This window comes from Sander vitreus, chromosome 20 (assembly GCF_031162955.1).
Source record: "Sander vitreus isolate 19-12246 chromosome 20, sanVit1, whole genome shotgun sequence".
In the NCBI taxonomy this organism is placed as follows: domain Eukaryota; kingdom Metazoa; phylum Chordata; class Actinopteri; order Perciformes; family Percidae; genus Sander; species Sander vitreus.
The window spans coordinates 16,771,293-17,057,466 of NC_135874.1; the positions used below are offsets into that span (position 1 = coordinate 16,771,293).

Below are 286,174 nucleotides of genomic sequence, written 5' to 3' on the forward strand. Positions count from 1 at the left end.
TTTAAAACAAATTGATGTGTGTTGTATCTGCATTATTTGTTTTTTGTTACTGCAAAAAACATAAAAACATTAAATGAATAGGTAATATGTTCCCTATATCACCCTGTATGTCCAGACAATATTTTAAAGCAGAATGTACTGAGTAATTCAGTAAGTGTTGGAGCTACATCCGTCGCCCAGTTTGCATACTCATTCTGGCTCTGCTCTCACCTTTCTCTGCCTCAGTAGGATGATCCATTTCTCTCCTCTGTCTTTGCGTTCCTTTCCTCCTTCTCTCAATCTCATTTCATACCCCAGTCATTATGTCTCTCCCCCTTCTCCCATCCTGCTCCTGAACAGGACCCATTGGCCCTGATTAATATGCTGCATTTGACTTAATGAGAGGTCATTCACATACCTGATCACAATGGCTACAGGAATCAATGATAGATGGCCACTTGGCAGAAATACCGAGGTGCTGAAAAAAACCAACTGAATCTGTTAGGACCTTATTAGATAGTCCTCCTCTGCACTGTGTACCTGGGTGTGTTGTATTACTGTGTGTAAAATATTTCTTTCCAACCTTTAAAAAGCACTGCGATTGCTTCTTTTCATTTATGTGGTATTATAGTCACAGCCTGCAACTCAACTGTGCTATTTGGATTCTCAGTTCAACACACTGGAGTTGGATAAGGTGAGTGTTGTGACTAAAATGTATGTTTGTGTGTGTTAAGACGGGATACACAATAGGTCATTCAATAATATAGCACTGTGATACACACATCTAGAAAGAGAGAGGTATAGCAGATGTGCATGCACACAGAAAAACCTTCAGTTAGGAGATTATGAATTGATTTCTTACGCCCTATAAAGCCCATGTCTTCCTCACTGAATGCAGTAATGTGTCCACTTGACCTTTCTTGGGCTCCTTTCTGGTGAATTGACTTCTAAGTGTTTGGCCCTGGCCTTTTCAGCACCATGGGTGTCCTCCGTCTGCAGTGTGGCCCGGCTGGCAGACACCAGCAGCCTGTCAGCACATCACACTCACTGTACAAATGCGAATGCACTCTCTATCTCGCACGCAAACACAAGTGCGCTGAACTGCTGAGACTTGACAGAGAAGTCCTCAATGCAGAACAGTGTGTATCGCTATGACAATGCATACAGCGGCATTTTGTTCAGACTTGCAGTGTAGGCAGATGGAATACAGGATGTTGCATGAGAGCACCTCATGACATTTTACTTTGTTGACCTACAGCATGTATGTTACTCTATTAAACTGTACTGTAGATTTAGTTCTACACAGCAGACTAGGCTGTCAGTGATCCATTCCACTACATTATGCAGAGTGAGACACGTGTATAGAGTATTTGCTGCCATTGAATTTCCTGGTCTTTGTCCAAGTGCCATCTCAGGTCCATGGAGTGTGGTGGCAATGAGACTGGTCAGTGACATAGAGGTCCCGGGCATCTGAACTAGCATCTGTTGCAGACGGGAGCAGCACAGCGGCCGCCCTGTCCTCGCTGTTGGCCCGACACCATCCTGCACTATCCACTGACTGTCACACCCGACGCCCTGCAAAGTTAATTGTGAACTGGCGCGTTGGGGCCCTCTCGCTAAGCAGCCCCTAATGACAGGCAGAGAGACAGCTACACATGTTCGCTGGCTCTCCCTCTGGAGGAGGCTACAGATAGCGCTCCGGCACAGACACTGACCTGTCACAAAGCTGTCAGCAGCCAGCCTGTCAGCCATGCAGCCCAGCACGCAGCCTAGCTATCCCAGGTGCTCGGCTGACAATCTCCACACCCTGTTCTGTCGGCTGCTCTGCCAAGCCTGCTGCCGCTAAGATTCATTAAAGCTTTATTCAAAGCAGCATTGGCCACTTCATTAAGAAAACACCTAAGAGTGTGTGGGACACAAATAAACAGCACTTTTCATGCTTTGAATTGCTGTCCAGAGTCTTCCAGAGTCGATGTTGTTGAGTCATCTTGTACTTTGGCGTAACATTTCCAGAAAACTCTCACTACCCTGTATCAGTGGGTCTCCCTTGTTAAGGTGACTCCTGAGGTGTGTGTTTTGTGTTTATGAAGGATTCTCCTGGTAGTGTAATGGAGCTCAGCACAGACGTATGGAACACATGTGCTAATATCTCCTCATAGGAGCCCAAATGAGCCATTACAGGAGCTAATCTGACAGGCATACTGCATATAGTTCCCCATCTGCCAGCCGCAGTGCTGAGAGCCAGAGTGTGTTCCTCCTGAGTGCAGAGCTGGGATAGATGGGACAGATGGAAAATACCCTACTTTAGAAGCAAGCCACTGACCATGGATGCAGAGAGAACCAGGGAGGAAGAGGACGACAGAGAGCATGGCCACACCACGGATGAATCTCCTGGTGAGAGCGTGAAGTTTGGGAGAATCAAAATCCAATTCAGCATTTTAGTTGTTATGTCAAATCCTTTTTCAGAAAGCTGTGGTACCGTATCTCCTTGGGTATCTTGGCCCTCCGCCTCTTCCCCTTCCATACAGTTTCTCGGTTTCTTCCACACTCTTAACCCATGGAGAGCAAGAGGGGAAAATGTGGAGGGAACAAAGGGGAAATATAGGCTGCCGCCTACCTCTTGGGGAAGAAGACATATAACATTAATGGTATCCGTTAACATCTCCTTAACCCCAATCCCCCTTGCTTGCCGAGCACCTCCCATCCCCTTCTTTTCCCCCTGCAGCCAACCGCAACTCACTCACAACCCCACCACGATCCCCTTTACCTCCACCCCCTCAGGCTATGCTCCCTGGGGGCCTGTTTGTTTCCCTGCCAGGGGCACAGGCGGCGGAGCACTGATGAGGTGCTCAGGCCACCGTGAAATGCGCCATAACCTGCCAGCACAGGGGCCTGGTGAGATTGCCGTATTTACTTTTTAATCTGGCCGCCTTAATACATGCGATAAAAACTTTGTCACATTAGATGGTGACAGATGGGCCCGGAGATGTTATTACTGGTCGGGGAGGCAGAGGGGAGAGGGTGTTGGGAGGAGTGGGTGTGGGCTGGGGAGCACAGGGCGGCGAGGTGGATGAGAGGGAGAGAGGCAATGCCCCCAATCACGATAATTTTTCATCACCCCAATTACATTGTTGAGTGCGTCTCGGCGGTGGCATGTGCACACCCAGTCCTGCTGCTGGGTAAAGAGCGAGGCAGAGAGACATAAATAAAGATAAAATGAGGTGCCCCTAGGTCTTCTATCCCGCTGACTACTCCTCTGCCATCTCTCCAAACTGATGGAGGCCCCGTTTAAATGAAGGGTAAATCTTATTTAGATAAGAGAACTGAACTGCTGCCCGGGAACAAGAGCATCATTGTTTGTTACTGATGGCTGGAGAGGTGGAGAAGAGGAGGAGGAGGGGGAAGGAGGGGGAAGTGGCTGGTCTTTGCATGTTCTTATGCTATAAGAGAGATTGAATGTTGTTTTTGTGTTTGTAGGAGCGCTGGCGTATAGACCACATGCAGAGAATATCTGTCAATATACAGATAGACAGGTATGGTTTGTGTTTTCTGTTTGTGCATTTGTGAACTGAGTCCCCTGGTAATAAAATTTCATTGTAGTATATCCATCCTAATGTTGTTTCCTATCTCTGCGCTTTTTGGATGTGTATCGCATGGAATACAATATCAAAATATAGCTTTTCTTTATGGCTTTGCTTTATAGCTGTATTTATGTGTGTGTGTGTGTGTGTGTGTGTGTGTGTGTGTGTGTGTGTGTGTGTGTGTGTGTGTGCGTGCGTGCGTGCGTGCGTGCGTGTGTATGTTTTGTTGCACAAACATTTTGTTTGAGCCATTGAACACAGCACTCAGCTGCCTCAAGCAGCACAAGTTTAGCAATTGTTTTCCTTTTTTAATTGTTGTGAAATTAAATAAGAGTGTTTGTGACATGAGTGTTGCAGGTAATGAGAGCCTGAGAGCAGCTGGGAGGCTATGGGCCTGCGTGCGCATCATTAGGAGCTCAGAAGCTCCCAGGCTCCACGCTAGCGTAAGCCACTAATGAAAAGAATGTAGTCACAGATCTCATTTTTCAGGCAATTCTTGTGTAAACTGGAGATTTTCCAGTGTATGCACAGTGGGACAGGGGCCCCACATAAATCACACAGGCTGACTGCCTCCAGTGAAAGAAAGGGGGGGTTTCGAGCACATGCTAACCACATAGACATATGCTGCAGGAAACTGGAAATCTGCAGTGGCACAGCTAGAGAGAAAGCCACTCACAGCACCTACACCTGTCTACACCCCCACCCACTTCTCCCCATTTCTTCTAGCTCTCTATTCATCTCCACTGTGCTGTCCAACAGCCCAACCCCCATCCTCCCCCCTCTCTAACATCCCCTCCTACCCGCAGGCAAACCAACCAGCAACGCCTGCATGCAAGCCATTGAAATGGGTCATTTTTTAATTAAATACAATATTAATTACTGCGAGCATCATTACCGATATGTGAGATTTGACTAATTAGTGTAATAGTTTTGGAGTCACGCTCATTAAATATGAAAATTACAGCAGTAGAAAAGATTGGTTCCGTGATCAATCTTGTATGGACAGAGAGGAAATGATTTAGAGAATAGCTTTTATTGTACAATTAACTCCATTACGACCTGCCAGACAAGAATAAAGAGAGCAGGGAATTTGGTCGGTGTTAAGACTTGCACACAAGTGCTGCCTTTGGCTGCTGGCTCTCCCTCACTTCAAATGCAATCTTTTGCTTGTAACTAGATGAGACACTTGCCAAAGCATACAATACCCTCCAGAGGAGCTGTAGCCTCATCACCCACTCAATTAGGACAGCTGCTAAATGGAAGACTTGTTGATCTCTTCTATTTGACACCCTCAGAGTTCATTGTACTTGAGTTTGGCAGCTTTGTACTCAGATAAAAAAGTAGGTCATTGTGAGTTGATGGAGCAAAATTGTTCTAGCAAGCTGCGACTAGAGCTTCATCTGAGCATCTTGACCCTCTAAGCACTGATCTTTTACCATATCAAACATCATAAGAGAAGAGCACTGACATAGGAAAGAGGATTTAGTTCTCACATTGAGTTTGGAAAAGGCAAAAGGGAGAATTTAATTATTCAAACAGACATTATTGTACAAAATGAAAATGTCCTCATGCTAGAAATAGAGTATGGCTGGTCTCCAAGGTGGCCAGTGGGCATTGAGCTTCACTGTTGTTTGTGTGTACTAGGGTCTCTCTCCACTGCTCTGGTAAACACATTGCATAGGACCACAGCCAGTGCATAAGAGCTGAACAGAGCTCCTCTATGTCCTCACCATGTGTATGACTAAACACTGAGCAGAAACAGAAATTGGCCCCTTTGCTGGAGTGGATTGTGTGTGTTTAGCATATCAAAGCTGTGAAAATAACCATGTTTGCATTGCCTCTTCTCTTTCCAGGTGGTCTATGATATCTGGGCCCTCAGACCGGATGGCACGCATTGTGTGTGTTGATCACTATGGCATCTGGGTAAGGGGAACACCCCTGGCTGGCACTGCAAGTGTGTTCGTTTCAATACAAGTGATGGCAGCAATGGCAAAGCAAACAAGATGCAAACCTCATTCAAATTAGGCTCCTTTTTACACAAATGTGAAAATGGTGATAGACAAATGCCATCAGGTACAGCGCTGAGCATGCCCTTGTAATTATTATTTCATAAATGATTAATACACCAGATTAATTACTATTTATATTAATTATTCAAATGATTTATGTAATGTATTGATCTCTCTTCATTGATACCACTTAAATTGTAAATGGATCATCATTTATAATCACTCTTTACAGAAATTTAAATATTCATATTGTTAAGTGTTTAAACACTGTTTATTTGTAACAGTTTTGCTCTTTATTTGCATCACTTCATAGCCACCCTGCAGTGAATCTCTCCATTGCTTATGACCTTGTGCCTTGAATGTCTTTGTGAACCTCTGCTTGTATACGTATGTACCATAAACATTTTCCCCTCTTTGAATATATGCAATAATCCTATCTCCAGCCACATGAATACTGGCCCTCCATATTATTGTAATGTTAACCTCCAGACTGCATGCCTGATAGCCAATACTTTATCACAGCTTTGCCTTTTTTATGGGTCTGGTGTCTCTTTAAAATGATTGCCCCTGTTTTGATCTGATTAATTTTGTGTGAGCACAAACAATTACTTTTCATCTTTATCTGCTCAAGGAATCACCCCTTTTTATGGGTATCATTTATTACAGGTGGACAGCTACTTGTTTATTAGAATTTCAAGCAGCCTATCGCAGCTGAGATCTCCTGTGGTCTATATTTACATTTCAACTTCAGCTAAACAGACATGACAAACACACATAGCAAAGGCCCAGCCGTGGCCACACTTCATTTTCATATTGCCTCCTCGCTGGCCAGACGAACTGGACTTAATGCAAAAGTTCCTGACATGGTGGCAGAAGGTGCTGAGCAGGAGGGAGAAGAGAAAAAGAGAGATGCAGGGAAACTGAAAGAGAGAGACAGACAGAGAGAGAAGTGGAAGGTGGTGGGATGGTGAGAGAGCAGGTTGACTAAGTATGTATTTGAGCTTTCAGGTGAGTGTCTATCATTCAGGGAAAGAGGATGGGTTCATGGCCTCTGAAATCCATCCATGGCAAAGGGGTCTTCACAGTGAATATAAATATATGTGTGTGTGTGTGTGTGTGTGTGTGTGTGTGTGTGTGTGTGTGTGTGTGTGTGTGTGTGTGTGTGTGTGTGTGTGTGTGCCACGGCCAGGGCCACTCTTGACAAGCCAACAGCTGTTAATTATGAATTGGCCTGCAGAGAGGGAGACAGGCTGGTGAATATGCAGAGCTGAAGAAGCGCGCAGAGCCCGTGCAACACAAGTGTCAGACCCCCACTGCACCCGGAGTGGCAGGGGTTGACCTGGGTGTCAATCACTAGCACCGGCCAAGCAACAGGACAGGGATTGCTTGGAATTGACCCAAAAAACTGCAGTTTGACCCACATGAAAATTAACTTTTTTATTTGATGGTAGCACAAGAAAGTTAAGTATCATATCCTCCTGACAAATATTGGGATATTGCAAATAAAGGCTTTGTGACAAGGCAAGATAGGAACACTCTCCAATGTCCTACATTTTCAAGGTAATTTAGAGGGTTTGGTTTTTTATTACCCTTGGTTACTTGATGCGGTAACCTGACAATCACAATGTGTGACTACCTGAAGGCAGGTTAATCATGGCACACATGGTACACACGTGTACTTGGGCACACCGGTACTTTGAGCTAAATGCTGATGTCAGCATGCTAACATTCTACTGTTAAGCAGGTCTAATGTTTACCATGTTCACAGTCTTAATTTAGTGTGTTAGTATGCTAACTTTTCCTTATCAGAACTTAACACTTAGTACAGCTGAGGCTGATGCGAATGTCATTAGTTTTGCAGGTATTTAGTCATAAACCAAATTACTGGACATACTGTATTTACATCTTGACTTAATGATAGCGCTAGTTGAAAATGTTAAGGGATCACTTAAGTTATTACAATTCTTCCTGAGAGGGACATCAACATTTCATGACAATCCATCCCATAGTTGTGGAGACATGTCATTCAATATACAGTATGCTATACCAATATAGGCTGATATATGATATACCTATTACATTAAAGAAGACAGTTAAGCAACAAAATAACATTTCAAAGTATACACATCACACCATGGAGCCCTTCGTCCAAACCATTGGTTTGGACATAACTGCTGTCTTTGCAGTTGCCTTTCCTAGTGTAGCCTTACTAGAAAGGAGACAAAACTCACACTTTAAACAAATTAAACAAAACTGACCGAAAACAAATAAATAGCCTATGTCACCTATGGCACACACTGTGGCAGGTGCAACAAGCAATTAAGCCATATAAATAAAATAACCGGACACCTCTTATAGAATCGACAGTAGACTAAAACATTACAGAGGCAGATAACATGAGCTGTATAAACTATATAAACTCCACATCATCTGCAACCAGAAACACCCAATTATGCAAAGGAGAGAATGCACAGACTTTACACACTGCTTAGTGCGCACACACACACACACACACACACACACACACACACACCAACGCTTTGTTGGCTAGCAACATTGACATTGTCCTCTGCAGAGAATTACTACCATAGAAATAGATTGTCTATAACTATCACAGTGTGCTTTTTTCACTCACCTGTCATCTGTGAGTCTTGTCCGCCTTGTGTCCTCCTCAATCTGCTCCAGTTGACTCAGCCTCTCCGTCCCACTATAACCAGTCTCAGCCTCTCTGTCCCACTTTTTTCAAACATTTTCAAAGAGCCTCTTCAGTCACAACTGTGGCAGAGCAGGCACAAACCACAGAAAAGCCTCACTAGCAATTAGCATGTTAGCCAGACCAAGCATGCACCTGTTGGGTGTGTTTGATTTGGATCACTTAGCCTGCTGGTGATTAATTAAGGTATACGCAACCTTTTTCTTCTCCACCTATGCCGAGGTACAATAGGCCTAATACTAACCTTAAGCCATAATGACGTATATATTTATTATATTCCATCTTTTTACTGTACTTTTCACAAACTGCTAGCCCCGGCCAAGGTGCGACCAAACCCCCCACACCCCCTGACACTTCCCAGCAAGGGTATACATTAAACATGCATCTTTTTCAGAGTGTCACCAGAGCTCTGCCCTCCTGCGGCTGTCGACACACCAGCAGTTTAATCTCTGCTGCAGCTGCTGATTTTTTTTTCTGCATGATTTTCACACGTTTATCATTATTTTATATAGCTTGTGTTTTTACTCTGAAATTATTAATAGCCTATTTAAAATGCCTATTGATATGATAAATATGATATGATTTGAGACGATATGATATGTTTCTGGGCTGAAGTAGTTCCCTACTGCAGGCATGTGCCTGACCATGCAGAGCTCTCAAAATGACTACAAGAATCTTGAATTGTATTCTAAATTTGATTGGGATCTTTTGTGTAAAGAAATAATGTAAGAGAAAACCTGAACAAATACAAAGAGTTCCAGCACTGAACCCCTAATAACTTCAGTTAAGGGAAGCTTATCTGTCATCCCTAAAAACCCATATATCTCCCTCCAGTGACTGTGGAGAGCCCCTGTGTGTACACACTAGCCATTCACAGTAGGATCAGGGTTAACAGGGCCTGTGCCTTTAATGACAGGAATATCTCCAGGAATTTTAATTAATTTTCCACTCTTAGCAGCTGAATCTGCGTTAATTTCCCCCTCAAGGACTTTTATAAATTTCATCATTAATAAAATCAGACATTCAATTAGTACCAAAATCCAGATTGCCAACTGTTTCATAACAGTCCTGGTCTGATTTTCCCTTTTTTATTAGGTTGGGTAAAAAAAAGTTAAAACTAATTTCATTAATCTAATTGTCATAACTTCAAACCATCTCTTAATTAGTTCAAATTAATATGATTAATCAAAATAATGACAAAAACTCATTCAATTACAGGTTTTCAATGGCAAGTGGATGTGTTGGGGGTGATAGGGGCATAAAGGATGAGGGCGGGAAGCAGAGCTGGCTGCGAGAGACGGGATTGGTCGTGATTATTTCGATGACTGACAGGTTATCAATCATGCCACACTTTTAATAAAGGCTGCTGGAACTTCAGTGGAAGGCCTGGCTCAGTTGTCTTCTTTCTTGTTTTATTTCTTCAAAATCCTTTGGAACTCTCCTTATTCCTCTATGAAATATGATCCTCCTTTGAATGACTTGAGCTGCACATTTTAATGAAGAGAGTGGTGTGCATAAAAACAAAAATGGACTCATCCATATGTAAATAAAATGATGGTAGTGCACATGCTCATCTCCAGTACCCCATTATTGCAGAAAATTGCATACGTTTATGCGCTGGAATGATATCACTTTATTTTCATTTGTCTGAGCATTCACTAAAGCTGCAGATGAGTCTGCCCCCTCTGTCGTTCCTTTCCCTCTGTCTTTTTGCAGACATATGGATCTGAGAGATGCCTGCTGCGTTGCTTTCAATCAGGGCCACTGATCTAACAAAGCAGGGGAGCAGAAGCATGTCACCATTTGTCACATGCCACTGGGGCACAAGCTGAGCAGCAGGCACACCCTCGGGTGTGTTAGGCCAGGAGGGAGTACTGCAGCTGCCAGTCTCCGGCAGGTTCCCTCTTGTCCCATGCTGTCCCCCTGGGACCAGCCACCCAAATGTCCCCAGTCAGTTGTCTGGGACGATTCGACCTGTGATCCACCCATCTGGATGGAAGACTGCATGCATTGAGAAGGCTGCTTAGCTTCCATCACCCTGAGGAAGGAGTCTGATTATGAGGAGGCCCATCTGGGGATAGAGATCCCCCTGGTGAGTCCGAACCTTGGAGTCCTAAATACACCCCTTCACTGTACCTCTCTTGGATTTTCATACCAACTCATTCTCTACACTACTTCAAACACTGCTGCTTTGATCCTCTCACTCCTGATCTATGGCACTGGGCAAGTGAATTCACCTGCCACCCCAGGTAAAGTCAACCAAAGCCTGCTGGAGCGTTAAGCAAAGCATAGCATAGATACATATGTTATGTCTCTGTGACAGTGCTTATCATGCAGCTCAAGGGCTGCCATCCTTTACCCAATGGTTATATCTCACACATCATTGGATCCATGTCCGATGCATATCTTGGCTGACAGCATAGTTGAAAGCCTGGAGCATGACAGACATGTAAAAGTATACATTGTATACCCAAGTGTGCTGAGCATTGTACGCTGCAGCCTTTAAAGTTCCTGTACTCTGCTGTGGCATGTGTTCACCAGTGCATTGTTTGTAGAGCCCGGTGATTAGAGGCTATTGGAAGTGATGCAGAACCAGACAGTGAGCGATGCCATACTTTCAGGATGCTGTGACCACATGGGGCAGCATATGGAGCTATTTCCTCTTCTCTCTCCAGGACTTTTTAGACATGTCAGTTGGGCCTTAATCATGCATTTTTCTGCATGAGGGGAGAACTGGAGTATCTGTGCCAAGCTGGCTTCTGTGCCCTGCGGTTCTCCACCAACACAGTCAATAAATAGTGCCCAGCACCACTGTACACAACACACATGCATACAAACATGCACACAATGGCAGATACACACAAAGAGTTTACCTCAGTCCCATTTAGGAGCCTGTGCTTATTCTGTCCATTATTCAGGCCAACATGCTTTAGACCATTTCCTTATTGTCATCATGCTTTTTAATTAGAGGAGAGTGGGAACTGGTGGATGGGGGACCATACCTCAATAGTTCAGCCTTCCAGAGACTCAGGGACAAAAGGGGCATTTTTCAAGGTCTAAACCCACCCCCGCTCATATACACAGCCATCTAAGTCCCCAGCCACCCTTGAGAGGGAAGCACAGCCTTCCATGTGCATAAAGTTGAAATAAACTGCAGTCTGTATTTTCATTGGGGAAAGTGAACCCAATTTACACGCTGCTCCATTGGAGATGAGCACTCTAGCGTACCCTAGCTGGTAATCTTGCCCAGATTCCCCCTTTGTGTCCTGCATTATTGTTGAAATAAATAACCTTTCACTGCAATCAGTGTGGGGATCTTCACTTAAATTATCACCCCACAGATAGCTCACTCATGATCTGCTTCTATATCCATTAACTATCCAGGAAAGTGATTTATTGGTGAAGGGTAAGAAAAAAGGAATGAGGAGAAAGGCGAAGGAATCAGTTTGGTTAGACAATAGTGCCCTCTACTGTTTTCAAAGTGGATCGCTTCGACAGAGTGGAAAATGGAACTGATAACATCTTCAACGCTAATGTGCTGATGAAGTTTTGTGGTAGTTTATGTGAGCCTTATATGGTCATCTTTAATTGCAATGACTAAAATAAATATGGGACTTTTCAGACACCTGCAGTTTAAAAGAATTAAAGGGCCAATTCAAGAAATAAAAACAACTAATCCAGATCAGAATAAAGCATCAGAAAAGCCAATACAACCAGAAAAGTCACCAAAAACACAGAGCTTCAACACAGTTCAGACTGAAGTATATGGGCATGGACATTATGCCCCCTCTTAGTAGCAATTCAAGCCAGGGATCCAGTACCTAACCCCCTCTCTTCATCCCTCCATCCCTCCAACCCCTTCTCTGCAGTCCCTCTTTCCCCACACTCCTGTGATGTGTCGTTACACGCTCGGCTGGCTCCTCTTCCATGACAGACTGTTACTTCCTGGAGCGGAAACGCATTTGATTGTTAACATCTGGGCCATTACAATTGCAAACTAGGGCTCTGTACATCAATCAGGAAGTGATTTCAAAACAAAGAGACCGTCCTCCAATCAATCTATTGGGAAGCGGGGGCATTACATGCTCCTGTAATCCCGGCTAATTAGCGGGATAATGGGAATGAGATTTATGAATCTGCTGAGGAGAGTGGAGGTGCGAGGGCACACTCAAATTAGCAGGGATGCACACCAGCCAGAACTGAAATAAGGAGGATGTGCTGTTGGTTTTTTATCAACTTCTTGCTGCTGAGCCACCTTTAGCTCAGTGTCACTGTGTAGGGAGCATCACGGGCTAATGTGCAGGCACTATGCGAGGCACTGTTACTGTGCAGCAAATCCTTTTAAAAAAGGAGTTCAATTTTGTGTTAACATCCACCAGAGGAGCATTTTCAGTTAATCAATGCTTCTGTTAAACATCTGGTATTTCACAAAAAAAGGGAGTAGCCTATACTGTAAGTTCTTACAAAATAAAAGTAGAGCATTAGACCCATTAAATATATTTAGTATTTGTGGATGTTCAACTTTGGTTGGTTTGCTTAATAACAGTGGCTCCCAATCTTTTTCAAACCATGGAACCCCTTCATAGGAATTTCTTTTTTATGGCACCTCCTTTTTCCCACCACACCCACCCAACACATGCACCCTTTACACCTAAAATGACACGGCATCTGTTGTAGGGATTATTTTAACAAACTAATACAACTAATTAATTCCTTGTCTTGTATTTTAGCTCATACAGATATGAGGACGGATTGTGAAAGTTGTATATGGATATGTGTCCCACAAGTGGCCAAAATCTGTGATATTAACAAATGTGAAACAAATGAAAATTAAAAAAATCTTTTGGCACTCTTGGCACTACTGCTATAGCTGTCAGTTAGTGTTGATCTGCAGATATGATATCTGGCATGCAGCATCCTGGTTGCTTGGTTGTCTGCAGAGCAATTTGAGTGAGTGAATCATTCTGAGAGTCTGAGTTACTTAATTGCATTCTACCCAATCCCAGAATTATTTGTAGCCTGAGTGAATGAGGGAGAGTGTATGTACAACACTGACTGTGTGGCAGTGTGTGTGAGGCAGTGTGTTCCCTGGAGGTGGCTGCCTCAGTGCCACCCTGAAGCCTCTTCCTCCCCAGCGGCCCCAGGCCTGACCTTGCCCGCTGGCGGGGGACATCTCCCATTAAAGCAGCGCATTGTGATAAGCCCATTTCTTTTCCTTCAGCATCCCTTTAATGTCATCCCTGAAATATGAAGTCATTAAGCGATATTAAAACAGTGCTGACAAACTAATTAACAGAAGACATTATACGGGATGGGCTCGATTAATCCGCTTTAATTGCTCTTTTAAATGGGGGCTCCAATTAAAATTAATAAAGATTTACTGGTGATCACACCAAACTACACCAAGAAGTGGTTGTCTGAAGGGCAGCCTAAAGTCAGCGGCCTCCATTCTCAAGTTGCACTCGCTATTGCTCCCTGCACCCTGAGCCTGCCAAAAAGCCTGTATCTATGAGCAGGAGATTAAACACAGGGACTGTCCCAATGCCCCTGGTCCCACAGCTGCTTTTGTCTCCAGCTCAGGAGTGTTTGATCCTGCCTTTGTCTTACCAGGACCCTGCTAAGGAGACACTGGCTCATTTTCCCATTAATATCACACCACACACATACATTGACTGTACACAATCAGCCATGCTTTTTTAACCCACAAATGTACAATTGTCAATACAATGTTGACAATTATAAAAGATTTCACAGTGTCCGCTTCCCTGAAGTGCTTGCTGGTTGAAACGATTGATCAGTGTTGAAAAATCCCAGCAGTTCATTTTCTACACAGTGACAAGTGCACCCCTGTGTGGAGACTTTTGTACACAACAGAATCCGATGCTGCATATTCAACGGATTAAAACAGATTTATAGAGTAGATTTAATTTTAAAAGAATACTAGTGATCGGCTAAAATGTAACTATTCACATACACTAAAGATTTTCCTACTTGCACTGCGAGAGATGAGTCAATTGAGTTTGAGGCGAGCTCAGCTGCGTGTATTACAGCAGAGATTCACTAGGTGATGCTGTTACTCTTTTCTGTTCATCTCTAAGAACTGAGCGATGAATTCAAATTTTGTCTTCATTTTTTCTCTTGCAGTGTGCGATTGAGAAAACTACAGCTTCGTTAAAATCCTTACTTGATGTTTTTTTTTTTTTTCATAAATCTGCTTTTCTATGAGGTTAAAAGCATAACACAAATCTGTTCCACGACAGAACAGATTTGTTTTTGTTTACATTTTATGACGCCCTGTTGCCTTTTACTTTTCATTTCATCTTCATTACAAAGCATGCTGTTTTATCTGAGACTCTCTAATACAGAACATAATTTCCTATCGCGCTGCCGCTGTTCAAGTTGAAGCCTTGTCAGCCAGAGGCAGTCAAACAAACTGAAGGCATTTTCTTTGTTTTCTTTCATTATATCAGAGGTTACCAAGTCTTGTTCAGAAAATGTTACACAACAAATTAATTTGAGCAAAGCACTTTGGTTCGACCAGAGGCATTTAATTGAGCTGAGAATGTAAATCAATTTACTGAAGAAGACAGATCTAATTGAAAAGAAATATCTATTAAAAGATTAGTGAGGTTTATTGTCTCCAGTCTTTGTCATCAACCAATTCAACTAATGTTTTAATTTCCTTAATGTTATCATTTCTGATGTAATTGGTGCTTTGGTGCCTAATTGGTTTTCCTATTAAATGTTTGGTTTTGCACACAGACAATGTAATCTCACACAGTGATAAGAAACAGTTTATAAAAGTGGTCCATGATGTTGTGCATTCCTGTCTTTATTCTCTTATTTTAAAGGCACCTTGTTGCCTTTTTGTTTAAAGTTTAAGGGATACAATTACCGGTGGACATACAAGTATTGATGTGCTAAATACAACAGAGTGAAATAAACAATTGGCAGTGAATTGAATTCATCACATTTAATTCACTGCTGTGATTTTCTGGTTTATATTAAGCCCAAGGCATCCAACATAGCTCATCTGTGATTTTTGTGACATCGCTATACTTGTGTGTGCATGTGTGTTTGCGATCAGCGTGCTTTGAGTGGGTGCCTGGAAGAAAGAGTCAACGGGTTTGCGGAATTTTGCTTTGGTGGCACAACTGTGATATGAGGTCACCTCGGGCGTTAGTCATTAGGAGGGAATGCATTGTGGCTGTTTTTAAGACATGGCAGTTGTCCGCATCCGCACCAGCCACACAATGAATGCAGGCCTTAGAAAGTTGACTTGAATTGGCTTCGGTGAACAATGTGAACGGCATAGTTTGGGGGACATTTAACAGCTGGCTGGTGCACGTGGATTAGAGGCACCTTAGGGGCTCGGCAGTGGCTCACAGTATTTTCATAGGGAGAGTAAAACATTTACAACCAAATACAAAGCATATACCTGGTGTGTCATCTTCAAACTTTAAAATATGTTCATGTATTGCCAAAGAACAGCATAACACACAAGTTGTATATTATAATTTAGTGCATCTTTAATTTTAATAATCATCCAGTACAAGTTATGTGAATGAAATATCGGAAAATGATTGTACTTTACATGATCTTTATACATGATAATAAAACCATAACAGTCACTTGCATTATTTTCACATGCACATTCTGTCAAGCTAAAAGTTTACAACATAATTAAAGAACATTATGCAACATACAACAACAGTATATGTACGTTTACACAACACACAGCTATCAAATTGAATTAAAAGCAAACTAATACTGACGGTAACTGCCAAAAAAAACTCTTCCAGTTCAGCTAAATCAGGCTACACTATAGTTTCACATATCAAAAAGAATGATTACACTTTGTAAACATTTTTACACACCTACAAACTCAGTAACTCTCTAAATGCGTTGAGGCAGATTATACAAGTAAACACTAAACAATAGAATAAACCACAAGAGCATTAAAACTTATGAATGATTGCATGTTTGTAAAAGTAGAACATACAGCATTTTAGACTATAGATAGCTTATCAATATTTAAAATGATGTGTCTGTGTGTGTTTTCACAGATCTACAACATGATTAATTATCCAACATCTACATTTCATCTCACTAAAATGCACTACAAGAAAGGATGAAATAATACTGTCAAGTGACTAGTTCACTAGTTCTAGACAAGTTCCTTCACGGTTATAATTCTCCACTTCAGTCTATAAATAGGAAGATGTCTTGAACTCATCTGGAACGTCGCTGTCCAGTTTACAGATCACCTTGTATATGGCCTTTTTCCAAGAGGGGTCTGAATCTTTGGCTGCAGAAATGGCACTGTAAAACTCGTGCAAGGTGATCTCAGAAACCTCCAGGAATCTGTCTGGCACCTGTAAAAGAGAACAAGTGGAAACATATAAGATGAATCAATAAATCATATTCTAATAATGAAAAAGTACTTCATGTTATGCTGTGTTACAAGCATACTGAACAATTCATCTTCAGTTTTCTCAAAGTCAAAAACATATGAAATGAAGACCTGTAGCACAGACCTGTAACACTCAAACTGATGAAAGGGAGCTCATCTCTTTGTTCTCTGCACACATACAATAAATGCAATGCTGTGATCATTAGCTTTCATTTAGAGGTCTCTTTGATTAGCTAGTCTTGTTTTCTTGAACGTTAACTAACTACTGGTGAGCTTTCTTCCCACGGATTCTACCCAGCACTGACAGGGCCAGTCAACAAAGCACGGTTCTGAATCCCACAAGGAATATGGCAAGAAGATTAAAATGATTTGATATAGGTTAGGTTTAGGTATGAACTTAGAAATAATTGTGGTAAATAAGGATTTGATGGGGCGACCTCTGGCTCACCCAGTAGGAGTGTTCGCCCCATGTTGGCCGGGTCCTGCAGTGGTGCGGGTTTGAGTCCGACCTGCTGCCCTTTCCTGCGTGTCACCCCCCATCTCTCTCCCACTTTCATGTCTATCCACTGTCGCGTCGCTATAATAAAGGGAAAAAGCCCCCAAAAAAATAATCTTAAAAAAAAAAAAATGTAAAAAATGTAAAATAAAAATAAAAGTAAGGATTTGATGTGGTTAAAGTTGGGCTAAGTAGCCCATAACTACAGCAGGATTAAAACGCATCAACAAATGAAGTCTTGATGCAAGGGATGCTGGGAGAAACCCAGGCTGCAGGGGATGTTTCCCATCCACTGACCAGTTAATACAACAGTTGTTGGCATATGTTATTTTTCTTTCCCCTCATCTCCTGACACAAAAGCATCCCTGGGAAAGGAATGTCTTGGTCCCAAGGTAAAGAAAACGGTCCCGTCCCTTTCCCACCAAACGGCCTTCTCCCTCGGAATCCACAGCGTCTTTCTCAGCATTCCGCATCAGTAGCAATCTCAGTCTCGCTCAGGCGTACTGGTCCTCTAATCCTGAGTTGTTTTAGTAGGATTTTGCGGCTTCCTCTTCCCACAGTTTGATAAAGCATCACTCTGGAGTTTAGATAATGGCTGTAAAGGCTGGCCAGCCACAGGTGCAGTGTGACACACAGGTCATAGCACGACATACGTGACCATGGCTACATGCTGACAGGAGGGCATACTTCAGCAGGTTAGTAACTGCTGTGATGAATGTGTCAACTCCAATGCTTTAAAGGAATAGTTGGGCATTTTGGGAAATATGCTTATTCACTATCTGGCAGAGTTAGATCCAAAGATTGATACCACTCTCATGTCTGTCTGTTAAATATCAAGCAACAGCCAGCAGCCAGTTATCTTAGCTTAGCATAAAGAATAAAAACAAAGAGAAACAGCTAGCCTGGCCCTGTCCTAAGGTAACAAAATCAACCTACCAGCACCTCCAGAGCCCACTAATTAAAAACAAAGTGAAAAAAAGAATTCAACAATTCATGGTTGCTGGGCAACTGCTCATAATAAAAATAAAAAAAAGATATTACATGTTAAATAGTGAGCTTTAGAGGTGCTGGTCGGTGGATTCTGTTACCTTCAGAGAGAGCCAGGCTACCTGTTTCCCCGTTTCCAGTCTTTATGCGAAGCTAAGCTAAACGGCTGTCATAAAACGAATAACCTTGTTCATCTATCACACAGTGTACAGATTACCTTTTTAGACAAAACCTCATGAGCAAAAATTCTGATAGAATCATCTCTACACAAACAATACAAACAGCAACATAAAAGAGGAATGACTAATGAGTGATACTTACGTGGAAGTCATTGGCTTTATTGTAGTGCATGTTCAGTGCCCGGAACAGCTCTGAGTCCCTGCTAACTGTCATGTCTTTGACATCACTGATGCCGTCAACAATAGACTGGCGGGCAAACTTCTCCATCTGGATGTAGTAGAACTCCCTGAAGTTACTGAACCACTTGATCAGCTGAGAGGTGATGCAGCGGTTGAACTGGAAATGGAGAAAAAAAACTTCACTTTATACCATTCATAAGCTTACAGCCAAGGATTCAAGGGTCCTGCATTGACAATAATCTGTCCAGCTAAGTGTCCTTGAGCAAAACAATGAATCCCTAGCAGCTGTCGAAGTGCTTTACGGACCTTTGATCTCTGAGTGAAGAAGGCAAAGGAAAGCAGAGACCATCCTTTTCAGGATTAATGAAATATGTCATTTCAGAATTTATTTTAGACTTCAATGAGAGCATACAAAAATTAAAAACAATATTAATCTCCCTGCTTTTCAATTAAAAATCAAATGGCCGACTGATGCGTTGGCATTAGCCACCCTTTCCATAATTGACTGAAAACCTGCATTTGGTACCTGTAGGGCAAAATGCCACCAAATGGTCTGTCACTCTACGCGACATTAATTGCTCTGAGCTTTTCCCACCAATGTCTGGGGTGAAAAAACATCTGTCAGGGCTCTGTATTTCTAAACTCAGTCTTGACATTAGTCTTGTTATTCTATCTCCTCATCCAGAAAGACAGAAAAAAATGCCTAAGGGCTGGGCAGGCATCAAAGACGTTTCTTCTCTCTGGTGTGGTGGGTGAGAAAGCGGCAGCATAAGGACAGAAGGAAGCTTCCCTCTCATTGACTCGGGCTGATAGGATGGAATCAGACACTGGGATTAGGTGCTCTTTTGTTCAGTGCCACTTCCCACCACAGGATTGTAAGCAAGGAGGAGACGTTTGCAGGGCTGCAGCAACAGCATCCTCCCCCCTGACCTCGGGGGTCAGAGCAGATTGAGAGGCAGGGGCCCGCACTGGCTCAAAGATCCAGGGCCACGGTGGAAGGAGAAAAGATAGGAGAGGAGATGGAAGAGAAACTCGAGAGAAAATTAGAAGGTAGGCAAGAGAGGAAGTAAGAGTGGGAGCTCATAAGCAGGAAGCATGTACTGTTCCTACTGGAAAAGATTAAAGAGTAGAAAGCAGAGATAAATAGGATAAATGAGAAGAACAAACAACAGGAGGACAGATAAGGAGACAAGAGAGAAGACAAAAGAAGGAGATAGAAGAGGAGGCATGACACGAGCCCAAGGCCAAAATACACAGGATGTTGTGTTTAGGGCCAGCTCATCGCCGCCTGGTTGCTGCCGCACAAGTCTCTAATACCAACTCTCTGTTGACACTCAATAGCAATGCCTTGCCTACAGAGTCCTTTGTCACTCCATTTGCTGACTGGAGTGGCTTTTTTAAAGAGAGAATGCCCCTGTATCTCCCTCTGCCCCCAGGACATACTAGCAGCTCAGTGGCTTTGTTATTTAAACCCTCTGCGTTTTTGTTTCTCTCCTCCGACACACTGCTGATTTTTTTGTCCCAAACACACACTGACAAGTAGATACCCGGGAGCTAAACACAGGGCAAACAATCCTGTTGGTTGTTTGCGACTTTAAATTAAAAAAGAGATTTATTTTATACATAAAAAAAAAGAAATTACCTTGACATCAGGGAAGAAGGTTTTCAGCACATTGGAGCTGGGGTAGCGGGTGTAGAAGAACATTAGCTTTGCCTTCTTCAGATGGCTCGGAGTGAGACCCTCCTGGATGTTCACATTTATGTTAAGGCAGAAGAAACTGGCAATTAAATACAACACACAGCATACAGTCCTTTGCAAAGTGATAGCAGACCAGAGTATTGTGTTGCCTCAATCTTCAGCTAAATTGAATTTCCCTAAAGAACAGCTCGGCTTTAACCAGGGAGTCAATAATGACCCTAACATGTGCTTATTGGCAAAACAGAATTACGAATTAGATTAGAGATTTTTAATTAGAAAGCAAAGCACTTCATGCCTGGATGTTATGACAGCTTGTTTTAAAATGTTTAGAAAAAAGGAGATGATTTTCTGATATAATTAAGTTGATTTAAAGATGACATATGTTGCTATGTATTTTTCCCTTGGAAAAAAACCTTGCAAAAATTTTGTAAAATGTTACAAAAAAGTAAAAAGTTACACATAATTTATTTTCTAAATTGTTTCTTAGGTTATGTGGTAAAAAAACATATTAAATGGTGTAACATTCAATATATATTTTCTTTATTGCCAGTATTAATAAATGCAATACCTCCTCAAGCGTTCCCCCTATGGCAATGGAGATACTCAGAAGCATTTCCTATGTAGTCCACCACCACCACCATGCCTTAGGTCATAATATTTCCTTATCAGGTCACCACGCCATACATTTATTAGGGAACCCTACCTTTGAAATACGGAAGTTTGGATGAAAGATTTATGTGGTATTGTTCAAAGAGAAGCAGAGCTCTTTGCTCCATAAAGATAAAGGGAATCCTGAGAGGCACCACATAATATTCCTATCTAATGCCTTACGACAAGAGAATCAACAAAACTGAACACTTTTGTGACTATTTTAGGATAATTTACTTTATAAAGAGCGACAGTAAACAAATTATTTATTTTAATTAACTCGGGCAAAGAAAGCTGAAATGTAGATATTATTCGAATCATATTGATTGTGGATGTTAGCAAACAAACAAAAAATAAAAACAAAAAATATTTTTTTTTCCCTGAATAGAACAATTCATCCCAGAGGGACTTTCTTTGAGTTCCTATGAGGCAAAACAACTGTTATCTTGCACTCTATTTCAATCATGTACATTCTGACAAAGGTATCCAACAACAAATGCTCAAGACAAGAGCTCAAGTGTTATGGTTGGGAGGCACTTTTGGTTTCCACCAGCACTCAGATGTGACCTTTTAGATGCACCCCTATCACTCTGATGAAGGAGAAATAGATCCTGCACCTTTTCAAGTCTGAAAAAACGATGCTTCCTGAAACAGAAACTGATGCTTTTTCTGCCTTTGAAAAATTGGCTTTTGTTCCTGGCAATTCTTATCAAAGCCTTGTATTCCTTTTTATTTGTCTTTTTCTAAACTTAAAGTCATTACTCTGCTCAGATTAAAGAAGACGCTATAATTTTCTATGGGGTTAGCAAGATCAAAGAAAAAATTCTCCTTGAAGTTTTTTACTGGAACTGCCCATGCTGCAATGAGCTTCAACCAGCCATTGTTCAAATGGAAGAGCTATATGATGAAGCAATATAGGGGGGGGGGGGGTGTATAAAATAAAAAGATAAATACAGCATATATGAGATATTATCAAACATATTTTGCTGTAGTGGGAAATATGATGTGACATCAAGATTTTCACTGCAAATTTGTACAAGTAGATTGTTTTTGAAGTCTTAAAAAATAAATGTATTATAAAATGTAGTCATTCTGTAATATGGGTTTTATATTTACACAGTAAAGTCACTGTTTTTTCATTTTTTAATCATCATTATTAAACAATATACTTCTAAATCCTGCATCAAGAAAAGGCAAAAAGCAAAGCCACCCTGGCTCGAAATATTTCTTTAAAGTGAAAGGATATGTTGAGTGACATATAGGGGTTTCGCTCAGCCATGCTCTGCAGTTCACCGCACTCGATCTTGACATGAGGAAGACACAGATTGTCGACCGTCACTGCCCCCAGGGCAGAGGGACGAGTGTGGTGGCCGAGGTGGCTGGATGTCACCTTGGACCTCATGGCGATGGTGTCCCAGGGCAGGTCCACTGAGTCGGGGGAGGTCCTGTCCATTGAAGGGGGCATGCAAGGGAGACCCCCGAAGTTGGAATGGGGCCCGTACTTAAGAAGATGCTCTAGGATCTGACTGTCATGCAGAGGGGTGCTGTAATTGAACTGAAATGGTGTCTGGTGCACAGGATAGGGCCTCTTCACTGTCGGGGTAACTGAGCTCAGAGGGGTCACTGCCGGTTTGCGGACCACCAGTGACAGCGCCTCCGTCTGGTCCTGTGGGCTTTGAGCCTCAGAGCGTTCATAATACTCCAAAGAGTGGGGTTTCACTGCAGCCTCCTCAGCATGGAGCTGTTCCTGGGTGGAGCCCACCTGCTGGCTCTTCCTGTCTGCACCCATGCTGAGCTGCATCTCTGGAGATGAGCACATGCGCTGCTGAGGGGACAGATCCAGCCCAGTGGAGGACACCTTCTTGAACACTTTGTCCACACAGTCATTCACAGCCCTGGAGAGCTCCTGCTTCAGGGTTTCCTGCAGGTTCTGACTTTCTCTCTGGTGTACCAGGTAACCAACTACTTTCATTCGGTTCTTACACTCTGCAGTCACTCTGCTATTCTTCCTTTCAAAATCATCTTCAGTGCTTATGTAGCGTGGCTCTGTGCTTTCTCCCATGGTGTCGTGCTCAACAGTGACTTCTGTCTCATCTCTGTCATTGTGTTCAGGGTCCTCCTGGTTGTAAACTTGAAGGAACTTTTCCTGGAGCTGACGTAACAGCCTCTGCATGCTGTGGAGCTGCTCTTTCAGCTTGTGACACTCCTCATCCTTGGTGTTGCAGTTATCACTACTGCTGCTTCCAGGTCTTCTGTTTGCCGGTCCTCCTACACTGTGTTCCTGATGTTGAGGCAACCGCTGCTTACGTTTGTTCTCTCTGTATGCTTCTCTGGCCTCTCTGGTGTCTCTGGCATCTGTGTCAGACCTCTCACTGTCTCCATGTTGCCTGCTGTTGGGAGAGCCCGCCATGACTCTGATAATGTTCTCCACTCTGGCTCTCTTTGCCTGCAGGTGGTCAGTCATGGGATGCTCCCCCTCCAGGCTGACTCCTGTAGAAACATGACCGCTGGGGGAGGCAGCTTCCACCGTGCTGTCCTTTGAGGAGACACTGCACTGGTCCTCCTGGCCGGAGTCAGCGGCAGTGGAGCTGGAAAGGTAGAAATTACTTTCATCTAGTGCCCTCTTGTTGTGGATTGTCTTGCGGAGGAGTTGAGAGATGATGGATCCGCTGGAGTATGAGGCCAGAGGCTCGTCATACATGTTTCTGCGGAAGCAAGGCAACATGACATCAGGTTTATCGTCCTCTAGGCAGCATTCACTGGAGTTGTGCATGTTCTGGTCGGGAAGACTGAGGTTCATGCTCAGTGAGAAAACTGGCTGCTTCGGCTACACGCGCAATCAGAGTTATGTGAAATGCAAGAATCTGAAAGGACAGAAAAGTGAAACACAGTTACGATAATAAATAATGAAAAAACACATTTTAAAATAAGACAAAAATGTGCTATAGCCCTTTATTTTTCTAAAATCCTGACATTCAAATCAAACTGTTATGACAAAATAATGCAATGTCTCTTTATGCTTTGGGTAGATAGCAAAGATAAAGTATATTAATTTGTAAAATGATTACCAGTACATTAATTAATTAAATACATACAACATTCACAGGTAATTCTGTCATTTTGTTTAGAAAACCTGAAATTACACTTGTGATTTTAAAATGCCTACATTAACAAGCAAATGTAGAATTACTGTGTTATAGAAAATCAAAGAACCCGACATTATTTGCAAGATCATCAGTTCTGTTAAAAAAAATAAAAAAGAAGAAATCCTTGATCAATAAGGGAGTGTGTTCTTTTGTATTATTTCATCTTGAGGTTGTAATAATGGATAGCACAAAGGATAAAAAGAACAACTGTAATATTCATGAAAGGTAAATTCCAGCTTTTGAAAGCCATAGACCACGCACAAGAAACGGCTCTGTATATACATTATATACAAGAGAAAGTATTATGAAAACATCTGTTTTCTTTGGTTGCCATCTCAAGGTATGATCAAGAGATGATCTTCATTGGTAAAAAAAAAAAAAAAAGCTCAATTTCCTAATTCTATGGTCACTGGCTTCATTACTTTAAAAGTGTATTTTATATGTTTTGTGCTTTAACACATTAACTCACAACATGTACTGCAAGTGCATTGTTAAACTAATTAAAAAATACTTCTGAATGAAACGATGCACTTGAAAAGTACAGATTCTACTATTTATTTCTAGACATTGGATTCTATATCAGTCCCACTTACGTTTCTATTTCTTACTTTTAATATAATTAAACATTCTATCAGAAAGACCAAACTCCTTTAGGAAAACATTTGTAAAAACAATTCAGTTATTTCACAGAACAAAGTCTGAGACAATTTAATTGTGTTTCCTTTACTCTTTACATTTTGAAAATGTCATGCAGTATACTGTAACAGGCTGTAGACCTACTGTTTGTTAATAAATGGTGAATTAGCTGATGCCCACCTGAAGAAGAACATAAACTGTAGCTACAGTTCATTTTTAAAAATGTGAAACTAATGTGTATATGAAACTATAATCTCAATAAGCAAACCAAATATTTTTGTAGTTATAAGAACTGAAATATTCACTTAATAGTCAATAAACACTTGATAACCTAATTAAAAACTCACCAAACGTGATTATAGGTGTCAGCTGTACTGTTAAAGCATGCGTCAGAGTGTCAAAAGCACCTCTCATGAAAAACCACTAAACTCTAGTGATGAGTTTTTAAGCGGGGTGAGCTGCAGGTATGCACTTTGTCACACTACAGGGCTGCAGTTTAACCACGATCACAGAGAGAGACAGAGTGAGCGGCTGTGATGGGACCTTACCTGTTGCGCTGGGAAGTGCTGCCGAGCTGATGGCCTGCGCACACTGTGAGATGGACAGTAACAGCGCAGGAGAGTCGAGGCATCAGACGGAGCTGGGGCGTGGCCATGTGAAAGCAATGAGGTGGTCACACATCACCCACATAATGTCAAGAGGAGGAAAGTATGTGTAAGGTGTTGGACTAATAGCTAGTGGTTGAAAGGTGGGTTTCAAAACTGATGGATTAAAGCCTATACGGAATTTCCAAAAATAGCTGGTAATTTGGAAATAGTATGCATATATGCCAGCCCATATGCATAGGCCAATAATTCAGATGAATCTAGCCTATAACTGAAATAATTTACATGCATAGGCCTATATGATGTACGGTTACATAACTCTATAGACTATAATATACTGCTATTATTTAATCAGTCAATTATTTTTGTAGTGTCTTCAAAGGGCAATTGTACCAATTGGTAGCCCAGCAGTGAAACAGAGACACAATAAAACCCAAAGCACACATAAACACAAAGAAGACAGGAGTGAAAAGTAGGCTACACGTAATTATTAATAAAAAATAGCAAATAGCCTATATATAGTATAAAACTATATATATATATATATATATATACTCTATCCTCTGCAGCATATTTGAAGGTAATGGCCTACTCAAAGATTAGCTTTGTCAGTTGAAAAAAATCATCTTAATTTTATTATATTCTATGTTTATATTACCTGTAACGTTATGCATTGCTTCATCTTATCTTAGGCTATATCTTATTTCTATTCTAAACTCTGTTTTTACGTTGTTACCTGTGGCTGTCTGCGAAGGTGGTTGAAGGTGCACCGTATTTTCACTATTTGTAGATTATTTCTCAGTGACCAGTAGTGAGGGGTAGAGGGGACCACAGTGAGGATTCCCCCCTCCTCCCCCTTCCACTCGGAGCACTTGGTTTATCCCACACTACTTCCTCGCATCTTGCGCGTCAGGGTTGTCGGTGTGACCGGAGTTCCCTTCCGCTGACAGGCTGCTGTCACACAGCCACCATGTTATCCCATTCCCGGTGTCTCACCAGGAATTTTGGCCGTGCCTTCTCTGCCATCCGCCAGGTAGGCAACAAGCAAATAAAATGTTGTCGTGGCCACTCGCTAGATGACTCCTCTCTGGCTGCGGGCGAAGGCGCAGCTTCTGTGTGTTCAGCTCTATCAGAGCTACCATTAGCATTAGCATTAGCTGTAGGCCATGATCAGGCCGTAACATTGTAAGCCAAGGACAGTATGACACTTTCCTTCACTAGTCTTGTCTTAAGACAGTACGCTTAAATCAGTGTTCTCTGTGTTGAGTTGGTCTCTCGTTTTGACATGAATGTTAAAGTTGTTTGACCTACGCACAAAATATCTTGTCGCAAACTTATCAAATACTAACGTTAGCCACACTAAGCTAAATGAACTGGAAGGTTAGCTAGCTAAGTGCTTTTAGCTGTCATGCTGAGGTCATATTGTGGTTTATGAGAGAAAACAACGCCCAGTTTAACTAACTTAATGGAATTATAATAGTGTCAATGTTTTTTTTTCCTTTTAGTGTGGGTGTACATTTCTGTCGTTGCATTAGAAGCTAAAGTTAAGTAAGCATAGTCAAATGTCAGCAAAGCCCTAACGTTAGTTTGTAATTGTCAGCGAGATTAGTAGTTGATAATTAAGCTTTAATGCAGCTGTTTAAGTAACGTTAGCTGCTTCAATAAAATATATATATTATGCATTTTCTGGTGCAATTCTAATCCAAAACCACACAAGCCACCTGTTTGCCGGATAATGCATTGATTAGCCAATGTCGTCGTCTAGCGCGTAGAAGTGACCTTTGACCGACAGCACTTACTTATCTCCCTGTTGATGACACCACTGCCATTTATGCACAATCCCAACTGTTATTTATGTTCACTGTTAGACATAGTTATATTGACCTTGATGTAAATTTTTCAATGTTGTCAAATTTTCAAGACATTGAGTTGTTCTTCTGCACAATACTAAACATTTAAAAAAAAGTTACAGACGTTTAATATTGACTAACTTTATCTTGTCACAGGGGAATAATGCATTAGCTCGTCGGGCCACGGCAGGTATGTCTTGTTACTGTTGAAGTCTGAAATCCCAATCTTTGCTTTTGGATAGTCCTGCTGCAAAAAGTTATTAACACATTGCCCTTTTCCATTTTCTTACAGCTCTATCAGCTAGCCATTCTATTACTTTGAACAGCAATGTGTAAGTACATTTACTCATAAAAACTTAACTATTTGAAGAGACACGCAACTTTACTGTGTGACTGTAAGTACACCATTATACCATATATTGTATATCATTAGATATGATGAATGACTTGGACTTGACATGGACAGTCTTCAGTTCCTCAGTCGTCAATGCTTCATGACAGTGCATGGGTGGCATGCACTGTCATGAACCTATTTTCCAATTATGAGTATAGCATGTGCTGTTCCATACACACAAGCCAAATCTGAATCATATTTTTTTGCACTCTTGGATGAAACATTAAAGTAGTGTTGGAGATTTGTATTACTTGTCTGAATTTATTACATTTTTTGTGTTTTTTGTTTTATTTTTAGAAAATCTGATCCCCGGTCCAGCGTCTTCCAAATCCAGTACTTCAGGACATCTGTAGCCTACAGTATGTTTGGGCCCGCATGCCTTTCATTTCTGCACTTATCTGAAGCTCGACCACTGATGTGTGGTGTGAAGAAATGCATCTCCTTTGATTTGTCTTTGTTCTCCAGGAGATGAAGTTGTCACAGTCAAAACCCCTGCGTTTGCAGAATCTGTCACAGAGGGGGATGTGAGGTGGGAGAAAGGTAACTCCTTTTATTAATTAACATACATTAGTTCCTTCTGAGCCTGTAAAGGATAAGCGGTTACAGATGAAGGATGGATGGATGCTTCTGATACAGATAACAACCAAGTTACAACCAAATTAAACAAAAGGTAGTCAGTTTGCTCTCAGATGCCAAAATAAAGCTTTCTCCCTACAGCTGTTGGAGACACCGTCGCTGAGGATGAGGTGGTGTGCGAAATTGAGACTGATAAGGTAAAACTAAGTAAATGCCACAATGTTTTTGATTGCTGGTAGTTGTTGGGCCTTGCCTGCAAAAGTAAAAGCCTTCAGAGTGTGCGGCATACCATGAATCAAAGTATTGGGGCATGTTCTTTTCCCAAAATAGTACTCAATTTTAACCTTTTTAAAAATTCATATTTGTGGGGCCTGGTGCAAGAGACAAGAAAAAGGGCAAATCATTACTGAAGTGTGTCACTTTCTCCTGACTGTGAATATTTTTTCAATCATTTCTTCTATGAACTTTTGGTGAAAGTTAAGTTTTATCTTAAATAAATGCATGCATTTATTACTTTGGCACCAGCCAAATCACAACATGTATGCTATTTAGAAAATATCCTATTATCCTATATGTAACTATTTACTTTTTTTTTTTTTATTATTAAACATACAATTATTTTGACTTGTGTTTTTTCCCTGCCATCAGACATCAGTGCAGGTTCCCTCTCCTGCTGCTGGGGTGATTGAGGAGCTTTTGGTCCCTGATGGGGGGAAGGTCGAGGGAGGAACTGCGCTCTTTAAGCTTCGAAAAGGAGGTCGTTATTGTATTTTCATTGAAAATTGTGCGACTTTGAAAATAGTAATACTTTAAAGTCTGCCTTTATCCTGATTGTTCAGCTCTGTGTCTTTAGCTGGTGCTCCCAAAGCTGCAGAAGCTCCAAAAGCAGAGGCCCCGGTGGCTGCAGCCCCTCCACCACCTTCTGCTACTCCCCCTCCATCTTCTCCCCCCTCAGCTGTGGGCCCCATTCCCACCACTATGCCCCCTGTGCCACCTGTGCCAGCACATGCTATGGACAGCAAACCAGGTTAGTTGTCATGAGACAGACGGTCTGTGTCATGTGAGAACTGTTTTGCTTGACATCTGTGCTCTTGACCTCTAGCTTACATGATTAATCATTGTAGGCACTGGCTTTCACCAGTTCCACTAAACTGATGTTTACAGATACTAACTGCTTCGTTATGTCTTTCTCATAGTTTCCACCATCAAGCCGACTCCTGCTCCAGTTGCACCAATGGCTCAAGCTGAGGGAGGGGCTAAAGCAGCCAGGACAGAGAGCAGGGTAAAGTGCAAAAATCACCACTACACCTAAATAACATTTAGGAGTATCTGATGACTGATGATGTGTTTAATGGTCTAGTACAGTAATAATTGGAAACAGAGTTTTAGTAAATCTGATAATTCTTGTTTTTTGTTTTAGGTGAAGATGAACCGCATGAGACTGAGAATTGCCCAGAGACTGAAGGAAGCCCAAAACACCTGCGCTATGCTGACTACGTTTAATGAGGTCGACATGAGGTAGGAAATTCTAAATGACCTACATTTTTTAGCCCTCAATGCTATTTTAGATATCAAACGTGAAATATGCTCCGCTGCATTAACGCATATAAATTGAACCGATTGAAAGAAGAAAAAAAACAGACCTTATAGAGTGTAGGAGTCCAAATCTGTTTAAATATCTATAAACATGTTTGTAAGTGTGCAGTACGCACACTGTATACAGTACATATTGTATGTACCTCCGTGTTAAAAGCCAAAACAACACTTGCACAAATGGTTATGGATTGGAATCTGCCCAATAGGAAAAGCTTTTTGAAACCCAATATCCTCTTAAACACTGGAATGTAAATATTTGGTCGTAATGCCATCTAAAACGAAGATAAGAATTGTTAAAACAGATTTTATTAATTTACAAGGAAATGTTATTGTCTGCACTTGCCCCCTGTGCTGAAGAGGACACTTTGAGGATTTCTCTTCCCCGCAAATGTGTGGTGTCAGCTTTCAGCTATTCAGGGTTTTCTATGTATCCTAATTAGATTGACATTGATGGTCTGGAGGAAGACTTCCCATGCTAGGGCTCATCTGGAGCCGAAGGAGCTAGTCAGAGCAGGAGGCTCGAGCATCTGTAGGGGCCCACAGAGACCTGCGCTCTGAGTGGAAGAGCTGCCTCAACCGATATGGGCTTTTATGACAGCCCAATAAGATTTACAGGCTCTAGAAAGTGAAGATTTTTATCGCTTCTTCTCTCCTTTCTCGGAGAGTCTGTGTCTTGGGAGGGGCTAATTATGTTAGCGGAGAAACCCTAGAGCTTCAACAGGGTTAGAGACAGGAAAACAAACAATTAAAAAGAGAGATACACGAGAAAAATGAGCAATGATGAAACGATTAGCGGGCCAATTTCAATAGCTTTAATCCACCGCGATCTGTAATAGCATTCTTTTATAGTCATAAAAGGCACTGTTTTTTTTTTTTTCTCCCTTTTTTAAGAGATTTTAGATTGTGACATATCTTAACATAGTTACAATATTTGAAAAGCTATTTTCATGGAGTTTCTAGTATCTCTGTTTCTAGTGTATCTTAGAGGTTAGTATAACATTAGGCTTCTATTTAAATGTGTGATAACCTATTATAAGCAATAGCCATGGATTGTCTTATTTTAGCTAATATCGTTTTTAAATATGGTTTATAAATTAAACAAAGCGGTAACACTTAAAAACCCTTCAAGTACATTGAAAAGGATTTTAATAAGGTATGAAAAAACATTTCTATAGTGAAGCTATAGTCGGACAAACACAATTAGCCTTTTGAATTTCAGTAATTTAGAGTCACGGGTATGACAGACATGTTGTGAACATAACATGTTTGGGGGTGGGGAGGTTGTGATAAAATGCATGTTTAAGTCATTCTTAAAGCACCTCTGTATTTTCCATGTTTAAATGAATGTGTATTTAAATCCCCAAATCTTTTAGCCCCACTGATTTTTCTTTTTTCTCTTTCCTTTTATGTTCATAACAATCATCATATTCAGTATCCTGTAGGCTTCAACCCTGCTTCTTGCCTTAATGCCAATTGTTAGATGATCTATGTTATGTTTGTATTTCCCTGCAGCAACATCACAGAGCTGAGGAAGACTTACAAAGATGCCTTCCTGAAAAAGCATAACATCAAGTTGGGCTTCATGTCTGCGTTTGTGAAAGCTGCTGCCTACGCTCTGGCTGACCAACCTGCTGTCAATGCTGGTATAGAATCAACCTTAAAAGACTGAGAAACCTCACTTTGTGGTGTTCATTCTGGTGGTCTTTTGCACGTATGTGTACAAGTCAGTGCATATGTGTCTGGTGAAGAAAACGATTTAAGTTTCAGTATAGTTCACTTCAAACCTTATTTACTGCCTTTAGACCCCCCTGACCTATTTAGATAGACCACAATGAAGCAGGGGGAGGGGTCTGATTGCTGGCTTTTACAAATCAAAAATAGTCTGTGGGTTTCATCTTCTATGGCTTTTTTTCTTGCATGTAACTGAAATTGGCATGCGTGAAAAGGAAATCAATCTTGGTGAAAACGTAGTGAGTATTTAGTTTTGTCCTGTATACATTTTTCTTCTGTGTACAATGATTAAACTTTCTTTGTGTTTTCAGTAATTGACGACATGACCAAAGAGATTGTGTACAGGGACTACGTTGACATCAGTGTGGCTGTGGCCACGCCAAAGGTGAGACAAGCACATTATATTGTTATGTTAATTGAAAGTGCTTGATAGTCCACTCGTCTTTAACGTGAAGGAAATTCAGTCCTGTAACTTTTCTCTCAGGGTCTGGTGGTTCCTGTAATCCGAAGCGTAGAGGGAATGAATTTTACTGATATTGAGAAGGCCATCAATTTGTTGGGAGAAAAGGTAATGTTTAAAATTGTATATTATGTCATATTTTGAGTCATGCGTTTGTTGTAGTTTATTCTTCTTTTTTTTATACCCTTGTTGTGAAAGTTTCTTATCTTGAGATTTCCTCAATGTGTGATTGATCTTAATTGTGGATGTGTGTTCTTAGGCCCGTAAGAATGAGCTGGCTGTTGAAGACATGGACGGAGGAACCTTCACCATCAGCAACGGTGGCGTGTTTGGGTCCATGTTCGGCACACCTATAATCAATCCACCACAGTCTGCTATTTTAGGCATGCATGGCATTTTTGACAGGCCTGTAGCAGTCGGTGGCAAGGTTCGTTTCCTCAATGTAATACATAAAATACACTGTATTTAGCAATAGAATGGTCACATCGAAAATGATCAAAGGATAATTGAATTGATAAACTTGCTGTTTTTAACTTAAAAAAATGGGTTTGGTTTGTCAAATCTGTCATACATACATACCTGTTTGCTAATTATCAAACAGTCACTGGTGTGAGTATTTCAAATTGTATATGCATTGACTCCTTTTCTCTTGTATTCCACTTTGTTTAGGTGGAGATCCGTCCCATGATGTATGTTGCCCTGACGTACGACCATCGTCTGATTGATGGAAGAGAGGCCGTTACTTTCCTGCGCAAGATCAAGTCAGTGGTGGAAGACCCCAGGGTGCTGCTCCTTGACATGTAAATCCTTGTGCACTCTTGGCCCAACCAAATAAACCACCCTAAACAAACAGTGGCTGTATTCACCTGATGAACATTACCGTAACTGCAGATGTTGTATCGGTTAACTAGAAAAATAATTTTTGGAGAACAGTTGAGTTGTACAATGGACATTTGTAAGGCAGCCAGTGATAAACAGTTCGCTGCTGTTGTGAAGAAATGTCGGGGTCTGGGGTTTCTGTGGTGCTGGTCTCTAGATCAAAAAAGGATATTCTATTACTTCCGCGCCAAATGTAATTTTATTACTTATTGAGAGATGAATGACAAACCTAGATAAACTCCATAGTATCATTTCATTATTTTGGTTGAGAGAAGAAGAATAAACACTCATGGGGCTATGTTCTTAAATGTCCAAAGTGAAGAAATTCTCTGAGAATTTATGCTATCTGTTTCTCAAATGAGGGAAATCTTTATGCTGTGTAAGAAAGACTATTTAAAAAAGTTTTAAACAATAAAAGCTGCATTACTCAACTGTAGTTTTTGTTTTGGATTTTTTTTTTTTTTAAATGTAACATGGTAGCTAAATTTACAAGAATAAACCCAGACCCATTAAAACAAAACCAATATTAAAGTTAGTAGTTAACTCTTACTAAGGCATTGTTAGATGATGTTCACTGCTTATCATGCAGTATATCTTGAATGGAAGCCTTTCCTTTAACTCGTCACCTGTCTGTAAATGGGCTGTGGACTATTGGTCAACTAATAAGATGAAAAAGACTTAATACCTAATAAAAGTCCCAAATAGTGATATTCTTAAAATGGTCTTGTCTTAGTCCTCTTTGGGACCATGCATAGCCTATTGAGCAATTTATAACGCTTAAGACCAACAGTCAATAAAATGCCATGGATAGAGAAGAGTAACATTTATTGCCTAATATCCTTTTTTCTACAATATTTAATGGCAGTCCAAACATTTGTAATTGTCAGAATTTAGTCTGTGTCAGTTTTCATGCGTGGTGATAATATGCAAGGATACTTTAAAATTTAAATATATACCAAAATTGCATCAAAGGTACCTTAAATTACAATATAAGACTCTCGCAAGTTACAATAAGTCAATTTGTTTCATCTTTTGGAAGAGATATGGTTTACTAGTTTTGTTCATGTTTCAGTTTTTATTGTGTCATTTTTCTTTGGGAAGCACAAAGTGCAAAGAAAACCAGGGGTCTGGTGCATCCATTTTGGCCACTCAGAGGTGAAGCAGCTGCACCTGCTAGCAGCTCAGAGCTTTCCAGGAGACACTGCTGAAGAAGGGATGACACTTGATGTCACTCACACCTCCACCTCCAGAACCCAAGCGATAGCCAGCATCAAACTGAAGCAACTGCAAAGCAGCATAATGGAGAATTGAGATACTGTAAAATGAAATCACACCATCTATGTTGCAATTTAGTGACACTGAGCATAATATTTAGAACAGAAGCCTAACCTCAGTGAGCAGAGACGCAGCTGCAGCACCCAGGTGGTTGGGGATGAGCAGCTGGGTGTGGGAGTGGATTCCTGCTGGATGGAGCTGCCACAGTGGCTGGAAGCACAGTGAGCGGAGTGTGTGAGAAACCATGACCCAATGCCACAGTTTGCAGGAATGGTGCAAAATGACAAAGTTGCAGACTTTACTCTTGGAAACTGAAAATGCTTGTAGAGCCTTTCGCTTACCATTCCTGTTAGGAGTTCAAACAACAAAGCCCCAAGACTCCACCAATCACACGCCTCTGTAACTCTGGACACACCACCAATTTCTGTAAACGTACAACAAAATGAGTTTAGTTGTATTCTTGCACAAGATTTTTTAAAATGAGTTTTGGTGTCTTCATATTTCCATACAATGTGCAGTACTTGACCTTATTCCGAGTAAAGTGGACCAGCTTAATCCTGCCACTAGGTGGCAGGTTACACCAGGGAACAATCACTGGTTTCAGCTTACAGTAATGCATATTCTTACCTGGAGCACAGTACATCTGTGCTGTAGCTTTGGAGCTGATCTCTGACTGAACCTCACTCCACTGTCCAAAAAACGTCAAACACACCTTTCCTGTGAAAACATTGTGTTTGATCAAAATCAAAAGTATGGTGGTTTTCCACATGTGGTCTTTTACATGTATTTGATGAACTCACCGTTGCTGGTGAGTAGAACATTTCTAGGGTTGAGATCCCGACACACAATGCCTTGCTGATGTAGACTCTCAAGGGCCAGCAGAATCTGAGCCCCCCAGACACACACCTCTGCCTCTGGAAGCCCCCAGCAGGTCTGCATGGCCTTATCTGTAGTACTGGAGTACTTCACAGGGAACCGAGGCAGATGGCACCAGCCATCCACCTCTATGATCTGGTCTTCCCCCTGCTCCTCCGATCCTTCTGAATTAAGGTAAGCATCCACATCCTCTCCCCTCTTGTGGGGCGGGGCTCCAGTAGGACCAGAGGAGAACCAGCCCACATATGATCGCCCTTTTCCAGATGTCACCTTCTCTCCAGGACTCAGCAATTCACAAGCCTCCGCTTCACCCTCTCTTGCCTCACTGGAACATGTTTCCCCTTTGTACGTCATCCCTGAAAGGGCAATGGGGGCCCCTGAAAATGTCCCCTGTTTTCCTGCAATGCTGTGGCAGAGGGACGCAGAGGAAGGCCAGTAGCTTTCTGAGGTGAGCCTCATGTCTGTGTTGTCAGAAAATACTGCTCTGTCCGTGCTCCTGATGACTACCATGCCATTTCTATCCTCAGTGGTTGGACTGCTGCTGTCCTGCTTTGAGTCTGTAACCATATCTACAGAGTTACCACTCAAAACAGATCCTTGCTGAAATCCATTGCTATCCCATGATGCCCTGCCACGGATCTGGGTTTGGCAATGGAGAGGAAGATGCAAGATGGCAGGGGAAGAACTCAAGCCATTATTTTCACTGTTTGGGGATCCTGCTTTTATAAATGAGGTCTGATTTGTATGAGGTGGTGTTTGTCCTAGCATGCTATTTAAATGACTGTCAGTCACTGCATAGCGGTTTATTTGCTCACAGTTATGTGCTGGATCTGCAGCTTTCCAAGCCACTTCAAACTCAGAGCTGCACTCTGTCAGTCCCATTCCACCTTTCTTCTTATGAAGTACTGACATGACATCGAGAGCGTGACTGACACGAGTGCAAGACAGAGGAAGAGCAGGCTGTTCCTGAGTTTCACTGGAGTGCAAACACAAACTAGGAGCTGGTGGATGGATGCGGGTGTCAACCTGTGTCCTCGTCGGGCCTGAATTCAGAGTTAGCCGATCAAGCTTGGTATAAAATGATGCTGCAGAGCGTGTGTTCTGCAGACAACCCGTCTCCTCGATGTAGGAGTGAGTCCCGCAGCTCTCCAGCCTCTGCTGAGTCTCATCCCATGAGGTGGGGAAGTCTGCGTCTGGGCTCTCGTCGCTCAATTTTTCTGGAATCACTCCTGTGCTCCCTCTGCTGTTGTGCTGGTAGTCTGTGCTGATTGTGGGTGAGGTGTAGCTGGCCTTCAGCTTGATGCTTTGCTGGCCAGAAGTGAAGCATTCTGGGTGTTCCTTGGCCTTCTCGTTCCTCAGCTTGTGCAGCTTGGAGAAGAGCCTCCCACCTAGGACAATATGGAAAGAAAAACTAGATCAGACATTGGAGCGAAGTGCAAGCTTCAAAATCCACCCAACATGCTCCTATCAGCACTGAGAACAGAGAGGTTGTTAAAAGCTCACCTTTGACATGCTCAAGATGCAGGTACACAGCATCCTCACTGACGTAATATCTTAGCAGCTTAACCATGTATGGCACCCCCTGAGGAATGATGGTTGGCTGGTCCCTGCTCTCCCAGCTTGACTTGACCAGACTCTGCAAGAACACATACACACATTTGGGCTGATCTTTTTAGGAAATGCACATGTTTATATGGAGAAAAAAAGGGTATTAAATCAGACATGGTTTAAAAAGAAAGAAAAGACTGCTTGGATTGCCCCCTTAGAGATTAGTGTCTGTCTGTTACCATGTCTCTCTGGTCATTGAAATTTGAGGTGCACTTGCCCTGGCTAAAAGGGTGAGAGCTTTCTGGCAGATCAATGCTGGATGATACTCAGGGAGACAGGAGGGAAATAGCTCCCATCAACTGGCCAGCCACAGTATATAATAACAACCCCCAAAACATCTCCACTACCAGTGGATAGATGTAGGCATATGGAGGCATTTTTAATTTAAATGTATTATAATATAGAGCATACTCTTCAGTGTAATACTATACCTGGAAGAAAGAAAGGAGGAAATCTGTATACTCACCTTTACAACAAATGTCTCCTTATTGACCATACTTTTGACAATCATGACCTTTGGAAAGAAAAATAACTTCAAGGACTGTCAATACACAAAGCCAACACTGATATGGAAACACAAAGGTAGTAAGTGTTACAGTCTTACCTTATCAGTCACTCCCACCACCTTACACATCTCCAGATCCTCCACAGGCGAACTCAAGTGTCTGATTGGACGGAATCTCAGACTGCTATAACCCTGGTGATGAAAGTCATGCATGTCACCTACAGAAGCAATCATTTTTTTTCCACAGTATTTGAGATGAATAAGGCTTTAGTGTGAGACAGACAGTCACTAAATGTTTAGTCTCATGTAAGAAGCAATACAGGATGTGCTCTTTTATGTTATTCAACTCTCAAGGACTACAAGCTGGGAATGCTGACACTTTAATGTGACTTATTCAATATTTGACTTATGAACACTTTTGTGAACACTAACAATGCCTCAAGCCTACATTTCGCTGTACATTTAGAGCACATGAGAGACAATAAGATGTATGTTTTGTAAATGATAGTAAAGGAAGAATATCTTACCCCTAAATGAGAGCTTCCTTTCCCCAAGTTGTCCTGCAGATGTGTTATGAAGATTTCTTCAGCTCTCTTCAGATATTGGGTTGTCTTTCTTTTCACAGCCTCCCGACGATCCTTGTTTGGGTCCACTGTAAAACAGTAAAGTTCTATCAAATAAAGAAAATACTGTAGCTGTGTGAATAGAATCAATCTAACAGACAAGATCCTGTCCTGACTACACCTTAGGCTGTATCTAGAATAAAGATTGGTTCCACACAGCTGACTATTTACACTGTGGAGGGGGAAATGTCTTGCCAGTGAGGGAATCTGTGTTTAACCTTTGGTTTGTGACTTCCTGTTTTTTTTCTGCTCCACATGTTCCCATCACATGTCTTGTGCAAACACACCTCTTGAAATTCCTCATCATTACATAGCCTTAAAGACTTGTGTGAAAGACCAAATGTCCACTTACACTGAACCCCATTCAACAGCAAGTCCACCCCATTCTTATAGTAACTGAAAGCTGCCTCATAGTCCTCATTGACCTCACTGTCCAGTGCCATGCGGATCTGCTTGGCTGCCTCCACCAGGTAATCTCTTTTTGCCATCGCTGCCTTGTTTTGGACGTCCGTCAAGGACCAGATGGGCCTGAGCATAGCATAAATAGCATAAAAAAACAATACTGTTTATTCAGCTGGACTTAATTCAGACATGGCAGAAATTCAACAAAAGAATAAAAAATAACAAGCTGTCTCAAATTAGAAACTGAAACTGAATCTTAAGCTGTTGTAAGTAAATCACACTGTGGCTCTTAAAGAGTCTTCTTCGGAGTTACCTTTGCTCCCTTGTCTTATCAACAGCACGACACATCTCTGTCTGTTGTCACTGGGCTCGGTGTGAGTCTGCCCCCGTTGATTCCAAGGCTCAGGTCTTTGCAGCACAGCATTGTCATCTGAGCCAATGGAAACAAAGAGTTAACCTCCAGACCAGCACAGGAAGTGAGTACAAGCTTGTGACTACTATTTTTTGATGAATGGAAAGAAGCAGAGTTGCCAACGTCCAAGATGACAGGGAGATGACTCAGAGCACTGAGGCACACTGTCATTTGTCTCAGGTAAATCACGTAGTCATGGGGATGGTAGAAACCTAAAGGTGATGACTGGAGAGAGTGTCGACACCCATATTTTACTATATTTTTACAATAATATATTCCACACTGATCTAGGACATCAACCCACACACTTACACAAATCACGTAAAGTGGATTATTTCCAGTGGGAAAATACAATCTCTGCTGACACAAATGTTATAAACAAAAGTCATCAAATATTATGCAATTGATCTTTGTCACATTATACAAATGTATTACCAGTCAGACAGGGAAGGCTAATGCTCACTAGAAAACCTACCATTGATGTAAGATATCATTTATTTCCCCTGAATTTCGGCTACAGACTAAAACACAAACATCACACACACGCACACACATACACAATCACCCCATCCTGGTTACGATCATGGAGACGACATCATCTAAGGAGTGTTATGAAACACACAAAGCCATCTTCAGTCTCCTCCATCATCATCTTCTCAACATGCACTTCCATACCCAATGAGTTAGCGATCCACCATGGTAAATAAATGACCAAATAGCACAGAAAACAAGCACACAAATATACACACACTGTACCTGATGTGAGGCGAGCGTGCCCTGGACCTTCCACCCCAGCAGCAGCATCAGCAGCGGCAGCAGCAGCCCGTGTCTTCGGCAGCCTCAACACACTCCTCTCAGGAGCAGCGGGAGGACGAGAGAGCTCGGGAGAGGCTGCCGATTGGCTGAGCATGATGTCACTTTAAGGTACCATTTCACACAAGGCGCTAACTTCTCCCCCTCTCATCCTGACAGATGCTGGCCGATTTAAAGAGACAGTACTGTTTTTGTGTAAACTGACTGAAGGCCATTTTCAACCCTGACTTTTACTTCCAAAATGGATTGTGTTTAGCTTTTTTGTCCCATATGAAAATTGTAATCGCAATTTATTAAATGATTATGAATGAATACGAATTCCTTCTACCGCTGCTCCATCGAGAGTGTGCTAGTGTACTCTTTCACCACATGGTATGCCATCTGCTCAGCAGCAGACAGGAAATCCCTTCAGAGGGTCATAAATGCTGCCCAGAGGATCACTGGCTGCTCACTGTCTTCTTTGGAGGACCTTTTCAGTGTTCACTGCCTCAGTAGAGCAGCCAGCACACTGAAAGATCCAACCTACCCCGGACACTGTCTGTTTGACCCGCTACCCTGTGGTAGACGCTTTAGTTCAATCGAGTCACAGACAAACAGACTCAAAAACAGGTTTTACCCCAGAGCCATAGGTTAGTTACATTTCAACTTCACCTTTGTATTTATTTTTGGTATTTATTTATGTGTATAACGCTGCACAGATGTTCACATTCAATCGGATCTTAGCATATTCCTTGTACATATTTATTCCTAACAGTGTATATATATGAATATGAGTGATATATGAGTATATGAGTGTGTGTATATATATATATATAACCACTACAGTATATTGTTTTAGTCACAGAAAATGCACATATTGTTATCTGTAACATATCTTTGTATATTTTTTATTCTCTATTTCTGATTCTATGTACTATATCAGGATTGCTACTTAATTTCATTGTACTTGGTTGTGCAATGACAATAAATACATTCTTTTTTATTCTATTACAGTATTGCTTTGATGTGTCCCATCCACTATGAAAGGAAGGATCACCCTGCCCAGAATCCATAATCTGCTGGGTCTTGGTGCTCTGTGCCAGATGGAGCCAGGCTCCAGTCACAGCACAAAGGAGAGTCATTACCCCCTTAAGGGAGGGCCGACTTACAGAGGGGGGTGGAAGCTCCAGCATGGAGCAGGATAGTAAGAGAGGAGGGGGGCCTGAGATGCTACAACCTTATCCAAAAAGCAGAAAGGTAGGGGTCTGATTTAGTTTTATGATAACTTTACACCCTTTCTCAAATGTTCATCCAGTCATCTTTTATTTTTCACACTTTTACATAAATTAAAACAAGACAGGACACTAATTTCAATGTTTAATTTTGATTTGATTCCAGACACACAAGTGCAGTTTTTAGTACTAACTCAGAGACATTCTGTTAAAATCATGTGTATCAATCATAATACAGCAGATCAAGAATAAGAGGCGTCATTCTTTGTTAAACCTCACATTGTAGGATGCATAATAGCCATTGTTGTACATGTAAAGCTTCTGGTCAGTGGGATTGTAGTGCAGGTTGACAAATCGTTCCTGGAATTTTTGAATGAAAATACTCATGTATCTCTCCTTTCCAGTTTTGGTGTCATATGAATAATATATGTTCTCTGTCTTCAGATCTCCTGGCCTGGTGGTATACATAACTCACACCATAAAAACATTCCGTACTAGAGGCTAATGGTCCATTCATCCTCAATGCCCAAGGATTTCTCATCTAACTTAGCTACAATCTAACAATTTTACCCTTGATCTCCTCTGTAGCATACATTACATCAGCTGAAAAGTCCAGGTACTGGTTTGGTGAATAAGTATATGATTGACCCTCAAAACGTCAGGATGTAAATAGTGACTGCTCTCTGTACATTCTGACATTGATTTTATTTGATTAAGCAAGACCATACTAGTGAGAACATAGTGCACGAAATATAAAACATGTTTTTTCAGAATCAGTATATTTGACAAAACCACCTTTGGCACATGTAATATATTGTTTTTATGTGAAGTGAGAAGACTTTTCCTCCTGAAGTTCATTCACACTATGATTATATACTCATGCTACAGTATGTACCTCCTATGTGACAAAAAAACAAGAAGAATGTCTCACCCACTTTCACAAGTGCCAAAATGTGTCCTGAAATGACACAAATATTACAAACTCACTGACAGAGCTGTTTCCATTCTGAGTTTCCCAAATTAATATACTTGAACTCAGTAGCGAAATAGAAAAGTAACACTAACTTTCACTAGACATGAAATATTTGATTGTCAATTTCTCTTTTCAGTCAGTTTGTTTTGATTTTGATTAGCTGGGGCTGCTGGATAATTGGTTCAATATTAATCTTAAGCGTTCATTACACCCTGGAGACAAAACGGAAAATATGAGTCAAACAAAGCAACTTATTCTTGGTTCATCCTGTCCCTCGAGATTGGAAAAGCAGACATTAATATGAGCATTGTTTCTATTCTGTTTAAGCAGCAGAAAGCAATAACTGCATGTTGACCTTGCCACTCTGTTGTGGGATTATTAAGAGATACAGTGACTGATACCAGTCTGCTGCAGTACTTGCACCTTTTTGTACTTGATTTTATATCTTTAACATACTGTGTATCTGTTCTTTTGATTATTCAATTTGATTTAACATCCTGTTTAACTTACGATCCAATGACAAATGTACACCTATTTTAGATTGATTAGTGTGTATTTGCCTTATGTCTTTGTCCATTTTAAATCTGATGAAGATACAGTAGTGCCGAAATCTCATATATTTTGTAACAACTTAATTAAAGCCATATTGAATTGAACACATTGGATCTTACTTTCAATAATTTATACTTTTATTTAATTGTTTCAGTTGATTATCTGAAACTAATCTTTACTTGTGCAGTTTTTCCCTTATTGTATGTATCAGTAATTTTGTAATAGTTGTATTTATATGCATACAAACTTAAGGCATTTAACACAATTTGAATGCTTCAGTTTGATTTTATTCAGGAAAAGACAGTTAAAAAATGTATGTGTTACAGCTTTATAGAGCTCCAGTGACAAAGTGAGTAAATACAGATCATTCATATCAATCACAATACGTAGATCACAAAGAGGAGGCATCATTCTTTGTTAAACCTCACATTGTAGGACACATAGTAGCCGTTGTTGTACATGTAGAGCTTTTGATCAAAGGGATTGTAGTGCAGGTTGCTGTATTTCTCCTGGAACTTCTGGAAGGGGATATTGAGGTGTTTCTCCTCATTGGTCTTCGTGTCGAAGGCATAGTAGATCTCCTCTGTGTTCAGATCCACTGACCTGGTGGCGTACATGACTCCACAGGCCATGAAAGCGTTGCCAGCCAACTGCTTGAACGCACCAGTGTTCCACTCACCCTCAATGCCAAACGATTTCTCATCTATTTTAGCAATGACAATTTTCCCTCTGCTTGCCTCTGAGGCATACATTACCCACAAGCCATTTTCATCAGCTGCAAAGTCCATGTTCTGATGGTCTGAGTAACTGTACGAGAATCTTTGACTAGCAGCTGGGATCACTCTGTAGTCATATTTTGAACTGGTCAGATTCAGCTTGCTCATACTGAAAGGTGTGTTGATCTGATAATAAATGGTGTTACCATGAACAATGTAATTGTTACCGGCACCTGCCCACCCACTTGGTATGTCATGTTGTTTGAATGAGGATCTCAGAATCAGCTTTTCATAGTCCGAGTACAAATAGAAGTTATGCACAGAGGGAGTGGTGTGTGCACCATAGAAGTACATTGATTCATAGCCTCGAACTGGTTTGGAGTCTTTTCCCCAGCCCCCATATTGATAACCTGCATTTAAATGAGCATTCATTTGGACCACTATTGGCTTGCTGATGCTCATGATTCCTGTGTGATTACAGTCGCCTGGAAAGAAAAGAAAAATGTTAATTGGCCAGCAATATCAGTTTTTTTTCATCCACAATCTTTTTGATTAGTTGTCTTACCGATATCTGGCTTGATGAGCTCCTGCTCCTTCTGGCACTCCTCCAGCTTCTTCTGCAGCTTAGCGAACTCAATACGGATCACCACCAGGTTGCTCTTGTCAAACGTCTCCAGTTGGTTCACAATGAGGGTCATGTTGCGAATCTGGGAAAATACATAAATCAAATGGAAATTTTATAGTTTAATAATGAAGAAAGCCACATTATTTACAAATGGCTCTGTTACCTCAGTATAAAGACTGTCAAACATGGGCGAAGTGGTGTTGAGGGAGTCTCTGAGCTGAGAAACTAGAGCCTCAAACTCTCTGAGCTCAATCCTGAGCAGCTCAAAGTCCAGTTTGATGTAGTTGTCAGGACTGCTCTCCAGCATGGACACTCTCACAGTCAGGTCCAACACTTCCTTCAAGTAGACCTCCAACATACCCTCATAGCTCACCATCTGAAAGAGTGAAGAAACATAAATCAGAATCATGATGTCTCGACAAAATGTTAAAATGTATAAATGCTGTGGAACCACTCAGAACTCAGTCTATATAGGTCTTACTGTATACCTTGTTCATTTGAATGTCCACCTCCAGGATTAGATCCTTGCTGACTTGCTGCATGTACTGAACCCGGTCGGCAGGGAAGGTGGTTTCTGGCAGATACACGTGACAAAAACACTGACCTGACTCACCCACTGATGCAGTCACATTGCCAGACTCCCAATCATGCACTGGCTGAAAATTGAAAAACAAAACATAAAAAACATTAAAGTTGATTATTATAAATGACCAATCCACCTGCATGTTTTAATAGAACAGAAAGATCACTTACAATCCAGGCCAAAGCAGGACTGAGCAGCAGCAGCAGAATTGGCAGCATCATGTCTCAGTTTTCCCTCTCAAGTATCTTGTTGGTCACCCACTCAGAGGGTTTTTAAAGACGGCTTTTATCACATCATCACAAACACCCTTATCTCTTCCCATAGTTATTATTTGAGCTGTCTGGAACTTCAACGCAAGAACAGATGTTCACTCACAAGCAGCTTATGAATTATGGCATTATTCTTGTTTGCTCACAATAACTTACCATGTAAGGTTTGATCTGAACATGGGGTGTGGATGAGAAAAATGCCATATGTAATGTGATTTACAATATGTGCATTCATTTTATGGTGGTTCAGAGGTCATCTTAACCACAGGGAGACACTGTTGTGTCAGGCTGTATAATTACATTTAATCTAATCCAAATAGACAAGTTTCATTTATGAATTTTCCTGCTTAACACATCATATTCGTTTGTATAGTCATCATCCTAAAAGTCAGTTCTTACTGTATTGTGAATGACAGAATCAAATTTCTTCAGGCACAATGCAGTACGCATGGAGTGCTGCTCAGGTGTGTAGAAAGTGTGTCACTCCGGTGCTCTTCAGCTTGAGGATCCAAGTGTACAAGGGTTTAAGGACACTGAGCCACTCAGGAGGGTAACGTTTAAAAAGCCTTTGTTATATTTCTTGACTAAATCATTAAAACTCAAAAATCAAATTTCCCCTTTATATTGTTTTCTCATCCACATGGTTAATTGGGTAATCTTATGCATGTGACTTTGGTGGTGCCTTTGAACAGTGGTGTTCATGAGTAAGAGATACTGTGACATGGGGAACAACTTTTGATTAAAATGCTGACTCAAACAAAAAGTCTTCTCAAGCAATTTTTATTCACTTTAGTAACTTTGGCAACACCGAAAGAAAAGATACAGTTGTAAAGAGAAAGGTTTGAATGAATTATATACAGTGTGTGTGTATATATATATATTATTTATATATATTATTATTATATATATATAATGAATTAGAAACAGGAAGGTGTAAAATTAAACCTCTGATATAAAAAGCTAACATTAAAATAAAATATGGAATCAAAATGTGTTTACTGCTTCCATTCAAATTAGCAAAGAAGATCAATTATCATGTAAACAAAGTAATGTCTGTTCTAAGCAAAAACCATTGTGGGCGATCCCTCTCCAAATATTGCACATACCTGCATGTCCCTCTAAATCTGCTTCTACGGACAGACAGTTGACGTATTAACGGAGGAAAACTGTATAAATGAGTAGTAAATAAATGAGTGGAGACACATTATGAATGCAGATGAATCACTGAATGGTTTGATGAACTCAATAGCCCTTTTTTTCACGGAGCAGACATTTTGACATGTCTTAGCAGGAAAAGCACAGGTGGAATTAATTAATCAATGAATTATGGGTGCACTACATTTAGGTGTGCTTGCCCCTGTTATTGTGCATGCTGTCTCACTGTGTAGCTTACTGGGACACTTGCATAACATCATACAGTTGAAAGTCTTATTTTTAATGTGTCATCCTTAAGAAACTAAAGTAAATGAATGCACACCACATCACCTAAATTAACGATACCAGTTTATCTCACATGCCATGTCTCACTTCCCTTACTAAAAAGAATTAAAAAAAAAAACAATATCAGTTTATTTATATTATTGCTGCTAGTTCACTGCAGTTTTCTCCCTCTGCTATTGAGTTGCCATTTCACCTATTAAGAATGAGTAGTGAGATGCAAAAGATATGCATTAGGTGAGTATTATAAGTTTAGGTTATTTTTCTTCCAAATCTACTTGGTGACTTTGGTCATTTTAATCTATTAAAAACAGGCTTTTCTCACAGCAGACATGAGGATTTGTCATAGTAGGAAAAGCCCAGGTGTTACTAATAACATTAATGATGGCTCTGTTCTATTCACGTGTCCCAGACAGTGTGACAGTCAACATAATACCTGGACCCTGAAACTGCTACTAAAATTCAGCTAGCATTAATTTTATTATTAACACCAGTGTTTTCACTAATGTCATGTGTCGAGAAATCTACTGTGAAAAAGATTTATTGCAGTTTAAAATGTATGCTATATGCATTGCGTTTCAACACCAATCTAGCCACTTTTGGGAGTCAACATGACTCGTGCGGATATCAGGAATAACTAAGAAAGCAAAAATCAATATAGTATCTTGATTTATCAATCCTGCAATCCAGCATTTAGAATCAAGGCTCATATATGCCTAAAATGCTCGTCTAATAAACTAATTTTTAGGAAACTAATTCATCCTTTTGTATAGATGTTTATGGAAATTACTTGTAATGTTTAGATCAAGTAAATAAAAAAAGAAACAGACCTTTAAAGTTAAATTTTCCATTATAAATCAGAATCCAGTTCTGCATGTCTACTTTCTTTCAGTGTCAAAAATAAATTACAAATGCAAATAAACTAAGTATTGGGATGATTCTGCCACCATAGACAATACCACACTTGGCAAGTGTGTGAGGCACTAGAATGAGTGGGTGAAGCTAGTGAGGTAAATTAATAGTCATTAGAAAATAATGCACTCTATTCATTAGCACAAGGACACACTTGACACATTTGTAATGCTTGAAATCATTTATTAGCAATCAAGAAGAAGAAGAATTGCTGCACTACATGAATTACAAGAAAGAAAGACAGATACAATCATTGCTTCATTCACAAGATGTGATAATTCATCATATCCCAGATAGTGATTTAGGACAGGAGGAATGGTGGTTCAACAGTGGCTTTAGCAGTGTGGTTAAACCAGAGATGGTAGTTCACATAGTAGCCATCATTGTACATGTAGAGCTTCTGATCAGTGGGATTGTAGTCTAGGTTGGAAAACTTATCCTGGAATCTCTCAAAGGGAACACTGACGTAGCTCTCTTGTTTGGTTTTGGTGTCATACTTGTAAAATATCTCTTCAGTTTGGATATCAACTGTTCTGACGGCATACAGAACGCCACACACCATGAAGGCATTGCTCACTCCTGGTTTATAGACACTAGTCTGCCATTCCTCCTCAACCCCAAAGGAAGGCTCATTTATTTTAGCAATGACCATCCGACCACTGGACACCTCTGTGGCATAGATAACCCACAGGCCGCTTTCATCAGCAGCAAAGTCAAAGATCTGATTGGGAGAGTTGCTGTAGGAGAATATAGTGCTAGCCCTAGCAATCACCCTGTGCTCATATTTCATGGTGGTGAAATTCAGTTTGGCTAACCCAAATGGGTTGTTGATCTGATAATACAGAGTGTTGTCACGGATGATGAAATTGTTCCCTGTGCCAATCCAGCTGCTGTGTAAGTTGTGATGCTGGAATTGGTTTCTCAGAATGAGGTTCTTGTAGTTAGTGTAGAACCTAATGTCAACAATGGAGCTACTGGTGTACCCCGAGTACCAGTACATAGATTCTCTGTCAGGAACAGGCTTTGAATCTTTCCCCCAGCCTCCATATTTGTAGCCCGAATTAAGATGGGCATTCAGGTGGCTTACGATGGGCTTGCTGACCTTGATGATACCTGTGTGTGCACAAGAACCTGCAGAGAGAGAGAGAGAGAGAGAGCAGAAAAAAATCAAATTCAGTCCAAAGAGGACTTAGATTTATATGTGGATATTAGTGTGAATGAGCTTACCAATGTTGGGGTTGAAAAGCTCCTGGTGGCGTCTCTCACACTCCTCTAGTTGCAGCTGCACCTTGATGTACTCCCGACGCGTCACCAGAACCACATTCTTGTCGTAGGTCTTCTCCAGCCGGTTCAGGGTCCCCACCATGGCTGTGATCTAAGAGTAAACACATGGTTTGCCAGTGGATTGGCATTATATCTGTTGATGCAGTGATCATCGTGACTTACCTGTACGCGCAGAGACTTGAAGACAGTGGTGGAGCCTCTGATGGAGAGCTGCAGCTCTTTAATCAGAGCCTCCACCTGTTTGATCTGCACCTTCATCTCGTCCATGTCAGCATCTTTGTAGGCATCGGGGTTCTTCTCCATTTTTTCTATTTCTGAGGTCAGCTTTATTATCTTTTCGGCATATGCTGTCAGCTTGGTCTCATAATCGTCCAGCTGAAATAAAGTAAAAGCATTTTTCACATTTTTGTCCCTCTCAAATATGTTATCATCTGTTGCACATGCTTCTTATATGCCTGAGCACCTTGCCCATCTCGAGCTCCAGTTTGTGTGAAATCTCCCCAGCTGTCTGCTCTACCGCTACCAGGTCTTTAAAAGGAAAAGTAGAACTGGGCAAGAAGGCATCACAAGAACACCTGTCCCCACTTCCACCTCCTGTCTCATTCTTCGCACTCCCCTTGCTCCAAAGGCCTACACGCTGAAAAAGAAATGGTCACATGAACATACAGTAGATCTGCTTACCTTTAATGTGAGAGCCTCACAGAATAAAGATGAATCAGTTGATCTAAGTCATGCCATACATACCCCCCAGGCCATTGTGGAGCTCAGCAGTGCTACAAAGTAAAGAGTGCTGATCATTCTTGGTGCAGTCAGAGTTGTAATGAATAGGACAGCTGGATCTTTGGGGCTTATATAGCCTTGTTTCAACATCTTGCAGGTTGCAGCACCTGTCCTAGTTCACAGCACTGTTAGCCAAGGCACAAGCCAGGATGTAACACTTAATGTTATCTTCAGCTAACAGAAATGAAATACTCAGATGTTTGTTTGGTATGATCAAATGTTTGGTTGTGCATCAGAATTTGTGGGTCTACCATCTGACTGAGTTCCCAGGTGTTATGCATTGTTTTGTTTCCCCAGATGGTCTGAATGCTGAATATACTGTACTGTGCATATTATTTAGAGATTAGAATCTCAAGACAAATAATTAAAATCTATCTTTATTTAATAATTATGTGTAACAAAGTAGCAAACAGTCAGGCAAAAATAATCATAACATTTAAAGTTTCAACAATCACTTGACACTTTGATTCTTTGAGTCTTTATCCAGACGTTTCATGGTTTTCTTTTTCTTTACTTTCTTGGTTTTGGCTTTAACCACTGGCTGCTTGGCATCAAGAGCAGGCCTGGACCTGGTCAGGTGGTTAGCAGTAGGGCTTAGCTTGCTGTGGACCATCTCTGGATCGGAGCGTATACCCTGGGCAGAGATGGACTGGCCTGGAGCAGAGCGAGGAGAGTCATCCAGCAGGTTTGGCTGAGAGTAGGAGCGCATAGCTGGGGAACTGGAGGGACGGTAAGGGGCTATGCCTCCTAACATGGGCAGGTGGACATGCTCATTGCTCAGATTAGTGACAGAATAGCGACTGCTGTTGGACATGACAATGTGGTGCCAAGAACTTAGAGGGGTGGCAGAGAAGTGCTGAGGGCCACTTGAATCCTCTTTGGCACCTCCTGGAGACATGACCATGGAGCTGCGTGGTGTTACAGCCTCCACAGCGCTCTGGAAGGTCTTGAGGATGCGGTCGCTCTTCTGCTTCTCTTTCTTCTGACGGGACTCAACCTTCCTCAGCTGGCGGCGGTGATCCCTCATCATCTGTTTCCTTGTATCTGCCAGTCCCCTGCACAGAAACAACAGATAACGTATCACTCATTTAGGACGTCATTCATGGTGAAGATCTGGACCAATTCCAAGCTCATTGTTCAAACAATGTTAAAACTAATGATTGTACAAATTCCCAGCAATGTCATCACTCAATGTTTTTGCAACAATAAACCTTATCATATAACAGGCCTACACTGTATAGCAATTTAGAAGGCCAACATGTGAGTGTGATCATAGTAGATGTGCTCACCTGTAGTCTACCATTCCTGTCCTGTCACGATCAAGTCTCTGAACCAGCTCCTCAATCTGGTATCGATCCAAAGGAATACTTGATTGCTATCATGGTTTCACAGGACAGAAGGAAAAATCAAAAAGTCAGTTTCTTTCAGTGATTCAATCGTCCCTCACAGTATGCTTTTATTGATTTGCTGTGTGTTGGTCAATGTTCAGCGTCAGAAAAGATTTGTGAGAAGGACTAGAAGAGAGCTCATCACGCATGATTTCAGAGGACAATTTCATGCTATTTTGCCCTGCAAATGTCACTGCCTGCACAGTTAAAAATATCAATTTATCTGGAAACCTGCACCGCCTTCCTGAAGTCAGCAACAGGGACTCGCATGGTGCCATCTTTGTCAATATTCCGAAAGAAATCCCACAGGCGTAGCTTGCGTTGATCTAAATAATCCTTCAAAAGCATTGGGAAAAGACATTTAGACAATTGTGTGATACACGCAGAACCAAACAAAGAAAGAGTTGCCGTCATTTGACAGCTTTACAAAATTAATATGAGTAAAATACTTGAATACATAAATATAAGATTAAATTTTTATATAAAATGATGGAATGTAACCAGTTTTTTTTTTATTCTTATTGTCATAGGTGACCAAAACACACCTGGATGACTTTCATTGGATCAACACGTTTTGGTGGCTTCTTAGCAATGAAGCCTCCGACTCCTCCGAACTGTACATCCAAACCAGGATGCTCCTGACATGTCCCCTCCAACAGATGCACGAAAGTCTCATTAACCAGCACATTCTGCTTGGTAAAAAGGTTAAAAAAAGACACAGGATACAGGGTATTTGTTGTGCTTCATTTCATTGTGAAAGGTTTGATTTGTTTGAACAGCGAAAGAAATGATATGACAGAACAGTCAGATCAGGATGCTTGCCAGACAGACAGACAGACAGACAGACAGACAGACAGACAGTGGTGTCACAGTAACTCACACATATGTTGATCTCTTCCAAGGCAGTTCTAGGTGTGTTCTTCACCACATTAACCAGGGCCAGTGCCCCCTCTACTGTTAAAGAGTTGTAAGCCAGCTAAGGGAGTGTAAGAATTAAACATCACATTGTATGTATCTGCATCATACTGATGAGCTTAATACAACCTTGCTTACCCACCAGTAGAACTCGGAGTGTGTCATTAAACTCAAGACCCCGGCACAGCATGCCGACACCCTCATTGGTGAGGCGGTTGTTGTTGAGGTTGAGGTGCACCAGAGTGTTGTTGAATTTTAGGGCCTCTCCCATAGCCAGGGCACCCTCATTCCCAAAACCGTTCCACGATAAGTCAAGGTGTTTTAACATTATATTCACCTAAATATGGAGAATGTGATCAGACGTTGAATACCAAGTCAGTGATCAAATGAATGTCTTATACAGCCATACCTTTAGTCCAGCACAAATAGCCACAGCCCCTTTCATTCTAAGATGGTTCCAGCTAAGATCCAACACCTCAAGACCCTCATTGTTTGCTGTAGAAACGGAAGGTAAGATCAGAGAAAAATACTTCCCATGGTCATTTCTCTTGTTTGGCATTACATTCATAAAGTTCGTCACATCTACAAGGACATTAGGATTAGTGACTTTTACCGTACCCAACAGTTGTCCCAAATGTTCCCCTCCTTTTCCACAAAACTCATTATGGCTCAGGTCCAGTTCCTTTATTCTGGAATTGGTCTACATGTAAAAAAATAAATAAAAATAAAAATAAAAATAGCCTACCATTACTTAATTACAAACCACAACTAAAATGTAATTTATAATCATGAGGCTTAAAGGTCTGTGTTTGGGTAACTGATTATTAATCACTTACTGACAAGGCATCTGCAAAATATTTTGCATCATCATCAGTAAATCTATTTCCTGTTGGGACAAAATAATGTTTACATATATAAAATAAGTATACTAATAAATACAAATAATAATCTCATGACTAAATTTAAAGATCTTGTAGGATAGTTTTCTTTTCCATCTTTCCATCATTGTGTCTAGCATGGTCTCAGTACATCACACTACTGTCAGTGCAGTTATTGCTGTTTATTGTTACCTGAAATTACCTGAAAGTTTCATAGATTTCAATGAAATGTTGTCCAGCAACACTTTAGCCACATACTCAGCCCCTGCAGACTTCAGATAGTTGTTGGACAAATCCTGAAAGCAAAACAGATGCTGGTACAGTACGCTGCATTATCCACTGTAAAAGTCAAATTCCACCTGAAAAGCACTTGTACCCTCTAGTGGTAGGTTTGCAGTCCGACATACCAGGTGCTGCAAGGTTAAATTAGCCCTCAGCATCTCCACAAGGTATTTGGCTCCCTCAGCTTGAATGTGATTGTCTGCCAGCTCCAGAGTGTTGATATGCATATCAGTCTAAATACAAAGAGCTTATCAGAAACTTTCTATTAAAAAAAACTCACACTCAATAACATGCATTTTAAACGTACCACCAAAGCAATAGCAAGTGCCTTGCACCCCAAAGGTCCTAGCCCATGGTGGCTGAGGGATATGATTGTAGAGTCAAGGTTTCGTATAAAGTAGGAGACTGGTACCACACCCACCAGCTTGCAGGCCTGGAGGTACACTTCAGATATAGACATCTCCTTGTTGCTCTCCTCTTTTTCTGGAATTGAGAAGCCCAAACTACATGAGAACCAATGTACGGGCCCTTGTCTATACATACAGTAACGAATGTATGTTTCACAGCAACACTTTGTTAAAACAAGCTTTTTATTTGCATTGTTTTTGGAATGTTGCATTGTTTTGGAATGTTGTACAAATGTACAGCTTTACAGTAAGAGCAGAAAAATGGCTTACACTGTATTTACCCAAGTTTATATGTATCTATTATTTATCTATTTATTAGTATTTATCCAAGAATAACTTCAATGTAGGTCTACTTACCATCCGACTCTAAGTCTGTGTCAAACTCATCATCCATGCTCTGGGGTAGAGTTGGGGATGGACAATCATCATCTTTTAAGCAGAGGGACTCAAAAGACAGCATTGACATTGCTGTAAGCAATGTCTTGTTTGAAACCATTTCCCAGACACAAAGAGAATGCAGTCTTCGGGTTATTTGTTCATTTATTCCTGCGTGTTCTGTATGGGCTGGCACTGTGAAATGAAATAGGTCTGTGCTGTCCAGTAGGTAATTCTACCCCTCAGATAATGTTTCCTGTGTAGTGACATCAACAATTAATGCCTTAGTGTGGTTACAATGCTGTGTTTTTTTGTAACTCAAAGCAAAGCTGTAAGTAGGCCTACAGTATGACAGTGTGAAATGATACGGCTAATGGCATTTTGTAGGATGTTGTACATTTTCATATTATCTTATTTTAGACAATGCTGTAATTTTAATTACATTTTTTATTTTTACCTGATTAAGACAAACAAAAAAAACCACATTCTTGAGGAAACCACACCAGTGACATTTTTACTGGCCCCTAAACATTTGGACCACCAACAACGTCAGAACGCGCATGCGCTAATTTCAGAATTGAAAACATGATCGTCAGCGTGTTGTATTATGCGTTCTACCCACTGTCACGGTACCTGGCCAGTCGACACTCAGGTACATCTTACAGCACGTTTTTGTCCAAGTGTCCGTGTTTTAAAGTATCAGTGTCAGTATGTGCATTTCAGTTGGGTAGCTGTTAGGAGCTAACGCTTGCAAACGTTATGTTTAACTCGCTGCTGACTGAACGCCCGACATTTGTTGGCTTGAGCGTTAGGATCATGGGGATTTAAACTAAAACTCGGCGTGACTTTTCCTATGGTGTCCCAGTATGAGCTAATATTTCCACCTTTTGCACGTAAGCCACATACACACACGTAAGTTATGCTATTCAGCTAATTCTAACTTTAGCCCGCGGAAACGTGTGTTAGCTTGCACTTTCTAGACCTCCCTCATGACGTCACAACACCCCCACGTGTGACTGTTTTGCTGTGTATTTATGTTCAATAAGAAAGATACAGAATGTCGCATATGACACTGGTTGTCATTATTTTTGGTAAACTGAATGACGCAAGCAAAATAGTTCAGTATGTTTCAGCTTTGTATGAATGCATCAGTGTTTTTAAAACGAATCTTATCTTTTAGAGGCCTCAAAGAAGGCTCTCCCTCCTGCTGTGGTTAATGGCAACACAGTGTGGCATGGTGGTGCTGTCACAACCAGAAGCTTCACCGAGTCTCAGAAAACCATGCTGGACCAGTGGCTCAGCCCGTGCAGTGAGACGAAGGGAGAAACGAAAGAAAGGATGAAAGAACCAAGCCCAGAAAAGGAAGACGAAATGAGGCCTGACAAAAAACAGCTGATGGCTGTCCTGCATGAAGAAACAAAGAATGAGGGTGCTTCAAAAATGAGTGAGGTGAAATCTGCACTGAAGGAGAAAGAAGCAGAGACGAGAAATGAACAGCAACAAGACAAAGTGGAAGCTTCCAAGCAAGTGGACAGGGAAATATCCAAGAAAGAGGACAGAGAAATAACTATTCACCATGAGGTCTTCCATATGAAGCAAAACACAGAGGATGGAAGTGTTTTTCCAACTGAGGACATTAGCTCCGAGCAAGCTCTTGGGGCACAATTAGAGTGCCTGCAAACAGAGGACAGCACTCAAGAAACCACCAGATCAGTGCAGGAAAAATTAAAGATACCAAGCTTGGAAGAGTCAGTAACTCCAGCTGTGCTAAGCATACGAGATACTACCCATCCAGTACAAGAACAAATACAGATGCAACGCTTGTTAGAGTCAGTAATTCCAGCTGTGCCAAGCATACGAGATACTACCCATCCAGTACAAGAACAAATGCAGCTACAAAACCTGGAAGAGTCAATGGCTCCAGCTAAAACTACAGCTGAAGTAACTGAGTGCTGGGATGAATATGTGGCTCCAACTGCTGATGGTGGGGAAAGCGGTTCTATGCTGTTACTTTCGTCCCTTCTCTCTAACACTCAAACCCTCCTAGTCAGTGGGCAGCATGATACACAGACTAGCTGGCACTTTCCTGCAGGACCTGGCCTGGCAGAAGAAGTGCAGTGCCCACTGTGGCAATTTCCTGCCTTGAGCTATTACCCTCCAATAGAGCCGATAGTGCCATTTGAAGGTAAGTAATCTGATATCTCCCTTTACTGGGATAGTTTCATTTTTAGCTTTCTTAATTGTAATATTTTTTACACTGTAGTGAGATTTGTCTAAACTCTCCAGTAGTTTAATATCCAGCTGTTAATTTGCACAGACTCGTACGTGTGTGTTTGTTTTCCTCCCAGTAATGTGGAGAGTATGGGAGAATGTGGATGAAAGTGCCACTGCCGCAGAGCCCTTCCCATTCACAAAGGCCTCGATGGACTTCACTGTTATGTCCTACAACATCCTTGCTGAAGACCTACTAAAGGCCAACCAGGAGCTGTACACACACTGCCCCCTGGAGGTGCTGGACTGGAGCTACCGCTGCAGCCTACTCCTAGAGGAAATAAAGAAATGGGAACCAGATGTGAGTCAAGTGCCAGCTGATTCAAAATAGATTGTACATTTGTCTTTTGTTCATTTATAAATGCAAACTTAACACATTTTAATTGTAATCTTAAGGTGTCCACTAATGAGTTGTGTGTGTTCTCTTGTGTGTAGATTCTGTGTCTCCAAGAAGTTCAGGAGAACCACTACCATGAACAACTGTATCCAGTCCTGTCTCAGATGGGTAAGTCATCTGAGAAAATACAGTGGAACAATTATGTTGGATGATATTATGACAAAGACATTACATATATTGTCTCTTCATGCTGTCGTTCCAGGCTACACCTGTGTGTACAAGCGGCGTACAGGGACCAAGACAGACGGCTGTGCTACGTGCTATCGTAGCAGTTGCTTCTTTGAGGTGTCGGTCACCTCGCTGGAGTTCTTCAGGCCAGAGACGGAGCTGCTGGACCGACACAATGTGGGCATTGTTTTGTTGCTTCGGCCAGTGGTCATCCAGGGGTCAGAGGTCAAGGCGAAGGGCCCACCCCTCTGCGTGGCCAACACCCACCTGCTCTTCAACCCTAGCAGGGGTGATGTGAAGCTGGCTCAGCTCGCCATAATGCTGGCAGAAATTGACAGCGTGGTCAAGTCCTGTAAAGCCAAAGGCAAACACTGTAACCTTATATTATGTGGGGACTTTAACTCTGTCCCCCACACGCCTCTGTACAAGCTGATCACCACCGGCGAGCTCTACTTCCAGGGTCTACCAGCATGGATGGTGAGTCTTAAACACTGTAAAATACAACTGCGTGGAATTACCTGGAAAATATCTAGCTTCTCTTACATGACTGTCTGTGGATTTGTTTGGAAGAGTTATATTAGGCTCTTTGTTTCAGGTTTTCTGCCATGATGCTTGCAGGAATTACCTCTGTACCATGTATGTATTCACCATGTCCAACAGATATCGGGTCAAGAGGATCAGTCACACAAAGCCTATTGTCACAGACTGTTTGCCCCCCTGTGGCCCAGCTCTCTGGGAATCACTGACAGCTGCCAGTACACTACTGTCAAGGAGGCATTGAAGAGCCAGAATCAGAAATCAGGTCAGTGTTTGAAAGCGTAGTATGTTTTGTACTAGGGCTGCACAATATATAATTTTTTATCGTCATCGGGATATCAACTGGCACAATAAACACATCGCAAAAGGCTGCGACTTATCACAAAGATTTTGAAAGAAAATCGGTAGAAAACTGCACTTTAACCCTTTTTATATTCAATTCTTCACTTTGTTCAATAAAAGAATGTTGGAAATTATTTCTTTTCATTGTTTTAAATACATCGAGCAATTTGTTGTATTTTAGCAGATTACTAAAGGCAGCAGAAATGCAGAACTGAGTACACTTTAATATCGGTTTATTTATCGGTGACACTAATCTTGGGTGCCCACCTTGAAACTGTGGTGATTGTAAAGATCTTTTGGGCTGCCGGGTTGAAGATGTTTTTTTTAATATATATTCCTATAAAGTCTTCATTTTTTATATATATATATATATATATATATATATATATATATATATATATGTATGTGTATATGTATGATAGTATGTATGTATGATATATATATATATATATATATATATATATATATATATATATATATATATATGTGTGTGTGTGTGTGTGTCTCTGATGGAGACGAGTCGGCCTACAGGTGGGAGGCTGACCACCTGGTGCAATCAAAACAATCTAGAGACAGTGGAGATGGTTGTGGACTTCAGGAAGAACCCAGGTCCACCTGCCCCCATCACCCTCTGTGGCTCCACAATTGACACTATGGAGTCTTTCCCCTTCCTGGGAACTACCATCTCCCAAGATCTGAAGTGGGAGCTGATGTTCAGCTCCCTCATCAAGAAAGCACAACAGAGGATGTACTTCCTGCGGCAGCTGAAGAAATTCAACCTGCCAAAGACAATGATGATGCACTTCTACACAGCCATCATTGAGTCCATCCTCACATCCTCCATCAACATCTGGTACGCTGCTGCCACTGCCAAGGACAAGGGCAGACTGCAGCGTGTCATACGGTCTGCAGAGAAGGTGATTGGCTGCAATCTGCTGCCGCTCCAGGACCTATACGCCACCAGGACTCTGAAGCGTGCTGGAAAGATTGTGGCCGACCCCTCCCACCCCGGACACAAACTCTTTGAGACACTCCCCTCTGGCAGGAGGCTGAGGTCCATCAGGACCAAAACCTCACGTCACATGAACAGCTTTTTTCCCCTTCTCCACTAGCCTTATTAACAAGGCCCAGAAACCACCCTGACTCTCCACCCCTGGCTCTTCATGCCACTGTTCTCTCTCTGCTGTAATGCTCTTTGCTCTTTATTTATTTTCTTATTTCTATCTTTATTTTTAATTTAATTTAATACATACTGTGCAGTGGTTCGGGCATCTGGTAAGGATGCCCCCTGGGCGCCTCCCTAGGGAGGTGTTCCAGGCACGTCCAGCTGGGAGGAGGCCTCGGGGAAGACCCAGGACTAGGTGGAGGGATTATATCTCCAACCTGGCCTGGAAACGCCTCGGGATCCCCCAGTCGGAGCTGGTTAATGTGGCTCGGGAAAGGGAAGTTTGGGGTCCCCTGCTGGAGCTACCCGATACCGGATAAGTGGACGAAGACGGACGGACGGATGGATGGATGGATAATACATACTGTGTACATATACTTATATTGTTTATACCTATACTTATATTGTTTAATATTCCATCTAGAGAATGTGTGATGTGCACCAACAACACCAAAACAAATTCCTTGTATGTGTTAAAAAAAACCGTACTTGGCAATAAAACACTTTCTGATTCTAAACATAAACTTATTAAAAGCAAAATGTAAAAGAAAGGATAACATAATAAATAAGAGAGGAGGGCTGTATGGTTTAATGTGAGATGTGCAAAGATGTTGAGGAATGTGCAAAAGTTCAGGATATATAGTTTGTGCAATGTTCATTGTGTATGTGTGTGTGTATGTATGTGTATATATATATATATATATATATACACACACACACACACACACACTCACTGTATAATGTTATGAGTCAGGACAGACATGGATGTAAACTGCAACTTGACTGGTTGGCGGAGGCAAACGACTGTAAGGCGGTAATTCTAAATTAGTTGTAATTAGGATCCATGGAGTGTCAGTCGTTTGTGTTTAATTTCCTCTCTCACTTCACTTCTTATCCCATTACTGTTCGTCTTGTGTAGGGAAAGGTCAGTACAGCCACGAGTTCATGCTGCAGCTGCGCTTCTGTCCAGCTGCATGTGTCCGTCCTCTGGACTTAGAGCAGGTCCCAGGCGTGACGGACAACACACCAGGTACGGGCTTGCAATACAAAAACCACAACATCACTTTTTACCGTAATGGTTTAAATATCTGGGTCTTGTTTTTTTAATGCACAGATGCTTCAAGGGGAAGTCAGTCTTATAACAGGTCAGTTTACCTGCAGGTTTTTGTCATATGGCATATATATATATATATATATTAGTATCAGATGGCATGTCAGTGTCACAGCAGCAAACTGAGACAACAAAAATAAATGTAAAGCTACTTTAATCAATAAATAGGAATTCTTTGTGATGTGAAAAACAAGATATAAAAGTGTACAAGTTTTATGTCACAGGTTCAGACGCATGATCAGTCATCGGTTAGAACTGGAGTCGGTCTACAAGCACATTCTTCCAGGCTTTGGCAATCCGGAAGTGACAACCCTGCACTCTGAAGCTGCGGCTACTGTCGACTACATCTTCTACTCCCCTAGACGCGTCTTACTCCGTGATCTAAATGGTATGAGATCGTAAAAACAGAAAGGCAGTGTTGCAGCTCTGAATGAATTGCTACTATAGATAACTTATTTGTTCTTGTTTTTTCTCAGCTGGTGACCTTGTGAGTGAGGGTCTGAAGCTGATCGGTTCTCTCTCACTCCTATCAGAGGATGTCTTATGGTCAATGAGGGGCCTGCCCAATCACACATTTCCCTCCGACCATCTCAGTCTTCTGGCCAAATTCCAGCTGGACCTGAATTCTGCATGACGGAAAAAGACTGGTTGAACTAAATGATGTCCGAGGATGAGCATATTTCAGTTTAAATGATTCAGGTCTTGCTCTGTGTTTTTGTTGTTTGTCTGGCATCAAAGGATTATAGTTTTCTAACTGAATAGAAGTTAATATTTTTTGTTTAAAAGATTCAGGAAAAATAATGGATTTCAACATTCAATCTTGTTCCACATGGTTTATCAGATAAATGACGCAGCGCTACGACTGAGTTATGACAAATCATATTAATGATGCTGTAATAGTTCATTTAAAAATGCAGGCAGTTATTGCTTTATTTTTTATTGGTGTGATAATACACTGACCTGTTCAGCTGCTCGGTCTCGTTTTAATTTATTTTCAATTTAATTTTCAATTTCTTTTTTCATTTTTATTTCTTTGACTATGAGTCAGTTCTAATTTTTTAGATGGTAAAAATGTTGAATACATATATTAATTTGTGGCTCCTTCATGATTTTTGCTGTTACAGAAAACACAGCCTGCCTTCAGGTTTAAAACATGTGTAGCTCTTTCCTGGTTTTATAATGTAGCGGAGTTAAATGCATCCTCCAGCATTAAATCCTCCAGCTGGGTGTCTGGCTCCCTGTGTATCCTGCCTGGTGTAGTGCTGAGATTGTGACTTGAATGTTGGCTCTGACTCTCCCATCCCACTACACTGAGGCACTCAGTTTGTCTGGGTGCATGTGGGTGTGTATGTGTGTGACGGGTTAATGCATGAATGAATAATTAATTAGATAGTTGAGTGCATGATGGGGCTCAGTAAGAGCTTTGTGTTTGTGTGGGCTATAACATGTCTGAAGAGGTGATTACCAGCAGTAGGATGTCTTTCACCCGCTCCTCGCTCATTCTTGTCAATGTACTGTGTAGATATATTTGCAATATAATACAATAATCCATGAGTTTAAAATTTAAATTTATAGAGGAATCAGATTGGGTGTGTCTTTTTCCCCCTGCAGCATCAAATGCATGCAAGTTAACAAAGGTCAGTAGGTTTTTTTTCCCCCCCAAATAGGTCATTATGCCTTCTGTTTCTATATCTTACAAACACTGGTGGACAGGTGTTTGACATCTGGAATCCACTGGAAGGGAGGAGAGGGATGCGTTTATCTTTATCATGACTTCTATCTAATAATTTACCAAGGCAAGTGCCACAACATTGACAAATGCTTGTTTTAAGGAGCTCGCTTGCACACATCTCGCAACTCTCAGATATGACGTTTCACAGTAGTACATTGTAACGTGACAATATTTTTGCCTTACATGCAGCCCTTTCAGTGTTGCATCATTGGTCCATGCGTGAATGTGGTGCATTGCTGACTGGGTTTTGTTGAATGCAGGTGCCATTAGGACTTATTAGCTGATTAGTGTGCTGAGGTGGACTTACATTCATCCACTTAGAGATCCATTAAACTGCAGGGATCCCTGAACATGAGCACAGCACACATGCTGCCAGCATACCACAGCTATTATTTATATGACTGCAGCAAACACTGGCAGTACCTAACACAATATGACAAATGGAATGACTTAACTTTTGTCTACACAGTTTTTCCTCCAGATATTCTGAGATCTAAAAGGTGAACCTCCTACTTGGCCTGACTGTGTTTTAATTCCTTGTTTTGCAGCACACAGAGGCTCATGCTTCCCTTTATGGAGTTGTTGGTGTTAAGTTTCCTTTGTATAAACCTCACAGGAAGTGTTAAGAGATTTCCCGAGTTTGCTCTCGTCATCATTTGCCTTGGTGCCAAAAGCTGCCCTTCAACTGAGGACACCCTGTGCTCAGTTTGAACTATTGGCTGTCAGAAAACTGGTGCCATTCCCTGCCTTAAACCCAGCCTGCCTGACAACTAATTACAGCATACTTACTGATTAACCGCTGACCTTTTGGACCAATGCTGTTTAAATACGGACAAGGTAAATAAATAACCAAGAATTTATTCCCTAAATCCCTATTATCACAAAACTGAATCAGACAACCAGAATTGTGTAGCCACTTTGACCCTTTATTGTGATCCTGTAAATCAACAGTCTTGGTAAAAAAAAACAATTGTGTTATAGAGCACTGAAATGAAAATGGACAGCAGCTACTATACACATAAAAATGTTGGCTGTGGCAACACTTTCAAAACTGTTTGGTAAATATTGGTCTACTGGTGATCATCAACAATGAAGGGAGTATAAAATGACAGTATTTCCAATTAAAAAAATACAAAATGCAGATAAAAGTGCTGTAAACAAACTTCTATACACATTAGCTGAACTGGAAGTTGTACCACTTGAGGCAAGTGAAATATCGGATGAAGTTGCTACTAATAAAAGTTAGAAACAATATATATAAAGCAGCTATACAGTACATATAAACGGACTTCTCGTTACTTTACATCTACGTTAAATCCAGATGAGGTGAGTCCGATGCATGGCCATGAGTCACCTTCATAATTGTTCTGGTTCATGTGAAAGGTTTTTATATTCAGCAGCCAAAATAACTCCTGTTTATCATATTCCCACTCTACAGATGACTTCATACTCTTAAATATACTTTTGTATACTTAATATTCAATCCCATATTCAGTCTTGTTAAGGTAAATAGAATGCTAAACATGCTTGCCTCTGGATATTAGACATCTCACACAATTTACTTCATTCACTTTCAGTATTTTGAAAGAGCAGAGATTACACTGCTTTGTATTTAGTTAGACAATGAGAATAATGGGGTGGATATAAAAAGTATTTTTCTTCTCTTTGAGTTTTCATACAAGGCACAAGGGTAGTGGTTTGCAAACTAGTCACTACGCAAGCGATTACTGCCCAGCAGAGCCTAAGTGAATTTAAAATTACATTACATGTGCACACTTACAGTACGACAATACAGCTTGCAGACAAGTCTTAAGCTTTTGTTGAACATAATAACACCACAGAAACCTATGATATGTCCAGTAGCACATTTACACTGAGTGGTAGTCTCGCCCAGCATCGGCGAGGAGTCATATTTCTCGTTGTGTTGAGTTCGCAAAACTCCACAGTTATATAAAAATGTTAACAAAGTACTGCACTTTTTCCCCTTTTTTATAATTTGAGAACGTTGCCAGCACCGATTACTATGCACAGTAACTGCTCCAGAAATAGCCTCGAACAACACAGACGTAGGGAAGCTGAATGAGGCATTTGTTTTGAAAAGGAAAAGTTGCTGGTGACCTATTCGACGTTGCATCCCGTGAATAGGCCAATGTGTACAAAGAATTAAGCCTCAGAGTAAATCAGTGGCCCTGTGAAGCAAGTGTTTGGTACCTTGTAACGCAACACGCAAGCTACAATTCCTCATACTCGAATCTGGTATCCATTCATGTCTGCAGCTGATTTTTGCTCCGAAACCTTCTTCTCTCCGGAGGGACTGCAACAAAACAGACACAAATATATGAGACAATGAGTTTTATTCACACAAAAAGGAAACTGTGACTAATTCATAAACAACTTATCCTTTGCTGTAGATCACGAGACATCTGTAGTCCAAATATTTTCCACTGACGAAAGCATTTCACATGAATGGCTATAGTGCCTGTATTTTTAGTAAAGAACCAAGTTATCTAAAGCACACGATTAAGCATACCGTCTCTCAACGCGGCTGATCCTACGTATGGGGCTGCTTGGTCCTCTGAGGGGTGAACCCATGCTGTTTCTCCTGTCTTTGGTGGGAGAGGGTGGTGTGGGCTTTCCTATCTGCAAAAACAGATCACACATAAGAACATCTTAATCAGAATAACTTTAAAACACCACATGCGGGTAAGTCAACTGTGCCTATGTCCTTGCTGTACAGGGCGAGGCCCAGTATCGGTGGCTGAAGTCTGCCTGAATTGTTAATGTGATTGTGCAGAGCACTCGCTGTAAAAGATCATCTATTGATGGATTGAGCCGGCCATGCATGGAGCACAGCAGGGCAGAGTCAAGCCATCACATTAGTTTGATTATACACAGAGCTCAGCATCGAGGCTGCCTTCATCATGTGAGCATGAGAGATGATGAGAGAGCATCGTTTGAAAGAAAGCGCTCCTCAAACAGCCGGGTCAACTCGGTGTCACTGTGCATGAAGAGGCAGCACGTCAAAAGGAATCTAATAAGCAGTTAAAAAGGACTGCCTTTCTGCTGAGGACAAATTACATTTATCATCATTGTCTTTTGTCCTGCAAGAGCTCCATCAGCTTGTACTGGTGTCTGCAGCAAAATGAGACTTTCACAATGCTATTATTGTCCCAGACACCACTGTGCCATACCTTCAGCCTCATGTCTCGAGTGTGTCTCTCCAGCTCCTTCCGTAGCTCCTCCTTGGTCAGCTTGTCTACGTCTAGTATCGAATGTTTCCATTCTATCTGCTCCACGCTGTGAGGGTCGTGGGACACGTACTGGCCAATCCTGACCTTGCGCAGGGTGTGCCAGTAGCCCCTGTAGGCTCCTTCGAATTCTTGCACCAAGTCCATCAGTGTCCGGAACTCCAATGGCTTGAACATGAGGTCCTCCCTACGGCTGATGCCCAGCGCGCCAAAGCGGCCCCCGATGTGAACTCCCAGCACGATGTGGTGGAAGTTGTTCCCTGAGAACTGAGACTGAAAGCTGAGGGGGAAGCGCTCCACACCGGGCATGTTGTTGGTGAGGTAACTGTAAGAATGTAGGTCAAGGAAACTGACATTTGATCTCTGGCTTTAAGTATAGAGTCTTGAGCAACATTTAAAAAATATCATAGCATATAAAGCACTATGCAACATGATCTGTTGCTGTAAAGATACATCCCCAGTATCACCGCCTCCAGGCATTTGATTGGCAGAGCCTCCCGCGTCATTTCTTTAGCAATGTCCATCAACCTGTGCAGAACAATGGAACAAGAGAGTAACACTTGTAATCGTCATCTGTGACATACAAAAAAATGACTGTGCACTACAGATTACATGCACACAATGTTTGTTGAACAAAAACATTTTCCATGAGCCAGGTTAATAAAATTTGCGCCGCTAAATCTAATAAAGCATGGTCTCCTGTTTCTTGACGTTATGATCAGTCTTGAATAAAAGACAAAAACTTGCTTACGCAGTAAGAGGCCGGCTCTTCTTAATTTCAAAAAACTGTGTTCCCGTGTGATTGTACCTGTAGGACACAGTTAAGTCATACCATAACAGAGCAAACTGCTTTGGGAGACTACTCTGCTGCATGCAGTGGGGGGAAGAGACAACCACTTATAGTGCTTTGTGATATTCATAGGTTGTTGGTTAATTATGGATGGATTTAGTCTCTGACTGGAAAACAAGCTTAATATAGAAAAGAGTATCTACCCTGGCCTACTTTCTAATGTTTGGCCCATATTTCTTAAGAGTGCCAAAACAGTGGGTCAGTGGGATTAATAAAAGGTAGTTTGTGCACTATGTACATCATAAAAAATCATAATATATCTGTACAACTATAAATGACGTGTTGTCAAAAACATTAAAATACACTCAATAATTACTGTGGTACTAATCCGCCAGTTATACCAACTTAGTCAAAGGATACTGCAATTCCCTGATGTATTTCTGTATGGCTTCCAGGCGCTGTGGGATAGTGTTGGTAGGTTGGTATGTAGGCACACTCGGTATTGGAATCTGTGGGACAGAGCATCCAAACAACTGCCTTACCATTGTACAATCCCAATATTCATTGCAGCTGGAGAATGTAGTCTTGTGTGCTCTTCTCTATTCAGCTAACTAATGGCAAGAGCATCTTAATTGCTCTTTAACCACTCTCATGTGAAATGAATGACCATTCTCCTGTGTCTAAAACATCGTTAGCATGCAAATGTACTGTGGACTGGACACAAGCATTGTATTTTACTACTGTGATGAAAAAATAATCATTTACAGCGGAGTAATTCAAGTTGATTTAGTGGGGACTGCATAGTAACACTGTAATTCAACATTTTCCCACAACACACAGGTGTAAATTGTTTCTCCACAATGTGTAAGTTTACCCTGCATAGAGTGAAGTGCAACTGTTACTCCTGTCATGTATAACCAGCTGCAGCTTTACATATCAAACACTTTACCTTGGGCAGGTCAGAGGCAACCCGGATCTCCTTCCCCAACGCTTCACCGTTGGGGTGTATTCGAGCCACATGGCGCCACATCCTCTCCCAAGTCTCCTCATCCACCGGGAGGCCTCCTCTGTTCACATAGAAAGGCACCCCTCCATCCCTTAACTCTTCTTCACCTTCATCCTCCTGCTCCTCATCTCTCTGCTCCACTGAGCCCACGGTGACCCTCAGCATCCCACCTCAACCAGGAAGCCAACCCAGTCCAGGCACAGAAATGTCCAGACTGATGCCTTGGACCTCTCACTGGTTAATCTGCTTGCAGGTTTAAGTAGGTTTCCACAACAGATGGCCAACTCATGACACCAAGCAGCTTGTGCCACAAATATCTCAAAATGTCAATGCTGGATTTAATGGGGTTAAATCTAAAGGTGATCTGCTAACTCCTTGGAGCACCAATTTGCCCAGTGAAGTACAAAAAAAAAATCTTTATGGAATAAGGAATGACTTTGCTGTAACTATTCAGCTGTTTGGTCAAATCTAGTATACTGTAGGCCATTCAATAATCACATATTCATGTGAATAAATAAATTAAGACACTATAAGGTAAGACGTGTAGCCTATTTTAATGACAATACTGTGAAAGTTCATCAACAAGCAAACGCAAGTCCGCCAATGTAACGCTATATCACAGTCTGTAAGAGGATTGGCTCTGCAGACAACAAAGTATTAGAAATGACTAATTCCTTGTACCGTTAGAGGTCATTTACACCACAGCTATCCAGCTAAATCAGTGCCGTTGTACAATCCCATCATCTCGACACTCCTCAAACGTCCTCTTCATCTCCGTGTTCACCAAATCATTTAGTTCCAAGTCAGCCGGTTCATTGTTCATACAGATGCTCCTGGGTTCAGTGACTGCGGGTTGGATTCACGTCTACGAGCCGCTCAGACACTCCCAATCCTACGTCTACTGCGCATGCTCCGTATTTAGCGGATGATCTCAGCCGTGACAAATGCTGCATTCAGGTGCTGCCTGAAAGGTGTCAATCGCCGATCCGGTTGCCATAATATATTTACATACCAAGTGCTTTTGGCTATTATCAAATCGCACCATTTTTTGGTTATGTTTAAATTTACTAATCTAATGATATAGCGTTTGGTGCTGTGGTGAAAGGATGAAGAAAAAGGTAATTTCATTTTTCAGACATTTCTTAAAGATAAAATGAAACCTATAAAAAGGTCATGAAAATAGACATCCTACAATTGTGCCTATTTAGACAAGATGCCAAGGAGTGAAAAAGTGCTCTGGTCATCATTTCACAGTTGACTTAAGTGATTCATTTGTCATTTATTTGTTAAATTATACTGGTGTAACATTTACATTGACCTCATCCCTGTTCATTAGACAGTACATCACAATTAGCAGCATTAAAGAAAAAAAGCAATAAAACACATTTTCACTTCAATAACAAAACAAGATAATTAGATACAAGACAGACACAACTGTGTAAAATATGAACCTAATATTGCTCTAGGATATCTTTCCCATAGTAAATTAGCATATTTGCTCATATAGAAACATGCCTCCACAAAATTGTGGTGTTAGAAAAATTGGAGACTGAAGACATGGACAATGACTGCAACAATTAATTTATTCTTGTAACAAAATGTTTGAGAACAAAAAGTAATTTGCAGTTAGATCAAACCCATCCCATCCTCACCAAATCAAACTACAAAGGCTCACAATATTTTTGATATGCATAAAAGGAAATAATATTAAACAGAAAACTTAATCTATTTACAGGTCTAGCTCCGTTGTAGAAATATTAAAACCTTGGCGCTCCGTAGTCATCAGGCATCCGTTCAATATTGTACCTGTATGAAAAAACCAACAAAAACAGAAAATCAGTCAGGCTGTGTTTTTGATGAAGCTGGTAGATAAGCGGAGTCCAAAATAATTTTCCTGCATTTTATGCAAAAAACGCACAAACATAAAAAGCTGCCATGTGTTCAAAGCAAAGGATGGAATAGTGTTACCTGTGGTTTGAGATGTACATGATGGGAACCCCAGGAATCTTCCTGATTCTTCTCTTTAGATCTCTGTCCACGGTAGCCAGGATGTAACACTTGTGCTGTGGAAATATATTTAAGTTACTGATATCTACCCGTGCCAAAACTACACAGCATAACATGACATACATTTACCCACTATAATGATATGACGCTTTCCAATGAAAGTCGCTAGCACCAGCTCCAAAAGTCGCTAAAAGTCGCTAGATGACGTCATACGCTCATTTGCATATTTTTGACATCATTACGCAATCATTTGTATAAAACTTAGTGGTTGCGTCAGCAAAGTAGATAGAAAGAAATAGAACTCTTTAGCCAAATAATCACAAATTCAATACAGAAATTTATTTTACCTTATAATTATTACTTAGGTAGCCTATCTTTGAAGTAAAAAAAAAAAAAAGAAATTATACAAAGGGAGAGAAAAAGATAAATAATATAATAGATAGATAGATAAAGAATTCTCAAAGAAGGCTGGCTTGCCCAGGTCCAGGCCAGCTCAGCGGCGTCTTTCTCCCGTCGCGTCCTGCTGTCTCTCCTACCTACAACGGCACCCGCACACCCTGTCCCCCTTCTACCTGCCTGCGCACTGTGCGCAGTGCTGCTGCACATGAGGAGAGAGGGGAGAGGCTGCTCCGCTGCTCCTCAGTCACAGAACAGAAGACTGTTTTGGCGGCTACAGGAGAGAAATACCTTGCATGCTCGCTGGACAACACTGGACAACAGATTTTTTGAAAGTCGCTAAGGGGGTCTGAAAAGTCGCTAAATCTAGCGACAAAGTCGCTAAATTGGCAACACTGATATGACGTCTCGTTTTAAATGTTATTAATTACACCTGTGCTTTTCCTGCTATGACAAGCCAAAGATGTCTGCTGTGAAAAAGACCTGTTACTCATCATATTGTGGTGTTCCCCATGAAGTGAACACTGACATTCTATTACATGTATGCTACAACTATATATTAAAGCACATTACCTGTGTTACCCTTTGGACTAAACAGTCATCGGCATATGTTCCCTTGTGTGTGCATGGCAGGCGCTCAAACCTCGGATCCTTGGCTATCCTTCAAAAAACAAAACAAACCCAAAAATGTAATTACATAAAATAACTTGTGGATAAATAGAATGAGATCATGGCCGCCGTGCTGTTTTATGTTCAACAGCTTGTACCTGAGTGCGACTCTGTACTTCATTCCGAGCTTTTCAATCTCAGCCATGACACAGTCTGTGATACATGGGATACCTGGAAGAAGAAAAATAAATACATTATATATATATATATATATATATATATATATATATAGGGATAAGACCCCTTTCTATTAAGGACCTGGTTCCAAATTTCTCAAAACCCGAAAATCAATAAGGTCCGAGCTTATCGATACTGCTATCAAAACTAGTGAATCATATAACGTTATGTCTAAAAATAGATACGTGCGCGAACCGGAAACATTATTTACAAGCACAGTGTGTGCATGAAGACCATAGGTAAAGACTAGCCTCCCCACCGCAAATCATTCAAAACATAGTCACACTGGCTACAGAGAGCACCGCTCTCTGGGCTGCTTAATCAGCTCGTTAAAGACAAAAACAGCGACAGAAGAAATCAAACAGTCACTGCCTCACCGGTTTTGCAATAAATGCAATAATACTTCTGTTAAGATTAAGAATTTGTTGTCTCTAGATAGAAAAGTATCGATAAAGACTCGGACCGTTAAGCAGTCTAGAAAATGGTATTATCATCAATAAAAATGAACGATCCCCACTCCCAAATTATATATAATAATTTGGTTGAGAAAAAGGTTACTAATTAATATGTACCGCTTGGCAATAGTACTTACATTTTGCATACAGACAATCCATCATAGACTGAACAATGTCCAGTTTGGCCTTGATGGAGAAGTTGATGAAATTTGTGTCGACTAGAACGTGGTATGGTGGACCAAGCTGAGTATTGTACTGGAAGAACAGGCATGATGGGTACTTTGTCCTGCACAAAAAGTTAAAAAGAAATTAAGTTGAGAAGCCAATCACCGCACATTCTTTATCAGCTAATTCAAGTTTTGTTGTGGCCAACTTACACTTCTCTCTCCTTAAGCTCTGAGGGATCTTTCTTCTTTTTCTCTTTTGCTTTGGCCCGGTCTTTCTCTTTTCTACAAAACAAAGAAGGAGTCATAAGCTAGTGCTTGCACAGACCTTTAAGATCCCCACATAACTGTTGAATGTTTTGTTTTGCTACATTTGAATGTGAGAATAAAAATGGACAGAGCTAATGAATGATGGTCAAACCAAGGGTCACTTTGGCTAGAAAACAGAAAGCAATTATTAAAACTCACATTCTGTGATCTTTCAGATTGATCATTCTCTTCATTGCAGCAAACTTCCTTGTTTTCTGCTTCCCCTAGATTGAACAAGTTGAAACACACCTCGATTAAAACCAAGATACCAACCAAGAGTATCTATCTTGTTATAGCAGGAGTGTTGAAATTGTGAGTGAAGAGTTTGAGTCCACCTCACAACACAAGGTCTTCACTGATTTAACAACATATATAACAAAATATCAACTACCGTCTCTCACAGCTCAACGTTTAAGCATAGAGAAAAACTCAACCTGAATGTCATTACTGAAGCTGTTCTTTAGATAGGGACTTATATATAACTACAGAAGTTACAAAACAAACACTGAATGAATTAGTTAAACACTGAAAACATTCACCATGTTCACACCTTTTAAGGGAGACCAAGGTATTTGCATTGATAAATGGAAATTATACATTTAGAGGACTAGTGTTACGTGTAGATAAATAATGTTATAACCATAAACCGTAACGTCATATGACGTTAGCTTACTTTACGTTAGGCGCTAACGTTAGGCTGGCTAATTTAGCTCAGTGGCTTGTCTGCTGGAAAGCTTTAACGCCAAATGAATCATATACAAAATAGCATACTTTGGCGGATAATGATTATCAAGACGGCCGTGGTGTAACTGTAAAACACATTAAGAGATTACATACCATGGTTTCAATTTGAGACCACCGATTTGTGTGGAACTTTCTCCCCTTCCCCTCGTGTAGCGATGCAATTACTGGTGACGTAATCAAAAATCGACACGTTTTCAGCGCATTTTCCGGTTGTCGCTATGCTAATGCTTAACAGACTAAGGTACAAGGTAGATGCAGTGTTCAATAGCATAGATTCATGACATTTCTACATCTGCAGTTTTGCTTTGTGTAGCTTTGCTATTGCAAGCGGTGTCTTATTAACGTATTGTGACGTGCATCTTGATAACCGCCATGGGTCGGCGGTGAGCTTTCTGAAATTACGCTAGCTGTTAGCACTGTGCAGTCGTTCGCTAGGCAAATTATTGCTACTGTAGCAGTTTATCGACACTATGCTAACAGTTGTTAACATTAGCCTCCAGCTTTACCTTGGGCTCCAGGTGACAATAGACCAGAGAGAAGATTGATGGTCCAGGTGTTTTCTGGTGTTTTATACGTAATTCAAGCAACTGTTCGGTAAATTTAACTAAATCTGACCCGTTTGGATATGCTATTTAGTTAGCTATGTTGTTTATAACTGTGGCAGCGGATTACATTGTCTAACGTCAGTAACGTCACCAACATCTAGACTGCTGTTGTTGGATGGGATTTAGAGTAACTAGGCGAAACAGAGGCTTGTGAAAGTTGTACGACCATTTCTTAGACAAGTCGTTCATGCATATTTCAGTGCTGTGGATTACGTGTAGTTCTTCCATCAGCCAAGGTGATACTTAAATATTCATTGTTTTCTTGGCAGAGCAGTTTATTGTGAAGCTGCTAGGCTTAATCATTTCCAGTCTGTTTGACCCATGTTATCATTAGAATCCATTTATTGAAAACTTAAGCGTTTTGTTCTATATTTTGGTACAGCTGTTTTGAGCCTTTAGCAGTTTCTCTCCAATTGTAGGAAACTTGACTAGTACCCTGGTGAGTAGCAGTTTTCCTTTGAGCACGGAGGGGTCTGAGTGAAGGCTGAAAGATGGTCTGATGGACCGCCGCTTCTTCCTGACCTTCCTCGTCTGCTCAGTGTCGTGGATCTTCTTCTGGGAAGTACGCTGGAAGAAAGGAAAAGAGAGTCAGATTGAGGAATGGCTCCAAGGACATAGCCTCTCTCAATACAGACACTTGTTTGAAGGTCAGTGGTTTACAGTCAGATTCTTTTGAGATTCACATGACCATTACAGTTTAGACATTTAGTTGATGGTCTAATCAGGGTGAAGTTAGCAGGTGCACAAGGTCACTTCTTCAAGACAGGTTATTATCACTTGAAACTTTCTGGTTAGGATGATTTCTCTAACCATGAGCTTATCCAGCCCCTTTCTGAGCTTTTGCAGAAATACCAAGGCTAACTGTCATTTTTAAGACTGAGAAAAAGAGTCCGCACACTAGATAATGCTCACATGAAACATATATTTATTAAATAACCACATCATGGGACCATTATCTAGTGTGCAGACTCTATTTCTCTGTCTTATACATGTTCTTCTGTCCTGCACCTAGTATTTATCATCTGGATATGCATGCTTTTGTGTCATGTTTTTTAACTGGACTTAAACTTGGTTTATTGCAAGGTGATTGTGTTGCTTATTGCTTTGACCCCGGTAATTTATTGGTTTTGAACACTAAATATTCAGGTTTATGAGATGCATGTGGCATGCATGAGCAATCAGCACAGGCTTAAATACTCATTATGATAGACATCAATGATTGTTCAAGCTTGTGCCGGGGCATTACTGATGCTGATTTGTTGGCCGGTATGTGAGTGGGGATTTTGATGTGCTGTTCATGTGTCATCCAGATGTACAGACACTGGAGGAACTGAGTCTGAGTGTACTGAGTCGTCTGGAAGAGGTGGTAAAAGAACCGCAGCGCTGGAGGGAAATTGCAGAGGCCCATATCCTGCTGTTTAGAGACTTTGCCTTCCAGGAGTGGCTTTGCTCCCAGAACCTGGAGCACTATTACCATACGTAAGCAATGAAAGGTCTTAACTTTAACGTTTACACCAGTTTGGCAAACAATCGTGAGCTGCTGGCCTTTTTTTGGAAACAATTACTTTTTGGCAGAAATGTCTTTTTATTTTTATTTTTTTCTTCCCCAGTAGCAAAGTTTTTTTGTTTTTTTAATGTATTGTATTGGTTATGTGCTTATGGTCATGTCTTAGGCTGGGTAAGGTTATATTTATTAATGTCCACTTGAGGGCAGCCTCTCCATTCTGGCTGCCTTATAGTTTGCTGACAGAGCTGTGCAGGCTGCAGTGTTTCAGAGGGTCACTGCAGTAAAAAGTATTCTTTAGAGACGGTTTGTGTGAGACCCTGCAGCAATGCAGGTGTTAGTGTATGTGTTGCATACTCTCTATTGATGCAGTCAGAACCGGCTGTGATAGCTAGTGCGTTAAGAAAATGTTGCCTCAGTCGGTTTATGGAAAGTCAATTGCAATGTTTCTAAAGGTCAGCTGTGTTTCTAACACATAGTCATGTCATAGGCATCATGTTTTTAAGGAAAACTATGATATTTCTGAAGGAACACAGTGTCACATTTCTGAAGGTCATGACTGCCACGCTATCGCTGCCTCCACTGCCAATTCGATTGACTGGACTTTAAACCTTTATTCATGACATCATTCTGGCAGAGCTACAATTCAGTGACTTACGGTGTAGTAACAGAAGGTGATCTTTGCACTATTTTGTTGGCTAAAATATAATACAGTTTAATATAATTAAACTGTAAATGAGGAAGTTGCAGAGTCACATAAGCCTCTCATTACTTCTCAGATAAATAGTCTATTTAGGAGTCTTATAAGAAAGATACAATTAAATACTTGAACAAAAAATTGAGGATCACGTGTTTTATCATTATCACAGTAATTAATCACGAACACAAGGTAGATCATCAACCACGCCACACACTGTAGGCAAAGACGCAAATTTCTCTGCTGTGCTTATCTAGACAATTCCGTGTAATAAAAGCTTTACGGCTTTAATCTGAAGTTATTTGGCAAGGACAGATGCAACATGCTGTATACCGTCTCACTACTCCCTGTTGACATAACTAACAAGTTAAGCTGATAAGATTGCGGTTACTCTAGTGCAGAGTTTTGCAAAAACTAGTGTTTGTTTAGTGTGCGGGACAACCTTTTTGTGTGCAGTCAAGCCACTGCCTTGGTCAATAGACATGGATTTAGCAGTCATGGTAGGGTTGTTTTTTAAAAAGGCTGTGCTAAAGTAATTTAGCTTTGCTACCATTCCTGTCAAAAATCTACTTTTGCTTTCCACTGCAGACTGAAGACCTTGCGTTGTATGAATCTGGATGATCTATCCCAGTTTGACAGTCAGCTGCAGCTGTCTCTAGCTGCTTGGGGATACTACTACGAAGACTACATAAAGTTGTCTAAAGGCATCAGGATCCTCCAGAACTCCAGGGGGAGTCGTGACCACGACTACGAGATCCGGCTGGTGCACAGCCTTGCTGTGAGGCGTCTGAATGAGAAGTGGACGATTGGTGAGTTCCTGATCTTTTTCTGCTTTAGACTGCTTTTAGTTTGGGTTGCTTTCCACAGCTGCAGAGTATTAAAAGGCATTTAGATATACGATACAATGGATTTTACTGGTGATGAGTGTTGCTAAGTGTTTTCACAAGCGTTGTTACGGCAACTGTCGCATTTGAATGTTGTGTACAGCCCACAATCTGTGAAAAAAAGTAATTCCCCCCCCTTTCATAAAAACAGTTTTCACTCCTATTGAGGATAAATGTAGGATAATATAAAACAAATAAGTGTTGTCCCTTTATGGCATTCCGAATGCACAACCATAACACTTTTTACATTGGCATTCTTGCCCAGGGTGTGGATTTAAACATCCACACCAAAGTTAAAAAGTGGCCACTTGAATTATACCATTTGTCGTTGCTTCATTTGACACCATATAGAATATAGTGGTGCTGATATCCAGCTGGGGTTTTATAATCATAAAACAATATCTTTAGAACAAAACAAAGTAAAATCGTTTAACATTTACCTGCAGGCTCAGACCAGGAAGTGTGTGTTTTAATTTGAATTATTCACTGGTACAATTGTCTTTTCAGCGGGAGCTCTCATATTTGGCTGTACTGTGGCGCTGTGCTTCTTGATAAGGGACCTCATGTTTTACGTGATTGGTGAGTCCTGTTTGGATTGGGGTTTGGGCTGATACGGCTGGTCCTGGAATTGCTGCTACATGACTCATAGCCTTTATCTTCCTGCAAGCACCGTGAAGTGGTACTGCCTGGTTTATAGGATCTGTATAACCAAATGTTCCAACAACTTGTCTCCTGTGCTTCTTCCCTTCTTGCGACAGGTGGAATTACTGTTTCCATCATAGCGTTTGTCTTCACCATCAAGTTCCTCTGTGAGCTTGCAGCGCGGGTGGTCAGCTTTCTGCAGAATGAGGATCCGGGGCGACGCGGTGACCGCAGCATCTACGACTATGTCCGGGGCAACTACCTTGACCCACGTTCATGCAAGGTGTCATGGGATTGGAAGGAACCGCAGGAAGTGGGGCAGACTATGAGCTTCAGAGTCCAGGTGATGCTTGATTCCTAATGTGCCAAGCTAAAGATGTACTGTACCTCTTGTTTCTAGTCTGTCGAATTGACTTTCTTGCAAGTGCAGCAGTGTCAAGAATATTTGTTCAGCATAGCCATGTTAAGAAATGTAAAATTGACTTGTGTGGTCTCTGTATTAAATTATCCACCGTTTGTACTTTTGTTTTTCTTCTCAGCTGTTCTATAAGAATGGACAGCCTTTTCCGGCCCACCGGCCTGTGGGGCTGAGGGTCAACATCACCCACATCGAATTGGCTCTGGACATCCCTGTTACACAGGAGGTTCTGCAAGAACCAGAGTCTAATGTTGTCAAAGTGGCCTTCACAGTGCGCAAGGCCGGGCGCTATGAGGTTGCTGTCAAGCTGGGTGGCCTCAATGTGGCCTACAGCCCTTATTACAAGATATTTCAGCCAGGTATTACTTCTCTGTGTGTTTTTAGAACCAGTGCAATTGTTGATTTGACAAGTTTTAATTGAGTATTGTTCTGTTCTTTCCTTCTTTTCAGGTACAGTTGTCCCATCCAAAACCAAGATAGCCTACCATTTCTCCACCCTGGTGCTAACAAATGGCCAGCAGCACACTTTGCAGATTGAACCCAGGGACGAGTATGGAAACCCCACCAGTAACTCCACATCTCTCACAGATGAAGCCAACTACAGCGTCCATGTGCACTCTGTAAGGGAGCAAACCCCTTTTTTCTATTATCCTAATTTGAAGATTTACTTCTTGATTATGACTATAAAAATGAACACTAGCATTTCTTTTCACCCTTTCGTTCCAAATTGCACAGTCACTAGCTTTACAGCATAGAAGTGCTGCACGATTTGGAGAAAAAGTCGTATTGCTTTCAGATTTACAATACTGCGATTGTGATATAATGGTATCATGAGTCCACTTGCTTGATTGTCAAGGAAAATGCACAAAAAAATTTGAAATGTGTATTTCTCAACTTGAACATACTAAGTTAAAGGAGCATCAAATGAAATGCATAAAGAAAAAAGGTGCAATACTTTTTTTTAAATAACTTAATATTTTACCAAATTAAATAACAAAAAAACTATCTTTTCAAAATAGACATTTTTTTCAACAGTACAAATGAAATAAATAGAACAATAAATAAGAAATATACAATTTCTAATTAAAATAATACATTTTGTATGACATTTAAGAGGGGTGTAATATAGTATGAAATCAACTAGTGATTAAGTTACAAAATATAATTTGTACAACCTCTTCTTAAAGTCTGCATGCTCTGAAACCCTCTACAGTTCTGATACTCACATGACCATACACGACACACGCGCTGCTGCCTAAACAGACTGACTGGTCATATCGTTTGTGGACATTGTTACGAGGGTTTGGCGCTTAATACATTCATGGGGTAGTGTAATTTATAGGGCAGAGTTAATGTAGATTCAGCACAAAGCCATAAATCCAGCATTAGTGAGAGGGAGAACGGCAGGTGCGTCAGTGACTTGAGTGGTGAAGCAAAAGAAGAGAGCGATCACCGGGGAGCGGTGTCAGATTTAGCGTAGCGGCTGTGTGAGGGGAAAGCAAGAGGAAAAAGAGATATCAAAGACAGTGTAAAGTGAATTAACGGTGAACAATAAAAACACCAAGCTTCTTAAGACACGGGGGCTTCATCTGTTGTTAATACTGTCGGTAAAGTGAAGGTGTGTAACAACGTGGAGACTGCAGTGCACACAGAGACGAGTGTCACGCACACCTTTTTGGTTACGGCAGCGCCCCCGCAACTGTCCTATCCATTAAAAGGCCAAAATGCCCCCAAAAAAGAATCACACTATTTTGCGGTTATGTCATCACACATAGTGAAATTGCGATGAGATTATTCGTGCAGGCCTACAGCATAGTAGAACCGGTTCTGAGTTGGGATTCATTTGCGTTTTCCTGTTCTTGCAGCTGGGCACGGTGGATGATGACGGTCTGGAGGAGTACTACAGTAAGTCAGTGTCGCTCAACAAGCAGCAGTGCCAGGTTCTGCTGCGACTGGTTCTGAAGAAGACAGGCTGTTTCAGGGCCCGCATCTCCTACAAGGACCAGCCGCTCAGCAACGGGGAATTTGACATTATTGTTCTCAGTGGTGAGCAGCCTTAAGATGCAGAAGAAAAATAGACACTGAAATAGTGTGCTTTTCCACCCTGTTAGCCTGTGTTTTCAGAGCCTACTACTCATACTGTCATCTCATATTACAGAGAATGAGAAGACCTGTGTGGAGAAGAATGTGTCCACTCCAGGCATAAGTATCTACTTTGAGGCATACCTTTACAGCAATGGGAACTACAGTTCCTCGTGGCAGTTACCAGCCTCCTCTTTCCTGGCTCCTCAGAGGAGGCCCTCCATGGGAGAAGAGGAGGATGAGCATGACTCTCCTGTGGAGGGACAACCTGAGAAAGTCAAGAAACCAAAAAAGGTCTACTGTTACATATCGCCAAAGGTAAGTGGCCAGCATATAATGGTTAATCAGTAAGATTTTTCTTCAACTTTTGTGTTTGTGAATATATATACGAAGATATGTGGTATTAGAGAGGGTAGAACTCAACGCACGTTAATGTAAGATGACGCTGACTTTGAGTTTTAATGCCAAACAGCAACTATCCGTGAAGGAGTTCTACCTGAAAATTATTCCGTGGCGCCTTTTCACCTTTCGAGTATGTCCAGGAACGAAGGTAAGCAAAAGTGATGTCAGAAACCCCTGGAGAACAGGCCACTTTGATTCGGTTTGACAAGCTAACAATAATCTCCTGCTCTCTTTCCAGTTTACCTATTATGGTCCTGATCCGGTTCACAAGAACCTAACTCTAGTGGTGGATGATGGGATACAGCCTCCTGTGGAGCTCAGCTGCAAAGACAGAAACATAATGGCTGCCACCTTCATTCGCTTCCTGCACAAGAACATTGGTTTGTTTCAGTCTAATGTGATTACTTTTGCCTTAAGCTGCACTTAAAATGCTAACAACAACAACAAAACATACTAAAGAAAAAGTATTTTGTGGAGACTGCAGCAGTAATTTGATGGTATTGTCCACAGGTGGCTCTGAAACGTTCCAAGACAAGGTGAACTTCTTCCAACGTGAGCTCAGGCACATCCACTCCAAGAGACCTCGCACCAAGACCTGCCTAAAAATCACTCGACACTCCCTTCTGGACTCAGTGAGTGCTGCTTTACTGCATTATGAAGCGGTGCATTATGAAAATAGTATGTAATCATGACAATCATGTGGTAATTTTGACTCTCATCTGTCTGTCCCTCTTGCTGTTGCTCAGTCCCTGAAGGCTACCAGGAACTTCTCTGTGTCAGACTGGAGTAAGAACTTTGAGGTTGTGTTTCAGGATGAGGAAGGTAAACAAAACATCTGTGTGTTAGCTTGAGTTCTAATTGAGAATTGAACATTTTTGCTGTCACAGCAAACACAGAAACAGGGTTTCCTCGGGGTCTTAAAAAGTCTAAAAAAAAAAGTCTTAACATTTCTAAATAAAAATTGTAGGCCTTAAAAAGTCTCAAGTTTGCTAAAGTATTGTGTTCTAGGTCTTAAATCATTTTAAACCGGTCTTAATTTTCCGACGTCAATGTAACGCTACCTCTAATGTTCACTGAAATGCTCTCGCAGCGCTTTAAAAAAAATAATTATTCTGTGGTGTTGTAGTTCTTTCTGTCGCTAGTCCAAATATAATTTGCTGTATTACGCCTACAAATGAGACCAACATGCAACTTATATTGCAGCCACCAGTTCTATATTGCCAATGAGGAAATCGGGGAATTGTTTGACGATTTTTCCAGACTCTGACGTATGACTTTTTTTTTTATTTTTTTATGTTGTGATATAGGTCTTATATTACATAGAAACCCCGATTAAAATCAAAAAGGCCAATGAGATTAGAATGAAAGTTACTGACACAGTAATTCATTAAGGCGGCCACACTGCTAAACACTCAGCACTTTGGCATTTCTCTATAGCTCTGGACTGGGGAGGGCCTCGCAGGGAGTGGTTTGAGCTGGTGTGTAAGACCCTCTTTGACACCTCCAACCAGCTGTTCACCCGCTTCAGTGACAACAACCAGGGCCTGGTAAGTTAGTCCTTCTAACCACTTCCACATTCAAAACCACGTACAGATGCTTAGTTTCCTCCTAAACGACATACATTTTAGAAAAATAAGAGCACATTCATTTTCCAGGTGCACCCAAACGCTGACCGGCAACCCCAACTGCGTCTTAAGATGTATGAGTTTGCAGGTCGCGTCGTAGGGAAGTGTCTGTATGAGTCTGCCCTGGGTGGGGCCTACAAACAGCTGGTCCGAGCTCGCTTTACGCGGTCCTTCTTGGCCCAAATCATTGGCCTCCGGATGAACTACAAGGTATGGAACACAGTGCATTCCCACAGAAAATAAGTTTTCCTCGGACGTTGGAAGGTCATGTTTTCATTGTTTACCCTCTGGTGTCAGTTGGTCTGTCTCATCACTTTAACATTCCTTACAAAGCCAAGAAACCTGATGTGTTTCTTGGCGCCATTTGATGTATTTCATGGAGAACAAGCCTGCGTGTTTTGCTGTTTATCCAACTTCCTAAGATTTCAAAGCTTAAGAGAACTCCAGCTGACCCAATCATCTTTTTATCCGTCCACAGAAAAGATGAAATGCCATGTTTATTTAAATAAACGTCATTTCTCCGTGTTTTCGTTTTATTTTCCACGCGCAGTACTTTGAGACGGATGACCAGGAGTTCTACAAAACTAAAGTCTGCTTCATCCTAAACAATGACGTGAGCGAAATGGACTTGGTGTTTGCCGAGGAGAAGTACAGCAAGTCAGGACAGCTGGAGAAGGTGAGGCAACACTTTTGAAAAGGAACCTCCCCCTTTATCCCTGATGTAATTTCACAGAAGATAGAAGCAATAAACCAAACAAAACAAACCATATTGCTCATTTGGCAAGCATTTTTCTTTAAAGAGGGGGGGAGTGGTGAGTTTACATAAAGGTGGATGAGTGAAGTTTGGCATCCATAGCCAGTTATTAAACACCACACAATTGTAACACTCTGTAGTCCGTTCAACCTGCTTCTTTTTAATTAGATATGTATGTTGCTCCAAACTGTTTTTTTTTTTACTTTTAGATTAATTGCCTATTTATACTAATGCTGACAAGTTTGTGTAAGCCAAACACACAAGTGTTAGACCTGTATAAATGGATTCTACCAGTCAACAAAGTTTCTGAACTTACATATTCTAATCCTGTCTCTGCCATCTCGCCTTTACTGGGCATTTCTTCGACACCCACACAGTATTTCTGAACTGTTTAATGTCTTACACTGTTCTGTCTTTTATGTATTTTGTCTGACATTTATATCCTGCCACATGTTCTCTTGCAGGTGGTGGAGCTGATATCAGGGGGTTCTCAAATCGCTGTTAACAATGAAAACAAGATGCATTATCTCAACCTGCTGGCCCAGTACAGACTGGCTAGCCAGGTGAGAGAGGAGGTGGAACACTTCCTGAAAGGTGAGGAAACTAGCACAGCTGCAGTCTGCCATTTCTTTTGCCAATTCCTCTCATTTGAGATCTCCGGTAATGTGCACGTAATTAGTGTAATTTCCTGATCAATTGCAGGTTTGAACGAACTGGTTCCAGAAAACCTGCTAGCCATATTTGATGAGAATGAGTTGGAGGTACGTGTGGTGTTTACAATAAAATCCTGTTGATCTTGAAAACACTGCTGGGTAATTATAATTTGTTTTCCTTTGACTCTCTTCAGCTTTTGATGTGCGGCACAGGTGATATAAACGTGCAGGACTTCAAGGCCCATGCTGTGATTGTCGGAGGATCGTGGCACTTCAGAGAGAAAGTATGTCATGGAAATTCTCTGTCTACGTTTTCTTTCAATCAAAATATCTGAGCCTGTTGATTTTTCTGTTACCACAGGTGATGAAGTGGTTCTGGGCCGTGGTGTCCAGCTTCACCCAGGAGGAGTTGGCTCGTCTGCTGCAGTTCACCACCGGCTCCTCTCAGCTCCCCCCTGGAGGATTCAACACCCTTTGCCCCTCCTTCCAGATAATTGCTGCACCCACACACAGCACCTTGCCCACTGCACACACGTGGTAAGTTCGAAAACACGGGCAGATTTACTTAAAGGCTTGAGGCTTTAGGGATGGCAATACCGGTCTGTTAAGAGTTCGCTCGCTCCATTACTTTGGTCCAGACTGAAATATCTGAACAACTATTTGATGAATTGCCATGAAAGTGTGTACAAACATTCATAGTCCCCAGAGGATAAATCATACTGATTTGGGTAATTACTGACTTATTATTAGATTTGCCCCAGTTCGAGTCTGGCCAGAGACCTTTATTGTGTCTCTCACTCAATCGATTGGCAATAATCAATTTGTTAAATACTTTGGTTTATAACCAAAGTATTACAGAATTGCCATCACCATCAGCTGTATTTTGTGTTTACTGCTCATTAGCTAATTTTAGCATACACGTAATTAAGATTGTGAATACGCTATTATACCTGATACACATCAGCAAGCTAACATTGTCATTATGAACTGGTTAGCATTCTGATGTTAGCATTTAGATTAAAGCATCACTGTGCCTAAGTGCAGCCTCACAGAGCATGGCTGTAGACATGTCTTCACTCTCCTTAAAAAAGGCTTATTAATTTCCTAAATCAACTGGGCGCTGTTGTTTTTAGTAAACGTTACTCAAAAAGGAGTTAATAGTGCATTTCTTGGGGTCTATTTTCAGTGGCGGCTTAATACCCGTGCTGCTCTAGTAAGCATTTACGGCAGCAGGATGGTCTATTTGGGATTGTGCGTATAAGCCTCTCATTGACTGCCTATTTCAGATAGAATTTTCCTCCCCTTCCACTATCTAAATGTTACCGTTTTCAAAATCCCCGTCAGTACATGAAACAACAACAACAACCTTCGAGCTGGGGCGGCCTCTAGCTCACCCCGTAGGAGCGTTCGCCCCATGTTGGCTGAGTGCAGCGGCCCGGGTTCGAAGCCGACCTGCGGCCCTTTGCTGCGTTTCATCCCCCATCTCTCTCCCCCGTGTCTATCCACTGTCACTATACAATAAATATAAAAAACGATCTTAAAAAAAAAACAAAAAAACTTTGAGCTGGCAACCTGGTACAAGTTAAGTTCAGTGAGCTCCTCCAGGGCTAAAGTATAGGCAGGCTTCAACTCGAGGGCACCGTTGATCAAATTATATTTGTCTTTTTGTTGAGTAAAAGTTGTAACACTGTCGACATACATCTTTTTATGTGGCGTTTTCTTTAGCGGGGATTTAGCTATTTTAATTTGAATGGGCTCGCTTCCCACATGCAAATGTTCCACTGTATCAAGTTCCCTCCCGACGACATTTTGCAAGGGCCTCGTCGTTGCATCCTGGGTTTAGCGCTGCCCAAGACGATTGTGATTGGTTTAAAGAAACACAAACCACCCAGAATGTTTTTTCCCCTTAGTGCGGAATAATGCTGGATTCAAGCAGACCTTTTTCCAGCGCTGGCACAGCGTTAAAACGAAGTGTGGAGATAGGTCTGGCTATGCGAGACCAATGTGAGATTAACTCAAAATAAACTACATTTGCTGTGTTTATGTTAACAACGGAACATGTCACCCAGTGCAACAGTATGGTTCATTGATGCGTTTTTAATAGTTCTTGGACAACAATGGATCTCTGTGGCAAAGAGGAATACTAAAGGAAATACTTACGATAAAGTAATTGTTGGTTTTGGTCTTTTTCATTGGATTTGTTAACAATAAGAAATGTTTAATGATTAGATCCGCACGTTTCGATTACACTGCTATTACATTGTTTAAATGTTATATAAATACCTTTTCAGGATCTAAAAATGTGTTTTGTCTGTCTAGTTTTAACCAGCTGTGCCTCCCTACTTACGACTCCTATGAGGAGCTGCACAAGATGTTGAAGCTGGCCATCAGTGAGGGCAGTGAAGGCTTCGGTATGCTCTGACTCTCCCATCACTGGCACTTTGGTTCCACTTGTACAAGAGGACCACTGCCCACTCCAATGCACCGGTTTCCTGCATTCATCTGCATTTAACAGTGGGCTTCTTGGGAGAGAACCCCCCAGACTCCCTACAAATACACTCTTGATGAGAGGGCATTCCAGGAAGTCCCAGAAGGCTGTCCTGAAACTGGAACTCAATAATTTGAACTCTAGTGCTACTGTATATGTATATAAAATACCTCGCTTTTGTTAAAAAGGAAACCCAGGAACTGCTGAAAAAGGTGAGGTTTGGTCTAGTTGTATTTCTTAATGCTAAAGTTTGCTTAGTTTTATATGTTTGAAAGACAAATGATTCTAGAGCAAAGGCCTGGAGTATTACTTTATAACTGCTTCTTTTGCATTTTGCAAACGGAGGAACACGTAAGTGCAACAGCGGCCTACAAGTGATGTGCACTTTGGCCTTAATTGATCAGGGACTGATATGCGTTTGTAAATATATAATATCACTCTTTTATTCAAATAATTGTACATACAAGTGTGTATACATAGGTTTTCATCTCATTACCTTTTTGGATTGACGTTTAAGGAGAAGGGATTTCTTTATTGTTGCACTTGATGGGTTGAGAGTTTGTATATTTTCTATAAGCTTTTTTTTTTTTTTTTTCATCTCCAAAATGAATGGGTTATAAAAGAAGCCAAGTAATTTCTATTGTTTATGAATGTTTTTAACGTATTGTTTCTTGAAACAAATATTTGTGTTGACCCATACTGATGAAAATATGTTTGTCTGGAGTGGTAAATGTTTTTGTTATGTTTTATAACCTGCCTTATTTATGCCCTTTGCCTCTGATTGTATCCAGAGAGGTGCGTAGGTGAGAGAAGCATAGTCGACAGTAGTAAGTAATACAGTAGGTATATTATGGCATTTCTACTAGTACATGCAGGGGTCACTGGATGTTGGGGAGAGGATATATATAACAAACATTTTGTTATATATGCTGTATCCTTTTTTATGCTTTTTCATTCACAGCCTTTTATGGGTTTACCTCAGAATCTCCTATGCCACCTATTCATCCTCTGACAGCGGTGCATATGTGCTCAAGCACACATATGGTAAAGCATACACATCCAGTTTGTTCATAGCTGCCTCCTTCCAGTCCTGTAATCTCTAGCCATATGATTCCACTGGTCAGTAAACTGAAGCATTATATTTTGGTTTTTTTTGTAAATCTATCTATTTTTAATCCTTAATTAGTATTGTCAATATCCTGAGCCAATAGAGTTGTTCCCCCTTTTTTCCTGTTCATAATTGTGTAGCAATTCATTTGCTGTTCCAGTTAACATGTTTAGTAGCCATTTTGTAAGTGTGTGCCGCCAGTCAGAGTGTTTGTAAAGCATTTAAGACGATTCATGTTTAGACTCCGAAGCGAAAAGAAAACATTAATGGATGATTCTTCTCAATGGTGTTTTGATTTGAATATGTTCACGTTCCCCACAGAGCACTCTGGGTCCAGTTTCGCTTCTCACGTTATCCTCACAGTTGGCGGTAAAATCACTAGAGATTTAACTTCATTATTGTTGTTGAAGGGCACATTTTGACTGTAGTTGCAGCAGGTAGGGATTAACTGTGTTGGCTGACCAAAGCTAACACAGTTTCCGCTTGAGTTTTGATGAGCATTTGCTTGTGCTTTAGCTGACCTTTTACAGTGTTAAAAGGTTTATAAGAAGGTTTATGGATTTGTGTTTGTTTGGGTTGTGCAATGTTGACCTGACATACTGAGAACAGTGAAGAAGTGCTTATGGAAATGTTTAATTAAGGGTGTGTTTTCAGCACCAGTACCAATGGCTGATATCATATTTACAAGAAGTAAAAGTAGTTTACATGTGTTAGTTTTCATTGGATATGACCATTATAAATAAATATGAAGGAGGTCTGTCCCGTAGTTTTATGTTCTTGTTTAATGTTTTGCTTTCATGAGCATCTACTACTGTTTTATATTTGGATTGTTTCTGGGTTAGATGGCCTGAGCGCAACTTTTAGCAATGTAGATATTGTGAAAGATATTTGACTTTAAAGCTGGGATACTTTTTTTTTCTTTTTTTAATGGCAAGCATCTGCTGACGAGTGTTTGAGTTTCTCCTCACTGAAGTTCCTTTTGTTTATGGGAATAAAAATGATGGACTAAATTCTTATCACCTTATGTCACTTTTGTGCATCATATTTGTATTGTGCTAAGCAGTGGTATTTGAAACCCTTTTTACACTTTCAAACCTGGATTTGCTTTTGGATATGGCTTGTGGTGCTGAACATGCAAACCAGTGGTTCCAAAACTGGGGTCTGAAAAACAAATACTTTGAAACATCTCAACGTACTGAAAATAAGGTTCACAATGTTTTTGCTTTTACTCGACGTTAAGAACAGAAGATGTATGGCTTGTAATGACTCATCACTGGTAGCACTATTTTCTTAATGCATGTCACAAAATCTTTAAAAGAGGGCTTGCATTTTTTTTTTTTTTTTTTTTTTAAATCTAATTAATAACCATATAAATACATATAAAGACGTCAGCTAAACTCGTTTGTATATATTTGTATTTGAAGGTACCACTTCCTTGGCCAGCAGCAGTTTGCATATGTCAGACACAAGGGGGCAGTGACTCTACATGTGACATTAACAGAGGATACATGCTTCTTCTGCTGTCATCCTTCGGGACGGCTTAGCAGCAGTAAATGATGAAGAGCTTTCCTGTCTTCAGCTGGCCCACCACACTTCCAGTCTTCAACACAGAGAGTATCCCCTCCATTTCCCCACGCACATACAATACATACCTCACAAACGCATGAAAATAAACAAGGTTCATTCAAACCTGCTGGTTTCACGCCAACTTAATGGAATCAATCTTTTGAGAGTTCTGCTGTGTATGAAATGTGATAATGTCTAACTCAAAAACATGTGCTCCCTTGCGTTTCAGCATATGGAGATGGTGGCATAACTGACAGCCGTATCGGGCACAAGATGTGATAGGCATACACTCTTGTATTGACTAAATGTTTTCTCCCTGAGTCATACCATGTTTGATAATGGACTTTTTTTTTTTAATTGCTTTGCTTGAAGGCTGTGGACATGCAGGCCCCATGGCCCTCCATGCTACATCTCGTGTCTCCTCACACTGTGGTCTGAACACTATCAGGAGCAGGCTGAAAGGCATCTTGAAGTACTTGGAGGCAGGAGTCCAGTTATTTGGTCTTGGCATGCACCTGTGGATTTGCATAATGGTCTCTCTCAAATTTCCCCCAGGAATGCTTGCTAAAGAGGGACCACAATTCAGAAAGTCATCCTCTGGCGCTCACTAAGAGTAATGTGCCATGTTGGAACGCTTGTCCTTCTCCAGAGAACCTTCGGGAGATTGCACAACAACAATACTGTGCATTTTTGTAAATTCATCTGATGATACTAATTCCCAGGGAAAACATGTTTCTCTGACAAATGTTCCATGTACTATTCCATAAACCTCTCCAGACTTGACTGCAGCTCAGTTTTGGGGTTCGGGGTTGCCAAGTTCCTGGAGGAGCCAATTTATGGGTGGTTCTGCTCAACCAAAGAATTTACATGATCGAAAATACAGTGCCTCATTTCCCATATCTGAGTCAGACACCCTGCCTCTGAGGAGATCCATCAGCTTCTCTGATCAAAGATCACTCCGCAGACTGGGCAGAAAACACAAATGTGGCACGCCTTATGAATCTTTAGATCTTGACCGCTCTCCCTCCTTCCTGCTAAACAGCCATGGGGTTGTCTGCTTCCCATTCCAACATGCAGGTCCTCATTACCTGATTGGACACCACTGATTAACTGCCAACTGGATTGGCTGCAGGTATTCATCATCTGTGATGATTGGGCCGATTTAGGCCAATCTTAATCAGGGCTGTTGAAGGACAGGAGAGCATCGCTCCAGCAGCAGGCCTGGACTGAAGTTCACCCTTCACTGTGTAGTGTTCTGACTTCATGTTACATGCGAAAGGTCCTTTAGGCCTCAGTCCAAAAACTGGCAAACATCAGGTCTCCGTTTGCGTGCATGCTCTGCTCTGAGTACTAAAGAGAAGTTCTCTTGCGCTTTTTTACTGAAATAACTTAACTGACTATTTGGTTTTTGGGGTGATTTCTGCTTCAGCCGTGTCTTCTGCAGTTGCCCTATCAGGGTCTTAACTGGCTCCCGTAATGACTGGTGACTGTGTGTTTCTGCAGTCGACATTGTTGAGGATCATAGGGAAAACGGCTTTGAGAAATGTGCATCACAGTGATGACAATGGTCTGGCAACTAAGTGCAGCAAAGGAATGTATGGATGAGATACTGCTGCTGATTAAAGAGAATCCCCCCCCCATGTCTTGATATTTCACAGATTCTCTGTTGCTCCTATCAATCCTGTCTGTGATTTAATTGCTGACACCTGGCTCTCAACACCCGAGCCAGGATGCTGCGAGTCCACACTGAACAACATGTACAAGCAGCCACACATGGATGAAAATGCCTCATTAAAATACATTCCTCTATCAGGAACAGGACTACCAACACATGTTTTTCTTTTGAAAATGATATAAACGTCCATGCGTACAGCTGAGGTCAGAGACTAGCAGAAGCTTACAGCCACAAGCGGTCTTGAAAAACTGCAAGCATGGAGATTAAGTGTCCCCTAGATGATGGCTGTCCATGTTTTATATGATGTTGGAGAGAGGCTATTGATTCATGGGGTTAGTTGTCCTGCTGGGAAGTGCAGCTGTTATATATTTGGTGTGTTGGGAAACATTTCAGTCCTTATATTTCCTTTGTAAAAACAGGTCCTCTAATGTAGACTGTCCCACTGTTTGACAAACACCTCCATGCCGCTCCGCCCTTGTTGTCACTACGGTTGTCACTATAGCAGGTATGAATAGGCTGTGAAGTGAGATTCGAGATTCAACTAAATGTATTTAGCCATGCAAGCGGAATGGCAATGTCAAGTCTGTTGTTTGGTCAACCATTTTCTTCCAGACGAAAATATCTCTATATAACTATTTCATAGATTACTATGTTTTGTACATATTCATGGTCCCCAGAGGATACATCTTACTGACTTTGGTGATCCCCTGACCTTTTCTGTAGCACTACCAGCAGGTCAAGGTTTTTACTTATCCTCTGAAATAGATCATCAATCAGATGGACTGGCACCACCTTTTGTACAGACATTAATTCTTCCCAGAGGATAAAGTTTAATCTCTTTGGTGATTCCTTGACTTTTCCTGTAACCCCACTATAAGTTTTTCTGGGAAATGTGTCAGCAACTATTGGATCGATTGCCATGAAATTTGTTAAAGACCTTAATGTCCCTTAACGTTTGTCTATCTAGTGCCATCAACACGTCAACATTTTAATTTGTCCAACACTGGTTTATGACCAAATACCTGTAATGACAATCCCATTGGTCTCCCATGTCATTTAGCTCAAAGCACCGCTGCACTTAAGTACAGCTTCACAGAGCTGCTAGCCTGGCTGTACGTCTGCCTGTCTCCTCATAAACTTCACTATGTCAAATTGTCCCTTTAACTGTATATGCATGTAAAATGCTTCATACAGTTCCTGAACCATGGAGAAGAATAGCGTGGTTTACAACATGTTCTTCTGATGTGATGGAAAGCTGCATAGCTATGTCTTAGGGTCTCAAGAGCAGCACCAAAGTCACTGTCATTAATCTTGACTCCCGCAGTTATATGAATTGAAAAATAAGCAAGACTCGATGGGATGCTTGCCACCCTGAAAGTCTTAATATGTGCCAAAGCCTGGTTGGCACTGGCCATTAATTAGCCTGGCATTGGCCTTCTTTCCAACCACAGCCACTGCAAGCCAGTAAAGCGCTCCAGGCCACTGGGTTGATCCTGGGCACTGTAAGTCTTCAACAGGTCAGGCTCTGTCTCCAAGCAAATCCTGATCAACAGAGTGGTCACATTTGGCCATACATCTATATGGGCTGAGAGGCAGGATGCTGTGTTTGTGGTACTGTCCAGCTTCAAGTAATATTACATGTATAAAGATTCAAAGAGAGTGAAAAATACTTTGTGTTTGTATTAGATTTAAATTTAAAAGTTAGCACTGTGGCCTCACAGCAAGAAGGTACCATGTTCGAACCTTGGTCGTCCAGGGCCTTTCTGTGTGGAGTTTGCATGTTCTCCCCGTGTCTGCATGAGGTTTTTCGGTTTCCCCCACCACTAAAAACATGTTCCCCTCCCTCTACCATGCTGATGTGTGGTGAGCGTCTGGTGCCGTAAGACTGCCGTGCATCACCCAGGTGGGTGCTACACTTAGACTTAGACGTAGACTTCTCTTTATTGATCCTTTTGGGATGACTCCCACAAGGAAATTAGATTTCCAGCAGCAGATTTTAGCAGCTTACAAAACACTCTTTAAATAAAGAGGTATAAAAAATACAGTATAAGAATAACAATAACGATAAACTTTTAGCTAAATATTTTTTACAAAAAGTAAACAACAATAAACTACAGATCAATAAAGATACATATATAGATATATAGGACTGTGTATGGTATTGTGTTATTATACAGTTAATAAATAAAAGACATTTAGCATAAATTAGCAGTTAAGAGCAGTAAGAGTGTCCAGGTATGTATGTGAGTAGATTATTAATTTATTGCACAGTGAATGAGTGAGTGGCTACCACTCCTTCCCTTCCTTCCTGTTCTGTTCTGTCCTCTTTACCCTATTTCCTCCTCCCCCCGAGTGAGGAGTTGTAGAGTATGATGGCATGAGGGACAAAGGAGTTCTTGAGTCTGTTGGTCCTATATTGGTGGTGGTATAGAGTAGTCCCCCCACCCCAAAGCGCTTTGATTGTCTATGATAAAGTAAATGTAGTGAATTATTATTATTATTATTATTATTATTATTATTAAAAGAGCATAAGTTACCTTCCTGTTGTGCCTGAACCTAATAAAGTAGCTCCACCTGGAGTATCCCAGTGCACCACACCACAATACCTAAGGCTCAGTATTTGTGAATAAACCATTGTGTTTGGTCTGTGGTTTGTGCCACGTCACAACAATGTGGAAGTTCTACAGCTTTTAGTCATCTTTTGAGCTAAAAGTAATCACAGAACTTTTAAACTCAGAGGGGAATTCATTCGTTCATACTTTCTCCAGTTAGAGGATGAGGTTTTAAATGAGTTTCACTGACCACAGCCGTGAAACTACAACAATAGTAGCCACATCTGGCCAGCACATTTGCCATCTCCTTTTGTGTACAAATCAGCAATGGCCAGCTTACAGTGTATTTACAGTGCAGAGCCACATATCACCTCAGCCTTCACTGTGCTGTGAAGTCCAATCTGTTGAGAGAAAAAACTGTTTGACAGCAGCTTCAAAGACAGGATGTTACTAGGTTTTTCTGCATTTGCGTACGTTTAGCTTGGCTCAGAGATGCTGGTGTGTGAGAGTCTAGGCTGGCACCACACGCCACACTAGCCTACATACTGTTAAATTGACTCATATGGGGGAACTGCCAGGAACCAGTGAGTTAGAGGTGTGAATGAGAGAAAAGAGAGGTACAGCACACCTGCTGGAAACTGCTGACTTAGGGGAAGCATGTTCCTGTCCACTGCAGCGATCTCTGCCAAGTCATCCTGAATAGAGATGGTCGGCACAGTAAGGACCACCCCGGGGAGAGAGGGAACAGGGTGAGGCTCTGTTCGGACTGACTGACTGACTGACAGATTGACCGCATCCTATCAGCCGCTGATTCCAAAACGTGCTCAGCTCTCAGTTTAGATAATGGCAGGCTGCCGCCTAAACCCTTTGAAAAAGAGACTGCATGTTTTCAGCCTGATTTAATTTCAGCTATGTTCTCATGAATAACAGATTCACATGACTCCTCTGGACTGTCATTGCTGCATGTAATGGCACTCAGTGAATGTAATCATGACGAACAAGCTACACAACATGACATTTTTCACAAATCGTTTCTCCTGCAGGTCCCCTTTCTCATAAAGTTATCAGGTTCCAGGTGCAAGACAGCCTGAAGAGGACATGATGTAACTCATCCAGTCTCCCCTCTGCTTTCTGTGTTAGCATTGTGGGTCATGGCAGGAATACCTTCCTGTTTAAAGGGTGTCAGCCACCCAACGGGATGATGAGGATACCATCCAGGACACTCAGGGGAGGATGTTAAAGGCCCCGAGACAAGTGAGGACATGAGAGAGGCCACGGACATAGCAGAGTGTTTGCTTTGCTCCGGGTGTGAGCTATGAGAGGATCTGCCTGTATATTTTTCTTTTTATGGTGACTGGTTGAAACAAGGCTCCATAGAGGAACCCCCCATCAAGGGTCATCACACTGCTACTCCAAGAAGATCAGGGAGAAAGGATATATTTTTAACTACACTTTAAGGCATGTGACTTTAAAGACCTTTTGCTTCGTCTTAATTTCGGAACACATGACTTCACACATTTGTTTACATGATGTGAGATATGACTCGTTCTCTTTGAGTAATTTTAAAGAAATGGGGGTCTTTTACCCAAAGATAAAAGTCATGTGGCGCCCACAAAAGAAAGAGTGCATTTATGCTTTACACTTTTCAACAGACACATCAAAGTAAAACAGAACAGAATGCAACAGACTACGATTGAGATCCAAAAGGGGAAAGGGCTTGAAATGTCTGCATGAGGTCAATCAAAGAAAATACATATTCCTGCTCTGGGCTGATAGACAGAGGAGAGACATGCTGACATTCCTCTGATTTCTTTGCTTCATTTGGACAAACCTGGAAAACAGGAAAGAAGGCCCACCAGTGACACTGCCCAGGCTGTGAAACCCTGTGAACACACACAGCAACCCTTGATATCCATTGTGTCCTCTGCCATCACACTGTCATCATAATCAATCAGATTGGCTGTTAAGATGTTGAACGCCCCCCCCTTCCACCACTCTTTGTTTCTTTCCCAGCATTACTCCTGCTAATCAGCCAACATACTTCACGGATCTGATGGAATCCCATAACTTTTTGAAGTCGTCTATTCCAGACCGCTGTCATCATTTTAAAGGCCCTTTGCATAACAGGCCAACTGCTCCACAAGAACTACAAATTTCGTCAGATACCCAGCATTGTCCATGAATTGCGGTTGAGATAGTTTCCATCCACTGAATTAATCTGTGATCTTGTTGCAGTCATTAGAGAATGCAACAGCAAGATTTTTGTGGCAAAGTAAACATTACATCAGCTAAGAATATGCCCAGAAAGACCTCTCCAAGGAGGTTTTGCATGGAAATAAACTTCCAAGTAAATACATTATGTAACACTTAAGTTTCCAGTCAAAATTCACAGACACCCTGTTTTTATTACCACATGAATATGAAAACCTTCCATTTTCTGTCTTTTGCTAAGTATGAAAATGACATAATAAAGGCTGTTATGCAACAAAAGTAGTTCCTGGGTGTTTGCGACAAAGACATTGAGGTATTTTCTGTTTAAATTTGTGATTTACAGCCTCCAGGTTTCCTCCAGATGTGGCTTGGCCTCAGGCACACACTGAGTAGATTTTTTGATCAATTTCCCAATAAAAGAATGACCCTACACAACACTATCCATCATCATCATGAGGGGTGACGCAGTGATCTAATAAGTAGATCCGACTCCTTGCTGCAAACACGGAATCATTCTTTATGCTAAATGGCGGACAGATGGTTGAGCCCTCTGCAAGCAATCACAGCCAATGATTACCAAACTTCTCATCACACACTATTAACTGGTGAGACGAAAACAATAAGGTGGTGGGAAACAGTAGTAAGACCAACAGGAATTCGACCATCACAGCCTCTAATATTGGCCAGGCCTTTTTTGTGGATAATATCACCGACTGCATCTGTCTTTGTTGTTTTGTTAGAATGCCACAGAATCTGCTTATTTTCAAAGGGAGGCTTAAAATATTCTGGATCAATCTACAAACAACAAACAGAGACTGGGATGTTTATGAGCATCAACTACCCCCTTCTATTCCATTCTCCATTTGTCCATTATGAAATCTCCTGCAGCTTTAGACAATTTCCAAACACAAAACCTGGTACAGAACAAAATGTGCACATTTTTAAACATTTGCTCTAAACATCCCATGCAGAACTTATATTAAGGTCTGTCATGCAAGTCTTATTTTACAAGCCCTGTGATTTATTCCTCTGGGTTATCTTATCTCAGGGCCTATGCAGTAAAGTAGAAACAGTTGAAGGACAATTTTATGACGTTATCGTTTCGTTAACAGCTCTTGATAATTGTCATGTCGGTCATCATGTATTTTCTTACCTAGCTGTGATACTGTTTTTATTCTTTTAGTCATTTACCTCTTCCTTAGATGAACATGTGTCTGAACTGTGCCAAGACGGTCCATGAAGAATGAAGGCTGGATACCTGTTCTGCACTGGAGAGCACTTTGAGATTACAGAAACAACACTGGATCAGTTATCATACTCAAATCACTCCATAATGACAGAGTGATAAAGTACAACCTTGATATGCTCTTGTGTTTTCATGTTTCATTACATTTTATATTACTGAACAAACCAAAGCTGCCACTGTGGAAACCCTGTTCTTGTTTTTGGATTGTAGAGTTAGTTTAATTTAAATAAAAAAGATGTTCTTGTAGTTGGCTGATAGATATATATATATATATATATATATATATATATATATATATATATATATATATATATATATATATAGACAGTTGCATTTCGCTTTGAATATGAGAAACAGTCGTGGAAGTAATATACTCCACTACATTTATCTGACAGCTATAGCTGCTAGTTACTTTGCAGATTAAAGGAACAGTTTAACATTTTTGTGAAATATGCTTATTGCCTTTCTTGCTAAGAGCTAGATGAGAACATGATGCCACTCTCATGTCTGTCTGTTAAAATGAAGCTACAGCTACCAGCCGGTTAGCTTAATTGAATGTCCATAATGGGCATTCTGCTTGGTGCTTTTACTTTTGATAATTTCGTACATTTTGCTGACATACTTTAATAATTAAAAACAAAACTTTACTTTTACTTGTAATGGAGTATTTTTTAATTATTATTTTGCTACTTTTCCCTAAGTAGCAGACCAGAATTTGTCACAGCTCATGAGAAAAAATAAAAGCCCAATGGCAGAGATGATCATCTAGTTGCTGGGAAAATAACTTTGGGCAAGTGACACCTTTTACTTTTTTAGATGCCCTTGGGCAAGGCATTTAGCCCTAACCCACACTGTAGTTGCACTGAGCTGGTGTGAACAGCTGTTTGAGTGTGAAGGGCATATACTGCATGTGTTAACTTTTCACTGGATAAAATAAGGTTGAAATGAAATATACATTGCTTGACCCAGTGACAATTCAATTGCATCTATCCAACACCAATTCCACAAACTGTGCATTTCACCGAGGCTACTTCACTGCCTGACCTGATGGTAAATGATGTGCACTGGATAACCATTGGGTCATGTACGTAGATGCGTTGCTCATCATGCCATGTGAAATCACGAGGATCAGCAGGATAAGTAAACTCACCTCTTCTGGCACTTGAGGCTGTTTAGCAGCATGTCTGTCTGCGGGCTTATTAAACCTTGGCTCCCTAATGAACATTCGCCCTTGAAGCCTGCTGAGTGCTTAGTGCTGCTCAGGAGACGGGGCTCTGGACACACGGGGCCTCTCTTCCTGCTCCCTACGGAGCGCTCGAGTATAAAACTCAGCTGTACCGGCAGGCTGGGGTAGAGTCATATAAACACTTTTACATTACAGTGAACTGGAATGTTAACAAAAGACAGTCCACAGAATAAATTCTTCTTCCTCCGTGTTTTATTTTTGCAAAAATTTATTTTGCGAGCTGAAGGCAAGAACAGTTTTATTGGCTCTGCGACTGTTTTTTGTTTGCCGACTGTTTTTCTGTTTTTGCCTTGGGTGATTCAAACAGCACTGCTGCGGGCCCATGGGAGAGTGGGAGGAAAAGGCAGTTCCACTGAGACCCCACAACCATGCCATGACTTCACACTCCGTTGTGGGCATGCCAATTTATGTGTGTTTGTGTGAACACTGGACAAAATTGAGTGTGGTGTAGACTTGTAGGGAGTGTTGCACAACAACACATCCAGCCCAACAGCTCCCTCAGGGGTGAGATTTATGTGCTGGGCAGTGACAGTAGACATCCAGGAACTAAGGCCTACTTAACAGACATGAAAATCCCATTCTGAATATTCTATCCATCTATCTATTTATGACTCGAGAATCATTCCATTCAATTTAACTGCTGTGGTGCTGGCAAAGACGAGTTCGACATAAAATAAAAAAAATTTAAAAAAGCAGTTCAAAGAGATTCCACAAAAGTGCCATGATGAATGGGCCACTTTTCACCAAACATCTGTTGGAGGCCTTGGTATCTGTCTGCCCAGAGGGCTCTTGCAGACAGGTCAGCGCAGTCAGAGAGGCTTCCTCCCTGAGCCTCACACGTCTATTCTTCCCCTCAGTCCTGTCCCATGTATCCCATGGTCATAACAAGGTTTCATTGATGGCCGTCGTACCGGCTGGACTGAAGTTTGGTCTTTGTTATATGCTGCTGTTGGTGTTAACCTATTGACCCTCGCGCTGGAGGGATCCCCACCCAACACTGGTGACTGATAATTAGCGAAAGCCTGTGGAAGAAAACACTTTTGAAATCATCTCGGCTAATTGTTGTGTCATCCCATTTTTCCTTGAAGCTTGCTCACGGTCAACAGAACGTAGATTACGGCAGGCCAGTGGTTTGTTCTGACTAAATGGACTATGGGGAAAAGGTTTAATGGATTGAAAAATAACAAATTTATCATGCTTAATAGGAAGCTATTCAGGTCAAATTGACCTCATGCGGGGGGTTAAATCGCATCATAACTTTCTGGCACTCGACCTTCACTGTTAATTGGGGGCAGTGAAGAAGATTTTTCATTTACCTAACTGTTGCTGAAGAGAGCACATGATTCTCTGCTCACAGCTAGCCAAGCATGAGGCCCATCCAGCAGGACCAGCAGCCATCAAACATGAACATTACATGAAGCTGAACGCTATATGGGAGAGGAACACCACTTGAAAACACAGCTAGCAATTAGTTTGGCCCAAAACTACAGCACCATACCAAATTGATGTGCTGTCGTGTCGGAGGCTGGAAGGCACGTGTCATCAGTGAGTCAACCAGCAAATGGGGTTTATGCATCATCCATTCCCAGCAGCAAAGGTAAACAGAACTTAACCTGTATTACTGAACAGGCTGCAGTCTAATATCAAAACAACTGACAATTTGGGTAAATCTTTCCTTTATCCTGCGTGCGGGCGGACTGTTGAGTGGGCAGCTTAGTGGTGAAATAAAAAAAATGTTCAGACGTGTCAGACAATCACAGTTTCTGTTTGTTCTAGAAACCCTCATATCATTTTGTATAACCAAGCAAGAAGATTCAAAACTTCCGCGAGTGAATTATAGCAGACAGTGCTGCAAATATAAACATTTCAATGCAAATGTTTGGGGCATTTTAAATATATGTTTTACTTTCAATATGATCAACATTATAGGCTGTTTTGTTGTTAGTTTGAAAATGTTTTCAAGGAGTGACCCTCTGGAGGAAATTAAGCAGTCAAGTGAATAGAATATAGTGCTTTCTGTGTAAGTGTGAACATTATATTTACAGGCCCTGGTTCAAAAATAAAACCACATTTACAAGATCTGCATAACACTCAATAAATGTAGATATAAAAAGAGGCAATAGAGTCAATCTTAACTCGGTAAAAGGCTTCAGTAAATCCTCTCGCTCTTTACTGCACCAGTTGCATGTCTGCAAATTGCACACACCGGATTTAGATGGTTAACTACTGGAAAGTCATTGGCAGTTTGGTGCCACACTGTTGTCATGAACTCACAGGTGCCTGTCTCACCTTTGCCCCAATTTCTAAAATATCCCACCTAATATTGTCTCTGCATCCTTCATGTTAACTGTTATGAAACTGTGTTGAATAGAGCCATCAGTTAGTACTTTTGGGAGATAAGCGTGTGGAGCGTTTTTTTCCTCCTGTGGTGGGTGGGGGGATGTCGGGTAATTGGAGCAGATATCCATTTCTATCCTCCTGGTAAAGCTGCTAATGTGGAAAATGCTTGACCTTGATTTTCCATGGTCGGTTGTTGGAGACACTGTGAACGGGGACTGACACTACATGGCACGCAGCCATCTATTACCCCTTCAGGACAAATAGCAGCTGAGCCGGTCCAGCAGGCCTTGTGGCCAGGTCACAGCTAGGAGGACCAGAAGGAGGTGAGCTCACGGGGCCCGGGCCAACAGCTAGAGAGGCACGTTGAATCGAGGGTGAGGGGCCAGGAAAATTGTAAGGGAGGGGTGAGAAAAATGGGGAGAAGGAGTAAGAAAGGTCTGGGTGAGAAGCCAAGATGATCTATCACACACATTAACCCCTCCCTCTGCTTTTTCTTTTGTCAATTCTTCTAAGAGCCAAAGAAAACATAACGACTGCATACTCAGAACTTACAAGAATGCATGTCAAAGAGGGCATAATCTCCATCACACACTTATTTAGACATTACTGCCAGTACTGATTTATGTTGTGATTGATTTCATGAGATTTTGAATGTTTTAGGTTAGATCTGGCTAATGACTGAAAGGGCCCGACATCTTTGGAGAATGTATGTTTTCTGAAAATTTATGGCAAGTTCTTATTTGACCTAATTGGCTGCCAACATGATCCACCCTTTGAATTCCCTCCAGTGGCATTTATCATGCAGTAGTGTGACATCATTCTGTGTATTGTTCATAAGAGACACTTTTAAATCCAACTTCAAGAGACAGAAGGACTACACCACAAAATTCAAGGCTGAAGTGGTGGATTTAGAAAACATTTACAGAACTGAGCAGTATATTTTCTAACTGACCAGAGTTGAAAACATTAGCCAGTGCCTATTTCAACAGCCCACCAAGGCTGCCATCGATAAACCTATTTTAATGTGATAAACTAGAACCATAAATTCTAATAAATCCACAGGAAACTTCTCTTTCTGTATTTCCATGAGAAACCAACTCCCTTGGACCAACTAATTTCACTTGCAGTTAACTGAGGGAGAGAAATGGACATGGTCATGATCAGATTTCTTGTAGACAATGTGATGCAGCTTCCTGGATCACATTTCAAATAACAGAGATGGTTTACTTGTTGCATATCTAGCCCATAGATGGAAGCAGGAGGGCAGCATCTTCCCTTAGGTCTGTCCTTTTTTAAATTCCTATCTCAGGAACCAACGTCCACTCAAATATTCAGGAGCAGTGCTATTCAGAGCACCTGCTGCATGGGGGTTCATGTGCCAGTGGATAAGTGGAAGTTGCCTTGCCCTTGTCCACTACATATTTTATTACATCAGCAGAAAACACACAGATCAGTCCTTTTGAGCCCTGGCTGACTAACCCTTAACATCAGGAACAAGACAATTTAGCCATCAATAAGTCAGGCAGAAAACTGTCCTTTTGACGTTGTCTTATACCTCACAGGACCATGCTGACAATATCACAGACTCATTCAGTAAATCAACAAAACCCAAAATATAGGAAGATGAATTTAGTCTTTTTTTTTCCTCCAGGATAACCTCTGACATGAGGCTTGACTTCATTTGATGCAGTTAGCACCAAGATGCAGTTGGCACCAAGTTGTTTATTCTACTGCTAGAGTCCATCTATATGCTAGGAGTCCATCTATATATCAGACTGTGCTATAATATCTAATGATTTCTATACAAAAGCAAAACTGCTTGTCCTCTGGTGAAGCTTTTCGGGGGGGCAAAAGGGCAATTTGTAAAACGGAAGTACTTAATCTAATCTAATCTAGTCTAATCTTTGTTACAGTTTTCCTGCTGATTTCTTTTAGCACTGACATCCCAGGCAGCTTAAAGCCTTTGTTAACTTAACAACTCACACCCATAAATGAAAGAGCCAATCATTCAGCCGTGAAGTAATGCAGGGTGGATGTATTGCCAGTGCTATGACATGCATCAGAAACATGCCAATGGTGCTGAAGTCTGTCTGACTTTAACATGTTTCTGGATCGCTCCAATATTTGAAAGCGTAGATGCAGTCAATATATTTTCCCTTTGTCTACAGTAATGTAAAACAATGCCGTGCAAGGCTTGCATGTACAGTATAGGTTTGAAGCACACATATACAGTTCTCAGTTTTTTTCAAGCCAGCACTCGCAACACCCACATAAAAAAATAAGTATGAATATCATGAAAGGCAAAGTGGAAGTGTCTGACTGTCTTAAATAACGCCCATGTGACCTGCTTCTATTACCCAGCTGACAGCACTTCATTCATACAAGCTGGGAAAGACCCTGTAGTCCTTGGACTAAGCACATTACATTTATCCTGCTCTATCTTCAACTGTTTCCTCTTGTTGCTTGAAGGCCTGTTTTATGTACACTGTTCGATCTGCTACGAAGCGCGATTGAGGTCTCCTGTAATATTTCTTCTAAGGAAAAGCTGTCATGTTCAATGACAAAAAAAAACATTAATAAAGCACATAATTCCAGCTTTTACAAAGTGGTTCTCTGCCAAATGAACCTCCCTTTTCCACGTTTTCCCCCAGGTCCTCACTGCTGCCCAGTCTGAACAATGTCAGTATTATGTTAGCTGCTGGGCAAAGAGGAAGGCGGGCTTTGGTACAAAATGGCAAAAGGTAGCTAACAAAGAGATTGACATTCATTGTTGGTTCTCTATTGAAAGTCATCACAGAGACTGATTCACATAGATCACTTAAAATTCTGGAGGCGAGGCTCAGAATACTTTCATATAATGAGAGCCCTACATTCTGGGTGTAATGACTTGGCTTTCTAATGGGCACACTTGAACTTTGACCCTTCACTCAACAGTGACAAGACATTCACTTTCAAGTGAATTGATGCAAATGTGTCTCTCCTGGGATGTTCATGCTGACAGGTAAATGTGTCAAGTTTGTTCCCATTTATAGAATTCATTAGACACCATCAAATGTGTGTTCAGTAGCTTCAAAACATTTGCCTGCCAGTTATATACCGAAAACCATTGAGGAAATGGAGCAATTAAAAGCACTTAAAGAATCTGGAGACAAATCCACCTTGAGTTTTCTTCATCAGACATGCACATACATACAAGTTGTTTGCACCAGTGTGATTACAAGACTTGGATATTGTTATTGTTACTATGACTCTGTGCTTTGTATGAAACTGTGCAGAGTAATGCAGTTATATTTCTGCTCTGCATTTGAAAGATGATAGGAGTGGCTTGGTTGTAATGCCAGAGTTTTCAAAGAACTCTTTGTGTAGAAGCGTCGGTCATAGCCAGAGACATCCTCCTGGTATTTATTCTAGAGTTCCTCCAGATGCTGCAAATTGTATCAAATTGGGCCATGTTAAGGCCCACTTTCATAAAACAAATACTGCTCCACAGATCTTCAGTGATTCCCAACCAGGGGTACTAATGCCTCAGGGGCTACTTCTGCAGTCGCCAGGGGTACCATACAGTCTATAGGGGTGCATGAAAGATTGTTGAGTAGCTCAACTAATTAAGAAAAATATAAATTACAATTTGAGTTAAAATTATATCTGCGCATAGAAATCAATTATTTCTATGTATCTGTGTATTAAGTCAGCTGTAGTCTCCATTGTCAGACCTATCTCTGCAGCGCTGGAGCATGGTCTGCCTACTACACCTCTTATCTATTCGGATAGGGGAAAACACGCTCTGGCTTGTTTGTATTTCTATAAAGCATTCACAAACTGTCCTGGGAGGCGACAATTTTGCGGAAGGGATGACACGCCGTTTTCCCAGCATTCTATATCCGGTGAGCCAGACGAAACCATCTGTCACTACCAAGGGGGTAAGCCTCTCTCTACAACGCGTACCTCCTATGGTGCCATTTTGATGCTAACAAGCACTCACCCGCCGTTAGCATTCCATTGACTGCCATTCATTTTGACGTCACTTTGACAGCGAATAACTTTACATCTTAAGCGTTTAAAGACTTTATTTGTCCATTGTTTATTTCTAAAGAAACACGACAATGTATAAAAGGCTCCATTACCTTGTATCTCACGTTATGGCTCCGTAGCAGACGTTTTTGTAAAAATAGGCTAACGTGTGTGTCATAACCACGCAACTTACTGTCGCATAGTAGAGAAATTACCATATAGTACAGGAGAAGCTCGCAGGGAGTTTCGACTTACATTAGCTGTTTAAATACTAATGTTAACTAGCATTTTAGTTAGCAATAATTAGCCTGTGCCTATGTTATCTCCTTACATATACCTACACTCTCTGTCTCTGCAAAATTCGGAATGATTGAGATTTTTCTTGGCACAGCTACCAGAAGACTTACAACTTTCAGACAGGTTGCTCACGTCACATCTACGTCTTCAAGCTCAGTTGGAGGCTGTGCAGTAACGCTCAGCCCTCACCGCAAAAGTGCTTCTAATAGAGCTCAACAGTCCCGCCCACAGCGGGTTCTGGAAGTAAAAATACAATGCAATTTCTCCATTGACAAATTGGAGTATAAGCCATAAAATCGTAACCGTCGATGATAGACTTAAAACCAGCATGCCGACATGACTCAGCGATTGTATATACTCTGTATATAGATACCACAAATCATGGGGCACTACCCTTGTTTTGAGATAAATGTCTTTTATTCGCGATGTCTTGGATAAGTACTTCATTACCCACAATCCTGAACAATCCCACAGTGATGCCTCTGATTGGTGGAACTCATGCTGGTGAGGAGGGGGGGTGTCAGTACCCGATCTCTGCTGCCTGCAGAAGCCGTCACGAAGATTTACGACACTGCACGAGTCACGATGTGTTCCACGCTTCTGACGTTAGCCTCTGCCGGGAAGCTAACGTTAGTTTAGCTAACAGCTAATTCGGCTAACCGCTAGCTGGCAGCTTGATTCAGTCTAAAATAATGTTAGCTAAAATAATGCAGCTTCCTTTATTCAGTGGTGTGCGGTGGTTTATGGGATGAGTAGTTCCTTCGCTCTGAGATGACGATATGTACACAGTCTTGTACCTTTTACTTTTTTGGTATTTTCTGTTCGTTGTTTTACTCGAAATGATACGTTGTATGCTTATGAGTCACGTACCATCTGGTTAGCCTAAGGCATGGTCTAAAACTCTTTATATACGGATTTTTCCAGACATCAATGGGAGAAATGAATGGGAAATTTACTTCCGGAACCCAAGGTCTCTCAGAGGAGGGGCGGGACTGTTGAGCTCTATAGACCTCAACAGTCCCGCCCACAGCCGACTCCGGAAGTAAAAATCCCATTGATTTTTTTCCATAAGGATTTAAAATATCAGTCATAATGTCTAAACCATCCGAGGTAGACTGACACGGAGCTACGTGGTTGTGAAACAAAGGTTTCTGCTCCTATAGAAGCTAGGAGTCCGGATGAAATCAACCTTATTTTAAGAAAAACATGTTTTATCCGTGATTTAATGGAGAAAACTACACTACCCACAATCCTAAGCGTAACAGCAATGTCTCTGATTGGTCCAACGCGCTGTTACCATAGAAACGTTTACCGTACCTGCAAAACCGCGAATGGCTAGAGCGAGCTTCTACCATTGAAGTCTATGATAGTTTCTGTACACGGTCTTGTACCTTTGCCTTTTTTGCTGTTTTCAAAATGTTTTTTTGCGCCGAATCAAATGTGATATGCTCATTATTCATCTCGTAGCTTGTTGGCTTGGTTCCAGACTTAAAACTCTATATATAAGCAATTTTTGAAACGTCAATGAAACAATTGAATGGGGAAAAACACTTCCGGAGACAGAGCAGAAAAAAAAGTGGGCGGTCACTGTTGAGCGACAGCCTTTACTGGTCTCCGTCCAGAGCAATGGGATCTGTTGGTCCATTTCTTTTACTCTCTATGGTCACTACCCGATGAAGGGGGTAAGCTTCTCCTCACAACGCGTACCTCCCATATACAGTATATAAGAATGGACCAACAGATCCCGTTGCTCTGGACGGAGACCAGTGAAGGCCATTAGAAGCACTTTTCCGGTGATGGCTGAGTATTACTGCGCAGCCTCCAACTGAGAGAGACGACATAAATGTGCCGTGAGCAACGTGTCTGAAAGTTGTAAGTCTTCTGGTAGCTGTGCCAAGAGAAATCTCAATCATTCCGAATATTGCAGAGACGGAGAGCGTAGGTATATGTAAGGAGATAACATAGGCACAGGCTAATTATTGCTAACTAAAATGCTAGTTAACATTAGTAATGACACTTAAACAGCTAATGTGAGACGAAACTGCCTGTGCACTTCTCCTGTACTATACCGTAATTCCTCTACTATGCGACAGTAAGTTGCGTGGTTATGACACAATTGTTAGCCTATTTTTACAAAAACGTCTGCTACGGAGCCATAACGTGAGGTACAAGGTAATGGAGCCTTTTATACATTGTTGTGTTTCTTTAGAAATAAACAATGGACAAATAGAGTCTTTAAACGCTTCAGATGTAAAGTTATTCGCTGTCAAAGTGGTGCCAAAATGAATGGCAGTCAATGGAATGCTAACGGGAGGTGATGGCTTGGTAGCATCAAAATGGCACCATAGGAGGTTTGCGGTCCGAAACACGACAATGTATAAAAGGCTCCATTACCTTGTATCTCACGTTATGGCTCCGTAGCAGACGTTTGTGTAAAAATAGGCTAACAATTGTGTCATAACCACGCAACTTACTGTCGCATAGTAGAGGAATTACCGTATAGTACAGGAGAAGCTTGTTCACTGTTAACTAGCATTTTAGTTAGCAATAATTAGCCTGTGTCCATGTTATCTCCTTACATATACCTACGCTCTCCGTCTCTGCAATATTCGGAATGATTGAGATTTCTCTTGGCACAGCTACCAGAAGACTTACAACTTTCAGACAGGTTGCTCACGTCACATTTACGTCGTCTCTCTCAGTTGGAGGCTGCGCAGTAACGCTCGGCGCTCACCGTAAAAGTGCTTCTAATAGCCTTCACTGGTCTCCGTCCAGAGCAACGGGATCTGTTGGTCCATTCTATATACAGTCTATAGGTGTTTCTCAATGTCAAGGAAGGATCCTTGACATTGAGAAACGCCTTATGTACCCGATGTGAGTCGAGTGCAGATGTGAGGTGCGCATGCGTCACTTTGCGACGAGTGCAGATGTGAGTTGCACATGCGTCACTTTGCAACAATTAGCCTACAAGATGCTAATGAGAGACTTCTTAATGTCAATACAATAAAAATGGACCTACATAACAAAGTTTGTTCACTTCTGGCTACAAGTTAGCAATCAAACACAATAAAGGCTGTCACTTGAATGGCGTTTTGAGCTAACGTTAGCAATCAAACAATCATAGATAGCTAAAACGTTTTTGAAATGACTGCTGGCTACAAGTTAGCAATTAAAACACAACAAAGGCTGTCACTTGAATGGCGTTTTGAGCTTTTGAGCTAACGTTAGCAATATGCCGTAAACCGTTTAAATCTGAGCATGCGCAACTCACATCTGCACTCAACTCACATCGGGTAGTGACACCATCCATGATTTGAGTCTGTGAAAACCATGGACTGTACTGTAGGTGAAAACTAATTAGCAAGTGAGCAGAGAGGTCCAAACAGGTAGTAAATATAATAGTTTGCTAAAAGTATTAAACAGTAGCATTAACTTTAGCTAACAGTAATGGATAATTTAATAATTGAGATGTTCAGTTTCTGCCACTCCATATAGTAGTCTAGTGCAATGCAAACTTGACTAAATTGACAACATTGTGTGAAACTATTATTGCCACAATATCCACTTAGTGTTAAATAACATCCAGTAATGGACCATGACAGGTGGTGTCGATGAAGGGGTAGGCCTACTCGAGTTGTATGTTCAGGTACATATCTGCCAAAAAAGGTTGAAAGCTACTGTTCTACACACTTTCAACACTTATAATATGATACAGAAACAGAGTAAGACACTAATTGAGGCTATAGGCCTAGTACAGCAACAGCTACAGCCAGCTGCTCACTCACACAGGCTACTGATAGAAGCACATGGATTTTTCTGTGCCTGCTCTGGTCACCTTCTAGGATGCTGGGCTCAACTGCCCATGATCTTTTCAGTGGGGCCATCGACACCAGCAAGGCAACATGCCTGGGGGATGGAGTGAGACTGTTCACAAGACAAATGCAGCCTCCTTCTCTAATTTGATTTATCAAGGGTTGCAAGATGAATTGTAATCAGCTCTGGCGCTCAGCCCAAGTCTTCACACAGTCATGATGTTTCCTTGGAGATCTGACAGGAAAAGATGAAATCTCTGTCTGTTCAAAGTGTTCATTCAGTAACCTTTTTTAAAGTTTCAGTGTTAAAAAAAAAACCTTTTCTGAGAGGTTTGTATATCTCAGCTGTTGTGGAAAGGAGAATGAATGGGCAGACTACTAGTCTTCCTCTCTGCTGCTGTGTGTTTTGGATGGCAGTCCTGTGAGTGGTAATGGTGCTCGGGGACCACTCCACTAGAGAGACAGACGTGTATCTTGGTGGGTTGAATGAGAGGAGGGTGCCAACTCTCTTTTGGTTGTTTAAGATCTTTTGGGAGAAGAGAAATGTGTTGTTTCCAGATCGTCAGAAGGAAAGTGATGATGCAGCATGGATGAGAGGGGGAGATGAATGGGATCTGTTACATAACCTGTTTTCCAAGATTTTAGATTGAGTTTGAACTGTGAGCCTCCTATACCTTTTACTGCTGGATCAAAGCATGTCTGTAAACCTGCAAATTGCCAGGATGCACTTTACATGCTGTACATACGATTACTTGCAGCATTGTGAATTTAACTCAAAGTGCTTCACACTCTGTTGTGGCACTGTAAGAAGATAACATAATTAGTCTACACTTATTGAATTCAAATCATTATAAAAAGACTGCATTAACTCAAATGATCCAGCAATCAGTGCTGTACATTCTTAAAGAAAAACATCTGGTTTCCGAAGTTTTATAGTATTGTAGTAGCCTGCCAATTCAAATTTAAATGGAAGGTAACGAATAACGCAGCTGCATTCATGATAATTCCAATAGTCTTGTTCAAAGGAATCCCAGAAAACGACACACAGTAACATGATGTAACTTGGCAGAGAAAGTGCGTGTGGGCATATGGACCGAGCGGTGCCGTGAGTGAAGCAACAATACAGCCGACAAGGGGGAGTTTCTTGCAAAGCGCATGCAATCCCTACAAAAATTCCCGGTGACTTCAGATCCAAGGAGGTGGTGATATTCATGGGAGCACGATTCAAACTCTCTCACTTGGAGTAGGAGTACAGCTTCTGCAGCCCTGGAGCTAACGCGCTGCTCTCTTTGCGCCTCTTTTTGTTGTTTAAGTTAAACTAAAACAGATGGAATAATGTTTGCTTAAAACAACAGTTTTTCAGAGCTGGAAGGTGAAAGGCTCAGAGTTTCTAACTTTGGACTGTAGTTAGGTGCTGATTTGACAACCTGTAGACATTCTGCGCAAAGGCTTACCTGCATGGGCATTATGAAGAGGTATCCAGGCTTTTTTCATTCTTGGGAGAGGATGCCGTCTTGCTGAACTCGTGTAGCTTAATCGAATATTTGCTTATATTTTAGTGACTCTCCATAAAACTGTAACGCGATCTGCCCTTTTACGCGGTCCTTTCGAAACTTTACATGATCAAAATGGACCGTGCGGGATTTGCTGTTTTGATGGTTTTGACTGTTGCACTAGGTCGAATTGGTGACTGTCACAAGGACACAACAGGTGGGAGGAAAGAGGGTGCAGGGGCAGGCCGGACGGTCTGGAACCAGCAGCAGTCCCGGGAGAGGAGTCAGGGTCACTCGCCAAGGGGACCAGAGGACGGTGCTTCCTCCAAACCATCCGATGAAACTTCTCTCGGGACCAGCCAGTCTAGGACTCTGGTCCGCCTACCCAGGGGCACAGCATCCCAAGGGGATGACAGGCACATATCCAAAGCAGAACCAGGTCATGCTGCAGGCGCCTCCCGGGAAGACCTCGTCTCTGCGCCGCTGGATGGTGCGCTGCGCACCGCAAGACACCCGGGCAGCCAGCAGCACAGAATCAGAGTGAACCGCAGGCAGAGCAGCAAGCCCAGCTCTGCCAGCACAAGGAGACTTGTTGGGTAAGAATGACAGCCAAGTGCACTACAGTCTACTATAAAAATGTTTTAATTTGCTTTATCAAGCTGTTCAAGCCATTCAAGTTAACTGTACTGTATGATCAGTAGCCTACTTTTCAAGGAATGCGTGTGACCTATTCCAGTCCATGTGGTTTACAGTAAAGTGGTGCTGGCCCACTTAAGCAAAATCTCCCTTCCTGTAAGGAAAACCAAGTAATTATGTAATATAAATTCCAGCAGAAAATGACTACAAAGTGTTGCTCAATATCAATACAAAGCTGTTTGGATATAGTGCATTAAACTGTCATTCGGTAGGTGAAAGAGCTGTATATATTATATGTATTTTGTCATCAGGGTCAGGGCGGGACATGAAATAATAGCTGATGTTAAACACTGTACTGATTACTGGGCTGATAGTGGAGGTATATAATGAACAGCAAATGTTTATGAATGGGTGAACTATCTTTGAACAGTTTTGAGTCTAATGCAACACTGCATTATCACCATTTCCTCCCATTACTACACATTACAGTATATTTAAATCCTAGTAGGAGAGTGGCTGCAGACGACTTAAATGTGTGCGCCCCAGTTTTCATGCTCTCGCCTATGGCCATGTATTTTAGTGGTTTAACCGGTGCCTTGGCTGGTGAACATTTGCAAATTTGCTTAGTGATCAGAAACACCTGTTTCTCTGATGGCCCTCTCTCAATGCTGCAAATCCCTATTTTTTGTCTCTGTTAAACTCCAAACAGGACAATGGGTTGTTTCCATATTAAAGCCCTTTTCTTTTTGTTAAATGAACCCTCTTGCATCCAGTCCTGTTTGTTCCATAGGGACAATGCATGATACACACTGGAGGCTGGCGGGGAGAGTGTTTACATAATAATCAGAGGGTGATTTGAATGGCTCACCTTGGGTAGCAGACACTAAAATATAAATGAAATGTCTTTTTTGTGTCATAAAAAAGGGCTCTTGACTTTAGGAAATGGATTATTTATATATTGTCAATTTATGGTAAACACTTAACAAGCAATAGGAGGATTCAGCCAATTGGTTCGCCATCTGTAGGCATACATATAATGTGCGCCCACTGGCCTTAAGCTTAAACCATGATAACATCAAAGAGAAACAATAGACATTAACGTTGTCCAGTACTTGTATCTGCATTTTACTGCCCGCAGAATAAATGTGTTATATTGTGCACCATCAATATGCCCTGATCCATCACACCTTGAAAGAAACATTTCTCATCGTATCCGTCAGCCAGACAGTTGCACTCATGCATGGTTTAATTGAGGTGCTGTCTATTTAAAGCAGTGCATAAAGAAAATAGCTGCCTGTAGTATTAGATCCAACATGCTTTATTGCATTGCTTGACATTGCCAAAAAAACATAGTCCAGTGTTAGTCCCAATGAATGGGGTTCTTTGAGTTTTAAAGAAGCATAAAGGTAGCGTTACATAACTCTGTGGGAACATTACCTTATAGAACATATATGTCTACACAGTGATTTAAACACTCTGATTCATTAGCTTCAGACGAATCATCCGCCGCTTGTCAGAGAACGTGTTTTCATGACACATTTCCTCTTGGAATTCCCACTCAGCTTGCTCATGTAGTGTACCCAGAGGCCCTAGCAGCACTGGGTTCACCTAACTCTCCTTTACATTCATGTACACTCAGTATGACTCCCCTTCTGTTTTCAGTGCACCTGTCAGACGTTTGAATGATAAAGATAGCTCAGTCGTGAAATTATACTCCACCACCTCATGTTCGTGCTTTAAATAAAAATATAACTAGGTGTGAACATGGTGTTATCTATATTTTAACCTGGGGCATGATCTCAATTATGTTGTATAAAGTTCTCCATTACTTACATATATCCCTTGATGGAATTTGAATGTGATGACTGATGTCTTTGGCACGGGCCTGGCCTGATGTGTTTGATTCATGACAAAGCTAAGCCTGCCAGAGGGCCCAAACAACTACAACTACATGTTATCCCTGTGACACCTCAGTAAGACTCGCAGTATCTAATGAGGGCAATCCGACTGAGGTCAGTGACTCAATTCCTGTTATCTTCTCAAATCACCATGAGTCAGACATCCACTTACTTTAATATCTTGTGAAAAGATGATGGGGGATAGATCCATGCCAGTGCGTTGATTTCTGCCCTGAAGTTACTCTTGCAGTCGGGTGCCTTTTCATCTGTCTCGCTGCAAAAAATTGGCCTGCACAAGAATCCAGTTATAACTGTTTAAACTGTCTCTCATTTGCTCAGTGATTTTTAGAAGATGCAGGGTGCTTTTCATGTCCCGTGTGTCTCTCATAATCCCTTCAAGGCTCAGATAACTCTGTATTTGTTTTCACTCTGGACTCTCGCATAACAGAAAGAGGGACTTGTGGGTCCACATTCAGATAGAGTTTCGTGACTTGCCCTGCAATTTTTATCAAATAAAATGCAATTATAGTGTAATCTCTAAAGTGTTCATATCAATAGGCCAGACACATCATAATGATCTGAAACTATGACAGCCTTCACAATCAGATCAGTTTTTCATGCAAAGGTTTGAGGCCTTCCTCAATCACTGTTATTGCTCTATGGATTATGGCCTTCGATACTAATGAATGCTTGAAACAGTACTGACATCGTCTTAGTTTACCCTGTTTTTTTGTATGTCTTCCTTCCAGGCCTAATGTCTGTGGAGGTCAGCAGTGCTGCTCAGGCTGGGCTTTGGCACCAGGAACCAATCGCTGCATAAAACGTAAGTTAAAAAAAACTGTCCTATAGCCTATGCAAATTTTAAATGTATTTACTTTGCCTCAATACTCTTTTATTCAGCTACCAAAGACAAACATTTGCAAACTAAGGTCATACATGATTCTGAAGTCTTGAAGTGGCACACAAGCACACTGACAAGCATTATTATAGCTTTTTGAACTAATAAACTTCTCAGACAGAGAGGCTTTACAAGCCTATACACAGAGACAGAAAAATAACATATTAAATGGCTACTAATGACTATCCTGTCAAGTGGAATTGCCCAATGAAAGTTTTTCTAGGGTGTTAATGCCCCCATGCCTTTTCTTTTCATAGAAGATCCTCGCGTGGAAATTACCATCACTTAGCACTTGGCTCTCTATTTGACACAAGCCCTTAATTATGGGTGGAACTGCCTCTTCTTGTATTTGACCACAGCAGTACTGGTAACTGCCAAATAATTCAAAGTGGAATAGAAGACACTGGCTGTGAATGAATAATCAGCGGTAACTTCTTTAAATGCAAAATTGTCTTTAATTTGTATGCAGACTTTGAAGAGAAAATGTGCTGGTATGTCAGTCTTATCATTGACCTATTCTTAATAAGGGGCACAATTCCATACAGAAATGGCTACAGCTTACACCAGATTTACTCTCTGCATGTCATGTTTCAATTTCACGATTATGACCACCATTGTTTGCTGCAGACTGAAATAACAGGTTGGAATTGGAGCTTTTTTTAGTGAGAGTTATCTTTAAACTTTTACGAGTGAAGTCAAACCCACACGGCAGCTGGCATCTATCTATCTGTCTGTCTATCTATCTAGCATCTAGCTAGCTATACTTCTTTATGACTTGTGTACTATTTTCTTTGTCTTCTCTGCTAATTATCTCCCTCACATACACACACACACACACACACACACACACACACACACACACACACACACACACACACACACACACACACACACACACACAGAAATGCGCACACAAGTAACACACATTTCATCCAGTTGATTACACAACAAGCTTATTGGCCCCAGCAGCCTCATAATTAGATCTCCTTCCCTCCTGCCAGTGCAAAGCCTCCTTCCATTTTTTCTCAAGTCCCAGCTAAAGGCACACTTACCAAGGTGTAAATTACATCTAACGTGGAGCTGCAGTTACCCAAATTAAAAGGGTAAATACTTTTAATCTGCCAGAAAGTAACAGGTCCAGTCTAACGTGCTTATGTTAAACGAGGCAGTGCATCTAAACAGGTCAAGGGTCTCTCCAACCATCTGGACCCTCTTACAGCTTGGCCCTCACCCAGGTCTGACTGGAGGCTATGCTATCATCAGCTGAGTGAAGCCCCACGGCCGGCAAGGTGCCAACACAAAGGCCCCAGACTGGAGCTGGGTCTGTAAGCCCCCACGTAGAAGACCTCCGTGGAGGAAAACAGGCTCAGGCTATCTTTATTCTGTCCTCCCCTGAGAGCCAGGCTGTTTTATTAGGAGATGGCAGCATGAGAAAACATGTTCACAGTGGGGGAAAGAAAAGGAGCAAACCTGTCGACTGGAAGCATAAGTAAAAAGCACATCGCGGCTGAGCTACGTCTAGGAAATTCTCGCTGAAGGGATTGAAGTAATTTCAAATATTAAAAGTGTCAGCTGCAGGCATCACCTGCGAGGCTGGATTGGGTGTCTACAGTCATGGCTTCCTAACAATACCTCCTTGTTCAATTGGGCTGAGCTCAGAGCAAATATATGACAGGAATTGGATCACTTGTTGTCCAGAGAGTACGCCTACATGTAGAAATGTGTTTATAAAACGGTCTACGTCTGGGTCTCCGTGGGTCTGGTTGCAGATTGTTGTCTGGCTCTCTAAAGCCTCCGGTGTGCCCGTGTCCTGGCAGGTTTGGAGCTGACTGTCTCTGTTTTCGGCTTCAGGATGGATGGTTAGCAGACTTGTTTGTGTATTAAAGTAAATTCCATGTGCTGAAAATAGCCAGTGTTGTGCGATAAAACGCTTTGATCCCCTAAGATGAACGGAACATTGCATTTCCGCTGCTGATGTTTATTTCTCTTCTAGTTAAGTTAACCGCAGTAAGTAGATTCATAGGCTTTTTCACTGAGGTTTTCCCCAACCAATATTGATTTTATTAACAGTGGCTGAGAACCAAAGCTTGGCTGTACTTCCATCTGTTTGCTTGCAAGCAGGATCGAAGCTCCCATCGAGATGAATGGAGTATCTTGTTGTTGGGTCAGCAGTTATTCCCTACCCGATTGAGATTCACATCTGTTCATCAGAAAGTATTGTTGCTGAGATGAAGAGCAGAGGGAGGCCAAATTGTAGCCTTGCCTAGCCAAAGCCCACCAGTAGTCTTGTCTTGAGTTATATCAAGAGAGTGTCTGTCAGCTGCATTACTGCAACTGTTAACACTGTCTTGACACAAAAAATGATGAAATGTTTGTGCTGACACTGCAGGTGGTCAGTTAAATGTCTATTCTGTAGAAAATCTCCTATTGGTTTTCATGGAATCTAATACCACTTTAAAAGGCTTGATCAAGACATCAACATCATTCATAAAATATGCCAGTAATAGTAAGCCGTGGGAATCTTGTACACCTGACAGTAATTACCAAAAAGAGAAAACAGCAAGTTGTTTCAGTAAAATGTAAAACCATCAGTTTGTTTTGGGAAATCACTACAGAAATCTGTTTACAAAATAGTAAGCTACTAAGCTGTGGAATTAGGATGGAAGCTTGAATTGCTGGAACATTGCTGGTATATACTTTAAGAGTATATACAATAACCATTAGGTGTCTGGTACGTCAGTGTAGAATTACTGTTTTGAAGTTTTGGTTTACAACATTTCTTGGAAAAAAAACAATTAAAGTAAGACCTGTTAAAGTCAGTGTTACCGGAGAATAGATTTGAATTGTATCTGTTCTCCTTTGTATCTCCTTTCAGAGGCCTCACCCTTATCTTTGCACCTTTGAATGTGGCTTTCACTCATACCTAGCTGTAAATGGATTCTTGGATAGGCTACCAGGAGGCAAACCACCTCACAATGACAATGTTAACATATTGATGTTAAACAGGTATAATGTTTACCAAGTTTACCATCTTAGCTTAGCGTGTTAGCATGCTAACGTTTGGTAATTAACAAAACATAAACATAGTATTAGACAAATTGATATTCATCCTGAGGGTTACATGACGGTCTGTATCAAATTTCATGGAAATCCATCCAATAGTTATGTCACTGAAAACCACATGCAGCTAGCATGGCTAAAAAGGAATGCTAGGTGTTAGGTGCTGGCAGGGTCACTATACATCAGAGTTATGTTGTGTTGCTCTGGCTTCTCCAGTTGACATAGCTGTTTTAGTAATTGGATTAATGGCGTGGTTTACCACACACAGAGTGAATGTATGGGTCAATATAATACTTTAGACCGGGGACTTCAGACTCCCTGCAGCACAGACAACAACTGGCTTTACATTTAACCTGAGCTCATAGTGCTCCCTAAAGTGCAGGTTTTTAGATTCTGCAGTGGAATTCATTTGACCACACTATACATCACAATATGTTGGCGAAAGCATGCGATACATATGGCAACTTGCTGCAAGTATAGCCAACAGTGAGAGCATGACCCTCTAAAAAAAAGCACACAGATGGCCTTTGATTTAAACCCCTTGCTGTCTTAGAGAGTGCACATGAAAGGTGCATCATTCACGTGGAGGTATAAAGTTGTTTTCAGTCTCTTAAGCAGTTCGTGATTGACAGAGTGAAACGCGGTAGAAAGGAGTTTCTTTTTGATTGCCTTCCAGCTTTCTTTGGCCTGCTGTGCCGCTCAGGCCCCATCCCAACCCTAAAATAACTCCTCATGCAGAAAGTCTCTCTCTCTTGCTTACCTCTCCCATCACAAGATAACTTTCCCTCTCTTTCCAAACAAAGAAATATAACATTTCCGTAATTCCACCATGTCCCCAGTGTTGAGCGAGCATGTAAGTCATGTTAAGGGCTCGACTCAGCGGTTCACCATGACATTTTCACGCATATCAAAGCCATCACAATGTGTGTTTTATGTGAATTAATTAATGGAATATTAGTATATTCATAGCAAAATTTTTTATTTCACCCACTTTTTGTTTAATTATTTATCGCAGTTGCTCTTGAGATCTTGTGTGTAAAAAGCATTTATACTCTCCGTTTTCTACATGTGGGAAGCAGCTGGTGAAGTATCAAGGACATACACGTGTGAACGTTTTCTGACCTCCAAAAGAATACCCAAATATGTAGGTTCACCATCTTCACCTAATAGATACAATCCGTCTCAGTTTGCTTTTTGTTAACCTCCCTGACACACAGCAGAATATCCACATGTATTGGACCCTATCGAGTAAGATTTGTCCTCTGCATTCTGAAGAAAAACTCAGCAGTTGCACATGCGTAGCACTGTGATATTTGCTCTTATCTACACTCGTCACATGTGTTTTTAATGGTAGAAAAGAGATTGGTTGTGCATAAGAAATGAAAGAATGAACTGTACTGTTTAGGTTTTGTGGCATGCACATGTCGTAGGATTGAACGTGACGTGCAGCTAGAGGTCATGAGCCATAGTCAAGCACATGATGCAGTGTGCCCCAGGACAGCCATAGCGCTGCTAAATGCATTTGTTTTTCCAGCAGTTACTGTAGATATGATAAGTCAGTATACTGTGGAGAATGTGCAGGACTTAATCTACAACATCCCATAGGCAGCAGAGTTGAGAGTTTACTTCTTAGTTTAATTGATGCTGATGAATTTGACGATGAACAAGACTAATATGTCACAAATAAAATCACAGGTTGCTATTATTCTGCAGCATTGAGCCATTCACAAAAAAGAAAGAAAAGTTATTTCCCCAAAGGTTGAAAAAAGACACCTGAGAACCAAGCCTCCTGCAGCAGTGTCCTCAGTTTTACAAGAACAGGAGGAGGTTTTTAAAATGCTGGTGTTTCTGGTGACTTCATTGAGCTGGGGTTGAAATTACTGCTGCACAGACAGCCACAGAGCCCTCCTCAGCTTCAATGTCGTGTGTGGATTTGTGGGGGTTGCACAGTTCACAGTTCAGGGGTATAACACTCCCTTGGCAGCCCCGCAGAGAGTTATGGCCCATTAGACAGATCCTGTAATCAATACACATCCCATTGGCCCAAAACCCATCATTAACATAGACGCTGGACAGCTCACTCTCAGTTTGTCTCCCCATACCAGGAGTACTGCTTTCTCCACTCCAGCTGGTGTGTCTGTTTGTAGGTTGCAATTGGGTCCTGTTTGGCCTCCTGCGCCACATGTTTTTCTAATTGCTACCATAGATGAAAGTGTGGTGAAAATTATGTACTACTCAGCATCTGGACCAAGATGTCTTCCTTTAGATATATTGTTTTGTTTATTTGTACGTCTTTGTTCATGAGCTGTTATAATACGGAAATGATGAAGAGAGAAGTAGAACAAACTTGGCCATGTAAAGCTGAAAAGTATATTCTTCAATAACATTTGTTTGCTTGACTTTTTAATGCTGTCATAGTGCAAAAAAATTAAATAAAAAAAGTACACATACTCACTCAGATCTCTCAGCAGTAAACCTTAAAAAGCAAGACTGGGCTTGATTGACACTTACAAAGCGACATTAACAACCAGCACCCCTCTCCTTCAGTCACACACACGCTCACTGAGGCCACAGTGTTGTTAGGGCAGTCCATATCCAACCATATATTTTGGCCCACTCCTGCTTAAAGACCATATGGAAGTTGTTGAGATGTGATCCCTCAGGAGGACGGGGTTTGTGGCTTTTTGGTGAACACCACGTCTCCCAGAGTCAGCTTTACAAGTTGCGGGCACACGCCCCCAGATCCAGATATCCTCCAAATGCGCCCAAGCATGTGGCTCATTAGAAGCTGAATGTGGGAGTTTGAGGGGTGCGATGGAGGCACAATATAGCGTGGCTAAAAGTAATGTACACAGTGTCATGGGTCAGCTGTAGGTTAACAAAATCCCCCCCTCCCCCCACCCCCCACAAAGCTGATGTGGGTTAGGAGAACTACTGTATTGGACCAAAAAACCCAAACTGATTGAAAACTGTTCATTTATGACAGAGGCACCTTAATCTGGTGAAATATTACCCTTGTAAGATGTACCATAAAAAGAAAATAATTGGGATCAGTCAAACAGTGTCAGGCTCCCTCCCTTCTGGTTCTGATTAGATCAATAGAGAAGTTTGATTCCAAACTTTTGAGTTACAGTAACAGCAGTTTAGTTGGTCTTCTGGCTAGCCTGAAATGATAGCACTTGCACTGGCAACCATGTGGAAATCACATGTCGTAAAGAGATTAATCACTCACTGGAAATGATTAGCATTGAGAGGCAATTGTATTAACTGCTCAATAGACCAATTCTTACTTCTTCAGTGGATAGCGAGTCCGGATAAGAGGCAGTTTTTCAGCTTTTCTTTCTCCGATACCTCCCACAATCTTAAACATTAGACTTATTTGATGGGATCTGTCAGGTTCTGTGGTGACTCCTACAAAGAGGCTCCTGCTGTCATCGCAACGTTTACCAGACTACATATTCAGTAACAAAAGTTTTACAGTTGTCTGTGTACAGTTTAGCGCAAAGTTGCAGGAATTTTTAGAACCTATTTTAAACTAAGTTGAGTTTTTCGGCTTATCACAAATCATTCACATATACACACATTCTACATACAGTGTTATCACTAGTATTATGACCTTTTCTACTAGAATAGATTCAGAAATGGCCACACTGTGACAGCTAATTTTAGGTAATTTGCTGCAACCATTATTTCTAATGCCATTTTATCTTTCATTGTTCTTTCCCAACTTCCTGTCTCTCAGTTACAGCGTTGACAGGGCCTTTAGTCTAACTTTTAACATATTCTACTGAATTCTAATCTCCGAAGCAGCTCTCAGCCTCTAAATCTCATAATGGCGTAAAAATGCGCTCAGCCTGTAGAGAGTCCTAACCAAGATTATTGCCATTATGCTTTCATTATCAATATTATTTTCCAAAATGTCAAATTACTTGGTAGCACTGTTGACCTGCCTTAAGTGAGGAGGTTCCTCTACATGTTTGAGTTATGTCAGATATTAGTTTCAAATTGTCCCTTGCTGAATGAAAGGACTGTAAAGATTTGATGGGTTGTGTTACTGTGAGTCAGAGAGTGGGGAAGGTAAATCTCTCTTGGATTGTAATGGACTGGAAACAAGCTCTAAATTGGAAATGAGAGTCCAGTAAATGGGGGGACAAGAATGGCAATTTCCCCGAGATATACACTCACATGCAAACCTAAGCTTATAACAGGTAACTGTAACCCACTAAAAAAAATGATGGACAATACTTAACTCAATAAAGACCCCGGGGTTACTTTAATATATGTACATAATTACGGTGCAATAGCTTCAAGTCCAGCCAAGAACTTTGACAATAAAAATAACTTTATATTATTACATAAAGTAACTTTTAATACCTAATTGAATGCTATTTGTAGCAGGATGGATACTTGGATTAACCATAGCCATTTCACTATCCAGCTTAAGTTTGACAGGACTGGAAAGAGAAAAGATACACAGACCTCAGACTCACTTAAATGTGAAGTTAATGATATTTTAGCTAAGCCTAAAAAAAGTGCTGTTTCCATATTAATAACGTGTTTTATTACTGATAGGTCTGGATCAGCATGTTTGTTTGGAAGGTTCAAAGCTGCCAACTACAGTCTAATAGTCTCCTTTTTTCAGATGACTGGATTTGGACTCAATCTTCCAAAACTTGGCCATTCTGTCTTAGTCATAATTAAGGCTGAAGTAGCAATGCCAGGAATGTTTGCCATTTCTCCTCTTTTATTTCCGATGGATTCCCATTTTATTATTACTCTCGCAAAGTAATAATTGCTGCACATATTTGTAAAATGGATGGAATGTGAGCCAATTAGTTTTAATGATGTGCAAGACAAATCTGCATGACAGCAATTACTGCGACAATGTGTTCAACAGCCCAGAGGCAGGGTCCAGAGACAACATAGACAGGCAGTGGCAGTGTATGCCACGGCCACGCAACAGGCTTCATGTGGGACAAATGTCGGGCCCAGAGTCACTGACCTGTCCACGTTATCGTCAGTACAGGTGATATGTTTGTCTGGTGTCAATATGTGCCTCACAGCTGAAACAGGTCACATGTCACGCGATTGAACACATATCACTTCGTAAGTCAGCCATGAACCTCCATTTATTGGGTTGTTTTTTCTGCCCCGCACTGTTTCTCATTTCAATTCAGATAGTTTATTTGAAGAATGCAGTTTCACACATTACCGACTTCTCCCCCTGCAGCGTAATGTCACTGGAATCTGTGGCCCATTTGATCAACCACTTCATCCCCAAACTTGAGGTTAAACAGACTCCGGACAAGGCGGTGGCACCCAGCCAGCCCGTACTTTAGTTAGATGATGGATTTAACTCCTTGCCAAACAGAGCTCAGGCAATTCCCATTTTATCCCATGATGGAAAATTCGGATCACATACCAAGTTATACAAATCCACAACCACATTTCTCTAAATGTGTATGCTTCATCAAAAAAAGGGGCTACATTTTCCTCAGAGTAGTTAAAATGAAATGCTTGAGTGAATTGGTTAGTCTAAATACAATTTGCTTCACCATAAAGCAGAAGAGAGTGGTGATTGTCTGATATTTAATCCTCAATTTGTTAGTTTTTCTCACTATACCGCAGGCTGACGATGCGTAATGCAGTGGTCTTTCAATTAGTATGCATCATGATCTGAGAAAACTAAAACACAGAGCTTGATCTGGCTTTTTTGTGGGATTGTGTCTGTGGAAATGAAAGTCTGACGCTACAGTTGTTACACAGCGCTGTCGTGTTTCCTTCTGTCACTTCAGTTTTGAGCTCATGTCATCAGGAACAGCATTTTCAGGTTCCAGTGTGCTCTCACTCAAAAGAAACAAAAAGTGGCCCCAGAGTCTGAGCAGAATGGCAATAACAGGAAGCGTGCAGCAGGTAGAGCGCTGTTCGCACCCAGTGGGGCCTTTTTCGAATGCCAGCACTCCTCACTGCCAGGAGCTGTGGCAGCGTTCCTGCCTGCGATATGTCAGTGTCTACAGCATCTGTGTCAATAGCATTCCATAGCACTGTTGACAGAGCGCCACTGTTTGCTTTAGCCACCACCGACCAGTGGCCTGATTTACTGTTTGAGGACAATGTCATAAATCCTCAAGTGCCATCCACAACACACATTTGTGTCACAAGATCAAGAGGTTGTTTACTTTAAATTGTGTGCCGCAAATCTTTCAGTAACTTTAGTGTGATGCGAGGATGTGGGGGTGGACTAGTAGAGTGACGCAGATTATATTTCCATGACCATGAAATGACCTCAGCACTGTATTTGCAGACGATTGATAAATAATATGCACACATTCAGATTTAGTTTGTTTTTCAAATAATAAATACTGGCCATTTCTTTGATGAAGTGTCAGCTATTTACAGTTGGCTTTCAGTTTTTCCCATTAGCTCATTTTTTTATGACCTCTTACTTTTATTACCTTTTTAAGCTTCCTGTTTTACAGTCGAAGCACACGCTGGATTCTAGATCAGTGACGAAAGATATTTTGAGGAAATCACTCCGTATATAAACGCCGGCGGCACTAAACTGAGCCATGAACCTGGAGTATATGCTTTACCTCAGCGAGAAATTGGATAAGGATTTAATGTAAGTGATCATATACGTTTAGACTAAACAGGGCAGTTAAAGACTCATGAGAAATTGAACATGACAGCCCCTCCAGGCTCTCTGCTGAATGAAAAAGGACAGAGAGGGTTGAGAAGTGAAACTAATGGCCCCTTGATTGAATCAATTTAAAGTGAGCCCCGGTGTTGAGATCAGGGAAATCCATTTCTGCTACTGCTCCTTCTTACAAGGGGGTCACATGCATTAACATGACCTGCTGAAAACGTGATCTCCATCTGTGCTCTCTCTTTAGCTGACTGCCAGCCCCCCTGCCAGAACCGTGGCTCCTGCAGCCGGCCACAGACCTGCGTGTGTCGCTCAGGCTTCCAGGGGCCCCGCTGTGAGGAGGTGGCTCCAGAGCAGGTGTACATCCGCGATGGAGGTGCCCTGAGGCGCGTTCAACCAGGGGCCAACCCTTTCCAGAAAGACCAACCACGGAGAAGGCCCTCAGAAAGGCAGGCTATCGATACTACTAAGGTCCAGACCCCACGACCTGCGACCACCAGACAACCTGTGTAAGTGATGCAGTTGTGCTTCCCTACCTCTTCCTATTATTGCCAGGAAGAGCCTAATAGCTTTGCCAAATAAGGATGGGAAAAAAAAGTCTTCCATCAACTCTAAATTATGGCATTTGTTCTCATGATTGTACATTATTTCATTTAATGAAGACATATTGAAGAGGGTAAAAAGCTCTTAGAACTAGCTAGCTTGCCAGTTAACTAGTGTTAACTGTCAGAAAGTTTATTAGCTCAGTCACTAATGGGAGAATAAGTTCACACAATGTATTCAAAAGACGTATTTGTACCATCAACTCTTGTTTCATAGCTGTCTGCAAACCATTCCAATTTGGGGAGCAGTTATAGACCCTTTGCAAACACGTGACCACGACCACGTGACGACGCCATGACGGACGGCGGAAGCACAGGCTAAACAGTAGTAGACAGTGGAAAGTTTCATAGTTTCAATCAGTTTGAAATATATAACACTAAATAAACTGTATTTATGGCTTTATGGTTTCTTCTATTGAACAACAAGTTGTTGTGCCGTTATCGGTTGAGGTAGGGCATCTGGTAGCTGCTCACAAAGAGCAGTATTTGGAGAAGTTGGAGATAGCAGGATTGGATACCGACCCTGAATTCTTTCTCCCTCCGTTTTCACGGACCTCATTAAATCACAGAGTCTGCCCGACTTCAGTCCACACGATCTGTACCACTATGTGGTAAACAGGGTATCCCCATATACTGGTGCTGATCTCAAAGCTTTTAAAAGTCTGGATGCTTACCAGTTCTTTGTAGCTGGCTGGGTTACAGGTACGCGATGCTACGCTAACGGCGGGGGGAGGTACCTCATAATGGCAAATATAAGACATCAATCTAGGGTTTATTTTGTATTAACATCTATTCTTTACTTAAGTAAAGATTTATATAACATGTAGCCCATGTTTTTAGAGGACATGGTTGGTCGTGGCTACCCACATACCGTTGTTCACTGGGTGTGCCAATGCAACTTCCTAGCTAATGGATGCCTGAACACATCCCAGCTCTGGGAAGTGCAGTCATTAATTATCTATCACACGTTAATCCATGCAGTAAATCACAGAGTGTCTATGATCAGTAGTAACCACACATAATTGTAACATCTAGCCATCTTCTTATCTGTGAATATATTCGCTGTGTAGCCTATGTTTAGATTTGACCGGTGGATAGTACGACGCGATGGGCAGCAGCTAGCAAGCAGTCCAAAGCTAGCTGCAGCTAGCTCGTCAGCTAGCCGGGGTAGGAGCTCCGCAGACCCGCAATTAACTTGTTCTTTTGGCCTTTTTGAAGCTATTTTCCGTGCCATGTCATCTTTAATTTAACCAATATTTTTTATATGTGTGTTAAGTTAAATGATCAAGGGAACGGCTTTCTTTTTTGGATATGTAGCTAGGTCAGTGAATAACCGATGTTAGCTAGTTATGTGGGTCATCATTATGGGGTACCGTTTGTAAAGCAGCTCACGCTGAAAATAACAGAAACATTTTGTCACATTTAGCTTCAAACAATGTTTAAAAAACTGGTAGGAATTTTTGAGGGTCACTTTTTTGCACATTTACAACAATATTTGTCAACTTAGAGATATTTTAAATAGTTAAATCCAAATATTAAATGTTACACCTAAATGTTAAATTTAAATCTAAATGTTTCGAGATGCATTTTGAATGTGCATATTAGTTAAATATTTAGTTTCACCTGAAACATTTAGATTTAACATTTAAATTTAGATTTAGATTTAATATTTAGATTTAACATTTAGATTTAACATTTAGATTTAACAATTAGATTTAGATTTAGCATTTAGATTTAACATTTAGGTGTAACATTTAATATTTGGATTTAACTATTTAAAATATCTCTAAGTTGACAAATATTGTTTTAAATGTGCGGAAAAGTAACCCTAAAAAATTCATACCAGTTTTTTAAACATTGTTTGAAGCTAAATGTGACAAAATGTTGCTGTTATTTTCAGCGTGAGCCGCTTTACAATCGGCACCCCATACATCATTGGGTTGGATACATCCATGGGTTGGACCTGTTAGCAGGACAGCTGGTTAGCACGGCAGCTAGCTGGTTGAGGATAATTTTATTTATCACTCATTTAAAACAGAAAGGCAATACATACACATGCTTGTGTTGGTGAGGATTACTCTGCAGATTGTGAATGTGAGAACACAAACACGAACGAAAACGTACGAGTTTAGCTTGCCGTCCATCCACAGCATAGCTCTTCCGCCGTCCGTCACGGCGTTCATAATTTGCGCGAGTGGAGCGTGACGTCACGTGCAAAGGGTCTATACTACAACGGGGGTTAAATAAAAGTAGACGAGCCACACAGCTACAATTCCTATAATTTAGACTCGCAGACTCTCCATTCCTCCGACACTTTGCTTAAACAACAGTACTGCCAAAATGGTTTGCTATTAGTCAACGGCACAAAATTGTGTGTCAAAGTTACTGATACTAGAACTTCTAACATGAGCAGGATTTATATCTTCTGATCTATAATGTCACCCCTGCCGACAGAGCAACCAGACAGAGATTTTGTTCTGATGCCAAGGCACAGTGATCTACAACTGTACCTTCATTTCAGCAATTATTTTTTTTTTTAACCTTTATTTATTCAGGGGAGGTTCACTGAGAGAAAGCCTCTCTTTTGCAGAAACGCCCTGATCACGTTCACACACAAATATAATGACGCCTTGATTTCCACTCACGAATGTAGTATTTTGTGGCTTTTGACTGAGAGATATTTGTTTTAGCTACCACTACTGTCACATAGGAAGGCTCACAGAAAACAAATTGATACACTGCGCTATTAGAAATTATTTAAATGCTCTTGAACAGTAGTTCATTACGCTCCTGTTCAACGCTGCTTGTGTTTATCGTTGCAATAAATCAAACCAGATGAACGGGGTCCATGTGGTAAATCTTTAATACACTCTAAGTTAAACAAATACTAAGGAAAGCAAGTAAGCATTTGCTGCCATTTGCTGCCATGCTTGAAAAGGTATTAAGGTAAATCTGTAAAATGTAGGAAAATAAAACATGATTTACCAGACAGGAGTATTAACCCATGCTATTTGCTATAAAAATAGAGCTGGGAGATTATATTTTCTTTAGGTTTTCACTTTGTTCTTTGATTTATTGGAATAACTGTGACTGTGTATCCAACTAATAATTGCTCAGATGAAGGCCTCTTTCAGTGCATTCAGCAAACTCTCCAAAGACTGCTAATCAGACAGGCCTAATAGTTTCTTGGCTTGAAAGTCTGACTGTTTTAGTTCCAATATTGTTGGAAATAACTTTTTGGTTTGATTAATCGCTTTACCATGGCTAGAACTGTATTCTTCATCAAGGACGTTGAAAGGGAGTAAATGTTTCCGGGAAGAATTTTGACGGATCGTTATTGCTTACAGGTTCAGGCTTATCTTGTCAAATTATGCTCAATTTCAGATTCAGGCCCAGTGCTTTTCCTCACAGTCGGTTGAAGTGCAATAATTTGTTTGGGCACTGAGGTCATCATTCACTTTTTAGCCAGTTTGTCATCAGGGTAATTTCTCTCCACCAAACCACTTAAGCATTCTCAATTACATCTGACATTGATGGTGCTCCTCGTGCTAATTGTGAGGGTCTTGTGTCATTCTGTGCTTTTGCTGGTGTTATGGAATTACGCTGGCTGAGCCATCCACGTTTGTGGTAGCTCAATGCAACTCTACTAAATGTTTTGGCAGATGGTTCATGAAAGACTTTTTGTACATCCTCCTTCCCAAAACAATTATATGGAGTCGTAGTAAATCTTCTCATATGTTGTCTTTATTCTTGACTCACAGGACATTCTTGCGTCCTGAGTCACAGATCTGGGACAAATTGAAAGCAACAAGGCTGCAGGTTCATCATTGTAAGAGGCAGACAGTGTGCCTGAGTCACAAATGCCCCTCCTATGACTGTGTCCATCTTTCATGTTTCTGCTTAAGCTGACTAAGAGGTGCTGTTAAGTTCAAGATGAGCCATTTCCCTCTGGTGGAGTGCAACATTTCCAAGCATGCAGCACAGACTAATCTAATTAATAGTTCTTGTAACCAACAGATTTTTCTGAAATCTGCAAGACAGAATAAAAGCGTCTGCCAAAATAGTAAAATGTCTTCCTTTAAATGTTAGTCAAAGAATTATTTGAAAACTTTTCATTGTTACTTCCAGGAGGCTATTTGAGTGCTTTTGTAATTCACATTTAAAGCTTAGCCTTTGTGAACTGCTGAGAATGTTGTGCGTTCTCTCGGCCCAGAATGATCTTTTAGGGGTGGAACAGCCGTTCCCCTGGAGAAGTGGTGGATGCAAGTCTTGGTTTCATATTTCAGGCAGAGATTCCACTGTTTCCAAAGCCAGGAAAGCATGAGCAATGTGAGGTCACAGATAGTTATAGAAGTTCAGATAGAGAGACAACACTAGTGCCAAAGCTCAATCAAGGAGTAAGAAGAGGAGCGGGGAGGACAGACAGATAGATCATGTTGGTCCCCACTAATATACTGAGGGAGCAAAAGCCACCCCGAACATGCAGAACCGAGCCAGTGTCCTTTCATTTTTCCCTACTAGAGAAGGTGTGATGTACTATATATGTATTTCTTGGAGCAGACTTGGCTTGTTATGTCAGCAGCACCCTGTTACTGACCCAGCCTGTCAAGTGGCGCCAAGAACAAGAAATAGTGTGGAGAAGGAATGAGACTGACAAGGAGGGAGAGAACAAAAACAATGATGATAATAAGAGAAAACATAAATTAGAGGAAAAGTAATTTGTTCAGCTGAGCAAGGTAAAGTGACCAGGATATAGTCTAAAAACAGTTGAATGTCTGCTGTTCAGTCCTGCAGCTTGGCCTACTGTCCAGTCAGCTGTGGTTCACAGCTATGAAACCCCACTGTGTGCACGTCACCCGGCGGCAGACAGGGAACGTGTAGTGTCTGCGGTCAAATTTAGAGGTTTGTCAACATCTCAGTGAAGATGGTGCTTAACTCAATTTTAAGCAGGCCTGCACCTCAATCTTGTGCGGTGAGGCACTGGCTTTTTAGATAAAGCATTGAGCAACCAAAAAAGAATTTGTGGTCGGGTTAGTCTGTTAGAGGGGAAGTAATTTTACTAAACTTTTCACTCAATAACCAAAGAAGTAGAATTTACTCCATGGCTACCAGCACAACACTTGCTATGTTATCATTTGATTGAAGTAGCTCTCTTCTTTTTAGCATGGCTGTATCATTAGGTGTTTATAAACATGTGCGAATACAGAAATGATGCATGAATTATATCATTATAGACTCCCTTGGTCTTGAAGTAGCCATATTGTTTTGGCACTTGGCACCCAAATGTTGCACCAAAAGCATTCTGAATCTTTTAGGATTTAAAATGCCTTACCCAAAATGTGGAAGCAACTCTTCTAAAATTGGATAAGGCCATTAGCGTCAAACATTATGATAGATGCTCTGAAAGTGTTCTGCCCTAGGCTAGCAGCTTAGCTTAGCATCTTAGCATATTAGTGGCAATGTTAATTTGCAGTTTTCTCAAAACAACCTTTAGGTGTGTTTATACAGAACCCAAATCCATTTTCATGGTCACAAATCTGTCCACCACACTCGGATGGAATTTCTTTCTGTCAAAATCTAACGATGGCTGCCATGTTGTCAGTCCTGTGTGGGCACAGCTGCCTCCTGAAGTATTATTTTAGATAATAAACGGTTTCCTGAAATGTCCTACTGAATGAATCCAGAAAAATTTATGACTGACAGTCTCGAATAAAAGTCTTGTCGGGATGGACAAAACATATGAGGAGCCTTCTGTTCAGTGGGATTCTGGGACATGGGAATACAACTCCTTACCTCTTCTTGTATTCCTTTCTTCAGTCCTCCCCCTGACCATTTCAACTGTGTCCCAAATGTCCCAGCTACCTGTTCTGTGGGATTAAAACTGTCATTTTTAAAATAGGCACATCCTCTATACAGCTGGCAAACAAATATCTGTTTCCTCCCCTGACCAAACGTGTTTCACTGTAAACCAGCGTTTCCTGTGAGCGCTGTGCTCAGCAGTAGTGAAAGGCTTGTCCCTGTCAGCACAAGATCCTCCCAGTATGAAGGTCAGGGCCAGTGGTGAACACTCCTGGCTAAGCTGGAACTGTGATAACACACAGAGGACGTATTCACCACCTCATAGGAGGTTATGAGTCTTCCATATCAGCTCCATACCCCTACCGTTCTCTGACAAAAGTCCTCTGCAGGAAACAGAGCTGGGCAGAGCAGGATGTGTGTGCAGTAAGCAGGTCATCGCTCTCTGGTCTATTACATAATCACACTAAGGACAGCTGGCAGCAGCCACCTGGATAACAGTGCTTTACAGTGATACTGCATAAAGTTATTTTTGTACTACAACCTAAACATTCAGTACATTGGATAACTAGAGGATATACTGAATTCTTCTACACCACCATGATGAATGTATTATGGGGAGAAGAAATTGTCTAGTCTTGGGGTAGAGTTTGCAGTTGCTATTTAAGTTCTGTTGAAGCACAATGGAGGTATTCCTCACAAGTTGTTGGTTTAATAAAACTGCACACACCTGCCAATCTAAACTGTCCCTCAGTGTGTTGCAATTTTGTGATGTCAAAATGTTGGGAAAAGAGAGCACGGTATCGGATAGGGGTGAAAAGAAAAAAAATCGAAAATCACATTTATCATGATTTGTTTTTGTTGCAACAATCAAATCAAAATTTTTAAAATCAATTCTTTTCACTAAAATCAATATTTCTTTTATTTGTTTTAACCAATGATTCACCTAAATATTTTCTGTTTATATGTTGCTGCTACATCATATCCGTTTCCAGCAAAACAGACTGAAAGCAGAAAATACAGAAAATACATGTTATGTTCTTCTTTACAAATTATATAAATTTTAGGATGATGTGCATTCTTCACGTAATACTTCTAGAATCGCAATAAATTGAAATCGCAATACAAATTGAATCGGAACTCATGTATTGGGACAAAAGCATATCGTCCCTAGTATCGGATAGGTAGTCGAGTCGGTATCAGCAGATGCCTGAATTGAGGTATTGAATTGGATCAGTGTTTATCACCACTGGTTCTTTATTTGAAATGTTTCAAAATGAATTTCAATACATCAGTGTCTTGGCCAATTCAATTCATTGCTCTCTGCAATTTAGCAAAGTACAATGTGCTTCAGGGATGATTGCAAATTTGGTCACACCCAGTAACATATTGAGATGTTGGGGAAAAACAAAAACACCCAATGACATGGAGCAGAACGACCCTTAAAAGGGTGATGCATACGGCTTTCTCTGCATTAACTGTTAGGCTTATAGCAGCCCCGCCGTTTGCCTGGTGACTAATAAGGCTGGCGGTTATGTGGCTTGTTGACTCAAGGCTTTGCACATAGCCACACAGCCGTTTCTCAGAGGAAACTGTGGTCATAGTGGGAGTTCTCCATGTTAATCATGGATCACTGGTTGCTTTCACTCCCACTCCAGACAAACCACACACACACACACACACACACACACACACACACACACACACACACACACACACACACACACACACACACACACACACACACACACACACACACACACACCAGTGCTGACGGCAGCCACAGTCAAAATCCTCTAGGTGACCTCAGCACCTGTGGAGAAATATTGTTTTACTATCATCACCAATGTTCTTGGTAGTAAATGATCACTGAAGAATCTGAGTAATCCAGTGTCACAGAGCTTGAATAAAGTGGGATCAAAAGCGTTAAAAGGTGGGAGTGGAAATTCGTTCGACAAGATTCTCATAACTCGAGAGAGTAGCACAAATCCCACAGTAGCTTTCCATCTCATAATACTCTTCATGCTTTCGACTTAAGACTATAATCTAAATAAACTTAGCACAAAAAGTAAGGAAATTTGTGTTTGGTAGAGTATTTCTCTGTGGTAACATTGCTTTTTGGCAATAAATCTTATACTGTTGGAAAGCCTGTTTAGTTCCCTTTCAAACGGTGCCCCATTTGTAAGGAACATGCATTTGTGGGATGAGCAGCAGCGCTGAGTATGTGGGTTGCACCCATGAAAAATTTGCCAAATCTTCTCTGCCAATGCCAAACAGCTTATTCTGCCATTGACTCGTTTGGTGTTTGGTGGATTGGATGATTGAATTTTGAAGAAACAAGAAATATTGGCAATTAAACAATTTATTCATTTCACAAACAGGAGCCTCAGTGGTGTGTGAAAAAACCATACACAGCCACAACAGCCTGGCACCTCCTCCTCATGCTGGTCACCAGCCTGGTCACACACTGCTGTGGGATGGCATCCCATTCTTCAACCAGCAGTCCTAACCTCAACCCCATTGAACACTTGTGGGATCAGCTTGGGTGTGCTGTTCGTGCCAGAGTGACCAGCATAACCACGTTGGCTGACTTGCGACAAATACTGGTTGAAGAATGGGATGCCATCCCACAGCAGTGTGTGACCAGGCTGGTTAAGCTATTTGGCATTGGCGGAGAAGATTTGGCAAATTTTTCATGGGCGCAACCCACATACTCAGCGCTGCTGCTCATCCCACAAATGCATGTTCCTTACAAATGAGGCACCATTTGAAAGGGAAATAAACAGGCTTTCCAACGTTAAAAGATTTATTGCCAAAAAGCATTGTTACCACAGAGAAATAATCTACCAAACACAAATTTCCTTACTTTTGTGCTAAGTTTATTTAGCCTGGGAAAGTTTTCCTACTGTACCACCTGGCAGTCTAGCCTCGTGAGACCGTCCTGATCTCGCGAGTTCCAGTTTTCCACTCGCAGATCAGTCTGGCATCTTGAGACAGAGAAAATTTGGAGCCGTTCGCCAAACGACCGACCAATCAGCGTTGGTTTTGAGGCGGGTTTAGGTGTGATGCAACGAGTAGCGACTGTTCAGTCTAAACAACATGGTGGCTTCCACGGATGAGATGAGCATAGCTATCGCGCAAAAGTTTTATCCAAATTATAAAGTATTCCTTCATTGAAAGAAGAGCAAAAAACGGCACTGGAGGCTTTTCTCGGAGGAAAAGATCTTTTTGCTCTTCTCCCGACTGGTTTCGGCAAGAGTTTGATATATTGTTTGATCTGATTTGTTGATTTGGCCCGTCTATCACCAACATAGGTGGTGATAGACGGTTTATCCAATCAGCTAATCAGTATTTTCGCCCCTTCCCAAAAGTTCTCCAATGGAAAGTTCCCAGATGGATATGCCGAGCAAATGCGAAGCAATCCATCTGGCTGAGTCAGGTTACTTGCAGTCTGCTTTGCTACTCAGAGGACATGTCCGAAATCATCCTCTTGTCTCTGTTTTTGGTTGCTGCAAAAACAGAGGAGGCCTGCAGGTGGGGAGTTGGGCTGAAGTAGGTTAGAGGGGTAAAGTGCAGAATAATTCCCACAGGTTGTGTGCTGCTCTCTCCTCAATAGGGCTCTATCTTGCTTCTAAACCACGCATATGACAGTGTGCCTCGAGCTTTGATTTGTGTCCCTGAGTGCGGTAGACTGGGAATGAACTTGAACAGGGTCAGGTTAACTGGCTTTCTGCTTGTGGATGATTGCAGGCGTGTTTGTGTTGCATGCTGGTTCTACTAACTTTACCTTTGCCCTGACCCTGTTCCCTGGTGTATTTTCACTTGTGATATGAGTGGGATAGGGCTTTCCTGAGCATGGCTGGACATTCTTTGCCATGGTTTTGTGGTCTTTGCCATGGTTTTGTGGTGTTGGGGGGGGGGGGGCAGAATCAGCTGTGGAGGCCACCCTGTCCTCAGGTGAACTCTCCATACGTCACAAAAAGGCTAGGAAATATTGAATTTTGCACAACTTATGGTGGTAGTAAATTAACCAAGATTGATGTAGCATATGTTTTGTAATATGTGTGTCTAAATGTACTGTATATTTTTTTTTTATGTGAACAAGCTTAACACACAACTATATGACCAAGCCAGGACTTGGTGTGTTGCTTTCTACAAACACAGAGCCAAATGAGTCCCATGAGTATTTGGCTTCCTGCTAGGCCAGAGGGAACAAAGGACCATAGAGAACTCAGCACTCAGCGTGGGACAGATATGTCTTTCTCTCTCTCCATCCCAACTCTCCAAAGCCCCATATGAAACACACTCTCTGGGCCGCAGTGCCAGCGGGCTCGGAGTCCGCAGCCAAATCCTTCTCATCAGGCAGGCCTGTGCAGATGCAGCTGTCGAAGGGACAAATACTGTAAGGCAGTTATAGGAAGAGGGGCGCCTATTCCAGAATGTACTCCACCCTCCAGCTCCGGAGCTGAGGCAGATGGAGAGAGCATCAATCAGGTTCATCTCCCAGATATGGGGTATGGTGTTGAAAGCATGAATAAGCAGTGTGGCTGTGCATGGAACCACTTAATCCAGTCAGATGTCAGGATGTAGGGTTCCTGTGTGGGGCCAAGCGGTGGAGAAGAACTCCTAAAGGGGCAAAGATACAAATCCCACACACATGAATTTCTTCTTTCATATCCAGACGTCAACACTCAACTTTGTGTTGGCCTTCTTAATGTCTGCATTTTTCCCTTGTGTTCTCCGTGAACCTCTGGTAAAGTTTTTATTGCTTTTTAAACGAATGATACAGACCAGTTCAGAGATTCCCTCAATCACGTCTCTTATTGGAAACCCGCCTCTTTGGCTTATTGTCAGAGCGGCCTGATATGTGACACTGACCAGTGTAGGCATAGCCTCAGTCAGCACTTTGTAATGGCTCTTCCTGCTGACCTGTCTTGTGGTGTTTTACTAAGTGAATGATCAGAGCAACTACAATAAAGTAGTATTGAGTATTGAATAGCCTCTCAGCTCACCCTGTCTCCAGGCATTTGGATTCTGGCCCCTGAACCACAGCAACCACACTGCTTTGCTTCCATCCAGAATCAGGCCTTTCTGGATTTCTTCGAGCTTGAAACCCCCACATTATAAATGCTGAGGTGAAAACAGACAAGTTGGCACTGCTGTTGGTCCCCTGAAGAACAACATTTTACAGCTTTTGGCCTGCAATTGAGTAGACGGCAGTAGTCATATGTTTTGATCACGTAGTGTCTGAAAACCTCAATGAGGTCAAATTTACACAAAATCTATTTTCATGCAGGCGGTAAGATAAGTTATACCTATGAAATGATTTGGAACTTCATTCCTCTATATTTGTCTTTGTAGCACTTTGGCTGATCATGGTGATGGTTGCTCTAATATAAGCCTCATCCTCTGGGGCGAGAAAAAAAACAACAACTTAGAATCAAGCCAACCCCACTGTAATTTATTTCACCCAGGCTCTGGCTGCTACTAGTGGGATTCCTGGAAGGCCGTCGAGACAGAGAGAACATGATTTAATCCAGCCTCAGTGGCTGGTGCGATAAGACCTCAGACACACCCAGATTTTCACAAGGGGAAATATTCTGCCAGGACCCACAATTATCCAAGTCATAATGACTAGAGATGTTATCAAAGAGAGACTGGGCTTTAATTGCTCACTGATGTTTGGCCTTATGCAGCCGTATATGAGAAGAACATGTCCTTGTTTTGGGAGAAAGCAGCTTATCGTTAAAGCACTGCACATGTTTCTATGACTAGGTGTTTTCCTGTTATTCTTAGTTTATAGTATGGGACACATTGGACTACCGGTACTACTGGCAATGTTAACTTAAATTCCCATGGAGCATTAAGCTAAAATATCATCATTTTGTATTTCTTGCGTATTCTGACTATTTGTTGAGCTCTATGAGATGACATTATTCCATGTATCCAAGAATAAAAAAAAATATTCTGTAGTTTTTATTTTACTCATTAATTGCTGCTTTTATTTAACATCTTATCACCTCTCTTATGTGTAATCATGGTTTTGTTTGACCACATTAATATACCCCGGCAAGGGCATATATATATATATATATATATATATATATATATATATATATATTTATATAATGCTAGCTCTTTTGGGGAATACATATATTTGCTTGGTATTAATCTTCTCATCTAACTCTCTGCAAGAAAGAGATTAAAGGCCCTATTTTAACGATCTGAAACGGAAGTATCAAACGCCAAACGCAAGTAGCTTTGTGGGCGGATCTCGGGTGCTGTTGCTATTATACCGGCGGAATAAATGACTCTTGCGCCTGACGCAAATCTAAAATGGGTTGGTCTGAAGTAGCTACATTACTCATAGGTGTGGTTTGGGTGTAACATGCAATAAACCAATCAGAGCGTTATCTCACATTCCCTTTAAAAGCAGGCGCGCTTGTTCCATGGCTGATTGCTATTATAATGGCGGATTTGCTAGGTGCACGCTCTTAATACATCCATGGGCACATGCCAGGAGCGGTTTACAGCCGAGGAGACCGATGTTTGCTATTGATTTTTCTTTTTGACAAAATGTAAATAAAGAAATGTCACAAAAACATACTTTCCAATGTTTTGGGCTCAGTCTCACTGAATCACGATGCAATGCATCAAATGCAATGTAGTCTAACATTAGACCGAGATAACCTCACTATAGACGATGCAGCTCGTCTGTCTCTCCTCTCCCGTGCTGCTGCTGGGGCACATGCAGTTCAACATCACATCTCCTTAAGTCCTCTAATATTTCCTCATTTATGTCAACACATCCATGATTCATGGAAATGTTGTGTAAAACAAGGTCATATTTTTCCTTGTATTTATGTATGGTTTGCAAAAATGGGAACTGCTGGGTCCGTGAGATGAGAGAAGCAAAGTGTATGCGCGGTGTGCACACTCTACATTACAGCCAAGCATGCGCCCTTAAAATAACATCTGCTATTGCTATTGCGTCGGGAGCAAAATAGGAATGATACATGCGTCGGTGTACAAAGTCAATTGCGCTGGGTGCAAGATAGGGCCCTAAGTGTATTTCCCGAAATGTCAAACTATTCCTTTAAAACAACATCAACATCAAGAGTTTCCCCCGTGAGTTCTGATGTGAAGCTGACGTGCAAGCTTCACAATAATCTTGCAAAACAAGAGTAGCCAGTAGTTTTAAAACATTTACTACCAGAGATTAAACATCCACAAAAAGCTGTAATTTAGGGGGACTTTATTATGACAGAGGCTGGTGTTGAGTTATTTTTGAATTTCCAACCAACACAAACTTCACCACCATGCCATTGCATGACCTTGTTGCTATGAGAAACACACAACAACAGCATAATGAAAATGCACTTGGGATTGGATATTTTATTTATTGGTGCATACTAAGTTTCAAAACCTCAGGATTTTATTGAAAGAACACACAGGGACCTCAGTGGCGAATGATGAATGGATGAGGCCGTTCTGCATAAAGCCTGAGGAATGAGATGTGTGGCCACAGTGGGGTTCGACCACTGGTGGTTTGGTGCGCTGACTGGGTGGGTAAGAACTAATTAATTCTTTCTCAGCCTGCAGAGACTTTTTTCACCTCCTAAAATACACCAAAGTTGTTAAGACAGAGACCACATTCTGAATTTAACTTCCCACCTCTTTGCCTGTGGACCATGAGAGCTAGATCAAACATGGGAGAACAACCCTGTCCTGTCAAAGCAAGAACAATATAGACTTAAAATACCCAATTAATTAATTCATTTCTTGTCAAATATCAAATATAAAAGCTGACTTTTTGCCAAGTGAAATTCTGAAGCAAACATCATACTTGGAACAGGAATCCCAGTAATAATAGCTTGCTGCTGCTAATCTGGAATGTTTTCTCTTTTACTAGCTACATCGTAGTTAATGTCTTGGACGTCACAGAGATTCATAACACTATTGGGCTTTGAATAGCAAAACATGAACAAGAGTCAAGTGTGTATGTCTTTGCTAATGCTCTTGAATAATACCTCCTGGGACTAGTTTCAACAGTCTGCACTCTCCTTCCTCGTCTGCAAGCTTTAGTCTGTTAAATGTGGAGCACCATCTGTTGTTGAGCTTTTTGCCGAAAAACATCTCTTTCTCTTGACAGTCTCAAATGTAAAATCTCGAGCAGAAAGATACATTATTTCTGTTCATAGCAAGGTGTTTTTCAGTTTAATAGTGCCTCCTTTGAAAAATATAACATTTTTGGGAAAGTCTTTGGGCTGCACGGTTTATTCCTAATCTCTTAACTGTTGCTTTGCCACTTGGTAGGGAGCACTTAAAAGCTTTGGAATAGGCCCGATATGCTTTGTTGCATCCAACGATTCCTCACACAGTGCTCTGTACAGTATAGCCTTTCTCTTTGATTGCAAAAGTGCATATTACAGAAACACTCATAAATCTCCTCTTCCTTTGTTGCCAACAGTGTTTGCAGTGGTTGAGCAGTACAATGTTTTCATTGTTTCAGCTGCTGTTTGCACAATTTTTTCGATTTTTGCTGTTCCCTCTAGTTAGACGGATGATCTTAATGTCCGAGCGCAAGCTTTGAAATGAACAATGGTCTTTAATGCTTTCTCTGAATGAGATGAATGTGTGAAAACTGTGATTAACACTTGGTCTTTGACGACTGTCATTTACTTTCTCATTTACCAAGTAGCCTTCAAATTGCCCTAATTATGTGTATTTTCTGTAATAGGGGTTTTTGGCTGACGCTCCACGTGGGAAAGAGATAAATGGAACCATTAAACATTTTGTTTTTAAAAAAAAAAGAATAATGACTTGATTTTCCTCAGATCAGGTCGTAAACCTACCGATGGTTTCAGAGGTTTGCCACTCGTCACTCTGAAGGTCATGTCTAGTCGAACACAAAGAGAACTGAGACGGGGCAAAGTGACAAGGCTGTCAAAGCTTGGAGCTATCGGGTTGTGCAGTGTGACCCAGAGTCATGCCAGACACCTCTGCCTGCTGTCAGACTGTGTTGTTTATACAGTCTGTTCAAAGCCACATGGCTCCATCCAACAACCAGACAAGCTCTTCATATCAGTCCTTTTTCTGCATTAGGTGCTATAAGCCAACAATCTGAGCCATTAGGTGTGGGTTCTGCCTTTGGTATTCTCAAACAAATCAAAATGAAAAAGGTAGACTTGTGCTGAGAGGGCTGGTGAAAACCCATTTGATATCACAATCCTTTCCAACCTACTTGGCATACTCAGCCCAGAACAACTAGGCTCTCTGTCTGAAATACATTAGTTGCAACTGACAAATACGCTTTATTTCATATGGAGATTTATAGAGAGAGAAGATAATGAAAGCAACTCAAAAACTGAACTGTTAGTAAATGAATCAGCTGTGGCACATGGGTTACTGTGCATTGCTTCACATAAATACTGTTCTGGCCTCGTCACGGAGAGTGGGCTACGGAGATGGTTTAAGATGTAAACAATTCCTGAGGATCTGGGTCACATTTTTGTGTGTGTGCACGTGTGTGTGAGAGTGATTTAGGTGAACAGGATCATAAGATAAATCCAGAATTTCCTAAGAGGCTCCCGTTTCCCTGTGGACAACTCACAGAAACAACACAGTCACCATTGGGATGATGGGAAGTGGTGTTTTCCAAGCCCCTACTACAGGGCTTTCCTGGAACTTAATCAAAGCCATCTAACTGAATTTCTCCACGTAAACCTCCCCTCCCACCCAACACGCTCTCATCAAAACTTCAAAGTACACCTAGCATTTGGCTTGGCAGTGTAATTTATCATGTTTTATGTGCAGCATCAGCAGAAGTCCTCCAGTTCCTGGTCCTGGTTTGACTGTGAGCTGATTGTGCTTCAAAACTCATCTGGGTCAAGAGGCATGGCTGGAACTGCTGCTCATGCTGCCTGTCATGCCTTAATAATACTTTTAAATAATACTTTTGCAACGCATTGGAAGCTGTACAGTTCTTGCGTGCATAGTGTAGACTCTTGGCTATCACTGTGATTTGTAATTTCCTCAAATGTGATGAGGTTTGGCTCTAATTGCTTTCCGTACATGTGAAATAAGTGATGATGAGTGGACAGAGCCAATAGCTTTATGCCTTAGTTGAAGGCCTCTGTTGAAGGCCTCTGTTGAAGGCCTCTGCTGATATCAGATGTAAACTGAGGCTTTGATCAAGTGTTTGGACTGAGACTTATCAGTGTAGTTTCTCTTTGAATGTAATTTTTTAGCACATTGTTCTGAACATGATATAATACATGTCATGTACTAGACCCAGTTAAGACTCACACTGTATGCAATTGAATCTCCCAATGTAATCAAAGTGTCTAAATTATTTGGCCTCATGATTTCAACATATGTTTTTTTCTTTGGCCATTGCTAATGTATTTAATTAAAGGAATTGTTTGAATTTTTTTTGGAAATACACTTAGTGGCTTTCCGAGAGTTAGATCTGAAGTTTGAATGAAAAACACATTTAATAAATTCAATATATTTTTTCAATAATTTTTTATTTGCCTCAATTCTGTCTTTGTACCATATGCTAATTCAGCAGCTCTCTTATCAGCGCTATTAGTGATTTAATTAAAACTATATGGCCATCATTTGATACCCAAGACATTTTCCCCATCTGTCTGTTCAGACCTTGTTCCATGTAATCTTGGCAGTGGTCTTCAAAATTGCTTTCAAGTCACCCAGAACAAAGCGGGGGAATGGTTCCTCCTGAGGCCTTGAAGTTCCTAATGATGACATCAAACGTGCAGAGTGAGTCGTGCTTGCCCTCGCCGCTCCCCTGATCTGCAGGCAGAGAGGGCAGCGGTGAGCTCATGATGGGAGGAAGTCACTTTGCCATTTAAAAGTGAGAGAGACAGACAGAGTAACATCTGGCCAAGCCTAGGAAGTGAGGCAGGAAGCTTGCAGGCCAGGTGTCACTGTTAGCAATGGAAAAACCCAATCATAATTTGGAGTGGACGGTATAGCAGGGTTAGCCACCTCCTGTAAGTCCTTACCACCTTGACACTAGCACCTCTTGTTTCCCTGTGTCACATCCTATTCACGGGACCCGCCCTGGAGATTCAGGATCTGGGTCAGCAGCTGTCAGCTATACTGTAGGTGTGTTGCCTGTTGTCTTCCAAAAAGATGACGCGAGAGACCATTATCAAATGTTTGTCTCCCTTTTACCCTTTTCATTTAGTGTCCTGTTTCCTTGGCAGCAGGAATGTGGTTTGTGAATAAAGAGACATGCATAGGCCTGTGTTACATCTAGCACAGCTGGGACAGGGTGTGTGTGTGTGTGTGTGTGTGTGTGTGTGTGTGTGTGTGTGTATACACGTATGCATTTGGTGCAGCGTGCACATACGTGTTTATTTGCCTGATCTGCGGGTCGACAGAGCTGATTCAGTGTGTAAATACGTGGTGTGTGGCGAACAACCACATGTAATAAATGTTAATGCATGGTTTATATCCTCATTTGGGGTTTGATTACAGCCTAAATTACCTTACAGGGCCACAGGTGTGCTTTGTAGAACTGTTCCTCTGATCTACCCGACATTGTTCATCTTTGTCTCGCTCTACTGTCTGGGCAGATCAGTGGGATCCAGATGTTTTTTTGCATGGCTGATTTCCAGCACTCCCCAAGCTTTCTTACAACCCCAGAGCCAAGGTAGGCCTGTCTGTCTGTCTGTCTGTCTGTCTGTCTGAGAGGCACGCGCCTCCCCCAGGTCGCTCACATGAGCTCAGCTTCCAGGTCGTGCAACACAGGCTCAGTAATTGACCCAAATCAAATGCTCACTGGTAAAAAAAACGTGCCCCTCGCAGCCCTGGACGAGCTTAGTTCTTCGACCCTAGTTTTAATACTTCCTTCAGCCCGGTACAACACTCAGGATGTTGCTCCCTGGTTGGCTACAGTCAGACAGAACAGGGAGTTCATAATCTAGTCAAGCAGACACAATGGGAGATGGAAAGGTTTTGTAGTCTTGATAGAAAGATCTAATGTCTTTAATCACACACTTTTCTCATACAGACACACACACAAACTCAAACCTGTGAGTCTTATTCCCTTTGGTTGCCAGTGATCAGTGATGAAAAATCGTCTCTTGCGAAATGTCTTTAATGTCAAACAGAATCTTTTCATTAATTACTAAGGGTCACGGCTCTGTGACTTACAGCAGATGTTAGTTGAGAAACCCTATGTGCTTAAAGAATGATATGGTATTATAAATTTGATTAAAGCAAAATTATTTCTCGTGTCTCATCTATAAAATCAATTAAGCAAAACTATGACCTAAGACAGCATATTTGTCTCGCAGGAATATTATTTTCTGTTGCACACACTGACCATGCTTAAATGGATTTCACGGTGATGTGCATACATTGCTGATGAGTGTATCTTTGTGAGTGTAGTATATATGTATGGGACATTAACGTTTGTCTGAGGTCATATGTTTATGGTCTTGTGATGATGTGAATGGCAGGACCCAAGTGAGACGGGGACCCTCAGACTCCTCCCCTCAGCAGACTGGGACATCCCGCACTGTGAAACGTTATCCATCATCCTCTGGGCCTATTACCTCCAATGCGCTACCCAGCAGCAACGGCTACGCTAATGGCCACAGCAGTGAGCACAGGAACTGGCATGGACACAGAAATGGGCATAGCAACGGGCACTCCTTTAACACTCACAGGCCTACTGGCAACAGCCAGCTGCACGGACAGTTCAACAATGCATTATTACCAGCAGGTAAGAACAAAAAACAGATCTATTACACCCTGTGAAATGAATATCATAAAACTGAGCTCTGTTCTCACTTTACATACATGCATACTTAACATTTCCACTCTCCTTAGCCACGTCAAAACAAACGCGGCCCATTCTGGCTCTTCTCACCGAGAATACGATACATTTGTACACATGTATGGTGTCATCGTCGAATGGAACATTAGTCACAAGAAAAATAATTGGCAGCTTCCCAGGCGGCACTTGCCTTCTCCCACTGTCCACCCACCCCCTTCTGTGGTCTGGATCACACCAGACAGACAGACGTTTGATATAAAAGCTGCATACAGTGTGAGCATGTGTGGGTGATCTGCTGGTCCACAATCTGCTGGAGAGGAGTGTGAGCAGTGTGTGTGTTCTTGTGTGTTGATGCTTTGATATCTTTGGAAATCTGCCCTGTCACCTCTCTGACATGAACCCTGGCGCCTCTACCCACAACAAAAAGAAATGTGATCTGGTCTTTCCTTATTTTAATTCTCCCTTCACTACTTCATCTTCCTCTGATCCACCATCCAGCATACACAGCTGCTTCTCTTGTTTTTTAGCCCTGTACCACAGCAACGGCTGTTGAACAGCTTCCCACCATTACACAATGTTAACTTGCACTCAAGCTTTCTTTGTCTCCTTTACACATACACACATCCAAAACACCTTCTCCCAAAGATAAAGGGCTTGGAGGCTAGCCCGATACCTAATAGTATTCTTTCCCCCTTTTGCTGGCCTGTGGCACATCGCTCATTCAGCTGCAGCGTGCCGCTGCCCAGGCGTCAGCACACACCCTCGCACACTTATAAACCTCCCTTTGCCCAGATGGGGAGTGTGTCACAGTGAGGCTGAAGGAGGAAGGATGCAGCTCGTCTCCAGCCTGTCTCTGCTGCTGCTCCTTCTCACCCAGGTGTGTGTGTGTTTTCCAGGGGCCAACCTCACCTCCAACTTGGACCGCATTAAGATCGTCTTCACACCCATGCTGTGCCGCAGGGTGTGCAGCGGCGGGCGCTGCTACAACAGCTGTGAGAAGGGAGACATCACTACGGTCTACAGCGAGACCTCGCACCAGCAGCAGCAGCAGCAGCCGAAGAACCACGGCTTCCGACTCTGTGAGTGTCAACTCTGGGGCCTTATCATTAACCCTTATCCTTCTTGTCTGCTTGTCATCCTTCATCTTCTCTTCTCCTTTCTGTCACTGCCTCTCCTACTTTCTCATTCCTTTTTTATGGGGTGAGTTTGACAAAATGGGTTCCCAGTGGCATGCTGTCTGTTCACAATACCAACCTCAAAGAGTAGGCAGAGTGGTGGAGATTGAGCTGAGAGCTACGCTAAAAACTCTCACTGTCAAAGAGAAAGAGAGACAGGGAAAGCGATAGAGATGGGGGTAGACCAGATTAAAAGCGGGCTGTAATAGGGGGCTAATCTCCCCGCCGTACACACACACGTGGAGCTGGTGGTCCCACGCTCCCAACACTTAGCCCCATCTCTTTGCGGTTTACACCTCGCGGTTGGCCCTGCCGTTAACCATTTTACGTGCTCCCTGGGAGAGCAGAAACGAATGAAAGAGGAGAGGGAGAGGAAGAAAGAGAGAAAGAGTAGCAGCATGAACAGGATTTTATAGGGATTACAATAAACCTTCCATTTATCCGGGGGGCTTTGCTCCAAATTCACCCAGGAGTGTCCATGGGAAGGGAAGGGGCGGTCAATGCCACGGTTGGGGTCGTACCCCGGCATGTTTCTTAGTTTTCTCATCAGTTTTAAGGGTCTGGCTAAGGCTCACACTAATTACTACTTGTGGATTAGAGGCTGCACATACCACACACACATACAAATCCTCTCCAGTTACAACTTACATACATACAAACTCAAACAGGCACATACACATGCAACCAACCTTCACTTAAATGCACAAGGCTCTTTGGGGAGGACCTAGCTGAGCAATGAATATATAAACAGGTTGATGTTGCAGATTTATGTGCCCATTAATGGGGTTTTGGAACATGGCAAAGATATTCCAAACACTTCAGCGTCCTGGCAGAGGCCTTTACATTCCTGGCACCTCCAAGTCTTCCTGAGCATCGGATTTGTTTTTATGTCCCATTTTCATTCTCAAGAAATCCTTTATTATACAAAAGCATGTGTTAAAGAGTGTGTTAAAAAGAGATTGCCTTCCATTTAGGCTTGCATCCTGTTATTGCTTGGGTGTGCGTGTTCGTCGAGGAATGTCAAGTGGACAGCAAACAGTTATCTCATGCTGTTGTTATGTTCCCTACACGGTGCAGTCAAATCTGGCTGGATAATTATAACAGGCTCCCCTGATACGCACCCTATGTACAACATTTAGCTTAAAGCCTGATATTATATTGAGTAGAAGTCTGTTTATTGAGTGAGAAGTGTGTGCGTGTGTCTGTTTGCTTGTTAGAGGTTGTTAAATGGACAGACAGATAGGCAGACAGGGAGTGTGGTGCGCAGAGTCGACAGAAGGTTGTTGTCTAAGAATAGTTCCTGCCCCATGCTGGGGTGGGACTGGCCTGACACAGACCAGTGCAGACGTGCACCCCACATTGAGAGGATTTAATAGCCTCCTTGAGCTGATAATTTAGCCAACATTTCTAATCACAAGAGGCCTTCCTGTGTGTATGGATACTTAGCTGGACCTCTCTCTCGGTCTGTCTTTCCATATCTTTTTTCTCACATTGCTTTTCCTCCTCTCTCTCTCTCTCCATTGCTGTCTCTTTTCTGTTTTCAATCTATTCGATTCCCATTCTCCTCTCTTAGTCCCTTTCATTCCCTGTCTATTACTATTCTACTCTTATTCCATGCCTCCCTCTCTTCCTCCTCCAGTCTTACTGTTGTTAATGCCATGTGACAGGGAGCTCATTCCCTACATGCCATAGAGACTGTCCAGCATCTCCTTGTTCCCTGTTTGCACCCTGTTAGTGTGTTACTGTCTGTCTCAATGAGACAGAGAGGATGCAGCTCACAGCATTTTTCCATCGCTAGCATCCTCTTTAATCCCATACTTTGTGGCCCATCCGCTTCTCCAGCTGTCTTGTAAAGCAGTCCTCATATTTGTGGTGTATGGTGCTTCCTCAGCTGGAAAGGTGCAGTGCTTCACTTTTTCATCCTTTGTGCCCTGGAATAGTGCTTTTCTTATTCGTCACGGTTGGATAGATTTTCCATTTGATGGTCTTTGATGTTTTGAGTTAGGGGAGGTCAGGTTAGAGGGAATCTGTAGATGACAGCAGGCCCAGATATGTAGGGTGCGGGGCTGGCAACCCATCCCGTATGCCAAAAGATAAGGCCAGTGAAAGAGCTGTGAAAGCAGTACTGTCGAACACCATCTGGCCAGTGCTGGCCTTTTTCTCTTTCTCTGCCTATGGTAAATTGCAAACTCTAAATCAAACTGTAGACTGAGCATGTTTTGTGATTCAATTTACTTATATGATTAAAAGCCAGTTGCACTCCTTTTGAAATTTTGTCCATGATTTCATAGTTTGGGAAATTCACGTTATTTCCCCCTTGTCAGCTAACCAATTGACCATACAAATATCCATGCACTTGTTATTTTCTCAGAATTATTGCAGGATGAATCATCACTCGTCATCACCACACACGGGAGTATGTAATTACTGATGTGAGACAAAACATGCCAATGAAGGAAGTGCAGCATGAGGCCCTCAGGACAAAGTTGAAACTGGTGTCTGTCTGGTAGGGCCAAAGAAGAGAACAGTATGACCATTGCTAACTGTTTGCAAACAAAGCCTGTCCACATGAAGCCTCAGCACATGCCCTTGTTATTAGGGCTTTCCCTTCTGTTTCTTATTACCGGATCCTTGTGCATGAGGATGCATAAATCTGTGCAATTAAATGTGGCGTGTTGCCAACCCTAACAAATCTTTCACTTCTAATAACCCCTTCATCTTTTTCTCTTTACCGCTGACGCACCCACCCCTGTGTTTCTCTCTTCCGCCTCTCTGCAGTCTTCTGTCAGATACCCTGTCTTAATGGAGGCCGATGCATCGGCAGGGACCTCTGCTGGTGTCCATCAAACTCAACAGGGAAGTTTTGCCACCTTCCAGCCCCGCCTCCTGCCAGACCCACCCCTCACAGCCACAAGGATGCCAGCCACCAAGGACCAAAATCTCCCTCACAATCCATGTACACTCTCCCACTGTCCAATCAGCAAGGTAACTGTGCACTGCACACTGTGGCCCGACTTCTTTTAAGGCCTAATCACACCAGAAAGTGGAACAGCAAAATTCGTAGTGACTACTTGTAGGGATAGTTGGCGAACTACCGTAGCTGGCGAGCTAGCCATTAATGTGCTAGCAATAGTCAGTCTCAGTATCTTTTTCCTATGTACTGTGCTCTTTACACACCCCTGGCATTTTGTTCTTGATTATACGTATTGAAGAGGCGAAAATAAGTTTGGTTATTTCATGTTGACTCCAGCTCGACTCCTGTTTCAAGCGTCTGCAAACAATTCCTCTTTTGTAGAGGAGTTTATACTCTTAACAGAGTTAGTGCAACACAACTTATTTGTTCCACTGTGGATTCTCTGGCTCTTCCTTTCTCCAAAAGTCAGCACAGTCAAGACGGCTTGCTATTGGTTGGTTGAACTCATCACAAAAGATTTGCTCCACTGATCGCAGCAATTCCAGTTGAATTAATTTAGCAAAATTTCACTTTTTCAAATGCTGGTGTGATGGGGGCCTTTATTCTTTGACAATTGTTCCACTTCTCCTTATTGTCGCAGTATATCTTTTTGAAATGCGCACAAGTCGAGTCCTTGTTTTTCAACAGTTTACCCTGTAGTGCTCTGCTGCCTTTGCTGGCCAGCAGTGGAGGTCAGACTCTATTTTGAGCAGAATGAGTAATGGATAAGTAAATGGAAGCTATATTGTTTGCACAATGCTACTTTTATCAAACAGAAGTGGTTATTAGGAAAGTTATGAGACTGAATGTAAAAGATTTACTCACTTTCCGTTTCTCCTGATATCCTTGTTTTATTTCCTCCTCGCATCTCGCTCAGCATCTCACTCTGTATTACAGTAACTAGAAGCAGAAGCATTGTCTTCAATAATTTAAATTCCACTCAGAAATCTTCCATCCACCATTTTAAATTACAAAATAATAAATAATAACTAAATTGCATAATGAAATGTCATGAGTCCAATGTATTGACATGTCACAACAAAGAAATTATCCTTCCTGTCCGTATGCCTTATATATACACTCAGTTTCATGTCCAGGACTCTTTTTAAGGTCTACTTGATCTCCTTGGACTCTGCCTGCATCTGTCTGTGCGACTATGATTTATGAAAGTAGGTCAGGATTCTGGGAAAAAACCCTGGCACTCCATGAAGATAGATGCTTCCCCTCTGTCAGAAGGACAAAAGAGCTCATTCTCCACATTGCAACATCTTCTCAGCTCCTCAAAAAACTCTGTTCTTGGTCTTTAAGATGATTTGATTTAAACCAGAGAATTGAAAACTCTTCGTGTTGTTGTGGTTTTGTATTGTCTTAATAGTGTCTTCATTGCCAGGAATTCCCCACGTAGATCTCATAACTTGGTGATGAAGCAAGCTAAGTGTGTGTTGAACATGTTTGTGCAGGATGTTAGCTGATAGCTTGCAAACTGCAGTATGTATATACAGCTTTTATCCCTTGGCTGATGATGCTTCCACTTACACTATCCAAAATTTGAAACTATAAACTATCCACTATAATGTGTAAACTGTGGGTCTCTCCTTCTCTAGTGTCTCTCCACCCATCCTTGGTGAACGTACACATTCAGCACCCTCCAGATGCCGAAGTCCATATCCACCAAGTAGCTCGGGTTCAGCCTGGGCAGAGACCGGCCACCACAGATGGGGTTCACTCTGTCCAGCAGCGCTCCCAGCCTGGCAATGGACATGAACCCACTAATGAGCATAGCAGCAGGCACCCCCACACCAATGGGAATGGGAATGGCCACGTCCAACCGCACAACCGTCAGAATGGACATGTTGGAAGATGCTTTCAGGAAACAGTCGATGGACAGGTATTGTGTTAAGTCATTACCAGTGACTGAAAGTGTTGTTTTACCACAGGTACCATTCCGTTCTCATCCCATCACCTACTCTGATTGCTGCTGTCTCAAACAGGAAGTGGGCCTGTGGCTATGATTTACGTCATATCCAGAATTTATGAGATCTGACCACACTGGTCATCTCATGTTCCACCAGTTCCCCGTTGTAGGCATTTTATGAGTTAGGATGTATTCAGAGGAGAAAGCTTAACCTTACAAATCAGCCCATGTGGTTCTCTTTGTAACTCAAATGACTTTCATGGTGTGTATGGTACCGTGCATAAAGTATGGCATGCACCGCAGATTTTCTGTACTTTGCATGGTCAGGATAATGTACGTATGTCACAACAGACAAAAGGAAAAAAAGATGTTAAGAAAGGGAAGTGCTTAAGTGGCAGTGCGTGAGTTTGGCTAATCTGAGGCTTAATACAGCATATGTTTTCTTGGCTGTGATAAGCCGTTATGGATGACTCTCGTAACAACACGATCTGCAGTAGAGTTGTTTTTGCCAGCATTATTCCCTGAATAAGTTTGTTTGTGCTGATTTGTAGCTCCTATTTTCTCTACTCTGGTTTCATAGCGAGCTTGAAATTAAAGCCTCCAGTCACAGTGTTTTTTTCAGAACCCCAATAGAACTGCCCCAGAGACGGAGCGTACAAAAGCTTTAGGCGGTAGTTTTCCCTCTTCTACTGCCAGTATGCCAGTTTGGTGTTCTCCAGAAGAATGTCCTCTCTGTTGCCTCAATCTCTATTGGCCAAAATTCCAATAAGGTCTGATAGGAATCTCTCTTCACAATTAGCCAAGTGCCATAATAAGGCATGCCAGGAGGTGCATAGTTGTTCTTGAGACTCAGTGCTTATGTCCTCCTCCAACTAACTAGTTTCAGATGTGTCTGGTTCACTCTGTCCTTGCAGATAGGTGTACACGCACATTCTGACACGAACACACTTACAAATTCTGCCCTTGCCAACACACACACACACACACACACACACACACACACACACACACACACACACACACACACACACACACACACACACACACACACACACACACACACACACACACACACTTGAACACAAACAAGCATGCATGCACAAACATGTAACACTCATTCTCAGAACTCGTTTCTGAGATTTAATGCAGATGTGTGTTGTTGTAGTGTGGCAAGCCTCTGCCAGGCCTAACCAAACAGGATGATTGCTGTGGAAGCGTGGGCACCTCCTGGGGTCTAAACAAGTGCCAAAAGTGTCCAACCAAACCAGGTAAGCCTTCCTGACTAAAGCCATTAGAGCTGAGCAATTTTTGTTCCACTCTGTTCCATTACACACTTAAATTTAATCTATTTCTAATCTAGTCTAATTCTGTTGGTATTATTTTCTGTTGTGCCTTTGGTATGTTGATCTCTTGGTATTCTTGTGCTATTATTCACATTGGTTCGAAACAACAAGACACAGCCGGGCTCTACTTTCATAGTGCTGTATATTTAGGCGTTTAGTCAGTGATGCAGCAGCAGTTGTTTATGCTTGGTGGACTTTTACAGCATTTATCACAGGCCTCAATGATACTGATGACTGACACATAGCAGCCTTTATTAGAATCCTAAACTTCTCTGAGGCGATTGTGTGACATTGCCATGCACCCAGTTGTAAAAATGAAGCTGTTTTCTCTTCCATAAAACCAAAACTAGGAAGCAAATGAAAACACATTTAGCATGGAGACGAGAGCCTGGCAGGAGTGCCACCCACCCTGTGGGCAGATCGAGCCAACGTGGCCTTGAGGAAATGAACAGCCGCAGTTCAGCTGCTTCTCAACCAGAGCTGCGGTAGGTTCGAGAAACAGCAGCAGGGTGGTTGCACGCTGGCAGGCAGGGTGGGTGGTGACACTCTTTACTGTAGATGGAGACTCGGCCTGACAGCTCTACGTGTTATTTGGAGGGCATGCTTATTTGGTGGCACATGGGGACATTTCCCGGCACTTATACATACATTCATATTACGGCCATGCCCCTAAGATTTCAGTTGGCTGTCAAAGTCCCCATACCCTGTTTAATGTTTGACCAGACCCTAATCAGAAGCAGACATTATCCCTCTCTGTCTCCTCCATCTATCATAGACGATGATCCATTCTTTTCTCTCCCTCTCTCTATCTCCCTCGGCATGCCAGAAGTCCCCGGCACGAACTCCTTTGGCTCCCAGATGTTTTCCTCTGCTCCCTCCTTTGAAGTTTGGGGGAGAAACATAGTGAATACCCCATTTGTTCATTTTTGTGGTTGTTTTTCGGGGCAGCATACTGTAAGCCTGGGGTCCCAGGACACACACAAGCAGGGAAGGAAGAATAGAGAGAATAAAAGAGATGAAAAATGAAGTCAAAATGAAGTCATGTAGTATGTTTTAATAAGAGAAATGCTTTGAATTCCTCTTGAGTGTTATTGTTCTCAGTTTAAACACTTGGCTATGTTTCAGCTGCATTTCTCTCTTACTGGCCAAGATGTATGCTTTCTTACATGTTTGACAGGATTGATATATAACCTGAAGACAACAGCCCCTGAAAAACGACCTTTTATTTCACAGTGAATTGGTCAGTTGTCAGCTTGCAGTGTGGGGAAAAGTCATACAGCTTTATAAGAGTCTCCTGTGTCTGTTGTTAAGTATGTGATAATGATCTCATGAAAGCCTAGTTTGTATTTAGGGGTGTAACCCTACCATTGGTCAGTTTATAGCAGGTTACAAAATGCAAAATTGACTGAGAGGAAGCATTGCTACTTCATTTTCTTTATTACATTTATGTATATGATGCCAACATGACCACACTATGATGGCGACAGTTCTGTTTTAGTAAGGCTTTGCCACCTTTATTTACTTCAGATATCATCCTGCCTCCACATCAATGTCACTATGTTTGCATCAGCCTCACTCGATATAGGGAAAGGTACAGTATCGACTGATAATCAGCACAATGCTTTATACAAATATAGTCTCATGATGTATTGCTGTGGTTGCAGTCTGGTTGTGTCTCTTTGTGAAGTCTGTGAATGAATATGCATTTCAACACACAGCTGACAACATTATATAGCTGGTTATTCAGTGTGCTGATGTGCTGCAATAGTAGCAATCGGCACAATGACTATTATCCCCCATACTTATTCCGCCACATTTTTGTCCCGCTACTTGTCACGGAGCGTTGCCAACACATGCACACAAAATACATCAAAACGTGTGTAATGATCGGGAATGGTGTGCTATGAGTTTTCTAAGATATTTGCTGCGCGGTTTTCACGGAATCTGCAAAGAAACGGCGCGGAATTTCCCATAGATTTTAATGGGAAATCTTCGGGAAATTGCTTAACATAGCTCAAAACAACCTCCTGGTATTTCTTGTATGATTTAATACAGGAGGCAGTGCGGCAGATGGACATGGCTTCACTTGGAAGCTCACTGTACCTTAAATAATGCCACTCCGAGTCTGTACATTTTATCCAAAACACACTAATGTAAAAATGTCAGAAGGGCTTTTTTTCAAAGTCTCAAAGAAGGTTGAATATTCTAAAAATTATTAGTGTGATTTGAAAGTTGAATACTACCCTGAATGTATGAAAGATGTGGAACATTTTAAAGTTTGAATAGTTTCTTGAAAATTCGGAATAACCAAACACAAACTCCTCCTCCTATCATGGAGACTCTGTACTTTGGGCCGTGTCAAACAGCAGATTTACTGTTAGCCAGTGTTATTCGGATGTGCACCAAGTAGTAGGCACATTTCATGCGGAATTTTCTAGTTATTTATTATTATACACTAAGTCACTAATGTCACTGTTGTGGCAATAAGGGTATGTATTGTGTGTGTATGTGAAGCAGGGCTGACGTTATGGAGGCATGATTGCCAGTACGTCCCATCTCAGTGGGAGCTGAAGCCTTCAGGAGCCAGAGCCTTTAAAAGTCACATGAGTAATCCTGGGTCATAATGAGATCCAGATCAACCAGAGGAGGCTGTAGTCAGCTCCATCCCTCTGTTTTTGATGATAAGGTGGCGTGAAAAAAAAAAGCGCTTTTATGTCAATTTCAAACTAATTCAATCTAGGGTTGTCATTTCTGATGGAGAATCTGATGTCCTGTAGAGGGGGTCAAAACTGTCCTCGAGTACAAGAGCTGACCAGTGACAGTGAGTCAAGTGAGAATGGAAATTTGTTTTCACAGGTCCCATGATGAGCACATAACGGAAACTAAGAGGAAGTTTATATTTGAAAAGCAAAGAGCCAGGATATAGTTGTTTGCGCAACTCTTGGGATATATTTCATTTCAGTAAAGTAAATTGAGGTTCTGAAGGACATTTGCTGTGGCCCAAGTCTGACCCATCCTGTAGCGTTGGCATGACTCTGTATAATTGTGCTGGCAGCCCCTCCCTCACTGTGAGTTTTACAGCTAATGGAATTCCACAAGCCGTTTGTCTTACCATCTGTCATTGCTGGGCAGCTTCCCTCTCCGTGACTCTACCTGTCTGCGAGGCTGGGAGGCTTCCCAGGGAGCCAGATCAGACGTCCCCAGGGCTTAAAGTAACCAACACACCCACAGGAGCCTTGGCTTCTTCTAACTCTACCTCCCTGGGTCATCAAGGTCATCATGCTGTCACTGCCTGAGCGCCACCCCACCCCCCTCCTTTCTGTGTCTCTCTGTGTATCTTTGTAATGGGGACACTATTCTTCATGAGGTTTAGATCAATAGTCAGATGAGGCAAAGAAGGAGGGGGCCCACAGGGCTCAACAGATCTTCCCACAGGAACTCATTTCCCCCAAATCTCCCGTCTATCATCCAGACATTAAATCAGACATCCATTGAGGGGCCAAAGCCTGTGCTTATTACTTTTTATTAGCACTGATCAAACATGAATACTTGTTAATGACCAACAAAAACCAGAGATGCAGAGACTTTGCCCTTTAGAAATAGCCAGAGAACAGATGCGCTGGAACAGCTCCACAGCAGCTTCTTATGGTGATTAGATGTAGACACATAGTCACATATCTTTGACAGCATTTGATTCATTGATGTTGACTTAGTGTTATCCCTTCACAACTAGAATGATGGAATCTATTAGCTGGGCAGCAGTGTGGTTAATCAGTGCGGAGCAGACCTAACCACTACAAGACATCTCCCAGTCGGAGGCAGATGGATATGAAATTTGTGTTGCGTTTCTTAATTGGATACAAGCAAAGTTAAGCACATTTTCATTGGGAATGCACCGTGGCATGCCGTCTTTTGGAACTAGCTTAGGTGGTTAATATTCCACAGTGACTTGGAGATCATAGAGGAATGTGGGTCTGTTTTAAATGTGTGTTTGATGCGGGTTCCATTGCTATCAGAAGCTTGGTGAAGGGCGTTAAGCTAAATTGTCAAACTACAAACAGAGATGTAAAATGCATACTTTCGTGAATAGGAACAATGAAAAATATGTTTTGAGTACAGATTTAATATTGCAGAAAAAAACCTTTTTGTTGCTTCACATGTGCCGTGGGATGGTAATAGCAATATGATACAGATACACAGCTAAGACTGTTAGTGATTGAGCAAATATCTTAGTAGCTTGTGCTTGTGTCTACAGTATGTCTGTATCAGCAGGAGGATGTTGATATTGGTCCCATGTGTCCTAAGTGATTAGCCTCTGCTTTACTGGCAGGGGCACGTTATTTACAGGGCATGTGATATGGACCGTGCCAGAATGGCAAATGTGGCGCGTGCCAAGGAGACATTCTGTTTTGAAAGCAAATGACTTCCCTTTAAGCTGCTTGCTCCAATCAAGCATTGGATCAGAGGCCAAGAAGAGATGACTTTGCCATCTTAGAGACTCAAAAGACCTGAAACCCTCTGTGGTGATTAAAGAGCTTTGTTTGCTCCTGGTTTTCTTTCAGCAGAACCAGTTTGTCCCGTGGCGGCATGTCAAAAAGTAAATTGCTGTAAGGGTCCTGAGGAGGACTTGGCTTTGGTGTTGGTTGGTTTCCTATAGAGTGGCCCCAAATGGTGTGGAAAGGAAGACTGTCTCCTGTTCCCGTCCTGTGGATGGCATCAATCCCTCTTCCATTCTCCGTTTCCTACCCATTCTCAAGTTTTCCAGTCAAATAAGGGGAGAAGCCCAACACTGAGGTTGCCTCCCAGGCAGGCAGGTCCCTGGGGAAGTTGGTGAAGGGCTCTGAGCCCTGTGATTGATGGAGCAGACCTCTCAATCGTCTTAGAAGAACAGCCTCCGGCCCGGGTGGTCTACAGAGTGATTTTATCAAATTAGCAACTAAAGATTTCTGTGCAGCTGAGGAACCCATCTGACTAAAAACTCTCTCCGTTCTCAGCCTCCTGCCTCCTTCTCGCTTTACTTTCTCTCATTTAGCATAAGCTATCCTTTCATTTGAATGCCCTCAGCAGGGCCCTGCATAGAGCAAAGTTAACTTTCATGTTTGATAGAGGGATTTATTCAGATCCAATTTAGGACAGCACCATCTATCAAGAAGCTTCAAGGAATTTGAATTACACTTTCAGGTCAGGAAACTTAAGCAAATATTAATAAACAGTTGCCAGTGGAATGTACAACACCATTCAGTGGAGACGGACAATAAATTAGTAAGGGGTGACAAATTCTTTTGTTGAAAAGGGCTACATGGATACACAACAATTGGAAGCTCCTGTCTGTACCCTCAGTGGATACAGACCAGTCTGGGTCTACAGTCTTTGTAACCAAGGGTGACACTAATGATGCGCAGCTTAAGCTCACTCTTGCAAGCCACTGCCTGTGTAACTCCAACAAATGACTGTAGAAACAAGCATGAGAACGGACACATAATTAAATCCTCTCAGAATACCGTAATTCTTAGCCTTTTTAAACAATAATTAAAATTACATGGCCAAGTTGTCACTGAATTCTAGTCCTGGGGCGTATCATCCTTTATTGAGGTAAATGCTCAGAAGACATGGTTCTGATTTGCTGGTACAGTAGCCCAGGATTCAGACACAACTACAGTGATTTATCAAACCTTGCTCAACATTACAAAAATAATTGATTAATCCAACAGCCAAGACTCTTTGTATCTTAAAATAAATGCATCCTACAAAAAGCAGCCAGTGTTTACTGTACATAGTAGGGCTGTTGTCAACCTCTGTATGCTGAGTTTCAGCAGCTGGTTTTTAAACCTTACTGCAAACACATTGCCCCGAATGAACAATAAAGATCTACTGAACTGAACTCAGATAACAAACATTTTTAGATCCAAGACGCAAATGAGGAAATGTTAAGTACAATCAGCCAAATGATATCCTTTATGATATCAGTGTGCAAATAAAGTTTTACGAAAATTAATTGTAAATATGTTTGGTATATGTGGAAACATGCCAACTTTACATCACTACTTAATGTCTGTGGGGTACTTCTTACATAATTAGGTCTTAAAGCTGCTCAAGACTTTTACAACATCTCAAGCCGTTTTAAGACAAGCAGTTTTTAAATGAGCTGTCTCTCATATTCATGTTGAAGTTGTTACTGACTGCAGAGGTCCTCACCTCCCTGCTAATAAGCTTTATTGAGACACCCGAAACTCCCCCACTGGGCTTCCCTTGGCATGTGCTCCCTGCTGTCACTCAGGCCAGACTTTCCCTGATCCCATCGCTGCAGGAGGGCGTGCCCACCGCCCTACCACAACAGCTCATTACTCAGAAACTTTGAAAGGGGGATTAGGAGGGTGTGGAGGAAGATGAGAAGGTGGGCAGACAGAAACAGGGCCGTCGCTTTGACACAGTGCCCCCCTTTTCCCATTGCCCCCTTCATGTTGACCCACTTCTGCTTTGTCAACCCTCAGGTACATTGACCCTGCCTGGTCCATTGGGTCACAGCAGGACCAAAACATAACTCAGCTTCCAGGACCGTGTTCCCAAAGCCTCCATGTGGCACACATTCCAGTCACTCCTGGGAAAATTACACAAACTCACGACTGATTGCTGCGTTGTGTATTGATGGTAGATGTTTTCAGGATTGCTGTGTTGGTAGTATATATCCACGTCGTTCCACTTCCGGGATTGCTCCGTTGCCGCTGGAAATTCTGTACGTATTGAAAGTCCTTTTTTTCTGGCCACTGGGTCTGGAACCCCAACCCATACGGTGCCTAATTCTTTCCAGTTACCAAACTCGAAAATGAATGTCGGATTTTCTCAAACAAATAGCAGAGTAAGGGACTGTTCGTTTTTTATTAAAGGGGCTACCAGAGAAGTTTTATGATCTTTAGTCAAAATAGCCTTGACCCTCCCTTCGTCAGCAATACATTTTTCTATGACCCTCCAAAATGATTGGGAAAAAAGGCATGACCCTCCCCAATAATGTATTGATGCCTTCTGTACTGTTTAGCGCTTGGCAAAGATGTACAAATAACCACTTTTTTAATACAACCATGACATACATGACTTAACCTCTGCTTTCTCATCTTACACATCCCACTCCACTATTATGGTGGCCATTTCAGTAGATTTACTCACTAACATTGTTTTAGAAACACAATAAGCATGGAAACTAAATGCACACTTCCTGCATTACTGCATTACTCCAAATACTAAGTTACTCCTCTAGTAAACTAGTATTCACATGAAATAAAACACTAAAACATTGAGACCATTCAACAAAGCACACTGGGTAATAACCCGTATTGACAGCTGGCCCGCCCAATCATAAATTCAAAGTTAAAACACTAGAGAACTTTTCCCGCTACGGTGCCCCTACAGGTTGTCTCATTGGAACTACAACTGGAAACTTTATACATTGTTCGTCTGCTATTTCATTACTAAATTCACTTCCAATTTATGTTTTCCGCCGTGGGTGCTCACGGGCACATGTCCTTTAAAAAAAAGTAGTCAAAAAATGTTTGCATTTCAGAACCTTAGGAAATGGACAGCGGCCGACACGAACACACACACCTATTAACTGGATAATAAAGCCGTAAAGTAGGCTATCTTTCAACTCAGGACAGCGCCACTTCTCACAAATACAGATAGGATTGGAGATGAGAAGTTTAACTGACACGTAACCGCGATCACGCTCCACTTAGCAACAACTGCAATGTTTAATTTTGAATGAATGTAGCCTACTGGCAGTCAGCTTCATTATATTCCATCTTCATGTCAGTGATGATACTTTGGCAACAGGTGGCGCAGTTAGCTATAGGTTGCATTCTCAAAGAAAGCAACTCCAAACTCGTGTTGCTGTCATGTTGCGATTTTTGCAAGGGGGTAAGCGAGCGTCTGGCAAGCGTAGCTCCTATGGCGCCATTTTGATGCTAACAAGCACTCACCCGCCGTTAGCATTCCATTGACTGCCATTCATTTTGACGTCACTTTGACAGCGAATAACTTTACATCTGAAGCGTTTAAAGACTTTATTTGTCAATTGTTTATTTCTAAAGAAACACGACAATGTATAAAAGGCTCCATTACCTTGTATCTCACGTTATGGCTCCGTAGCAGACGTTTTTGTAAAAATAGGCTAACAATTTTGTCATAACCACGCGACTTACTGTCGCATAGTAGAGGAATTACCGTATAGTACAGGAGAAGCTCGCAGGCAGTTTCGACTTACATTAGCTGTTTAAGTTTAATTACTAATGTTAACTAGCATTTTAGTTAGCAATAATTAGCCTGTGCCTATGTTTCTCCTTACATATACCTACGCTCTCCGTCTCTGCAAGATTCGGAATGATTGAGATTTCTCTTGGCACAGCTACCAGAAGACTTACAACTTTCAGACACGCTGCTCACGTCAGATCTGCTCAGTTGGAGGCTGCGCAGTAACGCTCAGCCCTCACCGGAAAAGTGCTTCTAATATACTTCACTGGTCTCCATCCAGAGCAACGGGATCTGTTGGTCCATTTCTTTAACTTTTTGGGGATTGCTGTTTTCATGAATACAAAAGTTGGGTGACCCTCCCCCCTAGACTAAAAAATGTTGGGTGACCTTCCCCTCAACAAAGAATAAAAAGACATGACTCTCCCCTATTTTCCTCCAGTGGTCCATTCCATAAATACCGAACGGTCCCTAACACAGATTCATTGTATATGTTTGCTGGTCTGGTGGCGTAGGTGGCTGATGTGATCTTGTCTGGTCCTGCTGCTTGCCTGCAGTCAGTCATCCAGATAGCCGTTTACATTTGCCCGGAGCTCCCTTTCAGTCGTACATATTAACACACTGGTTTTCTGGAGCTTTGGTCACAAGCACAGAGCAACTTTTCTCCCTTTCCCAGTACACTCTGCCAAGGGACAAGATGTGTTGTCTTTGCTGACAGGGCTGTAACTGTAGTTTCTTGCATGTGTCACCTCTGTTTTCAACCTTTCGTCACTGTGGCAGCAAGTTCAAAGCAGTGCTGTACTTTGGTAAAATATTATTTTTTTCTGGCTGTGGTTTAAACCAAACCCAAAGATTGTCATCACTGTCATTTGTTCCTGTTTTCTGTGAGTGGGAAATGTTGAATGCCGTGTTTTCTCTCCAAGTTTACTCTCATTGGATGATGATGCAGTTAAAAATGAATGTGAAATTGTATTCCACCATTATATATATATTTTAAAACATCAAGTTTCATATTAAAGTTCATGAATTTTTCCAGTGCGTTTATGTGCTAAACAGAAACATGGCTATCATGATCAGGAAGCAATACTGTAAAAAAATAAAATAAAATTAAAAAAATAAAAGTTCTACCATCATTGCTTTAAGCTGTCTGATTTGTGACTGTAATCTGAACAGACTAACAGTGAGAAACAATTCCGTCATGCTAATAAGCATGTCGTTATTCTTAGAGCTTTCTTCACCCAAATACACATTTTTCCCTCCAAAATCAGAGGTTGGATCATCGCCTTTCAACACGATATGAAGCAAAATTCTTCATCTTAGTTTATGTCATGGAAAGATCTGCTGCCAATAATCCCCCCTGTCTCTGTTTAGAAACATATAGAACCTCATACATACCCACTCTCTCTCTGTCAAACACACAGACACACACTCAAATACAAACAGAGAATTTCTCTTTGCCATGTGATAGTCACATTGACCTCTCTGTACATTTAATGGAGCATGGTGGGGCTTGACTGTGTTCCGAATGAGTAATGACATAATGTTTTCAGCCCTCTGTCACTATGGCCAAACTGGGTTATTTACTGCAGCATGTCTGTGAACCTCTATGTACAAACATGAAGCACACACCATATGATTTTTATTGCCTTGGCAAAACAAGCAAAAAGAAGTTTTGAGCCAATCACCTTCCTGTGAGCCGTACATCAATCGTCCTTCCTAGTGTGTGCACAGTTAAAGTATTAGTCTCTTGTTTAAGTAGATTTGCACTGTAGTTGATGATAAAGGTCAGGGCTGTCACGTAGGCTTCCTCAACATATTTATGATGTAAGCACTTCCTTCATCTGTCCCTAGTGGTTGAGGAGAGTTATAGGTAATATGATTATAAATGACGTCGAGTGTTATCCTTACATTCTGCTGGATGGCAGTGCAGTCTTGTAAATGCAGTTGATGGGGATCCATTTCCATACACATACTCTGGAGTCCCACGAGGCCCAGCTGTGGGTCCCCTCATTTTTCCTCTTGCCAAGATGCTCACATCTGTAAGTTATATGGTCCCCCCTAAAGCCCAGCTCCTCATCTCCCTCTGCGATGAATGCAATGCTTTGTGACAGAGAGGCTTGGCACTGTAAGATCAATTTTGCTCTTCTAAAGCTTTGCTTTCTCTTTCTGTTTGCAGCATATGCAGTAATTGCAAATGGACAAGTGGAATGTTCCAAAGGTTTTAAACGGATGAATCTCACACACTGTCAAGGTAAGCTATAAAATATGTTGAATAATGTGTATGTAGTTTTCTGAAGGTTATCATGTGATTTACCCCACTGCATATGTTAATAGGTTGTTTAATAGGCTGCTTATTTATTACCCATAACAAAAACATAGGTTATATTAAATATAATGGCATGAATGTGATAAAAACGTACTGACCATATGTTTCCATACTAACATGGACCCCTGGGGACCTCTATAAAAGTATTCCTTGCTGTATGTCTGGCCCCTATGGGAACCAGGTCAAGGTTACAATTAGCATTGGTCCAGGGTCAGAGTTCAGCAGCCAATAAGCACCTGGAGCTGCTGTTTTAATTGGTCTTTGGGGTTCTGAGTGGAGAATGGTACGATTGGCTGCGATTATGGTAAATGGGGTACTCTGAGTTCTTGGAAGGGAGCTTTAGTTGCAGACCTGTTTAGCTCCCTATTATTTATGCCAACAGAAGAAAAGCTGTATAACTGCCAGCTCACCCAGCCATCTGTACTGTATGTTAAAACAAATAGTTCCTGAGCATACACTGTGTTTTCCTTTATCGCAGCATCCTCAAGGTGTCTAGTTGTTAGCGGGCTGGTTGTTCATGAAGCCACAAAACCACCCACATTGTCAACTCTGTAGACACTCTTCCACTAGAGAATTCAGACTATTTATGTTTGTTGCTGCTGTTAGTGTACAGCACCAGAATCAGTCGAGATGAACAAATAAACCTTGGCTGAAAGACACGGGAATACGAGACACTTTCAATAACAAAATGCAGCTTTTCTGACAGTCCACTTGAGCTGTGTCAATGACTTGATTAATGGTGTCATAATCCAAAGGCCAGTGCTTACTGAAGTCTATGGAGAGCAACAACATAACGGTCCAATGCACAGCTTTGACTCCATCTATAACAGGCCTCACCCACTGGTTCAACAAGTTCAACATGTTTTCTGATCCTCACAGGACACTACTATTGGCCCATTGATGTTTTCAGGTAATGATTGAGATGGAAAGACCTGTGGACAAGGACACACTTCTTTTCCAATAGTGTGTCAACTAGCCAACACGTGGAAATTTATCTTTTTATTATTCATGCTTTTTTTGTGATTGTTTCAAGATGTTTCCTCCATTTCAGTTGTTCATTTCTTGAGTTCCAAGAAAGCAAAGTTGACAGTTACCCACAATATTTACTGAAGTGCTTTAAAGTCTCTGTCCCGTTCAGCTGCTGCTCCATTCTCAAAAAATATTATTAATATCAGGTCTCGCAGCAACTGCCGAAGAGGCAAAAACCTGCTTTTTCTGGGATTTTGTCATTATTATCAGGATGGTGTCCATCTTGCCAAACTGGGGCTCCTCGTCTGAGAAGTTTGCAGCATATATTATTGGAACAGAGCAGAGCTTGTCTCATATTCAGAAATAGGCATGATTTACTGCTTGCGGTCCTCTGACCCTTCAATGACGCCTATGATATGATAAGATGCCCCATCAGACCACACTCTGCTCTCTGACTTCAGAGATGATTCCTTATCTTCAGAACTGCTTCCCAGAACTTAGGTCAGCTGAATTGGTCATTTGTAACTGTGCTTGTTAGATGAAAGGCACACATACTGTAGATGTGTGTGCAGTCTCTGTTGAACGTGGTAAACCAGGTCATATTACTCATACACCACTTCAAAGAAGTGATGATGGAAGTCTTACATAACTCTTTTGACATTTTGGATCAACTTAATAAAATAAGAGCTACTAACAATTTTTAAACACTGACATTTGGCATTTATCATATTGAATCCTGCCTGGGGTAATCAGGTTGAGACCTCAATATATTAGGTTGTGCAGCAGGAATTTGCCTGCTTTGGCTGTATTTTGAGAATGTGCATTCTCTCTATTCACAGTTTCTGAATGGATGCATGTATGGCCCCATAAGTTATGTCTGGTTTGAGACTTCCAAAGTAGTCATATAGTACTCCCTTTAGCCATAACAGCCAATTCATAGCAAGTGAGAATGCTGACAATTTCCTTTTACTGTGTCCATAAATAATTATTCCGGTGTTTATGTGAGTATTGTTTTTTCCATAAGTTAAGAGTGGCCAAGGTCAAGTAAGGTCGCAGCAGACTGGCTGACACTTGTATGCAGAGTTTGGAAACTTCTTAGATGTATTGCAATCATCAATATATGTATCATTAGACAATAAAAAACAACCATGATAAAAGCTGCTGATGGACACATACAAGGAGTATTTGTCAATGAGAGCAACCAAGCATAGATTCAAAATACATGTTGAGATTAGTGCTGGTCATGACAAGTTGTCATGGAAGTCAGTTTCAATCCCAATCAACCCACCAGCAGACTGTAACAATAGCACTAATCTGGGACTCAACCGAACCATGGATTAAAGACCCCATGTGATGAAGGCTGAGCCCAACGCTGACCTGAACTCTGACCAGATAGCATGCTGCTTAAACTAAACTCACACAGTACCTGCATAAGAATATTGTTACTCCTAGCTCTGTAGAGCATGTATATCAGCACAGGCAGGCGTGACATCTGTGGTGCTTCATTATCTTCACAGTATGTGCCATATCGCGCTCATCCAAACAGGTAGCTTTTGCTAACAGAGGCTTGTTTACATTGTCATAACATAGAGTCTGGAGACTTTGGCATTAGAAGGCCAGCTTCAGCTTTAGAAGCAGTTTCTCCTAAGAGAGATAGAAAGGTGCAAAGAGAAATGGAAAAACAAAGGACAACAGAGATAGAAAAGAAGAAAGAACAAACAACAAAAAGAACATTGTGGCATTCATTGGATTTGCTTCAATCCACCGAATTGATCAGCCTCAATCCCTTGTAAACTAACTTTTTCCAGCAGGAAGCAAAACAACAAAACAAGAGCAGATTAATTAGAAATGGGAAAATCTGTGGTGGCAGGCTGTCGGGTTCCAGTCGTCAAAGCAATGGGAAAAGACATAATCATGTACTCTTTGTTTAACACGGTAGAACAACAAACTTTGCCTGGTCCTAGTGTGATTGCATGACTAAGCGCCTGAAATATGTCCCCCTGTGCTCCTGGCTGGCACATTTACTGGCTTGCTTGCCTCCATTTGGCTTAGTGACTCAGGAACTGTTGGAGCAATAAGCAAACTCCACTAGCCACTGTCTCACTCCAGCACATGGTTCAGGCCAGACAGGGGGGAAAAACCTCTTTAAGACTTTCACTCATTGACGTAAGCGAAGGATGCTGTGACCTTATTGGACACTGTCAAGGAAAGATGCTGAGGAAGATGGTAATCTAAAACATGTTTCTGTTTCCTCTGTGTGACGGTCCAGATTTCAAAGTTAAGGTTACCTCAGCCTTGAGAGTTTATTATATCTTTCAGTCAGAAGGATACTTGATTGAGTATATTCTGCTTTACAGTGGTTAAATGTATTATATATGTTTCCTTCATGTCATCACTCCTTGCTTTCACACAATTGTGAAACCTGAAAGTTTCCATATTTCATCACCTCCCAGCAGCTGTTTTTTTTTTTTTTTTACGGCATGATCTATTGCAATGTTTTGTCACCTTTCAAGTTTTAAATTATTTCTCAAACCTTACATCATCTCTGCTGGTCTGCAAGTATGAGTACTCTGTATACTCAATGTGAAATGCAATACACCAAATCTGATATCGAACTTGTACCTATTTGTTTGAGGAGTTTATTGTGAGTTCCAAAAAAAGTTCTTGTCAGAGGAAAAACATGTCTCATGATGTTTCCATAATGAGAATTGAGTCCATGACTTACATATTGCATATTTCACAGACATCAATGAGTGCCTGTTGCCTGGGCTCTGTAAGAACGCTGAATGTCTCAACACCAAAGGAAGCTACAGGTGCACGTGTAAACCAGGCTTCATGTTAGACGCTGACAGAAGCCACTGTGTCTGTAAGTATTGCAACACATCATTTAGGCTGTGGCCACTGTGGCCATTCTCTCATGTATTGCATTTGAATAAGATGGATGTATCGACTTCACTCCTCAGCGGACAAGGCTGTGTCTGACCAGAAGGCATTCTGCTACCGATCTGTGTCAGCAAGTACATGCTCTCTGCCGCTTGCTCAACACATCACCAAGCAGATCTGCTGCTGCAGCCGAGTGGGCAAGGCCTGGGGCCCTTTGTGTGATCGCTGTCCTTTGCCAGGATCAGGTACAGCCACCAAAAGTTACTGTGCTGCTGCTTCATGTGTCTCGAATTCTCCTTTACAACTCATACACTGTTTAAACCCAAGACTTATCTCCTTGTCCATCTGCAAGCTAAACCTTCCATTTCTGCTATGTTGCTGCTGCTTCTGGGTTAAATACTTTTGCAGATATGATATGTCACATGTAATCTTATGCAAGGGCTAGCAATGGTAGTGAAAGCCCAGGCAATGAATATTTACCACTCCGTCACCATTCTGCTCTTTGCCAGGCTTGTAAAGCAGTTCAAAATAACCAAATGTGTTTGGAGTGGAAAAGGACCAAAAACATAACAGTTTTCATATTTTGGAGGCTGCATAATAGTGGAAGTCAGTCTTGTGTTATCACTCCAACCCTCAGAGAGAAACCCCACTAATAGGCCAGCAAAGCTTCACAGCAGAAATAAACAGCTTGGCCAAGTGAAACATGGGAAGTAGTTGTCATCTTTCTTTCTTTTTTCAATACCGATCTAATCTTCAAAGTCTCTGATAGAAACAGGCTGGTTTTATGGAGTGTCTGTACTGGCCAGTGATTCATGGGGATTGTCATAGATCAGATATCACACAGACCTCCATGGTGCTGTTCAGCCAGCACTGACACAGTACACAGACACAGCCTCTGATTATTTTGAGCGCTGGCTTTTGTATGGCCTGACAAGCTGTTTGAGCCATGATCTGAACCAAGCAGCCAGGCCCATTACTTGTGACTTGGTAACAGGAGCCCGTTTACTATCATTCCATATTTACTGCAGTTCCTCTGATGTGGCTCCTGATCATATATAGCCCCATTTCCCTCCACTTTAAATTCATCATTCAGTAGCCTATCATATCCACGTTTCCTGCATTTACAGCAACCACATATCTGTCATTACTCATATCTCTATTCCAGACTCTTTTGGCCTAGAGTTGCTGGTTTTTAGGTCAGGTAGGGGACACAGTGCTTCTCACTTGTAATGGATTCACCATCGCTGAGGTTTGTTGGGCTCTGACACAAAGAGGTGCAGTCTCCCTCCTTTTATCTAGCCAGCCAATCCTCCATTAGCCTCTCACTCACACACCTCTACACCAAAGAGTTCAAAGGTCAGTCAGAATTACATGATCCTCTACTTCCCCTACTGGCATGGCTGTGCCTGTTTGAGTGGGCAGATACCCCCCAATCTTTCTAAATCCCCTTGCTAGTAGGCCTCTGTGACAGCTGTCATTGGTCTGCCAGCTAGCTAGGTCTACAGCAATAGCCAAAATCCAACCCCCTTGTTCACAGCACACAGTAAAGCACAGCAAGCTCTACATAACAGTATTACACGGATGGCTTGTGGTATTGCTATGAATATCAAACAGAAATATGAGCCACAATTACACTCTGGCTCATTGTTTGCTGCTATGTGTTTCCTGCCCCACAGACCATTTCAAGGAGATCTGCCCAGCTGGTCACGGATACACCTACTCACGCTCTGATGTGCAGATTTCTCTCAGACAGCTGGAGGAAGATGATCTGCAGAGCACAGGAGTCTCATGGGAGGAGCAGAGCCCCACTTTCCCTCAGCCTCCATCCATCCAGCCCTGGCTGCTGCTGCCTAGCAGGCCACAATACCCCAGCTATCCACAGACGCCACAAGTACCCCAATACCCTGAGTACCCTGAGACACCACAAGGACCCAGGTACCCTCTGACTCCACAGCAGCCTCTCCATCCCTCGCACCCAGCCAGAGAGACACCTAAACATTCGGAAGGTGAGAATAAAATGTTTGGTACATTAAATGTCTGCCAAGTTGACTTTAAGGTTGGTAAATTTTTACTCTGAATGGTAAAGAGTTGACTAGTTGCTGCTGCTGAATGTTCTGTACATATGATGCACTTAGGCCTTGGAGTTATCCAAACATGGTATTCACTTTTACCACAACCCATGGCATAAACAAGGCAGAGCAGCTGAGTAATACACAATATGATTTTTTCTCTACGGGATGCAAATTTATTTGCGTTTGGTGAGAATTCAAACATCAACAGGATGTTTTGATCTCCATAAATAAATGAATGCTTGATCCAACATCGAAAATATTTGGAGTACTACTCATGTCCCCCATCCATCAAAGTGAAACCCCTCTGAGCATCACAGCAATGCACACAGGTAATCCACACTGGCCATACATCTAAATCCTCAGGCTTTAATGTTAATGTATCTTCCTGATTTAATGCTCATGAGATACTTTATTGGCAGAGTTATGACATTCTGATTTATAGGAGACAGTTTTGTAAATATTTAGGGATTTTTGTCTTCATTATCAGAGATATCCATTTCCTTGTCTCTCTTTGCATTTTCCCTTTGGCCTGTAGTCTGCACTACTTTTCTGATACAACTTTCTCTGTCTGGCTTAGAGGATGTGCCATAAGCTTTGTTTTATTAGAAAGAAAGACCTCCAAAGCTCTAAGTCAAGTGCCTAAAAAGACCATGGGCTGTTGTGTATGTTGTGTGTACTCAGTAATGGTACTTGTTAATGGGAACATAATGTCAAGTTTTTGCTACTGATAAACTTTTCCTCTTCTTTCTGTCTCGTGGCAGATGTGGAAATTCTGAGCCCGGTAAGTTATATCACCACGTAAACCTCTTGGCACATACTTTTGAAATGTTTATCTTAGAGCGATATGCTCTAGCTATCTCAGCTGGAGGGTTTGTTATGATTATGTAACTTATTCAGACCACATTTTGGTAGATACACACAGCTAATTAGCGCAGAATATGACAACAAAAGTAGACACACTGTATGAACACGAATATGGTGATCAAATGTAACCAACATCTTTGACATGCAATATTTGCTTGTTTTCTAGCCAGCTGTTGTGACTGACTCACCACTGAAATATCCAGGTATTTGTCTCTTGGCTTTACTTATACAGGTTATACAACACTACTTGTTCAACCTTAACAAGTGCCTCAACTCTGTTGTTTAATGCCTCTGGTTTCATTTATCATCTCAAAGCTCAATGGCCAATAGTAGTTTCAGTCAGGCACACACACGTGACGTGTTTTCTATAAATTGCTCACTCCTGCACAGCAGTGGCAGTCTCAATCCTGCTCTGCCCTCAAGCCAGCAAAAACATTGACATTAAAGTCTGAAGATTGGCTACATTCAATGAGTCTACTTGATTTTTTTTGGTCGTTGTACTGTTTTTATCCTAGAGAAAAGAGTAGGTTATTTTTTTTTATAGCTGCCCAGTGAGTGACAGCTGACGCAGTAGTGGTTGGGAAAACAAGCCGTGTCTTGTTTAGCTTGTAGAGAATGAGAATTTACTATGTGTCACAGTGTTAGCGGTTCACTATGTTCGCACTCACCCAGTCTCGATCCCTCTTCACAGAGACTTCTCCAGACTCCTCCATCATCAGGCCAGATTCAAAGGACACAAACCACACAGACTCAGCCACAGGTAAATCATACTTTCGAAAATAAAACACTCTCTTGAAACACTGGATCTAAAATCATCAGTGCCTAATTGGCAGGTAGGTATGGAGCTGTAGGACGATCATGCTCTGAGTCAATTGCTGGCAGACAGCAGCACATCTCATAAGACATTTTTTCAGGCTTACCCAGAGTTAAGCCGAGGAGAGCTTGTATTATGCTTTTATTTGACCCCTTTTCTCAGAGCCAATTTGGCTTGAAGATGCCGTGCTGCATAGAGGGTGAGAGGGCGAGAAACCAAGACCGTGTGTGCATCTTGGAAGGGGAAGCTATCCTGAGCTGACAGCGACCAGATTTATGAAAAATGGAAGATGGGTGGATGACGGGGTTAAAGTGTGTTTGGGTGACAGAGCGAGTGAGCGTCAGGGTGATAGGGAGGAGAATTTACAGTAATCCTATGGAGAAAGACATACTGTAGTAGGGTTTTCCCTCCTTAACCAGACACAAGGGCGCAGTTCACGGTCTGTTTTACCACAGTCCATTCGGACAGAAAAATACAAGAACAACACTAACTTCAGGCTCTACTGTGCATGACCTGCTTCTCGCTGAACCCCTATTGTAAGAGCTCCATACCACCTGTTAGAACACTACAGTGCTGTAAAACCTGTCCTCTCATCCAAGACCTCACCTATAAAATAGCAGGTCGGGTTCCCATGGAAAACAACATGTGTTAGTGGAATGCAGTTTTTTTAAAAACTTTTTACAGTGTCTGTAATGTTACATAACCCTTAGGTCCCTTGTCTGCCTTCTGAGTAATGACTGTGCACATATCTGTGGCTTTTTTTGAGGTATTGACAAGTGTGCCACCACCCCCTCCATATGTGGCCATGGGAAATGCATTCCTGTGCAGACCGGCTACACCTGCCATTGTGAGCCAGGATTCAAGCTCAGTGCACTGCAGACCAACTGCATTGGTAAGCAACAATGGGAGAGAGAGGGAGATAGAGGGATATAGACACGGGTGATGGTGGAACACTCAAAGAGAAGGAGGGGCACACAAACACACACATGCTGATACCAGAGGCCCCAGCAGCTCTGTCTATCATCGTCTCTGCGCAAGCAAGTCCTTAACACCAAACATTGAACGGCACAGAAGCCTTGAGAAATGAAGCGAGCCAAAATGAAAGGAATCCGTTTGTTTATGTTGACCTGTTCCGTGATGCCTGACAACAGCGTAAAGGCCATCCAAAGAGCTGCCACAGAGCTTTGATCCCTTACCTCACAGTGAAGGCCTTGGCCACAGACTCTGCTCTACTCGGCTGGGCTCAGGGCCATCACTGAGGAATTCCTGCGCAGTAGAGGAGCTCCAAAGTCAGGCCTTGGAAAATGTACAGTCTTCGCTGGTGAAATGGAACTGCAATGTAATGTCGCATTTGATCTCTTGTTTTCACCTTCTCTGTCTTTACTTTCTTTCTCTGTCTCCCATTACAGATGTGAATGAGTGTGACGAGGACCCATGTGAAGGGAAGGGCCGCTGTATGAACAACTATGGCTCCTATACCTGTCAATGCCACAGTGGCTACAGCCAGGTGATAACCCAGAACAGGAAGTTCTGTCAAGGTGAGATGCAGCCGAAATGACAGCAGGAGACATAATGTTTCCAGTGGATGAAAGACACTGTTAGCTTTCGACTCTCTGTTAGAACACCGCAAGTTCTTGTCTGTCAGCGCTGTTCATTTAAAAAGCATCATGACCTAATTAATGCTGTGGAACACAATAGTCACTTTCTTTTCCGTTCTCCTTGGTTTTTATTTAAACTGGCAGACATTAATGAGTGCAGCATGCCCAACAAGTGCCAGAACGGTATATGCGTCAACACAGAGGGATCTTACACCTGTGAATGCAACAGTGGCTTCGCCAAATCTTGGAGAGGCCAATGCGAAGGTGACGTGCATGCACAAGCGTATACACACACATAAAGTTCACACAACAGCTGCCATGAGTTTATGTGTAGCCCGGTAACTTTAGGTTACTTAACGTAACCCCGATTCTTTGATAACAGAGTTAGGTGTTTCACTATGGGAATCGCCTCGGTGTGACCAACTATGGAAGCTCCAATGACACCACGTCTGTCTATGACAGACAGGTCGAACTGTGCTAGGGCCATGCCCCCTCATATAATCACAGTTGACCAGCTCCTTACAAATCATTCCAGATAGGTTTCTTTCCGGGTCTCTGCAAGGAGGGACGTGTTGGTGAAACACCTCACTCTGGTATGCAGCCAGCAGTGTCATTGCATTTAGAGAGCACACTGACTGTGCTGCATATCTGTACATCCTCTGAAACATGGAGGCGGTGAGGCGCTCCATTTTGTTGAGCAGAGAAATGCTGTGAGAGGCTGAGAGAGAGCGGCGGTTTGGGTGGAGGTGATGAGCCACTCCACTACTGGGGGTTCGGCCAGCCCCAGTGCCCTCATCCAGTGGATCTCAAGCTTAGAGTAACCCTTGGTTGGGAGCTTACTGTTAAACGGGCTGGACCAGTACCGGCTCATTTCCTTCAAACAGGCAGGCACTGCCGGCAGAGGCTGTTTCGCAGGTGGCTGGGCTGGTGGGAGCCTCCTGCCGTCGTACAGGTCTCTCTCTGCCCCCTCGGGGAATACTTATTTTCGTAACAATCAAGTATCAAAAACTGAGGAGGAAACGCCGTTGGATGCTGTGCTCCTCTCCTACTCTTTCTTCAATGCCTAACAAATCTATCTCTTTCTCTCCCTGACCGTGTCTTTCTGCTTGAGAAGCACTGGTTGAAGCCTGAAAAATTTGTAAACAAATTAATAACATAACTAATTACACTGGTTGGACTGTTAAGCTCTGTTTCAGACTGATACCTCCAGTTCAAGCTGATCCTCATCCTCAACATGTGCCTTTTTCAGTTGCGGAAAATACTTTTCAATACTCATCTGGATTGAAGCAGCAAACATTCAGTGTAAGAGTAAAAAAATGACATGATATTAGACTTTTTAATGTGTGATTGTGTAAAGGTGTTCACGAGATACCAACCTTTCGTAAACTTAAGAATTTCGCCAGCCGTCTTCTCTCGTTTTGATGGAGACAGACTCTGTGCACGGAGGGGAGGGGCTGTGTGTGTATCTGTGTGTGAGAGACGCGTGAGCGAAAGAGAGACAGAGGAGAGCAGGGAAAGGAAATGCAGCTGAACGAATACACTGCGTGTTTTAAATAGCGTTTAAAAAAGATAAATATTAATAACGAAACGCAATATGTGGCAGCCGGTGTTGATTGTATGGCGCACCGCCACAAATTAGTCTATGTGTGGGAAACACTGTCAAACCAAGGGAGGCTCGCCATAACGTGTTAGCCAGAGGGTAAAAGAGTTACACAGTTAAGCAACCGATAAACAAATACGACTAGCCAACAGAAGAGCAGTTCGCCTTAACGTGGACACTGCTTTCAAAATGTGTAACCACAAGGTAAAAACTTCTTGCGAAGTACTTACTCAGCAAATCCAGACTGGGTCGGGAACTGCGTTCGGCGACGTAGTCCTTAATGGTCCGTCTGTGAACTATTTAGCAGATAACCAACCAAGCTAGCCTAGAAGCGCTGAGGGAGCTTAGTATAGTTTCTTCACGGGAAGAAAGCGAGAATGATTTGTAAGGAGCTGGTCGACTGTGATTATATGAGGGGGCGTGGCCCTAGCACAGTTCGACCTGTCACAGACAGACGTGGTGTCATTGGAGCTTCCATAGTTGGTCACGCGAGGCGATTCCCATAGTCAAACACCAAACGAAGTTAGAAAAAGAACAAAGCACATGTATTTTCCTCTAATCAAAGTCAGGAAGAAAACTATGTACAGTTTGTGACAGAGGGATTGTGTGTTTGTATATATTAGCATTTGTGACACACCACCCTCTTTTTTTCCATGTATGTGCACATTGTTTTAGTAACAACTAATTAAAATGATTACTTTCATGTCCCACCTTCTCCCTGAGCAGATGTAGATGAGTGTAGAGATCCCAGCTCCTGTCCCAGCGGTGTCTGCGTCAATAGTCCCGGCTCCTTCCAGTGCCAGACCTGCGGCCTGGGGTTCAGGCCTGTCAATGAAAGATGTGTGGGTAAGAAAATCCCCCACCCCATCATAGCAGCAGCACCAAACTCCTACGTTTTCGACCGCTGCATGGAAAGAAGCTGGGTTTCACTCTTACACTGTTAAAGCTTCCTGTATTAGGTAACATTTACGTAGACAAATGCTACTGCTCCTAGTTGGCTTCACCAAAAATAACCATGGCAACAGGCCGTGCCATTAATGACTTGCTGACAGCTTATGATGCAGTACAGTTCATCAAATTGCACACGCTGAATTAGTTTCACTGAATTGCGGCTTTTTGCTCAAAGGGACACTCTGACTGCTGATGTGCATGAAAATTATATAAAATAAGACTTTACATTGGATTTTTTTAAGTCAACTGTGGACCACTAGTGGGCCCACACGACAACCCAAAACCACAGTGATGATGGCTATATTATGTGGGCCTCTCTCTCCATTCAGTTTTTCCATGTACGATATATTAATTGCTCCACCCAGCAGCCTCTGCATATCCCCAATATTGTTTAAACACATTCACTGTGTTATTGCTGATCTTTTGATATCACTGGCCCCTGTAAAAAGATTGTTTAAAATACTTCAAATTGGGAGATTTCAAATATTTTCTCTTGGCCACAGCCTTGAACAAACAGCGTATTATTGTTGGAGAGCTCTGGCCACTGTACTGTTGGGCCCAGCGGAGGCTTTATTACCGCTGCTGGGCTAGGTGAGAGGACCGAGCAGTCACAGGAGATGTATGAGAAGTTTAAAGGGTCAATTCCCCACTGCGAAGAGGTCCTGACACGCAAACAAATTCTCTCACTCACCCATAGTTTTGTCTGTGGTCTGCTGTAAAACTCAGACTGTGGATTATTAGATTTCAATACACAAATGCCCAACAAATTATGTTTGGTGTATGTTGTGTTTAAGCTAGCACGCTAGCAGCTCCCAACCTGAGAGTGGCCCTGTTACATAAGAGCCTGACTGGTGTTACTTACCACATCCCCTCTCTATGACCTTGCACCCCTCTAATTTGTTTGGAAACCTAAGCTCCTGGAGTGAGTATTTCAGAAATCTGAAAAGCTGAAAGACAGAATGAGGATGGAAAATATGGAAATTAACTTTAGTGGTAATTTGGAGTTCTTTGTAATTGATTTCTCAGCGAGTCTGACGACTGATGCCCTCATTTAAACTCTCATGATTCTCTTGCCTCTGAAGAAAACACTAACTTCAGCTACTTTCTGTTTGCGAGTCCACTAATGTTATTCATTCTGCGTTTAAATCAGTGGTGTATAAATAGCAACAGAGAGGAAACCTTTAAATGAGGGATAACATTGGAGGTAAATATTTTTACTCCGAACATCCACCCAGGCAGTGCTAACAGGCCCACAGTATACGTCTGGTGCTGTGAGAGTCACATAAAACAGGCAATATGAGTGCCGGGTTTACAGCATTTGCTTCAGTCAATTGACGGTAGCACAGTGGTTTGGGCTCAATTGGCCGAATCGTGGATAAGCCTAATTGCTGGTATGATAGAGAAAACAGCTCCATTCCCCTGTCAGGGCTTATCGCAGAGGCCTGAGAGATGCCGGATGATTGCAGAAACAAAGCATTGGGCCATACTGACAGACATCTGGCAGTGCCCACTGCTAGGCAAACAAAACCCAGTCTGTGACTCTCTCGCAGTGTTTTCACTGTGTGGCTCTCTGTTTCAGCATCTCTATCACATCCTCTCTCCACCTCCTTTGCAGACAAATACTTTTCCTTCCTCTCCCCCTTTTCTCTTCCTCTTTTATTGTCTCTTTCTTTTACACTCACATAATCAGAGTTTCTCTCCCCACACCATCACCTAAGCTGAAAAATTGCCATTGTTAACACGTGATAAATGCCACTATAAAACATTATTTCAGCATGAGGTTTTCCACAAATGTAATTCCTGGGTTAACTGTTCTGAGTCCCAAAGTGGAAAAGACTGCTCCTGCTGCAAATACTAAAAGGCCTTAATGAATAAGGTTTGGGCACTGATGTAATTTAATGACTGCTGTTTTACAGTCATTTTGCACGTTAATTATGCTGTAACTGTTTCCCCTTTACCGATACTCCCCAACGTCTTTGTTTTTATTTTTTGTATCTTATTGTTGTTGGCCCAATTTTCCCTTATATTTTTTGTCATGTTAAACGGTCAGTATACCCAAATTACAAAAATAACACATTTTCTTATTTACCTATCGTGGTGTCTAGCCATGCACATAGTCATAGACATTTTACTTTGGGGTTTCTGCTCTTCACCTATACAATGGAGTGAAATGGAATTTTGTTTTTGGATTTTACAATATTAAGAATTTCACTTAGAAAACTAGCAGCAATATTTCTTTTTGTTGTAAAGATTTCATTGGAACTACTTTCTACCACAGAATTAGTCTCTAAGAAAACTGCTTACAACCATTTGTCTCGATTATGCAGAGTACCTGGGACATACTGAAAAAGATATGTTGCTGTTGAATGCTTTAAGTGTCATTTTTCAATGCTGTGAGCACCACAACTGAAATCTCATTTATTTTCGGCAGGTAGGTAGATTAAGGGGTACTTTTGACTTTTTAACACCCAGTGTTCTTGTTCTCATAGATGTTATATCTTTTTCTGACTTCTTCTGTTCTCAGATGTAAACGAGTGCTTGAACCAAACAGTGTGCGGTCGTGGTAGGTGTGTCAACACCGAGGGCTCCTATAGGTGCAACTGTTTCCAAGGTTACAAGCTCTCACCAGACCATGTTTGCCAAGGTCAATCAGACATTATTAACGTTCCATATAAAAGAAACAGCTCTCTGAATTTTCCACAGTGCTACTACAGAAGCATTGCGGCACCATTGAAGTTTTATAATAAAAAGCTACTAAGAGTTAGCGTTTTTTAATGAGCCAACCTTTTTTTCTTTGTTTTTTTCCCTCCAGATGTGGATGAGTGTGTGCTCCCTGGAGTTTGTCTCCACGGCCGCTGTGTCAATCTGGACGGCACCCATAAATGCACCTGTAACCATGGTTACCAACTCACCTCAGACAGCAAAGCCTGTGAAGGTCTGCAAAGGATTATCTAGAGCTGTTGGGCGTATCACAGCATACTTCTCAGCTTGTGGAGCTCTCTCAACAGCAGTATAATGTCTGCAAATTGTTTCTTTTTGTTAGATGTCAACGAGTGCGCAACTGCTAATGTGTGCCCTGCGGGAATTTGCATCAACACTGCAGGTTCCTACACTTGCCAGAACTGCAGGCCTGGGTTTGGACCATCTGCTGATGGACTGAGATGTGAAGGTATGAAATCCGCTGTTTAGTGATTTACACTAAACTGCAGTTTTGGACAAACACTGGTCGACGGTGATGATTTGTCTGCCCAGTTGTGGTGAATTTGTTTTTTGTGTTTCCAGATGTGAATGAGTGTGCCCAGGATGACTTGTGTCTTGGTGGGGTGTGTGCCAACACGGAGGGATCCTACTCCTGTACCAGATGTAAGGCTGGCTACAGAGTGTCTCAAGACCGGCAGCGGTGTCAAGGTAAACTCAATCTCCAGCTATGCTCCTCACTCAGTAAAAACCATTAGTGCTGTTACGACAGTTGAAGACTTACTCAACACATCTGGGAAGGTTGTCACCTCACCATTAAAACTCCTGTGCAACTGAATTCCCTCCCCATATTATTCAGTATTTATAGTGATCAGTGTTCAATTAATGTCTGTGCTGGTGTGCATGTGTTTCACCCAGATGTTGACGAGTGCCAATCTCTGTCTACCTGTGCCAATGGGATCTGTCTAAACTCGGAAGGCTCTTACACCTGTGAGAACTGCCCTACAGGGTACAGGGTATCATATGACGGGGAGCTCTGTGAAGGTTGGTTTATTTAACACCAAATTAACCAAATTAACTCCTGCAAAACGCCATATGTATATTATTCAGCCTGAAAGAACTAACACTGTTGGGGTTAGTGGTCCTTGTCTATCATCAGGAGTTTTGGTCTTTTTTTCTTGGCTGTAGAAACGCCCTGTACTGCAGTGAATGTCTTAACCGTGTTCTTTTCACGCCAGATATTGACGAGTGTGTGCTGCCCACTACATGCCCCCAGGGAACATGTACAAACACAGAGGGTTCCTTCACATGTATTGTCTGTCAACCTGGTTTCAGAATATCTGAGGATGGACAGCAGTGTGATGGTGAGGCTTTTGGCTGTTTGTGCAGGAATGTTGTGCTTGTATACTTGTGCACAGGTGTGTCTTTTCTATTCAAACATGCCAGACCTTGCCTTAATACCCAACAAAACTGTGCATGAGGGTGAACATGTTTCCCAGCTGTTTTAGGCTGTAAATAGGCTGCATCAGTTATGACAGCTTGGACCCCAAAGCCCCATCATCTGAGCCCAAAAATACTCCTTCTAGACATCACATCATAGCTGGATCCTGGACCCCTCCACCTCTGGCACCGCTCATCTGATCCTTGCTCAACACAATGAGACTCCAGCCCTCAAATAGAGCAAGATGATGTCAAGCGAATATTCTGCAGATAGCTCAGCTGAAAGGATAGAGGTGTCGACATTTGTAATTCCTAGTTCCAGTGATTACCGATCTAACTGATTACAACTGGCGGGCTTTATTTATTTGAAGCCAGAGATGGTAATCTGGTCTATGATGTGTCTATGTATTTGTGTCCAGATGTGGATGAGTGCTTGGTGCCTAACGTGTGCCTGGCCCAGCTGTGCTTGAACACCCCAGGATCCTACAACTGCAGGAACTGTGGAGCCGGCCTGCAACTGTCTGAGGATGGTTACAGTTGTGAGGGTAAAACTACCTCTGATTTAACCTAACTGCTTAGAACACTTTAAGCTGTCATTATGGTAAAGATTGTAACAAAGTTACAGTAGACCAGAGTAAAAAGAGGAATGCATTAGACCCAGAACATGATTACAGAAAATCTTTAGGGTGCTCGTGATTTGTCATGACATGATTTATGAGATCAATGCAGTGAAACGGCTGCTTTGATGAATCCAGGGTGGGTAGATCTGTCATGACTTCATGGGAAGCAGAAATGGAATGACTGTTTAAATGGATTCAAACATGGCCTCAGTTAGTCATATATACGGTGGTGTGTTTTTGAATGGAAGTGTGGATGTAGCCCAAGAGGAAGATCCCCTACTGACATGTGTCTTTGTGCTGGGAAAAAGTTTTACAAAACAAGCCAGAGTCCAAGTCGGCCTCTGATAGGATTTTAATTGATGTCTCTGATGCCATGAAAAATATTAAGGTCTTAATTTGAAATGAAGTCAACCACTCCCTTGCCTTCCACATACCACAACGAGGTCGTCCCGTTGAACTGTTCACCCAAAGGCAAAATGGAATCGTCTCAATCACTTAACAATGGCCCACACTATTTTCTCCGTAAGAAATACAGTCTGTACCGGCTCGAGGAATTTCCAGTGATCACATAACAGTGAGCTAGTAACTGTTTGTAGATACAGTAATTATGCACCACCTGTAATAGCTTGCTGTTTTGGATTCAATGGCCCTCCTGCATACTTATCTTTCCACCCTTTTTAATAAAACACTGTCAGTGTGATCTAATAAAGAGGGCTTTGCTTACTGTATGTTAGGCTGAGTCACACACACACACACACACACACACACACACACACACACATCATTTTTTAGATAAGACAGTGAACGCTCAAAAAGTGGGCTTTTTAGAGGTCCCTTTGCTTAAGATGATAAACTATAGCTAACCTTTTCCTCTTCTCCTGTCCCTTAGATGTTGACGAGTGCCAGACCCCAGGTGTGTGCCCCATGGGTGTTTGCACCAACACAGAGGGCTCCTTCTCCTGCGTGGCCTGTGACCCAGGCTTCACAGTGGCACCCAACGGGCTTTCATGTGAAGGTACTGCACAGTGGGTGGTTCACTGTGGTCACTACATTTTATGGTTTCTGTGCAATCATTTTTCACAGTCATCTGTTCCAGCACAGTATGACCTACTAGAGTAAGAATAAGTCATTACTTACTGATGTAGATGATGCTGGACTTTCTGACATGCTCACTGTGGTCTGGAAGTTCGTCATTCAAATGACAGATTTAAAGTGAGACCCAGTGATTTTCAGCTGGTGTGAATGTGTCATACTGATGATGATGATGATGTGTGTGTGTGTGTGTGTGTGTGTGTGTGTGTGTGTGTGTGTGTGTGTGTGTGTGTGTGTGTGTGTGTGTGTATGTGTGTGTGTCTGTGTGTGCGTGTGTGTATGTGTGTATGTGTGTGTGTGTCTGTGTGTGTGCAGATGTGAATGAATGTGAGGACCCCAGCCAGTGTGTGGGAGGCCAGTGCACCAACACCATCGGTTCCTATAGCTGCTCCTGCCCCGCTGGTCTGGAGATGGTGGATGGGTCGTCCTGCAGAGGTATACGCACGCACGCGCACACACACACACACACACACACACACACACACACACACACACACACACACACACACACACATATACACAAACGCAAACTCTGGGTCATCTGATAAACACCATTAGTGGTGTCTGTTTCTCGTGGCTTACCTCATGTTGGCATCTTGACACAGCTGTGTGTGCATATTTGTGACAGATATCAATGAGTGTTTAACCATTGTGGGGATCTGCGGAGAAGGAGACTGTCTGAACACTAAGGGCTCCTACACATGTATCTGTCCTGATGGATATACCACCATCGATGGAAGGACCGGCTGCCAAGGTACAGTAACACACTGCCGCAAGAGCAGTAATAGCAATGGGAAATTATTTTTCAGATGATTTAATAGGCCTTGTGTAGTTGGGTGAGGCAGGGTCAAAATTGGAAAAAGTTGGTAATAATGTAATAATGATTTTGTAGCCCATATTACTCAAGCATTTTACAGTAACTTTTTTGGCTTGCACAAGGTTTATTTATTCAGTGGATGGCATGGTGACAGAGAGTATCCTCGCCACACTGTCCTGGGTGCTGAGCTCAGGCCTGGGACCCTTGGCATGAGTGCTCAGGCTGGCCTTTCTGTGTAATTGGCCGTGGCCTCATCAACTGTCTCAGTTCACTCTCCGTTCGGACATCAGTTTGATGTTATTCCAGCCGCACCCAGTGACCCACTGGTCACAGCGATGGGAAAAAAAAATGTAGCCTGATCATCAGCTGAGGCTTTTCTTTTCAACAAACTGGAGCATTTTCTGTCAAAATACATGAAATAACTTTGGCTCAGATGTCAGAATTGGATCAGTGTTATTTCTGGTGTGTCTTGCAAGTACAGTAAGAGGTGAAGTTAAGTAAACGGCAGGATGTCTGGCAGTGAAATATCCTGTCGTGATGTAAAGCAGGTAGGTCTGGATCTCAGGACCCTGCAAGACGCTGGCATGGTCCTCTAATGGGCAAGTTTGACTTTACAGTAGAGGACTAGGTTCAGTCCTTGAACCCTGAGGCTTCGTACGCAGACTCTGAGCAAACTGCCCAGCCTGCATCAGGTACTTTGGCTGCCCGCCACAACAAATACACGGCTCTAATTATCCTATAAATCAGCAGTTGTCGTATATTTTCTTGCAGCCTGCCATTGTGTGTACAGTGCTGACACAATGAAAGCCAGACCCCTCTGATATAAAGGTTTAGTCAGGTGAGGCCAAAATGATGCTTGGCCTTGACCCGGCCAGTCTTTCAGCAAAAACAGAACATACATAATAAAGGACTGACTGCAGACTGAAACCGATCTGACTTTAATCCAAATCAACAGGTTGTGCCATGGCCTTGCTGTGACTTTCAATACAGGCTTTGAACTCCTTGAATTAAGTCCAAAGCTATTCAGTCATAGCATATTTATGTGTTTACTTATAGTCTGGGCTATTTTCTCCCTATCTTTGCAAACGGGTGTTTGTCTTGTCGTCTCTGAAAGATTCATCTGATTATTAAAGGTTGGAAATGAAGACAGGCTTTTTCCCCAGTGATGAATTTCTTGCCTTTTCCCCTCATTTTTTTACCCAAGGTCCAAGTGCCTTAAAGGTTATGTTGTAATGCTGCTATTATCCACCAATCTACAGCTAATCAAGCATGTCGCATTCAGTATTCATATTTTCGAGGCGGAGGGAAATGTTCTCTGCCTGAAAAGCTGAGGTAGATGTTTTTTTTTAACCTTTGCCAGTACTGTATACTGTTAAGTGCTCCAAATGGCCAATGTATCTTGTGCTCAGACAAGCGCTTGATTACACATTCTTTTTCTGATACTTATTAAAAGGAGAAGTGTTCCCTGTGGACGTAACAAAGACAGAGGATATATGGGGATATTTAGTGCTAATCAATATGTAACAGATCTTGACCCACCCTCTCTCCAATTAGCTCTTTTAATTTGTCTGCCTTTCTCTTCCCCTTCTTTCTGCCTTAATTGTAGATGTGGACGAATGCAGTAAAGACAAGGTGTGCATCCGGGGCGAGTGTCTTAACACTGATGGCTCTTTCTTGTGCTTGTGTGAGGCTGGCTTTAAGTTCAACGCTGACACGGCTGACTGTGAAGGTAAGACAGAATAAAACTCCCTTATGTCATAGGGATTGTTGACCCTTAAATCTGCCCTGAGGGTTCTACTCTCTGAGTAAAACAGCATGTCAGCATTAGCTGTTTGATCGTCACGCTACATTTTGGCTTAAGCGTACCCGGTATAGCACAGTTGGCTATGATTGATTATCTATAGGCAATGGGGACTGGGATCCAGTAAAAGTGTCCAAGCCTGGTTTAGAGGCTCTACTCCATGGTCTCAGGAGTGAGGGGTGCCTGGATTACATGGCTGGAGCCCTGAACTCCCTCTCCCCTGAGGGAAGTATGAATGACCCCATTGTGAGCAGGAGGTGTTTCTCCCCCTGGAACGTCTCCCTTTAGCTCCTTCACAAGTTCTTTGGTTGCTGTGATAATATTGTTCTTGGCCATTCCTGTTGCCTGCTGCGTTTACTGAGGACAGCTACACCACAGGCCTCCTGGCCGACTCCTGCTGTACAGCCATTACACTGGAAGCAGCAGCGCAGTGGAGGGAATAGTTTGTGTGCGGGGGTGCATGCGTCCGTGTTAGTGTCTGATTGCACATGTGGTTAGGTTTGTGCCTCTGTTTGTCAGTTACTAACCAACATCTGTCTCTCTCTCTTTCACTGTACAGACCAGAATGAGTGCAAGGAGTTTGGAAGCTCAGTGTGTGGTACCTGGCGCTGCGAAAACACCATCGGCTCTTACCGGTGCTTCATGGGCTGCCAGCCTGGCCTCGAGGGAGAAGACGCCACAGACTGTGGTGAGTGGTCAAACCACATAGTTAAAAGACCAGCACACACAATTATGTTAAGGAAAACAGGCAGATTTTTAGGCTGTCTTTAAACTTAAGCAAGGGATGTATGCATTGTATGGACCTACCTATTTTTGTACCAGTCACCATTTTGGGCTGTAGTTAAAGATAGTGTAGAGCGTAGCCCCAAATCAACTCAGCACTCTACATACTCTTCAGGACTCTCCGTCTGTGCATAGATAATGATATCTGTTTGGCATGCAGACACAAAGAGGCTGATGCGAATCAAAGAGCTATCAGGTATTCAAGGTATTCATGCACAAGAGGCCATGGGGGAGATGAGGAGAAGTGGCCCCTGAAATTGGGGCACTTTAGAAAGAGGAGTGCATTGTCATTGGAGCAGTGTGGGATGCCAGCAGCTGATAATGGTCTCATCCTCCGGACAGCGGAGCTAATGGAGTGTCTCTGGCAGAGACACACAGTGGAACCTGATAACCGCTGTTCTCCTTTTGAGAGGGGATATGATTGAAGGGCCTTACCTTCCCACCCCCCACTCCCTATGGAGGCACCCAGTCACCTGGGTTGACTGACTAGGTTTGTACTTACATTGCTACATTTGCTACATCTGGGCCCACAGCTGGCCAACAACAACAGACACATCTCCATGACCAGCAGAATGCATGAAGCTTTCTGTGTTTACTGGTAGGATTATACACCTTGGGCTTGAGACATTAATATGGTTTGTTGCACAACACTTTGAGTTTATCACTCTTTATTTTGTAGCACAGCATTGCTTGTCTTTGTTGCTCTCTTAGCACCATAAAGCAACAAGACTGGTTTAGGAGAAATACGAGAAACAAAAACAAAAGGCCAAATATTTTCCTTATGCAAGGACAGAATCCAAACACCGGAGAGTGGCAGGCGAGGAGGGGAAAAGCAGTCTGATAGTATCCAAATGGAATGATGTGTTGGACTGCAGATGGAGGCTGTGGGTGTTTGCGGGTGATTGTGTGCGTATGTGTGTGCGAGTGTATGTGTGCATGTGGTTAAATGTGGGTTTTGCATCCCCGCGTTTGTGTTAGAGAAGGAGACTGTTACCGTTGCAGAGATGCACTTGGAGTGCAGTGCGACTTCACATATTCTCACGACCCTGAGTTTTTATTGGACTACCGACAGATGGAGATCCGGGGAGAATATGCTGATCAGTGACAGACCTCCGCCCCCTCCATCACCCTGATCTCGGCTACGTATGGCTGCCTCCTCACTGCACTTTATGGTGTTGCCTGTCTGGCACCAGTCAAAGAGTGGCGGGGCCTGTAGTGTGATAAGGGCAGATTGAAACCAGCTGCTGACCTCCGCTCCTTTAGTGTCAGAGTCAAAATACTCTGCTCATATAAGTTCAAACCAGTGCCATGTTCTGTGCTATGAATTACACATTTTCTTACCTGACATATCTTGTAGACTATGATGGAATCTTTCGGCAGGACCTGATTGAAAAAGCTTCACATTGTCCCCTATGGTGCCACAAAACTCGTAGTTTTACTCCCCTGTATGGGTGCCCAGTTATGACCGTGTCTGACCATCTTTCCCCCATTGCTATGTTGTGACGCTAGCTGTTTGTGTTTTCACTAGATACCATAACAAACACTCATACAGCCCAGCATTGACTCACAGCCCCAGTTTGAGAACCAAGCCCTCTCTCCCTCAGAAGCCCAACGCAGCACACAATAGCGGCCTGTTTCACCTTACGATTGCAAGTTGTGGGAGATGCTGCCGTCACCCCAATAAAAGTCCAGTGAGGGAGCTCAATTACTCCGGGGCATTTCTGTCTGCTTGTAAAAATCATCAAATATTTAAGAAGAGGCCAGACACTGTAATTTGCAGTTTCTGTGAGGGGCGTTGTTTTATTTTTACTCACTGGCCTTCGAAGGGGAAGCGGTTGTCTTTGGCTCTGCTCGCAGCACTCATTTAGATTTAGAGGCCATAATACAAAAGGGGAAAACAGTGTTTTTTTCCACAGCAGCGCGTCAGCTGCAACTGTGCTGTGAAGGCTGTAGTTCTGCTATGATGTGATACACAGGGCTCCTTTGGGCATGTAAAAAAGGCGGTATGTGTGTAGTCGCAGGTCATTGTTTTTAGCTTTAATTCACCATCATGGTCATAAATTCCCTCAAGCTATGCCATGTCTTTAATAAGACTTGCCCAAGGGCGGAAATTGTCTGTGGTCACACACTTGCCAACCTCCCACCCCTTTAAACGTATAGAAGTCTAAAGACTTTACCATGTGTGTGTGTGTGTGTGTGTGTGTGTGTGTGTGTGTGTGTGGGTGGGGGGATTATGCTATTGTAGGGTTGGGCATCGTTTGGATTTTAAAAATTCTGATTCCAATTCCGATTCTTCCTTTTTTATCGATTCTCGATTCCAATTCTTTGAGGGGTGGAGTTGAAACGGGTCACATGCTTATTTTCACAAATAAGAGGAAAGTTTTATTTTGATTCAATGGTGGTTTGTAGTTTTACAGGGCTTTTTCAACGTAAAATAAAGCCACACTAGAGCGCCGCTTACTGTGCTCCAAGGCTGCAACACAACGAGCGCCTGGCTCCTTCGGAAACCAAAACTAGCGCATATTACATGATGTGACAGTTTGACCTCCACGGTTAACAGGTTGTAGATGTAATGTCAGATAAAGCGCACAAACATGTTGCCCCGAAAACACATAGCTCACCTCATCCTTGCCTGACGTGTGAAATAACCTCTGCATATAGGTCCAATTAGACAAGTGGTTGCCTAGAGAATATGGGAGAAGTGTGGGCTGCGGAGGGGTGAGCCAACAGTCACTGATTCTTATATTTTTGTTGCCTGCCACCATGTGCTCCAGATTAACACATGGCACAGAGACCCGAACCATTAACCATCCCTAGCCCCCCGCCCCCAAACCGCAGCATCACCGGATCCAAGAAGCAGGTCCACCTGAGTCAGACCATTAGCATAGGTGCCTATTGGGCCAGGATGTCCCTTAACCTCAGCTCCTCCCACCTCAAATGAACTCCTCAACCTCTTCCCTGCCTCAGTTCTTCCCTCCAGGCAGTTAACAGCTCTGCATGGGTCCTGACGTAACTGACTATTACATGGAAAGACTAAGAAAGGCAACCCCACGTCCTGTTTTTTCCCCACAAATTATTAGTGCTGTGATCAGCAAGCCGACTCTCTGCTTGCAAGACAGATCTAAATGGCTGGTCGAGTAAAAAAAAATTAAACAAAGGCCATTAAATTTGTTTTGGTCTCGATGCTCTCATTCCTCCCCGGGATGATACTTTGATTGCATCTCATCACAACATGTGGTTTGCAACAGATTTTGTTCCATGTTACACATGAATGAAAATCTGCCTGAAGGCACTGATTATTTTATATATTAGCGGAGAGCTTTCATCGCCTTCCTCCCAGACCTCCCAGATGGCAGCCGCTGTCATTCCAACATTCCAAACTCCACTTAAGCTCTTCACACTTGAGGAAATGTTCCTCAAACTCTGATATATGTAAGGGATAATCACAGAGAGGCGGGGCAATAAACAGTTTGATATGCCCGGCTTGTGGACGGCTTCGTCGAGGGCGGTAACCTTCCACAAGCACACACATTTTAGAAACTTTTTTAAACAAGGTTTATTTTTACAATGGACCTCATGTTTGAAATTTCTGTGATAGAAAAAAAATACAAGCGGCGTATCGATCTACTATTTGATGACGCTTTGCTCAGTCAGCGAGCAACCTGCCGGGTTAATATCCTCCTCCCAGCCAATCAGGATCAAGCATTCTTAAACGAAGTAGAATAAAATACTTTTCACCTTACTCTAAGAATACACTTGATTAAGCTGTGGGAACATTCTTCTTAAAAATGTATTTTTCAATTACTTGTAATATGTCATAGTATCCAAAACATGTCGCCACTTCTACATCGGTTTGGAATCTCAATCCTCAGCTGCAAAATGCAAATCCAATGGGTTGGCGGTTTTCAGTATGTGTCCATCCATCCTTTTTTATCATGTTGCAACCATTTGAGCCTACAAGTCTATTTGAGCAATCCTTTTCAGCATTTCCTGTTAAAGGTTTTTACAAACGACAAAGGCAATAGTGTCTCTGCAGCAGTTTTTATTAGCTTGTGGGAGCCTCTGTCTCTGACCCCGGAGGCATGTTGGAGTAGTGGCCAAGTCAGGACAGCAACACTGACAGATAACTTGTCCCCTAGCAATCCTGACAAAGTAGTTGTCTGTGTTGGAGGGGAAGACAAGGCCCTGGCCAAGCACACTGTTCAAATCAAATGGCTTGTGGTTCTTCTGGCCCACTTTCTTCAGTTGATACAGCCTATGTGAGTTCTCTGAGGCTATATGAAACTGGTTTAGACAATATGTGAATGCTGTGTTTTAAATGTTGCCACTGGACGACTTGACTTTTTGTCCTAACTGATGTTAGAGGCAGACTTATGTATGAGAATGTTAAACGGATCAAAATGTTTTGTAAGTATTCAAATTGTTGTGATTTTATTGTCTGCATTCCCCCCTTTTTTCTTAAACTTGTGATCACTCCAGTTACTATTAGTCATGGAAACTTTGAATGGAATGGTCATGGAGGGTTGTTATGAAACTAAAAAGTCAAGAAAAAATGTAATCATACTTCCAATAAAACAGACACAGTGGTGGGTCAACTTATTTTATTAGCACAGTTCCTATCATCTGTCAACTGTCTGTCATTATGTTCCCAACTTAACGACTTGCAGAAAATACACAAGCACTGACTTCATTTCATCTCTGACTGAATAGTTTGTAAGTTGTTTTTTATTTTGTGACAAAAAAGAACACGATGTGGTTTCTAACGAGTTGTGGAACAAATTTCTCATAAATCTATGGTCAAAAGATGCTATTACAGACCAAGTACTGAAACAGATGAGAAGCCAATTTGTATCAACATTTATGCTCTGAACAAGTAAACACTAAATCCCACTAAATTGTGGTTCTGTGACCCTGAAACAGATTTAAAGTAATATGCCACCGTTTGTTGAAATAGGGTTATTCTGCGTGACATACACCCGAGTAGCAGTGCTTCTGCAGCCTACTGCCACCCAATATAGTCCCAAGTCAATATCTGCCTAGGAAATCGTCTAGTCTTAATCTGCATTGCTATTTGTACTCGTTGTAAATACGCAGGCCACAAGAAGTAATTAGGCTTTGTTTTTGTTGTTGTTGGGTCACTTTTACTCACGATATGCTAACCGGCAACATATGATTCCATTCACTACGCTAAGCTAAGCTAGTGGCGGCGCTGCCGGACTAAGACAATGCATGCACTGAGACAAAAATGCGTTTGCCCACCTATATAAATATAGAGGAGACGGTGAATAACCTTATTTCAACAAACAGCGGCGTATTCCTTTAAGATGTTAACATTGACCAGTGGCAGTTTAAACTGATCAGAGAATAAATTCACGTGACTAAAGTGTGATCATTAAACTCTCTGATTGTTTTTTAAACAATTATAATCAGACTTGCCCTCCAGTAGTATCATTCTTTGGCCTCTCTGCTATACTCGAGATGCCAAAGAAATAAGAAATTGCTCATAAATGTTGCCTTTAAACAGTGAGTGGTAGGCAATCAGCAGTGCTGTTACATGGTCCAGTGTTAACAGTCTCAACTTCCATGTCTCTTTCTCTCACACTGACATATAACATGTCCACTGGTTTTATTAAACTTGTTTTATGATGTATTGCCATGCAAACAACGAACTACTGTAGGCTGCCGTCTGCCAGATTTGGTCCCTTTGGGCCTAAAATCCTACAGTACAAGTCCTATGCTCATATGCCCTACGCCATCTTTCTCCAACTGCTTTCACAGTGTCTGGGTAAATGCTGAATTCTGGCTGCATGCTGTAAACTCCTCCGTCTCTTACACTTTGTCAACATCCCAGTGACCTAACAGTCACTTCTCACTCCATTGACACAACCAAAGAACATTCACTTGCAGTTTTTTTTAGATCCGTACCACACTCAATTTCACTGTGTTGCTGTGATGCAGAGAGAGTCTCCATAAAATGATTTACAAACATTAAGTTTGACAACCCTTTTTAATGAATTGTCTAATCCATAAACCATTTCTGGCATGTTATGATGGCAGTGATTTCTGTTGTTATTGTAAGGTCACAATGGTAGTGATGTTTATTTTGGAAAAGGGGTGCCATGTTTACCCCGGCAGTTTGAAAGTCTATTGCACAGGGTGAAGTTGTAAATATTAATGTTGTGCTCACATCTCTGTGTGCTCTCGCCTCGCAGATATTGATGAGTGTGTTAATGAAACCATCTGTGGGAACCACGGCTTCTGCGAGAACACAGACGGCTCCTTCCGCTGCCAGTGTGACCAAGGCTACACCAACCTGCCCGGAGACATGAGCAAATGTGTCGGTCTGTAACTGGTCTTCAATAAATATTCATTGTACATTACTGATTAAAAGATAAGCGTAGGGATACTATCTGTTTTTCTAAAAATCCTATGAAAACACCAAAACCAGCAATGTATTAATCAACTAACTAATTAGTATTGTCTGTGTAGCCAAAGCCTGATGTAACATATTCCTCTGTGCCATAGAGCTTCATTGTTGTACTCACTAGTGCACCAAATGTGTATTTCGCATCTGAAAATAGTACCTAATGAATGCTTTATTTACACCTGTTTGAGTAATGTTTGCTAAAAACTACAGTGCCCAGCTGTTTGAAGAAATCATTTAGCCTTTTTTGAAAATGAAAGTACATATTTGTGAACCTTTTTTTTTTTTTTTTTAGAGAACCAATTGGCTTGAGGTTGAGAGCCACAGATAGAGTAGGAGTGAATCAATCACTACAAAGAAGTGTATATGTCTATAATGCATTAATGAAGTATTTTTTCTGTCAATTGGATATGAACTACTCTTCCAGTAACGAAATAATTAAGATTATTTTGTGCGACCTCCCCACGACCTTGTTGTGCTCATGCCTGTGCGTATGTGCCTGATCCTTTACTGACCTCACGCCCTCCTCTCCTGTCTTTCTCAGACGTGAACGAGTGCGAGATGAGCTTAGCGCTGTGCGGGGAGGCCCTGTGTGAGAACTTCGATGGCAGCTTCCTGTGCATCTGCCCCAACGACAATGAGGAATTTGATCCCATCACCAGCCAGTGCCGCTCCCTGGGTAATGGAGCAAGACTAGCACTCACAGTGACCCACAGGACTTAATTCTCCATCCCATCATTGGGAGACGGAGTTTTCCCTGATTTAATGAGCCGTCTCTCATTATCCAAACAAGGGTGACGAGGTGGACATGACTTACTCCACGTCTCTTGACCTGGCTGTTTCCATTTGTTTTATAGGCTAGGGTTATAGTTGGGTGGGTTGACTACAAAAATGTCTATTAGCCTAATCCTTCAAACGAATGATGAGGTAACTCGTCCAATAGAGCCAAGTAAATACCCTAAGGGCCTAGTTACTGTAAACCAATTTCCTCATCAAGACAAACAGGGATAAGGTGTTGCTATTGGCAATTAGGGCTAAAGACACATTGCTTTCTTCCGTGCTAAAATGATCTAAGTGCAGAGGTTACAGATATGCAACATACAGCAATTTCAGAATGACAGAAAAGGGCTTTTGAGTCATGGAAACACCATCACATCTCCAGCTTGATCGGCGTATGTGTACACAAAGTGGGCGTATTTACATTATTAAGCGGCGCGCCCTCAGCGGGGATGTTTTTTCTTCTGCCTGGGCACTAAACCCCAGCTATGCCTTTGTGTACCTTTTTGCCACATTCCGCTGTTTGCTTTTGACGTGTGTTAATCAATCATGTGAGAGTGAATGGTGTGTTGACTCACATGCCAGTGTTTCCATTTGGCTAAGCCTGCAGCTTAAGGGTGAAATGCGTGAGCCCATGCCTTTGGACAAATGAGCAGGCTCAGCAGTGGCAGGCAAGGGTAATGCACTACCTGCCTGGAGACATGTGGACACACTCTGACAGATGGAGAGCAGAGGCCACTCGATGCTGTTACTGTATGAGGATGTGCTACTGAAGTGTAGGATCTACTGTAACTGTATGTTACTGGGAGATTTGCATTCATGCTGTTCTATCAGTTTGCCCTCCTAATTAACCCAATCCCAACCATATCCGCAGGTGTGTTTCTGTAGCTAACCATGACCTTACCCTTCCTGTCCTGAAGAAATGCTTTCTTTGTTCATCTACAGCTGATATTGACCCGACACCCGCCGCTCCAGTCCCTCCGTCCGCTCCCTCAGCTGAAGAGAGGAAAGAGTGTTACTATAACTTGAACGACGCCAACTTCTGCGACAACGTCTTGTCTCGCAACACCACCAAGCAGGAGTGCTGCTGTACGGTGGGGGCTGGCTGGGGGGACAACTGCGAGATTCATGCCTGTCCTCTCCCAGGAAGAGGTACAACAAGAGGCTGCTAATCTGTATTGACACTTTATCAGAATAAAGTGGATAAAGATTACTCAGTGCATGTGATTGCCATTTTGTTTTGTCTTCTCTTTCACTAATGAATCCAATTTGTATTTTCCAGATGATTATAACCAGTTGTGCCCTCATGGCAGTGGATTATTACCCCTGCCTGTTGCCTCTACACAAAGCCTGGGAGAACAGCGCCCTTACATAGGTATGTTTGCATAAATACTAACTTATTTTATTGATATCCCTGTGCTTTTATAGCTTCCCTTCACACAAAACTTTATATTGGCACTGAAAGGTGCAATGCCAGCAGCCCATTTTACTTTCACCTGCATGAACTTTTAAAGCCAGATAGACACCCATAATCCCTTACCACATTTACGAGGCTGTCTCTACGGCTAGCCAAGGCTTAATGGAATACCTGCCTTCATACCTGACTAATCCAACCATAGTGTGTCTTGACAGCTTCTTAGAAGAGGAGTGAATGACTTTAAAGCAATGTGCCAACGTTTTGATTGTTGTTACTTTCCCTCTCACTTATGTAATACCAAAGTGTAAATCTCTCTCTGTCCTTTCAGATGCAAATGAGTGTGAGATGTTTGGATCAGACATTTGTAAGAATGGACAGTGTTCGAATCTCTTTTCTACCTATACCTGCTACTGTCGCTCTGGCTTCTACTATGACAACATCCGGCTTGAGTGTGTGGGTAAGAAATTCAAAAATTTTCATTCATTTTTTAAAATTTAGATTTTTACTTTTTAAGTTTTTAACATTTGAAAACATCCATAACAGATAAACTGGGATGTCATTGTATAGGTATTTCATTTCATGAAACCATATTCAAGATGATTGGTCCCCTGTGTCTCATGCCAGTGTTTTGGCTACTCTTATGGTTAAAATGCTGGATGTTGCACCTTAATCATTTTAACCACTTTTGAATGATAATTTTTTCATAATGTAATGTGTTTTTAGATTACGATGAGTGTGGATTTGGAAGCGCCTGTGAGGATGGAGTGTGTGTGAACACGGCCGGGTCTTTCAACTGTTTCTGCAGTCCTCCATTAGTCCTGGACAGCACACGACGGCGCTGCATTGGTCTCAACACCACAGAAGGTGTGACAACATTTGAAAATGAAATGTTAAAGGTCCCATATTACGCTCATTTTCATGTTCATACTTGTATTTTACATTTCTACCAGAACATGTTTACGTGCTTTAATGTTCAAAAACACATTATTTTCTCATAATGGGGGTCTGAATATACCTGTAGTCACCCTGTGTCTGAAACACTCCGTTTTAACACCTGTCTCTTTAAGCCCCCTTCTGAAAAAAGCTCAGTCTGCTCTGATTGGACAGCAGTCTCTGAGTCTCTGCACCGCTATTGCAGCCGGAGAATGAATGTAACGGCACTGTAGCGGCACTTTCTACCTATATATAGTATAGTTGTGACATCACAACAGTAACCTAAAGTCATGACGGCTCATTTAACTGTTTCTGAATACCGGCTGTGTGCATTTTTCTGTGGATTGAGCATTTGATACTTTCACAGTATTTATATAGCACCTAGACCGCTTTATTATCGAAAAAGACTTTTCACTTTTTACAATATGGGACCTTTAAGTTTCACAGTGGTAGAACTTTTACTTGGTTGTATTAATCAGTAACCGCTGATGATATGCTGCAAAGTCAATTCAATCAATTAATTAGCTGATCAACGCAAAGTTTGTTTAGTTTAGTTTAATTCAGTTTATTTGAGATATTTGAATCTGTCAGCCTGTTTAAGTGTTTTGCCATGGATGGAGGTGGGGTTCTGTCCAGTCCTTAGAGTTGCACGATTGTAATGGCAAGTTTGGATGGGTTTACTTTTCTACCACAGAATGACATTTAGGTGATTGAAACAGCTATATCTTTTATGTATTTTTTCTCTCTCTTCATTCTATCTCACAGAAACTCTAGAGCCTGATCACGATGTGCACATGGATATTTGCTGGCAGCGTCTGGAGGGGTACAACATGTGTTCAGAACCCCTCCAGGGACGCAGAACTACATACACTGAATGCTGCTGCCTGTACGGCATTGCCTGGAGCGGACAGTGTGCCTTCTGTCCCCGGAAAAACTCTGGTGAGAAGCAGGATGCACATAAGACAGTTTAATAATTGTTGTTTTTGATAATAACACATCATTGTTATCATCATCCAAAATATAACTGCTATATTCAGATGACTATGCAGTGATGTGCAACCTGCCTCGGAGAGAAGGCACAGACAGTCTGCGAGAGAGGCCAGGATACGAGTACGGTCTTGAGGGGCCTGAGGATCCTGCGGAGCCTTTTGTTCCTCCATACTGGGACAGTTATGGTAGCCCTGCAGGACCCTATGACATTCCTGAGGGCTTCAATGACAATGACTACAGCGTTCAACAGCCACCTTTCCGTGTCCCCATTTCACGACCACGGCAGCAGCAGCCACGACCGGTGGATTCCTATGCTGGTGGGTATATGTGTCCTGTGGTTTTTTATCCTCAATATGTTCATAGGTTGGGTCATTTGTGTATAATATACAGTATACTATATGCTGTAATGCAGTGGTAAATAAATCCACTCTGAGCTCTGACAATCGTAACACCAAAAAGATCACCAATATTTGTTCCCTAAAGACAGCTCATAGCTGACCAGTGGAGTGCATCAAACTCATCATTAGCAATACAAAGGGCAAATTACAACATTAAAAACATTTTTTTTTTTTTAAAGATCTATTCAAGCAATACTATGTATTAAAGTACTTAAAGTGGCTATATCAATATTTTAGAATAACAATGTATCAAATGATGACAATGTAAAAAAAAATGTGGCAGTGTGAAAGGGGTCATTTAAAGTGATGAGCCTACAGAGACTTATTACCCAAATCGGCTTTACCGAGCAGTAAGTTTCAGCTGTCCGAACCACAACTTTACTGTTTTGGTTCACTCTCACAGCTCTCATGGTGTTGTTTTGAGCAGCAGCGGTCAGGCTCTAAAAACACACTGTACCCTACCTGCTATCTAACAGCAGCAAAAGCAGCAGACAGACAGTCAGCAACAAGCTGGTGAACATAGTGGATCATTTAGATTTATTTAGATATTTGCTTTAGTAGTTGGTGGAGACCAAAAACAGAACTATTGAAGAGTATTGGACTTGCATTCATCCGGTGGCCAGAAACATAACTCAAAATGAATGATAATGTGCCATAATATCCCAAGACTTTTTTTTTTCTTTCTTTCTAATCTATATTTGTGTGTCTAATCAGAGCGCTACGATGGCTTTGAGGGTCTCCGAGCGGAGGAATGTGGAATCCTGAACGGGTGTGAAAATGGCCGCTGCGTTCGTGTGCGAGAAGGTTACACCTGCGACTGCTTTGACGGTTACGAACTTGACCTAAACAAGATGGCCTGTATAGGTGAGTTCTTTCCCCAGCATCTTTGATATCTTTCTCAATAGACCACCCACATGTAGACTGCCATCCAAATGAAAATGTTCATGGACTTCCCAGAATCAATAGGGAATAAATCACTTCATTAAATCTTGTTTCAAAATGTGGTGTTGAATCTTGAAATCAAACCGCAGTGAACTCTTCATGTTTAAGCCTTTCGGAGCCAGGTCTTGGATCAATTTCAGTGAGGTCACCCTTCATGCGGTAAATCATCAAGCTCAAGGAGAAGCTTTGAATTTAACAACCTTGCATTAAGTTATGTTTTATGGGGAACTAATGAAAGCTGTGTACTTCTTAAAATCATTGTGTGTTACCCTTTGGTCTGAAATTCCCTAGTCACACTCTGCCAAAAGTAAGGAGGCCTTGAATCTTTGCCACTCGGTATATTACATGAGATATTATATCTTTTAAGTGTACTTTGTTTGTTTTGTAAGAAAGTGAGAGTGTCTTGTTGTAATGAAATGCTATGATTACAATATTCTGTCTGCGTACAAGCTTATCAGCTCCAAGGCCAGACGTTTTCCCAAGGAAAGTGACTGAATTTCAACCCTGTGGAAACATGTGGGAGCTGTGCAACTCGTGCCATGCCTCCTTTTATAAATATCACCACGAGCATTTCCCTAGAAGAGCATGACATAAACGGAGGGTCATTTGAGATGGACTGCTATGAAATGACAATCAGACCGCCCAGGCTGAAAAAGGGGAAAGAAAAATCACTTGAAGGCCAAAAGGAAACATAATCCAATGCATTGTTAATTTTACCATCATTCTGAATGATTACAATGATTCTGAAAGCCATTCTGATGGCTGGGAATTCAAGTTCAGACCCCATCCAGCCGACACGCAACATGATGGAATGTTTGATTTAAGATGTACAAGATGAGATATTATGCAATATATCCTTGGTGTTGAGTGAAAACCTTGTACCTCCAAATGTGAACTTTTGTGGAACTAATTGTTTATTGTTCACAAGATTGCATACCATTTTCAACAATTTCACCTCCAGGTCCATTTAGTAGCTGTTGTGGAGCTTTTGATCACATCATCTTCATCCATGCCTGGAGTTTGCCCAGTTGACATGAAATTGTATAGGGTTGCAACTAATGATTAGTTTTATTAGCAATGAATCTGCCAATTACTTTCTCGATTAATCATTTGGTCTAGTCATCGTCTTTTTTTTTTGTCAGCCTAACAGTCCAAAACTCCAAAATATCCAATTCACTTAAATGTAAGAAGAAGATAAGCAGCAAATCCTCACTTCTGAGAAGCTGGAACCAGAGAATAATTGGCATTTTTTGCTGAGAAAAAAAAGACTTTTTTCTAATGATTGATGGATTCTCAATATAGTAGCAGATTCATTTTCTTTTGGGTAATCAACCAATCATTGCAGCTCTAGGATTATAGACGTTTAAATAGTCTGAGCACTTTATGCACTTTTCTTCTACAGTTGAGTAGAAGAAAAGAGCATGGAAGAATAGAAGAAGAAAGGAAAAAACAAAGGAAGGAAGAAAGAAAGGACAAAAGAAAGAAATGAAGGGAAAAAAAGGAAGAAAGTAACGGTTAAAGTGAAATCAAAAGTATGAATTATTTTAGCATTCCAGTATCCCACTCCTCATATACCCATATGGCCACTCAGCAGCAGATGTTGCGCAGGCAGCTGTTTCAGCTGTAAAATCTCCCTGCTGACTAACTCGTCATGTCTCCTCTTCCTGCAGACATAAACGAGTGTGAGGACATCAGCGACAAGGTGCCTTTGTGTCAGAACGGGCAGTGCACCAACACAGAAGGGTCATACAAGTGCACCTGTTTGCCGGGCTTCGTGGCCTCCGCAGAGCCACACAAATGCATCCCAGAGATCCTAGCATCTGGGCTTGTGGAGACAGGAAACTGAGACAGACTGCCAGCTATTCCTGCTCCCTTAAAGATCACCTTACACCCCCTCTGCCCTTTCCCCCAAGGGCCTCGCACTAAACCTCCAACAGTACCGCTGAGACGTCCAAACTCTTTTCCCGACACACATACAGACACAAACGCAAACATACATACATTGCACACATTCAGCACAGAACACATTCATACCCCCTCATACACATTAAAGAGGACCAGGAATTGTGCAGTGAATGTATTACATGGGATTTAGTATTCACCAGATATCCATTTGCCTTGAAGGGATTTTGTGGACTGATCTTGTTTTATTCAGTAACCCCAGGCAATTTGATATGCAGATATATTTTCCACATTTTTTTCTCTGTCACTTTCTTTTTGTTGTGTTATTTATTTCATTTACATGACGGGCCTCTGCAAACTAAGAAAGCGACCTATTTCAGAGAGCATACTTGATTCCTCTTGTTTTATTTGCCTCACCAATTGACCTCAGAGACAGCGTGGGGAGATAATAAATGTCTTTTGTCAAAGAAGGAATGTCATAAGAAATCAGTCACTCATAAATCGGCTTGTGCCTCACTGTCAAACCTCTCACCAATTTCCTCACTCAGTCGTTGTGATTAGCATTGACCTTGGACTAAACGGATGCCAGAGTTGATAAACATCAGAGATTCACAGAAAGAACTTTTCCCACAACTGCCTTTCTATTCTTCAACCACAAGCTAAAGTTGAAGAATCTCTGGACCAAGAAGTAAGAGGTCAACACAGCCAAACACATTTCAAACTTCGGCCTTTACCTGGACCTGGAAAGCCTGTAGATGTATATGATGATCTATGTAATGTTTAAAAAAGGTGCAATAGGTATAACCTGCCTTCCTCTGTTTGACACCATTTAATACCAGCAATGAAGTAGGACAACATGGATTCAGTTGCTGATCCCGATTTTTGTTTTCTTTTTAACAGTATTAATTTATACATCTGTAAAAGCCATATTCACCATTTGATTCCAGGCTACTTCTGAAACCACAGGAAGGTAAATTAGTTGAAATGATCCACAAATATCACAGCTTGAAGTGAAAGGTTAGTTTTATGTACCAGCGTCACACACGCAAAAGGATCCCAGATCTCACGTAAGACCATTCCCATGTGTGCATCTCTGAATGCATGTAAAGACACAGGCTTCGTTGGAGAGGTTTGGTATATTTTGTACAGATCTAGTACTATGTATTATTTTTGTTACATATTCTCTTAATGCATTATAGCACAACCAATATTTTGTTTGACATAAAACATAAAATGTAAGAAAATCTGGCATTATAGCTTTGTAGATGTATACATGTCTGTAAAAATGTTTTTTAAAGCATATCTTTTTATGTATGAGGAGAGTGGCTGACACTGTACCAGAGGAACTGTGTGTATACCCTGCCCTGTGGAGCAGACAATGAAATGTATTTTTTTTTTGGAAGTGGCAGCACTGTTCTAATCACAGACATTTTGTCTCTTCGAGTTCATTACAAAGACAATGCTTTTGAAATGCAAGCACTAACTTCTGTGCGTCACAACTTTATGGCTAAATATAAGTAATTGTGAACATTATTTCTTTTAGTCTCTGTTGGATCCTTATGTCATGAATGTATCATAGACAGTATCGACCTACTCATGGTTTCTGAACTCCCACTTATACCTTTTTGTCTTTTATATTCAGGTTTAGGAAATAATGGCATTACTTGTCTAATGGACTGAACTTCTCTCAGCAGCGCAGAAACATAAAAGTCTAATTCTAACTTTGGAGGATGACTAAAGTTGATGACCTAATCCTAATTAACATGCATTCATAACTTATAAACCCAAGTTGTACAAATGTTTCCACTTGATGTCCACTGTACTTGACTGTGCTGTTCAAATCATCAGACCGGAAGTCTAACATTTAGGTCACAGTTGGAATATTTAAAGCCTTTCAAAACCACAAATAACTAAATGTCTTGTTGTAAAGCTGTGGTCATTGGAAATATCATGCTCATTAATTTTGTTTACCTCTTGACTGTAATCACTATCAGTCATCAAAATAAAAACATAAAAAATATCAATCTCTTTGAACATTTACTTTGAAAAATGGAAATCAACACCTTGCGTTCACTATGTGAATGTATATTCACAGTAATTTGCTGCCGTGGAATTTTATTTGTATTAAAACAAGAATACTTGGTTAGTTGTAGTATGTAGTATAGTATGACTAGTTATAATAAAGGTACTAGACGTTCATTAGACTAGACTTTCTTACACCAAGCAGTGTAGTTCTTGAACAGTTTGGTGCAGGTATATGGATCGTGATGTAAGTGGTCAGAGGTGTATGTTTGGCAGTGATGGTAGACTTCAGTAAAAGTAGTAATACCACAATGTAAAAATACTCCATTACAAGTACAGTCAGAGTGTTTTATTAACACATATTATTGTTCTTGGATAATTTAAGTATTATCTTTGGTGTAGTAGCATGTAAGAAGCACTTAAAGGTGCAGCTGGTCAAGGCAGAGCTAATTTTACCATATTCATATATTGTTGTGTAGTTTAATCTATCACAATGCAACATTTATGTAAACTATTTGTTTTGAGTCTAAATCTAAAAGTAGCTATGGCTGCCAAAAAAAAGTAGTGCAGTTATCCTCTGAAATGTAGTATTTTTCTCCACTAAGAAGGGGAAAATAGGATGTTAATATTAAAATGATGTATTATACTATATCGCCCTCTAGTGGCCCAATAGCCCTGCACATCAATGCTTTTCCATCTTGAACATAACGTTTCCCAATTGGTTAACCTGGATTTATCCCAGAAGGATTATGGGAAATTGTGTTTACCCTTCAACGCCATGCCCACATAAATAACACATTGGAATACATCTCCCAGAAACCAGCTCGATTCATACGTGTTTTTAATTTGACTCGAGCTGCCTGCAACCTCTCGTGTTCTCTCGCTCGTTGTGTTGCTAACTAGCTAAATCTTGAATACTAATAAAACGGTAATTTGAGGCGATAAAGACGGTTAGTAATTTGTAATCATAAATGTACAATATATAACATTATTATGTGGAATGCCGACATTTGACGAGTGGACACTTGGTTAGCAAGCTAGGATAAGTATGTTATCGATTAAAATGTCTTAATAGCGTTGCTGCAATGTAACAAATATGTGTGATAATATTTAACGTTAGATGTGTTTAATGTAACGTTTGTTTTGTTTGTCCCAGACAGCACAGGTACGCATAATCTAGATATCACCCATTAACTATATCAGTTATGGATGTAACGTCTTGATTAGGTAGTGTTACCAAAATACTAGACTTTCCTGGTTTGGAAGGTGGTCTGGTCAATTTATTACAGGTCTCATTCACTAATGGCAAAGGAAGAATGCATTACACAATGGAACAAAACAGGGGACACTTCAACACTACGAAACAGGAAAATCTTTCCCACCTTAGAAAAGACCCTCCATACCCCATCCACTCCTTTGTCAAAAGATAAAAATAGTCAGACTGCTGGACACTCTCAGTGTTCAAATGGGACATCTGCTCAGTTTTTGGCCAGAGAAAATTTTAGTAAGGATCCCCCAACCAGAGTGCTGCTGATGTTGGTAGTGGGGCTTTCTTTTTCTACACGCCTCTACAAGATAACCGAGCCCCCTCATGTGTGGTGAGTAAAAGTCATGAATGCTAGTAGATTTTGTGCATATATACATATATATATATATATATATATCTATATATATTCTTTTTGGTGTTCCAGCTGGGATGAGACACACTTTGGAAAGATGGGAAGCTACTACATCAACAGGACCTTCTTTTTCGATGTCCATCCTCCTCTTGGAAAAGTGAGATCACGGAGTATCCCTTTTGTGTAGTGTCTTCAGGGAAACCACTCTAGTATGAGTATTGATCGCCATTAATCCGTTGCAGATGCTGATAGGTCTTGCCGGTTACATGACTGGTTATGATGGCACCTTTCCTTTCATAAAGCCAGGAGATAAATATAAACATTACAACTACTGGGGGATGAGAGGGGTAAGCTGCTTTCCACACCAGAAACCCTGCTCTTTTCTAATTGATTAACAATGCAATTTGAATATACACTACCGGTCAAAAGTTTGGGGTCACTTATAAATTTCCATTCCACTCCATTATAGACAGAATGCCAGCTGAGATCGGTTGCATTGTTTTTTTAATCAGGGCAGCAGTTTTCAGATTACATTATGTGCTTACATAATTGCATAAGGGTTTTCTCAGTTAGCCTTTTAAAATGATATCAGATTAGTAAACCGAATGTGCCTTTGGAACATTGGATGAATGGTTGCTGATAATGGGCAATGTAGATATTGCATTAAAGATCAGCCACTTCTTTCTACAACAGTCGAGAACCCTTTTGCAATTATGTAAGCACATAATGTAATCTGAAAACTGTTGCCCTGATTAAAAAAACAATGCAACTGATTTCAGCTGGTATTCTGTCTGTAATGGAGTGGAATGGGAATTTCTAAGTGACCCCAAACTTTTGACTGGTAGTGTATACATATGGTCTTTTCACAACTTTTAAATGACAAGACATTAAGGCTGCTGATGTGCCTGTCCTGCCTCTTACCCTACAGTTTTGTGCCGTGTTGGGCTCCTGTCTCCCAATCTTTGCCTACCTCATAGTGCTGGAGTTGTCTCAGTCTCACAGTGCTGCCCTTATTACTGCCATCCTGCTCATATTTGGTGAGTAAACATCTTGTTTAAAAGGGTTGCACAACTCAAAAACATGTTAAGTTGCAATACACTAACTACTCAACCTTCCAATATCCTTGTTTTTCCTGAAAAAATAAAAGAAACCACATGTAGCTCTGGATGGAACCTGCACATCCACATTTTGGGAGTAGGGAAACCACCATGTCCAAAGTGACTTTGAAAGTCATCTTCCATATTGGCCATTGTTTTCAATTTAATATTGTCTCTTTGCTGATTTTACCAACATGCAATTTTGATACAGTAGTACAGGAGTATCTTGGACCTTAGTAATATCTATTTAAATGTCAAATAACCCTGTTGTAATAAGGAGAATGAATTTGTGCTGAATTTCCTCGTCCTGCAGACACTGGCTTTATCACCATTTCCCAGTACATCCTGTTAGACCCTATACTCATGTTCTTCATCATGGCAGCAGTGCTGAGCATGGTCAAGTTCAACCAGCAGAGATGCAGGTAGGACACCGCTAGGACTTTGATTTTGGTTTGGTTTAAGTATGGTAAGATAATTATAGTTACAGTCCTAAAACAATACCAATCTATCTTCCAACAAGACCAAATCTTGCTTGCTAATAATAATGTTTGATGCGATGTGGTCATTTTTCAAACTTTTTTTTTTCCAGCCCTTTTGCTGCCTCCTGGTGGCTGTGGCTGGTACTGACTGGTGCAAACCTTGCTGGGGCATTGGGAGTGAAGTTTGTGGGTCTGTTTGTCATCCTGCTGGTTGGGGTGAATACAGTCTGGGACCTCTGGAGGCTTTTGGGAGACCTGAGCCTCTCACTGGTAAACCGCAGCAAATTTTGAATGGTACTGGTAACTGATTGTGTTGATGAGTATCGCTCGAGGTTTGACTGTTAGGCTCTTCTCACCTTATTTTCTGGCTCTAGGTGGAAATTGCAAAGCACTTCCTGGCTCGGGTTGTTGGACTCATCCTGCTTCCACTTTTCCTCTACGTTACAATATTCGCAATCCACTTTGTTGTGTTGAACAAAAGGTGTGTCTGATTGTTATATTATGGATACAGTGTGATTACTGCTCATCTCACCCGAAATACTGCGTGATGATGTCTACGTTGTTTGAGTAATCATGATTGTTTTCTCTTACCAGTGGACCGGGAGATGGTTTCTTCAGCTCAGCCTTTCAGTCCCGTCTAATCGGGAACAATCTACACAATGCATCCATGCCTGAGTGTGAGTCCCAAACACAACAATTGTTTAAATACTAATAAGAAAATAGAAAAGTGGGATAACATTTTTTTGCATTGCAGCCAGATGGGCTGAAATGTTTGCTTACATTTTACTCTCTTCACAAAGTAACATTCTATTTTTATTGTTAAGCCTTTATGAAACGTAATTTTTCATTAAATGGAATTTTTGTTTGTGTTTTGTAATGATTTGAAGCAATATGTTGTTGTTCTGATGTAGATCTGGCATATGGCTCAACCATCACAGTAAAAAACCTCCGTATTGCTGGAGGCTATTTGCACTCTCATTGGCACTTATACCCCGAGGGAGTGGGAGCAAGGCAGCAGCAGGTCAGGCAACACTAGGAAACATTCACAAACATAATTAAACATGCCATTATCTGTGATAATTGTATTTATTCTAAATAAACAGTTTTCTCTGCCATTTATTTACAGGTGACAGCCTATCTCCATAAGGACTATAACAATTTGTGGCTTGTTCACAGACAGGATGCTAATGAATGTGAGCGGATGGGGTTGATTTACTGTTTTAGAGATACCAATGGCATTAATTTAAGTCATACGGAAGTAATGTATGAGCCTCTTATTGTTTATCCCTATTAAGCTCAATCTGGGACACCTGATCTGGTTCGTCATGGTGACATCATTCGACTGGAGCACAAAGAGTAAGAATCATGACTCCACAGAGCAGTGAAATGAAAAACGTTATTTAGTGTTCATGATTCAATGTCATTCCAATCCAAATTATGTGCATGTTTTTGCATTAATGTAATTTTGACTGGTCCTTTCAGAACAACCCGTAACCTTCACAGTCACCTCCATGAAGCCCCTCTGACCAAGAAACACTTCCAGGTCACAGGCTATGGCATTGTGAGTAGACCCATAACATAAAGCGCCACTAAAAAAGATGACTTTTTTCACCTTACTGCTCTGACAGTTGACAGATGACATGTCGCACGACTTCTGGGTGAAGTGTGTTTTCTGTTAAAGTTACTTTTATTGCGTTTTTGAGATGCCAAACTATTAATTGCCTCATTCAGCATTAATAACATATAGGATTCTGATTGCATGTCCTCATATATATTTGTATGGCCCCAAGCTTAACACGCATCTCCACCTTTGCTCTGTTGTTAGAATGGCACAGGTGACACCAATGACCTGTGGCAGGTGGAGGTGTGCGGAGGTCGGAATGGTGACCTGGTGAAGGTGCTGCGTAGCAAAGTCCGCTTTCTGCACCGAGCTACCGGTTGTGTGCTTTACTCCTCTGGCAAGACTCTACCAAAGTGGTAAAGACAAGTCTTCTCTGCTCCTCCTTTTCTGTTCAAGATTCATTATGGGTATGGACAGTCAAAGCAAAAGTTTTGTTTCTGTTCAGGGGCTGGGAACAGGTGGAGGTGACCTGTAGTCCCTACTTGAAGGAGACGCCAAGCTCTCAGTGGAACATTGAAGATCATATCAACCCCAAATGTAAGATTAAAAAAAAAACATTCTTTGTGCTCCTATGTTTTTGTCTATACTTTATGATGTCAAACACTAACCAACATGTTCCTTTTCCTCTTGCATGTTCTGGCAGTGCCCAATATTAGTTTGTCTGTGCTGAAGCCCCATTTTCTGGAGATCTTACTGGAGTCCCACATTGTTATGATACGAGTAAGAAACAATGAGAAAAGATGTTAATCCATCTGTGCTTAAAAAAATGTGTTCTGTTAGAAATCATTTATTGACATAAAATGTGTCTTTTTAGGGTAACAGTGGCTTGAAACCCAAAGACAATGAGATGAACTCAAAACCCTGGCATTGGCCTATCAACTATCAGGTGCATTGAATGATCTATGTTTATGAAGTACATTTTTGAAAAAAACTTAATTATATGTAAAACCACTTTAAACTAAAAATGTTCTTGATTTATTTCTTTAAAGGGATTGAGGTTTTCTGGAGTGAATGACACAGAGTATCGTGTTTACCTGCTGGGGAACCCTGTAAGTCTGTCTGAGGCTTGCTTGATTTTTTCCTGCTGTCGCTCTTCTCTGACCAGCGCACATTAACACTATAAATACTCTTTTGCAGGTGGTGTGGTGGATGAACCTGGCCAGTTTGGGATTATATCCTATCATGGTGGCAGTGGTGTCTATAGCCATCCAAAGAGGTTTCTCATTGAGCCAAAAAAGAATAGGTGTGCTTATTGATAGTGGTACTGACTGGTCGTGGTTGCAGCAGCAGTAAACAAAAATAAAAATAAGGTGATTTAAACATCAAATAAATGTTCTGTACTCCACTCTTTCAGAGCATTCTCATGTGCTTATGAGAGAAGGAGGACTGCTACTCTTTGGTTGGCTGCTGCACTATGCACCTTTCTATACAATGGGCCGTGTCCTCTACTACCACCACTACTTTCCTGCAATGCTCTTCAGCAGCATGCTTACAGGTACCAAATCTCTTACTGCATTTTGGATACTTCCATTATATAGACCAGAGGTTTGCAGGGAGGGAAGACGGAGAGACATGTGGCAAGGATACTACATGAAGTGAAAGGCAATTAAAGTACTTACAGCATACAATTTGCATCAAAAATCTTTCTTCTTCTGAGTCATAACCAAGTCAAATATAAACACATACACATTATACCCATATTTTTTTGTTTTTCATTGTGACTTACACTTGCTGAGGATACCATTAACAGCCATGTCCATCACGAGTAAACATCCATAAATCCACTTAGAAATCACTGAAAAAAGAAAAGCTCCTTTTAACTCCAAAACTTGCCTAAGAATCATCAGGTTTTTAAATTTTACAGTGATAGTTGCATCATTGCAAACAGGAACGGCTAATAGCTAATTCGGCATACTTTTAATGGTGCCAATTTACCTAAATGTAAATGTATTATGTTTAATAAAAAAAAAGGTTGCCCACAGCTCAGTGACTCAATGGCAATATTATACTGTATATACTCACACGTCATCAATGTATCATTAAACAAAATCTCATAAGGTACAATAATCATATATAAGCCGCGTGAAATGGGGAACCCCAAATAAGCTACTAAAAGCTTTTCGGAGGGGGCCCGATAACAATAAACAACAATAGATAATATACAATCCAAAAACTCAATTTACCAGAAACACAAAATAGACAATAGAAAATGCAACAAAATACAGACATACTTAAACTAACATAGACAAATACTACAAACAGACAGACGATCCCAGCACAAACTATAGCATTTAAAGAGTAATCATCAATCGTATGTTATAAGCAATTTTTCCTTGAGGCTTTTCTTGAAGATGGAGACAGAATACGACACTTTCAAGTTTTCCGCAAGCTCGTTCCAACGTCCCCTACAAACTATACTCGGGCTCGTACATTTTAACCGTCGTTTTTTGCCAGTAATTAAGTGTTTTTTCCTTGTGTCATAAGTGTGCAGGGGACGATTTATTGGAATAAGCTCACACAAACGGTAATTTAACTTATGGATAACCTGGAATATCATGCATACATTCTGAAAGACATTATATTCGGTAAGCCTTAATATACCCAGACGACGAAATAGAGGACGAGTGGGGGTATTGGGCTCGGACCACGTTAATGCCCGTATGATTTTTTTTTTTTCTGTAAAATCTGTAGTTTTTTCCTACATTTCAATAGTTTAAATGAGGTTCAAACAGCATTTTGTATAAGGTGAGAAGTGCTGAGTGTTGAAGAAAATGTCTTAATTTAAAAAAATAACCCAACATATTTAGATAAATTTTTTGTTAGATGATCAATATGATGATTTGAAATTTGAACATTCATCAATATAAACACCAAGGAATTATGGTGGTATTTATTCTTTAAATAATTTGGTCATTCATTTTAAACCAAACATGCCTGTTTTTCATTTGATTTTTGTTGGAAAGAAACACAATGTAGTTCGTCTTTTTGATGTTAAGAGAGAGTTTATTACACCGAAACCAAATATCTACATTTCTTAACTCTCTATTCACTATTTATTGCAGTCCAACTGGACTCTTATGTGGCATAAATAAATTAGTATCGTCAGCAAATAAGACTTTGTGTAAAACAATGGATTTGGATAGAATTTTCAAAGTCATTAATATATAAAGAGAAGAGGGCCCAAAATGGATCCCTGTGAGACTCCAAATTTGATGGTTTTGCTTATGGAAATTCGTTCATTAATATTTACGTATTGCTGTCTGCCAAATAAATAACTTGTAAACCAGCTAAGTGCTACTCATCTGATTCCATAATGATGTAATTTATTCAATAATATATCAAAATCAATAGTATCAAATGCCTTACTTAAATCTAAAAATATACCTATACCACAGTCACCTTTATCAATGGCATCATTAATCTTTTAAATCAGATCTAGTACAGCCATACATGTAGTACTTCTTTTCCTAAAACCATATTGGGATGAAGCAATGATATGTAGTTTATCAAGATAGCCATTTAACCTATTGTACACTACTCTCTCTAAGACCTTAGAGATTGTAGGCAAGATTGATATTGGACGATAATTGCTCATATCATTTTTATCCCCAGATTTAAATACTGGTATAATTCTTGCAATTTTTGCCCTTTTCGGCACAATTCCAGATAGCATTGATAGATTGATACAATGAGTAAGTGGCTCTAAGATATCAAGTGCAATGGCTTTCAGAATTGTACTACAGATTTCATCCTCGCCAGCAGTGTATGTGCTTCGTAAGTTTGTAATGATTTTAAAAACTTCATGGCAATCAGTAGGCTTCATAAAAAAGGAATTTACATAGTTGCCCGACAAGTAATGGTTAAAAGAAATAACTTGAGGTTGGTTTATTTTATTAGAGCGTTTTTCCCCAAAGGAGACAAAATAGTTATTAAAGTTATTTGCTAGATCAATGTCATTTGTTAAATTATTACCTAAATGTGAGTGTATGCCCGCAGTATTTGGGAGCACAGTGCTGTTTTGGCCATTGTTAAGGACTTTATTTAGCACTTTCCACGACTTCTTGGAGTTACCCTGTGATGCTTGGATGAGGTATGCAAAATGGTTACTTTTACTTACTTTTACATTCCCCAAAGCATTGTGGTAACTGTGGTTCCAAATCTTAGAGCATAATTATCCCCAAATCGAAACAAGACAAAGAATCCTAATAGACAAATCCATTAATATTAACTTAAAGTTGCACAATCAATGTATTATCTTTTTGTATTAGAGTAGACAGGTTTGTTGGGCGGGAGGGGGGCACAGTGCAGTTGTTTTAATTGTGTCTGATCTGATGGGAGCCTCCAGTGTCAGACTTTGAAAACCTCTGATACAGACAAAGCAGTCATGTTGGTCACAGGTTTGTGGTCAAAGCACTCACTGTTTTTTTTTCACAGGAATTACATTCGATATTCTGTTGAAAAGCACTGACCTGGTACTCCGCCCACCTTATTCTGATCGTCTGCAGACACTCGGGCAAATGGTTCTTCTGTTCAGTGTTCTTTACAGGTGAGATGACTAGCAGAGTAACTATTGTGAAGGAAAACGTCAATGTAGTTTATTCTTACACTGTCATAAACGGTACACCATCAGTTTGTGATGTCTATTGCATTTAATGAGATTTCTTGTGATTATACATCCATCCCATTCTCACTTTCCCTTGATTCTCCCAAAATGCTTTTCAAATACTCAAAAAAAAATAATAATTCTGCACTTGCATGTAAAGAAAGAGAGTGTCACTGATGTTAAACCTTTTGGGAAAAACGATAATTTTCTTTCTTACCGAGAGATAGCTGAGAAGATCGATACCACACTTATTTGTCTGTTAAGTTAAAGCTACAGCCAACTGGAGTTTAGCTTAGCACAAAGATTAGAAGCAGGAGGAAACAGCTAGCCTGGTTTTAGATTGCCTAAACACATTTTGTGTAAAAGTGCTTCTTTTACTTTGTACAAATCACTGTAATCCATTCTCTGTCTGTCAGTTTCTACCTGTTCCATCCACTCTCCTACGGCATGACGGGTCCTCTGGCACACGAGCCGGGCAGCACCATGGCTGGCCTGAAGTGGATGGACTCCTGGGAGTTCTAGTCCGCTTTTGCATGAAGAAGACCCTAATATTGTGATGTATAACTGTTCTGAATATGAAGGAATTTAATCAATATCTGTCTCACAGACTTGTGGTCTTACAGTGTTTACACAAAAGCATAATTTTTAATTAGGTACTTACTGCACACACTACCTGTCCATGTATTTATGTGTCTTCACATTTCCAAGTATTGTAGTCTATAATGTGTAAAACAGGGGTGGAACAGTTGTATGGGATGGACCTGAATCTGTGTATAATGAAAGCCAGAGTGTTGTGGAGAATAAATATTTAGACACTAATCATCACCAAGCTGCCTTGACTCGCAACACATCTTACATCCTGGAATTGTATATGGATATGTGTATACTGTATGTCACAATAATAAGCTAAAGTGCCTGAAAGGAGCTAGTGAAAGTAAAGTGCAACTGATGCATCACCCTGTTGGTCAGTTTTGAAGAAAACATTTTTTGTTAGATAGTTACAGGTTATTATATTATTGTATTTTCATTTGTGATTGTCTCGGTCTTAGCGCCTGGTATTTTTGTATTAGTGCTGTTCAGTACTGGCTTCTGTTTTTACATTATAAGACTACTACGGACTCAGTGTCATATGCACATTTCAGTATGATAAATAAACTGATATTCTTGTAGTCTGTGCTTGTCTTGTTTATATTGTCAACATTTTATCTCAATTTTCAACTCTTTTTCTAGAGTGTTCTGGCCAGGATATAAAGAAATAACATGCATAGGCCTACCACATATAAAAAATAAATAGAAATGTGATCATAAATTCATGAAAAAGATGTATTACATGTCAATGGAAATTTTAAATAATCCAAGAGCTGCTTTAAATTATGAAAAACAATTTAGACCAATTCTGATTGGTGTGATTGTTTTATGTGATCCCTAACTTTTTTTGTGACTGTTTTATCAGTTTGGGTGTGGTAATGTAGACTAATTAACACCATGAAACTTAACTCTTAGAAAATGTAATAGCCCAACTTCTGTTTGTTCCCACAATTGGAAGGTCAGAAGCAAAACAATGAACAGAGTCACTTTAAATAAAAACGACAATAAGTGTAAATGGCTGCTTACAGTCTGATTCTCTCTGATACTCTTACTCTATTTATAAATATGGAATCTATGAATTCCCCATAGAAGATAAGCTATTCAAAAGCTAAAAATATGAAAATGAGATTATGATAGATTGCTTGACATACAGCTGTATTAATTTATTCGTGTAGTCAAAGAAGGCGGTTATGCTGTGAACGGCCCCCAAAAAAGGTCCAGTAGATAATGTCTACATGATGTTTTTTTTATACCTCTGGCTTCACCTTGATGCTGCATTGTATACTCTGACGACCAGTGGGCCGCCTGGTGGCCTGTTTGTGACGTACTCCGGTACACGTCGACTCCAAGGACGGCTGCTGTGATTGGCTGTCGTTTATCACGTGTTTATTCTGAAGATGGCGTCTCCAAATGGAGGTAAATTCTAATTCCTTACCCTGCTATGCTGTGTAAAAATTGTAAATTCTACATGTTTAAGGACGTTAACTCGTTAGCGAGTCCTATGCTGTCTTACACGAACATCCCGAGATGACAGAATACACATATTAGTGCTGTATTCTTACTGTTTGAGATGGGTTTTTTTTCGTTGGTTAAAGCCTTCACTGTTGTGTCCAGTGTAGAAGGAAGCACAGTAACCATCAAGCTCGAACCTGTCGTTCAGCCTGACCCACAGCGCTGAAACTGTGGGTGCTGCTAACGTTAGCCCCGGAAGCTTGCTGTTGTATTGTTGTAGGGACAATATAACGTTACAGGCTAGCTACATCACCTCTATTATGGGTAACACTTAACAGTGTTTTGTTTAAAACATCGTGACTAGATATTTGTTTTTACTGACGACTGTCTTTCGATTAACGTTATTGTTATGACCGCAGTCTGTAACGTTAACGTACACTCGTGCGAGATTTTTACAGCATAGTGCTGTATAACGTTATATGCCATCATACCTTGCAGTTGATGACCAATAGTGGTGACCAACCGAATGTCCCCGTCTAATATATTAGACATATTGTTGAATTACTAAGCTAAACTATGTATTATACTGTATATATTTTGTCTTCCATGATGGCCACTTTCATGCATATTTTATATTAAGTTTTGTATATACATGTTTATTTTTGTTTTGTGTAACGTAAGGTTTTATAACAGTGCATGACATAACTTAAAGTAATACAAAATATGTATTGATTGAGTATTGAATCATGTCCAAAATGTTATGTTGTATACAATTTTCATATCAGATCACATTGTATGTCATGATGATATATTGTATAATTTTGTACATTTTACAACAACACGTTTTCTTCATAAAAGGCACTGTAGGGATTAGTATTTAAACATGCAGTTTGGGTCTGAGGTTAAAGGCACTACTGGGCCCTATATTTGCTATATTTAGTAAAAGGTCAGCTAGCTATAGGCCTATTGGTTTAACCCAAGTTGTGACATTTTGATTGAATAGACTTAATTCCTCCACTTTTGTTGTTCAGAGGTATATGTTACATGCAATAAAACATCTACACACAGTACTTGAAGTCACTTTGGATAAAACCACCATACGTTTTCATATTTGGATAAAACCACCATATGTTTTCATATGTGCTTGCACTTTATGCTTTCTGAAACTTTGCCATTCCAATATTTACAAATATGCAATGCATGCATTTTCCATAGAAAATGTAAAAAACAAACAAAAAAAGTACATTTTGTGCCATGACAGGTGACGATTTTGAGAGCTCTTTGCTGAGTTTTGAGAAGTTGGACAGAGCTTCACCTGACCTGTGGCCAGAGCAATGTAAGTTTCCATTCTCCCTGCTCTTGTGTTATTAGTAACTATGGAATTGTGTTTTATGTTGCCATTATCTTGATTATCCTGTAATCTCTCATACAGTGCCTGGAGTTGCAGAATTTGCTGCATCTTGTAAAAATGTGAGTTAGATTCACTGTGGCTCACTTTGCTTTACAAACTAAATAATTAAATAGACTTGACATACTGTGACATATAATAGGCCTGATCTATACATCTTGTTGTGTACTGAGACCTTTGTTGTGTCTTACATCACAGCCAATCACTAATTCGCCCCCCAAATGGATGGCTGAACTAGAGAGTGAGGACATTGAAATGTTGAAAGGTAATGTACAAAATGTTTTTTGTAATGGTTTCAGTTGGTGTTGAACAGGAAGATTGTGGACAGAAATTGTTTTAACATATAATCCTGTCAAATGGGATAACATTTTGCCAAAAGCAGTTACATGTAGAGCTTTCATTATGGGTCCTGTTATCCTTCTGTAGAGCTGGGTAGTCTGACCACAGCCAACCTGATGGAGAAGGTCAAAGGACTTCAGAACCTCGCTTACCAGCTGGGCTTAGAGGAGTGTAAGTACATGAACAACACAAACCTTTAAAAAGTGCCTTTATATTCAAATGTTTTTGTTTGTTACCTTTTCTGATCGAACACTTGTCACTAAATCTAAGTGACAAGTATGCAAATGCACAGATAACAGCTGCAAGTATGTTACCACTAGATGGTGCTCAAGGCCTTTCTGTATCTAGCGAGTGGATTTCACAGCATTCATTGTGTGCTTTTACTTTCAAAACCCAAACAGGTTGACTGCATATAGGCTTATATGTTTTTATCCAAAGACAGAATGGATCATGTAGAAATTAGAACTTTCCATTCATGTCAAATAGCAAATATAAGTTTCAGAGGTCTTCAAATAATGAATTTAGGTTAAAATGGAAAAGGTAAGAAACAAGGGCATGCCCTCAAGAGCTCATAAAAAGAGTGCTAGAGCATTTGATTAATGCAAAATCTAGTTTTTAATCCATTCTCCACTGCCTCCATTGTCATAATCCATGTGGATTAGAGAGATGTAGCTAAGTGCTCTAAGATAAAAATGGGTATTTATTTTTCCAGTGAAAAAGCACACAAGCAATAAAGAATTGTGGTATAGCCCCCCCCCCCCCCTCCCTCCTCCCTCCTTAATGGGATGGAAGATATAAATAAATATGCAGTGATTTTTTTCAGTTACATCCAACCAACATGAGCATACATAGCAGCAAAGTGATGTGATGAAGACAGTTGAAATGTTGCACCGCGGCCTGCTTGTGTGCACTGCTTTGTAAAGCTTCATAAAGATAGCTTGTACTTCTGAATCCAACATGATTAGCAGGATTTGATGGAATCTGAGAGATGCATGAGGTGAAACTTTTTATTTATCTAAGGAGATCATCAAATTTGTAGGCAAGGGAGTTGACTCCAGAGTAATTGAAATGATGTCTGCAATGGTATAATGCACAAATATTCAAATGGTCATACTACCAGAATCATGAAAGTGAGCCTAGATAAGGGTACATATTAACAGGCTATCGATTGTGTAGCGTGTGTTGTATTTGCATTGACCACAAGTCGCAAATTCAATAAGTTGTAAAAGTGTCTAATCTCCCTGACTTTCCTAAACCCACAGAAGCATGTAATCTTGCTGGTATAAAGATGTTAGCTGTCACAGGTGCAGGCCTGCAGGCTTTGCAATCATGTTGTGTACCTCGGTATGACGGGACACAATAATGGTTATTATTGGTGTCAGAGCAGCCCTGTAATGGGCGCCTGTTTAATGCTCTCTGGTTTAATTTTCTCCTTTTCCTGGCTGTCAGGGGAGGCCTTGTAAATCTCAGCTACTTTTTCATCATGTTTGTGCACTCTTCAGTACCCGTAAACGAGACTCCGCAGAGGCACGGCTGAGCGAGGGCAGGGGGACAGGATTTACTGCCCCTCCCCCTTCAACATGTGGACCATTAAAGAGGAAGCTGGTTAATGGGCAGAGCACAATCAAGCAGTGAAAACTCAGCTCCCCTACTGCAGTGAGAAAGGGGACCTGGACCAAACATTATTACAAGAACACCATTCCCTTATGCCTAGAATACACCTAAGCAGGGCTAATGTTGGTTTCAGATTTTTCTTGCAAATCGTGCACTGTGCACATACTACTGTGTACTTATGTTTGTACATATTAACATGGATGTGAAGCGGGGCTGTAACACTCCCTTAATCCCCTCCCACGCCCTCTCCTCCACCAGCACCCCCAATAATGGCTGTGTGACGCTGGCCTGGTCTAGTCCCAGAGGGACTTGACGCGTGCCTCTTCGTCGGGCCACAGCTGTTACTCCACCCCATGATGAATGCCCCTGTCGTGGGCCGCTGAGCGCGGGCATCAAGCCCTGAGTCTCTGGGGAAAGCTGAGGACTCTGATAAGTGCTGTTATTGGAGGTAATTGAAAGCTGAGTGTTCCTTTGGGATGCACTGGAGGACCTGGGCTACAGAGAACCAAACTGCTGGAGTTGGTGATGGTGCTCTATCACACTTGTGGGCTCAAGGCTCCTGAATACCATTTAACCACTTGCTGTTAATTCGGAAGTGTTTTTATTGTAGACTGCTAAACAACTGCTTAAAACCAATCACAGAAAATTAATTAAAATCAATTCAAATTGACTGACAAGTGCATTACCGTGCTTGTTGGGCTGAGTAACATTTTTGAGTGAATACCTTAATTCTGATAATGTGATTATATTCCCCGGGTGGGGCTTTTTTGTAGATATTTACACACAGTCCATGCTCCTAAAATGTCACTTGATGGAAAATGTAGAAAAATGTGAACTGTGTCTTTGACAGACAACAGGGGTCGGATAAAAGCGGAGAATGTACCCTTTAATGAAATCCACCTTATAGTGAAAGACTAATTAAACTTAGAATCAAATTTAGGAAATCTTGTCAAGGCCATGGACCTTAGTTTTTTTCCCATCCAGATATTCAAACGCATTAGAAAGAATTTGTCACTTAACTTTAAAGGCCAGGAAAAGACCACACGCAGGCGATATCACCATATTACAGTGATCGGAAACTTTGATATCTAGGTAAAAACAGCATCACTCAGTGTACTCTGGGTGTAGGACCACCTGTTGTTGTACTAAAGAGCACCTCTCCTCCGCCGCGATGCCACCCGGCGCAGACCCCGGCTGACCCCTGTTGCGTCTGCCTGTGTGAAGGTGAGACTGAAGGTGGCCGTGCTCTGACAGCTCCTAATGGGCCCGCATTCACTGCCACCGCCTCCTCCTCACCCTCAGGATCAATCTCTGGCCTATTAGAAGCATGCCGCTGCTGAATATGATTGCATTCACTGGGCCCCACTGGTGCTAATGTGCCTCCATCAATCCATCAGACGGGCTGACCACAGGGTGGGCGGTTATGAAGTGCCTGAACTGACAACCGCTGAATGAGGAACAGGGGATGCTTCCCCGCCACCACTACCCTTCCTCCTCCTCACCTCTGCTGCACCACTGTGCTCGTCTTGTCACCTCTCTCCTGTGTCTCCCTGGGCTCATAGTTGCGATGAATGGCAGCATTGCGGTGCGTCTCTTTGAAGGTTACACCTTCTGTGTAAGGAAAGTGAAAAAAAAAAAAAGCCTCAAGGATGCTTCAGTTTTTGAAGCTCAGTTTTTATCATCTTAATATTCAGTAACCTTGGGCCTTGTGTGGTTAGTCCTCTCAAATTGGCTCCCATAGAAATATATATTTTTTAATTATTGGGCGTGCTGTTTCCTAATAGGTATAGGGCTGGCCCATTGTTGGAAAATCTTTAGCACTTCCACCCACATTTTACAACAGGATGACATGAGTGTAGCAGGTTGCAGCTGTATCTGATAGAGCCTGTCTATATCTCAAGCAGGATCAGTGTCGGAGCTGTGGGAAAGTAGAGGCAGGCAGAGCTTTACACACACACACACACACACACAGCTCCTCAGTTCTGCCTGCCTGCTGCCTCCCTGAGCAGATCGGAAATGACACCTCATTTCCATAAAGGCATTAGGAATTCATTGGATTTTCTTTCCCAGCTAATCATAGTGTTGGTGTAAAACCTTTTAGGCTTTTTAATGAATGATTTTTGACTGATTGCCTATTAATAAGGACACCTCTTGAACAGGCATAGGCTGGAGCAGGGGTTGGGAGGTGCAGATGTGTTTGTTTTGGTGTGTGGATGTGTGTGTGTGTCAGCCAGGCGAAAATGTATTGGAGGAGGAGGAAAGGAGGGGTGGGCCCTTTCGGCTGGGACATAAAGAGGAACCAGTGGCTCCCCTGGGAAATCACAGCTCGTGTCTGCATCTTAAATATCCCTGTGAAGTATCAATAAGTGGGTAATTGAATTTTGAACACAAACATGAGCGTCAGGTGTATGTGTTGCAAGACGGGGGTGCTGTGGGGGCGTAGGCTGAATGTGTGTGCCTCCAAGTGTTTCTTTGCTTGTGTGTGTGTGTGTGTCATCTCCTCTGTGTCTCCCTTGTCCCCCCGGGGAGAAAGAGGATGTTAAATCCATTAAATAAAGCTTACAGCCCGTAATGGGTGAGCAGCACTCAGAGATGGGCAGTGAGGGTCAGATAAGTCCTCTTAACTCTTAATGAAAGTGAATTGGGGCAGTCAGGGCCGGGGTCCAGGACTCCAGTTAACCCAGGTGGTCATCTGTCTTTGGAACTAACGGGTGCAGCAGCTCATCGGGAGCGTGCCATCGAGAGAGGCAGCCAGGGGTGGGGGTTGCGGGGGGCGAAGTGATGATTACTCTCATTTTATACACAGGGGAGTTGTGCTGGGGGCTGGGAGTGGGCTGTGACAATGACACCCAGATCACTCACCGTAAACGAGGGGAAAGTAAGATGTTACACCACTACATTTCCTCACCCATTTACATTTGAGCCACCTGGGATTCGCCCAATGAAAACAATTTTCCAGTGCAGAACAGAAAATTGCAGAAACATTTGGGTTGCACCACACAATTTACTAATGTGTAGTTTTAGTCCTTGCTGTTTAATTTTGGGAAAAGGGCCATTTTAAATAGCCTCAGGGCATATTTTGATGTTTTCAGATACAGGTTAATCTGCATTGCTGCAATGTGCTTTAGCAGCATTAGGCTCCATGCCGGCCTCTCTGCAAACATGTCCTCAGCCCTCATTCTGATGATAACATGGCTGAGCTCTGTTTGTTTACATAATTTGTCTTATTTATGGATGAAAATTATTTCAAATTGGTTAGATAAAAATGGATTGCAACGTAGAGTCTAATATGGGTCAAATTGTTATATACAGTATGATGTGGCTGTGTTTACTGATCTACCATGGTAGACTGTGATGGAAACTCAGACCAGATAGTGTTGAATGATAATTAGATAGCAACAAATCAACAGGGCAAGGAGATGGCCCACAGAATCCATAAGGTGTCATTTAGTATGGATGGCAGTGGTAACAAGATGCTGATTAACTTAGTGCAAAATTAGTAATTGACCTTTCTAATCAACTAAACAAATCTTTAAGTCCCACTAATCAATATTGATCCCCCCTGTTGTATGACAAAGCCTGTGTGTGTGTATAAGTGTGTGGGCGTGTGTTTTTGAGACTTTCTAACTTCACAATCACGTTTTGGCAAAAATAACTTCTTTATAAATAGTTTGTTCAATAAAATAACTGTGTGATAAAGAAATAACATAGAACTGATACACACTTCTAACATAGAAGATAGTACAGCAAGTTAAATATGTTAATTGAAATCAACCATTTGTCATCCATTTGACATTTTTACTACCTGTTAGCGGAGGACTTTTCCACTGACTGTGTAGATGATTTAAAAAAAAAAAAAAATGATGGCCGAATTCCATTTAGCTGCTTCAGTTTCAGGGTCCTGGTATTGCATGCTGGCTCACTGTCACACTAGCCAAGTTACCATCCAAATGTAGCACAAATTATAAATGAATAATCGGTAACAATAATCCAGATGATCAGCAAAAAAAGGTGGACGAATGCATGGTAACATCCACTACCGTTACGCAAATATTAGAAGTTTGGCACATCAAGATAAACAGCTGATGGCAGTAATCTCAATTCCGGTGTCATTTAACCATTGCAGAAGAAGAGGGTGCAATAAGATGACATAATAAAAAGAGTGCTAGTCAAACTTCCAACAAATGAAAACATGGAATTTATGTTTATTTCACGTAATGATTTGAGAAAGGTTAGCATCTTCTCATCACTCCACAAAGATCAGATGTTTTATTGATGCACAAACTTTCCACCTCAGCCAAACAGAAACTTTTTTGTGATATTTCGAGATATTTAATGCACAAATTGAAAAAGCACATAAAAACAGGTGTATGGAAACACACTGAAGGCTAACTGGGAGACTTGAACACCTGTGCCTTTCTTACTATGAAATTTAGTTAGTCATTCTTCCCCACCTTTCATATTCTGTTATAACTTGTTGAACACTTTTCCCCATATTTACTTTTCATAAAAAAAAGAGAGCCACACATCATAAATTAAGCACTGGTTTATGTTTAATGGGGTCTTTAATGTGATGATATCAATGATATTTCTATCTGAGTAGGGGAAGGCTGAACTGAACCGTAATTAATAAGAAGCTCAGTGGGGCGAGGGGTCTCAGGAGGAGTGGAACAGCCATCCTCATCAAGAGCTGGAGAAAGAGAGAGGGAGAGAGAGACGGGACACCTTAAAAATCAGAAATGCCCTTTACCTTTGCTTGTGTAACTACTCCTAATAAGAAAGCGACATCAGCGAACTTGCGGCTTTAGGGTCATCCTGATGTAATTGCTTTCCCTTGCCTAATTTTGATGGCTTCATTTCAATCTAAAGCACCCTATGCATGTCCAGGGGTCCCGTGATGACTTTGTTTAGGGTGATTTGAAGAGACAGGAAAGTGCAAAATGAATCCATCCCATTCCAATTAGCATCATCTTTAACCTAATGAGTGACACCTCAAGGTGACGTGGCCCCCACGCCCAGATGCACCATTATCATTCTACACTAGGCAACTCATCTAAATTACTAACTGGCCCGGCTTTTTCATTAGCAGCCATTGGCGGGGGAGGCGGGGAGCCTGCACACGAGCAGACAGCAGCCAGCTGAGATCCTGATCATATTCTTCTTGCAGGCGTCACAAATGACTTTCTGCTAAATGCCCATTTGAAATCAGTCCTCTCTTTGCTGCTCTATAGTATTATTTGTTTGATGTATAAGATTAGTTAGAAACTGAACAGAGTCGCTGACGTGATCTTGCAGCTCATAAAAACTAAAGTGGTGCTGCCTGATGCTCTTTTTATCTTTAACAAAGAGTAATTACTGTACCTGGATGGTGCATCTCTAGGGTTTATGATGATGCTGCAGAAAAAGTCCCTAAAGTCTCCATAGTGACACAAGGGGTTTGCCTTTGACAGAAAAGCCTCAGCAATGATTGCTCTCCCAGTGAAGACCAGTTTCACAAAGAGCCTTCAGCAGGGACAATTCTGTCTATAGCACAGAGTTAACACTCGTGTGCGGAATCCTGGTGTGTAGGGCCTTTTAACAATGTGTTCACAGATGTCATTGGGACTCTACAGACTGTGGGGAAATGAGTAGAGCTGGGAAATATTTGCACTTAATACCATAATGGCAATTATGTGACAGGGGTTAGTGATATGGCCTCTGGGATAAAAGATCAATAGCCAGTATTGAAATGATTGCATTTTATTGTACAGCAAAATCAAAAAAGATATTTAGTCCCATCTCATGCAGGTTGTGTCAAAATACTATAAAAAGAAAGTAAGGAAACCGCTCTGAGGGCAGTATTGCCTAAAGTAGTGGTTGCAATCTTTTACATTGTGTCCCTGTTTATTTCTTTTTTAGACCTGTCCTTTCTTTAAACAAAGCTAAAATATCTACTGACAGCTTCATATGTTTTAATACAATACTGTATGTATCCAACATTTCCAAAAAATAGCAATGATTATAGAACCGTTTGAAAAATAAATATAATTTTGTATAGCAGAAGATGTTTTTCATTATTTCCTATCCCAAGTCACATCTCGTGACCCCTCAGATTAATCTCCCAACTCCTTTGGTTTGGAAACCACTGGCCTAAAGGTTTAATTGTAATAACCATATTTATTTAATATATGCTTAGTCTTTGTTACTGCTTAGATGAATGTTGCTCTTTTGCCTTTATTCTTATTTTGCTTATTTTATACATGGCCATATTCCATAAGCACAAGTTGAGGATAGAGACATTTTGCTTCTATTCTCACTCATCTTGCATCCACACGAACACACACTTTCATGCCTGCGTAGGTCTGAGTACTTGTACTTCACTACATTCAGACAGCAATCAAGCAAATCACAAGACTCTTTGGTAGCTACGCTTCCATTTTATGTTGTTTTTGTTTGTATAAATTACCTCCCAGTGTGACACTGTAGATATTAAATACATGCTTTGCATTACTAAACAACCGTTGTGAAGTGGTTAGAGCTGCAGGCAAATGTTGTGGAAGACTGACTGATTTTACCAACTCATGAAGGATTGTTGGAAGGGTGTAAAGCAAGCTAGAGTCTTAGTCGCTTGCAAGCATAATAATGAAATAAAGGTCTCCTAACCTGAACAGTGATTTATCTTAAATATGTGATGTTGTGTCATCTTGTCTTCCAGCCAGGGAAATGACCAGGGGGAAGTTTCTGAACATCTTGGAGAGGCCCAAGAAGTGACATGTTTGTTTTGCAAGCAACAGGAAATTTGGGGACTGCATGGTGAATCTGATCTATGTGTTTACCAATATGCTCTGAACATACAACAACAAAGACTTTGCACTCAAACTGTAAATCGGAGCAGAAATGCTCTCTCAGTGCACCTGTTGGCCTCCTAGATACAGTAGATGCCTTCACATTTACGGAAACTTTAAAAGCGTTATTACTTCTCGCAGCATTTCTCTATCGCTTGTAGACTTGCCATGATAAAATGTTCTCTATTTATTCTTATTTCTATTTTAAACATGATTTTGCAATTTGTGAAGTTGTATAATAAAGTTTTAAAATGAAAAGATGATTGCCTTTTATGTAAAGTCCCCTTTAATCATTACGTTTGTAGCCAAAGCGGCTAACGTTTGTGTTTTTTTTAGAGACTGTTCAACTTTTAATTAGGGCAGTAACTTCATGCCTCTGCCACTTGACAAAGTGCAGCACCTCTCCGGATGTGGACATGTAAGGAGCCCCGACATGAGAGTGCTTTCCCGGCTACCAGGGCATGTTTTCCATTTAATGAGCATTGGAAGCAGGGTCCCTACACAAAACCTTGCGTAAAAATAATATAGCTCATTGTCATCGCCTTTAATGAGAGCTGACATAATTACTAGGACCATTTCTTTTCTAATTAGCACACTTCTGCGTTGTTGGAGCTAGCGGCCGGGCAAAAAGAGAATCAGACAGGCATGCCGAATGGGAAACAAAAAGAAGTCCATCCGCCATAATTAGGTAAGACAATGCCTCGGACTGTTCTCGGCTGGAGATGTCGCTGGGGCTCTGGTCGCCCACTCCCAACAAGTTACACTTCTCCCCGGGCCGCTAATAAGCCCCTAATCGTCTTTCCGATTCACACGGACAAGCCGCCATTGCTTCAGTGGCTTCACCCCCTGCCTCTCACGTGTACTCTGGCTCACCCCTCCTTAAAAAAAGAAAAGATTATTCACAGTTCTTCAGGTTTCAGAGAGAGTGGCTTCTTCCGCGGCTGGAGTGTCATGGGACAGGGAGAGAGGACTTTGTGGAGCCTTGGACGCTTTCTTGTGTGGACCCAAAGAAGCGACCACTTTGTGGAAGCTAATGGGGATCCAAAAAGAGAATAAAGCATGGCCTGGTAGCAGGATGGGGGCCAGAAATCCTGTTTAATTTTAGCTGTGTTCAAATACTCTAATTCAGTTCTACTACAAATCTTTTTTACATCAGCTGTGTAAAAGCACCATAGGTAATCCAAATACAAACGCTAGCCTTTTTATCCCAAATTATATCAATAACATATAACTGCCAAATTGTCCTGTAAAACAATGCTGTGGTTTGTATACCGTTAAACAATGTATGGATACATTTTTATTTTAATGAACATACGCCTACTGAAAGTCTCATACCATGGTAAGTACCATTTACTAGTAAGGCTCCTTTAGAAATTCCTTATCATTTGTAATTAGTTGCTTTATTATTGGTTGAGAAAGCCTTCACTGATACTTTGTTGATCAATAATAAGCCATTAATAGATTGAAATCTTCTTCCACCCACCTACCCTCTAGAAAAGAGTTTAACAACTTCTATAGCCCATACTGTGAGAAAAGAAAAAAAAAGTTATTAATGACGTTTTCGACATTCAGAACTGCAGACTTTATGACTTATTAAAGAGTGAACCGTCCCTCAATATTTATTAATGCATTTATAAATGCATTGCAAACATTTATAACTGCATTATTGCCAAGGGGCAAGGATAAACAACATCAAACCTGGCAAACCAAATGGTGTTTGGGTTATAAAACCATTAAAAATTACCAGGGTTGGAGGAAGTATTCAGATCCTTATGTAAGCAAATCGACACTGTAAAAATACTCCATTCAGCCAACAAGTAAAGGTCCATTGAAAATGTTATTCAAGTGGAATATTAGCTAAATGAACATAAAGTAAACATACTCGTTCTGTAGGAAAATGGCCTATAGTGAATTATATAGCCGATTATAGGCTGGTATTTTACTGTAAGTAGCATTTTACTGTTGTCATTGGTCAAAGTAGAGCTGAGTTTAACAAATTCAAATACTGTTGGGTAGTTAAACCTATAACAATGTATCATATGTTTAGCCATGTGAATTATTAATTTGTAAAGTAACTGTCTAAATATAGTGCAATAAAAAATACAGTTTTTACCTCTGAATTGTAGTATTGAGTATAAAGTATTAAAAAATACTCAAGAACTGAAATAGATGTAGGCCTACCTAGCCTACAATGCTTGGATAAATTAGTTACATTCCATCACTGAAACTTATACAAACCCTTTATAAGAAAGTGATAGTGAAATGTTTCAAGTTTTTGTGACTGTTAAGTAAGCCTGCTGTCATGTGGACACTTGCTGATGCTGACTTGATAAACATTCATTCTGCTGAGCGTTGACGTGGTAAGCGACCTGACATCCTCAATATGGTGCACGCACTGGTGGCTGCCTGTCACCCGCAGCCTCCCTCCAGCCAGACAGCCTTTTCAAGAAACGGGTCAGTCCCTCAGAGCTGGTCATCCATATGGAGAGAGAAAAATCTGAGCTCCATCCATCCATCCTTCCGTTGTGCGTTGCCTTGACCTCACATAGCCTCTGTGCCCCGACAAACGTCAATCCGATGTGCCCCGAGTCCTTAAATTAGCTGTCAATTAGTGCAAATTAATCAACTCCTCGCCTAATTAAGCAATGCCGACGGGCAGCTTCCAAACATGCCATTGTGGTGGAGCCATGAGAAAGCTGCGGGGCTTGCAAACTCTTTCTGAACTGGGAAGAAGGAGGTGGGGGCATCGCATCACATCACGCCCTGCAAGTGCTTTGGGAAAGCAGAGGCTCTGGCTGTGCTTTAGTTTTCCCCTGACTCGGCTCTACATGTGTGCTGTCATCAAGTTGTCCTGCACCCTGCTTCGACACTGGAGATCCGGCTTGATTTAGCACTACAGAGACTGAATCACATCAGCGTCTTGCATAAGAGGTTTCTATCCTTATTTCTGGGGCGAAACATTTGCTTATAATCTGTAAGCATAGAGTTTTCCACCACTTTAATCAACCCAATAAAAAAGGAGACATTGAATGCACCAGTGCTACATAGATAGAAGTTCATATATGGGATATGACTTGTTGAGAAATGATTCTTCATGTGCATATCTGCTGTGGATCAGTTAATGCATTCAGTTGTATTTCCAGTGCTGCTGTGACCTTCCTGCAAAGAAAAGTTGTCTGCTTATTCATTATTACAAATGCATTTCAAGCTTTAGCAGTCACATCAGCAGGATATGATATTCATTATAGTGGGCGTTTTTTGCTTGCTGCTGCTTATCAGTGTTTGACCTGCTGCAGAGATACACCTGTTTGAAGGTTACAGGCTGGATGCTTTTATCCCTGCTTATTCATATCTTGGCTGTTAACATCATTTCTAAAGGGTTGAGAACACTTTGTTCCTAATTCTGCATTATACGCCTAAAAATGCGACATGCAGAAACAGGAGGAATGAAGGCAGCCAGGAAAGGAGGTGGTTGAGGGGGATAAACAAAAAATGTCCAACAGCTGTTTGCTTTTTAATCTGTAGCCGTCAGATCCTGCTGGTCTTTGATGGGCAACCCAATCTACACGAATGACTGAACTAAATCTTCCCCTAATCTAGAGCCTTATTAGGAAGCCTCTCTTCTGCATGTAAATCAGCATCCAGCCTCTTTCATAGGAGATGGATTATGAAAAGCCATACAGAGAGGAGAAGAGTTGCACTATCAACAAACAAACAAAAAGCCTGTATAGAGTGCAGCAGAAGTGATGATGGAGTGAAAGGGGGCAGTAACTTGCCTGTAATTGACGGGTCATCCTGACTCAAACCATTCCATGTTAATAAATGACTTGATCCCAACAGGCTGATGTGTCATTAGCATATCCTAATAACATTGATTTCTTCATTACTAGATTTTCCACTAAATAGGCCCTAATTAGTTTCAACTGACCAGACATTATTTGCAGCAGCAATATGTTTCTCCTTGATCAGCAGATCAGTTCACACTGTTTGATATAAAATATGACTTTGCTGGGCGGATTTGTTGAGACTACCTAAAGTCACAATTCCTGTAGTTTTAGGTTACATTAGTCATGTTGTGCCTTGTGTAGAACAGCCCTGTATGGCCCAGTTTCCCAGCATTTTCATGTTTTGCTCCGTAATTGACATGATAGGCATGTCTTTATTTATTATTTAGCTTGAGATATACCATTATTATTGCATTATTATTTTGATGATGCCCATGCAAGCCATGTGTGCAAAGTAAATCTATTAGAAGCCATAATGTCCTTATTTTCTGTTCTAATTGATTTGCAAAAGAAGTGATGCCAATGTAATGTAACACTTAAATTATACCATAAGCAAATAGGAAACCAACATATATCTATGTCATTCCATGAGTTTTAATTTTGGCACAAATATGTAAAATTAACTTTATAAAGTGAGATCTCTCTTTTAACCCTCAACACTCTCTTTACCTGATTGACACTGAAACACCAAGAATAAAGGATGAGGTTGGTCTGCATCTTTAATATTATTAGAATAAATAGGGTTATTAAATAACCACATGACCGACAATGAGAATATTATTCTCTTTTTTTCTGCAACTAAGTCACAAAACAGGCCTACGTGCAGAGACTGGCATTAACTAAAAATGCAAATACAAAAAGAATCTACTAATTGCCTCAATAATATCAACACACCAGCATGTTTTATCAATTTCCTGACACCAAATTTCTGCCATAATTTCACTAAAGATAATGTTTCAGGCCTATGTGACTGTCCTACCAGCCGTAATAGCCATTATTCAGTGTAATGTTCAGATGAGTTTTAATAACAATAAAAATGATTATGCATAAGATAATAGTGAATAACAGGTCAGGTAATTATTTAATAGCCTTACACTTGTGACCCATATTCTGTATAATTCTCCCTCTCCTCCGGGGAAATGTTCCTGCGATTTAATCTGTTCTGTAGTCTGTGCTGCTGCTGTGGGATTAGCGCAGTGCAAGACCGTGCAGCGCCCACTGGGTCCATATCGTCCAGCTGTCGTTTTTGGGAGGGCCTTTGATTTGCGTGTGATGAGTTTCCCATAGCATCTGGAGATCAATTATCTATTCGTGTGAGCCAGTGGTTGAGAAGAGAGATCATAGCTGGCTCTGTGCGTGTGTTTGTGTGTAAACCATTCAGCGAAAAGCAATACTGATTTATTTTAGAAGATTGAGGTAATTTTGCAGCATTTCAAAGGTTTAGAGGTGCAAATAGAGGATTTAATTAGGCCTGACTTTATAGCGAAAAATGACATAAGCAATGGTAGGCTATATCTGCAGTGAGTCTATAGGCTACTGATGTAGCCCATACATTGTAGTTTTTATGTTATTTTGTCATATCATTGTCTCTGTAGCCTATGATTCTAGGTGTCAATCTTTCTCAGCATTTCGCCCCTCTTCCTGCAGCCTGCAGCCTTGGAGACAATAATCTCGTTTCCTCCTTTCTTTCTGTAGCCTAAATCCCCTCCTCGTTTATCCATATAGTCCTGAGGAAAATGCAGATATGTATTCGAGAGGGCGTATAATGCATCCATGATCCACAGGCATCCTGAATCCTTGCAGCTGATTGGCTGCTGGGTCCTGCCTCTTGTTGGGATGGACCTGTTGGATAAAAGGACCATTTTCTGAAGGACTCTTGTGTGTGATACAGAGGATCATGCACAGGGGACCGTCCGGTAAGACGGTATAATAACTAATAGGCCTTTTCAAGTAGCATCCGAAGACAACATGACGGGGAAACAAGGCGCTGTGCTGACGGAAAGTTTAAATATATCGGAGAAAACCTCTCTGGGTGCAAATGGAGGGAGTAACAGCCACCAGCCGAAGAGCAGCGCGACCCATCCGCCGCCCAGGTGCACCGGTTTTGGCATCCAGGAGATACTAGGGCTGAATAAGGAGCCGTCCGCGGCCCCGAGGAACCCGCTAAGCTCGCTGCCGCCCGGGGCGCACCTGATCACCGCCAGGTCCTTTCTGGGCCCCGCCGGCGTGGGTATGGGTGTCGGGATGGGATTAATCGGCCCTGGTGGAATTCCGTCGTTTTACAGACAACCAGCGTTTTTGGAGACTGTGCTGTCGGACGCACAAGACGTTCACCTGCAGCCCCACAGCAGGTCCGTAGGGCCGCTGGACACCAGCCAGTCTGCCAGCTCAGGTGATCTAAAACCACTTCATAATCAGGCCTATTCATACCAAATACGGATCCCACTGCTACACAATATTTACATAATTCCAACCTGGGCTACTGTGCATGTAGCACTTTTTTTTTACGTTGTATAACTATGATAGGCCTATTATTATTATTAGCATATTAGTATTATTATTATTATTATTATTATTAGCATATACGTAGTATGTCTGTTGTGATTTTAAATGAAATAATTAAATGTAGGCTAATGTCTTAATAAAAAAAATAGCCGTGTTGTGTCAGTGTGAACAGTTTGCATTTATTCCAAAACGCTCTTCATGTTATTAACTTTAATGCTTTCTTCTGTTTTTAAATCCAGACTCGGATGATTTATCTTCAAATGAACGAAAACTCTCAAAGTCATCAGTAAGTCAGAGCAAGAAACGCAAGAAAAGACGCCACCGGTTAGTGTTGATTTCTGGTTAATAATATGGCTAATATTGTTATTGTTGAGAAATTATAAATTCGTAGAAATTCACACGACGACGCCCCCCAGTATAAAATCAATGTGCAATGCTAATTGTTCTTTTTATTATAGCCTTATTTAAATAGATAATGAACTAGTCAAACTGATAAGAATGTAAACAAATTGGCCACAGATTTTACTTTCTGTCATCACTAACATCCACAAATGTTAAGCTTGTCCTGTCTGGTTTGCTTTATTTTATTTTTTATACCCATAATAGACATTTATTAAAATTGGCTGTTATTTATAGAAATGTGTTCAATGTTGTTTTACCTTTTGCGTTTTTATTTCCGTCTTTATTAAAATCAAATTGGTTTACCCTTTAGTTTAATATCTGCAGGACACAATATGTCCAATATGTCCACATATTTAAAATGATCCCCCCGTTTCCACAGAACCATATTCACCTCATATCAGTTGGAGGAGCTGGAAAAGGCCTTTAATGAAGCGCACTACCCGGATGTTTATGCCCGAGAGATGTTGGCCATGAAAACAGAGCTACCTGAAGACAGGATACAGGTAATACTCTAGTTTGCACGCTGTGTTATATGGTAGAATAATAGTGATTCGGCATTATTCAATCGAAGGTTTTTAGGCTATGTGTCGCTGTTTGAACATGGACCATCTTGCTAATTTATTTTCATTTTTCGCATTGACGGTTTGTATGTGTTTCACTTGTTTGAGTCCATTTTCATTAGGCTATATCGATCGTATTAATTAATTAGCCTGGATACAACCTTTAGCCTAGATGGTTCCCTTTAACTTATGAATTAAGCTATAGGCTATTTAAAATGTCTCAATTCGTAGAGCCTACATCAAGGTTTTAACAAAGCACTATTTTAGCTATTTTATTTTAGCTATTAAGTGCTACATTTGAAAGAAAAAAGACATGCTGGCTGTTTTAATTTAATTTTTGGCTAAGTATTAATAGCAAAATACTCTAAATAGGTCCCTAAAATTATTATTTTTAAAGCCATAGAAACATAATTTGATCTATATTCTCTTTGAGATGCTCTTTGAGATGAAAATATAGGCCTGTACAAAGTCTGGCTAATCAAAGCCAAATAAAGGCACTTATGTGATAGTTAAAGCATCTTATATTGCTGATTTCTTCGGCTATTTAAAAGATTCGATATAATTATAGGCTATTTCTTCAGATTGACACTGCACATTGCAAAGCACACATCATAGACCATTCTTATAATAAGCAACAGTGTCTGTAAAACAGAATTCATTATTTTCTAATTGATTTGTGTGGAAATTATAAGGCAAATATTATTGCCTTATGAATGTTCACCTGTGATCGTTCACTTTCCCATCAGTGCTAATAGCCTCCTCCTGTAGGTAATATTGGAGTAGCCTACTACAGGCCGCAGCTGCCTCCCACGCTGCTCTCATGTTTAAGGGGGGAGACGGGCTAAGTGAGCCCCCGAAAATCGATCAGCGATGCCCCATCCTGTCTGAACAAAGATCGCTCTCCTCCAGCATTTCTCGCCAGGACAGATAATCTCTCATCAGGCGCAGTTGGATGTGAAACAATTTGTTCTCGGAGAAGGAGCCACTAACGACCTAATCAAGCTATCAAGGCGGAAGAAGATTGCAGTGTGACCTGGACCATCCATCTGCCGGGGCGCCTTTTAATCTCATTCTCATTACGGGCTGCAACAGTAACAGCGGCGAATAAATAATAAAAAGGGAAATAAATAAATAAATAAGCCCAGCCCCTGCTCCTATCCTAAATAAAATGAACACCCAATTTTCTCATTGAGTGTAATTAGTTAAATCAGACGAGCTCAGGAGGCAGGCTGCTGCTGCTGGAGAGACGCAGGGAGTTCAAATGAAATAACTACATTGAATTTATTAGCACGGGTCAATAGCGCTGCTCCCCCGAGTCCCGGTTGTTTAATTTCCCGTGATATTTGCCCGCCTGCCCGCCATCGATTGGGCCTGAAATTAACTTATTTTTCAATCAGCCTCGGCGTGCCCCTGGGTCACTCCTCCTCGCAGCTTCCACACTAGCTTTTTTTGAGGGGCAGATAAGCAATTTCTCATAAAAAAAAAAAAACTATCTTGTATGAAATAAGGGTTGTCATCAGAATTACCAGGGAAAAAAAGCATGAAAACGGTTTGATCGTTTTCAATTTCATATCTGTCCCCTCGCTTGAATCTCCTCTCCGGCCCCCTCCTCTCCTCTCCTCACAGAGCCATCAGAGGTGCCTAAGCAGAGTGTTTAACAATCCTGTGTTGTGCTATCAATTTGGTCTCTCTGAGCTGACAGATAGCCTGCAGAGCCTTAAGCAGTTGTTGGCTGTGGCCAAGTGAAGTGTCATGATGTGTCAAACCATCTATAATGCGGCAACAGGTAGCTGGAGATCAGCTCTGACAGGAGGCACAGATCCTTCACACCTGTAGCCAGCAGGTTATGGGAAATCAATGGACTCAATCCAAACGGTGCAGTTGTTATCTTAAGTTACTTTGAATCACAAAGGTCATTTTTAAAATAACTGCTCAAATCCTAAAATTGAGTTTTCATACACAAACAATACATTGTTGAGTACCACATTAAAAAATGGCTGTAGTAATGGTTAAATAATTTACTAAAGCTTTACGGGTCATCTAAAAGCCATTTATAACAGTTTTTGGGTTGCCAGGTTGTGAAAAATCCCATTTGATGATCTTTTCTAAGAATGCAGTTATAAATGTTCATAATGCATTAATACATACTGGGGTTTACACTTTCTAATATGCCATCATGTCTGCAGTTATAAAATGTATTAAGTCATCAATAAAGAAAAAGGGCTGTAGAGTAAAATGACCAAATTCCAAATAGAAACAGCAGCCACATGGATTGTTTCACAACCTACAAACCCAAAAAGTAATCGTATTGATAGCTTATAACTGATGTATAGAGCATTAGTAAATTGTTTATTAATCATTAATAAAGACAAAACCTCTTTAGGGTGCTTTAGTAGAAAGTGGTACCAGTTGCATCTTGAACATAATAAAAGATGGATGGATGGTAGATAGATAGATAGATAGATAGATAGATAGATAGATAGATAGATATTGGGAAATTCTTATCAGGAGATGCTAATTGCATGCTGCAGTTGGATTGTTTGCAACCCTTAAAAGAAACCACTAATCTCATGTTGTTCTATCTTAGCCATTTCCAAATTAATATACTATAAATACATATCTTCCTCACTGGCAAAAACTGGACTTATTTGTCTTATTTGAAGGTGAAGCTGCTGGTAGTGACTAATAACTAGGTGTTTTGTCCTCCTGTCACAGGTATGGTTTCAGAACCGCAGAGCCAAGTGGAGAAAGAGGGAGAAATGCTGGGGCCGCAGCACTGTGATGGCTGAGTATGGGCTGTATGGAGCCATGGTGAGGCATTCCATCCCCCTGCCAGAGTCCATCCTCAAGTCTGCCAAGGATGGCATCATGGAGTCCTGCGCCCCCTGGCTGCTCGGTGAGGCTGATGTCTTACTGTTTCCCCCAAAAATTCAGCATCATTGCCTGATTGTGTCAACACTTAATGGTCGTTTAATAGGTGTGGAGAGTATATTTACCACATAATTCAATATTAACAGTACAGTACTTTCTATTTGAAAGTTATTAACGCGTTATCATAACAACATTGGTGTGACGGACTGATACAGTGTGAAGGATCTGATGGTAGAGGCTCTATTTAGCTAAGCCTGACCCTTTAAAGCAAAGAAACGTCCTAAATATAGAGAACATGGCATAGACTTTGCATTACAAAAAAACATTCTCATCCTCTACGCTGGTCACGCATCACCATCGTTTATTCAAACATTATATTCTAAACCGGAACTATTTTTGTTTGCTATTTTCAGTCCAAGATGGCTTACCAATCAACAGACGCTATTCTAAATCTGAATACCCGCAACTCTTTGCAGGGATGCACAAAAAGTCCACGGAGGCAGCGGTCCCCCCGGCAACAGGACAGTGCGATGCGCCCCAGCAGCCGAGCTCTCAGAGGGTGGAAGAAGCTGAAGCAGAGGAGAAGAGGTCAGAGGGCAAGTCCACCATTTCTAAAGAGGAACTGCGAGAGAATAGCATTGCTGCACTCAGGGCCAAGGCACAGGAGCACAGTGCCAAAGTGCTGGGGACGGTTTCTCATGACAGACTGTTGGAGGGCAAACTGGAGAGACAGGTGGCCGAGGAGAAAGCCGGTGATCCCCTGAATCCAGCAGAGGAGGAGAAAAGTCCGTAGAGAGTATTACATTCCTGTGGACTGCTATTCTCATGAGTGAATGCAGTGGGCTGGCTGTACTTACCCAACATAACTCACTGTCCTGCAGGTTTCCATCCCACATTGACTTCTCTTAAACTGGCCTGTATCTGGACTTCTTTAAGAAGAAAACTCATCTGGCCATCACCAGTTCACTGCTGCACAGAAGATGCAAAATGCACTTTTTCTGATTTACTTACAAACCCACAGTTGTTGTTGTGTGTGCATAGTAGGGAAGGTTTGACTGAGAGTAAAGTGTTAATATTGGTATATAGACCCTACAGTTATATATATAGAGCCAGATGATTCAAATTGTATCCAATATAACAGTTAGATCATATTAATTAGGACTACCCAATGACCAATAAACGGTCAGGTACATTTAATTCTTGGCATTCATTTTTATGTTGCTTGTACAGTTACTAAATGGTGACATTTGAAATAAGAACCATCCCACCGACAGAAAGTAATTGTTGTCCTATACCGCGCTGTATATACTTGATATATTAATCTCTCTCACTAAAGGCACACTTTGACATATGTTTTCTTGTTGTCTTAAAAAATGTTTGTTGTCGTTTTCATTTCAAAATATGTATAACTCAAAATACAAAGCATCAAATAGAAATCACCTTTTATTAAATGTGGCTTTTTGGTGTCTATTTATTCTGCTTTCCTTTCAAACAAATGTCAGCTGTGAGGGCATTACTGAAACTCTTAAATGGCACGAAGTGGCCCTCATTGGAGTAGGAGTAGCAGTAGTAGTAGTATTAACTTGTTGTCACTTGATGCTCTGCTGGCTGGGCTCATTGGGACACCGTCGACGGCTGCATGCTCGGGTTACCCCCTATAATCTGTCGCAGTTGAGAGCCTTCAATTTGAGATTAAACTAGGGGACCAGTGCTTTTGGGAGAGGAAAGAGAGTGAAAGCACCCCCTCCCCCCAAGTAGGACCTTAAATCACTTTAATAGATGCTATTATTAGCCGGCTTTCAAGCTGTTTCATCCTCTTATCTAAATACTTAGCCAAAGTCTTACAGCATTATTTGTTGGCAATCTTTATTTCCCCTATAAACCTTTTGAATCTGGTCACTTGAACTCAGCTTTACAACACATCTATGTGTCTGCATTAGCCATAATCCATATCACATTTTACACTTCATCCTCAGTTAGCTAATGGGGCTTCCTAATGAGTTGAACAATTGAGTTCTTCTCCAATTTAGTAATTTTAAAAGGGCAAGGGACGAGTATTATCAGTATGCTGCTGCATGTCTCAGCACTGAATGGCCCTCAGATTGGAACCATAATGTCACCGGATGGGGAAAAGGTTGCTAATTACATTGTTGACAGAGATAAGTATACACACAATAATGAATGATGGCTAGGAAATGGACTGGAGTGTGTCAGAGTAATAAGAACTGTTGATAGAATTAACCTGAATAGTAAGACAGGTGTATTTTCATTTAGGAAAATGCTTGACCACATAAATCAGAAGTGAAGAGATGTATGCTTGAGATTTAAAGGGTGGATTTGTGATGGAGACCCCATGCCATAATATTCAGGAAGTTTTGTTTTACATTAAAAACTGAAAAGATACATGGAAGCACTAGACACCATGCATCCTCATCCATTAAAGAATTATTCACTTTATTTTGAGGTCACACAAAACATAAACTCAGCTACAGAGCAGTCTCCCTGAGCTGACGAAGATTCAGTATTTTCAGCAGAAGTTAACACGCATTGTCTTGAACTTGATATCACTGGTTTATCTCATTGCTTGCTTTCTTTCACTATTTGGCAGCTAAACTAAGACCTGTCATTTCCGTTTTCTAAGTCAGTAGGGCAAATAGGGACGATATTGTTGATTGTCATATTCTTTAGCCGATCAAATTTCGAGTTTGCCCTGTTGGGCGTATTCTTTGACAGACCTTCTTGCTGGCCCAGCCACCTACGTCGGCATTTTTCGGACCAGTTTTTGTAAAATTATTTTACTAGCAATTACTGCTTACTTTAGCTAGCCTAGTTGCTGCTGATGTTAGAGATTTGAGCAGTCAGTGGCCGCTGTGCCCTTGTGTGTTCGTGGTGGCATGTGTGTTGAGCCCCAGCAGCTTGGCTGGAATTTGTGGGGAAGCCTGTTGATCGCAGATTGTGTTATTTATTTATTTATTTTTATTGCTTTGTGGTCGTCCTATGAGTAAATGTGACCGGTTGTTGTGGCTTGTTTTTGTTCCTTTGGTAATTACATTCGTTTTGACTATATGTGATGCAGCATCCGCCATACTGCATAAAAAGTGATGGCTTCAGTCACCGTGTATTTATGTCTCTGCAATGGTGTATTGAAACTGTCTAGGTGTTGAACCTTGTGTTAAATCACTTTATTCCACAAGATAATGCCCTAGTGTCATGGTGAGGTTATTCAAAGGTGGTTTAATTGCTGTAGTCATTTTCCCCTCAGGACTTTGGTGACCCCTAACTTTTCATATGGTGCCATCATCAGGTCAACATTTTCAGTTTTTGACCAAAATCCATGCCAAACTAATGACATTCCCATCAGTCCAGCTGTACTTTGTGTTTAGTGCTATTTAGCCAATGTGAGCATGCTAACAGGCTAAACTAACATTGTCAACATGAGAATTAAGGATTTAACATGATGTTTATAATCATTATAATGATATTTAGCAGCTAAACATCAGCATGTTAGCATTGTCACTTTAAGCATGTTGACATTAGCATTTAGCTTAAAGCCCAGCCTATTAGAGCAGCTATCATGACTCAACCTTACATGAGGCTGACTTTTTTGGCCCTTGCCAAATCCCCCAAAAACTTAAAATTGATAACTTGTGAAGGATTTTATAGCAGCAGTATTTCCAAAAGTGTCTTTAACCTCACACAAGTTAAAACATTTTGGTTTCTTCTTAAATTTCAGGAGAATTAGTTTCACATTTTAAGCAACAAACTTTTGTTGCTCATCCTCTTTTTAGGTGGAATTCTCATGAAACCCAATAACAATTTAAGGCTGAGTGACTGAAATGATTTGCAATAGAACGCCGAGCCCTCACCTCCACATACCCTCAACCCAATTCAGTTATTGAGGCCAAGACATACAGAGAGTGAGGATTATTCCTCTAAAGTGCAAAGCTATTTAATCCCCTGAGAGTGGAATAGGAGGTTATGACAAATCAGATTTGCTGAAGATCAAGCTGTTTACATTAGATATGAGGAGGTTATTCACAGTATCACTTATGATGGGCAGTCTGCTTGTTGGAAGACCATCATAAGAGCATTTCAATCCATGCAAAGTGAGATCAGAGGGAGTTTTATGGAAAGATTTCGACTAATGCAACATTAACATTCAATTTCTTTTTTGATAGGGTTGTGAGCAATATGATTTCATTGGTGAGATTAAGTGCTTGCAGATCATTTTAGGAAGACTCTTGGCTCCAGTTGCGTGCTGAGATGAGATCAAACATAAGCCATGTATTTAAACTAAAGCCTATTGAAACGTGGTGTTGTTCTGCCCTCTGCTGCATAGACTTATCAGTACAACAAAAGTCCAAGTATGTTTCAGAGTAATTTAGAGCTGGTTGTTGTTACAAAAGAAATGGAATTACAGTTTACAGGTTTTTAGAAATGATTATTTATGCATCATTTTTGTCTTCCAATGCGTCTCTTTGAAAATGAATTTGTGATCAACTTCTTTCTATTACTCATAAGAATTTTTGTCTTCCAATGCATCTCTTACCCATACCCATTACCCACATGGCTGGGTTATGGGAGAAAATTAAACTATATCTACAAAACAATCTCATAACAATGTTTGTGTGTATATGTATATATATATATATATATATATATATATATATATATATATATATATATATATATATATATATATATGTATATGTATATGTGAAAAATAAATAAAATCCACCTGTCATCATGAACCATATGTAAAGTAGTTCAAATTCATTTATACATCTGAGCTGTCTCGTAAAAAAATTAAATGCGCTTTACTTAATTTTTTGATATTATTGAAGATGTTTTAGATTTGGGAAATTTACCCAAAAACAAGTAGCCTAATATTTTTTTAGCCTGACAGTTGTTGACCTTGAAAACAGCAGATGAAGTCATTACATCTTTGTGTAATATGGTTGAAAGCTCTGGAATAACTCAGTAAAATAGACCTTATGCTGAGATTGTTTTGTCAGTTCTTTTTTATTTTCTATACAGTATGTACCTCAATACATATAAAAACACATCAATAAATGTACATAGAGCGAGAGTGGATGCATAATATACTGTATTCTGTAGGCTTTAATACATGCACATATATGCATAAACGTATACAAACTGTGTGTGTGTGTGTGTGTGTGTGTGTGTGTGTGTGTGTGAGAATATGTATGTGTACATGTTTCTACACACAGGCATACATACAGTATATGTTTATATACATATTCACATTAACATTACATGTAAGCGTACATGGGTCTGATATAACGCATTTGAGCATGTGTCTATTAATGCAGGTAAACTATGAATTAATTTGCCAAAAATATCAGCATTAAATTGAATACTGGCATTGAGTGCTTCATCTAACTGCCTGCATGTAGTGCAACATGTTATCCACATGGGGGCAGTCTTGAGCTTCATTCAAAATCAGAACCCCTTGTGATTTGGTGTACAGGTGAATTACATTACAAGTTCACAATCACATCTTTTCTTTAATGCAGTCAATATATGAAACTCCTGGTGCTGAAACATGTGCATCTGGACATTGATTCATATCTGTCAGGCTGGGAAAAAAGGGTTATATTACAAGCTTTTGAGCAGACATCTTGATCAATATTCTCATCTCTTGTCCCTCCTCTGGCGCTCTCAGTGATGAGGCTGTCTACTGTAGGTTAATGGAGATGGGATTGATACTGTGGCTAAATGATCTGTCCTGGCTGGGGGCTGATTTCATCTTCCTAGGTTTCCCTAAAGCTATCCAAAGGGTTTGATCACACAGAGCCAATCAACTCTCTTTTACCCTTCACTGGGTAAGAATCATAATATCAGTACTTCTCAGTATTTAGAGTTTGTGAAGGATATTGGCGCTTTATTTGCGTTGGCGCTCCTATGGGTCGTATTAAAGGGTAGGAATAAACAACCTATATAGCTGTATGGTTTGGAGGACTTGTTGGTGTTTTAGTTTAGTTTATTAGCAAATTGTTTAAAAAAAAGGAGCAATGATAAGGCTTGATACAAAGTAAAAACATTGTGCAAGGGAGGTTAGAAGCCAAGAAAAGGCATATAAAGAAACCACCCCTTTAAAGGTCCCATGACATGGTGCTCTTTGGATGCTTTTATATAGACCTTAGTGGTCCCCTAATACTGTATCTGAAGTCTCTTTTATATAGACCTTAGTGGTCCCCTAATACTGTATCTGAAGTCTCTTTCCTGGAATTCAGCCCTGGTGCAGAATTACAGCCACTAGAGCCAGTCCCACAATGAGCTTTCCTTAGTATGTGCCATTTCTGTGTCTGTAGCTATTGAGGAGGAGAGGGGGGCAAGGTGGAGGGTGGGGGTGTGGCTTTGACCAACTGCCACTTTGCTCGTTTGAAAGCCATGTCTCTCTCTCATGGGTGGGCCAAATTCTCTGGACGGGCAAAGCAGAGAAAGGGGAGGTAACCTTGCTCCTTATGACCTCATAAGGAGACAACCATGAGAAAACCATGTTTTTTAAGGATGTTATGATTGACTGTGGGCTCTTGACAAGTCTAAGAATATGCCAAGAGAGATTTTTTTCATATTGATGCCTGTACAGTATGTTGCTTCCATCTAAATGTTGTTTTTTTTTCATTCTTGAATAAACAAATTTTCCAAGAACTTTAGAAAAGCAGGGCAAAACAGATATAGGACTATAGTTGGTGAATTGGGTGGAGTCACCAGATTTCTTTTGTTTCCCCCAAAAAAAGAATGAATCTGAAATCTTGGTTTGCATCAAGATTACAGGGGTTAGCACGTTTACAGTTGTTATGGTGGGAGTTATGTGTCCTCGGAAGGGTTGGGTATCGTTTGGGCTTTTTCCGATACCGGTGCTTAAACAATACTTTTAAAACGGTGCTGGTGCCTAAACGGTGCCTGAACCGATACTTAATAAAATAGGGGAATAGGGAATAGGGTATTTTACAATAACTTTCAATACACCACGAGGCTTACTAGTTTCAAGTGAACGCACCGTCTGTGTTGTCTTTCCGAATGTCCCGGTGTTGGAATATTCTACAGTGAAATACAGTCACACTTTACACCGTTTAGCTGTCAGCATTTTAACCATGTTTAATCCAGCTGCTAGCTAACGGTAGGCTAACGTTACCTGCTGTCAAGTGTAGTGTTAACTAGCGTCATGTGCAGCGATGCTTCGGTTGCCTCTAACGTCTGTTTCAGAGCATCAGAGAGCAGCGAAGAAGGCATTTAAGTGGCACCGAAATGAGGCACCCGAAATCTGCATTGCAATTCGGTCCGGTAGATATCGGTCGTTTAGGCACCAACCCTAGTCCTTGCTGCTGCCTAGTCAAGTACAGTATATCGGTTATCTCTTGAAGTTGGACTTGGCTGCTTGTCCCAGAAAGATTTATGATGTGTGGTACAACACCAGTAGCCGTCCACCGCAGCTGCCCTCCAGCATTCACTGCTCGGTAGTTTCAGCTGGCCATCTGTGGGCAGTTTCAGATGCTACAGTCATCTGGGTGGTTGTAAACTGTGTTAGTCTGCTTCATATCCAATTTATTTCTCAGAAACTGACATCACCCCTCCTCGTGAAGTGTCAGGTACTCAGGTTGCAATTAAAAACCAACACATCTCCCTGAGTCTTATCTGAGAGCTGCGTTAGATGCTTTGCTGGCACAAGACGCAGTTTTGAGGAATGCTCAGAGCAAAAAAGAAGTCCAGTTTATACTTATCTAGAGAACAGAAACATGAACAGCAAGACAGTGCTCCCTTGTTGCTCAAGAGTGATAAGCAAAGCCAGAATATGAGGCTGTGAGGTCCTTATCAGTCCAGAGTCCTGGCAAATGCTGGCGCCACAGAGAGAAGCGTATTGCTGTGCGACAAAGGTGTTAGGGCAGATAAGCATGTATGTGTGAAATGCTTCAAAGATGAGCTTAACTCTGATATTAAAGGAGAGAGAGAGAGAGAGAGATTTACAGACATGAATGCTGACATCAGAGTCGCTGTAAGGATATCTTTATTTCCGCACATGCTCACTGAAAAGTGCTGTGGAAAAACCTGTTGGGAAAACAGATTTTTCCTTTTAAAGCTAGCGGTGGTAGAATAACTCAGATCCTTTATGTAAGTAAAAAGGCCAATAAAAATAATGTCAAATATTCTATTGCAAGTAAAAGTCCTGCATTCAAAACTGATACATAGTACATAATATTATTAGATAAAAGTTTATACATTGTCAAAAGTAAAAAGATTAATTCTGAATAAAAAATGGCCCTTGTGACTGATGAAATGAATTCAGCATTATTAGATTGTTAATGTAAATGCATGAACACATCAGTAGAATTTTACTGTGTTAGCTGGTTGAGGCATAGCTAGTTTTAACTATACAATTAGTTTACGCCAATGATATATCTGAGGGGTCTTCAAATGATTAATGCAAGAGGAAAGAAGAAAAAAATGCTACACAAATTTGTATTCATGTTTCGTATTAGCATCAAAAAATAAATATTTTACCTCTTTGGACCTAAAACAGCAACTATGACTCATATTTACGTGTATAGTGGTGGCACCCTCTAGTGGGGTAGCAATTATGACTGAGGCAAAGTAAAGCTAGGTTTATGGTTGCTGCGGTGTTCCGGCGCGAGGTGCACGAGCCATAAAATGACGTCACCACGGCTGTTGTTTCCAGCACGAAGGCTCCGCAAGTTGTCGCATCGTGTGGGCGTGCACCTCTGAATTTTTGTAACTCTGCACGCGCTGCACTTTCCGTTCAACATGGCCAGCTGGAAGACTGGCCGAGCAGGTTCGTCTGTACAAACATGATTCTTCATGTACAGACCACAGGGAGTCAAACAGTCTTAAATATGTGGTCAGAGAGAGAAACCACACTGGGAAAAGAAGAAGCATTTTGCTGTAGAGTGTGGAAAAACATGAGAGATCGCTTTGTCAAAGCTAAAAAACGGCTTCATGGAAAGAATGTTCTTAACAGTGTTAGAGGCAGACAGTAGTTTCAATTAGGAGATAAACGACAGTCAGGTTAATGATTAGAGTAGATATATATAATGTTTGATGGTACGTCTGTGTTTATCATGGATGTAACTACTGTTGCCAGGCAGTCTGCTTTCCTTTACTTCCGCTCTTTTCTTCTCTACTACTTCTTGCTTATTCACAGATTATTTAGTTTTTACGCCCCCTGGTGTTTCAGAGAATACTGCAACGAACAATGTGTTGAGCATGAATGTCTCTGTGCATGCTCGTAGCGCGCCATAGTGTCGCGGGCAAGTATAACCAAAGCTTTAGGTGACAAAGTATAAAAGTACCCAATACTGGAACAAACAAACACAGGACTATCACCCAGGAGATTGGGGTCAGTCCTGTTTGAAAATAAAAGTAAACGGTAAGGTTCTTTTTAACTTTAAGAAACAAATGGAGCTATGTCACGTTCTGCGTCACGTGCTTTACCAGAAGTGAAGTAACATCAGATTTTAATCCAAACCACAATCTTTTTCTAAACCTAAGTAGTTTTGCTGCCTAAACATAACTATACTGTGACCGTGTAACGTTAACGTGTTTAAAAACGTGACCGTTACATTTTCTCATGGATGTATTATAAGACCTGGATACAACGTTTGAGGCGGAGTCCCATTCATTCCTATGACAGTTGCTCAGTGGCGCATATAGCCTTCACGGAGCCAAAAAATACCTGGATATTTTGCTCTGCTTCTGCATTATGCGGCCCATAGAGCATCGCACCAGAGACCTCCGCCGGCCGTGCCGGCTACTTCCGGTTTAGTGCTCTGCTAACTTGAATGTGGAATACATTATTTAATCGTCCGGCTCTTCTAGACTTTCTGATAGTTAAACAAGTCATTTCGCAGATGTTGTGACGCTCAAACATTTTTAATCCACTGATTTACAGACATCTCTTTCGCCATGTAAGTCTATAGGAAAAACCCTTGGACTAGAGGGCATCACGTGACATTGCAATTCCACCGTTTGGCCACTACGTTCAATTTGCTTCAAAGCCTGGCGCGCTTCCTGGGGGCCTGGTAGATAAGCGGACGGAAAACGCTCCCTTGGGTCGTATTAGAAGGTAGGAACAAATTACCTACATCATTGTATAGTTTGGAATCACAAGCCAAAAAGGTTGGGAAATGTCAAATAAATGTAGTGGAGTAAAACATACATTATTTACCTCTGATAGTGAAGTACAAGAAAGTAGCATACAATGAAAGTAAAGTACAAGTACATCAAAATAATATATATAGGGTACCACTAAAGCTAGGAGTTCTAAGACTGAATCCTTCAAAAATACTATTGAAGGGATGCAGATACATAATAGCAGGCAAATATGTTATTTTGTTTTTAGGACATCAGATGAACAGTAGAATTAGTAGTGAATAATTATGGGATTGCTGATGAGAATGTTGCTTTTATTAGATCTACATGGTACACAATCCATCCCTTTGTTCACCTATTGGTATAACAACTGGGGACCTAAAAACCCCAAACTCTTTCATGTTGCTTTGCTATAAAGGATTACTCAGTTAATAGCCTTTCCGTTTATAAAATACATGTACATAGATTGTTGAGACATAGACTTAAATCTTCTTGGACATTTTAGATTCCACTATGAATTCAAAGACGTATGTATTTTCCTTCAGTGTTAGTAAAATAATTAAAAAATACATTAAGTTGTTAGACTGTAGCAGTCCCTTATTCTTTGCTACTTGCTGTAATTTCCTTTTTCCCAATTTGTTTTAGCTGAATGCCCCTGAGTTGATTGGAGGGTTATTCACATCACCTGTTGTGTGTGTGTGTGTGTGTGTGTGTGTGTGTGTGTGTGTGTGTGTGTGTGTGTGTGTGTGTGTGTGGGGACTGACTCCTAAATACGAATTGAGGACAGCTTGGTGCATTTCCCCTCTTGGCCTATCAGGGTGTGACGACGCCCTTTCTTTAGGGCTTAAGAGAGGTGAGGTGCACACCCAGGACATTCTGATCCTTCCTTGACTAACGCCACGTCCACACGTACCAAAACGATCTTTTTTCCCCTCAGTCTTGCATCCAAACGGTTCCATTTGTAAATGACTCAACACAATACTTCATATTCCAGGCCTATAGGTGGTGCTGTTTCTGCTACAGAAATTCACCAAAAATGGAGAAGAATAGGCGGAGCATGCGCATAAAGCTTGCACGCTGTATACAAACAGACAGTAGAAGAAGAAACCAAACACAAGAAGAAGACAACGAAAATGGCTCAATATCTTCGCCAGCAGGAACACAAGCATGTAGTCCGCCATTGTTGTTGTTGTTGTTGTTATGAGACGTCGTCGCAGGATAAGAGGTTGAAGGCTAGAGGTCGAGTATGTGGCTTTGCCGTCCAAACGAAGCCGCAAGGGCGGCGTTTTCGAATTTTTTCACTCTGGGACCAGGTTTCAAAAAAGTACGTCTTCAGGCAGTGTGTTTACAGCAGGGTTCATACGTTTTGAAAAAACCTGGAAAAGTTATGGAATTTGAAAAATGCTAATTCCAGGCCTGGAAACGCAGAAAGTTTTGGAAAAGTCATGGAATTTTTTTTAACACCGCATAATGCATTAATAAATGTATTTTCACGTTGTCTTAACCTCAACGTTCTATATTATTCGATATTACGAATCCCACTATGAACCACATAAATTGTCCTTCATTTTATTGTTAAACCTCTGAGGGTAAACTTTAACACAGATTTTTATTCTTATTGTATAATGTCAACTGACATTTTCAGGATTACATAGTCATGGAAATTTGCCGAAAAGTCATGGAAAAGTATTTAAAATGCGTATGAACCCTGTTACAGGATTCCCTTGGACGATCGGCCAAAACGATGCAAAACGTGCGTTTACACCAAAAAGCGTTTCCGTGTGGATGGCCCCTAAATTCAGACCTCATTTTAGCAGATATTGTTTGCCAGAAACTCTGGTCTATAGGCCCATTTGAGACTTCTTTGCTATCTTTTGCTTGTTTGCTTCATGGTGATTTTGAGCATTCTGAAACCTAGCTTGAGTGAAATATTAAAGAACACCTTTACACTAGGCAGATCTTAGTGCTGTTCATGCAAGGTTTTAGCTTGCCTAACACCCGCAGGTTTTTTGTTATTTTGTTTATTATTAAAGAGGCATTTGTTTATTACGGAAGCGTATTACATTCACCATAGAAAATGTTTTTTTGACACCTTATCTCGTAATGACGAGATCCTGATCTCCTGTAATTATGAGAACAAATCTCGTAATTATGAGATGAATGCATTTTCACAACACAGAAAACAGCTCTCTTGTGTGAAGCTTTCAGGCTAGCTGATGCCATGGAAGCAAATAGGCCTATGTCATATGTTGTTTGTGTCTTAAAGATGAGACATGAATGAGCTTGTGCTCAAACTTTAATGTACGAACCAACATCATCACCAAAACCTAGCTTGTAGCTACTCTTCTTTGTCTCCCTTAATACCAATATACACCATTGTCATATACCTAGACACCCTCCGCTGGTCACTCTAGGTATTACAGTTGATTAATTACAACACACGTCTCACCTGTTTAGTTTAATCAGTTTTTATTTTGGTTTGGGTTTGAGACATTGGGAGATGCTAATGTCTTTAAGTACGAGATGGGATTGTTATCAGTTTGTCGACTTTGCACAGGCACCTCAGGACTTTGCGGTTGTTCCGGTGGAAAGCCCATTCTGATCTGTTGAACAGATATGTCCATTAACTAATACTATCTATAAAGTTACATAACAAGTATCACGCCAACTTAACCCAGCTGAATTTAATGTTACCTCTCGGTGGTAGCCTACAGTTGATCACTGAGCCGTGGCCTACTGACAACTAGCTAGATATGCCGCCTTCCAGGTGTTTAAAATGATCTCATAATTACGAGATCTTTTCTCAAAATTATGAGTTATTTTCTCGTAATTACGAGATCTTTTCTAAAAATTACGAGATCAGGTGTCTAAATTTTGTTTCCTATGGTGAATGTAACATGCTTCTGTAGTTTATTATTGAAGAGGCCTTTTATTATAATTTAAGAGGCATGTTTACATTATTATTAAGAAGCCTTTTTTTTTGTATCATGAAGGCACTTCTTCCTGATTATCAGGAATCAGTACCGCCACAAGCCCTTCTGTCAACTTGTGAAATCCATCCATTTTCTGTACATGCCTACTTGGTGAGAGGAGGGTCACCAGTTCATTAAATCAATGTGTGTAAAATATAAACAACACACTGACTGCAGTAAAAAACATACTGCACTCTGGATATGGTAGAATACCATTGTGTGAAACTCTTGGTGTGTTGAAATGCTGAGTTAGCACTATTACATCCCTTGTGAGTGAACAACAGAAAGTTCTTTTTGATCAGGTTTTGGGGAAAAACAGCACAACACAATAGCAGCCTTAAAAGTAGTAAATTATTTTTTTATTGACTTGTCTAAGGCTTTTGATACAGTGGATCATGTTATACTGAAACAAAGACTTATTTGTATAGAATTGTCAAAACAAGGTTTAGTGTTGGGAAGGTTACTTTGGAAATGTAATAGGTTATCGATTACAAATTACACTATTACAAATGTAATAGTAGTGTAACTATTTAAATTACTGTAACATATTACAGTTACCTCTATTATGTAATTAAATTACATAACGCTGTTACATGTAGGTACTCCCCAACACTGCTCTTGGTTTAAAAATGATCGATCAGGCAGATCGCAATGCATGCAGGCAGAAGGATTCACTTCTCGCTCCATTAATGTATCAAAGGGCGTTCCCAGGGATCATTCCTGGGACCACTACTATTCATTATATATATCAACAGTTTGGATCAAAATGTTTCCATGCAAATTCCCACTAACCTGGCTCTTTGTCAGCTACAACTTGCTTTTAATTCTGTACGTACGTACCCTGTGTGATTTAAAACTTGTTTATGTGTTGACAAAACAAAACTTATGTTTTCAAATGCAAAATCAAAGCCACTGAACCTTCCTTCTATTACCACGTTTTTTGGCTCTGAGATTGAATGTGTATCTCAATCTTGGAAAAAATAATTGATGATTCACTCTTATTTAAGCCGCACATTCAGCAACTGGTGAAAAAAATAAAGTTAAAATTGTTTTTATTTTGGATACAAGTAGGGTAGCTATCGATTATTTTAGTAATCGAGTATTCTACAGATTATTCCATTGATTAATCGAGTAATCAGATAAGAAATACTTTTCTTTTATTGAAGAGCAATAATATACAATAGTTTGGTTTAATTTTCAGAAAAAATATAATTTCTCAAAAAAACTAAACATATTAAGTGCATTTAAGTGCCATATTACATTGTTTTCAGCTGTTTCTCCGTGGAGAGTGAGAGTGCGCAACAATCAGCTGTTTTCCGAAGTGATAGTCAACAAGTCGGCTCTTTAGATCAAATTGTGGTCACCACTATGTATTTTCTTGTCTTTGTTTTTGGTAGTTGTTGGTGTAGTTTCACCGTCCATAGGACTCTGTGATTTACTTTTGTCGGGTCCACTTTGTGGAATGGATGATTAAGTTAGACTCAATGTTTTCTGTTGAGATGCTGAAGCATTGACATTGTGCTATTATTGTGGTAAGCTAGTTCAATTTTGTACACTTTTGATACACTATACAGAGTTTTCATTTTAACTACGTTTGAACTGATTCCAAATTTTGGACACTCTCTGTTGTTTTCTCCAGCCTGTCTCTTCTCTTAGCCCCTCACTATTTACGCTCTTTCTTCATTTTGTAATGTGTCGCCACCAGCGTCAGCCCGGTGTGCGACAGTAATAATCATCCATGTGGAAACACCGTGAGCGATACAACGTTGGTGACATTGATTAAATGAAGCTTCGAGGCAAATCGTTTTGCATCGAGGTTTTTTAGTGATTGAATTATTCGAGTTACTCGAGGAATCGTTTCAGCCCTAGATACAAGTCTTGCTTCTCTTTTGAGACCAAAAGGAGACTTGTTGCTGCTACCTTTATGTCTGTGCTGGACTATGGCGTTGTATACATTCATGCATCCTTACAATGTCTTTACATGCCGGATACTGTCTACCATGGAGCACTGAGATTTATCACAAATCTCAAAGCCCTTGTCTTTGCTCCTAGGACTTTCCCTAAAGTCTGTACTGAACTGGGGAAAAGGGTGTTTAAGTATGCTGCTCTCTCTGCTATTATTCCTGGTTAAATAAAGGTTAAAAAATAAATGCTAATTGCCATTCATATCTGCATGTAAACTGTTGAAATCTCAGAGGGTGCTTGACATGAGTTTAGTCCCATCCATTGCCAGTGACCCAGAAAGTGTCCCTGGAATAATCAAATATACATTAAATGTATCTGCCTGCATGAAAAATGATCTCTGGATGAACTTCAAACAGCATGCAAGTGTATGTGATCTACCAAAAAAACTATGTGGTTCTGATTTAAGATCTGTCACACAATACAGAGCCAAGAGGCTTTCCACTTTAACATTTCCCCAATAGCTTTAAAATTCAGGACAGAGTTTTCATACTCCTCATTCACATCCTCCCATTGTGGTTTCGGGTGCTGAGTTAAAAATGAGTCTTATTTTCGACTGTTACACTTGATGTTTCTATTCATTTCACAGGGGGGTTCTTTGATAGTTTTCCAGGATTTTTTTTTCTACTAAATGTCAGCAAAACGAAAGGATAAAATGTCTACATTCACAGCTTTTTGTTTGTTTGTTTTGCACAGTAATTGTCGCAATCACTTCAAATAGGCTAAATCCTCTTTTGCAGAGGCATGGCACAAACTGAAGATATTGTTTGTGCGTCTGTTGTCCAGAGAGTGGTGACAGGTATTTTATCAAAGCAGCGATAGGAATCTGAAAATGGCTTTCAGTCGCACGAACAGTCAAGAGCATCATGCTCCTTATTAATGTAGCACTCAGTGCTAATGTCTTTTTGTCTTTCCACTCCCTTTCAGTTTCTTTCCATTTTGTTTCGGCTCATTTATCATTGTTTTTTCTTCTAGAAATATGTTTCTCACTTTAGTTCTGTGTGCAAGACGCATTCATTTTCTTTTTTTGTCATTTGCTAAATGTGACAGGTCAGGGTATGACTTTGTCAAACTCGACAAAGACAGACTTTTGGTTAATTTTAGATACAAAGATTATATTTAGAAACAGTGTGGACTAATAATTATTTTAAAACAAAGACCTGTGTGCCATACAGTAATACCCACACTAAAAGTGCATTTCAACATAATGAAATATTTGCACTAGTTCAAATTCAACCTGCTGCTGCCTCTTGGAAAGTTTTTATTCATGTGGGGGTGGATGACTAATAAAATCAGTTTGCTTCTGGTAGTCTGGATACTGTGAGTGAGCGAGCAGGCGTGGGTGAAGCTCCCTATCTATTGAGGGAGAGAAAACACATGCAGTGCTGCACTCGCTCACAGAGTGAGCCCACTTCAGCACCCTATACAGCTACCATTGATGAGAGCGGCACTTTCGCCCCCGTCTCCCCCATCGAGCCACATTTCATGCATTAGAGACTTGCATGAAGAGAAGCTGCGAAAGACGAAGCAGAAAAATATGAGAGGTCAGGCTGTGCAAGCTTTCCTGTAAAACTTGCTTACCTTGCCATCTGCTCCATTTATCCTGGTGCAGTGAATGATAAGGTATATACTGTAGGTGTAGTCAATATGTTCTCCTCTGCTTCTTGAGCTCAGTATGTGACCAATGCTGTCTGCAAGTTAAACCTGAAGGGCAAAGAGTGGTTTAGGATGGCTCTGGAGGCTAGTGTTCTGATTGGATGGCAGGTGGGGCAAGAGAAAGGGACTTGCATGATGGTCCTTCCAAGTCCTGGATGGGAATAAAGTGCTGCTCTCAATTTGTTCTGACATCCTAACTTTAGAGAGCAGGCATTGTTCCTGACACTCACAAGCACTTTGGCAGGTAAAGTCACCTCAAGGCTAGACAGTGAGTGATGCCAAAAGACGATGAAGAGCCATGCCAGTTACAGCGGAGGCTTGTGCCAGCATTAGCAAATTGTCAATATAACGCTCTATGGTTGACAATACACTCTGACAGGCTTCTCTAACCACACAATCCATGTCGTGTTCACAACCTTTTGTCTGGTGATGTACCCCGCCAGCCTTTAAGTTGAGCTCAATTACCCTGTCATCGACCTTAGCCGTCATGTTCCAGACTTAGGCCTACTGTGTTATAAACTGGATGTTATTAGTATAAAAGTGGATGCTCAAAGACACTACTCTCAAAGAGACAACGCATAAGAATATGAGAGACTTGGCAGAAGATGTTTCATTATTCATGCCAAATGTATTTATTGACTAGATTAACAGTACACAATAAACACAGATAACCCTCTTGACCACTGCTCAGCAACTTTGTGTACAATTTTTTCTCTTTCTATTAAGGGTCCACTTTCTCCAAGAAACTCAAATACAAAGTGGACAATACACAATCTGCAATCATATTGGCAGAGAAAACGCCTACTTATGAAGTTAAATAAAACTGCTGTAAATGACTAATGTGATAAAATGTAGGTAGTTCTTTACTGTTCTTTACTTTACCGTTTTTTTCTAACATATTAGTACAGCACAGTCTTTGTGGAAGAGTAGACATTCTTCCCAGCACTGTCTTTTCTTCCTTTTGTGGTGGTGGAATACCTTGGAGTGTTGTATCCCAGAAATAAAGATTCAGTCCGGATCAATATGCAGTCCTGCCATTCCAAGTAATACTCCATCCACACATCTTGTTTTTTTTTTCTTCTTCTTTTCTCTCTGTCTTTCTGGTTTAGTCTTTTCTCTTCATATAGCTTCTTTCATAAACAGCACAGGCAAATCCCCCCAAGCAAACCGGTCTCAGTGCTATACATGTCCAGGCTTAGACAGGTAGGCTATGAGGGCCACAACCACCCCCACATACATCCCTGTTCCAATGGTGATGGAAAGAGCAGCCAGGAATAAAGCTCTTCTGGAGCTCATTCCTGCTCTGGAGAAGTCTCCCTTAGCGATGGCCTTGCCTGTCTGACAAAACAAAGGAGAGGATGAAATGAGCCGGTGTGTTACTCATCAGCACAGAGTGTATGAGTAGGTGTTAAGCCACAGTTAAAGGAGAGAAAACAAGAAATGCTCTTGGGTAGCCATTAGTTACCATGGCAATTAGGTCATTATGCCTCTGACAGTGACAAATGTGTTGTTTGGGTGTTTTGGTTTCCTATCAAAGAAATGAGCCTGGCCTTTATTTTTTCTTCTGACACATTCTTTTCTGGTATTATTGTCTCTGCAATTATTGTGGAAGATGTTGCAAAACCATTAAGATATGCTGTGCTTTGCTTGAGGTTGCTGGACGTGAGCCTAATCTTTTCGGACCAGAAAGATCCTGACATTAGACCAAGGTCTCAGCTACAGGATGGATGAACAACTTAAAATAATGTAATCACAGTGCACATGCTCACACAGAACATACTGCGGACCAAAACCTCAATGTTAATGGTTTCCTAAAGTGGACTCACTGACAAGTGGTCCGAACCTGCTGAATTTACATAGTAAATCATCTGAAACAACTGAGAGGAGGGTCACAGGGTGTAAAATGGGCTGCAGTAGCACTTGTCTGAGTGCTTGTGCTCGCTGACCTTAAATGGAATGCAGTGTAATCAGACTTAATGACAGGCTTGAGGTCTCTGGTCTCCTTTACCTTGTGAGAGTAGTAAAAGGCAACGATGCCCAAGGGCCAGAAGCAGCAGAGCATGGAGAAGATGGCTAGGCCCAGGTAATCCCGAGGGGGCAGCACGATGAAGTTGTCCTCGCTCTCACTGTCACTGGAGCTGTCACTCTGGAAGACAGCGGGTTGATGAAGGATAGTTAAATGTCAGAAAAGGAGAGGATGATGATGATGATACACTTTTTTACATGACTGCTTGTAGACAAACTACACACTGACAAAAAGAGACAAAAGGTGATCTTGAGACTGACACCTAAATAATAATGGGGTCAGGTTGACACGTGTAGATAGTCAAGTGTACTTGGACATCTTGGTACTTGGTGTAGCTTGACAAGTCATGCCCTCCCCCCCCCCCCCCCCACAAGGCCAGTGTATCTGCCCTTGTACCACCACCACCACCCAGGACAGGATGTGCTCAGCCAGCCAGAAAGGATTTGATGCCTCTGTCAACACCCATGAGCGGCCTTACAGATAACAGAGGATTGACGGATTGTTCCATCATTGCAAGGTGACAGGAGAAACAGCAAGAAGACAGGGTCATTTATGTGCTCAATTGCTTCTACAGCATGAGAGACCTCCACCATCTCTCCTCAATATACCCGGCATCTTACAACAGGCTCCTTTACTGTGCCTCCATACTCAAACTCAGGGCCACAAGGGCTTGAACGCCACTCAGACTACATCGGCACATCGCGCCTGCAGCAGGAATGGCAATCTGACTGCATGGGTGACCTTTTAAGAGGACGTTACCTTACTTCTGTCAGCTGTCCCAGGGACGGAGTGGATGTTTGTCTAAATAAATAGCCTCCGTAAGGAGCAGGTTTCATTTGTTAGTCTTGCTGCCTTCAGGGATCAATTAAAGTGGGTAAAAGGAAGGCACAAAATAAAAATCAATATGTAAGGCAGGAACTGAACCAGCCATTTTTAGAGGTAATTAAAGAACAGTCAGGGAGGCAGGCAAAGAAGAAAGGAACTATATGTGTTTGCTGACAACTAAGTTTTTAAGCTTGTGCAAAATTTTCTTTGCTTCTGAGAATGCTGATCTACATTGACCAAACCACAGGATCTAATAATTATTACTGTGTCGAAACCATATTTAGATGTTAGAGGGAAGTGGAGGATAGCAGTGCTATATACTATCCAAACAGGTTCCAAACAGCTACCTTTGCCAAAAGAAGATTATAAAGCTCCCTGTTATCTGCTTTATGAACACTGTCCACCTGGACAGCCGGCTGTGATCCATCAAAACAGCAGCTGGTCATAACCACATAATCTGACATCACATGAATAAACCGGTGGGTACAAACAGCAGTATCTCCTTTTATCTTTATAGCAAGACCTGATAACATTTCTGAGTGACTGGTGCATTCAGACCTACTGACATCCTGCCTGACACTGAGTCCGGCCGCCTGGGGACGCACTCCCAGTCTGGGCTGATGCCAGTATAGCTGATGGGGCTCCGCAGAGGCACAGTGCTCTCTGAGGCCTAGTTAGGGTCTGGAGGGGACAGTTGACTCCACAGCAGGGCACACACAGACCCCTGCACCCTGTTACTTGTGGCAATCACAGTGGCATCACCTACATGCTCTTGTTACTTTGTTACCTGCAATTTATTTTTCTCTGTCACACAGTTGTCTTACTTCTGCTGATAGACAGTTGTAGATTTACTATTGTGAAGTTACAATACCTGTTTTTCTGTTGCTGGATCTAAACAAAGGATGAGGCATCATAGAAATGTACAGTGACGATATGGGTTACAGTAAGTAGTATAAAAAACACATGCTGACTAGAGTGCGGATCCGGCTGCATTTTTCTGTCCGAGCCCGGCCTGAGCCCGACAGAACAGTAACCAAGCCCGGCCTGATCCCGACAGGCATTAAGATATTTATGTCCAAGCCCGATCCGAGCCCGACACAGTTAAAATCAAAATTTTTTCTTATACTAATGACACATGTACGTTTGTTTGTGTGGAAAGCCCGCTTTTATTAAGCAACTGTGAGAAGGCATTCGGAAATGTCAACAGATGAGCACATCAGCGCACACGGGGCAACAAGCGCACGTTAATAAGCTGTTTAATTTAAAATGTTCATTGCCTGATTGCGCTGATGTGACATCAACATCATTTCTAAATATCTGTCTGAACCCGGCCCTGCCAACAGGCTCGATTTGGGTATCCATCCTCTAATGCTGACTAGGGGTGGGCCGTCAGGGCTTGCTGGCCAAGAGATTGTCAGAATCAGACAATTATATATTTATAATTATATCTATAATAATTTCTAAAATATATAGCCTATATATTTATTTATTAATTTAATTTTACAAAGTACGTTCCCACGAGTCTATTACTGTGATTTCATTGCTGCTCTCTCCCTTGGTTTATCCAATCAGATTTTCCCCTGTGCTGTCTCCGGGTGAAAAATCTACTCTGAGGCCTTCAGAATTTTGAGCGTATTCTTTGACAGACCATGAGCCTTCTAGTTAGCCCAGCCACCCACGTCGGCATTTTTCGGACAAGTTAGTATTCGGTGGCCGAGAAGCAAAACTAGCTAGCGTCACATAACCGTAACAGTAACGTTAGTTCAAGTTTTTTTTAGATTTTTAGATGTAAAGTTAATGAAAGCAAGGGGGATGTACTTTTTTTTTTCAAATGATGAGCAACTTGGGTAAGTTTAATGGATTTTTATACATTTTATTAAACAGATTTTTCTAGCTTTTACGGCTTGCTTTAGATCTTTGCTGCTGGTGTTAGAGATTTAGATAGATAGATCGATAGATACTAAATTTTAGGCATCCAGTAGCTTAGACAACCATAACACAACAAACACACATACACACATATATCTCACATACATAAAAATCACTCACAGAAATGTAAAGAGTTAAAGGTGCTATGGTAGACTGTGTGCAATGGTGGTAGTGCAAAAGAGAACAGTGCAGGGATTGAACAGTGCAATAGCTTATTATTAAATATTAACTATGACTATGAAAAGACAAGAATGTAAACATAATGTAATTAGAATTGCTTGACAAACAGAAATAATATACATTAATAACAATATTTAACAGGGAATAAGTTATAAGATGTAGATGTTATGACCACAGTCCATATTGTGTAGGATGGCTAATATAGCCTATAAGACAGTGTGGTGTACAGCAGACAAAGTGATATAATGGTAGGGGCTGAGCGAGACAGACTCATGCTGAAAATTCCCCTTTGTGTGGTATTGAAGAGTTGGATGGCCCTGGGGACAAAGGACCTCCTCAACCTGGTCTGTTGAGCATGACAGTGACAGAAGTCTGCCACTGAACATGCTCCTCTGTTTGAAGAGCGTGCTGTGTAGTGGGTGGCAGTCATTGTCCATGATCGCCAGCGTCCTACTCATGGTCCGTTTCTCTGCAGTTGCTATGAGTGACTCCAGCTCAATGCCAACAACAGAGCCAGCTTTCCTTACCAGCCTGTTCAGTCGCCCAGCGTCTCTCTTCTTAATGCTGCCTCCCCAGCACACCACAGCAGGCAATGACTGAATGAATTTGAGCAGTATCAGTGGCTGCTGTGCCCTTGTGTGTACGTGGTGGCATGTGTGTCGAGCCCCAGCAGCTTGGCTGGAATTTGTGGGGAAGCCTGTTGATTCCTAATTGTGTAATTTGTGTTGTTGATCGCTTTGTGGTTGTCGTATGAATAAATGTGACCGGTTGTCGTGGGTTTGTCTTTGTTTCTTTGGTAATTACATTAATTTGGACTAGGCCTATATGCTATGCTGCTTGAAAGTGATGGCTTCAGTCACAATGTATTCAGGTCTCTGCAATAGTGTATTCTGCTCTAGGTGTTGTGCCTTGTGTTAAATCACTATAATGCCCTAGTGTCATGGTGAGGTTATTCAAAGGTGGTTTATTGCTGTAGGATAGTGCTAAAGGCCTAGGTGTAAAATACATGGCCCGCCACTGATGCTGACAAAAACTGGTTGTATTATGATGGAAAACTGCAGCAGAAATTGTGTGAGCTGTGAAAGTCCTCTTAAAGTTTAAATTGACTTCTTTGCGTCAACACACATCTGGCACTGTTTGTGTCTGTTTTCATGATTCACAAAGGGCATGAGTCTTAGCACAGAAGCGCACACACATTACAGACACGCAGGAAGGGAAAATAAAGAAACACAGATGCTGAGCAAAAAGTCTCATATTCCAGCTGGCAACCCAACTTTCATCTGAGAACCCGTTCATCAGATTAATTTGCTCTTTTGAATTGACATGGAATAACTTTGGCTCCAGGCTCACCTGCTCCGACAGCCATGCATCAGCGGAGACCCGCTTAATACCCTCACAGCACGGCATTACTTATGGCATTAATGGCAGTCACTACCGTGTCTCTATCTATCTGCCAGGCCTCCGAGTGACAAGAGCTGGCGTGATCATCAGCCCAGTTAGGGTGCTATACTTCTTCCTCTGCCAGCTCAGAGCCCTCGGTACTTCACAAAGTCCCTGGATGAAATTAGATTTTACCACTTCTGAAAAAGACTTTTCTTTTTTGCTGTCACGCTGTTCTTCAGAGAGTGTAGTTATAGTCCTAAAAGAACAATAGCCTGGATAGATAAACTTGAGATGATTTTCTTAGAATGTAATTATAAAAAAACGCACAATTACCCTGCACTAGATATGAAAGACTCCAGCAAATTGACCATTTAGAGAAGAGAAATAAGCATGAATCACACTGGCAGTCTATTAGAATGGTAAATTAAATAATAAGCGTCACTATCCACGCCATGACTCACTTTCTGCTGAAAGATGGCCCTGACAGTTATGAGTAAGTCTTGTAACGCCTTTAATTTCATATAGCAACTCAATATTCTAATACCACTGTCAAGCACTGCCAAATGGCTCTTACTTGCATCAATGTGCTCTTTGAGCTGTATAGTTAAAGTGATTATTCCCTTTAGCGTGTAGCAAGAGTGAAAAACCTCTATAATCATGTATCAGGCTACAGTATGGACCCAGTATATCAGGCACCTAGATCTCTAAATACAATACCACTAAAGCACTGGAGACTGCCATATACATATTTATTTGGTGTGACCTCTGACCTCATACTCAGGACCCTGCTCCTCTTCCACATCATAGGACACCGTCTGAATCTTTGCATCCTTCTCTCCTTGTACGCTGTCCAGAGGGTTTTCTGTGGAAGCTCCATCCAGCACAGTGTCCTTACTCTCTGTGAAAGTGGTCTCAAAGCTCTCGCTCTTGGAGTCCTTGCTGTGAAGGCTCACGTCGTCCTTGTACAGGATAAAGTTGGGCCTGTAGAAAGCCTCCACAGCCAGATGCAGGGATGTGGCATCCAGGAACTGTTGAGTCTTATGCTTGCCATTAGTCCCAGTCCCAGTGTAGTAGTAGCCAATGAGGCTGTCCTGGTAGGGCTGACTCGAGTAGTCACACTGGTAACCCTGGTAATCGTTGTGCACCTTTTGTCTGCTGGTTTTGTCTAGCAAGGGGTTCTGGAGCTCACTGAGGCTCTCCATGATGGCAAGTTCAAATGTCCAGTGGATCAGAGGATGAAGTCCAAAAAGGATTTGGCAGTCTGGTAGCTGGAAATAAGTACAGTTGCAATTAAATGTGATTAATACAAACTTTAAAAGCAATAAATGACAAGCAGTTTGTTTAAATGATGGTACATTCTTGGGGAAAATGCAGTTAATCCATCCAGTAGCTCAGATCCAACATTGGGTTTTTAGTAATGTTATAATCTAGGACATGAATTCAGTGCAGGAAATATTTCATCTTGCTTGGCAATCAGCATTCCTCTCACAAGTTCTCACCAGTCTGGGCCATAAAATCACCATCTGCTGTATGGTCAACTGTTGCATCTCACACCCTCAGATTCATACAAACATGTAGGGAAAAAATGTCTTCCTATATCACGGCTGCCTGTATTGAAAACGGGGGGGAAGTGTGCAGAGCTCTGCTATATTTTGCACTGCATACTGATTACTTTGACTGTCTGTGAACTGGCCTCTCTCAGTTATCCTGAATGTTTTCAAATGAGTGGAAGATCAGGTAAAAAACATAAAACAACAACACAGTAAGACTGTCAGGAGAGGCCGTCACTAAGGCAACACGTCCGCCATTAGAGGCTGTGTGAGCATGTCCAGATTTGACTAAACACTTACAATGGTTCAGCCCCCTTTGGCCAAGAAAGACCTCATCCATCAAATTAATCGTTCATGTTACGATGAAATCAGAAAAAAGCCATAGAGGCAACTGTGTCATGTTTTGGAATTAGTAGAAAGTAGCAAATCAAGTCAGAGTCATTTCACACTTTTTTTGTTGAAAGTACTGTAGTGAGAAATGAGCCACTGGGTGGTAATACACAAGAAACTGTAGAGGTTTTTTCACACATTAGAAAAAAAGAGGTATGGCAGGGCTTGATTTATGAGGTTTGGGAGGCGATTGAGTTGCACAGACCTGGACACAAACAACCTGGGCTGGGAAAAATAACATTAACACCCAAAAATGAAATGCCATCGAGTGCAACAACATGATCCTCAAGACTTATATCAAAGCCTCTCAACAAAAAACTATAAATAAAGAACCCTCACAACACATAGCTGATACTGTATTTGTTTGCATTTTCTACATATGCAATGTCATCCTGGCCCACAGAGAAGACACGTAGATCTGCAGCAGACCTTTGGCCTTGTGACCCGAGAAAAAGATCATATCCTGATCATGAGTCACTATAGGTTTCAGTGCATGAATAATGTGGGCCAGTGGCTGAATCTGAGGCCACACACCCAAGACTCAGTATCTTCAACACTGTGTCCTGCGGTTTCCATTCTCAAATAATTCTGAGGTTGAGCCACTCTCCAGATAACAGGGAATTCCATTACACACTACATTAGACAACAAAAACCACATCCCACATCCACTAATAATTGATCTCACACCATTAAGATGTGCACTTAGCACATGTGAGTGTGTGCTTAGACTCCACAATTATTAATGGTCTTCTCTTTCCTCTGTTTTTGTCTTTACAGTGTAATCATATATCTATATGAATTTCTCTCACAAAAACACACTAGCACACAATTTTCATTATTTTGATGAAATCACACCTTTTTTAACCGCTCATAAAATTGCAAATACTGCATTTTCAAATTTTATATAGCTGATCATGACGGAAATCTTCATATTTCTTGACTTTTTTTGCTCTTTTGTATTATAAAGAGATCTCATATCTACTCTGAAATAAAAGGCGAAGAATATTTTTTTACTATAGCCTACAAGTAGCGAAACACCTCCGAAAATCATCTTACCTGTAGTGGAAAATCCTGCCGCAGCTTTGCTCAGCATCGTTTCTCCGCGCAACTGAGTCGATGAAGACGGACGGACCCACGTTTCTGCTTCACATCATCAGTTTTGGGAAACTGCCATCGTAGCGCAACATATGACATCCTTTTAAAAGGAAGTTATTCCGTGTGTGTGACAATGGACTTTGCTCGCTGAGCTCTGCCTGCCATGGCACGCTGCTGCGAGCCGTAGATTTTACGCACAGTATCACGCTGAGCTCAGGCTCCAAAACAACTCCGACAGAGGCTCCAGCCAACCCATTGGCTGTGTGTGGCGCGCTGTAAACTCTAATAGCGACCACGGATTTGACATTTCCAAACGCTACTTGCCTTGCCTGGGCGTCTTCCTACAGCTCAGTGTCTCATGTGCCCCCCCCTCTCCCCCCAAAAAAAGGTGCCGTTTTGCCTCCTTGCATAAGCAGAGAGTCATTTAGAAACAGGTTGATAGCCACTAAAATATATTTTAGATCACATGAGCCAGCATTCCCACGTTGCAGACTCATTAAATTAGTGTCCTGAAGTAATTGTATTGCTTGTATTACTTGCACAACTTAATTGTAAGCTGTTTAAGTTTTATTCTTCCCCACTGAGAACGCCCACTAAATGAAGAAAACACGCAATACGAAATCTTCAAAGAACATTTTAATAAAGCACTCTGCTGCATGCATTTTAAGATTCCCCTTCTTCACATAATTCAGCTTTTATTCTTTATGTGCCAATTTACCTTCATTTCCTTGTCCATGGTCCCTGCAATGTGCATGGCTCTGAATGTGTTTCTAAACATAGCTCAGGAGTAAGCAACTATTAAATTCATTGCACATTTATATTTGATTAATATTTTAGACAAATCCCATGCATTTATCATGAGCCTGCCAATTTGGTTGTGCCTTTAACCCCACTCTGCTAAGCTGCTTATGATTCCATGCCACAATTTATCATTGTAAACACTGTTTACATAACATTAATATGGATGTATTTTCCATGCAAGCAAATGGGTGACATAATACTTTCCAAACAGCTAAACTAAGCCTTATTTATTTTGATCTCGCTGGAGAATAATAATGACATAACGACAGTATTTACAGGGACATCGTCTGTGGTTTAGACACAAATACACTAAAAACTGTGCTTATCAGAGGCCGTAATGCTATGCCAAAAACGAAAAGACTGATATATAGCCACTGAACACTGGACACATATCTTATTCAGAAGGAGCACTCTGTTCCACAGGCTCATAAAAATGTCTGGAGTTAATAATGTGCAAGCCCAGGCTCTGTCACTTTCACTGGGAGATGCATTAAGGTGCTGATGGACACTTTATGGGGGAAACATGGAGCTGCATTCATAAGACTGGGCATACATGAGCTGTTTATCTCCCAGAGTCACCTTGTGTTCACATGCACTAGGCGACGTGGCATCATCAACAGCCTGGCCATCTTCGTGATGGATACCTCTCCCTCAGGAGCCAAGTATATTAGAAGAGGGGGTGAGGAGGGGGCCAGAATCTCTAACTGTTTATCCATTATTATTCTTTCTTCCTCTCTCCTTCAACCTTCACGACAGGATTCAGAGTAACATTTTCTAATGAAGATCTGTGTCAAAATGGCACAGGAACATATGCAAAACATCCAAATCTAAAAAAAAGTGGCAGTATATAGGTAAAACCAGTACACCTCAGTGGTGCTACATTAGGGATAATTAGTGAAAAGAGAGAATTTCTCCTTGGACCAAGCTTCTGCCAGCCTTCTGTAGATGGACTGTGAATATTTATGGTCCTCACTGTGCTCCTTTCTGCTGCTCCATTTTCCACTCTATATTTAGGCACTGTGTCACTACATAGCAGATGCACAATTTGTCAAGAATTTTCTCCTCAGAATCCTGTTATTTCAAGAAACAAAAAGATTATTAGAGCTGCAGGTATTCATGTGCTGTTGACTGACAAAGCAACACTAAAGCAGAACATGTTTTTACTTACTTTTTACTTATTGTACTTTCCTCCACCACTGTTTGATATCACAGCCAACTCTTGACACCATGAACTTTCCTGGGGCCCATTAACCAGCTTTAATCATTTAAACACTTTAGGGAATTAATCACCCTAAGCCGATTGGCAGAGAAAGTATCAAACCACTTAATTTGATCTGGCCTAGCTGGCTTTTAAGGCAAGGAAAGTGGAGATTTAAGCAGCTTTTCCCACATGGCCGTTCTGTGCATTATTTCCTGTTTGATTAAACACTTTAACAAAGCATATGCCAATAGAGCACCTCTGACCACTGAAACAGCCCATTGGACTGATGAAAAAGAGCAAAGAATACACAATTAAATCGGTCTGAATACTTGGAAATTCACATTTGCAGTGTAGTTTAGATACATTTGTGTACAGCACAATTTAAACCATATCTGTTTCATTCTTTTCATATCAAAAGTTGTCAACCAATTCTTATATTTTTCTGCTGCTGGTGTTCATCGCAGACCAGTGTTTCATCCATTTGGCCAAAGAGGTCAGTTTGCAGAAAACAGTGGGGCTTCAATCCCTGCGGCGCCAGGTTCAGGTGCAAGAGCAGGAGGAGGTTCAGCATATGGGAAGATTTTGGCAGCAACAGAGGCTGGAGCTCCTTTCAGACCTGGAGGAATGCTGCAAGCCTCAAATTGAAAACTCACGAATGCCATAGCTAAATACTGCCTCGTATTCTCCACCTGACTCAGGGTACAATGAGCTGGCCAGGAAGTGGATGACAGTGCCATGTCTTGTTATGGGCAGAGAGAGTATGCACATTTGAGTTGGTGATGAATAATATAGTAGGTAGGTGAGGAAATAAATAACAGATCCAACTGAACACCTTCAGGCACTGGATATTTCTTCCAAAGGAACAAATTTAGCTTCAGAGCTGACAAGCACGATGAAAGCTTCTTTTATAAAGCTCAGTTTGTTTACCATAAACACTGCTGTCAGGCTCCCACAGAATTAAATTCAGAGAGCCGTATTTCAGAACTTCACCTTAGTTATTTGTTAAGGTCTATAGCTCTGTATAGCATTAAAGGAAATGGATTTATTGCCCTCTTACATCCAGAGAAAATGAAAATGAGTTTGATTCCTACAGTAGGATGTCATAATGAAAAACATAATAGTCGGTGAATGCCAACTTATGAGAAGCAATTTCATTAAAGTGTTAGAAAGTTGCACAGTATGTGACTTTTCAAGGTTCTTCTACAAATGTCCAATCAGAATATTAACAGTATGTGTCTGGAAGTTGGCCCACGTCTGTGTGCCGGTGCAGGGGGAATGGATGTGTGGCGAAGTCCCGAGGGGCCGGCAGAGGCTTTTTGGCTTTGCAATTATCTAACACACAAATGCAATATGTGTTGAATTAGCTGGAAGTGCTCCATCAGGAGGGGAGAGGTCGGAGTTTGTCATCCCCCATTTCAGACAGAAGTACCACTTTGTAGCTCTACCCTTCACCTATAAACATATCTCTTTAGCAGTACATAGAAAATGCAAAGTGTGCATCTCTGGAGACGATCCAGTCTGGAGCCGCAGTAGTTAACGTCAATCACAACTGGACTTCTTTCCACAGAAGGAACGTGAACGAGGACAGTGGGGAGCTTCTCATCTTCACAGATCGTTCCACTCTGGAGGAACGCTATGTGCAGATTAATGGCATCCTCCGTGGCAAGATTTGAAAACTTCCATTAATGGAACACCAATGATAATTTATTTGGACAGCCGAGCTGCTTCTCTGTGAATAATGAAGTGGCCTCGGGATCATTAATATGATGGATTCCCTCTAATGTAGGGATGCTGTGCCAGAAGTCCTAGTTGTAAAAAACATATATATATATATATATATATATATATATATATATATATATATATATATATATATATATATATATATATTCTAGCTGTGTACATTGTATTAATAATAATTAATAGTAAATAATACCTCAGAGGATTACCATTTCAAACATTATTAGTGCTAATGAACACGTTAATCCTGTGGTGAGTGTGTGCAGGTGTACCAAGTGATGAGTCAGCCAGGCATGACAGTCTGCTGTACGACTTGCCGGGATATGGTTTTATTCACAGTCTATCCCATTAGTCCAGAAAGAAGAATTCACAATTAAATGTGCCCAACCCTGTCAGAGCTGCCATCCCTGATGTGTCATGGGACCAGCCTGCATATGTTGGAGCTCTCTGCTTTAAGATTTTCCATTAAACCTATTAAGGCATCTATTAAACAGCAGAGGATTTAGCGTTATGCCTTCAATATGCTTCTGAGCAAAACAGAGCACAGAGGAAGCCATATTTCCCCTTCTGTCTGTGGTTGTGGGACTGCTTGGGAAGGGTTATAAATAGGTAATCGTAGATGAGTTGCTGCAGGTTAAGCAGGGGAGCTCGCTGAGGGCCGGGGTGACTCATCGCCTTGTCTCTTTGCATCATGTCAATTACCTGGAGTCTGCACCTGTCACAGGTACTCCCTACCACCTCGAAACCACTGACTCGCACACATAAACGAGAGCCTGTTGAAGGGTTCATCACTGTATTTCACTATATAAGTATTTTCCCCAAGCGCCTATAGTCATTATTTTTTATAATTACAATGAATCATATTACTACGTGTAATGTGAAAAGAGTCGCTCTTAGTGACAAACCCATAATTCTGCTGTGCAGTTCCCCACAGCACTAGAGAGTGTTTTAGTGTCTTTCAGCTAATTGTTTTGGTAGTCATTTTGTGCTGCAGCTGTTTTCAGCAGAAAAGATATAAAACCCACTTTATGCTACATGTCTAGCTGGTGAACATAGAGCAGCTAAAGAACCAGATATTTCCCTCAGGAGTTGATGCAGAATAGTCCAGAATATTTGATTTGCATTTATTAAGTGGACACACTTGACTCCAAATGAATGCTATTACTGCTCCGTCTGTTGCATGTGTAAACAGGCAGGTGTTAGCTAACATATTAGCCACAACAACTTTATATGTCCGTGTTGGGTTCTCAGCTAGTTCACAGCAGTTATTGCATCCATGATCTTACCAAAACAGTCTTTTTAAACGTTAAATACAGATTGCTTTGTCTTTACTCTAATTTTAGATCCCCAGCCCTATTGCAGTGCTGGCACAAAGATTGTGGTTTATTTACGAGTCTAATGCCTTTGTGCATTTAGCTGCTGTGAAAATAAGGCTGGTCCACAAAATCATGTTGGTACTTTATGAACAATAAAACTAAAATGCTGATGTAAACAAGATTGTAGTAGATTGCACATTCCCTGCAGTGTAATATGTTTGAAAACCATATAATGCAAAAACAAAAACTGTCAAACTAATTATTTCAATTCATGAAGCTTGCATTATGTATGCACCGTAAAACTCCTCTTCTGCTTCTCCTTATTTGAATCAATAGCCACATGTTCTCTAATGTTCCTCTTTAATGTTATTCTCTGAGCTGTAATTTCAGGTGGGTTTATTATCTGAGCCTTGGCAGGCTGCCGTCTGTGCTCTTATTTAAAAAGCTATTTTCAGTGCACACTACCACAGTGGCTGATGGTGTGCCTAATAAACAATACAAGAGTCCCTGTGATTCCTGTGGGTGTCAAAAGGTCATGAAGATTACTTGTTTGTGTGTGCCATCCTGCCTCTCATTTTCAAAAGCCTCTAATGGACACACAGGAGATGCAAGTCTTTCCACGGTGAAGAACCAATCAGGACATAATTACAGCATGGCAAAAATCTAGGTTGCTCTGCCACGCGATCGTTTTCTGTGTCAATGGCCGCTCACAACTGCTCTGCAGGATGTGTTTACTTGGACAGGCTTAAAAGAGAATCAATGCTCGCATGTGTAACCCCTGGGAGAGGAGTAATCATCAGGATCTGAGATGAAGAAAGATGAATTTCTGTAACTGCTCATCCAATAGAGCACTCTGGTCCAAGGCTCTTTAAATGACCAGTCTGCTCTGCCATATTAGTTTGGTCATCTGTCCCTGGACAGCTGCCTGCTGCAATAAAGTGAGTCTACTGAAAAGTAGTAGCTCATATTTTTTATCCCAACATGTGGTCATGATGTTCTATTTCATGACAGCAATATTCCCTTGTTCTCTAAAGGCCCGGACACACAGAGCCGATAGTCGGCCGTTGGACAGTCTGGCGAGGTCAGTGACTTGAGTCCGGTGTGTTCCGTGTGTCCGTCCAAGGGGCCGTCGGCCTTCATTTTGGCCGATTTGACATGTATAATCGGCGGGGCGGGCACTGCCGGCAGTCGGACTCAAATGACCCATGTGATTGGTAGAGTCTCTCAAAATCTGACGAAAATCTTTTAAACTGACCTTTGTTGATTTGAATAAAGACAGATTCAGCAACTGCATGGTCTATTTCTCACTTAAAATGTTTTCAGAAACATGTTTCGGTGAACTATTTTAGTACAATATGAGATCGTATTCTGAACAAGCTGCCATGACAGTCTGTCTTTGAATTTCCGGAGAAATAAGACCCACGTGACGCGTTCATCCAATCAGCTGCCGGTTTCTATTTTTGGGCGACAATACAGATTAGCGCCGCCTGCTGTTATGGAGACGTATTATGTCTCGTCTCTTCGGTGTGTTCTGAGGCATTTTATTTACGAACTCGGGGAGACTGATCAGTCAAACTGCCTTTTCTGCCGACAGTTGGCCGTCTGGTTGGTGTATAAGCAACTTAACATAGGAGAGTAAAGATTTAGTGAAACAGGCTGTAAAACAGTAGCTGAAAAATGACACCATGTGAGAAAATGTGTCCATTGTACAAATGAAAGCCTCTCCATGAGCTGATCTGACTATGGATGATACTTGACAACATTGACATTGCTTTCCTTTGTTAAGCTGAATAATAGATGCCTTGTGCATTTATAATTTATCCAAAATACAGTTTTGTGGGTATTTGTTTTTTTTATGAGCTCAAGGCTGGAGTTGTCACAGCCACTGTCATTGTGTTAGTTGTTTGTTTTCAACATCAAAAGAGAACCGGAGGCTATCTGCAGGATGTAATGACAACATCACAACCCCAATTGGAATTATTAACTGAACATTTACGCATGTTAATGAATAAAAGCACACAATATTGGCCTATGCACCCACTAAACAGATTCAAGGTTCATGACAAACAAATTGTGACTCCAGAGATGCTGGACACTGAAGTTGAGTCAGTTTAACCCTGGGGAGTGCTGGAAGTATGCATATTTTATTGGCATATCCATATTTTATTGAAGTGCTCATTATGTTGAGTGATGGCTCGATGGAGATTTAATCAGGTCCTTTTTAATCTCTCATTCATTTCATAATGACCCATTTCTCACTTGACATTGAGTCAGAGGTGGACGAGCTATTTTACTGTGACACACTGAAAACTGTCAGTAACAAAGTTATCCACTTTGCAAGATAGAAATTGAAAAAGGTTTGTGAGATACTGATGATTTTTATTGACTTCCTCCAAGGACTGAAATTGAATAGACACGAGACTGCCCTGGGGTCTCATTTATAAAACTGTGTGTAGGATCCTTACTAAAAGTGTACGTACACCCAAAAGCAAAAAATGGCGTATGGCAAAAAAGAATCTGATTTATAAAACCGTGAGTACGCACATCTGTAAGCGATGTTCCCTTTATAAATCACAGATTACGTTACATTATTAGATTAATGTGTGCGTACATGAATCAGCCTCTTATCCCGCCCTGTACACGCCCATTTTTAACCATAAATAGTCAATGCAAAGTACCTCATGAATGCTGATCAGTATGTTAATAACCTGGCAGTTCTTTACGCCGAATCATGACAACTGGTGGGGAAAAAGCAAAAACTTCTCAGACGCTCGGGAATTGCTGCAAATTTGCTGCATGTCATTCCCCCCTCTCTCCCCCCTTTCATGTCTTCTGTTGTCCTATCCAAATAAAGGCTGAAAATGCCCAAAAACATAATCTTAAAAAAAAAGCAATACTATATATTATATCCAAACAAGCCTTAGTGATAAAGTTGAAGATTATATATAATATTTATATAAAACACTTAGCTGTCTGCCATTTCCCTCTGGAAACAGCCCGTTGCCCCCAGAGTGGCCAGGACCTGTATTTGGACCGGGATGGCACGGTTCCGGCACGTTGCCCTCTCTACTGGACCCAGTTCAATACATAGATCCAAGAGCACAGCTTTAGGGAATTTAAATCGGCATATTAGCCAGTCATCATCATGGTCCCTGAAGCCTCTTTGTCTCCTGATTCTCTCCTGTTACTTCAATTAGCGTAGTCCTCCTGCAGGGCCAGCAGTGCCATCATGCAGGGTCACACCACTATTTATGTTTACAACAATTTGTGATTGTTAACATTGATTTAAGATTTGAGTTGGATTTTACAAGGTGTTTATGGAACAATTCTCACTCAGTACAAGCGCAAATAACACTGCTAGATTTAATCTTCATGATAACGTGGATGATATGGAGTGAAGAAATGTGCGTCAGACATCAGTACTTGAACATATTACGAGTAATCGTTATTCCCACATTTACTTTCTGCAGTCTGACTTCAGTTCACCACCTCACCATCTGCCTCGCCAATTCCTATTTTGTCTCCAAAATGTGAGTACGCATGGGTCAGAGTTTGCGTGGAGGACCTCACATTCTCCCATCAAGTTTGTTTTTTATAAATCACAACCTTTGTGTGTGAAGTGGCGTTCACACATTTTCAGCCCCGTTTTGTGCGTACGCCACGTTTATAAATGAGACCCCAGGTTCAGAATATCAAGTTGTCTTGGTTGGATGATCTTTGGTGCTAACAAAAAATGTTAGCTATTGCTGCTGTTTTATGCCTCTTTGATCATGTTTTCATATATCTTACATCATCTGTTGTATGGCATGTTCAAGATTAAAGTTGTGGTAGGCACTTTTTGGCATTGTTGGGCAAACGTCCCATAATAATCTGTATCGCCTCCTTGGCTCTGTATTCAGGCTTTAGAAAATCAAGCCCGTGACTACATTTCTGTACGAAATGCCTATCTTAATGAGTGACTTGAACAGCCAAAATCACATGGCCTGGTGCTGTATGTACACTGCATGTGCTATACAGATATTAGCACAAATTAAACATTACATAACTGAAACTAGCAGCATGACAAATAGATCAGCTTCCTCTGACAAGGTGTGTGCGTGGTACTCTGTATAAGGGATGACAGTTAATGTGACACCTAAGGCGACCATGGTTACCAAATATGAGGTAGAGGAAGGAGGGAGGGTGAACCTGTAGAGGGAAAACATGGGTAATCTGGGTTAGTACAGCTAATTTACTAAAGATTATGTGTGGGATCTATAAAAAATAGCCTATATTTTCTTTAGACACAGTGTGTGGTATGTATGGTGTATGTATGTGTGCATACATACAGCATTTAAGCCTGTGCAGATTGCCACAACAGAGAGTGTGAATGTTAAAATTAAAGCTCTGTTCCATGTAAAGGTTCCTCTAACTGCAGGCATGCTCGCCAAGATTACGTTGCCAAGCATTAAGTGAGAAACAGGAAATCACAGAGACAGCCGTGTAGGAAAGAGACACATTTTTTATCAAAAGTGTTTGAACAACACCTGATCTCAGAACCACAATAAGAGATGACAAATAAGTGTGTTATCTATTTACAGTAAGATCTTACCTATTATTATCATTTTTTTCAAATCCTGGTATTCTTAAAAGGCTAGTTGATAACTATAGGTTCATAATTAGTTGGAAACAGTATTAAAAAAGTAAATTCTATATTCATATATCTCATCTAGATATGAGAGCCCTGAGCGAATGTAGTTTGAAAGTGACTATTCAGTGTTGGCTACAGAACTTTTCAAATGATACTCTGAACTGTGGCGGCTGCATTGTGACCCTGTTTTTGCTCATTATTTCTGTTTCTTCTCTCCCTGTCCATTTCCCACTCCACTTATAAGTGTAAGGAACTCTTGCAAGTAATTGCAACACTGCTCACAGCGCTCAATTCCAAAGAAATGATCTCAGATATAGTTTTGTGCATAGATAGAAATAGAAATATTTCACCAGGCAAGAACAAAAAGTATTGCAGTTTGAAAATGTACAAGTGGGAGGAGAAGTGTGCTCTTTCCCACATATCTATGCTCATCAAAATAAGCACAACTTCAGGAGTCAACATGGTCTGTCCCTACATTTGTGCAGCATTCTGCACCACTGCTGATTCCACTGGGATGTTAGAGTTTGAGGCTTTCTAAAATACCAGGAGAGAGGTTCCCAGGCGGTGTAATCTATAAATGAAGAGCTGTGGCTGCACAGGTCTGAGCTGTCTACTCGCATTATCTGCTGGCTTCCTCCTCTGATGCAGTTGGTGAGGCATGGGGAAGGTCAGGAATCAGCAGTATTTCTGTACCTTGTGGGTCGATTGAAACATTAGACCTTGCTCCCTGACTCATGTGGTCATTACCTCGCTGCAGCAATTTTACATCAATGACCGTATGTTTTTTTCTGTTCTACTCTAAATCTAAATCTAAATCTAAATCTACTCTAATTTGAAAAATCGAAAAACAAAACCGGGCCATCTTTCACTTCTCATTATCCTGTTCTGAAGAAAGTGGCTACAATGCTAATGGTCACTCTCCAGGGACACCTGCAGGGAGGGAAGCATCATCACATTAATCTGAACAGTTGGCCGCTCCCTGTTGGCTGCTCACAGATGGTGGAGAGTTGTGTGTAATGTGTTAAACTTCTCTCAAGTTGACGTAAATTAACTTGCGCCAATCACACTACTGACTCCAGGGATCAGCAAGTTTATCCTAGATGATTAGCCTGCAGTGAAAAATAACGGTTGGAGGTAAGATAGGTACAAATAAAACAGGAGTCATGCAGTGTTGTTGATTCAAAGCAGTCACGATAGGAAAATCTTAAATCTAAAACCTTTTGTTTTCTAATAAACAATTTCCAAATGATGCATCTACCTAAATAAATAGTTTGACATTTTGGGAAATATACTTATTTTATTTCTTGCCAAGAGTTAGGCTACATAAGAAGATTGAGACAATGTTTCACTCACTTTCACAAACTACAGCCAGGAGACAGTTGTTTTAGCTTAGCATAAAGACTGAAAACGGGGGGAACCAGTTGGTGCCATGTCATTTCTCTGACACTCGATTGTTCCGACCTCTCAATAACCCGACAAATTTGGTCCTAGTCCGACGTCCACCAGCGATATTATCAATCCCACTATGGCCACGCCAAGACCCGCTTACGCAAGGTAACGTAACCCCATTTGTACAGGTCCTATCCCCTGACCAATCGTCTATCCTAATCTTAACCACTCAAGGTCAAATGCCTAACCCCAACCAATCAAGCTGCTTTGTAGGGCGGGTCTTGGCATGGCCATAGTCTGATTCGTAATTTCGCCACCAGCGGGACGTTGGACTAGTGGGCTGTAGGACCAAAGGGAATTTTTCGGGTTATTGAGAGGTCGGAACAATGGAGCATTGGAGAAATGGGCAGTCCCCGAACCAGCTAGCCTTGTTCTTCCCAAAAGAAAGAGCTAGGCTAGTAACGAGCCAGGCTAGCTTACCAAACTGTAAAAATTATGGTCTGACGGGGGGAAAGAAAACCCCTGCAAAACCACAACTTCACTTTTACACTTACATTTTTGTACATATTAAACCATATATAACATGTAATGAGTTATATGTTTGTAAATTGAGTTTTTGTTACGTTTGGACAGAGCTAGCTGTTTCCCACTCTTTCCAGTCTTTATGCTAAGTTAAGCTACCTCTCTACCTACTTCTTGGCAAGAAAGCAAACAAGTGTATTTCCCTAAAAGTGGAACTATCCCTTTAACTTGTCAAGATAGGCTACAGTCCCCTGTGATCTCCTGAACAGTAAGTAGTAAGTAGAGAAATGTTTTGCTTATGTAGCCTACCTTAGTGGGATAATTTAATACACGGTACAAATCAGCAATAAAATCAAAGCAGCTGGTTTTTGAACAGAAATGGTGCCAGATTAAAATCTTTTTTAAGTGACCATACAGCTTCTCTTTTACACTTTTTTCAGCCTGAGATCAGATGACCTTCAAAGAGAATATAGAGTCTGCGTTAGGAAGGAATGATAGAACCATCTCTACTTGTGACCTTTAAGTGATGTATCGCCGCTGAGCAGTAAGTGATATCAATGGTCTCGTGTCATTATGATGTGCCAAGTATATATGTCACTGTACCCTCCAGGCATTTTAGGTAGACTGCGCTGGACACATGGACATGTTCTTATGTCCAGGGTCATTGGAGAAAGCAACTGAGGGTGGTGGACCAACAACAACTTGCAGTCTCTTTAACAGCCTGCTGGCCTTCATTAAAGGACAATTCCGGCGCAAATTGAACCTAGGGGTTAATAACATATGTGTACCGAGTTGAACGTTCTCTGGGATCTGTTTTCATGCTAATCAAATGTGTCTCTAGCTTGAAACAAGCTACCGCAAACCGGGGGTTAGCTGCTAACGCTAGCTTTCGGGGCACAGGGTAAATCACTATTTGATACCACTAACAAGGTAAATAGTGATTTACCCTGAGGCTTGTTTCAAGCTAGAGACACATTCGATTAGCATGAAAACAGATCCCAGAGAACGTTCAACTCGGTACACATATGCTATTAACCCCTAGGTTCATTTTGCGCCAGAATTGTCCTTTAAAGCCCTGAGGCTTCTTCATTCAGCGATGATGGAGAGGTGTGAATGATGGTGATAGTAAATCGACATTCTTGCACTTTCTTTTTTTATTATAGCTGCAAATAACAACTTATCATTATACATGGCTTCACTGCTGAGGCAAACTGGAGCTCCATTTAACAAATTATCACAACTCCAGCACAGTGATTGTGTTCCAAAAGCCCTGAAATTTGAGGATTATTCAATGTGATTGTAGAATTAACGCACCATGTGCTGGAGTGAATATCACAAGCTCATTGAGTTTCCTGGGTCAAAATGTTAAATCAAAAGCCTGGAAATATTGGCGCACTTCAAACTAGGGCCTAATTAAAGAATTAATCCGTCAGGGAGACACAACAGAATACGATACGCAGCTCGCTGCCAGTTTGTATCCTTTCTCTAATAGCATAGTGTTACATCTTATTTGTATTTTCACTTTTTACAGGGGCACATTCAGTGGACATGCAGCAGTTATTGCAGATGATCCATTTTATGGGCTGTCACACTATGCCCGATGTATTAATATAAAAAACATTGCGCCGTTATTACATTTGTACTCAGTTTTTATTTTCTGTCTACTTCTATGAAATCCACAGTGAATCTGCTCCTACTGTAATACACACATATATTGGAGCAAACTATGACTGGAGATACACTGTGCAAATATACTGTCTACAGGCTGGTGTATGTAAATGAGGTGCAGCAGCTGCAGAGGTCTTGCCTCAATGAAACAATAAAGTCCTGCCAGAAGAATATGAGAATAGAAATTAATTTAAAGTTGATGTTCTCTGTTTTATTGTACCTTGTATGATTTGGCATTAAGTGAAAGAGAAAATCTACAAGCCAAGCCATTACAAACGAATCAAAATAATACAAATCCACAGCATTGACACATTCTCATACACATAATGTAGGCTATAAACGCCAGTCCTCCCTTGCTGCACTATACTTTTCCCCTGACTACAGCACCAGAGAAGAAGACAAAGGACAGTTTTTTGAGGCGCAGCTCAACCCTTGCAAAACCTATAATAATACTGAAAACATGAAAACAATGTGACAATGTGGTGCTCGTAGTGATGAGCCTACAGAGAATGATCACTTGAATCTGGCTTTACAGGGGGTTCATAGTGATTTCCAGCTTATTGTTTAGCTGTAACTTCACTGTGAAAAAGCTGTAAAGACTTACTGTGCACTACCTGCTCAGCACCACACCGCAGACAGACATTAGTTAGCGACTGGCTGGTGAACATAGTGGAGCATTAAAGCGTAACTCTTGCCAAAATGCAACCTAGGGTCTTTTTGTGTCAATGTTCGAGTTCATGTGTAGAGCCCCTGGTGATACTTCGAGCAAAGTTTCATGTTGTGTCGAGCCTTCTTAGTGTTTTAAAAATAGTGATTTGAATGCGATCCTAGTAGTGCTCCTAGCACTCCCATTCAAAAGGCCATTTGACCGAAAACGAGAATACGGTAAATCTTAAAAGTGGCGTTTCCGTCCTAATTATGCTTTTAAACGAAAGTTTGACTCAGGTATATTCACAAAAAGACCCTAGGTTGTATTTTGGCGAGAGTTACGCTTTAAGCAGCTAAAGAGCCAGATACTTCTCTCAGGAGTTGGTAGAGACCAAAAAACAGATCTAAAAGGAGAGTGATTATTGGATTTCAAGTTTAATTCTGTGGCATTAGGTTTTCTACAGTTCTTACATTAGAAGTAAAAATAACTGCACTTAAACTGTTTTGTAGCACCTCAATATGCCTAAGTCAAATAAAAACCAAACACTGTAAAGCCTTTGAGCACCACTGGTTTTAATGTTTTAAATAATATAAAAACAATTATTTTAATAGTTTTTATAGTTTTAAATCTTCATTGAGGTTCCTGCAAAACATGCACACACAAAGCAAAACAAGCTGTCCACCATAACACCATGGCAAGTTCTGATTTCACTAATCTGTACTGCACATTCTATTTTTGTGTTGTGTTATTTTTGCAACAAACTGTGGAGGACTCCAACTGTGTCTCACTGCTCGCCCAAAACAGAAGATGTTGAGTTTAGAGGGTTCAGATACAGACCGGCTCAGACAAGCACTTGATTTGCTCTGTTACTCACCCTCATCAGGATTCTCACTGGGGGTTAACTCACTCTCCTCCTACTATCCCTCCCTTCCTCGTTTTACGTATATCTGTTCCTCTTGCTGCAATGCTTTTTCTTCACTTTCCTTGATCTTGGCAATGTGTGGGTTCTGCTGATTGTCGAAGGCACTCCGGTTGCTCCAGAACGGCAGCATTTGCTTTACTCTCAATTTTTTCCTTCTTTCTCTCATCCCCCCAGTCAGACGTCTGTCATGCAGTCTGTCTTTGCAGTTCTGTTAGATACCGCATAGCCTTCAGTTCTTGGCATGGGTGAGTACTTTACATCAAATGCCATGATGTAATTTGGCAGTCTCGTGATGTACAACCTCTTGGCTTAATACCACATAAAACATGAAACAAGATATTCTGACAATCTGCTCTTCAGTCCAACTTAAAAATGTGCATTTACAACATTTAGGGCTGTTTTTTTTTTAATTGATTCTGCAATCGCTTTTTACCAAAGTACAACTTGAGTAACAATAACAGTGAAAATCAATCATGAATCATCCTGACTGTTGCACTTGTGAATTGCATATTACAATAAATCTCACATTACCTGAACAAGATGTAACTCCAAGTATCCTGTTTCCTTTCTCCTGATGTGTATTATTCATACTGTGACTAACACGTCACAGGAACACACAGTCTAACCCTGACAGCATACACAAAACAGTGTTATTAGTATGCTTATTTGTATCCCCCCAAAATACTGTATATGCCTGTGCCAAAGCCAATGGGGAGCCATTATTACAAGAAGAGAAGTCACATAGCTTGGTATGCCAGCAAGATAAATACTGTGAAGCCACTTCATTGGATATTTACAGGATATAAAATTCTGGACCCCAAGATTGCTTTGTGGGGTGCATGCAGCCTTATTCTGAGGAATTCAGAGCCAGAAATGTCAATGTGTCAATGTGAAATGTCAACTGATGTTTCTTTGTGTGTACTTTCACAGTCAACAGTGTTGCCCACAAATTCATTACCCTTGTATCAGCGTCAGGCGTTGCCTCTTCTCTCTGTATTCTGCATTTACCAGGAGCTGATACGTGGATTAAGTCCGTATTATGTAGCAAAAAACGACATGGTTGTTAAAGGCCAAGCTGAGCTGAGCAATGAGGTTTCTCTTGGCAAACTACAGCTTTTCTTTTGTTACACTCCTCCGCTATCATCAAGGTTAATTTAAAATTTCACCATGGCTTCACAGTTTTCATGCCACCTCTGGAAATTTTCCACAAAATGTGTCTTTTTTTTTCTTTTCCCTCCACCAGATTCTCCCTCTGGTCTCCCACAAGGGTCCTTTGGCCATTCTTAGAAGTTAATGAACCCAGTTTAATAATCAAGGGAATTAGTGGAGTTCAGCAGTGGCATTGCTGTATCCTACAGGCATTGTGGTGGCTCTTCCTCGTGTTTGAAATAAGCATGTGTTTAATGCGTTGTGTTCTCATTGCGTTCCCTGTGTCGCACACTCTGCTATCAGGGGGACATAATGGGATGTTCCACATCTTTCCCTAATTAGTTTTGGAGTGTGTTCATTAGACTTAGCCGATTTAGTTAACTTATGGGTATCTCACAATGGCCCAAATCCCCCCATGTACACTGATGTCTGGGTGATAAATCATCTCTGTCTGTACACTGTAATGAGGCAGACTTTTGAAGTGTCATATTTTGCTCTTAATGTATAGAGAGCTGAGTTATGCACTGTATCAAACAGTTAGCCTACATATGTCTTGCAATCTCCTTCAGGATTAAATGCATCACAATTAATTATGTTTACATTATTTGTTAGGCTTGTAAATGGATTATAGACTGATATATTTATCTTTATGATGACTACTGCAATATATCAGGATACATATATTTCTTCTTTCAAGCTTGTTTTACAGCCTTGATGAAAAAAAGTTAGAAAGCCGCCTTTGCTAAGGGCATTATTGTCCCTTGAGTTTAACACATGGTCTCTCTGTCACTTTCTCTCAGCCAGCCATGATATTGGAAATTATTCAGCATTAGCGTGCACACAGCCTGGTAGACTTGGGGTGTTACTCCCTTGCAGCAGGGTGTCACATTCAAAAAGAAGTAAATTAGCTGTCACCAAGGCTTGGTTTGGGAGCAGCTGCTATGCCTCAGAGATTATCCTTTTTTCACTGGTTCTCTGCTCACTGCCAAGTCGATGCAAGGCAACAAGTCATTGTAGCTGCAAGAAATAAAGAAGCGCAATATAATTTGAGTCAAATGGCCTTTTTTTATATCTGAGAATGAATTATAATCATAGAAATAAACTGAATAACAGCACTAGTGTAAAAATCACCTGTTATGCATGTGTATTGTATAAAGAAAGCTGAAGGATTAGGTACTTGGTTTGAATCTGTGCTTCTCCCACAGCAGACAGTCGCCCTCTCATTATCTACTGGGCAACATTACATGTGCACGGAGCTGGAATTCATTACCAGTAGCAAAGCCCAAGGGACAGGCCAGATTGGCACAGTCTCCAGACAACAGGGTGACACAGCCTGTCTTCAAAGGTTTGTGTCTCACAAAGTCAGATATATACAGAACAATGTATTCATATTTAAACTTCCAAAGATTTACTCATCTTTAAACTCCCAAAGATTAAGATTTTAAGATTTTAAAGTTGAGAAAAGATAGTTTTTTGCTCTTTAATTTGACAGAAAGTGTTTGAGGTAAACACACAGATAGCTAATTAGAGTGAAACACTTAGTACAGGTCCCAGAGAGTCTGAAAAAAGTAAATAATCAATAGCAAGAAGCAGCTAAAGAAAATTTATGAAGCTTTAGTGACCCTCAGTGGTCAAACTGAGTAACACAAGCAATGATTTTAAATATAATACAGTATTTATTATAACAGTAAGAGAACAATACTGAGAGAATTTTGACTTAATGGCACTGTGTATACTTTGTATTTACACACATTACAAACACATGTATCTTGACTTACAGTACAACACTGCTACAACAGACCACACGGCAATAACATAACATGGCTGCACAATGAAAATAAAAAAGTATCAATATGATGCCAACACACACAAGCATAAATAATTCACTGAAAGTCCTAGAATGCTGTACAAAGTATCTGTCACTGTGTGAACTGTGTAGTGTTTGAGACAACAAATATGAGCAGAAGCACTGACATCTTGTGCATTTATATGAACAGGGACAATGATGCAGCGCAACAACAGTTTTGTACATCTGAGGCCTCCAACTATCATTCTGCTGCTATAATCACTTGGCCCTCGTCTTTAAAGGGGCTGTACTCGACATGCAGAACATTAATATAGCAGCAAACAAATATTAGCTATGTAAAGATATAGTGGAGTAATGGCGTCTTAAGCCCCTGACACACCAACTAGACGGCTGACCCTCGGCAGAAAAGGCAGTTGGACTGATCAGTCTCCCAGAGTTGGTCAAAAAAGTGTCTCGGAACACACCAAAGCAACGAGACATAATACGTCTCCATAACAGCAGGCGGCGCTAATCTGTATTGTCGCCCCAAAAATGAAAACCGGCAGCTGATTCGACGAACGCGTCACATGGGTCTGGTTTCTCCGGAAATTCAAAGCCAGACTCAGTCATGGCGGCTTGTTCAGAATACAATCTCATATTGTACTAAAATAGTTCACCGAAACGTGTTTCTGAAAACATTTTAAGCAAGAAATAGGCCGTGCAGTTGCTGAATCTGTCTTCATTTCAGATCGACAAAGGTCAGTTTAAAAGATTTTCGTCAGATTTTGAGAGACTCTAGTCACGCTCATTCCGCTCCTCGTTTCCAGGTTAGCACTCTACCAATCAGATGGGTCATTTGAGTCCGACTGCCGGCAGTGCCCGCCTTCCGATTCAACATGTAAGATCGGCCAAAATGAATGACGACACGGAACACACCGAACAGACTTGAGTCACTGACCTCGCCAGGCTGTCCGACAGCCGATTATTGGGTTAGTGTGTCAGGACCTTTAAGCAGAGAATTAAGTCACACTCCCTCTGTTTGTGTTGGAATTTGAGCTTCTATGTTCTTTGTTTTTGTCGCCGGTTCGGGTATTTCACATATTGGGGAACAGTCCATGAGAGCTGTGTGAAGGCAATCCCAGCCCGCAGTTTTTTCAGTATTTCGAGTACAGCCCCTTTATTAATAATAATAATTATATAATAATAATAATAATAATAATAATAATAATAATAATAATGATGCACCTGGATTATACACAATTCTTGTTTTCCTCTGATTTCCATTTTATGTTTAACATAAATATCTAGTCTCATTATTGATCAACAATAAATCAAACAAATTCTGCCCTAAAATAAAATACTGCCTTCATTCCAACTCCAACCATTCTTAATGGTTCACTGAAAAAAGTGAGTAATGCACATTGCAACGGTTTTCATTCTTCTGTGAACTGTACAATACCTTCTGCTCACTTGAAACTTCTTCAAATATAACACTACAGTATTTTTACTGTAATTTCTGTATGTACTGTAGCTGGTTTAAAAAAAATCCAAACATCTAAAACCTCATTATTGGTGACATACTGATCGGCTTTTTTTAATTGACTGTGTACCATTAGCATTAAAACACCTTCACTGGCTTGGTGCGTTGTATCCTGCTTTATACCAAATTGCCTGGGCCGTTACACTGGTAAAATACTTGCACTGTTCATGACCAATAACTTAAACATTGGATCCAGATTTATACATGCCGCCATTGGGGGGCAGCACTAGTCTCCCTAGAGGAGGTGCAGTGTGTGTATGTGTCTAGGAGGAGGAGTCCTCCTCCACAGGGTGGAGAGCGTGCCTTTTGAGCAGTGTCTTTAGCATCTCCACCTCCCGCTCTGCCTCCTTCAGCTTCCTACGTAGTGTCTCATTGGCTCTCTGGAGCTTCTGGTTGTCCTGGGAAATATGCAAAAGATGTGTATGATGTACAGCAACTGTGGTACATTTAAATACTGTGCATTTGTTAGTAGGAAAGGTTTATTTTCACACTCACTGATTCTAGAGATTCATGGTTGGGTTTGTCCTCCTCTTCTGGCTCTTTAGGCTTTTGCGCAACAGACGCTCTGTTTTCCCACTTGGCACAGTGTCGCTGTTTTCTCTGTGGCACCGGGCTGGGACATGAGGTAAGGGTGGGTGCTGCTGGGACCAGCAGAGAAGGCTGAAGGCGGCTGGACTCAGGGGCTGCAGAGGAAAGTTGGGGTCCCTCGGTCTGGGTGCCACAATGTACTCTCTGAGGCCTTGAATAGGAGGTGACTGGGGAGTCTGGGCTCCAGTCTTTACTGTCATCTGGCGGGTATGGGAAAGGACATTCTTCTGAACCTGGAGATCGGGGCATTATCAGTAATTATTTTAAATGAGACAAATGGAAAATGCATATTGTTAAGATTGTCTCCACTTTTTATCACAATCATGTCTTCTAAGACGTCTTCTGATCTAAGCAATCAACGGCCACAAAACAAAAAGACTCAATTCAAATCTTCAATTTCAAGATAAATAAACCATATGACAAAATAGCACGTCACAAAGACTCATTTGGATTGGGTTCATTTGGTTAATATAGCCCCCGTGTTTTCAAGATGTGTCAATCCATACTAAGTAAAATCGAAATATAGTAGCTTTCTCATGGCAGGTGGGTAGCTTCAGATTTACTGTAAGTGAAACAGTTCCTAATGACAGCTGGAGGGAAATCACCCAGACAACAGACCCTGAGCTCTAGACTTGTCTTATTTAAGCTGCTGCAAACTAACTTTCTGTACAGTGTGGCAGGCAGTGATTACAGGAAATAGCAAAAGTATCTGCCACCAGATGGCACCTGTCATAGGGACTTTCTGATTGCTGCCATGTTACACCCATGTTATTGTCTTCATACTTCAGGTGCGTGCGTGTGTGTGTGTGTGTGTGTGTGTGTGTGTGTGTGTGTGTGTGTGTGTGTGTGTGTGTCAATGGGACCCTTTATGCTGGTAATAAACCCCTTTGCCCAAACCCACCCTCTGAGGTACCCATGGTGACAGGCGTGGAGCTCAGTGTTGGACTGTCATTGGCGTTGGTCACTTTGGCGTTCTTCTTGCACTCAAATGCCACCTGGTCCTTGCACAGCCTGTGGCAGTTCATTCCGCAGTCTGAGCCAGTCAAAAATAATGAACAACATGTTAAAACAAGAACTAGCGTTGGTCTAACATCTACATACTGACTTTTCTTTGAACACGCTCTACTGCAAATGCAACTTTCAGACCTTTGCATGCTTAGTGTCAGGCAAACAAATAGCTCTCAGATCTTTTGAGGGATGGGGGAGGGGGAAAATTGTGGTTCTGGCTGCATCTTTTTTCATGTGCTGCAAGGTTCAGCTAGCTGTGTGCAACACAGAAAACCACACAACACCGTCCTAAGATAACTTCACTTTACCTGCTCCCCACAAGACACCGTGTGTACCTCTCCTCATTTTGTAAGCGTGATACTGACAGACATTTGGCTAAAGATTGACATGCTTATGTTGCACAAGATAGAGTGCAATAAATCACCTTTGCATCTGTAGCCTTGCTTGATGACACCCCACAACTGTGAAGAAGAATATGGAGAAAAACACAACTGTTTTCACATCACTGAAGCAAAAGCAAAACTAACAAGATTATATATTGTTGGAGAATGTTTATGACATAGCAGAAAAGCAGTTAATATATTTTATAATAAATTAACTTTATGTTGTGACTTACAAATCCTGAGCAGTTATCACAGAATGTGGGTTTCATGTAAGTGGTCTCCTGGAAGTTGTGGACAAAGCCAAGACCCAGTTTGGAGCAGATGACACTGGCCCGCATGAAATAGGCTGTGATCTCCTCTCTGCTGATGAGGCCTTCCCTGGACAACCACAACACATACACAGTATCATTTAACAAAGGAAATAGAGCTGATAATGATACAGAATGGTGAAGGGGGTATAAACATTTTGACAGACATTTTCAGATCATACCTTCATCATACCTACCTTAATGTTTGGTAATGTCTGAACTGATTTATTTATGACTGCACCCTCTTCTGCCACACATGTTAAACACCATACCACTTTGTGATTGTGTAATGTGAAAACAGTACCATCAACTATAGTGGTTTTCATGTTTAGGTCTAAATGAGGAATCACATGCTCCTCTGTGGTTGTCCTTTACCACTGGATGTGCATGAGAATGAAAACAGTTAATATTTTTTTTACAGTTAAAAGTTCTGCAGCTATTTTATGTTTCCTGTTGCTAGTCTCATCACCACAAATACCACTTTTTCTTCCTCTCCTCTGAAGTCACAAATGAGCTCAGAGCATGTGTGTGACCTGTCAAACAAACTCACTTCTCTTTGTCCATGACACAGAAGGAAAACGGAAAGCTAGCAGCAATTTTCTCAAATTCCACTTGAGAAATGAAGCCGTTCTCGTCGTGATCGTAGTTCTTAAACACAGACTGTGAAAGACAAAAGGGAAACACCATTGTTGCTTGACTATTAGTGCACAATAGCTGATAATAGCAGGCTGTCAAAATGGCAGCATCCAGAAGAATAGTTACAATAAATAATTACGGTTATATAACAGCATTACTGAGTAGCAATGTGGAGGCTACACTTGAAAAATGAAACACTTACGTCCACCATTCTCTGCACATGTTTGCTGATAGTTCGGGGGTCGGGTTTAGGAGCCACTCCTGGTGCCCAGTCCACAACAACTGGAGGTCTAGAGGGCGTGACTGGCTGATAGAAAATGAATTAGATAATAAGTGTAAAATATTATCTGGGCAATTCTGTTAAACTAACTGTAACACTAAGTCTATGAACAGTCTTCAGAAGCAGAAGCACTACTGGCAAATTATTCTTTTTTTAATGCTTAGACGGACATTAATGTATTTCGACATTTTAGGAAATATGCTTATTCGCTTTATTGCAGAGTTAGATGAGAAGATTAATACCTCTCTCATGCTTGTAATATGTAGCTGGAGCAAGCAGCCGGTTAGCTTAGTGTAGCATAAATAATGGAAAACAGGGGAAACAGCTAGCCTTGCTCTGTCCAAAGGTACATCCTAGAAATATTTCATGTTAATTAGTGAGCCTTAGAGAGCTGTTAGGTGGAGTTTGTTACCTGTGGATAGAGGCAGGCTAGCTGTTTCCCCGTTTCCAAACTAACCCACTGCTATTCCTTTGAGTATTACTCAGCTTTTGCTTTAATACTTGTATTTGTCTTAGCTAGTTGACAGACAAGTTGACATTCTTTGAGTTAAGCTAACCGGCTGTAGCTTCATATTTAGCATACAAAAGAAGTGAAAGTGGCACCAATCTTTTTATCCAACTCTGGAACAGTTGTTAACTTAAAGTGTCTCTGCTTCTATCACTCACAAGTGCTTTACAGTTCTTGGGTTCTCTGGTGTATGACAGTTCATAGATCTCATCCTCAGTGTAGTAAAGGTCCAAGGACAGCTGTAGGGAAGGAGAAAACACATGTTAACACATGGGAGGTAAACAGAAAGAGTAAGACCTCTCTGTATATCTATATCTTTCTCCTTGAAACATGTTTTGATGAGGGCAATATTAGGTCACAGGGTAACTATTATCTCTTCATGGGCATTCTGTCGCTCAAGTACATTTAAAGCACCACACACAGATAACATAACAATATCTCAATCTGAACTCACTCTCATTCACACTCAGTTCGTCACCCACACACTCATAGATCATAAACTCTCATCACACCCACACAAGTGCGGACAATCCACATGCTGTAACAGGCCCATTTGCATCTGGCTTGCATTCAATACAATCTAGTGAATCACATGAAGCAGAAGCTACATAACAATTGAAATGAAAAGAATCTAAAGTAAAGTTGCACTACCGTCAGCAGATGGACCAGGTCCTTGTTAGCATCCAGCCTAGGAGGGATTTGCTGGAGCTGGATCAGCTCATTAATGTGGCTGTAGAGTGCCTGAAGCTTCTGGACATTCACCTTGTTGTCCTCCACATAGTCTGACATGGCCTCATTAACAGAAATCAGATCTTTGAGGTGGACCCCCATGATAGGGATTTTAAAACCTGTACACCTGTTGTAAGCTTGTCTATAGTTGTCATAGTTTCTGCAAGAGGACAGCAGGTCTGTCATCTCGTTCAGTACCTAGGGAGTGAAAATAATTTTTTAGTGAGGATGTTTTGGTTTTGCTCCATCATCAGCTGGCTCTTATGATGATAGATGTAATTTACCTTGGTGACTTCACTGTGTACAAGTGAGGTGGTGTCCTTCAGTCTGGAAATCGAGCTGTGACAAAGCCCTCCCACCACTGCCATTAGTGTGTTGTAATTGTGCATAAGATGTAGACTCTGGTGGACGCACACAAAAAGCACACATATCGGTGCATCCATGCACACACATGTAAACACGCACGCAATTAAACTTGTTTCAGGTAGCCTTGGTTATATAATCCACAACACTGCAGTTACATAAGCCACTTAAATTGTCGGCTTTTTCTTCCTGCGCTCTGATATCTCACTCTTTTTTGATAGTGCTTTTCCCTCTCTTTTTAGATCTCTAATTCGTACTGGCAGTGGAGCATTATGGTGTGAAATTCGTTTCCACACCCTTGTGGTTTTTTAGGTTGACAGCTGTGAGCAGCAGCAGACTGTTGCATTGGTGTAACAGTGCAAGAGGTCCATCAGAGTACAAGCCTGCCTAATGGCTCCCTGAAGCCAGTGCATCGCTTCTCAGTATGCTGCATGCAGCTTCACATTGGATTGGTTTTAGCATGCAAGGTCTGATCAGCGACTACACTCACTTCTCTCTTTTTCACTTCCACAAACTCCTGTGTCTAAGTGTGTTCCACTTAATGACTTCATTAGCTTGCTACAGTTAATATTTTTCTTTTGGTAAAATCTATGGTTATGCGAAAAAGCCTGCAGCGGAGCTCTTGAGAATCTATTACCAGCTCTCTGTGAGTATGCATTATGCAACTGCAAATGATGTTGCATCTAGTGTATAGTGCTGTTCAGAGTGTGACAATAGACTGTCATTAGTTAGATAAAGTGCGTGAACAATAGCAATGTGTCAAAAAGAGCTCATTTTTTCCAACTAAATCAGGAACAGAAAGTGTAAGAGCAGTAGTGAGAGGTTGATTAAACCACTACCTGTGCCACATGGATAAACTTGGTGAAAACCTCAGCTCTCAGCTGAGCGGTCGGCCTGCTCAGCACCATCAGCTGAACCCACTGGGAGATACCATTACACAGGGCGATGGAACGCTCCATCACGGGGATGTCCTTCATGCAGCAGCTTCGAATGTAATTCTGATAGTCTACAAACTGGCACAGAGAGCAGAGAGAGGAGCATAAATTGCTGCACGGAAACTGCGAGGCATTTCCCGTGGAGAGGAAATACCTAATGGTTTTCAGTTCACAGAGATGCATGTCATATAAACAAATCATCAATGTGCAAAAGATTTATATATATATATATATATATATATATATATATATATATATATATATATATATATATATAATATAATATATATACACACGTATATACACTGGAATAGTATTTTAGTGTGTACACTCACTGATATCCTGCAGAAAGACTTGAATTCCAGGAAGGTAAGATGCTCTGCCAGCTCAATGGGCTCCAGGTGATCAAAAAGAAGAGAAACCTTCCTCTTTTTACTGCTGTTAGCTTTGATCTTCTGGCTGGCCTTCCACGACCAGTCCCGTTCATTTCTAGAACACACCATTGAACATAACACGATTTACAATCAGCAAAGGTTAACTGACAGAATGACTTCATAAAGTGAAAAATTACAGCTTTTTTGTTGTGTTGTGTTGGTGTTGGATTTGATTAGGGCTGAAATTCTTAGTTGATTTATAGAAAATGAATTGGCAACTTTGATAATTGTTTACATTTTTTAAATCGTAAATTAATTTGTTAAGCTCCATTTAAAATCATTTTTTAACCAATTCAGTGGTTCAAACCTCTCAAATGTGAATATCAGCTGTTTTTATAGTCTATGATGAATATCTTTGGGTTTTGGGCTGCTGGTCAGACAAAACAAGACATTTGAAGACATCGCCTTGGGCTCTGTGATGGACATTTTATGACTTGAACTTCTGAATTTCTGATTAATTGAGAAATAGTGGGCAGATTAACCGATAAAAAAAATAATTGTTAGCTGCAGCCCAAGTAGCCAAGTAGTCAAGTGTGGAATATAGAATTGAAGCTCCATTCGCAGCCTCAAAGTTATACTGTTCACAGTTCAAAGTCTGCATTCTTGATTGTGACTGATTTCAGTCATTTTCATCACTGAACAAACAACTGAGTGTCGTGTAGGCCTAATGTCTCAGTTGCCAGCTGGTCAGAGATTAACACTTACATCCATTTGGTCTCTAGGAGAGAGCAAAGATGCTCCTGTCCCTGCTCACTGATCAGCTCCCGGAACTGGTCCAGGCTGTCGGACAAGCTGTGGTGCAACCGGAACATCATCCAGAATTCCTGGATCCAATGCCTGGAGGTCCGAGATGATACCATGAGACTGATACAAAACATACAATTAAAATTAGACTCTTAAGATGCACCAGTGTGTTAAACTGACCTGATGAGGTAGCATATCCTCTGGCACTCTGTTGGCTGCTCATTGTCCAGCGCCGTTTTAAATGTAAGGGCTTTGGTTAAGGAGCTGATGTTGACTGATCGTGATAATTATCCTGAGCAAAGTGTGGTTTTATTGTCTGAAAGTTAAAGATTAGATTCACATCAGGACACTTTTGTTCATGCGAAAATAGCTTGTTGGCAAATCTGCTGATCTTCGACATTGTTCGGGACAGGTATGTTTTGAGTAAACAATGAACATATGTGTACTTTGACTGCAGGATTTCTTTCATACAAACAACTCATTAATAAAAACTACAGCAACTAAAGTAAAAGGCGAACAGAAGTGGCATTTGGTAATGTGGGAGGAGGCGACTGATGAACATCACTGAATGAATCATTCTGGCATACTGAAGTAAGTGAATAACAAAATGTACAAACAGAACAGACAATCAATGCCTCATATACTGTAGAACAACTGTTGATGAATGTGCATTGTTTAGTGTTAGGACTCTAAAGATGTTTTGATCAATGTTGTCAGCCCATAAGAATATTATTCATTTATATGGTCACTCCGTCTTCCATTTTGCACATGTTGACCACAAAAACACTGCCCTATCAGTTCATATACAGTACACACAAAAGCACATCCTTAAGCAGCTTTTATAAACAGACTATAGCTCTCAATTAGCAGAAATCAGCTTGAAGTGATGCACATAAAAGGCTAATTGCATCATGGGAGCAGAAGAACTGTCCACGCAATCCCAAGACCAGACTGTGATGAAGGCTGTTAATGGCCCCTGTGTCTCTTCCCTGATCGTAACCCCACACACTGAATTTATTTGATTTATCCTTTTGGGTCTTCGGCGTTGCGTGCTCTGACGTGGGTTTGTGTGAGCAGGAGGCTCTTTAAGCAAGAGAGGGTCTGTGTTTATATACAGTTGAAGAGGACCTGTATGTGAAAGAGGCAGAGGTAATTAACACCTGAAACACCAAGGCTGCTCACCGGGGCCAGTAGGCTCCTCTGAGAGGCTTCGTGACGCCACTGCTGTTTCCTGAATGGAAGCCTAAATTACAGGCCCTTCAGTCACAAGACACAAAAACACCATGCTTTTTTTCTCAGTGTGAAGAGGGGAAAAAAAGAGAGACGGAATCAAGCATTTTGAAAGAGACCAAATACACAATGGTAATAGACTCTGCTGCATGGGATACAGGGCCCAGTGTGGAGGGGATTTACACAGACATAGATGTAAAAGGTCTACAGCAACTGACAGCAGGAGTAAACATGAGTTGCCACTTGCCTATCACGGTTTACACTGACAGCTACAGGCTGCATTGTAAGCCAAGTACAAGCTTGATTGCCCGTTGCTGTTGACAACCAAAGGAAAGCAGCACACAACAGAGCCAGTGATCTGATCCCACGTTACATTTGGTTTGCAAAATTGACCAGTGCATTGTTTGATTTATCTGTCTGTGTTGAGATAGCGACTGTTGAAGGATATAGAGCGGTGAGTTTGTCCAGCAGATCACTGGAGGAGATGTGGATACGGTGCATGGTTAGGGTGATGTTCAACAGGTGGCTGCTCCCACAAACACCACCATCTGAGTCTGCAAGACAAAATGCACACACTTGAATTGACTCTCATTGCTACAGAGTAAAGAAAACAATGCCTATTGCAAGACAACATGTTGAGTTGCATCTGAGGTGACAAAAGATTTCTGTTGTTTAGGTGGCATCTATAAGATTTATCAAACCAGAATCAGTGGTGTCTGACACATGACATACAGGTATGTGTTTGACTTAAAATAAACCAGTCGCAAATATATACTCATTACTCATTTTCAAATTAAAATTACCGACTTGCAGTTGTATGCCTCCCCCAAAGGAAGGAATTTTTTTGGGCAAAGCGTAGACACACATCTTCAACCCGGCAGCCCAAAAGATCTTTCCAATCATCCCAGTTTCAAAGTGGGCACCCAAGATTAGTGTCACCAATTCAGTATGTGACCAAATGTGAAATCTGTCACATGTGAAATATGGACACAATCTCCCCTAAGTTACGGGGTTGAATATAGCCAGAAAAGCATTTTTTTCATTATAGCGTAGGAATTTTTTAGTTATGTCCAAAAACGCAATTTATGAGGTCACAGTGACTTGACTTTTGACCATCATGGTCTAATCAGTTCATCCTTGAGTCCAAGTGGGCGTTTCAAGAAAGAAATAAGAAAAGAAATTCCCTCCAGGCGTTCCTGAGATTTTGCATTCACGAGAATGGGACAGACGGATGGACAACCCCGAAAACGTAATGCCTGTGGCCAAGGCTGTCGACGGCGCGGACCCATAAAAAGGCTAAATAATTAGCCAAAACAGCTGGCCACTCTAGTTTTTAGCAAACTCAAACAGGAATAAAAATAGTGCTTTCATTTGGGACTATTTTCAGCTGTGGATTAATCCACATTTGCAGGGTCATGCGACAAAAGAATCTGTCAAGTGCAATGAAACTGTGTGACAGACAGCTCTGCATGTGATTAGAAAAGAGTAGAGGAGCAGAATCGCTTGTTGATCGGTGAGGAGAAATGCTCTGTCAAAAATAGACTAGCGCGTAGTAGCAGAGCAGAACGAAGAGCCACTTCTGGGGTACTTCTGAAATGCTGATGAAATCACAAGCATTGTCTAGAGTGGCCGCGATCTAGTTTAATATATATTAAAAATAAGACATGCAACAAATTTAAATGGTTATTTCGATATGAATAAAATATTATTCAATAAGCATCTCTAGTGCTCTTACTATGGAATCTGTGTTACTATATTACTGTATAGTAGGCCATCCGTTTTATTTTTTCTCAGTTTTAAAGCCATATTTTCCTGTGACTGTTTACATTAAAACTGTAGTGGCTTCCTCTTATTGTGTAAAACTCTGTGGTTTGCTTGTCTCACTACCTTTTCGCTTCCTTTTTCCTTGTGTATATCTCACTTCCTCGCTTTGTGACCAGAGGCCCGTTTCAGGAAGGAGGTTTAACAAACTCTGGTCCCTATTTTACCGATCTAAGCGCACGGCGCAGGTGCGTTTAGGGCATGTCCAAATTCACTTTTGCTAGGTTGACGGCGGAAAAAAGGGTCCATGCGCTGGGCGCATGGTTCAAAAGGGTTGTACTTAGTGTCTTCATTAATTCATAGGTGTGTTTTGGGCGTAACATGCAATAAACCAATCAGAGTGTCATCTCCCATTCTCTTTAAAAGCCAGGCGCATTTGTACCTTGGTGCATTGCTATTATGATGGCGGATTTGCACCGTAATATTTTTATTTGTAATCTTTTGCATGTTTGTGTGCTGCTGCGCTTCCCTGTGTGTGTGTAACAACCATAGTGTGCGCATGCTGTGCATAAGCCTAGGCGCATTTTACTAATTTGCTGTAAAAATAACAATGAAATGCTGCGCTATTGACTTTAGACCAGGTTTTTGTTGGTCAATGGCACAATCACTTCCCGCTGCCTCAAGATAGCAATACGCCAATAATAAAACACACCTCCCTGTAAGACCAGCACACCCATGGGCAAAGATGGGCACAGGTGCATTTGCTATTTAAAACGACGTGGGCGCTGGACGGGAAATTGACAACTTAAACTAGCAAAACTAGCAAAGACAATTGCGTCAGGCTTTGGGCTGCGCCAGGTGCAAGATAGGGCCCTCTGAGTCTAACCCTGATTTCTGAGTTGATTTACCCTGATTTAACTCTGAGTTTTCGGTTCCAGAACAGCTGATTTGAGTTGGTTCAATCAACTCAGAGTATGTTCACTCAGAGTTAAGTGCGTGCACCACCACAATAAAAAGGCAGCATGAATAGAGCCATGATACTACGATTCACCATGGCAACAACCACAAACAAATCAGTCGGCATACTTTACCCCTCTGGAACTAGAACTACTTATGGGCACATACAGCGAGTTTGAATATATATTTTGTTAAAAAAAGATACAATAGCTGCTGCAAAATAGCGAGAATTGGTGTGGGAGAAAATTGCTCCTCGAGTCAATGTGTAGCTCTAATATAGTGTACTAACTTCATGTTTAATCACAGGTAACCAGTCATATTACTGGTGAAAACTGGAATGGTATTACACCTATAATTTAATTTAGGTGCAATCCTGCGGGCGAAAAAGTAAAGCTACTACTAATCCCATTCTGAGGTTGCAGCACCATGATCATTAACAGAATTATAATTTATAATAATTTAATTATTTTTAATGGCTCTCACTGATTTGTGTCCAGGGAACACTACAAAAACATTTCAGAGCGAGACACACTTTTCTGATGGCTCTGCATTTGCAAAAAACATAATGCGACACAAAGAATCTGCTGGGATGTAAAAGCATGTCCACGATGGGTGACGTTAGTGATATTAGGATGGATACGTATGTGATGAACTGTGAAGAAAAATGATACCTCTCAAATAGGTAGTTATCTGGAAATGAAAATACATCTATAGTCGGGCCTCAATATCATCTCCCGACTGTATGTTTAACTCTCTGCAAAGTAATACAGCTTCTTTTCATCAACGGGATCATCGACAAAAGGACACGCCATGTAAGAGAAAAAAACATTTTCTAATCTGCCTAACACAGTTAATAAACCAACCCTGTTTTACAGATACAGACTGAACGAATGAATGAGATAATGAAAGAACGCTGTGTCAGAGGGAGGAGACTGAGAAAAACTCGAGGTTTATTGAAGAAAACCTGCTCCCGACGAGGTTAGGTTCACAGGCTCAGTTACCATAGTAACTGACTCTGAGGTTAAGATACCTCTCTTTCTGAAACGGGCTGGAGTTACCCCTCTTTCTCAGGTTTGATTAACCTTTCTTTCTGAAACAAAAAACCCAGAGTTTCCCTCATCTCAGGGTTAACAAACTCAGAGTTTTCACTAAACCTGCTTTCTGAAACGGACCCCCGACCACCTTTTCTTATCTTGGTTGTCTGATGCTACGCTGACATCTTGAGTCCCACAGAGTGAGAAGCTCTTTTGTCAAGCACTTAAAAAAAAAAGGGAAAAAAAGGCCCTACATGTGTACAACATATTACATAACATCACAATGCCAGGTCTGACCTAAAATTGCAGAAAATGGATTTTTGTGCCAACCTAAGCGAAGCAACACGCCACTTATCTTCTGCGAAACTTAAAACCACAGCTATGTGCAGTGAATTAATGGTTGACATAATGAGGAAGAGCATTTGATTGCATCTTTAAAAATATTATTTATACAATTTAGGCTGTTTACATCTTCTCAGAGAATGAACACATTGTTCTGACAGTGTGACGAACAAGAAAGCTTTGTGAGTTCTGAAGCTGAGGCTTGTTTCCCTTTGAGGCTTTACCAGTACCTTGACACCATCAAGGACATCAGGCGTCTGTGGACCCACTTTTAAACCATATCACCTTGGAAATACCTCAGACGCCATGGCAACATGTTTTCTAATCTTTGTTATCTGTAAGCAACTCACCACTCCAGCCACAGCTGACTAATCCAGCCCTCATATCCTGCATGAGGTGTGTTTCTGTTTGTAACACACAGCCATCAACAGCTAAACCCAGTGAATATCAATTACCTCACCAGTCTAGTCAATAAGAAAGTAAAAGATAAGTGAAAGAATATCTAGCATTTAAAATAACATGGCTGGTAGCGCTTTGATGCAGTGAAGACATACAGTATATAAAGCAATACCCACGTCTTCTTCTTGACCTTTGTGGAGAACTCAGCAAGCCTGTTTTACTAAAATGATCAACTTACAAGTGTTTTATTTCACACTCTGGTAACAATCAGGTGTGTATTAGCCAAAGTCAGACCTATGGCAAATGCACAACAGGAAGTCATGACTCTCCATCAGGTAAACAATTGCTCCATCTTTTTTTTTCACAACTTTCCAACCACTAACCCTCCCTGTGCAGGGTTAATTGCAGGAGGAAATCCTCTCTGGACTGTCTGTTCCTGACTGGAAAATTAGGAAAGCTGCCGCCTGCTACACTCAAACTGTAAGATACTGTATGGTAATAAACACAGCCAAGGGCACCTGGCCCACTTTTAAATTTATCTTAGACATTTATCAGCCGCTCCAAACCTGCGTGTCGCTTTTCCTTGTTTTGACAGAGCCTAGGTTGTTTTAGAGGAATCCAAGTCAGATGCAACCTCATCATCATAATCAGGACTCACCTTAACTTTATGGACTATGTTTGAATTTATACTTTAGAGCAGAGATTTCCAGTAAGGGGTACATTTATAATTTTATAAAATAAAAGTTTGTGATTTGATTTAAAAACATATATCTACATATTGGGCACCACTTGACGAGAGTACGTGCAAACTAGTTAGCAAGCGTAGCAAAGTTAGCTAAAAGCATTGGATTAACAGTTTAAATAGTTAGCCTAAAGTAATGGACAATATGATTTAAATAGCTAGAAGAAATGAATGAATGATTGAAATTACTATAAGTAATGAATAAATGGTTGAAACATCCAGCTTCTGCCACTCCAAGTAGTAATAGTATGAATGCACACATGGATAATTCAATTGTATAAAGAAAATTATTGAAACATCCACTATTATATCCACTTTTATATCATTAATAGTTCAATATAATCCAATGTAAAATCACATTTGGAACTTCTTTGGGGGTACGTCTGACAAAGAAGGTTGGGAACCATGGCTTTAGGGGTTGAAGGCTCTCTATCAGGCCAATAGAAAAGTTCTCACTGTAGGAATCATATTGTTTGATGTCTTACATAAATAAAAATTAGAAATTATATATATTTTTTAAATGACAACCTGTATAAATACAAATTAATTATAAACTGTATTAAAAAATATGTATAGGTCGCCACTGGGCATGTTCGGAGTGTGCAGTGTAGTCTGGAGAGAGTGATGATGTCAACAGCTATTGATCCACACCTCATAGTGCTCTGCATTTCAAAGGCTGGTCAGCATCTGAGGACCACTGTTAAGGGAGCTGACCTTTCGGCCCAGCTGGGCTTGAAGCTGCCATAAGGTAATCCTTCAAATAGCTCTTACGTGCACTCTCACATTTGAAAAGGTGGCAGGACTCGTGGACCTTAGGGGTTCGCCTGTGATGTGGGCCAGGAGGAGCAGGACTATGTTCCATTTTATCAAGAGAAGCTATTCAAGGAAAACCCCAGTCATAATAACACACTGTACTCAGTGAGATACCATCTTGAGCATGTGTGTGTGGGTCTCACATTTTGCATAGTGAGTGACACTGAAATCACTTGTTTTAAGCAAGTGTTCCGAGCATGCTATGATACTGTACTACAGGGTTCCTAGCTCTTCTCCTTCTGATTAATTCTGTTTCCTTTCTGTAATTTAATAATTTCTGTGATTTCTGTCTGAAATCATCAGTCATTACTGCCCGGTTTTACCTCTCCACAGATAAATGTAGTTATGGGATGTCATTTTATGTGCAGCCCATTGTAACACCTCACCATTGGTCTTGCTCCATTTGTGTAACCAGGCAACGGATATTTGAAAGCTTGTCTCTTCAGAGACGCAATCACCATAACTTTGAGAGCACTCCAGACAACTTGATGAAGCCAATGATCATGGCTTGAATGATCCAGCTACAGCCTACTCAACCACTGTTCAACTGCTGTTCTTTTTTCATTAAAAAAAACCTTCTATATATCTTGCGTACAATGTAATATTGATACTAATACATTATTCGACAAATACAGTGCAGCTTACGATTGCAGAAACATAAGAAATTATAATACACGCAATCATCAAATACTGTTTTTCTTAATATTTTAAAATCACCCAAAACAAAAAAAGACCAAAAAACTAAATCTGACTGGCAAGCATCAATATGACTGATTTCATCTTCAAAACATAAAATTCTACATTAAACACAAATAAATCCAGCTGTGTTAACAAAATACAT

General features: G+C 41.3%; 16 protein-coding genes and 1 long non-coding RNA gene across 28 annotated transcripts in view; 8 read left to right on the forward strand and 9 right to left on the reverse strand.

Annotated features, from left to right (window-relative positions):
- Positions 1–15,801: 15,801 nt before the first annotated feature.
- Positions 15,802–26,203, reverse strand: prox2 (prospero homeobox 2). Its single transcript, XM_078277094.1, has 6 exons — positions 26,008–26,203; positions 25,215–25,306; positions 22,131–23,748; positions 20,180–20,287; positions 18,500–18,694; positions 15,802–16,657 (listed from the first exon to the last, which is right to left on the reverse strand). The coding sequence occupies exons 3-6, from the start codon at positions 23,682–23,684 to the stop codon at positions 16,490–16,492; spliced, it is 2,025 nt and encodes a 674-aa protein (XP_078133220.1). The 5' UTR covers positions 23,685–23,748; positions 25,215–25,306; positions 26,008–26,203; the 3' UTR covers positions 15,802–16,489.
- Positions 26,204–26,218: 15 nt separating this feature from the next.
- On the forward strand, positions 26,219–33,193 carry dlst (dihydrolipoamide S-succinyltransferase). Its single transcript, XM_078277092.1, has 15 exons — positions 26,219–26,304; positions 27,278–27,311; positions 27,414–27,453; positions 27,813–27,874; positions 27,981–28,055; positions 28,233–28,288; positions 28,740–28,848; positions 28,945–29,118; positions 29,288–29,373; positions 29,512–29,609; positions 31,200–31,330; positions 31,730–31,803; positions 31,903–31,986; positions 32,138–32,305; positions 32,548–33,193. The coding sequence occupies exons 1-15, from the start codon at positions 26,242–26,244 to the stop codon at positions 32,680–32,682; spliced, it is 1,389 nt and encodes a 462-aa protein (XP_078133218.1). The 5' UTR covers positions 26,219–26,241; the 3' UTR covers positions 32,683–33,193.
- Positions 33,194–33,565: 372 nt separating this feature from the next.
- rps6kl1 (ribosomal protein S6 kinase-like 1) lies at positions 33,566–39,321 on the reverse strand. The gene is made up of 12 exons (XM_078277091.1): positions 39,215–39,321; positions 38,360–38,476; positions 37,997–38,172; positions 37,549–37,673; positions 37,121–37,213; positions 36,983–37,030; positions 36,412–36,544; positions 34,833–36,296; positions 34,660–34,749; positions 34,374–34,456; positions 34,147–34,242; positions 33,566–34,041 (listed from the first exon to the last, which is right to left on the reverse strand). Exons 2-12 carry the CDS (start codon positions 38,392–38,394, stop codon positions 33,931–33,933), a joined length of 2,454 nt encoding a protein of 817 aa, XP_078133217.1. The 5' UTR covers positions 38,395–38,476; positions 39,215–39,321; the 3' UTR covers positions 33,566–33,930.
- A 3,093-nt stretch (positions 39,322–42,414) lies between these two features.
- On the reverse strand, positions 42,415–44,149 carry olfm4.2 (olfactomedin 4, tandem duplicate 2). The gene is made up of 5 exons (XM_078277093.1): positions 44,102–44,149; positions 43,837–44,004; positions 43,512–43,724; positions 43,289–43,430; positions 42,415–43,208 (listed from the first exon to the last, which is right to left on the reverse strand). Exons 1-5 carry the CDS (start codon positions 44,147–44,149, stop codon positions 42,415–42,417), a joined length of 1,365 nt encoding a protein of 454 aa, XP_078133219.1.
- A 2,701-nt stretch (positions 44,150–46,850) lies between these two features.
- On the reverse strand, positions 46,851–48,631 carry olfm4.1 (olfactomedin 4, tandem duplicate 1). Its single transcript, XM_078278136.1, has 5 exons — positions 48,578–48,631; positions 48,297–48,470; positions 47,996–48,208; positions 47,777–47,924; positions 46,851–47,680 (listed from the first exon to the last, which is right to left on the reverse strand). The coding sequence occupies exons 1-5, from the start codon at positions 48,629–48,631 to the stop codon at positions 46,851–46,853; spliced, it is 1,419 nt and encodes a 472-aa protein (XP_078134262.1).
- A 433-nt stretch (positions 48,632–49,064) lies between these two features.
- Positions 49,065–52,949, reverse strand: lrrc74a (leucine rich repeat containing 74A). Its single transcript, XM_078278109.1, has 13 exons — positions 52,841–52,949; positions 52,384–52,559; positions 52,202–52,309; positions 51,997–52,090; positions 51,753–51,802; positions 51,535–51,616; positions 51,326–51,411; positions 51,059–51,253; positions 50,882–50,977; positions 50,547–50,690; positions 50,233–50,337; positions 49,903–49,988; positions 49,065–49,668 (listed from the first exon to the last, which is right to left on the reverse strand). The coding sequence occupies exons 1-13, from the start codon at positions 52,947–52,949 to the stop codon at positions 49,065–49,067; spliced, it is 1,935 nt and encodes a 644-aa protein (XP_078134235.1).
- A 478-nt stretch (positions 52,950–53,427) lies between these two features.
- On the forward strand, positions 53,428–60,076 carry angel1 (angel homolog 1 (Drosophila)). 4 transcript variants are annotated; one of them, XM_078278017.1, is made up of 10 exons: positions 53,428–53,510; positions 54,039–55,043; positions 55,207–55,430; positions 55,565–55,634; positions 55,729–56,171; positions 56,355–56,496; positions 58,658–58,768; positions 58,853–58,883; positions 59,074–59,237; positions 59,326–60,076. In XM_078278017.1, the coding sequence occupies exons 1-10, from the start codon at positions 53,444–53,446 to the stop codon at positions 59,481–59,483; spliced, it is 2,415 nt and encodes an 804-aa protein (XP_078134143.1). In that variant the 5' UTR covers positions 53,428–53,443; the 3' UTR covers positions 59,484–60,076. The 4 variants fall into 4 exon arrangements, with proteins under 4 accessions (XP_078134143.1, XP_078134144.1, XP_078134142.1 ...); XM_078278018.1 differs by lacking the exons at positions 58,853–58,883; positions 59,074–59,237; positions 59,326–60,076 and having other exon boundaries at positions 56,290–56,496; positions 58,658–58,748; XM_078278016.1 differs by lacking the exons at positions 58,658–58,768; positions 58,853–58,883; positions 59,074–59,237; positions 59,326–60,076 and adding an exon at positions 57,105–58,106.
- A 1,434-nt stretch (positions 60,077–61,510) lies between these two features.
- Positions 61,511–66,476, reverse strand: vash1 (vasohibin 1). The gene is made up of 7 exons (XM_078277450.1): positions 65,569–66,476; positions 65,040–65,128; positions 64,581–64,637; positions 64,283–64,357; positions 63,773–64,154; positions 63,112–63,221; positions 61,511–62,895 (listed from the first exon to the last, which is right to left on the reverse strand). Exons 1-7 carry the CDS (start codon positions 65,788–65,790, stop codon positions 62,823–62,825), a joined length of 1,008 nt encoding a protein of 335 aa, XP_078133576.1. The 5' UTR covers positions 65,791–66,476; the 3' UTR covers positions 61,511–62,822.
- Positions 66,477–67,187: 711 nt separating this feature from the next.
- fcf1 (FCF1 rRNA-processing protein) lies at positions 67,188–70,748 on the reverse strand. Its single transcript, XM_078276952.1, has 8 exons — positions 70,640–70,748; positions 69,962–70,026; positions 69,707–69,778; positions 69,467–69,615; positions 68,796–68,868; positions 68,602–68,689; positions 67,594–67,688; positions 67,188–67,431 (listed from the first exon to the last, which is right to left on the reverse strand). The coding sequence occupies exons 1-8, from the start codon at positions 70,640–70,642 to the stop codon at positions 67,383–67,385; spliced, it is 594 nt and encodes a 197-aa protein (XP_078133078.1). The 5' UTR covers positions 70,643–70,748; the 3' UTR covers positions 67,188–67,382.
- On the forward strand, positions 70,687–83,492 carry arel1 (apoptosis resistant E3 ubiquitin protein ligase 1). Of its 6 annotated transcripts, none has more exons than XM_078276947.1 (22): positions 70,687–70,787; positions 71,571–71,798; positions 72,462–72,630; positions 73,941–74,161; positions 74,744–74,815; positions 74,995–75,221; positions 75,418–75,655; positions 75,747–75,916; positions 77,162–77,342; positions 77,455–77,696; positions 77,851–77,928; positions 78,019–78,160; positions 78,291–78,412; positions 78,527–78,602; positions 79,218–79,327; positions 79,436–79,615; positions 79,956–80,081; positions 80,624–80,753; positions 80,862–80,920; positions 81,007–81,096; positions 81,174–81,349; positions 83,132–83,492. In XM_078276947.1, exons 2-22 carry the CDS (start codon positions 71,651–71,653, stop codon positions 83,232–83,234), a joined length of 3,060 nt encoding a protein of 1,019 aa, XP_078133073.1. In that variant the 5' UTR covers positions 70,687–70,787; positions 71,571–71,650; the 3' UTR covers positions 83,235–83,492. The 6 variants fall into 6 exon arrangements, with proteins under 6 accessions (XP_078133073.1, XP_078133075.1, XP_078133076.1 ...); XM_078276949.1 differs by having other exon boundaries at positions 70,753–70,787; positions 71,554–71,798; XM_078276950.1 differs by having other exon boundaries at positions 70,780–70,794.
- A 23,047-nt stretch (positions 83,493–106,539) lies between these two features.
- Positions 106,540–192,044, forward strand: LOC144534860 (latent-transforming growth factor beta-binding protein 2-like). 2 transcript variants are annotated; one of them, XM_078276938.1, is made up of 41 exons: positions 106,540–107,453; positions 110,141–110,214; positions 120,243–120,504; positions 138,885–139,150; positions 140,101–140,283; positions 143,158–143,364; positions 144,937–145,220; positions 146,413–146,515; positions 157,005–157,079; positions 160,867–160,989; positions 161,087–161,251; positions 162,683–163,012; positions 163,840–163,859; positions 164,109–164,145; positions 164,634–164,702; positions 165,523–165,648; positions 166,166–166,294; positions 166,499–166,618; positions 168,681–168,800; positions 171,430–171,549; positions 171,718–171,840; positions 171,949–172,074; positions 172,188–172,313; positions 172,521–172,646; positions 172,841–172,966; positions 173,462–173,587; positions 174,552–174,677; positions 175,070–175,189; positions 175,383–175,508; positions 177,178–177,300; positions 177,932–178,060; positions 184,368–184,496; positions 185,124–185,258; positions 186,302–186,508; positions 186,639–186,731; positions 187,102–187,230; positions 187,497–187,637; positions 188,472–188,645; positions 188,744–189,013; positions 189,809–189,958; positions 191,707–192,044. In XM_078276938.1, exons 1-41 carry the CDS (start codon positions 106,984–106,986, stop codon positions 191,880–191,882), a joined length of 6,264 nt encoding a protein of 2,087 aa, XP_078133064.1. In that variant the 5' UTR covers positions 106,540–106,983; the 3' UTR covers positions 191,883–192,044. The 2 variants fall into 2 exon arrangements, with proteins under 2 accessions (XP_078133064.1, XP_078133065.1); XM_078276939.1 differs by lacking the exon at positions 166,499–166,618.
- Positions 192,045–194,788: 2,744 nt separating this feature from the next.
- On the forward strand, positions 194,789–204,548 carry pomt2 (protein-O-mannosyltransferase 2). The gene is made up of 22 exons (XM_078277768.1): positions 194,789–195,006; positions 195,117–195,558; positions 195,652–195,736; positions 195,822–195,926; positions 196,508–196,616; positions 196,990–197,098; positions 197,266–197,425; positions 197,530–197,636; positions 197,750–197,832; positions 198,067–198,176; positions 198,282–198,348; positions 198,451–198,511; positions 198,638–198,716; positions 198,981–199,132; positions 199,222–199,313; positions 199,420–199,496; positions 199,591–199,662; positions 199,766–199,825; positions 199,914–200,019; positions 200,131–200,271; positions 203,211–203,322; positions 203,796–204,548. Exons 2-22 carry the CDS (start codon positions 195,263–195,265, stop codon positions 203,899–203,901), a joined length of 2,289 nt encoding a protein of 762 aa, XP_078133894.1. The 5' UTR covers positions 194,789–195,006; positions 195,117–195,262; the 3' UTR covers positions 203,902–204,548.
- A 756-nt stretch (positions 204,549–205,304) lies between these two features.
- Positions 205,305–215,865, forward strand: lin52 (lin-52 DREAM MuvB core complex component). 2 transcript variants are annotated; one of them, XM_078277878.1, is made up of 6 exons: positions 205,305–205,383; positions 206,681–206,755; positions 206,852–206,889; positions 207,026–207,092; positions 207,254–207,337; positions 215,475–215,865. In XM_078277878.1, exons 1-6 carry the CDS (start codon positions 205,365–205,367, stop codon positions 215,528–215,530), a joined length of 339 nt encoding a protein of 112 aa, XP_078134004.1. In that variant the 5' UTR covers positions 205,305–205,364; the 3' UTR covers positions 215,531–215,865. The 2 variants fall into 2 exon arrangements, with proteins under 2 accessions (XP_078134004.1, XP_078134005.1); XM_078277879.1 differs by lacking the exon at positions 215,475–215,865 and adding an exon at positions 209,039–211,524.
- A 5,492-nt stretch (positions 215,866–221,357) lies between these two features.
- On the forward strand, positions 221,358–226,520 carry vsx2 (visual system homeobox 2). The gene is made up of 5 exons (XM_078277885.1): positions 221,358–221,781; positions 222,134–222,218; positions 222,676–222,799; positions 225,572–225,752; positions 226,141–226,520. Exons 1-5 carry the CDS (start codon positions 221,358–221,360, stop codon positions 226,518–226,520), a joined length of 1,194 nt encoding a protein of 397 aa, XP_078134011.1.
- Positions 226,521–243,069: 16,549 nt separating this feature from the next.
- Positions 243,070–252,149, reverse strand: LOC144535125 (synapse differentiation-inducing gene protein 1-like). Its single transcript, XM_078277416.1, has 4 exons — positions 251,788–252,149; positions 249,562–250,059; positions 244,457–244,594; positions 243,070–243,786 (listed from the first exon to the last, which is right to left on the reverse strand). The coding sequence occupies exons 2-4, from the start codon at positions 249,991–249,993 to the stop codon at positions 243,628–243,630; spliced, it is 729 nt and encodes a 242-aa protein (XP_078133542.1). The 5' UTR covers positions 249,994–250,059; positions 251,788–252,149; the 3' UTR covers positions 243,070–243,627.
- Positions 252,150–269,466: 17,317 nt separating this feature from the next.
- Positions 269,467–286,174, reverse strand: part of LOC144534849 (RAS guanyl-releasing protein 1-like) — an 18,106-nt gene continuing 1,398 nt past the window's right edge. Inside the window, exons 3-17 of one of the 2 annotated variants that reach the window (XM_078276915.1) lie at positions 279,732–279,839; positions 278,236–278,296; positions 278,017–278,148; positions 277,213–277,366; positions 276,782–276,955; positions 275,864–275,980; positions 275,502–275,777; positions 275,009–275,089; positions 274,265–274,369; positions 273,977–274,086; positions 273,352–273,496; positions 273,160–273,196; positions 272,629–272,760; positions 271,635–271,960; positions 269,467–271,537 (exon numbers count right to left, since the gene is read on the reverse strand). In XM_078276915.1, the coding sequence (XP_078133041.1) occupies positions 271,403–271,537; positions 271,635–271,960; positions 272,629–272,760; positions 273,160–273,196; positions 273,352–273,496; positions 273,977–274,086; positions 274,265–274,369; positions 275,009–275,089; positions 275,502–275,777; positions 275,864–275,980; positions 276,782–276,955; positions 277,213–277,366; positions 278,017–278,148; positions 278,236–278,296; positions 279,732–279,839 (2,093 nt within the window). In that variant the 3' untranslated portion in view covers positions 269,467–271,402. Of the gene's footprint in view, positions 271,538–271,634; positions 271,961–272,628; positions 272,761–273,159; positions 273,197–273,351; positions 273,497–273,976; positions 274,087–274,264; positions 274,370–275,008; positions 275,090–275,501; positions 275,778–275,863; positions 275,981–276,781; positions 276,956–277,212; positions 277,367–278,016; positions 278,149–278,235; positions 278,372–279,237; positions 279,654–279,731; positions 279,840–286,174 lie in introns of those variants that run through there. The other variant, XM_078276916.1, reaches the window with a different exon arrangement.
- Positions 283,843–286,174, forward strand: part of LOC144534851 (uncharacterized) — a 2,736-nt gene continuing 404 nt past the window's right edge. Inside the window, exons 1-2 of the long non-coding RNA XR_013503613.1 lie at positions 283,843–284,113; positions 285,097–285,268. This is a non-coding gene — a long non-coding RNA (uncharacterized LOC144534851). The remainder of the gene's footprint in view (positions 284,114–285,096; positions 285,269–286,174) is intronic.

What these genes read in the sequence shown, in the direction of transcription:
- prox2 (XM_078277094.1), bottom strand. Translation starts at nt 23,684, where the DNA reads ATGAACCTCAGTCTTCCCGACCAGAACATGCACAACTCCAGTGAATGC. An exon ending in ACCCCTATATGTCACTCAAC is followed by an intron (nt 20,288 to 22,130) that starts ATATCCTTTCAC and finishes ATAAATGTGAAC; the next exon opens with ATCCAGGAGGGTCTCACTCC. An exon ending in ATAAAGCCAATGACTTCCAC is followed by an intron (nt 16,658 to 18,499) that starts GTAAGTATCACT and finishes TCTCTTTTACAG; the next exon opens with GTGCCAGACAGATTCCTGGA.
- dlst (XM_078277092.1), top strand. Translation starts at nt 26,242, where the DNA reads ATGTTATCCCATTCCCGGTGTCTCACCAGGAATTTTGGCCGTGCCTTC. An exon ending in CCTTCTCTGCCATCCGCCAG is followed by an intron (nt 26,305 to 27,277) that starts GTAGGCAACAAG and finishes ATCTTGTCACAG; the next exon opens with GGGAATAATGCATTAGCTCG. An exon ending in CTGTAGCAGTCGGTGGCAAG is followed by an intron (nt 32,306 to 32,547) that starts GTTCGTTTCCTC and finishes CACTTTGTTTAG; the next exon opens with GTGGAGATCCGTCCCATGAT.
- rps6kl1 (XM_078277091.1), bottom strand. Translation starts at nt 38,394, where the DNA reads ATGTGTCGTGCTGTTGATAAGACAAGGGAGCAAAG. An exon ending in GATAAGACAAGGGAGCAAAG is followed by an intron (nt 38,173 to 38,359) that starts GTAACTCCGAAG and finishes TGCTATGCTCAG; the next exon opens with GCCCATCTGGTCCTTGACGG. An exon ending in AAGGAAGCTCTCATTTAGGG is followed by an intron (nt 37,214 to 37,548) that starts GTAAGATATTCT and finishes TTTCATCACCAG; the next exon opens with GGTTATAGCAGTCTGAGATT.
- olfm4.2 (XM_078277093.1), bottom strand. Translation starts at nt 44,149, where the DNA reads ATGCTGCCAATTCTGCTGCTGCTGCTCAGTCCTGCTTTGGCCTGGATT. An exon ending in GTCCTGCTTTGGCCTGGATT is followed by an intron (nt 44,005 to 44,101) that starts GTAAGTGATCTT and finishes TTCAATTTTCAG; the next exon opens with CCAGTGCATGATTGGGAGTC. An exon ending in GCTCATCAAGCCAGATATCG is followed by an intron (nt 43,209 to 43,288) that starts GTAAGACAACTA and finishes TTTTCTTTCCAG; the next exon opens with GCGACTGTAATCACACAGGA.
- olfm4.1 (XM_078278136.1), bottom strand. Translation starts at nt 48,631, where the DNA reads ATGATCAGCACTCTTTACTTTGTAGCACTGCTGAGCTCCACAATGGCC. An exon ending in GCTCCACAATGGCCTGGGGG is followed by an intron (nt 48,471 to 48,577) that starts GTATGTATGGCA and finishes TTTCTTTTTCAG; the next exon opens with CGTGTAGGCCTTTGGAGCAA. An exon ending in TGGAGCTCGAGATGGGCAAG is followed by an intron (nt 48,209 to 48,296) that starts GTGCTCAGGCAT and finishes ACTTTATTTCAG; the next exon opens with CTGGACGATTATGAGACCAA.
- lrrc74a (XM_078278109.1), bottom strand. Translation starts at nt 52,949, where the DNA reads ATGTCAATGCTGTCTTTTGAGTCCCTCTGCTTAAAAGATGATGATTGT. An exon ending in CTATTTGTGCTGGACTAAAG is followed by an intron (nt 51,254 to 51,325) that starts GTATGGCTGTAT and finishes CTCCATATTTAG; the next exon opens with GTGAATATAATGTTAAAACA. An exon ending in ATCCAATGAAAGTCATCCAG is followed by an intron (nt 50,338 to 50,546) that starts GTGTGTTTTGGT and finishes ATGCTTTTGAAG; the next exon opens with GATTATTTAGATCAACGCAA.
- angel1 (XM_078278016.1), top strand. Translation starts at nt 53,444, where the DNA reads ATGATCGTCAGCGTGTTGTATTATGCGTTCTACCCACTGTCACGGTAC. An exon ending in TAAAGAAATGGGAACCAGAT is followed by an intron (nt 55,431 to 55,564) that starts GTGAGTCAAGTG and finishes TCTTGTGTGTAG; the next exon opens with ATTCTGTGTCTCCAAGAAGT. An exon ending in TCCAGTCCTGTCTCAGATGG is followed by an intron (nt 55,635 to 55,728) that starts GTAAGTCATCTG and finishes CTGTCGTTCCAG; the next exon opens with GCTACACCTGTGTGTACAAG.
- vash1 (XM_078277450.1), bottom strand. Translation starts at nt 65,790, where the DNA reads ATGCTGAGGGTCACCGTGGGCTCAGTGGAGCAGAGAGATGAGGAGCAG. An exon ending in AAATACATCAGGGAATTGCA is followed by an intron (nt 64,638 to 65,039) that starts GTATCCTTTGAC and finishes TGTGTCCTACAG; the next exon opens with GTACAATCACACGGGAACAC. An exon ending in AAGAGCCGGCCTCTTACTGC is followed by an intron (nt 64,358 to 64,580) that starts GTAAGCAAGTTT and finishes TGTTCTGCACAG; the next exon opens with GTTGATGGACATTGCTAAAG.
- fcf1 (XM_078276952.1), bottom strand. An exon ending in GAGCTTAAGGAGAGAGAAGT is followed by an intron (nt 69,616 to 69,706) that starts GTAAGTTGGCCA and finishes CTTTTTGTGCAG; the next exon opens with GACAAAGTACCCATCATGCC. An exon ending in GGATTGTCTGTATGCAAAAT is followed by an intron (nt 68,869 to 69,466) that starts GTAAGTACTATT and finishes TTCTTCTTCCAG; the next exon opens with GTATCCCATGTATCACAGAC.
- arel1 (XM_078276947.1), top strand. Translation starts at nt 71,651, where the DNA reads ATGGACCGCCGCTTCTTCCTGACCTTCCTCGTCTGCTCAGTGTCGTGG. An exon ending in ACAGCGTCCATGTGCACTCT is followed by an intron (nt 75,917 to 77,161) that starts GTAAGGGAGCAA and finishes CTGTTCTTGCAG; the next exon opens with CTGGGCACGGTGGATGATGA. An exon ending in TTGCCCACTGCACACACGTG is followed by an intron (nt 81,350 to 83,131) that starts GTAAGTTCGAAA and finishes TTGTCTGTCTAG; the next exon opens with TTTTAACCAGCTGTGCCTCC.
- LOC144534860 (XM_078276938.1), top strand. Translation starts at nt 106,984, where the DNA reads ATGATCAAAATGGACCGTGCGGGATTTGCTGTTTTGATGGTTTTGACT. An exon ending in TGACAGAAGCCACTGTGTCT is followed by an intron (nt 160,990 to 161,086) that starts GTAAGTATTGCA and finishes TTCACTCCTCAG; the next exon opens with CGGACAAGGCTGTGTCTGAC. An exon ending in ATGTGGAAATTCTGAGCCCG is followed by an intron (nt 163,860 to 164,108) that starts GTAAGTTATATC and finishes CTTGTTTTCTAG; the next exon opens with CCAGCTGTTGTGACTGACTC.
- pomt2 (XM_078277768.1), top strand. Translation starts at nt 195,263, where the DNA reads ATGGCAAAGGAAGAATGCATTACACAATGGAACAAAACAGGGGACACT. An exon ending in TTTACCTGCTGGGGAACCCT is followed by an intron (nt 199,826 to 199,913) that starts GTAAGTCTGTCT and finishes ACTCTTTTGCAG; the next exon opens with GTGGTGTGGTGGATGAACCT. An exon ending in CTGTTCAGTGTTCTTTACAG is followed by an intron (nt 203,323 to 203,795) that starts GTGAGATGACTA and finishes TCTGTCTGTCAG; the next exon opens with TTTCTACCTGTTCCATCCAC.
- lin52 (XM_078277878.1), top strand. An exon ending in TTGCTGCATCTTGTAAAAAT is followed by an intron (nt 206,890 to 207,025) that starts GTGAGTTAGATT and finishes CTTACATCACAG; the next exon opens with CCAATCACTAATTCGCCCCC. An exon ending in GGACATTGAAATGTTGAAAG is followed by an intron (nt 207,093 to 207,253) that starts GTAATGTACAAA and finishes ATCCTTCTGTAG; the next exon opens with AGCTGGGTAGTCTGACCACA.
- vsx2 (XM_078277885.1), top strand. Translation starts at nt 221,358, where the DNA reads ATGACGGGGAAACAAGGCGCTGTGCTGACGGAAAGTTTAAATATATCG. An exon ending in CAGCCAGTCTGCCAGCTCAG is followed by an intron (nt 221,782 to 222,133) that starts GTGATCTAAAAC and finishes TTTTAAATCCAG; the next exon opens with ACTCGGATGATTTATCTTCA. An exon ending in TACCTGAAGACAGGATACAG is followed by an intron (nt 222,800 to 225,571) that starts GTAATACTCTAG and finishes CTCCTGTCACAG; the next exon opens with GTATGGTTTCAGAACCGCAG.
- LOC144535125 (XM_078277416.1), bottom strand. Translation starts at nt 249,993, where the DNA reads ATGGAGAGCCTCAGTGAGCTCCAGAACCCCTTGCTAGACAAAACCAGC. An exon ending in AGCAGGGTCCTGAGTATGAG is followed by an intron (nt 244,595 to 249,561) that starts GTCAGAGGTCAC and finishes GCTGTCTTCCAG; the next exon opens with AGTGACAGCTCCAGTGACAG. An exon ending in CCTTTTACTACTCTCACAAG is followed by an intron (nt 243,787 to 244,456) that starts GTAAAGGAGACC and finishes TTGTTTTGTCAG; the next exon opens with ACAGGCAAGGCCATCGCTAA.